The sequence below is a fragment of the Labeo rohita genome, chromosome 8 (assembly GCF_022985175.1).
Source record: "Labeo rohita strain BAU-BD-2019 chromosome 8, IGBB_LRoh.1.0, whole genome shotgun sequence".
NCBI lineage: Eukaryota > Metazoa > Chordata > Actinopteri > Cypriniformes > Cyprinidae > Labeo > Labeo rohita.
The window spans coordinates 1,347,644-1,572,620 of record NC_066876.1 but is presented as its reverse complement, the minus strand read 5'-3'; the positions used below and the strand labels follow the sequence as shown (position 1 = coordinate 1,572,620).

At 38.4% G+C, this 224,977-nt stretch overlaps 8 protein-coding genes across 13 annotated transcripts; 5 read left to right on the top strand and 3 right to left on the bottom strand.

Annotated features, from left to right (window-relative positions):
- The first annotated feature begins 7,564 nt into the window (after positions 1 to 7,564).
- On the top strand, positions 7,565 to 13,402 carry LOC127169854 (ninjurin-1). The gene is made up of 2 exons (XM_051117513.1): positions 7,565 to 7,776; positions 13,260 to 13,402. Exons 1-2 carry the CDS (start codon positions 7,584 to 7,586, stop codon positions 13,400 to 13,402), a joined length of 336 nt encoding a protein of 111 aa, XP_050973470.1. The 5' UTR covers positions 7,565 to 7,583.
- Positions 13,403 to 18,488: 5,086 nt separating this feature from the next.
- On the bottom strand, positions 18,489 to 25,960 carry LOC127170040 (sushi domain-containing protein 3). Its single transcript, XM_051117791.1, has 5 exons — positions 25,824 to 25,960; positions 21,895 to 22,083; positions 21,329 to 21,476; positions 20,083 to 20,283; positions 18,489 to 19,539 (listed from the first exon to the last, which is right to left on the bottom strand). Exons 1-5 carry the CDS (start codon positions 25,855 to 25,857, stop codon positions 19,293 to 19,295), a joined length of 819 nt encoding a protein of 272 aa, XP_050973748.1. The 5' UTR covers positions 25,858 to 25,960; the 3' UTR covers positions 18,489 to 19,292.
- A 5,238-nt stretch (positions 25,961 to 31,198) lies between these two features.
- Positions 31,199 to 80,754, bottom strand: fgd (faciogenital dysplasia). Of its 2 annotated transcripts, none has more exons than XM_051117769.1 (19): positions 80,611 to 80,754; positions 57,168 to 57,329; positions 56,363 to 56,507; positions 54,326 to 54,941; positions 46,689 to 46,784; positions 45,566 to 45,702; positions 42,848 to 43,004; positions 42,620 to 42,758; positions 40,841 to 40,899; positions 40,411 to 40,557; positions 40,069 to 40,161; positions 39,905 to 39,984; positions 39,207 to 39,237; positions 36,950 to 37,051; positions 36,652 to 36,705; positions 36,456 to 36,557; positions 36,245 to 36,373; positions 33,176 to 33,296; positions 31,199 to 32,772 (listed from the first exon to the last, which is right to left on the bottom strand). In XM_051117769.1, exons 1-18 carry the CDS (start codon positions 80,630 to 80,632, stop codon positions 33,216 to 33,218), a joined length of 2,352 nt encoding a protein of 783 aa, XP_050973726.1. In that variant the 5' UTR covers positions 80,633 to 80,754; the 3' UTR covers positions 31,199 to 32,772; positions 33,176 to 33,215. The 2 variants fall into 2 exon arrangements, with proteins under 2 accessions (XP_050973726.1, XP_050973725.1); XM_051117768.1 differs by lacking the exon at positions 80,611 to 80,754 and adding an exon at positions 67,298 to 67,401.
- Positions 80,755 to 83,133: 2,379 nt separating this feature from the next.
- Positions 83,134 to 95,667, top strand: si:ch73-236j9.2 (solute carrier family 35 member E2A). Its single transcript, XM_051117780.1, has 9 exons — positions 83,134 to 83,494; positions 84,645 to 85,058; positions 86,041 to 86,176; positions 86,772 to 86,899; positions 87,984 to 88,104; positions 88,182 to 88,235; positions 89,927 to 89,999; positions 90,167 to 90,312; positions 94,185 to 95,667. Exons 2-9 carry the CDS (start codon positions 84,779 to 84,781, stop codon positions 94,417 to 94,419), a joined length of 1,173 nt encoding a protein of 390 aa, XP_050973737.1. The 5' UTR covers positions 83,134 to 83,494; positions 84,645 to 84,778; the 3' UTR covers positions 94,420 to 95,667.
- A 1,555-nt stretch (positions 95,668 to 97,222) lies between these two features.
- On the top strand, positions 97,223 to 120,402 carry cdk11b (cyclin-dependent kinase 11B). Of its 3 annotated transcripts, none has more exons than XM_051117764.1 (20): positions 97,223 to 97,367; positions 97,794 to 97,924; positions 99,181 to 99,296; positions 99,417 to 99,544; positions 99,775 to 99,813; positions 99,941 to 100,100; positions 101,219 to 101,361; positions 105,154 to 105,285; positions 105,649 to 105,744; positions 105,827 to 105,946; positions 108,091 to 108,162; positions 108,277 to 108,476; positions 108,572 to 108,784; positions 110,866 to 110,971; positions 111,064 to 111,185; positions 111,308 to 111,415; positions 113,537 to 113,653; positions 117,632 to 117,780; positions 119,467 to 119,656; positions 119,922 to 120,402. In XM_051117764.1, the coding sequence occupies exons 2-20, from the start codon at positions 97,814 to 97,816 to the stop codon at positions 120,012 to 120,014; spliced, it is 2,415 nt and encodes an 804-aa protein (XP_050973721.1). In that variant the 5' UTR covers positions 97,223 to 97,367; positions 97,794 to 97,813; the 3' UTR covers positions 120,015 to 120,402. The 3 variants fall into 3 exon arrangements, with proteins under 3 accessions (XP_050973721.1, XP_050973724.1, XP_050973722.1); XM_051117765.1 differs by lacking the exon at positions 97,223 to 97,367 and adding an exon at positions 97,382 to 97,522; XM_051117767.1 differs by lacking the exon at positions 99,775 to 99,813.
- A 3,343-nt stretch (positions 120,403 to 123,745) lies between these two features.
- mmp23ba (matrix metallopeptidase 23ba) lies at positions 123,746 to 142,861 on the bottom strand. Of its 2 annotated transcripts, none has more exons than XM_051117781.1 (8): positions 142,346 to 142,861; positions 131,062 to 131,201; positions 130,501 to 130,640; positions 129,534 to 129,701; positions 128,818 to 128,982; positions 128,582 to 128,692; positions 125,488 to 125,614; positions 123,746 to 124,248 (listed from the first exon to the last, which is right to left on the bottom strand). In XM_051117781.1, the coding sequence occupies exons 1-8, from the start codon at positions 142,469 to 142,471 to the stop codon at positions 124,074 to 124,076; spliced, it is 1,152 nt and encodes a 383-aa protein (XP_050973738.1). In that variant the 5' UTR covers positions 142,472 to 142,861; the 3' UTR covers positions 123,746 to 124,073. The 2 variants fall into 2 exon arrangements, with proteins under 2 accessions (XP_050973738.1, XP_050973739.1); XM_051117782.1 differs by having other exon boundaries at positions 131,062 to 131,197; positions 142,346 to 142,487.
- Positions 142,862 to 147,284: 4,423 nt separating this feature from the next.
- Positions 147,285 to 152,574, top strand: ubiad1 (UbiA prenyltransferase domain containing 1). Its single transcript, XM_051117790.1, has 3 exons — positions 147,285 to 147,498; positions 148,969 to 149,566; positions 151,432 to 152,574. Exons 2-3 carry the CDS (start codon positions 149,014 to 149,016, stop codon positions 151,917 to 151,919), a joined length of 1,041 nt encoding a protein of 346 aa, XP_050973747.1. The 5' UTR covers positions 147,285 to 147,498; positions 148,969 to 149,013; the 3' UTR covers positions 151,920 to 152,574.
- Positions 152,575 to 154,241: 1,667 nt separating this feature from the next.
- On the top strand, positions 154,242 to 223,158 carry mib2 (MIB E3 ubiquitin protein ligase 2). 2 transcript variants are annotated; one of them, XM_051117759.1, is made up of 19 exons: positions 154,242 to 154,553; positions 176,887 to 177,270; positions 182,929 to 183,100; positions 194,954 to 195,060; positions 197,254 to 197,448; positions 197,906 to 198,048; positions 199,553 to 199,660; positions 200,013 to 200,117; positions 201,447 to 201,609; positions 201,976 to 202,109; positions 204,388 to 204,536; positions 205,337 to 205,493; positions 206,912 to 207,066; positions 214,908 to 215,034; positions 215,994 to 216,218; positions 218,387 to 218,565; positions 218,662 to 218,846; positions 220,343 to 220,408; positions 221,008 to 223,158. In XM_051117759.1, exons 1-19 carry the CDS (start codon positions 154,541 to 154,543, stop codon positions 221,247 to 221,249), a joined length of 3,009 nt encoding a protein of 1,002 aa, XP_050973716.1. In that variant the 5' UTR covers positions 154,242 to 154,540; the 3' UTR covers positions 221,250 to 223,158. The 2 variants fall into 2 exon arrangements, with proteins under 2 accessions (XP_050973716.1, XP_050973715.1); XM_051117758.1 differs by lacking the exon at positions 154,242 to 154,553 and adding an exon at positions 169,711 to 169,796.
- The last annotated feature ends 1,819 nt before the right edge of the window (positions 223,159 to 224,977 follow it).

Here is a 224,977-nt window from a genome sequence, read left to right as displayed (position 1 = left end):
CCAACGGGTCTGGCAAATAAAAACAGCATGGTTGCGAGAAGAAAATCTGCGGAAGCATTGACTTCAGCAGTACTACCCATGAACTTCACATAGTAGAGTCGATAATTAAGGCGAGACCGCAACTAGGTCAGGCTCTAATGATCTAGAAGGGGCCTGCCAATGACCTACGAAATGAGGAAATGGGTTCATGGTACATTCCACCATCTGTCTCCACTATCAATTTGAAACCAGCAGTCCCCCAATACCTTCCACTTTCCCACTTTTTCTCTCACCGTCTCATCTTTTCTCTTTATCAACATCATTCACTTTTCAGATCCTCTAAAAGTATTTGCTTATTTTTTTTTCTGTTTGCTACATCCTCTTGATTTATTTATTTATTTATTTATTTTTATTTTTCTCTAATTCTCTTATTCTTTTTGTCACTATTATTATTATTTTTATTACTTTTTCTTTTTTTTTTTACAGAGGATGGCAGGGTAATCGACAACACTATCAGAGGAATGAATGAATAAATTAATAAGTTAATAAATGCAATAAATTTGATTAACTAAAAATAGCAGTTGCACTTTATATACGTTTGTAATGACAGAACTTGTTACAAATGTTTAATGTAACAAGTGCTAAATAAGTTATATTTATAAAATTTCTGTACAAATTGGATTACAATAGTATATTAATAATATCATTTTTTTCTCTCAATCCCTTATTCACTGTTTAACTATTAGTACCAATAACCTACTGCCTCCAATAACCTATCCACTTCAAATAAGATATTAAGGTGTGTCATTGTTATCATTTATAATAGATTTGCACATTAATATTATTACTATTATTCTTACTATTCTTATTATTATAATTTTATTTTCTCTATATATCGGCTGTGGAAACATTACGTTTATTCATATATTTATCTTTGCTTTTGAAGTAATCCTTTTTTGTGGTTGGTGTCACTGTTGTTCTGGTTGTTGTTTGTTAATTTTTCTGTAATGTATGTGTGTCTACTGTCATTTCTTAATTTGTCACAACTTCATAATAAAAAAAAATGTCTTGATGGATTTGTTTCTTTCAAACATGCAGCTTTTGTCTTCTCAAGATGTGAACTGATGGACTGGAGTGGTGTGGATTACTTGTGGATTACTGTGATGTTTTTATCAGCTGTTTGGACTCTCATTCTGACGACACCCATTCATTTCACTTCACATATGTAATGGAGTTTGACTATTATTCCGAAAATCATTCAGTATACATGCATATTCAGTTATCCATTACTGCTCTGTTGTGATTAAAAGTGATGTTTTCTCAAGGAAAGTCCAGGCAAACTGTCACACGGACGGTCTCTGTGGCTCCCTCTATCCCCCACCAGCGGGAACCCTCACCGGAGTTCTAGAGACTACCTTTCCCATAATTCCGTGCCTGGGACTGCCACTTCCGGTTCCGGGTCTCCCGGTTCACTTCCCCTTTGTCGGCTATTTTACAGCGTTGCGCGGGCTGGCGCTTCGCGAAGTTTTGTTAGTCATGCTATCAATCCTAAGCATTTTTTCTCGGACTGCCTACTCGTTGCCAACCGGACTGTTTATCGTGTGTGTGAACCTTTGCTGCCTGCCTTTTATCGACCCTAGCGCTCCCCTTGGATTATTCCCTTTGATCGCCGCCGGCCCCGACCTCTTGCATGGACTTTGACTACCCGATTGGATTTACCTTCACCACACCTGTCCGCCGTTGTTGACCCGAGCTTGTTGTTTACGTCTGAGTGTTTAATAAAGCTGTTGCAAATGGATCCAACGCCTCTGGATTCTTCCGTTACAGAAAACTTTGCCACCGACGGATCCAGCGACAGCAGGTCAGATCGCTTCCGAAGTCTCCGCCCAGGCCACAATGTTGACACGCCATCAACAGCAACTGGAGCATCTGACCGCCCTAACCGAGCAGCTAGTGCGGGCCGTACAGGGACTGCAGATCGCTACACCGCCGGCAGCACCTCCTCCTACTGCCAGCCCGCCCCCAGCCGCACCTCCAGTCACCGCGAGTCCCCGACTGGCCTTCCCCGAAAAGTTCGACGGTACACCAGGCAAGTGCAAGGGGTTCCTCCTGCAGTGCACACTGTTTGTCAACCAGCAGCCACATCTTTACCCCACCGACGAGGGTCGGATTGCGTTTGTGTGCTCGTTGCTTACTGGGAAGGCGTTGGAGTGGGCCACCGCAGTATGGGATCTCGGGTAGCCTACCTTCCCCTCTTTCGCCGCCTTCCTTCGGAGTTTCAAGGAGGTCTTCCAGCCCAGCCCAGAGAGCAGCGAGGCTGGGGAGCAGATTATGGCCCTGAGGCAAGGACGTCGCACCGCGGCGGAATACGCACTGGACTTTCGCACGCTGGCGGCGCAGAGCGGTTGGAACGATGGACCCCTCAAGCTTCACTACCGTAAGGGATTACAGCAGGACCTACAGGTGGAGCTGGCCTGTCGGGATGAGAACCTGTCTCTCAGCCAGTATATAGAGCTGTCCATCCGCGTAGACAACGTCATGCGTGCCCGCAAGCCAAGCCGAGCGTTCACCGCATTTCCTCCTTCCCCCTCAATCCCCATGGCATCACCGGAACCCATGCAGCTGGGTGTGACCAAACTGTCTGCGGAGGAGAGGGAGCGGCGTCTCAGGAACAACCTCTGTCTGTACTGTGGACAGGCGGGACACATCCGATCCACCTGTCCCACTCGACCTCCTCGTCCACCTGCCTCGGTGAGTTCAACCAGATTACACCTCAATCGTTGTGAGATTCCCGTGACGCTGTGCTTTGAGGACCTGTCTGTTCATACCACCGCTTTGATTGATTCCGGCGCCGCCGGTAATTTCATCGACGCTGATTTCGTTAGAACTAATCATCTGCCCATTCTCTCCTGTGTTTCCCCGGTGGCAGTGGCCGCCCTCGACGGGCGACCATTAGGGACAGGACGGATAGAGCACACGACAGGGGACCTCACTCTCCACACCGAACCTCAGCATAAGGAGACCATCCGGTTTTTCATCATCACCTCACCCCGAACACCTCTCATCCTCGGTTACCCCTGGCTACACCAACATGAACCCACCATCTCCTGGTCAGAAGCAACAATTACACACTGGTCTTCCCGCTGCCAGCCTCACTTCAGCCAGCCTGCCGTACAACTCACTGCTTCCCCCGAGCTCCATAGTCCCAGGAGCATCATTCCAGAGGAATATCAGGACCTTCTCGAGGCCTTCAGCACCATCAAGGCCACCCATCTACCTCCTCACCGCGCCGGGGATTGTGCCATAGATCTAGTCCCGGGAGCTTTACCACCCAGAGGATGTGTCTTCCCGCTCTCGCAGCCTGAGTCCGAGGCCATGAACCAATACATACAGGAAGAGCTCGCCAAGGGCTTCATCCGACCCTCCACCTCACCAGCCTCGGCCGGGTTTTTCTTTGTGAAGAAGAAGGACGGTGGCCTCCGCCCATGCATTGACTACCGAGCACTCAACGCCATCACAGTAAAGTACCGTTATCCTCTCCCGCTGGTGCCATCGGCCTTGGAGCAGTTAAGAACAGCTAAGATTTACACCAAGCTAGATCTACGCTCGGCCTACAATCTCATCAGGATCAGGGAGGGAGACGAATGGAAGACAGCCTTCTCGACTACCTCGGGGCACTATGAATATCGGGTGATGCCCTTCGGACTGGCCAATAGTCCTTCGTACTTCCAGGCCTTCATCAATGAGGTGTTCCGGGACATGCTAAATCGATGGGTAATCGTCTATATAGATGACATCTTGATTTATTCAGACTCCTACTCAGAACACGTCCAGCACGTCAGGGCCGTGCTTCAGCGACTCGTCCAGCACCAGTTGTACGCCAAGCAGGAGAAGTGCGAGTTTCATCAACAGAGCATCTCCTTCCTGGGATACATCATCAGTCCAGAAGGGGTCGCTATGGACGAGTCCAAAGTCACTGCCGTTCGGGACTGGCCTCGACCCAAGACCCTTAAGGAACTACAGGGTTTCCTGGGGTTTTCGAACTTCTACCGTCGCTTCATCCGGAACTTCAGCTCAGTAGCCTCTCCACTCACTTCGATGATCAAGAAGGGTGATACTCGTCTCTCCTGGTCTCCAATCGCTACCCAGGCCTTCGAGGAGCTCCGCCGGAGGTTCACCACGGCTCCTATACTCCATCATCCTGACCCTAGCCGACCCTTCCTCGTGGAGGTCAACGCTTCCAGTACCGGCGTCGGAGCTGTACTGTCGCAGAGACAGGGACTTCCCCCCAAGACTGTTCCCTGCGCCTTCTTCTCTCACAAGCTTAGCCCAGCAGAGAGGAATTACGACGTGGGCAACAGGGAGCTGTTGGCTATCAAACTTGCACTCGAGGAGTGGCGGCATTGGCTGGAGGGCGCTCGCCATCCTTTCACCATACTCACGGACCACAGGAATCTAGAGTATCTTCGGTCAGCCAAGGTCTTGAATCATCGACAGGCCAGATGGTCGCTCTTTTTTACTCGTTTCCACTTTGAAATTACCTATCGGCCAGGATCACAGAATACCAAGGCAGACGCTCTCTCACGTATTCACGAGCCCGACCACGCCCTGTCACCGCCTGAGTCCATCCTGCCCCCGTCCGTCATTGTAGCCCCTGTGGCCTGGGACATCATGACGGAGATCGCAGAAGGACACACCCAGGATCCGCCCCCCAATGACTGTCCCGAAAACCTGACCTATGTTCCCCTCAATCTGCGAACCCGGGTGCTTTCCGAGGTTCACTCGACCCCAAGCTCCGGCCACCCGGGGATAGAGGCTACCATACAGCTGCTGCACAACAGGTTCTGGTGGCCTTCTTTGCGCACGGATGTGATCTCCTTCATTAAGAATTGTTCAGTGTGTAACACCTCCAAGACCCCTCGTCAACTACCCGCCGGCCTACTGCAGCCCCTGCCAGCACCCCGGCGACCTTGGTCCCACATCGCCGTAGACTTTATCACAGATCTACCCAGCTCTCTCGACCATACCACCATCCTCACCGTGATCGACCGATTTTCCAAGGGGTGTCGCCTCATCCCATTTCCCAAGCTCCCCACCGCTATGGAAACGGCTGAGGCGCTATGTAATTCAGTCTTCCGTTTCTACGGTTTGCCTGAGGATATTATATCCGACCGAGGCCCCCAGTTCACCTCCCACTTGTGGTCCAGTTTCTTCCGCTTGCTGGGGGTCAATATCAGCCTCACCTCCGGCTACCACCCCCAGGCCAATGGACAGGCCGAGAGACTGAACCAGGAGTTGACCCGGTTTCTACGCTCCTACTGCCAGGACCACCAGGAGGACTGGAGCCGCTTCATCCTCTGGGCCGAATACGCCCAGAACTCCATCCGTAAGCCATCCACTAACCTAACCCCATTTCAGTGTATTCTAGGATTTCAACCTCCCTTGTTCCCCTGGTCCGGCGAGCCTTCAGAATTACCGGCGGTCAACTCCTGGTTTCAGCAGAGCGAGGAGACCTGGAATCGTGCCCATGTCCACCTACAGTGGGCAATCCGTCGAACGAAGACCCAGGCAGATCGCAGACGCCAGGCGGGCCCTCCCTACGAACCTGGACAGTGGGTCTGGCTATCGACCCGTGATCTACGCCTCCGTCTTCCCTGTAAAAAGCTCAGTCCCAGGTACGTGGGTCCGTTTAAGATCAGTCGTCAGATTACACCTGTATCATTCAGATTAGAACTCCCACCAGAATATCGTATCTCACCCACTTTCCATATCTCTCTGTTGAAGCCCGCTGGTCGTCCGGGAGGAGTGGAGGACCTAGAGGGGACCGTCCCGCAGGGACCTACCCCCCTGATCATCGATGGAGAGGAGGTCTACCGAGTCAACACGATACTGGACTCCCGGCGCCGGAGAGGTCGTTTGCAGTACCTGGTCGACTGGGAGGACTATGGCCCTGAGGAGAGGTCATGGGTGCCGGTTGAGGACATCCTCGACCCCTCTCTACTCACCGACTACCACACATCGCACCCAGATCGACCAGGTCCCCGCCGTAGGGGGAGACCCCGGCGTCGGTTACCTCCTCGTGCCAGGAGGCACTCGCAGGGGGGGGGCTCTGTCACACGGACAGTCTCTGTGGCTCCCTCTATCCCCTACCAGCGGGAACCCTCACCGGAGTTCTAGAGACTACCTTTCCCATAATTCCGTGCCTGGGACTGCCACTTCCGGTTCCGGGTCTCCCGTTTCACTTCCCCTTTGTCGGCTATTTTACAGCGTTGCGCGGGCTGGCGCTTCGCGAAGTTTTGTTAGTCATGCTATCAATCCTAAGCGTTCTTTTCTCGGACTGCCTACTCGTTGCCAACCGGACTGTTTATCGTGTGTGTGAACCTTTGCTGCCTGCCTTTTATTGACCCTCGCGCTCCCCTTGGATTATTCCCTTTGATCGCCGCCGGCCCCGACCTCTTGCATGGACTTTGACTACCCGATTGGATTTACCTTCACCACACCTGTCCGCCGTTGTTGACCCGAGCTTGTTGTTTACGTCTGAGTGTTTAATAAAGCTGTTGCAAATGGATCCAACGCCTCCGGATTCTTCTGTGACTCCGTTACACAAACAGAGTACAACATTACAACAAACATGTCATGAGTCTTTCTTGTGTAGACACAAACACACACACACACACACACACACACATGCACATTCATGCATAGTTAATTTAGATTTTACTGAACTACATTGCGGTTTTACAGTGTACTGGTGTTATGATATTACCTATGAGATATGCTATTACTTTACATGAGGGAGAATCCTTCAGGGCTCTGAGCGTACTAGTCAAGAAAGAGCAGTAATTGAGTCCTCAGTCAGTACAATCAGGAGAACTGCCAGAGTCAGCACTATCTCTCTCTCTCTCTCTCTCTCTCTCTCTCTCTTCGTTATTCTTCATGCTATTTAACAGCAGAAAAATTCTTCAGTCAGATTATGACGCTCAATAAATTACGACACTCACTGTAAATTTGGTGTGCTCAGTAAGGGCTTTACAATTCACTATAAATCAAATCATAAGGTATTAGCTCATCCTCTACCGCCTGTGAAGGTGTGCACTGTTCGCTGGGTTGATATTCAAACTCTGTTTACATGATAAACAACAGTTCTTGTGGTGAGAATTTGATTCATCCCAAAACTCCCAAAAACTTGTATTCAGATTTGACAGATTTCCAATCACTCCTATGGCAGCTGAGAAACTGCCTTTGAGACACATGAGAATTACAGAGCTCCTTGCATCATTAAAATCATTAAACAAACTGTAAAAGTTATTCTTCACCAAAACAAGTATTCACATGTGTGAGAGACTACAAAGCACTATAGTTCACTCACACTATAGTCAGTATAAAAGCAGGGAAAACCAGAAAATTAGGCTTGTGGGAGAGGCTTCAGTGAATGAAAAATACTCTGTGGAAAGTCGTTCAGTAGTTGGTATAGGATTAGTGTGTCCTAATATTACTAAAGAGGCTTTAGCATGATAATGGTCCTCTCTCTCTCTCTCTCTCTCTCTCAATGTTTCTCTCATCAGGTTTCTCACAGTCTTGCCCTGTCGCGCGCTCCTCTAAACATGAACCACTACGCCAATAAGAAGAGCGCGGCAGAGAGCATGCTGGACGTGGCTCTGCTGATGGCTAACGCGTCACAGCTGAAGGCCGTGCTGGAGCAGGGGCCCCAGTTCACCCTGTACACGGCCCTGATCACCCTCATCAGCCTGTCGCTCTGTCTGCAAGTGTTAGTGGGGATCTTGCTCATCTTCATAGGTGAATGAGAGCACACACACCTGGTTTACGAGGGTACAGCAGGGCTAAAGATGCATTTGTTTTAAAGGGGTCATCGGATGTCCATTTTCCACAAGTTGATATGATTCTTTAGGGTCCTAATGAAAAGTCTATAATATACTTTGGTTAAAAATTCACAATGGTAGTGTAAAATAACACCCTTTTTACCTTGCCAAAATCAGATGGAATCTGATGGATTGCTCCTTTAAATGTTAATGAGCTCTGCTCGCCCCACCCCTCTCTTCTCTCTGTAGAGTAACAAGCCTGTTTACTTCAGCCGCATTTAGTGTGTTTAGCTGCGAAACTTGCTAACTAGCACATTATTAGGAAAGGTGATTGCAGGGATTCATAAAAAACTCCTTATACTCACCTCTGCTGTAAGTGAAGCTGGATCATGAATGATTTGCATGAACATAGATGGATATATGTAGATCGAGAGGCGCATTCAATTCATAATCAAACGTAATTCACTGCATCTTCAGCGGCTCAGATGTCGGGAGTAAATGACGACCACTATGTTCATTATTACATCCAACAACACAATACCTCAGTCACTCAATCAATTCTTGTCTAACTTTCATCCCTGCTCTGGCATCAAAACAAAGAGGTCGTACTGGTACAGCTGATCTGAAGTAAGATGCTCATGTCAATCAACTATGGTGGGAGCGGCCTCTGTGGGTGTGACACCACACTGACAGGCATCTGAGAATGACTCGATTTGAAAAAGGGGATATTATTTTTAAAGATTAATTAAAAACCACTGCATGAATTTTTAATTTGAATCATTATAAGGCAGATGTGTACATACACTGCCAACACACATTAATGTTCAAACAATATGTAAAAGTGAACTTTGCATCCGATGACCCCGCAGCACTCATAAAATCAAAATCAGGTATTCAGACCATGGTATCAAATTTTTTAATCTCTTCCAGGGGCTTTTTACCGACCACTTCCTAAACCTTTAGCCCTGTTGTACTCTACTTATATTTTCTGAAATGTACTTATTAAATCCTCAGACAGGTGACATACGTAGGTGTAACACTTAATCCAGAACTGACAATAATTCAGTCGTGACACCTTTTAGCATGTTACATGAGAGTGTTATGTGTTATGCACTTACTGATCACGTCCACCGTGGCAGATGTAGACAGGTGGTGCTGGGGAGGAGGAGGGTGTTAGAGGAGCTGTGATAACCTGCTGCTTACTGCCAACACTGAAGCACACTGTTTAAATGTTGAGTTTAGAAGCTGATTGGCTGAAGATATATCAGTGGCTTGCACCATGTAGAATAGACCACTATTGCTAGCAGATTACATGTCAAGGATCTATCGGCTTGTGTCAAATAGTTTCCCCTGACTGAACTTGCTGAAGATCATTGTCTTATTTCTGTTTTTACTCTTTTACCCATTGCTATCATTCACTTCGCAGTGGAATATTGACAGAAGAAATACTGGCATCAAGACAAGAGACTGTCATTAGTGTGGCTTGCAATCTGCTGAAAAAAGTCCAAAACCATTCATAACATTACTTACCAAACACCCTGAGGGCTTTTTATTTGCAGTGGAAGATTTAACCACATCAACCTCAGGATTACATTATGTCAATTCTATAAAACGTTTTCTGGAGGTCATAGTGTAGCCCTCAGATTTGCTGATAAAGCGGATCGAACTGCAGCCAGGACCAGTTCAGTCTTTGGTGTAAACAGAGGCTTGTGTACCCAGAGGATCTAAGAGTACTTGGAAAGCATTGAGCCCCAGGACCTGATAGAACACAGGAGCAACAACATTATTCCCAGCCATATAAAGCCATCAAATCACACCACAGACATGCTCTCTGGTTTCACACAAACACAACTGCTACCGTTTTGCGCCTCAGTTACTGCAAAATAAATCCAGCATTAACAGTACTGAAATACTGTTGTAAGGTTCATCTTGTCACATGATGATTGTTTTTTACACTGTAATGGATTATAACATTAAAAATAGGTACAATTTCAACTAATGTTGAACATAATTATTTATTTGTAATACATAGTATATTTATGCATTATCCCTTAAATGTCTGAGGTCGTTTACCCTTCAGGGCAATATGAGCCCCATCTGTTTTATGTCGAGGTCCTGATGATCACCCTGTCAGGGCTTATTCTGCCATAACATCCAACTGGATGTACATGATCATTTAGTTTATGGACTGACACACCCTTTGCACTCCCATCGTCATGAAGTGATTTAGAGGCCTGTCGTGTCTCGCACTGATCGTCTGACAGAGACTGAGCACTGGAAAACAAAGTGCTCTGTAGTGAGACACATCTGTTCTGATATCTTTGTCATCTATGTCAGTCACAGAAGTTTAATCAAAAATCCATTTCAGTTCATCAAAATGCAAAATGTCTCTCTGCTGTCACTGATACAAGATCAACAGTCAAGGCACATGTATTTATATTGTGCTTTGCACAATACAGGTTGTTTCAAAGCAGTGTCACAGTAAGTCATAGAATCTGATCATCTCTATAGATGATCACAAACTTTATTATCTGAGAAGACAAAGAGAGATGGAGTGTGAATCCAGTGTTGAATGGAATATAAAATGATGTTGTTGTGTATCTCAGTCTTAAATTCTGTTATAAATCTTACAGAGAGCAGGAAGGGTTCATTTGAATGAGTTAATATGGGGTTTTTGTTTTTAGACTTACAGCTTAAAGAGTCATCAGAGCAGCACCACGTACTGTATCTCCCAGTGACTAACTATGAAACCAAAACCATTTTAATCTGATATTCAAATGAGCATCCTCTCAATCTCCGCACAAAGATTCCCACGAGGCGTTTCTTATTTGAATTGTTGAGTGAATTCACAGAATCCCCATTCAGATTATTGGAGCCGTAAGCACGCATCTGCTTCAGGAACACTCTGTGAAACGCAATTTGAGTTTGGGATTAGAGGAGCACCACATGACAATGGCATCACAATACGCTCGCTCTCTTTCTCTTTGACCTACATATCAGCAGAACCTTTTTCTCTGTCTGTCTTTCCTTTTTTTTTTCCTCATTCACACTGACCCTCCAGAGCCTCCGTTCTGCACCCGCTGACCCCACCGTCTCTCTCTGAACCAGCCAAGCGTGATGTGACCGCCTTTCAGTTCCCTTTCAGCAGAAAGACATACAGTCTTTCCATCACACACACACACACACACACACTCTGCCTTTTGCCCTATGGCATTCACATACATGTCATGAGTAACACTGTGTGTGAGCAAACTGGAGCTTGTTTTTATGCCATTATTCAAGTTTATTAAAGGAGAAGTCCACTTCCAGAACAACAATTTATAAATAATTTACTCACCCTCTTGTCATCCAAGATGTTCATGTCTTTCTGTCTTCAGTTGTGAAGAAATTGTGAAGGATTTTTCTCCATATAATGGACTGATATGGTGCCCCAATTTTGAACTTTAAAAATGTAGTTTAAATGCAGCTTCAAAGGCTCTAAATGATTCCAGCTGAGGAAGAAGGGTCTTATCTAGCAAAGCGATCTGTCATTTTTTTTGAGAAATAAAAATGTGTATACTTTTTAAGCACAAAAGCTTGTGTAGCACAGGCTCTGGGATGCACGTCCACAATGCTATGAATTAGTGATGGGTCGTTTTTGAACGATTCTTTCATTTTGAACGAATCTTTAATGTGACTCGGGACAAACGAGTTGTCTCGGGGAGTGATTCGTTCAGTCGCGCATGCGCAACATCCTATTAGGTTCTGTACAGGAATTAGTTCACCTGTTTCGAGACTTCAGGTTTTTTGAGTCGTTCGTTCATCTTCACGTTGTCACGTGATGAATGAACGACTCAAACACGAAAACTTGTCAGATAAGAGGTGAGGTGAGCTAATCATAGACTAAAGACCCAGGTAAACAATGAATGAATCTTTTCTGTTTCTTGTAGCATTATAGTTTTGTCTTGTTTGTAGTGTGATCAACGTTTGTGTAAGCAGTAGATGTGTTAGGGAAGTAACACGTAACATTTTAATTATATTTTGCTAAAATGAACAAAATGATTCGAAAAAAGATTTGTTCATTTTGCAGAACGAGACTCAAAGGTCCGAAATTATCTGAACTTCCCATCACTACTACAAATCACGTGTAAGTTCATCGTCTGTGTACTGAGTATGGCCAAAAACTCCATCTTATTTCCTACAACTTGAGAGGAGGACATCATTGTACCTTTTTGTTTGTAAACAGTGTTCACAAACTTACTTGCACTTTCTTAGTCTTTGCGCATTTGCTTTGTAAACACTGGGTCTGTAGTTCCGCGTGACCTCTCGACATGATTCAATAGTACGTAGCGTCGTGAACGTGCATGACAGAGCCTGTGCTACACAAGCTTTTGTGCTTAAAAAAGTATACAAATTTTTATTTTCCAAAAAAAATGACCAATCGTTTCACTAGATAAGACCCTTCTTCCTCAGATGGGATCGTTTAGAGCCTTTGAAGCTGCATTTAAACTACATTTTGGAAGTTCAAAATTGGGGCACCAATGAAGTCCATTATATGGAGAAAAAAGCTGAAATGTTTTCCTCAAAAACCACAATTTCTTCACGACTGAAGACAGAAAGACATGAACATCTTGGATGACAAGGGGATGAGTAAATTATTTGTGAATTGTTGTTATGGAAGTGGACTTCTCCTTTAAATACATGAATGTGAGGATCCAAAAGCATTTAATTGACTGCCACTTATGAGTGTGAATTTGAATTGGCCAAACACACAGTATGTCAAGCTGAAAAACACATCATTATATTTAAGTTCTCATTTTTTGGACTAATTATGTCTATTTTTTCCCTAACACAGTCATTAAATCTCATTTTGCCATAATGCACTATAAAATGCCCAAAATGGTATTGTTTTCAGGTCACCTTTTAAACAGAAATACTGACATTAAAATTTGGGGAAGATTAGAGCATTCTGGGAAATGCTCTTGCACCATGATTTGTACAATTTTCTATGCACTAAAAATTGGTACTTTTTCCATTAAATTAACAGACAGATTTCAATGTAATGCATAATTCAAAATATGGATTAAAAAATGTAAAAATCAAAAAAGCAATTCTCTGTTCTCTACATACTGTATTTTTGTGTAGATAAAAAATACATTCACAGCGTACCTTTACCTGTTTTGACGGCTCAACAGTGAATCAAACAGAGTCGTGTGTGTTTCATCCTGATCTCACGGGTCCTGATTAAAAGGCTGTTTGCTGCAGTCAGCGCTCCGGTAGATAATGCATCTGTCGTCAGCAGAGAGCACTTTCATTCTGTCAGACCACAACTAATCTATGATGAGCGGACGGCCCTGAATGAGCTAGAGACATAGGATGTAACAGGATGAAGCGGTTGGGGAGATGTGAGTTACACTGGGTTGTTCTGTGGGTTCAGTGCTATAGTCTGACTGCATCTGTGTTTCTTGTTGCTGACTGCAGTGAAGTGGAACCTGAATGACGAGAGAACACATCTCAGACTGAATGTCTTAGAGAACATCACAACCACCTGCATCTTCATCATAGTCGTCGTTAATGTCTTCATCACTGCGTTTGGAGTTCAGCGGCCCAATGCAGGCGTGTGACACCAGCTCACACTCACACACAGGTATATTACAGAACACACACACAGCTTTAAAAGACTTTAAAATTTAACCAGCTGTGTGAGCTTGTAGCAGGGCATTATGGGTAAGTTCTGTGGGCTTAGAACTATCACAGATAAATTGGTGTATGAAATCAATAACAAAAGTATAAAAACATTTGTCTGAATTGCACACTCTATTTTAGCCATGTATTACATTTCATATTGTTGTGTTCAATGCAGCTACTGAAGCAGCTTTTAATTAAAACAACAACAGAAAACACTAATTAAAGACAATACGCTGCTGACAACTCTAAAAGTTTAAAATGATTGATTACATCAAAACAGCTCATAACACTGAGAACATAGGGTGGTCATTTCGTTGTGTATTTATATTTTGTAGTAGTTACTGGTCTTTTACTAGCTTTTGTATTTGATGCTAATTTGATTGTTGTAAACAACAGCTATGATTATTCAGCTTGACAATAATTAAAATAGAATTTAATTGAAGTATCTGACGTATGTTAATGACAATGACAAGCTCCGTAAAAAAATAAATGAAAAAAACAAAATAAATGTATGACACTGCTTTCCATGATTAGGATACAACAACAACAACAAAAAAAAAACATTTTGAAAAAAAGAAGAAAACAATTAATACTTGTGGTACACGATACCAGGTTTCAGTTATAAAATATATTAGTACACAAACAAGAGCAGAAGTGAAACATGTGCAAGTACAGGAAGAGAGAAGATTGATTAAAGGAGTCATCGGATGCTAAGTTCACTTTTTCATGTTGTTTGAACATTAATGTGTGTTGTCAGTGTATACAAATCTACCCTATAATGATAAAAATCCATGCAGTGTTTTTTAATTAATCTGTAAAAATAATATCCCCTTTTTCAAATCGAGCCGTTCTCAGATGCCGCTCCCACAATAGTTGATTGACATGAGCGTCTTACCTCAGATCAGCTGTAACAGTCCGACCTCCATGTTTTGTAAGTTGTACATGTAAGTTAGACAAGAATTGAGCGACTGAGGTGTTGTGTTGCTGGATGTAATAATGAACATAGTGGTCGTCATTTACTTGCGACATCTGAGCCGCTGAACATGCAGTGGATTACGTTTGTTTGTGAAGGGAATGCGCCTCCCGATCTACATATATCCGTCTATGTTTGCGAGAATCATTCGTGATCCAGCTTCACTTACAGCAGAAGTGAGTATAAGCATTTTTTTTTATGAATCATTGTGATCACCTTTCCTAATAATGTGCTAGTTAGCAAGTTTAGCGGCTAAATGCAACTAAAGTAAACAGGCTGGTCACTCCACAGAGAGAAGAGAGGGGCGGGGCGAGCAGAGCTTATTTGCATTTAAAGGAGCCTCGACCACAATGGGATGATTTTTGCAGAGCTGATTTTGGCAAGGTAAAAAGGGTGTTGTTTTACATTACCACTGAGAATTTTTAACCAAAGTATATTATAGACTTTTCATTAAGACCCTAAAGAATCATATCAACTTGTGGAAAATGGGCATCCGATGACCCCTTTAAATAAGGAGTTCTTATAGGAAGTGCTTTTGTTTGTGTTTGTGGATCAGTGCATCTTCATCATTGTCATTTTATCACAGCTTCTTTTTAGACTGATCTGCATTCAATGCTGAAACGTCTGTTTAATATTAAATATTATATGAGCTGCTTTGTTTTCCACTGATTGAGTATGGGAGGTCATTTTCCAGTGATAATGGAGTGATATAAATTCTCTTTCTCTATTTTTCCAGAGGCACAACAGAGTCTTGTTGTGTTTGGATGAAAACAGTGAGCCGTGACGGCAGGAGTTTTCTGATAACAGTCTTTCATACGGCAGATGAACTGGGCCTTAGTGAGCTCAAGAGTCAACAGTGATTTCTTTTTCATTGCCCTCATGTCTATCAGTGCCACATTCAGTTAGTGTGTGCATCCGTTTCGCATCTCTTAGAAAAACACAAGGTCTAGAGACACGCTTTTTCAAAAGATCTTTTACTTTTTTATCATGCACAAGATTCTGCTATGTTTGCGTACACCACCCATGGAAAAGCAGCGTTCTACTCCCAGATTAAAGCAGCACTAAGCAAGAACATTATGAAAGTTTTGTCACAGTCATTGATGAGATGAATGCTACTTTATACTGGTTGCAGAATCAGTCATAGATGACAAATACTGTACACGTGTGAACAGGGCATTTTATGGCATGAGTAACTTTCATAAAGGTAATACACTTTCACCTTTATTCCATATTACTACACAGAGAAAACTGTAAGAAAGCCATTCGCAGGCCGTCACATGCACACTTCAGCTTCAGAGTTCTGGCTGTTTAGTAATAAATGTGACTCTCTGTCTTTAAATATTTAAATTCAAATGTCCCTTTCTGTAAACGCACACACACACACACACGCTGACAAAAGCTAATTCAGTAACACAGCTCCAGTACATTGCCAGAAAGCTGATGCTGACCTCTGGTGGCATATTGTGCATTTACAATCTTAATCAACTGTATACAAGTGGAATCTATATTAGATTCCCATTGATATCTGGTTCCCGCTAAGCCTTTACCGTAGTACTACTGAACAGCATACTTTTTATTTTTCTTATTTGTAATTTTAATGTGTGCTTCATTTAATCTCTTTCAAAGGCTGAATCATATGGAGGTTTACAGTGACTTTATGATGAACTGATATTCACAGAAACAGTCAATATCACTACGGCACTGAACGTTGCATTGTTATTCAGCTGTTAAGGGGTGAAAAAAAGTACTACTTTATGTCTATGATTTATTTGTATTTTTTAAGAGGATTATGAAGCTAAATAAATAAATACATGCATATTGTGCTCTGACTTTGTTTTAACCATAGATAACTGAGGAACTGACTATTTTGGACAAACTCCTAGAAACTAGTGTATATATATACAATAATAATAATATATAATAATATATATTAATATATAATACATAATACATAAAAATATATATAACAATATAATAAAACAAATGCCAAAACAAAGCCATCGGTAACACCAAACATTACACAATAAAGGTAAAAAAGGATTTTAATGAATGCACTTAATTTAACTTTAATTTCAATACAACTGTCAATGTTAAGTATATTTTAATTAAAATTTTAATGTAAAATATTAATCCCAGTTAAATTAATTTAATAACAAATTTCACTTATAACTAAATTAGTTTATTAACATTAATACTAAAAGAAAATAGACCTTTGTAAAACAAAGAGAACACACTTTTTAACAGGTTAGGTCTAGGACTTAACCTAGATCTAACCTAGGTTAGCTTAGGTCTTCATTCTGTCATTCTCTTGTGCAAGACAGACATATATTTCCATATCTTCCTTTATGAAGAAAAGTCATACAGGTTTGAACGACACGACAAGAATCGATTCCTCACTGTTGTTTTCGATTCTTTTCGATTCTTGTTTTTTATAGAGTGGAGGAACCTAATTTTGTCATGACTAGAAAGTAGCCTTATCATAATATGAAGCTTTATTTTATTTTATTTTTTAATTATGATACATTTCTGTATTTAAACTGTAATTTTGTTTGCATTGCACATGAAATTAGTCATAGCCCACAACGCTGGAGTGGACATGCGTTTATTGCATGAATAGAACAAGGCACAGTTCAGCTGAATGATGTGTACTTCAATGGTATGCTTTGCGCAAAATTATTAACGTGTACACAAACAAAATGACCAGAACAACAACACTGATATAAGAGCTGGTGGTTTATCTGTCAAATTAGATGCGCTCTCTGCGTTTTCTTTCAGAATTATCATTGGCTGATAGAAAGGTTAAAAATAGTATTTTATTTAAGATGGAAATAGAATCAAGACCCTCGATCGCGTCATGATCTGTTCTGTCGTGCAGCGCTCAAAATTGTTGACAATATAAGGCCGCTTCACCATAAAATAACTTCTGAATCGTAGGTGAACTGGTTTATTAAAACGAAACGAATCAGACTTATAATCAGTATTAGCGAGCGAGGCTGCATCCTCAAACTCAGACGAGCTCAGTACCGACTCTTTTCATTCAGTTTATTTTCGTGAATCGATGTACGGCGACGTTTCATGACAACAGCCGAGATATGCGCCCATAGATAAGCTTTGTTGAACTGAAAACGGCTATGAGTGGAGAGTCGATTCTGCTTGATGGGATCGATTCCAAGCTTTGGAATCGACTCTCGATTCCCAACGCCTCGGAACCGAGGAATCGATTCTTTTTGGAAACGACTCCCAGGCTTATGATTTTGAAGTGTAACGAAATGAAGACGATAGTGATGGGTCGATTTTGAACGAATCTTTAATGTGACTCGGGAAGAACGAGTCGTCTCAGGCAGTGATTCGTTCAGTCGCGCATGCGCAACATCCTATTAGGTTCTGTACTGGAATTAGTTCACCTGTTTCGAGTCTCTGGGTTTTTTCGAGTCGTTCGTTCATCTTATGGGGCTGTCCCGTGATGAACGAACGACTCAAACCCGAAAACTTGTCAGATAAGAGGTGAGGTGAGCTAATCATAGACTAAAGACCCAGGTAAACAATGAATGAATCTTTTCTGTTTCTTATAGCATTATAGTTTTGTCTTGTTTGTAGTGTGATCAACGTTTGTGTAAGCAGTAGATGTGTTAGGGAGGTAACGCGTAACATTTTTATTATATTTTGCTAAAATGAACGAAATGACTCGAAAAAAAAGATTCGTTCATTTTGCTAAACGAGACTCAAAGGTCCGAGTCGGTAAAATGATCCGAACTTCCCATCACTAGAAGACGACTGATAAACATAGATTTTTACGTAAGTCATGGGATCTAGCTGAAGAAAATGACAAACATATTATTGATAACGAATTTATGAGTTGAACAGAAGCAGATTTAGATGCAGACAGATCGCAGCTGATCCGTGCGTGTGATCGACATTACCACGGGGTGGAGCTGCTGCTCAATGAACGTCATTCGATCACGGTTCTGTTATTCTCTAATTCAGCAAAAGAATGATCAAGCAGTACACAGTATTATAATATCCGCGCTGTGTTCGAAAAATTCAGTGTGTCATGTTAGCATGGTATTCCGTTTTTATTCACACATTATATACAGAGGCACCAACACTTGAAAAAAACAAAAAACAAACAAACAAAAAATGATCATGGTGTGACCATCTGGACATGTCATATTGTTTCAAGTACATGGTTCATCAGTATGGTGATTATTACCGTCCATTATCATCACATCACACTCCCAATGGAATAATGAGCTGAAATGTACACATTTTGAAGCTTGCTATGGTTTTTACACAGTTGAGACGTTATTTCCATAAGAATATAATGATTATTTCAAGTGTGCATCCATAAAGCATCTATAACGAACGAGTAAATGAGAGAATTCTGTGTTGGTTGATTATTTGGAATATTTTAAATAAACAGTTTTTATATTAACAGAAAATCATTGTGGCACATTCATAAAGTCTTCTTCTGGACAGTGTCAGGACAGTATGTTGAGCATTAGCATCCTTCAAGACAGTGAATCTGTCAGGAGTGCCTTTGGATTATTAACTCATATGAGCCCTGTGGAGTCTACATTCATAATGTCACAGGAATCAGGTCTATTTCAACATCCAGTAATGTTGCAGGTCATGGTGTCATTTTATAATTATATTAGTTTACTATACAGTTTTATTAAGCTAAATACTGATGTTGTGGCCAACCGTTTGAATCACACGCAGTTATCCAAAAACATAACAAAAGAACACTTGAAGAAAGATCCAGCTGTCAGTTGAGGTCTTGTCTCATGACTAGTCCCAGTTTGCATCATTATTACACAAAATCCTCCACAGTCTTCAGCACTATATGCACATCCTCATATGGACATCATCTGGAGAGGTGGTCGATGTGGACTAAACAGGTGCTGTGCATTCCAGAGAGGATCTTGAAGCGTCCTGCAGAAGTGTCTGTCCCCCGCACTGTCACAAGGGAGAGGGAACGCATGGCGTGTGTCCACGGGGCCCATGTGTGTGTTTATAAGGTAGTCGGTGGGTGGAGCGAGTATCAGAGAGAACTGGGAAGGATGGATGCTCTGAGGACAGGGCTTCCCTTGCTGAAGACACCTGTTAAAAACACATACAATCATTATGAACTATGATACTATTTAACTTCACATACGTAAATGTGATGTATGGATAAATGCATAGCAAGTACAAATGAAAAAGCTTGCCAAGTCAAACACTGATGTTGGCTTGACAAAGTGTTCAAAAAAAAAAAGTTGGTAAAAAAAAAAAAAAAACTGGTAAATCTCCAGTCAGGGATTTGATACATTAACATAGTATTAAGGATAAAACATTGACAATTTGCTAAAAATTCCTTTCTCAGGCCATTCAAACTGTACATGAGTTTGTTTCTTGGGTTTGCTGACAATGGGAGTCCAAACAGCTCATAAAAACATCACAATAATCCACAAGTAATCCACTCCATGCTTTTATCAGCTGTTTGGACACGTCATTCTGACGGCACCCATTCACTGCAGTGAGACAGTGATGAAATGACACATTTCTACAAATCATCCTAATCTTAGATGATCTGAGAGTGAGCACATTTTCATTTCTGGGTTTGTGTAAATATTTGATGATTGTTGAAGCGTGTTTGGACAGCACCTGCAGGGAGTGTGGAGGTCAGCGTAGCTGTAGATGTGCTTGTCTGTGTGTTGTCGTCTCTCTCCGCTGCTGTTATTGTTGTTGTTGTTGTTGTTTTTGTTGCTGTTTGTGGATTTCTGGCTGTGTAACCCTTCTCTCTGCATCTCCACACCCTCGACGTCAATTTGTTGCCAAAACTCTGACGCTCCAGTTTTTCTCGCCCTGCACATCAGACAAGACACGCTCATTACCAGTCATTCACGTCAATGGTGGTTTAACTGACTTCCTTTACATCGCTCTTTCTCTCCCCTTAAGCTGACGGATGAATCACACTTGTCAAATCACATTCTGAATCATGTCCACTTGGGTTTGCTGACAACATTTGACTGCAGGGCTTTGGAGAAAGTGTACGGTACCTGAAAAAGTTAGTACACTATTGAAATACTGTGTGTTTCTCATACAAATCTACTGAATCATTTCAGAAGACTAAAGAGTATAAAAAGTACACTTTAGCATACTTTTTAAAAGAGTATTTTTCAGACACTTTATTGCATGTTAATTAGGAGACACTGTCCTTGTTACACATTAAATGCCCTTACTATAGCAATAAAAGTAAATCATGGATAATTACAAGCAACTAAACCAAACCCTTACCCTATAGTACATGCATATTGTTGTTAATTACTATTAGTCAGGATGTAATTGGGTAATTACAGTGTAACAAAGACACAAAGTTTAGATGTTAATTGCAAATAAACAAAAACATAGATTAAATTCATATCAAATGCAAAATATGTGACTTTAAGATAGCAATATATTTGTAATGAAACATTTGCAATGATGACGTTGTAATTTAGTACATTCAAAATATATTAACTTTAAATGTAATGTTAAATAAAAAACAAATTAAAATTATAATCAAGCATTTGAAGTCCACTTCAAAGCATGACAAAAGATTATTAAACAATGTTTTAAAATGTACTGTAAAGTGAAACATTTTTAAAAAGTGTATTTACGTGTGTTTAGAAACATAGGTGGCTTTTTATTTCATGACTATTTTACTGTCTGCAAGTATGTTTTTTTTTTTCAAAATATACTTTTCAGGTTTTTAAGTACACTACAAGTGTGCATTCAGTACAATTAAGCACACTTACTTCACAAGGGAATGAAGACATAATGTGGTTTAGAGGAAAATGGTGCTAAAATTATTTTGAAGTTGTAGTCGGTAGATGGCGAACTGTGTTTTGAGAGCTCTGTGTACTCTCACCTCTCCATCTTTCTCCTCTCCTCTCGTTTCACATGTCTCACGAGACAGGAAGTGATGAAGATGATACTCATGACGAGAATGATGGCTGAGCTGATGAAGGACATGAGAAGAGCTAAACGAAAGCCGGCATCGTCGAATCGTGACAAAGCTGCAAAAACAGAACAGCAAACACAAAGTGAGAGTGTGACGGAAACAGATGCTTTACTGTATGTTTGGTTCAAATCTCAGTGAGCATAAGAGACTGTCAATTTTAACCAGACACTCTGAGCAGTTCTGAATCCTACATTGCTGTAACCATGTGGTTGACAAGCCCTTTTCAAGTCTTAATGCAAATCTATTATTATATTCTTTGTATTATTCTAAAATAAATAGGTTCCATATTCTGAATGGAATATGATTGGGTTCCGTAACACATTTAAAAGTTTGTCCAACAATCTTTAACAAATGTCTATAATGTCTCAATCATGTTAAAATTGCCTATCATCAGGTGATAATGACAAAATGCTGTTTTGAAGGGTTCACAAATATAAGTGTGTTCACATTTATCACACGCGTGTTAGGCTTACGTTTACACTCTGGTGTCCCGCCACTCCAGTGTGTCTTATTACTGCTCCACACGCAGGACATCTGACTGCCACTGACCACACGGTGTCTGGACGGGCACTGGAGGCTCATCACGGTGCCCACGCTCGTCCCATTACCGGACACCAGCTTCAGAGTCCCGACGACAGGAGTTTGCAGTGGAACGCACTGACCTGTGTGAGCCAATAACACTCCCCTTACAATGCTGCCATGCTAGGACCAAAAAATGAATGTTTGTTCACCCTCAGGCCATGTGACTCACTCCAGAGAATGGGTGCCGTCAGAATGAGAGTCCAAACAGCTGATTAAAAAAATAACAATAATCCACAAGTAATCCACACCACTCCAGTATAAACAAACATGTGGCTGGATTTTGATGTGAGAGACAACAGGGGATGGACTTTTTCACTGGAGGAAGTGTTATTATGTACTTAAAATTTTTTTAATGATGTGTTTGTTTCAGCTTTTGTCTTCTCAAGATGTTAACTGTTTTATCAGCTGTTTGGAATCTCATTTTGACGGCACCCATTCAGTGCAGAGGATCCGTTGATGAGACTGTAATGCAATGGCACGTTTGATGAACAAACAAACTCATCCTAATTTTGGATGGCCTGAGGGTGAGCACATTTTCAGCCAAAATTCATTTTGGGTGAGCTATTCCTTTAATCATCAAGAACAAGAGATAAGAAAAGTAGAAGGATGCAAATAACCAAATGCTAAACCAAAGTAAAAGTATCCAAATGCTTTCGATTCACTTATGTGTGCAGAATATCAGATTGATCTGTGCCCTACGCCCAATTTTCAGCTGTTTCTACTGCACACTGTTTGTTCTGCTAGTGAGAAGTGAAACTGCTAAGCAGGTGTGTGTGCAAAACCATGGGTGTGTAAATGGGTGGTTAACAAATAACATTAACATGAGCCTTTTTTAAGCACACAAGATTTTAGGTTAAAATGTATATATAGTGGAGACTGGGCCTACTTTAAATCCTGTGTTTTGTCAGAGTTTTTACTCCAGTGAATATTTCTTAGGATAGGTTCATTACACAGACCATTTTGAAAAATATACATAAAGATAATTAAATATACATAAAGATGAAGATAATTATGTAGACTCAGGTAGGGATTTACTCTCTACCTGATCATTCAAACATGCCGCTACGCAGAACACTTCTAGCCTTAATCTTGCTCAAGCTCAAGTTGTTGATGTGACATGGAATTTTCACTGTCCCACAAGATGAAAACAAATATATTACAATTAACATTGTTGTTATTTAAAATGCTGTAACATTCTATGTTCTGCCTTGAACTGTTGCTATAAAAGCTGCAGTGTTATTACATTTTTCGTTTAACTTTTGAGCCAAATGTCAAAATTGTCCTATGGTGTGACCGTCTCAAGAATGGTTCAATAAACTTTTATAAATTGAAAAAATAAGCATAAAAATGTCAATAAATACTTCCGACATAATTGTACAATTTTTTCAGCGATATATTTCTGAAAGTGTAGGAACTTGAATTATTTTGTCTCTGAAAACCATGTCCTCTGGTGTGACACCATAACCTGATTTTAAACCGGCCAATTCCAGAGAAAATGTTAATTCAGATATTCAGCTTTTTTGGAACCACTACAAAATTGTTACATTTTGTTGTCTTTTGGTTTGGCACACCTAAATTATATTTTTTTAATTAAAAACTAAATATTTAAAAGTTAAACTGCATAATCATGGAAAATTATGCAAATGTGTCTTGCTAACTGCTAATGACAGGTTAGCTCGGAATAGCAAGGTCATTAATTGCCACTAAATGCTGAAACGTCCTATGGTGTGACAGAAAATGTCCTTCATTGTGACGCCTGTACTGTCACACCACACCATTGGACAAAGATGTCACACCAGAGGACAAGGTCTCTTTAAAAAGCATTTTAAATAATGAAATAAGATTTGTTTAACTCCTTTTTATTCTTTTTTGATCATTGTCAGTGTTCTTAAATGCAATAATTGCATTATTTAAACTATTTTCTTGTAGTGTCTTGTATTGAAAACTTGTAGTGTTATAAAGTGTCATGAAAAGAAGTATAAAATGTGATACTTTGCTTTTGAAACAGAAAGAGTTGAGGGAGAGAAATGAGTCGGGGAGAGAGGACACAGAAATATAGACAGAAAATGAACAGGGATCCACCAGAAAGGGGCGGATCTTAAGAGAACAATGCAGAAAGTAAATAGAATCAAAATCATGCCTTAAAAAGAGTAGCTATATAGTTTAAAAAAAATCATTTACATCTTAATGAATATAGTTTCAATCATTTATCAATAATATGCAGCTGTATCATAAATATCAATCATATTCAGCTAGAAGAGTTTCAGTAACATACTGATAAGAGATGAAAATTATTTTGTTTTGTTTAAAAACCATGTTGATATTGTTTGTATCAAAATTAAACTTTCTTTCTCATTTGACATGCTCAAGATTAAATAAAAAATCTTTAATAACTACAATTTCTGTCCTTTAGTGTGACATAATGTCCTATGGTATGACACACATAAAAGAACCACAGATTTGTTTGTATCTCAAAACATCTTACAAAACAGTTTTGCAATAGATAGAAATATCACTCATCTTAAAATGGTATATTTTTCAGCAGTTTTGAACACATGACGGCAAAGTTTGTCTTGTTGTCAGTTTGTTCTGAAAGTGTCCAACAAGTCATGGGGAAAAAATGATGTTAATTATAATTTCATTTTAAATAAATAACACTATATGAAACTAAGTGTCTAACAATGAAGATAAATCTCTCTCATGCTATTCATATATTATTAAGAGTTATCTTTTTTTGTTGTTGTTGTTAATTTTTGCTATGTCACACCATAGGACAAAATTTACGGTACAGTTCAGTAAAAATGTAAAAAAAAAAATAAAAACACTGACGAAGTTACGGACCCAGTAAAAAGTATTTTTTACTTTTTTTTTTACTATTTGTCAACTACCCATATACACACACACACACACACATATATATATATATATATATATAAATATATACACACACGCACACACACACACACACACAAACAACCGAAAGTGTACTTATAGGATAACAGCATTTACTGTGGCTAATTTTCAGTCTGCATTATTTAAAATTTGCTCAGTTCCTCACACTTAATAAACAGGCCTTCAGCTTCATACTTTCGAAAACTGTAGGGTCTTTTATTTAGGGTAACTTATACATTTGTGTTCCACTGAAAAATAACAGCGTACAGGCTTTTATAGCAACTTGGGTAAACCTCACGTCGCAATAACAGAAAACACAAGATGAAGAAAAAACAGGAAGATGCTTCGCTTGTGTTTCCGATCAGAGAACCCGCTGTCATTTGCACAAGAAGCGTTTCCTGCTTTCATATCATCCTGTCTACTGTTAATACACATGAAACTCTCTCTCTCTCTCACACACACACGCACACACACAATTCATTAAAACCACATCTAAAGAAAAGTTAGTTTTTCCCCCCTACATACAGTGATTAAGAATAGGCTATTGTAAATACAGAATATATTCGTATAATTATGAATTCTAACTCAGTCGGTAATGTTGTTAATTACAACTAGTAGATGATTGTTAGGAAAACAAATGCTTTACATTAAGGTCCCCTGTTTTAGTGCAGTTATACAAATGAGTACTTACTAATATTAATTAACAGTTTACTTAGTTACTTACTATAAGTTTAGGATAAGAGATTGTAATTATGTAATAGTCATAATTTACTGCTGTTTCCATATGTTACACATCTTACACATTTGTGTGAGATAAACACTAAAAGAAATTCACCGAGCAATCTTGTGCTATAAGCAACACAAAGCTCTAACCAAATACAAACAAACACTTTTATGATTAACAGAACAGTGGTGTGAATGAATTTACCTGTCTGGTTGTGAACACCGCTCTGGTCCCCCATCACTTATTCAGATGCACTGATGAAAATCATTCAAACTGTTGCAGTGTAGCACAGTTTCACTTCTGTCTGCCTCTTCTCCTCTCAGCGAACCAGAGAACCTGCGCATGCGCAGAGAGAGAGAGAGAGCGACAGACAGTCTCTATACGTTCAGTCTGGAGTGAGTATTTAGGCTTTATGATGAGGATAAACTGTCTCGAAGCTGTCGCTCTGTCCTAGTGGCTTAACTTGCGTGTTCCGTTGCTCTTTAAGTCTCTGAACTTGTGGTGGGTTTCACTCCAGGGGCTGCTTGCATAAAAGGTTAAGACTAATCAGAAAAGTTAGTCAGCTAATTTTTTTCTTTAAGACTGGTCATAATTTTTTTAATTCAATTACATAAAAATTACCCTTTGGCTAACTGCTAGTTGGTCAGACTAGTTCTTAAGACACTGTCTTAACATAGAGGCTACGTTTATGCAACTGGCCTCAGGCTGACCCCACCAAGGATCCAATTTAACCTGTAGCCCAGATTAATAATAACAACAAGATAATAAGATAGTGACTAACCAGCCACTATAAATAATCCAAAAGAATTCTTAAAATTTAATACAAGCTGAATCTTTTTAAAATTACATTTACAACTACTCACCTACTTACCACACAACTGGGGGCAGTCATGACCTAATGGTTAGCGAGTCGGACTTGCAATCCAAAGGTCGTGGGTTCGAGTCTCAGATCTGGCAGGGATTGTAGGTGGGAGGAGTGTGTGTTCATGGTGTGTGTGTACTTGGATGGGTGAAACGCAAAGCACAAATTCTGAGTATGGCTCACCATACTTGGCCACAAATCTCCTCCTTTCCTTTACATTATACATTCTGTCATAATGTGATTTTTTATTAACCTGCCTTACTGACTCCAAAGGACAGAGCACTTAAAAAAGAGGATAGGATTGCTTAGGAATTGTGTTATCACAATGTGATTTGTTAAAATGTAGTGGATAGCCTATACATATTCAATTAAAGTCAGTTTGGACTGGTGATCATTTCTGCATTCTGAGGTTGTTTTGAAACTGCAATTGTCTATGAAACCCATAAATTGTAGACAGGGGTTCCTGGTCAATGAAGAAGAAGAAGAAAAAAGAATGTCTTAAGTCTTAAGGCCTTATCTCAATGAGCCGAAGACTTCATCACCAGTTAGGTGATGTCTTGCAAAAAATGAGTTGCAAACTTGCAATAAATAGAAAAATGAAGTGAAAGTTAAAGGTTTGGAGTAGATGGTGAGCTATTTAAGAGCATCCTAGAGCCAGATGAAGAGGCTCAGAAACAAGAAAGAGGAAGTACTGCAGGTGCCTGCAGAGTCGTGACAAGCTGAAAGCTTAACAGGAAGACGTGAGGCAGTCCAAAGAGGTGTGATGATACTTCCACTTTATCTACTGGATTAGACGTAATCTGCTGCCACAAAAGAGAAGTCATTACACATTCATTATACTGATTTTGAAAGCATTTGAGTCCATGTCCAAGATTACTGGGGCCTTGGGTTTAATAACTGTAAATAATGCAAGACACAGATATAATATCTGTCCTAACTACTAACTGCACAGCCTGATAGAAAATTTATTTTAGGCTGGTTGCTGTGATGGAACATGGTATCTGGGTTTTAACCGATCTAAACTGGTTATCAGCTGGTCATACAGTTGAAACGGTCCAAAAACTTGACAACCTTTTACTGGTACAACCACCTGGTTTGTTGCTGGTCCAAGACAAATACTTAAAAATAATTAAAACAGACTTGTGATTTAATGACATCCAATAATACATTAACAAAACGGTCAAGACTGGATTTTTCAAAATTTAAGATTAATACGTCATCTGAAAACTGAATAAATAAGCCTTCCACTGATGTATGTTATGTTAGGATAGGACAATATTTGGCCGAGATGCAACTATTAGAAAATCTGGAATCTGAGGGTGCAAAAAAAATCTAAATGTTGAGAGAATCGCCTTTAAAGTTGTCCAAATGAAGTTCTTAACAATGCATATTACTAATCAAAAATTACATTTTTATATATTTACAGTAGGAAATTTACAAAATATCTTCATGGAACATGATCTTTACTTAATTTCCTAATGATTTTTGGCATAAAATAAAAATCTATGTTTGACCCATACAATGTATTTTTGGCTATTGCTACAAATATACCCGAGCGACTTAATACTGGTTTTGTGGTCCAGGGTCACATATTACAATTAAATAAACAAATCACTCATATATTATTTAATTGAATTAATAAAATGATTTTATTTGGAAATGTCTTAAGTTTATTTTTATTCATAATGTAGACTCTTATATTAAGATATTCAGAAAACCTTTATTATATTGCAGACTTGCTTGATCATTTTATTGAAACCTTTGGAGTGCTTGGGCTCTGAATGAAGAAACCAATTGGATCATATATATAAAAATTATTTATTGATACGTTAAGCAGCAAATAAATATTTTAAATAAATACATTGCATGATATATTAACGAAATTTTAATAAATCAACATAATTAACTCAAATCTAAAGAAAAGAAACAAATTAGCTAACTACTCACTAACCTCTCATTAACAGTGCACACCAATGGTTACCAACTGCACTATTCTACTTTATTCTGTCAATTCATGTTAATGCGCACTTATGATAACCAATTGCACTATTTTACTTTAATTAGTTAAAATATTAAAATACTCAGACAAACCATCATTATACATTGCTCATCACTGCATACCAAACCACACAGATACAATTTATACTATACAGTTCATACTCATATCTATATTTACATCTGCGTCTGCATCACCCACACAATACGCCTAATGCAGTCAAACAAAGGAAACCAAAAAAAGAAGCCAAAAAAAAACAACATTCCACAGTCCACAAGGTACTGCACTTTCCCACGGACCCGGTGAGACTGCAACAGCTTACACAATGTGGTTTACCATCAGTGATACAAGGTACTGGTACAGTCTTGCTGGCTGGGGACAGAGAAGAACACACAACAGGCTTTCTTTGGGACACAGGCTTTATTTGTTGGATAAATCCTCATGAATCTGGGCAGAAGCAGTCAGTTTTATCTTCCTGAGGATCTTAAAGGGACTGATGTAACATGGAACCAATTTACAAGATTCCACCCACGATGGAAGAATGGTTGAAAGCCACACCCTTTCCATCTGACTGTTAGATTGGGAGTGGAAGCTGGAGGACAGGCTAATGGAGGATCTGATGAGGCATCCAAACAACTTCCAGAATCTGTGGTGAGGTGAACTGTGTGGACCTCGGTCAGAGACCATGTGCCGCATAAGAAGCTCTGCCGTCTGACTTGCTGTGGGGAGCTTGTGACACGGTTTGAAAATCTGTCCACCACCACAAGAATGATTCTAAAATCTTGGGATTCTGGTAAACCTGTGACAAAGTCCAAGGATATATGGGACCATGGATGTCTATGGATGGGCAGCAGATGCAGCAGGCCTTCAGGGAGGGTTCCTTGTTCTGGGCACACACAGAGCAAGCTTCAGCCAACTTCTTCTGGATGAGTTTGCATGTTCTTGTGCTCGAAGGTGACCAGAGGCAAGGGAAGTATGTGCCTACTGTGACACTAAAGAGCGTAGTTACTTAGGGACAAAGAGATGCCCTGGAGGGGCATTACCTGGATCCAACTGCTGTCATCGTGCCCTCTTGATGGCTGCCGCAGTCCCACACTGGACAGCAGCCACTACTCTGGCGGTACTCCAGCTTTACGCAGACCAAGTGTGACTATCTGTCAGTCTGCATTGACTGCTGACGTGGGGGTTGTAACGAGGGGAACAAAGAATGCAGGAGAAGAAGATTGCAAATTACAAGGGGTTTATTGAAAGTCCAAATTAAACAGTGAGGAACATGGAAAACAGGAAGGCACATACAGTAAAGGTAGGTCACACTACTGCCTTTTCCCCTACCACAGCCAAGCCCATGCTGCGGCTGCAACTCTGGACTGTTCCTCTGGATGAGTGAAGGTTTAGAACCAGCATCACTCTGCCTCCCCATCTCATCAGTGAGCTCAGATTGGTGCAGTGAGCAGTGACGAGGCGTCATCGGATGCCCATTTTCTACAGGTTGATATGATTCTTTAGGGTCTTAATGAAAAGTCTATAATATACTTTGGTTAAAAATTCTCAATGGTTGTGTAAAACAACACCCTTTTTACCTTGGCAAAATCAGCTCTGCAAAAATCATCTCATTCTGGTCGAGGCTGCTTTAAATGCAAATGAGCTCTGCTTGCCCCGCCCCTCTCTTCTCTCTGTGGAGTGACGAGCCTGTTTACTTTAGCCGTTTACTTTAGAGCTGATCTGAGGTAAAACACTCATGTCAATCAACTATCGTGGGAGCGGCATCTGAGAATGGCTCAATCTGAAAAAGGGGATATTATTTTTAGAGATTAATTAAAAACCACTGCATGGATTTTTATCATTATAGAGTAGATTTGTACATACACTGCCAACACATATTAATGTTCAAACAACATGTAAAAGTGAACTTAACATCTGATGACCCCTTTAAAGGCTCTGACAGCCAGGGCACAGGAACAAAAAATTCCTCCATCAAAGGTGAGACTCTTGCATCATTGTTGTGACTGGTCTGTCAACTGACAGATGTGGTGTTATTGGTGCTTCCAGGATGGTCATTCCCATATTGAAACACCAAATGAAAGAGAACCATTTTTGTCGGTAGAGCAAATAGACAAATTAGAAGTATTGTGACGAAATGTTAGCTAATGGATATTACATTTTTGTTGCATAAAAGCAATCACGCTGTTGGTCTGTGATTTGGCTGAAGGCACATGGCCACGGGTATTTACAGTTATGCTGAACAATGACAATGAAACATTTGAATGAACTTCGCACTTAGCTTGAACTTCACATGGTGTTGCATTTTTTCCACAGCGGTTTAGTTTTCCTCAAACAATTGCCAAGCATTACTTCTAGGGGTCATGTTTGTGAACACGACTGTATAATACTCAGCATCTTAAACTACTGGAGAAAGATTTTGTCATAAAAGTGACGAAATAGAGAAAATCAGTTACAACATATCTCAGCATATGCTTTCACAATCCACCTATAAATAATCAAAGTTCTGCCAACAGGATGTCGTTACCACCCTATTCCAAGAAACTACTACAATCATCACACATTTAGATCAGCAAGAATATTTTGTCTTGTGAAACAAACATTTCCTGTGATGAAACATTGACAGTCAGAATGTGTGTGCTGCTCCTCACAACAGTCACCCCTAAGATACATGTGCTTCTAGTGCTGGAACATGAATAAATGAAGCCTCATAAACATGAGTGACCAGATACTCTTTTATTCATTGATATGCTATAAGACAGATTTTGTACACATAAAAGGCTTTTAATAACACTGGTTCCGTTTCAAGGATTCAAACAATATTAAAAAAAGAAGCAAATGCAATGTTTACATCATTCAATACATATTGACCGTCATCGACCTCCAGACACACAGACTGAACTGTGCAGGCATACAGTACTTCTGTTGCAATCACAATACTGGTGCATACAAAAGAGAAGTGTGCCTTTGTTAAAAGGGTTTGTAAGAGACAGGAAATTGACGCAGGGAGTGCTCCATTCTTGAAGTTTTCTAATCCAAACCTTTACCTTAAAAGCCACACAAAAACAAACAGTTTCCCCTCAAGCATTACAATGGCAAATGTTCTACAGTAGGGTGTAGTATTCAGTGGCCTGCCACAGGAATCTGCCCTTAAACAACAAAGCTGTGTATCCTCATGAAGATGGTGAAAACAATCTCTTGTTTGTACAACACAGTTTGAGGAAGCAACACACCATGAATGTTCAGACTTACGTTTTAGAAGAGTTTATGAACACACTGTGAGAGCAATCTTGTGAAATCGTGGGTGAATGTTGTGGCAGGGTTTCACTCCAGGAACCAAAGAAAAATGTTGCATTATGTTAAATAAAAGCTGTTTTAGGACCATTAAGATTTTTTTACATTATGATATTATTCATTTATTCACTGGGACTGAAAAATGTCTAACGCTTGAGTTTTTCCCCTTATTCTCATTACTGTATATACTAATATACTAATGTTAATACTTTACATATTAAAGGCATAGTACAATTAATTCTGCCACGATGTATGAACACTACACAATATTTTTATTGTGCATTATAAAAATGAGAATTTGGGGTGAAATGTGCGTAATTATAATGTAATGTAAAACTTCACAATAGAAAATATTCTTTCTTTCTGTTGATTTTGAGCGAAGATTTTGAGTATGACGTGTGCTATATGTGCTTTTTCCTCTGCTTCAGTTCTGTGCGTCCCTTCGGTTTACTTGTACTTTAAAGATTTCATATTTTAAAATCGGAAAGAAAAAACAAAGTGGTTCACAAAGGTCTCAACTGACAGTGCATTACAAGAACAGTGACTTAATGCTTTAACTAATAACATCAGAAAGGCAACAAATTAAAAAAACATTCATCATAACATTATATAGACATTCTCAATATCTTCATCCAGCGCCACACAGGAACAGTGCATTGACAGTCTCTCTCACACTCAAATGATGACCCACGAATGCGAGAGCTGTTGAAAGAGCAACGATCGTGTGAAGGAAGGCAAAAAAGATCTTCAAAAGAAAGAATAAAAAAGTGCTGAGGATAAAGTGATTTCAAGTAACAGGAGTTCTTTATAAAGGGGAGGGACCAGAGGCGAGGGAAAGCATCTTATTGGCTCTTGCTGTGACTGACATCTTGTTGGCTCCTCCTTTTACAGCATGTGACAGCAGCTCCATTCAGTCGATCACCGATTCAGAATCTGCAATGGGTCTGAACAGGGTTGACTCTTTCATCTTGTCATGTCGTGGATGTCACAGCCAGAGACACCTAAGAAAGACAACAGTCACAGTACTGAATCTCCACACTCACGTCAAGACACGAAAACACAGCGCAATCTGTGTGTGCGCATACATTTATGTTGTAGTTATATTTATTGTACTGAATGTAATTTATAAAAAAAAATTGAAATCAGAAATCCTGAATTTCTCATGTTTTTCCTATTGATTTTGGCATGAAATATGACCTGAAGACTGAAGATGTTATTTGTGAGATTTACCCATAAAGAACAACAAAAGAGCACAGAAACTGACGCTCAGACAGACACAGACACACATGACTTAGTAAGACATTATCCCGTTTGTCACCGGCTGCAGACGGGCGATCTGAGGTCAGGACAGGGTCATGCAAATCCATCTGACCTTAATCTGACAGGTCACACACACATACTGACCTGTGTGCTGGTTTGCTGGTAACACAGCAGAGGTTGTGCTTCAGTGATGGGCACCCAGATCTTGGTCCAACTCCTCAACCTTTCCTGTTCGTTGAGAAGACTGAGCAACTGACAGCTGCTTCTGAAACACACACACACGCACACACACACAGCTAAAGATCTGCTGACTAAACTAGTATGCTTGCACTTTCGCAGTAAAGCATACATCACCCTGAGCTCAGGAGGATAATAAAGTGTAGATGACAGTGGCATAAAAACACAGAACAATAATAACTGGTCAATCACAGGAATATGCTCTAAAACGCACAATAAGTTGAACATCGAATTTAATACTAGAATCATTTGCAACAACTGCTACTGGAAACAACAAGTAAATACTCTGACAGGAAAAGGAATTTCAGAATGATCAAACCAGTCAGCTCTAGTTGGAACGGCTGTGATTCTCTTATTTATGCGTGAATAACTAAAACATACGTTTTTGTTCATTCAGGAATAGCCCTGGCTGTTTTAGAAGTACTGTCAGTGTGTTTAAAGAACAATTAGTGACCTGCTCTCTCCTCTTCATCATTTCTGAAGTGTGTTTGGCACTGACACACAATATGATGCTCATTCACTGTGACTGCATTGGAGAATATACTTTGACAGTATCAACATCCTCACTGTTCAAAAGCTGGGACTGAATTCACTGTGCAGAGTGTTTCAATTTGTCTAGATGATGAGGTACAATGTGTTAAAATAATTCTCTGAGTAAGAGTAATTGTCGTTGTGTCAGTAGTGGGGTGTAGTTTACTGCTGCTGGAGTAATACACAGACACACTCATTATTATTCTTTCAGTGACTGATGGAGATTTCAGAAGGATCGTGCTGTAAGCGCCCCCTTCAGGACGAACTGTGTGTGACTCACTGGACAGGAGAGAGTAAAGCAGCCTGCATTTACACTGGCACACAAATCGGATCTGATCAGAAATATTGATGCATGTGCAAACAGAAAAATCCACCTTTTTTTTTCACATCTGAATCTGAGTCCCTTCCAAATCTGGCTGTAAATTAAACATACATCACATTCAAACCTCAGAGCTGCTCTTGCTGAGAACTCTGACACACAGTACACAATACAGTACATTCATCTCAACACGTTTATCAAACAAGAGTTACTAAACCTCAGCAATGTGGCCAAAATATATTTTTCGTGTCATTAAATGTCAGTATCAATAGTGAGGTGACAGAGGGGTTACGCGAACAAAATGCTGAGCTTTGCCATTCATTTAATTCTACCCCAATTTAAAGTAGCATTAAAACGGAGCATGTATTTGACAAGCAAAATACTACTTTTAGTATAAAACTGGAAAATTGTAGTGTCATAAACAGTCAAATGATATCAAATGACCTCATCTTTTGCGGTCAAAACTGACTGCATCCACGCCAGCAGCGTGCGTATGATAGGATGCCCACAAAGTATGCTGCTTTAGCAATACGCGCTGCTTTTCATTGTATCTTTAAAGTAGATTTGTAGCACCTAATAGCACGAAGAACAAATACTGACACAGACTGTAATTAGAGATCTTTGATTCAGAAACATGCCCTGTGCGAGTTATTGTTTTTCATGTTTAAAATACGAGCAAGAAAGCAATTTTCTCTGAATATCCACAAGATTGCAAATGTTGATTTTATATTTAACAGTTCAACGAAAAGGTAATATTAAGTGAACATCTGACATTTTAAATGTTGCCTACATTTTAAACACAATATTGTCAATACTATTTGTTATATTTTACAACAAAACAATAGTTCCAGTGAAATTCGCAACAGAACTGGTGTGCGTCTGGAAGCAACAGTGGTGTTTTATCAGTGAAGGAATCTGCAGCTTTAATGATTCAGAGATTTAGTGATTAATAACCCATTTATAACTACAGCAGCTTCCTTACTGAATGAATGAATGAATGAATGAATGAATGAATGAAAGATGTGACACCTCGCTCATTAAGACAGTGACTTGCTGCCACCTACTGGCGATTTTAGTTTAAATCTACATTTATTGCTTTCTTTAGTTTCTTTATGAATAATTCACTTGACACAATGTTAAGAATATGACATACAATTAATAAGTCCAGAAAAAACTGCCTCTATACAGGTAAAAAATGCACCTGTAATTTCAGGGATTAAGGGGGCAAAGTATCCCTTAATGGAAAACGTGTGACTGTGGTCTAAGTGAGGGTACTATGAATGTTAAACGCCCCAGGGGGTACACCACTGTAAAAAGTTTGAGAACCACTGTATTACAATATTAATTTCAAACCATTAATGGGAAAGGAAATGCATTCCGCATTCAACAAGTTTAAATGTTTTATTTTGCCCAACATTATATTAGATTTTTTTCCAAAATTCTGTTTTCTATTTTTACCCATAACAATTAACTCAAGCTTTTAAAAAATGTAATTAAATGAAAATATAACAATGTATATAAAAGCGCTGCATTTTTGAGTCAAATAAGGTGAAGCACAACAAATTAAAACTTGAATATCCTGGTTGTATAATATTCCTTAAAATATCAATCAAAAATTAACAATGTTTAATAATCTATATCACTATTATTACTGCTAGTACCACTTTTGAGAAGTACACTCAAACCGTACAACAGAAATACAATTTTGTTAAACTTTCTTGAATTTAAAGCAAACTTTTATTTGGGCAGGCTGGAGTGAAGACCTGTGGCCTGTGGTTTTTTTTCTGTATTTTTTCAATAAACTGCCTCAAGTGACTCTCAGAGCAGCTCTGGAGATGAAGTTCATGTGCAGACAAGTCTCAGTACGTGTAGTAGACAAAACTGCACCGCTCATTTATACAGAGACTCCATATATTAAAAATCATTTAAAATGTTATATTATGGGCTTTTTAAAAATAAATATTGATTCATATACTAATAATGGCTTATCTAAATAAAGAAAATACATACTGATTGATTTATTGACCAGCACTACTAGTTGTGTCCTATGTGAATGCAAACAAGCAGGACTAAAAACTAAAATAAATCATAAGTTGAGTGCAGTGTAAGCATCAGTGTGATCGTACCTCGATTTTTTTCTTGGGCTCAGTGCCGCCCCCTGCTGTCCCTTCAGCTCCCTGCAGGAGGTCAAAACACTGCTTACACAAGCGGATGTTCTTGCTCTCCGACACCTTGGAACATTTCCCACAGACGGCCTGCAAACAAACGCGACACACGTCAGGACACACAGTACGGCGCGTTAAACCCGTCTCGCCGTGAGAATCGTGACACACGTACCGCGCCGCAGTGCTTGCAGTGGTGTTTGCGTTTGGTGAAGTGGAAGGTCTCGTTGCAGCCTTTGCATGTTTCTCTCTCCTTCTCTCGTTTCTTAGAGCTCTTCTACAGATTGCAAACACACACAGGTTAACACAGTGACGTCTAGACCGTATTTTTAGATCCAGTGTGTGTGTGTGTGTGTGTGTGTGTCTCTCACCCTCTCATGCGGCACTCCGTCTGTCTCGCATGTGCTCGGGCTGCTCCACGGGCCCTGCCATCAAAACACATCACACATCAGCCATTTAACATACTGCAAAGCCAGCAGTGTGATGCATGAGTGCATTTGTGTGATGCAAAAACAGGATCTTGTTGATCATGTGATCACTATATGATTAAACAGATGAACACGCCAAAGCTAAGGAAAATTCCCAAATACTCATAATTCCTGTATGACTAACGGGGCTGCACAGGAAACATGACTAGGCTAGTTTGGGAAGGACTGAGCGTGGAGTTACCGGCGAGTCAGGCGTGTGCTCATCATCACGGCTGCAGGAGATGTTGAAAGCTTTGAACGTCTCGCTGTTCTGCTTGTGCTTCTCAATCGTCGCCAGGATCACCTGCAAACAGATGAGGATGATCAACGCTTCAGCTCTGATGATGAGACAAGCTCACAACTGAAAAACCATTCCACCTCAGAGCATCAGTCAGATTCGTGTGAACCGACTCTAAAGAACCATTTAAGAACTTAATTTACAGTCTGTTTTTCAAACAGAGCTTCCAGATCTCATATGAGTCATGTGAACTACTCTTATGATACTCCTGATTGTCTTCCATGCTATTATATGCAATTAGAGCCAGTTTCTCCTTTTGTGCTCCACAGAGCAAAGTGAATGAAGGCGAGGGTGAGCAAATGATGACAGGGCTTTCATTTTTTGGCCGAACGATCTGTACTGTACTTCTGTAGTGTGACACATCTGAGAGTGAAATAAGGTATTCATGAGGTAGTGTGGAACGATTATCTTAATGGTGAATTGACTTAATGATGAAAAGTGTGTCATTTCAGAGGGAAATTAAACATTTTTTGTCTTTAGTAAAAAATGAGTAGGTGAATTGATCACAGTATGAATATGAACATGATCATTTTTCTTATAACGTCATTAGATACGGTCAGTTATATTGTCATGTTGACTTATGAATAGATAATAGATAATAGACTTAGAAATAGAATTGCATAAAAATAACAACTAAAATCCAACCGCAGTTGTGCTGAAATTATACCAGAATCCCTTGATTCTTAAACTTAGCTTGCTTAACTTACTTAAAAAATATATATATATATTTAAATATATACTTGCATATGACATAAAATTAACAAAATAACAGACCATCTACATGATTTCAAGAGAGACTCATGACACTTGAGAACACTTTTAAAAAAAGCACCGTAGTTATATCAAATTACGTTTTATTTTAAAGTACATTTTAAATCATGTCTTAATATTCTTTTGATGTGTTTTTAAAAAGTACACTTATTTTGATGTGTTGACTTTAAAATGCAACTTCACAACAAATGTGTATAATTAAAGATATTTTTTAATGCATGACTTAAAAGTGAATCAAAGTATATTTTACTTGACCTTAAATGCTTGTCAGGACATTCAGTAGTATTTTAACCACATTTCAAAGACAACAGAAGTAATTATGAAATTACATATAAAGATGTGCTTAGTCTTAATTAAGTGGGTTGGAGGAGTAGTTCTAAAACAAACATTTACCAGTAATTTACTCACCCCGTTGTCATTCAAGATGTTAAAGAAAAGAAATTATGTTTTTTGAGGAAAGCATTTCAGAATTTCTCTTCATATAGTGGACTTCTATGATGCCCTTTAAAAAATGCTGTTTAATTGCAGCTTCAAAGGACTCTAAATGATCCCAGCCGAGGAAGAAGGGTCTTATCTAGCAAAACGATCAGTTATTTTTCTAAAAAAAAAAAAAACAAAAAAAACAAAAAAAAAAAGATATTCTTTTTAACTTCAAATGCTCATCTTGCATGGCTCTGCGTGTGTATTCTGGTTCAAGACATTCAGGGTATGGTGAAAAACTCCAGTCTCATTTTTTCCTCCAACTTTAAAATCATCCTACATCGCTGTTTTACCTTTTCCATTTCACTTTGTAAACACTGGGTCGGTACTTCTGCAGCGATGTATGATGATTTTGAAGTTGGAGGAGAAAATGAGATTTTTGACATACCCTAACTTTATTCACACAGAGCTAGACAGGATGAGCATTTGAGGTTAAAAAGTATATAAATTGTATTTTTTTTTTTTTTTAGAAAAAGGTAAGACCCCTCTTCCTCAGCTGGGATCGTTTAGAGCCTTTGAAGCTGCATTTTAACTACATTTTGAAAGTTCAAACTCGGGGCACCAATGAAGTCCATTATATGGAGAAAAATCCAGCCAAATGACTGAAGAAAGAAAGACATGAACATCTTGGATGATAAGGGGGTGAGTACATTATCTGTAAATTTTTGTTCCGGAAGTGGACTTCTCCTTTAAACAATCACCAGCTAACTGCATTTTATATTCACTTAGACTACAATACATTTTATTTAATTATAAAAATATGCAATTATGTGTCCAAACATTAGATTCAGTTCACAATGCAGCATATTCTTTTACAGTATATTATTTCCGTAATAAGCAGTCCTACTCTTTATAAAAGTTGCATCCATAAAGTGCTTACAGCAACATTTGTGGAAGGAGAATAACTTACTTTTATCCAGTCGTCCTTCTCCTCAGCCGTCCTGTCAATCACAGACATTTAAATAAGATTTACTGTGTAACATCAAGCTACATTCTGAACATTACATTTATTTTATTCAACTTTTTCAACACAAGCCTTTGTGAGAATGATTGCTGTGATGTTTAAATGGCCTCTAAATTAATCTTAAAGGAACGCTCCTCTTTTTTTGAAAATAGGCTCATTGTCCAACTCCCCTAGAGTTAAACAGTTGAGTTTTACCGTTTTCAAATCCATTCATTCGATCTCCGGGTCTGGCGGTAGCACTTTTAGCATAGCTTAGCAAAGATCATTGAATCTGATTAGACCGTTAGCATCTCACTCAAAAATGACCATATATAATGACAATATTTTTCCTATTTAAAACTTGACACTTCTGTAGTTACATCGTGTACTAAGACTGACAGAAAATGAAAAGTTGCGATTTTCTAGGCTGATATGGCTAGGAACTATACTCTCATTTCGGCGTAATAATCAAGGAACTTTGCTGCCGTACAATGGGTGCAGCAGGCACCTGAAAGTAATATCATTGTGAGATCAGCTGAATGGATTTGAAAACGGTAAAACGAGTGTTCCTTTAAGTAGTAAAAACAGAGCGAATACTGTGATATAACGCTGAGAAATATCCAGATCAGTCAGCTCTGTGTAAGTGTAGTGAGTGCGGTGTTCACCTGGCCTGCAGCTCAAGCGAGCGCTGTTTGCCGATGATGGTGAAAGTGTGAGGGACGTTCTGCTTGACGTTTTCCTGAACCTTCAACCAACATGAGGACATCAGCATATGATGAGATGAAGACACAGAGATAAACACACGGCCGAACGTACGGCTGAATCATACCTCCATCCCTGCGATGTCGATTCGCTCTCTGACGCTAAACTTCTGTCCCATCAGCCTCAGTTTTGGCACACAGTACAGCACCATGTTATTGAACTGGAGAAACACAAACACGCACACCTTCATCAGCATCATCACACTCAATCTCTGTATTCATCACCAAACAAATGTGTTTGCCTTGGAACAAATGAGCAAATAACAGCAACAAGCTTTAGGATTTGCTCCAAACAACAGTAAATGAGAAAAGATTGAGAGTTTCATTTTCAAGTCAGCCAGTGTCTCAAGATTTCACAACACATGATAACCCTTGATGCAAGAACGATTTTGAAAGATAAATAAACACACCAGATAGAGATATCGGTCCTGTGCCGTGCCGTTCTTAGCCGACATCTTCTTTAAGTGGCCTTCTTTAATGAATTCATTAGCTGGATTAACGATGTCCTCCTCTCCGCCTAGCTTCTCATACACCTCCAGGAGCTTGTTCATCTTCTCCTGCACACACACACACACACACACAGACAGAGGGACGGTGGGCGATCTGCAGTCATTTGTAATGATTTGCATTCACAAACTCATTAGATGAAAAGAAGAACCGTGACAGGCTACATGACAGCATTAGAAAGAGAAAGATAGAGAAGTGAGAGCGATATAGAGCACTTTCACCTAGGAGAGTCTTTCACTCGCACAGGAAATGGAAACAGCATATCCTGTCTGCGAGTTGAAATGAGACACAGAAGGAAGGGAGAAAAAAATACGCTATGAATACGGCTCTAACCATTTTCCTGATGGCAGCGTTGGAGTGGTTTGCTGCGGTGGAGATCAGCTCCAGAGCATCTGAAACACACAACACACACACACCATCACTAAATATCATTACAAAACAGTTCAGACGTCAGAAGTGTGTCTCAAAATTTGATATGGTGCATAAAAATAGATGTAAATGAGTTGCTATGGTAAGAATAACAGGCAAAATTAAAACTCATGAGATGATTAAATGTCATACGATGTTGCAATTAATAGTACTACAAAATGTAAGTATATATAAATAAATTGTAAGTGGAATGTACTCAGTTTTCATGTACACTGAAAAGCAAAACACTGCGTGAAAAACACTTTAAAACAGTCTAGAGTGGATGTGAGAGGCAGAAATGCGTATGTCAGAAATAGAACGGCATCTGTCTGCCGTCGGCGCCGCGCGTGTCGAGACTCATCCAGCAACATCATGATTATTATAATGAGCTCTATTAGCATTAGTAAACAGTGGTGCTGTGTCACAACGCCATTTCATAAAGATGACACACATGGACACCAGTGGACGTGCCCAGTAAACAGACGCCCATCATTACTGCACCTTAATAATCACCCCAAAACACACTCATCAGGAACCAAGCAGATACTTTAGAGACGACAATCCTGACTGTGATAAGGGAAAGTAACAGTCTTCACCACTGGTGCACTACTGTTCAAAGGGGTGATATTATGCTTTTTCACTTTTTTAACTATAGTCAGTGTGTGGTGTTTATGTTTGGGCATAAAAAAGATCTATAAAGTTACAAATCTCAGTGTCCACTCCAAAAGGAGATATTTTGTTTTTAAAAAATCCCTTTTCAAGAACTACAATGAACGGCTCCTCTGGACTACAGCGTTTGTTTTCTGCATGCAATGATGTCACAACACGGTCCATTAGAAATTCTAATGGTTGGGGGGGGTGTAGGGACGAGGTGGGGGATTAGCCTAACTTTAGCGATGCAGCGTGGAGAACCGCTTCAAGGAGCCGCAGCGCGGTGGGTATAAACACAAGCATTGACTAGAGTGGCCACGATCTGCTCCGGTGGCCACGTCGGAGCTGCGCTATAGACATGTGCAGTGTTTGGTAAGAGATTTATTCATTATACAGTGTATTATTTTAGGTGGTGTTTTTTATTTTATACAAGTAAATACATTTCTCCTCATAATTTATTTGTACTCACTGTTTCTTATGCTTTTGTTCATTTCATTATGAATTTAATTATTTCATTACATATTTATTTTGTCACAATTTATTTTTAATGTGCATTTCATAAGGTTTTTCATTTTAAGACATTTTTTTTTTATTGTATTTCACATTCCTTTTCTTTTTACTTGAATAAATTATTACATCACACTGCTAGTTTATATTTGCATTTAATTGTCCATTTACGTATTAATTGCAACATTCCATGATGTTTTTTTTTTTAAATTACATGTATTTATTTATTTAAGCCCGTGATAAATCAATATAGACTACTTTGCTGTCTAGCAGAAATCTAACTTGTGATATTATTTGCATCATCATTTGTATTAATAAATCTTAATATATTAAAAAACAGAGAAATAAAAATGCATCTATATTTCTATTATTAGCATTAGCTGTTACTAATATCAGGATTTTAGACTTTCAACTGTGTTGTGACCAAAAGATAAATCAGTGTAACATAGGCCATTGAATATAATGAGTTAAACAAATGTAAATGTGAGTGAGTATCACAGTGAAAACTACTGTGTGTGTGTGTGTGTGTGTGTGTTCTGAACTCACTCTCAGCGTCTCTCCGGTCTGCAGCGCCAGCGGGCAGTTTCTTCAGATAGTCCTTGAGTAAGAGCTCATAGCGGGGAATGCGCTGCACCGGCTCCAGCATGTGATGCTGCAGCGTCAGGTTCCCACACACATCTTGCTTCTGCACACACACACACACACGTGTTCAGAGAGCTGCCTGCAGCTTATCGTATATCATGCAGGACACATATATCATGTGGCGGCTCTGACCTGGATGCTTTGGACCACGCTTTTGAACTGAGCGGAGCGCTGCGTCCATGTGCTCACCAGCTCCATGGCACGATCGAAGTTCTTCACATACTCGCCGTACATCTTCAGGAACGGGGCCAGCTTCTGCAGGATGTCCCCTATACGCGGATTACAGCTCCTGAGAAACACACAACACATTCATCAGCTGTCCACAGTCAGTTTATTTATATTTAAATAACTGGATCCTGAATGGTCACATGATTCTGCTAACTGTCATGAACCGGATCGTTTGAATCCGCATTTAAACTGCATTTTGGAAGTTCAAAATCGGGGCACCATATCAGTCCATTATATGGAGAAAAATCCTGAAAAGTTTTCCTCAAAAAACATAATTTCTTTACGACTGAAGAAAGAAAGACATGAACATCTTGGATGACAAGGGGGTGAGAACATTATATGTGAATCTTTGTTTTGAAGTGGACTTCTCCTTTAAAACACATTATTAATAAACCATACTATGTACTGACAAGCAGATGATTCCATAATATGAACACTGTTTTAATGCATCCACTTTGGCGTTTTCTTTATAACAGTTTTCTATGGGAAGAAAACACTTCACGCGTTATTAAACGTGTTGCGTTCATATGCTGGACTCACTTGGTTGTCTGTACATAGTATGATTTATTAATAACATGTTTACAGAGTTTTGTCTTTAAAAAAACAATGTCTTAAGGCGTTAAGCCACAGCATTTTTCATGTTAAGCATTTTAGAATTGTTTTAAAATCATAGAAATGCACCTCAGTTATCCACTGGATTTACTGTAAAACGAAACCAGACAACTTAAGTATTAAGAGCAGCTCTGTGTTATACTGTAATGAATTAAGATTCATTACAGTATACTTCAGTTTTAATGTCCATTTTACTTAAGATAAAATCTCCCTTTGCTCATGCTGTAATTTTTGCAAGGCAGTGTTTGAGACGGACTTAAATTGGCAACCTGTGTTTTTTAACTATTTACTAAAAGAATCAGCTCACGAGAATAATTTATTTTGAAAAAACAGTTATTTTAAATCATAATAATGTTTCACAATATTGCTATTTTCACTGCATTTTTGATCAAAATGTAGCCTTGGTGAGCAGAACTGATTTCTTCAATTCATTCATTAAACATTAAATAAAGCATTTAATCATCTTCTTTCACTGTAAACATCTGCTACCTCTATGTTAAAAATCTGTAAAGTTGTTCTTCAATTACATTTTTACATTTATTTGCCTGAACAATAGTCATGTTTTTCTAAAACTATTACTTGTGTTTGTTTCTATGCATATGTTGTTAATAAATGTGCTTCTTCAGTGTGATAGTGTGTGACACACACAGGCCTCATAAAGCACTTTTAACTCATGTTTATGAATGTCTGAATGTAACTGCATCAGAAAACTAAAGATATCAAAGTGGCATCAGCGCTCACATGTAGTGTATTTGCAGTGTTGGGGAGTAACTAGTTACATGTAACAGAATCACATAATTTAATTACAGAAATGTAACTGTAGTTAGTTACAGTTACTGAGGAAAAATTGGTAATTAAATTACAGTTACTTTTGAAAATGTTAATGATTACATTTGATTTTCTTTCACACACACCCACACACAGATTTAATTGACTTCTTTCCAAAATTGCATTGATTGCTCTAAAATGAGACACCGATGTTTCAGGAGTTCAGGACACATTCGCACATGCTTATTTGACTAACTGTTTTATTTCCTTTAGGTTTATGCATATACTTTATTTTTTAAGATTAATTGTTTTTTTTACAAGGCATTGTTAGATGCCAGTGTTTCCTGTCATAACTATTCAAACATTTGATTTCAAATCCAGTATCATAGCTATTAAACTATTTCTTGTTATGATTTAAAATCTCTATTTAACCTCAGAATGATCTCAAAGTAAATAAGAGGTGTTAAGTCTGGATTTGTGTGGCCGTGCACAATAACACAGACTCATCTCGGTGCTATACACGTGATAGTTTTTCTTGGTGGAAGCTTTGCGTTTGTTTAGCTAATAAAGTATTAAATCTTAATTCAACATTATGTGTACAATTTCTTAATTCTGTCAACTTGCCGCCTGCTAGCAACTGATTTCTTCATGGAAGCTTTGCGTTCAAATATTTCAACTCGGATCAGTGTTTCATGTCTAATTATTTACTTTTGTGGCAAGCAGCTGTGTAATAAGTGGGATAATGTACATCCAGACAGTTGTTATTGCAAAATAAAGATGTTGTCCTTACTTATTATAATCTTAATTCAAGTGATAAAGTCTGACAGTGTTGAGTGCTTCTGTAAGGTTAACTCTGCCTGGTTTAATGATTAACAGTTGAAAATACGGGAAATTTAGAAAAGTAACCAAAAAGTAATCAAAAGTTATTGAAAAGTTACACTACTCATTACATTTTAAACAGGGTAACTTGTAATCTGTAACCTATTACATTTCCTAAGTAACCTTCTCAGTGTATTTGAATCAGCTGTTGTTTGGTTATTTCAGTGCATATATGAAGTTCACACAGGTGTCCAGACAGAGGAACCATCATTTACATGAACTATGAACACATTTCACTAACAATTCACAGCCACACAGTCTAACAGTACATCAGCTGCCACATACTGAATTATCATCTCAAACCCAACATACTTTGTTTTGGAAATGTTTCAGTGAAAGGTGCGTGTGTGTTTGTATTCTCACCACTCCTGTGTGATGCGTGTCTGTAGTTCAGGCAGCAGGAACTGGTGGTGAAAGAGGTAGATGCTGGAGATGTTGGAGAAGATTCCTGTGATGACGTCAACAGGGATGCTGGCCTCCGTCAGACGGGCACAAAACACCTGAACACACACACACATTAACAGTGGGGTTACTGTGAGCAATTCATAGCACAGAGACAATCAAATTACATTACTTGATTTACATGGAGTAACATGTATGACTTGGAGCTTCAAGGTTTTGGTCAGCATTCACTTGCGCTGTATGGACGTATAGAGCTGATATATTTTCTAAAACTCCGCAGAAGAAAGAAATTCATTTTATGAGCACATTTTGCTCTCTCTCGTTTCATAGAAATGCACCTCAGCTATCGACTGGATTTACTGTAAAATGAAACCAGACGACTTCAGTATTAATAGCAGGTCTGTGGTAATGCTGTTGAAGCGTTCGCAAGGTACGATCGTTTTACACACCGAAATGGATTATTATAATATATATGAATTATCTAATTGTCTAATTATTGTCTTATGTGGCATAAGTATGATAACGTAGGGTAATACAAGACACTTCTGTTTCAAATTGAGGTCCCGATATCTGCCATGTTATCGGTTCTCTTTAAGTTATCTAAATAATTCAATATCATTTTAATTAATAATTAAATCAATTGATTAAATAAGGTGAATAAATCAACTTCAGTGCACCTCTCATTTACGGGTCAGATGGAGTAGAATTAAAAAGTTGAGAACAAGAGAAACACAAAAGGAGCAACCGTTTCTCCCCATAATATGTTTAATAACTGTTAAACACAATGTAAACCGTTTTTTCTGCAGACAATGGGCTCTCCGTGGTTTGAAAGCTTGCTGTGGGTTTACAGCACGGCCTAGATGACGTTCTGCCCTAACGAATCACTTTGACAAGATCAAAAATCATTGATTGTAGAGGAAATAGATTAAGAGGAAGTGTCGGAAACAGGAAGATACGTGAACACAAAACAACCACAGCTACAACTCATTTCAATGTAAATAATGAGAAACTCTGAATACTCGAACGCCGCATGCAGGCGAAAGGGGAAACGGAGGACTAGTGATCTGTGTTAGTGTGTGGTTACCTGGTCCAGCAGGTTGAGTCTTTTGACGTACGCTTCTTCTGTCTGAAGCAACTCTTTAGCAATGTTCAACAGCTTCTGCGAATCAGACGGCAAACCCTGAAAGACAGACAGAGTGAGACAAAAGCGTAAAAGACAGGAAGACACATCAGTTTCAGTCACCGAACTAAAAAAAGACGAAAACCATTGTTTAAAAATGCCACACGGCTGGTAACGAACTGTAACTTCTTTCAAATGACAAAACCAACCAGTGTTTTACTACTGACTTACTACTAACAGTTACACAATGACTTACAGGAAAGTAAATTATGTCCATCAGTACATAAATCTGACAGCATGTCTTTATTAAAACCATTTTGCTATGTCAGCACACACACACACACACACACAAATGGGACAGCAGATCTGAGGAAATGGGAGGACATGTGTCATGCAGATACGCCTGACAACACAACAGATCAACATCCACTGTTTGTCTGACATACAGCACGCTTGACTGACACAAAAATGTTCCTACAATGAAAGCCGGAAACTCCCTTTACATTGTCAATCAAGTAGTGAATACACTAAAGCCTCTAGCAGAACGACATAGCTAAAGCTTTAGCAAATAGCACCGATTAGCACAATAATACATTTTCTTTGAGAAAACAAACCAAGTAAGTACTTTCAGTAATGCAGACGCAATGGACGTCTATGGAGCAAATGTACAGTACCAGAGGATGTAAAAGCAGAAATGTTAAAAAATTAACTGAATGATTAGGTTTTAAGTTGAGGTTTTTAGTAAAATAATTCGTTTTTAAATGGAAAAACTACTGTTGATTCATTAAAAAGTGGTTGAAAACATTATAAATACAGGTGGTAATATTTATCTGAAAATATATATATCGACAGATTGATGAAACTGTGCTTTTCAGACAGTGTATTTGACATTTTTATGGTATATGGATGACTGCAACCTGTCCAGGTCATATTTTACCCCCAAAACAACAGAAAACATATATTGTGCAAGAATAAAATCCTATTATTAGCATTGTGATTATTTTAATAATAATTATTAAGCATATGAAAAATAGTATCTCAATATTTTCAGGGATTTTATCGATAATGATAATTAGACAATATTTTGCTGAGTGTGTTATTGCGCTGGTATCTTAAGGACTACTATGGACAGCTGACACCTACATTTTTTGATATTCTTCATATTCTGTGTGGTGTTCAGTTCACCCTGATAGAAATGAATCCTTTCCAGTAAATGATTTTTACCTTTTATGGGCATTTTAACTTTTAAAAAGCCATTTTGTCAAAATTCTTACATTCAAAGTCAAATTCTTACAATGCAAAGGAAACACTGAAGCTGCATCTGAAGTGGCGTTTAGATGTATTTACACACTGTTTAATGCAGCTCATGAATGCATTTAACCTGCAGTTACAAATGTGTAAATAATGTTTTGATATTTTAAACATAAAACGTTGAATACTGCTATTTTAAATGATTTAAATCATAAAAAAGATATTTTAAATGTGGAATTAAAACTGCCAGTAGGTTGCAGAGAGTCACAGTTAATAAGTGAGTTATTGCGATTGAACCACATAATTTAAATTAGTGATTGACTGAATTTTTTATAACCGATACCGATTATTTGCATGTTTATGTGCCCGATAACCGATATACAGAACCCATATTTATTTACTGTTGTAAAGTAAATAAATGACTGGGTGAAGTCCATATTTTCCTCCTTAATCGTCATATTACAACAATAAAATCTTTTTATTTATATATATTTTTTCATTTATAAAATGCATCAGCTGCAACACTAAGCAAAACGAATGTAGAATGTCTAATGTTTTCAAATGGAGAAAATAAATAAAGGACAGGAGACATATCAACTTCATTTTAAACTACAGTTATAGTAGGTTTATAAGCTGTTTAATAAAAAGAGTGAAGAATGGCTCACTGGATAATGTTAATTCACTGAATAATATTCTCTGAAACATTGGAATATAACAAACAATTTTTTTTGTTGTTGTTGTTTTTTTGTTTTTATTACTACTATTGTTCTAGATTCTGACAAAATGCTGTTTACACAGAACTATACTCCGTGTAACGATACTTAACGACAATAAATCATTAATTTCCATAGAGTATAATGAAATAATGGTTATATAGTAAATGTTAATATAATTTAGGGTGTTTTAAACAAGTGAATCCGATATTATAAAACCAATAACCGATTATGGTAAAATGCTTAAATATAGGGAAAAATATTGGGAAATCGATATATCGGTCGATCTCTAATTTAAATGGTTGATTCATTCAAGAACCAAACACTCATGTTGCTCAGAGACGCAAAACAGTGCTGTGGCTGCGTTTGAAATGATTTTTGTTGGTGAAATAGAGCAAAAACAGGCAATATGGTGTCTAAAACATACAGTCTCTTAATTCTTGTAAAAAAAATATATATATATATATATATCCATATCACATTTGTAATCATGGTCATTTTTGGAGAAGAAAACGGCACTCTTAGTGTGATATTGATTAACTATATGAAGTGGAATAAATCTATACATTTTCTGTCCCCATGTCTTGAATTTGTGATGTATTTTAATAGACCAAATCATGCACTGTTAATGCGTACATGCACTAGTCTGGACTTCGCGTAATGCGTGCGCTGCACTCGGTAGGTGTTTTGAATGATTTTTGCAAAATACTCAATGTCAAATTGAACATTAAAACAACAATTACCATATTATCGCAGACGATATGTTGTCAAATAATAAAATTGTAAATAGTACTGCCTTTAATTGAAAACAAACTCCATTTCATTATATAACAATGTCTACTGAATAATGAGAATCATCAGTGAGAATCTTAAGCGGTCTTTCTTTTGATTCTGTGATGTTTTTGTGCCATTCAAGCATATGGTCTGTCAGACCAAATCAAAGTTCAACCATGCAAAATGTGGACAATTAGGTCAATTAGTTTAAATGAATCATGTGAACATTTTTCACATCTTGTTCTTCGCCCAGGCTAATCTAGCTTACACAAATGCATGAAGAAGACATATGCGCACATATAACAGCACACAAACACTCTGGCAGCTCATCCCACATCCTGTGTGACAGCATGCTATTAAAAACACATCAACACATCAGCTGTTCACAAAGCACACACACCACACACCTTTCCTAAGAGCAGATGTGCTGCTCACACCAGGAAACACAGGAAAGACCAGAGCTCAGTGTGTGTGTGTGGATTTTAACACAAAGCACGAAGAATCCAGCGGCGCGCGACAGCAGAACGGCAGTTTGTGGCGTGTACCGTGGTATCAGGGCGTGTGTTTGGTGAATGTGTGTGCTCGTAATATGGGCGACTCCTACTGCGCGGTCACAAAGCTCAATTCCTGTCACACCTTACCGGCACAAAAACACTCCCGCGGTCCCTCTCGGCCCTGACTAACCGGACGAACGCTCTCACACCCCGTCCACCGGCTGACTCCGACCTCCACGAGAGTCTGCAGGTCTGTCCTGAAGCCACTCACATTCATGATGAACAGCACAATGTGTGTGAGAATGTATTAGTGGAGCCCTCTTCTCCACAATGAAGTAGCAGTAATGGTTTGGGAAGCAGGGGAACCTGTCGAGTGAGTGCAGGTGATAATCACACATTCACAGCCGCACCCTCAGCTGAATATAAGGCTGCACGCTGACAGACATGAATGAACTTCATGGAATTATGGAAAGGCCCCCATTGGCTTCAATGCAATTCATCAAAAGTTCACACTACAGAAAAACTAAAGATTCACTCTAAACTGAGACAAAAAAAAAACATAAAATATGACAAATTATAAACTCCTGTTCTGTTAAAAATCGATATTTTTGTTGAAAATGATCAGCACAGGCAGAAAATAAACAAGTACATGTAATCAGCACTGTATCTAACATTATTTGCGTTTAGTGTAATAGTGCTTCTTGCTGTTTGTCCTCTGCCTTTTTGTCAGGTCTTCTCAGACTCTTGAGAGGGTAAAATGGGTTTCTCGCACTTATTTTAAGCGCTGCAACAATCTAGTAACCGAGATCTAGAAAACTAACAGCCAAACATCCGTTCACAGACAGTTTGACCTGTGAAACACAACGATGAAGAAACAACACATCCTTGGATGATTCAGAGACTTAAACTTCATAAGTTCTGTTTCATGGTCTTTGACAAGCTACAATAACACAACTCTTTGGTGTTTTTCAGAGTGCTGGTTCATTTGGTGAACTGCATTAAAACCAACGGTGGTCAATTTGACCCCAACACAAAAGTCACAACATTTTTGTACAGCTTTTCCAAAATACATTTACCGGTTATCGCATTCATGACCATAAATGAGAAAAAGTCACAATTTCAAGCAGAAATAAATAATTCAGTCAATTAAAAATCTGAATGTGGGTCAAATTCAACACAACAAGAGGGTTCAACGAATAACGTCAGCAAGCTGGAAACTAGAGATCCACTGCCCATTAGTTATGTCAATAAAAGCCATTAATGTAGTCCAACACAAAATCATTCATTTATAGAGGTGTGACGAGACACTTATCCCACGACACGAGACGAGACACGAGACTGGGTTCACGAGAACGAGACAAGATTTTTAAAATTTTCTTAAGAAATCCTCAATGATTAAATATATAGGGAAAATAATCTTTTATTCAAATGAAAAAGACAAAATGTGACCCTGGATCACAAAACCAGTCATAATGGTCAATTTTTCAAAACTGAGATTTATACATCATCTGAAAGCTGAATAAATAAGCTTTCCATTGATGTATGGTTTGTTAGGACAATATTTGGTCAAGATACAACTATTTTAAAACCTGGAATCTGACAGTGCAAAAAAAAAAAAATCTAAATATTGAGAAAATCGACTTTAAAGTTGTCAAAATAAAGTTCTTAACAAATGCATATTACTAATCAAAAATTAAGTTTTGATATATTTACAGTAGGAATTTTACAAAATATCTTCACGGAACATGATCTTTTCTTAATTTCCTAATGATTTTTGCCATAAAAGAAAAATCAATAATTTTGACCCATACAATGTATTTTTGGCTATTGCTACAAATATACTTCAGCGACTTAACGCTGGTTTTGTGGTCCAGGTCATTTTAAACTTCATGAAATTAAACTTCCATTTTAATGAATTATATCCAGTAATAAACAACATTTAAACAAGAGCTTCACAATTCTGGATAAATTGAGAATCCCAGTTGTTTTTAATAAATTGGAGACCATGATTCTCCACTGACAATCACGATGTGAAACAGTCCTAATAGACATAGCTAAATCATTGTCTTTTAGGAATAAGATCGCGTGGGTGTTTGAATCAAGATATATTAAGGATTAATCATGCAGCTCTAATGTAAACACTGCAAAATGTTTTGCAAGTGTATCGTCACGGGACACATCGGATCTCGTAACATCCCTGTTCATTTAACTTACTTCTTACTTAACTTACTTTAAGTGATTGAACATAATGAAATTAAGTTATGGAAAAATTGCCAACACTGCAAAAAATGCTTTTCTTACTTAGATTTTCTGTCTTGTTTCCAGGCTAAATATCAAAAAATTCTTAAATCAAGAAGAAAACAAGCAAAATAATCTGCCAGTGGGGTAAACAAAATAATCTTGTTTGCTGCTTAAAATAAGATTATTTTGCTTACCCCACTGGCAGATCATTTTGCTTGTTCTCAGCAAAAACTCATTTTGACTTCTTTTTTTCTGAAAACAAGACAATAATTTTTGCGTGTCTAGAAAATCCTTCTTGATTTAAGAATTTTTTGATATTTGGCTGGAAACAAGACCAAAAAAAACAAAAAAAAAATCAAAGTAAGAAAGGTATTTTTTGCAGTGAAGAATTATGTTGCTTCAGCTCATTTTAACAAAGCAATTTAAATGAGCAGCAAAAATGGCACTACAGCTAGAAACAAAACATGCATGGAGAGGATTACACTGGCAAATGAAAATATACAGTTCAAGACCTAGACTGGGTCTACTGTTATTTCTATATTACATAAATGTTCTAAGAACTGATATAATCTAGTTTTTACTGGAAAAATAAAAACACCATTAATGTAGATATGTGCATAAATGCAGTGAGCTTTATATTCTCACAGGTAGTCTAACTACACTGAGTTTAAAATAGTGTGATGCATGTTGAAGTCAAACATGCTCATATGAATAGCCACACGCGTGAACTGAATAACCAGCGGTTTCCATCGTCTTTGGTCAATGAAACCATCACTAGAGCACACACACACACGCACACACACACACACACATGCGTGCGCACACACAGTGGCAAAACAACACTTTCAGAAAGTGCAACCTCCACACAACATAAATGCAGCACATGCTGCTTAAACTGTTCACTTCCTCCGGCCTGTGACACATAACTGATGCATGAGAACATAAGACATGTTCACTAGCTTCAGTGAATCCTTCTGAGCCACCTAGCTAGACAGCACTGCAGGCGTCAAATCTAGAACAGCACTGCATGTTCACTACACAGTGAAGGCAAACTCAGAACGCACTGCAACAATCTAAGTGGAAAAAAATGTGTTTATTACAGTCATTAGGACAGATTTCTAAATACTTCAGTCACTTTTGCCAAACTCTTCACACAGTTCTAACCAACATTAGCTTGGCACTGAAAATGCACTAAAACTACTAAAACTCTTCATACAGTCTCAAATCAACTCAATCTTTACAACACTAGCAACGATTTTCACCTAACAAACAGACATAAAACAAAGGGAACAGCAACAGGAAGCACTATACGATGTGTTCTCTGTCAAATGTCCTTACAAATGTGACCCTGGACCACAAAACCAGTCATAAGTAGCACGGGTAAATTTGTAGCAATAGCCAAAAATACATTGGGTCATTATATGGGTCAAAATGATCCATTTTTCTTATATGCCAAAAGTCATTAGGACTTTAAGTAAATATATTTTGTAAATACATCAAAACCCCATTTTTGATTAGTAATATGCATTGCTAAGAATTTCATGTCGACAACTTTAAAGGCGATTTTCTCATTATTTAGATTTTTTTTGCACCCTCAGATTCCAGATTTTCAAATAGTTGTATCTCGGCCAAATATTGTCTGTCCTATCCTAACAAACCATACATCAATGGAAAGCTTATTCATTCAGCTTTCAGATGATAGAAAAAAAAGAAACCCTTATGACTGGTTTTGTGATCCAGGGTCATAAATCAATAATGATTTGTGCTCAGAATTCACAGCAGTAAATGTCACACACTCCATGTTTACATGACAGTCCAACATTATTCCTAAGTTTACCCTTTTGTACAGATGGGAATGAAATTACAAGACTAACATCTGTGCAGGTGTTCAGCTGCATCAAATGAATTTTGATAGGACTTTACTGTTTAGAACTGAAATATACAGAATTTCAATATTACTGCATTACTGTAGAAATGCAACAAATTGGGAGTGTAGGTTCATAGAGTTTCAATGTTTTCTGTGTTTTGAAAGTTGTCACTGAATGTATTTTGTCCCAAAGCACTGTAAAAAAAAACTTTAACCCAGTATGTTTATGTGCAGCACTTATTTTACACTTGCAACTCTTACCTTGGGTTCCAGGCTCTCTGGATCCTCACTGCTCCCCTCGTCCAGGTCGCTGTCTTCATCCTGCGTCGAGTCCCGCTTGTTGCCGGCGGTGACGCATGACTCCGTCTCCGTGGCGACGCTGTCATTCCTGTCCTCCTCCTCGATTCGTCCCTCATTTGGGAATCCCTCGCCCTCTGCCCCGCAGGACGGACTGTCAATCCCGCTATCCCGATTGGGGATCTTACCGTTCGCCTCCGACCCCTCGTGACCCTGCGGCCGCTCCTGCTCCGCATCTACATGTTTACCGCTTTCGTCTTGATGCTCTCGGTCTAAGTCACTGTGGTTATTCTCCAAAGCGCTACCAGAATGTCTTTTATGCTCTTTTTGAAGTTCGTCCGTAATTTCCACCTCATTGGCAGAGTCTGTCTGGAAGGAGTCTAAACTGGACAGTTTCAAAAGCTCCGAGATTTCACGCGTATTAAATGCAAGCGCATCCTCAGTATCCAGAGCAGCCGTCACCGCTGACGCCTCCATGAGCTGAGGCTGATCGCTGCCGTCCGGCACTTGAGAGGCTGGACAATCCATGATGGCTCCCCAATGGAGGTCGTTCCTCCGCTGGAGACCCAGAATCGGAAACCTTACAAGATAAAAGAACAATCACGGTCTAAAAAATGTAAAAGCACAAAGTTTAGCATCTTATCAAACACAGTATTAGTGACAGCCAGGCAGTTTACACCCGATCTTAACATGCATTTCAAACGAATCTCCAGTGACCGCTGATTTTGTTGAGACACTTCCCTTTTATTTCATCAAACTTCACATCACTTCCGTGAGAGGACTGGATGAATATGACTGAATGAATAAAGCAATTATGCTTATGTGTGAGAGGGAAAGCAAGTTGGAATCAACTGTTTTGCTGTGTTTCCTCAGAACACATCCCATAATGCTCACGTGTGAGGTCAGTGGGTGTCTTTTGTGGCTGTTCAAATGCATTCGACCACATCAGTGTCTACATTACAAAAACAATCCACTCAATGCATTTTGACTACTGCTTGAAGTGGTCAAAACTGAAGAAGCTCAAAACACTTTAGACCCCAGTTACACCTGTTTAACATCATCCTTCTGAACAGATCAATGAAAACTCGTCGTAATATTGCAGACATTTTCTCAAAAGTTAGTTATCTAATTTTTTCAAGTTACAAAAAGGTAGATTGGTCTACTTCAAATCTGAAATGTAAGGCTGATTAGTTAGTCTAGTTAGTTAGTCAAACAAGTTCTTAAGACACAGTCTTAACCCGTTTGGCTATGTTATGTCCAATCTAAACACAGGGTCTTACAGATAAATAACAGTTGGTAGCACCTAGTTAAGGTCCCATTAGTTAACATTACTTAATGCATTAACTAGGAGTGACTCATGAATGTTCTATGCTAGTTAAGTTCCGTTAAATTCTATACAATTTTTGATTTTAATCATTAGTAAATGTTGAAATTAACATTGACTAAAATTAAAAAATGCCTTTAGAGGCGTTTGTCATTGTTAGTTAGTATTAACAAATCCAGGTAACTAATGTTAACAAATAAATCTTATTGTGTTACCAAACAAACTGAAAAACACTGTTTGATGTGCTTTACAGCAGAACTGAATTTAGTTCGCATTAGTGAATCACCATTTTCTTGTTTTTTTTATATCACCGGAACACAGCTTTGAAACAATCTGTATTGTATAAAGTGCTATATAAAGAAAAAAAATATTTTTAAATTTTAAAAATATTTGTAAAAAATTAAATGTGAGTAGTTTGACTGTACAAAACCCACTGACACCAAAACCTCTACGATATTCCGGCCTTTCTTTAGTTCAAATTTATTTGATTTTATGCCTTATTGTCCACCAGACAAAATCATAAACCCACTCGGGTAGAAACAGAACCGCACACCTTTGACAAAGCTGCAGGATTTGAGGTATCATCCGACTCTCAGCTCACACAGTATTTGTTCAAATCCCTCGTCTTCAAAGCATCGCCGTACGGCCGATTTAACACACATCCGCTCAGATCTTACCTGGAGCTGTGAAAGCCCTCGATGAGCCGCCCCACACCGGCTCCTGCAGACGGGACTCTGGCTCTGGGAGGGGGGCTGGGAAGGGGTCGGCGGGGCGCTGGGGGGACGGGACCCCGCGGCAGCAGGTGCACAGGCTTAGGGGGCACTGACAGACACAGAGAGAGAGAGAAGATGCTCAGACCAGCTCTATCTCCATCACAACAGTCCCATTCCACGTCCTCTGAGAGGTTCACCCTCCATACTGATCCTCACAATTCACCCGCGCCACATAAAGCCGCATGCAAAGAACCAGCTAAGAGCACAAGAAAGATGGAGACGATTCAGCTGTCCGAAAAACTGGCAGCTTCCTGAACCAGAGAACAGGAAGTAGAGATGAGCGTGCGAAAAGTGCTGTGGTTACACAGCAAGATACAAACACACAAACATAACCACACACACACACACACACAACAGAGTCAAGATGATGAAGTGTGTAGTTGCATGAGCGGATAAACCGCCTCAGATCTGTATAAGTTTGTAAAGTGTTTATTGGATGAATTGCATAAGCATGTGAGGACTGAATGAAATATAACTTTAATGATGCAATTCACAAGTCAAGCTGAATTCAGGAAGCAGATAGTCTGAGCTGCGCGCACTTCCTTCCTCTGTTGTGCAGTATAAGAAAGCCACAAAATATCCATGCACAGTTCACTCACATCACAAACACGCACACATGCTGGAAACCTAAAAACAGGATCATTACCATAACAAAATCATTGATTTTTCAGAAGACAGTTGGTTTGAATGACAGTAACACGTTTAATACCGTGGGGTTTCTGTGTTCTGGGCGTTTTGGGCGTGGCTAAGGCAGTGGGGCGTGGCCTCTCTGAGAGCGGGGTAGGGCATGGCCTGGGAGGGGGCGGGGCTTTCGTCTCCAGGGGCTGCTCTACAGATCCACAGGAGTACTGCAGCGCTGCTGGAGACAAATCTACAGAAAACACACAAAACATGAAAACACAGCATTTGACCAGCATTACATTATATTATATCAGCAGAAGAAATCTACCACAGCCAGTTTCTATATTTAGATATTTTAGTCAACATTACCCAAATTCTTATCAGATTAACATAATTCCTCCCAACAAACACATTCATTTCAGCTGACTACTTTTCTAAATTGATACACTTATGTGCTTCTAACACGTATGCTTTGTAAACAATAGCTTTCTGACATCCTTGTATATATCATGAGAAAGTTACCAGCTTTAATGTTTATCACGCGTTAGATGATATTGTGTTTCGAAAGTCTTGTGGCTATACCTTCTACACATCATTTTAACAAAACAAGGATTAGGTCTTAAATATTTTCTGTGGTAACTAACACGTTGTAGCCAAGGAGATTCTACTGAACCCAGAACACTTCAGTTAAAAAACCTCACACAATCACAAAAGACATTTCACACAGTTTAATGATGCTGCTTCTTTACACATTTCACCTCGGCCTACGTCATTTCATCTGTGTAATTCTATAATACACATTATTTATAGCAGCTGAAAATCAAGAAACTTCTCGACTCGACCTTCATCGTGACCAGTGAGACACCAGCCATCGAATGAACGATCAATACAGACACAATTACATCTCAAACTCTACCGATCACATCTCAGCGCAGCTCACACAACTGCCACGAATGATACGATATTTGCATGAGTGTTTGCAGAAGCGTTTGACAGTTTCGTACAGTCAAAACCAAACATTTCACAGGTCAAAACCTCCATCTGAACACTTCTGGCGTGTGAGCACCTCAATACATCCACCTGCTTCCCACAGACAGAAAATCATCAGTTTCTTCTAAACTACATGATGAAGGGGAGACCAAACTGAAAGTTTTACTTCATTCTCCTGCCTCCTAGAGGATTCTCCTGAGAAAACATCCCCAGTGATCTCACACATCTCCAGAAAAGTCCTCAACACTGTCTCAAACTGTGCTTGGAAGTGCCAAGATAACAGTCTGCCATCAAGACTAACAGATCTGAACCCAAACTTAAACATAAGAGAAGTTTGTGTTTCTAAGACGAATACTTAAATTACTCTGATCTCCGATTACTGATACCTCCTTGTGAGCAATAACATGTTACAGATACAGAAAGAGAGAATTCTCTAAAACATGAGACTTACTTTACACTCTGGCCCAGATCATACGCTTCTCTCCTCAGGACTGACTCAAACTGTGTGTGTGCTTGTGTGTGTCTTTAGCCTCCTCCCTGTTACCTCATGAATATGTAAAGCACACACACACACACCCACACCTGTGACAGGTGAGAAAATCTGAGCTGGCACTGACTGCACCTGCTGTTGTTAGCAGTGCTGAACTCCACCTGCCAAACCCGCTTCACACGCAACACTGTCTGTATGTGTGTGTGTGCATAATCTACAGACACAAATGAGCTCAATCTGACTAAACCTGCCCTTCGCAAACAATCAGAAGCTTCCTTAAGTAATAACAGTGTTTCAGCAAAGCAAATGTGACCCTATTCACTTTCTAGAAACGTATGTTTCTGGTTTAGTTATGTGTGATTCATTAATGCATGTTATTGCAAATAAAACAAAAAGGATTCATAATCTTTCACATAAATAAAAAACAAACACTGGTTGCAGCTGACATCATCACCAATTTCTTATTGTTCCGCCATCTGTCACAGAAACACTTTCACCAAAATGCTCCTCATGGATAAACACTACATCACTTATTTCACACTAAATATCCTGTTTTACTGGGGAAAGAATCATGTGTACATAAAATGAGCAAATGTCCCAATATGAAATTCTGTTTCGTGGCATATTGAGAAACACTCCTAAATCTAATCAATGATACTTCATGTTCTTCAACACACACACACACACACACATAATGCAGCTGAAGGTCAGGACACTTGTTAGTGAGTCTCTGAGTCAGAATGAAGGGCTCTTGGGGAAAAGTCTTACATTTTTTCTGAAGCTAAGGTATCTAGATACTGTCAGATGTGTGTGTGTGTGTGTTAGTATATGAACACTTGTTCATATTTTAGAAACAAATTTGTACCTGACAAGACCTCCAATAACCTCATTTTGGGACATCATCATTTGCAATAGGGCTGCACGATAAATCGCAACAATATCGCAATCGATATTAAGAAAAACTGTGATATTCATGTGCGCATCTTGTCAGAGAAGTACAGATCTGTGATCAGTAGTAAACAAAGACTATAGAATACCCAAGACTTGTCACTCGTATAGTTTTGAACAAGGAAAGATGCAACGCTCATTATGGCTGCGAAGCCCCGCCTTCTTAATGAAAGAGCCAATCGGCCGTTAGAAGTCCCGGTTGCTATAGAAACAGTCAGTGTTCTGAGACGTGCGCTTAGTGCTGTGCATGCGCACTGGCTGATCTCGCCTGAATAATACACTTCTTTTAACGCTATTGGAGCATAAGGAACAATATTTACGAGGCAGTTTGTATGAAAATTTCAAATATGAAATTTAACTGTAAGCTTGGTGAACAGTTTTGGAGAATTTGATGTTTCCCCATTCAAATAGATAAGAGCTGCACTTGCCTGCCTGAGGGGTGTTTCAAAGATGGCCGTCGAGTGAAATGACTTGCCTTAAAGGGGTCATCGGATGCAAAGTTCACTTTTATATGTTGTTTGAACATTAACGTGTGGCAGTGTATGTACACATCTACCCTATAATGATAAAAATCCATGCAGTGGTTTTTAATTAATCTGTAAAAATAATATCCCCTTTTTCAAATCGAGTCATTCTCAAATGCCTGTTGTTCTGGCGTCACACCGACAGAGGCCGCTCCCACTATAGTTGATTGACATGAGCGTCTTACCTCAGACCCGCCTTAAATCAGCTGTAACAGTCCGAGCTCCACTGTTTCGATGCCGGAGCAGGGATGTAAGTTAGACAATAATATCTCAGATTAAGCGATTGAGGTGTTGTGTTGCTGGATGTAATAATGAACATAGTGGTCGTCATTTACTACATCTGAGCCGCTGAAGATGCAGTGGATTACGTTTGTTTGTGAAGGGAATGCGCCTCCCGATCTACATATATCCGTCTATGTTTGCGCAAATCATTCATGATCCAGCTTCACTTACAGCAGAACTGAGTAAAAAGGTTTTTTTATGAATCTCTGCAATCACCTTTCCTAATAACGTGCTAGTTAGCAAGTTTCACGGCTAAACGCGGCTAAAGTAAACAGGCTCGTCACTCCACAGAGAGAAGAGAGGGGCAGGACGAGCAGAGCTCATTAACATTTAATGCAACCTCCACCAAGGTAAAAAGGATGTTGTTTTAAACTACCATTGAGAATTTTTAATTATAGACTTCTCATTAAGACCCTAAAGAATCATATCAGCTTGTGGAAAATGGGCATCCGATGACCCCTTTAAAGGGACTTTGGTAGTAAATCCCCATCCAAAGGTTAGAGGGCGCTCTCGCGTGGAAATTCCAAATACGCTCCAAAGAAGAAAACAAGGAAATAACGTTCGCTGCAGCTGAATAAACAGAAGATTTAACTGCTTTCATTGATTTAACGTGACTAATAAATGCACGACTGCGACAATATATGGTTTATCGGACTTCTTATTATAATTTTCATTATAATACAGTATATAATAATGCAATGCTATTCAACATAGCTTTTATTACAGCTTAGAATGCTGTAAAATATGTTGCGTGCCTTATTCTGTGTAAGAAGCCACATCATCTCACAGAATATATATCGATGATATCGTCTGTGTGGTTTTGCGTAGCTTATCGGTGAACTACGGCTCTGTGTACTGACGCTGCTCTATCTGAAAGCATGTACATGATGGAGATTTACTGTTCATTACAGGACTGGCTTTAATGACAAAATGTGCATGGATTTATCGTATTTACCTAATTTGCAACTAAATTTGCAAAAAAAAGTGTTTTTTTTGTTAGGGTTAGTGAGTGAGTTACAGTTCTGTTATAGTCATTATAACTAGCTGTATATAAAAACAACATACACTCTTAAAAAATAAAGGTGCTTTAAGAAGGTTCTTCACAGCGATGCCATAAAAGAATCATTTTTGGTTCCACAAATAACCATTTAGTCAAAGGTTCTTTAAAGAACCATCTCTTTCTTACATTTTTATAATCTGAAGAACCTTCTTTCACCACAAAGAACCTTTTGTGAAACAGATGGGTTCTTCAGATGTTAAAGATGTTTATGGAACCATTTAAACAAAAAAAAAAAAACGTTCTTCTATGGCATCATGAAGCACCTTTATTTTTAAGAGTGTAAGTCTACTGAATGTCCTGATGCGTATGTGTGTGTGAGACAGATAAATAAAATAAATAAATAAATAAATAACGGCCCAACAGCAGTCATTTGACAAGATCAGCAATAAGGCTTTAATGATTGTAACAGTGACTGTTAATGATTGTTCTTTAATACACACATACACATTTCGTTTTTGTGTTTTATCAGTCTTCATACAAGTAAGTTTTTCTACTGTACAAACTGTGTTTTCCATGCCCATACCCTAACCCTACACATAAACCCCTCACACACACACACACAAACATCATCTAGTATGACTTTTAAATCATTTTTTTCCATGGGGACCAAAAAATAACCCCATTACAACTAAAATTTTTAGGTTTTACAATCCATGTGGGGATATTTAGGGATATTTAGATATTCACACAACCACAAACACACACACACACACACACACACGTTTGTTTTTGTGAATTGTGGGGACTTTCCATAGATTTCTATAGATTTTATACTGACCAAACGATATTGTCTATCCCCTAACCCAACCCTAACCCTAAACCTAGCCCTCACAGAAAACATGTTTGCATTGTTACACTTTCAGATAAACATCATTTACTATTTTAAAAAATTTCAGGTTTTACTATCCTTGTGGGGACATTTGGTCCCCATAATGTAGCAAAAACAAGTACACACACACACACACACACACACACACAGTATGTCTGTGTATTTTTTTTTTTTCACAGAAATAGTACATTGTTAATTAAATAATAATATTTGTTTACTAAAAACATTATCGCCAATGCGTCATAAATCATGATGAGGGCAGAGCATGTCAGCTTGTTTTTCCATGACTAACATAATTAAGGCTTTTGTAAAAGCACAGGTTCATCAAGTTACTTAACAAAAAGCCACACAGAATTAAAATGACCTTAAAATGATGCATTTTCTGTTTCCAAGATAATAAAAACAATGTTGGCTTCCTTATTTGTCCTGAACTTACTAAGCTGTTTCTGTATTTATTACTGACGTTACAATGCAATTACCCCATCCTAGTACTACATTTATGTGGCCAGTTCAAGGATTTTGCGTAGGGCATCAGCTTTTCATACTCAAGCTGAGAAATGAGTGTCCTAAAAGAAATAATGAAAATGTGCTCTTTTGTTTGTTTGTTTGTTCATCAGATTTGTAGAAATGTGTCATTCCATCACTGTCTCACCAGTGGATCCACTACAGTGAATGGGTGCCATCAGAATGAGAGTCCAAACAGCTGATAAAAACATCACAATAATCCACAAGTAATCCACACCACTCCAGTCCATCAGTTCACATATTGAGAAGACAAAAGCTGCGGCCTGAGGGTGAGGACATTTTGTGAGCAAGTGATAAAATGACACATTTCTCCAAATCTGGTGAACAAACAAACACATCCACATCTCAGATGGCCTAAGTGTGAGCACATTTTTGGGTGAACTACTCTTTGAATGATCTAAATTGTAATACATGAGTAAATTATGACAGCCCACAATGCTTAGAACAAAACACAAAACACACTCAAATACTCAATCAAACACACACACACTGCAGGATGAGGACGGTCAGAGAGGAAGAGGAAAAGGCAGGAACACTAATAACTCTCCAGGGACGAGCAACTGTAAGCCATCATGTACAATATGCCACTCGATAATGAGCAGCTCATAACCCCATAATGCCCAGCAACATTGCTATGTGTGTGTGTGGAAACAGGCCGCGGTCCCACCGAGCTCATCAACTGCCACACGCACACACTGGACGGGTACAGAGGGAAATGGGTCAGCAGTGAGATGAAGAGAGATATAGCACCAGTGCCGCCCATCTGTCCGCCTGCTGCCTCCTAACCTCTATCAGTCAGTGTGTGTGTGTGTGCTGGTATGTCCTGACTACACCTCTGTGAGAAATACAGGAGTGATCCACTGCACAACGCCCCAGGATGGACACACACACACACACACACACACACAGACACACATCATTACTGCACTAGCTCTGCCTTCTCCCGAATGTCATGTGTGAATGGCATTGTATATAGAGGTCACATGACTTCAGTCAAAAGACCAGTGCTTTTATCATCAGATAGTAAAGAACACAGATTTAGCCTGTCAATATTATATATACACACTCACAAATACACTTTTTCTTATTTGTTCATTTAAATGTTCAAGTAAACACTTCATATTCACATTCCAAGTTACTATTGGCTCTCTAGAATACAAATGCATTTGTCTATGTCAATGTGACACACACTTACAATACTGTCAGCACAGTAAAATAACACTGAGAAATCTTCCTTAAATGGGCCATTTCCTACACTTTTGTAGCATTTTCTAGTTTCCAGCCATCAAGTAGGCAAAAGCATCTCAAAGTGAGGAATCACCCTCATTCATTCATGGTCAAACACTCATGTGTCGTCCACACAGTGTGTAAAAGTCAGAGTGAGTGTGTGCTCACACCGAGACAGAACCAACATGGCTGTTACTATGACAACAGATCATCAGCGGGATCCGTGACGACCGTCAGACCAGCGTGTGGAATGATCAGACTCACACACACACACACACACACAGACACAACACTGTCACCGAACAACACACGGCACACACAGCCTCAGCAACAGAAGTGTGATTATGCATGAAAGAAGCAAGTATTTTTATTCATGCTTCTCAGTATTGAAAATATTCTATTTGTTATTGACACTGAGTACAATGCATTCTGGGATTGCCTTCTTTGGCAAGGACACATGCATGTTTTCCTTAGAATTATTAGTTCATTTTGGCAAAATATAATTAAAATGTTACATGTTACTTCCCTAACACATCTACTGCTTACACAAACGTTGATTTGAAGACAAAACTATAATGCTATAAGAAACAGAAAAGATTAATTCATTGTTTACCTGGGTCTTTAGTCTATGATTAGCTCACCTCACCTCTTATCTGACAAGTTTTCGGGTTTGAGTCATTCATTCATCATGTGACAGCCCCATAAGATGAACGAACGACTCGAAAAACCCAAAGATTCGAAACAGGTGAACTAATTCCAGTACAGAACATAATAGGATGTTGCGCATACGCGACTGAACGAATCACTCCCCGAGACACATTAAAGATTCGTTCAAAATGAAAGCATAGCATTGTGGACGCGCATCTCAGAGCCTGTGCTTCACAAGCTTTTGTGGTTAAAAAGTATACAAATTTTTATTTTTCGAAAAAATGGCCGCTCGTTTCACTAGGTAAGACCCTTCCTCCTCATCTGGGATCGTTTAGAGCCTTTGAAGCTGCATTTAAACTACATTTTAGATAAGACCCTTCCTCCTCATCTGGGATCATCAACTCATTAGTTTGAACTAATGCCTTTCTCAATCAGAAGCATGCATTTAAACTACATTTTAGAAGTTTAAAATCGGGGCACCAATGAAGTCCATTATATGGAGAAAAATCCTGAAATGTTTTCCTCGAAAACCATTATTTCTTTACGACTGAAGACAGAAAGACATGAACATCTTGGATGACAAGTGGTGAGTAAATTATTTGTGAATTGTTGTTCTGGAAGTGGACTTCTCCTTTAAATGAGATCTTCAGATCCTACTGATGCTGTAAGAGCTGAGTGAGGCCGGTGTGCTGTTGGATGATGGGACATCCCGCACACACGAGTTTGTGAACCAACCAATCACATCACACATCTGCGACGGTTCACATAAGAGTTTAACGACAGCATCTCTTCAATACCTCTTAGCTACGAGTACACATTAAATACGTTACTGAAGACAGGTGAAGCGAATGTCCAGTGTGCATCAAAACAGCAGAAATCCAGAAAACGCACAGTGTGACTTTCTTTTTATGAAACTGCTTTAGAAACAAAATGTGAGCTCAAGACTGACAACATTTAAGATTTTTCCAACAAAACCTGTGGCTTTTGGAAAGAGTTACTAAGAAATACGGCTCAAAACGTCATGCTGTATAACGAATATATTGTCACAGATAGAGAGTGCTGCTACAAATAATTTTACAAATAATTCTGTTAAAAAAAAACGACTTCAATTTCATATGCAGAGCTGCTGAACAGGTGCTTCACATCAAAGCTAAAGACAGTTTACAATGTGGTAGAAACTCATTCCATTCACAGAACTAAACACCACAAGATCCCACCAGAAATTCACATTTTCTGTAGAAAAACAGAGTGGCGTTTGCCTGTGCAAACACAAGAGCATTGTGGGTGGCAGCCGGAGCTGGTCTATGTGGTCTTTTGTCATATGTGGTTGCTAGGGTGTTGCTACACTCTAAAAAATGCAGGGTTGTTTCAACCCATCTTTGGGTCAAATATGGACTAACCCCACTGTTGGGTTCCATTTTTAAATTAAATATTCAACTCAAAAGATGGGTATGTCCATATTTGACTCAAAATTGGGTTGGCTGGTCACTGAGGAATAGTTCACCCAGAAATCAGCTGAAAATGTACTCCCCCCTGAGGCCATCCAAAAAACAAATCCATCATTAAGGCGTTTTAACATTTTAATATTAACAATTAAACTGTTGCTAACTAGTCCATAATAGACACGCTTCCTCCAGGGAAAAAGTCCATCTCCTGTTGTCTCTAACATCAAAATCCAGCCACATATTTGTTCGGAGCTGTTTTGGACTGGTTTAGCTGTTTGATCTGTGCAGATTTGTTTGATTCAGACCAGACCACCTTTTCACTGGAAGAAGCCTTATTATGGATTAAAAATGTCTCAAGATGTTAACTGATGGACTGGAGTGGTGTGAATTACTTGTGCATTATTGCAATGTTTTTATCAGCTGTTTGGACTCTCATTCTGACGGCACCCATTCACTGTAGTGGATCCACTGGTGAGACAGTGATGGAATGACACATTTCTACAAATCTGATGAACAAACAAACTCATCCTCATCTTGGATGGCCTGAGGGTGAGCACATTTTCTATTTCAGTAAGTCAAAAGAGCCCACAGACCCTCAAGTCTCTGATATCACATGCCAGTTAAAGAAACTGCATCAGCCACACAGAATTGTTTTCTTAATTCACAGGTTTCCTGCAGTTCACACTCATTCTGGGTCTTCCCTCAAAACTTTTTAGCAGCGTAAATAAAACTAAAACACGCTTCTGATCAGACTTCTAGCACATCTCTCCTTAACAAACTGCACGATTTAAGGTATTATTAGCTCATATTGTGCCTGAAGCATGAACAGGATGAGTTGTTAATAGGGCTACAGGTTTGTTCCAATCACAAGTGTAACCAATAGTAATACCAATACAAGATTTACATGAGTAAATATGGAATCAAGCATCATTTCACTACCACTGAGGACAATATGAGCACTACATCGTGTATAATCCTAAAAACATGGCACAACTTATTTAATCAGCTGAAAAAGAGTAAAAATCCTCCAGGATGAAGCAGCATAACCTCAGCCTCGGCACAACTCTCTCAATAAAACATGAAAGCTGAGCATGCATATTTCAACAGGCTTGAGCGCTCGTACTCCACATTCACCAGACCGACGCTCAGCAGATATGACCGGATCAATACGGTCTGCTGGCCATCACAACACAAACACATCAGCAGCACAGAAACATTTACAGCGACCACAGAAAATAAGCAGCACTCACCAGCTGTGCTCTCCACGCTCACACACATTCACGGGTCCATGCGCACAATAGCACACATCCGATACGACTGAGACCGGCTCCCATCCGTGCACACTAGCGCTCCCCTCCTCCTCCTCCAGCGCCGCTCCTCCCCCTCTATCTGTCCCCAAATCCCCCTCCATCTGAACAATATACACCCCCCCCACCGCTCCACACCGACCCACAATAATGCCGCCGAGACGTCTCCATGGCAACTAATGACAGCGGGAGCAGGGCAAACGGAGGGAGGAAGAGAGAATGGAAAAATCAGTCAGGAAGGACAGAGTGAGCGACAGACAGCTCAATAACTGCCTGTTTGGAGGTTACCAGCCTTCAGCGATAAATGTGTCGCCTGTTTCTCCTCATCTATGATCTACAGGCTTCAGATGTTGAAGCTTTTGTTGACTAATATAAAATGCATGGAATGGATGAGCAGATTCTTCAACAAGTGCCAAGACATTTAAAACTCTGAGGTCGGTCTGATGAGAGAAAGTTCAGAGTGAGCAGAGCTGGAATCTACACCATGAAACTCTCCTATAAGAGTTGGCTTTTGTTAATGTTTCAAAGTAGGATGCAATTCCCATACTTCCATTTGTGTTATTTTATAGCTTTGTAGACTATTATTTTAGTAAAATGTGAAAAAATGGTTCAAATAAAGAACGAATAGTCTCCAAACCTTTGACTGGCTGTATATCAGCACATCAGTTACTATAATTAGAAAGGAGAAGTCCACTTCCAGAACAAAAATTTACATGTAATGTACTCGCCCCCCTTGTCATCCAAGATGTTCATGTCTTGTTCTTCAGTCGTTAAGAAATTGTGTTTTTTTACATTTCAGGATTTTTCTCCATATAATGGACTGATATGGTGCCCCAATTTTGAACTTCCAAAATACAGTTTAAATGCGGCTTCAAACGATCACAAATGCAGTTGTAAATGATCCCAGCCGAGGAAGAAGGGTCTTATCTAGCGAAACGATCAGTTATTTTCATAAAAATAATACATTTTGTATACTTTTTAATCTCAAACGCTCGTCTTGTCTTTCTCTCCCTGAACTCTGTGTATTCTGACTCAAGACAGTTAGGGTATGTCGAAAAACTCCAATCGTATTTTCTCCCTCAACTTCAAAAATCATTTCAAAATTACCCTACATCACTGCAGAAGTACTGACTCAGTCTTTACAAAGTGAACATGCAAAGAAGATCAAACACCCTTAACCAAAAAGGTAAAACAGCGATATAGGACGATTTTGAAGTTGAGGGAGAACATGAGATGGGAGTTTTTCGACATACACTAACTGTCATGAACCGGAACAAAAACAGTCCAGGCAGAGTAAGACAAGACGAGCGTTTGACATTAAAAAGTATATAAATTGTATTATTTTTATGAAAATAACTGATCATTATACTAGATATGCTAGACCCCTCTTTCTCGGCTGGGATCGTTTATAACCGCATTTAAACTAGATTTTGGAAGTTCAGAATCGGGGCACCATATCAGTCCATTATATGGAGAAAAATGCTGACATGTTTTCCTCAAAACCCAAATTTCTTTACGACTGAAGACAGAAAGACATGAACATCTTGGATGACAAGGGAGTGAGTACATTATATGAGAATTGTTGTTCTGGAAGTGGACTTCTCCTTTAACCTATAATCACATATACTGTACATTAGCAGTATAGATCTTTAGATTGGTCTTTGTTCACGTAATGAGCTCTTCTTCGCACACACACACGGGTCTCCACCTTCATTCTCTGTCATTCAGCAGCAGGCAACATTGAGCAGCTCCAGATTCACACACATTGAGCGGCTCTTCGCTGACTCACTCTGGGAACGATGCAAAGGCAGTGGTGCTGGTTTTGCGGTGTGATGTTTGAGAAAGTGGAATTAGGAACTGATGGTGGCTAAGAACAAAACTGGCCGATTTTAATAAGAGGGGAAGCAGAATTTTGAGCCGTGGAGGTTCAGAACGATGTGAGAGTGAGTAAATGACATGAGTGAATTAAACATTTAAGCCGTCGTCTTTCACTGAGATCAGTCATGGTTTGACAATAAAGCAGACTGCCGTCATCAGGCCATCAGTGGAGTATTTGAAATGATGGTAAACCATTAACTTCCTCTCTGACAGAGTTCTGTGTTCCTCTGTTCCTCCTAAATTGAAAATATGAGGAAATATGAATATTTCAGAGAGATGCTCAAGTATTGTGATGTCAAGAGTAACAGATGTCAAACAAATGACTGTCATCACAACAATACTCTCAGACAAATAACGCTCAGATCTTGAAGGAGAACGCTGAGTCGTTGTCATGGAAACTATAACTACATTCCTGACCATCACCAATTACAATCTACAGACTGAGTGCTCTCGACACACATCTACACACAGATATGAAACAGGTAGTGTGTACGTTTGAAAGGCCGCATGTTCTTATAAACTGCATGCTCTCATACTGCACCAGAACAGAATAACACCACTGCATGAGCAACTAGGTGTACACTTCAGGCCCGTACACGTCATGCAGATTTCATTCATGACCACTTTGTAAATGTGGTTGGAGCATGTGTGTATTTCATAATGAATGTTAGAATGAAATCAAAGTCAACATAAAAATGAAATTCACACCTATTCATTTATTTCTAAATGTAAATATTACATTTAATAATAAATGTTAATGGTCCAGTGTTTCCCCTGCCATTATATTAGGGGACCGCCCCTCGAACGGCACCCCTTCCCCCCTTGAAGCTCAAGTAAACTTTTTCTATATAGCGCCAGATCTCAACAGACATCATTTAAGGTTACCTTTTGCTATAGAACAGGTCTATACCTTGTTCTTTTATTAAACAAATGACATAGCCTTATGTTACTTATCTTATTTACACAACGGCATGTCATTTATGTGTCCACGTGGTCACGCGTCTACAATTTCTTGGAGTCCATTCATAAAAACGTATTTACTCTATAGCACGGAATGCTACAGAATTCGTCAATTTTTGGATGAATAAATCAAAAGTAGGTCTCTCACTTAATTCGATTCGCGATATGGACTATTGTCTGTGAAAAAAGATGGTTTAAATATGAATCCTCCATGTTCTGTTTGGCTCTGTATGAATGAATGGCGGAGACGCGGTTTTGTTTACTACACAAATACTGAAGCATACGTAATGTTCACAGTTATTTTCGGCCTCTGCGTCTCATTATATGACGACATAAACGTATGAACTTAATCTCCAGAACTGCTGTGAGAGTCACTTCATGTGTATTCTACTGTTTTATTTGAGAAAATTAGCATCATATCATAGTGTATACATACAAAAACTAACCGGCAACCTGTCAAAATAAAAGTACGGTTTAACATGTAACAGAAATGTATTAGTCTTGTATTACTTTTGTACAGTATAATGTAGGTGTTTATATTCCCATTTCTGGCAAATTTAAATAAAACAATTAAATGCAGAAATTATAATAATAACAGAAATAACAGAAAAAAAAAATTCATTTCATTAAAAATAAATAAATGTTTAATGCCTTAATTTGATTATCAGAAAAATTAAAACACACAAGAATTTTTATTGTTCAAAATGTTAAAATTGAGATTTTTCGACTTATTTTTTTCACTGAAATAAATGTTTTTGTTTTTACACAGAGAGTAATGTACCAAAAAAAGTACCGTACCGTACCGTTGGTACCACCCCCCCACCCCAAAACCAGAATCCTAGGGGAAACACTGTGGTCTTTTTTATCAGTTTATGCCAGAGGTGCCTAATACTGCAATGCAAAAAGAGAAAGAAGACTGAAACCAAAAATATATGCTTCAATGGCACATTTTTCTCCCCCTGCTCTTGTGATTTTGGCCATCTTTAGTCTATGCTATTTCAACTAGATTTCAGAAAGTTCCCTGGCTCCAATTTTTGATTTTAATCAATATTTTTTTGGAAGAAAGATAAACATGTATAGTGATGAAAGCCTAAATATTAAATATCACAGATTTGTATTTACTAAGTAATCCACTTTTTTGTAGAGGGGGGTCAAAATGACAATGAGAATCAGAGGCAAATCACTTGGGGAGCAAAAATTACTTCAGAAAGATGGCAGCATCATAATGTCTGTGGTAACTGGAATCTCTATGGGTCAAATCTGTTGACTTTAGCAGTCTTTGTTGCATTATATGACAATGGTGACAGTTCCAAAATGGGGAAAAAGCAATTTTCCAGGTTTTTCTCCAAAGTCTGCATTCCTGTAACTCACGAAGTATTAAAGATGTCTCAATATGTCAGCAACAATAGCCTTGTGGGCAGCACGTCGACATGCAGCGCTGTTGCGCTATGGGTGTCCGAGTTTGAATCCCGACTCGATGACCTTTCCTCATCCCGCCCCTATCACTCCCACTTCGCTTCCTGTCAGTTTTGATCTGTCCTTTTCTAATAGAGGCAAAAATGCCAAAAAAAAAAAAAAAAAAAAAAAGATGTATGATTTTGGATTCTAGTTCTTGACAAACTTTTCTTGTGAAATCTTAATTTTTTTTAAGGGCCTATATGGTTCAGTCACAGATATCTCCATGCAGCTCCATGTTCAGATTGTTGAATAATAACCAAACCAAATAACTCAGTAAATATACAACCGTGACATTTAATATTTTGGCTCTCTTCCTCAGTATTTCTTTCACCATGAAAAATATGGACAAAATCAAAAAAGACCTCCGGTTGAGTGGACATGGAATGACCCAAAAATAAAATCTTCATCAAAACATAATAACTATGTCAGTGTCCAGATCCAGTCTTTTCCTCACATATCACCATGTGTTATCCCATCATTAGCCCAAACAGACACACAAACACCTCCTGTAGTCATCTGAAACCCACAGCAGCGCCTCAGAGGAGCGGGACATAAAACAGCATGAATATTTCACTCAGATGTGCCGCCTCTGAATTCATGATGAGTTTCTGCAGTGAGGCGGTCAGCGCGCACACACGGGAGCTCAAACCCCAGCACTGGGCTGAAGATGAGGGTTTGTGCGGCTCCTATTGACAGAGTGTTTTAACTTCGTCCAGGATGAACAGATGCCACATATAACCACAGCCTGTCTGTCCATCTGACTCAGTTTAGCAACTTCAAAAACACCAAACTGTAGCACAGCTGCCTTCTAGAGCTGACTGAAGAACTAAAATCAGGTTTTCCACTTGTATTTAAAAAAAAAAAAAAAAAAAAAAAAAAAAAAAATCAGTGGAAGTTTTTTAAAATAAACTGTCCACAAGAGAAGCTTTAGAGGTTTAGAGAAACAGGTTTGACTTCATGACTTTGGTCACTAGAAATGAGGGCTGCCGAATTAAACAGTATCCAAAATCCACATGTAAATGTAGAACACTACACCATAAATAGGCAATACATAAACACTACTTACAATTTATGTGACTACTTCTACTTTAGCCATTTTAAATTAAGAAAAAAGCTGTGGCAATGTAGTTTTCAATCAATTTATGAATCACATTGTCCAAATGTTTAAAGCTGCAGTCCATAAGTTTTGCCTTTGTCAGCATCTCTGTGTTGAAACCTGCAACTGCAGTTATTTGTGGAATTATCTTCATTACGTGGCTTATGCATCGGTACGGCTCCTCAGAATGGATGAATGTTATCACGCTGGTGTTGATACTGTACTCAGGAATCACAGATTCCGTGTCTTAGTTTGACCCAAATAAGAATTTTCATCTGATTCACATGTCTGCCACTTTTGTTCTGACCAACTGAGAAAAAAAATGCATTACAATAAATCACACTACCAATGATTACATCTAACGATCGTTTAGCTCATTTCACATCAAACCATGCAAATTATTATTATTATACTTTGTTCTCAAATTGTTCATGTTAACAACATCAGCAATGCGTGACTGTGTGTATTTAGTGCGTATCAGCATTAGATTTGAATTTCTGTAGGCTCTTTTAACCCAAAAAGCAAATTAATGATCCCACATATCTGTAATTAGTTGCACATTTAAATCTGGAAAAATAATCTAATTTCTGTCACTTACATGTGTTTCATTAACACATAATCCTTTCTGGATTACAATCTGCCATCAAAATAAGAAGTCTGATTATTCCAGCTGCAAAAGGCTGTAAATGATCTGCCACATGCCATATAGCCTACTAGCTGGGACTTTTTCTTTATGTTTACAGACGTAATGTAATGACACAAAGACCAACGGTGGCTTGCTTGTTTTTGCCGCAAAAACCTACCAGTACCACTCAAATTAGGAAACATTATTACAAGCTTAACGTAGTGAATCAGGCTAAAGTAAGGAGTTAGTTGGCTGGTTATCCTCAAAAATTGATTTTGGATCATTTTTAACCAAAAAAAAAAGTTACGCCTGTAGCTTTAATAAGCACACGATCTATAGCAACAAAACGGTTAGACATCTCAGACAGATACAAGTAAAAAACAAAAAAAAAGGTATTTTTCCAAGTTCTGAGCCACTTGTTACTGTTTTGTACATGTAGTCATAATAATTATAATTTAAACGCAGTTCATTTTATTGACCACAATCTTATTGTTGATAACTGTTTAGAGAGGGGCACTTTTGGTTAATTTTGAAAAAAGGGCAGGAGCTTGAGCCCCCAAAGCACCCCGTCTGCACGTGCCTAGAAATCATGTGTTTGGATGAGTGATATGTGTGATCTGCATGTGTGTTGGTGTATGTCATAAGTGGCTGTGGGTTTCTGTCCTCACTGTGACACAGATGGCAGAGACTCTACATGATCACTGCGATTAAAGCCGTAAGAAGAGAGACTAACAGGAGGATTAGACTACGAAACTGAGAAACAGGAATCAGGGGTGTGATGAACACAAGCTTGTTCCCTCACTGACCAGCATTCTCAATGAGCCTGAACAAACGCGAATGTCACGTGGGCATAGTGAACACCATACACTAGTGTTGCACGATATACCGGTACTTAAAAAGTATTGCGATACCCTGCTTTTAAAAACGGTACAGTTCCGCATTTTACTAGTATCGGTATTTTAAGAATGCATTTTAACAAGAGCCGTATTTCTGCGTGTCTGTGTTAGTGAATGTTAGTGAATGGCGGAGATGCACAGCCCTGATAGCACACGTACATCTTGGAGACGTCTATCTGACTTCTGCAAGTCGTAGTTTGCTCATCTGCAATACGTCTGTGGGACGTTTCCTATCAGATGTCAAACAGACGTCTATTAGATGTCTTTAAGATGTCTTTAATATGTTTATGATTTAGAATGTATGTAAAACTGACATCTTATAGACGTCTGCCAGACGTTTGAACACAGCAGATGCTTTCCAGATCAAGAGATCTTTAACAAACATCTTGCAGACGTATGTGTGCTATCTGGGTTTTTGTTTACTACACACATACGCGTGATGCTCGCTTTGTTTTCAGCCTCTGCCGCCTCAATATATGAGTACATGAACACATGAACATCATCTCTAGAACTGCTCTGAGAGTCACTTCATGAGCATTTTACCATTTCTTTTGCGGAAAACTATCGTCATATGAATGCAACCCATCAAAATAAAAGTTTGGTTTAACTTGTCAGCTAGAAATATATTAATATATTACTTAATGTAAAGATAGCACTACTACTACTAATAAAAACATTATCAAAACAATGTTTAAAGAATATTTACCAGAATTTTTTTCCCCCCCAGAATTTATTCACCAGAAAATTGTAAATACACAACACAGTATTTCTGAAAAAAAAAAAAGCTTATAATAAATTAATTCTTTATCAAATCTAATTATCTTTTATAAATTAATTAGACATGCTTTTGATTATTAAAATGTAATGAAACGATTAAAATAGAATCCAAAAAAATTAATGGAAAACAGAGATTCACAAACAAAGTGAATTTGAGAAAAATAATAACATGTATTTCATAGTGCCTTAAAAACATGTCTTTTCTGTTAAACTTTTCATAAATTGCTGTTAATTTCTGCAAGTTTCATGATTTGAATTGCTTGCTTTATGATAAATATTTTTTTAATGTAACCATTAAAATAGTATCGGTTCAGCAGTCGTATCGTGATATTTTAGTCCAGTATGGTATTGAAGTCAAAATTTTGGTATTGTGAAAACACTACCATACACCATATAGAGCGCTAATGGATTCTTAAGGGTGAATCTCAGATCTCGGAGTCACATTTCAAAAAAACAAAAAAACAAAACCTGAGACCCACATTCATGACAGGAGAGTTTTGGTTAAAACATGTAAGTGTTTATGAACACACACACACACACACACACACAGTCTGATTGATCATGTTTAGCTTCAAAATCCATGTGACAAAGTGCAGGTCTGTAGTCATGGCAACCTGACAGGTCATAAAACATTGCACTGGTGTCACACACCAACATCACATCTGACCTTCTGCACATATCCACACACAGCTTCTCCTTATATGGCTACTGATACAACTGAAGACCTGAACAACTATAAGAACACAGCAGAACTTCGTCAAACATGACAGCGAGTCAGTGGAGCTGTGTTTCTCATCTGAACCTCTGCTACACACCACAAGAGACAGGTAGGAACTAACCAAAAGCTGCTACACTATTAACTTAAGGCTAACAGCGTCTTCCCAATCGTTTAGAAACTGGTCACAATCAAGTAGCACAGCAACATGACATTAATTTTAGTGAATCAAACAGATTTGTCGTAATGAAGCAGTCGCTCTAGAGCTGCCAAACTACACATGTAAAGTTTAATACTCAGTGTTAGAGATTTGAACAAACATCTAAACCTAAGTGTGAGTAAAAGTAAGAGCATAAAGAAAGAGCACCAATGAAAGACTTGCAGTCACTTGGATTGTCATGAGAGGGACACACATACTCACTCACCGCTACAGGAAACTATAATCAGTGCTTGTTTGTCTTATTTTCACAAACAAACATCAGCACAGACTGGGTTTAAATGACATGGACTGGAGCTGCTGAATGACAGATCAGTGTGTGGAGGAGATGAGCTGCGACCTCTAGTGGCCACACACACACACACGGGATGGTACTCCTCTAGTTATGCTTGGAGACTTCAACGTCCACCTAGATAAACCTCAGGCTGCAGACTTCCTCTCTCTGCTTGCCTCTTTTGATCTCAAGTGAGTGTTAACGACGACCACTCTTAAATCAGGCAACCAACTAGACCTTATTTACACACAACACTGCACACCACTGCACACCTCGGACCACTTCCTTCTCCCTCTCAACCTTCTTGACACAACACATACCCCTCCACATGCCATCCTTCGACGTAACTATGCTCACGGTCACCCTCCTGGCTATCTGCTATGGTTTCATCTTCACTTCCTCCATAAACAGTTCTCATCTCTTGATGCTAACAGTGCTACTGACACTCTCTGCTCCACTCTGACATCTTGTTTAGATACTGTCTGCGCCCTCTCTTCCAGGCCAGCACGTATACCACCCCTTCACCAGGTGTGGTGCAAATCAAAAAATCCTACTGACCTTAGTGTGTATTGGTCACTCCTCTCTTTCTTCTCTGCTAATGTCTCCACTGCTAAAGGGACATACTATTCAACCTTGCCAAGGCAGAACTGCTTGTGGTTTCAGCCAACCCATCACTTCTTCACAATTTCATCATTCAGTGAGACAAATCAACCGTAACACCTTCCAGGACAGCCAGGAAACTCTGAGTTGTGATTGATGATCAGATGGATGATCAACTGCAGATTTGCTTTATACAACATTAGGAAGATCAGGCCCTTTCTTTAGGCACATGCTACACAACTTGTCCAGACTGGACTATTGCAATGCTCTCTTGGCAGGTCTTCCAGCCAGCTCTATCAAACCTCTGCAACAAATCCAGAATGCGGCTGCAAGACTAGTCTTTAGCAAGCCAAAAAGAGAGCATGTCACATGTCTGTTCATCAGTTTGCTTTGGCTACCAGTAGCTGCTTGCATGAATTTTAAGGCATTGATGTTTGCCTACAACCACTGGCTCTGCACTACTGATGTAAACTCAGAATAGAGAAATTAGTCGCAGTATTTTTAATTCTGTGTTAAAAACTGGTAAGAAATCATTAGTGGTTTGCAGGCAAGAACTCACTATCACTTGCTCTTATTTTTGGGTCTGGAAACCCTAAAGGAGTCCTATTATGCCAAGTTTTGATGTTGTTTTGGGAGTGTACTAGAACATGCTCTCACACTTGGTGGTTTGAAAAAACGCATTATTTTTCACATAATTTACATTATTACAATACCTTTCTATCCAAGCCTGGCACAAATGGCTCGATTAGTTCCAGGTTTGATGAAAATGTGTTGTGATTGGTTAGCTGTCCCACTGCGTTGTGATTGGCGAACAGCTTAGACAGTGTTTCAGTACTGCCGCGCCCCTTGACAAAGAAGCAAGTTCTGTGTACAACTGTTAGCGCAAACTAGATTAAAGTGATATTTACGTTTTAAATATGGGTATTTTTCTTACAAAAATGCATCGGTTCGTTACAGGAGGCCTTTACTGACCCCTCTGGAGCCACTTTTTGTGAGGCACTTTTTATTATGGATGGATGCACTTTACTGAACTTGTTTTGGAGTGATAAAGAGAAACACTTGTCTATGCTGTTCTAAATCTTGGGAGTGCCACGATCATTTTTAGCATAACTCAGATTGCATTTGTCTGAAACAAGGAAGTCATATACACCTAGGAATGCACTAGGAGGTCGAGTAACTAATTTATTTAATACTTAAATACTTAGTATTAAATACTTACATACTTAGTTTCACTGCCCTAAACCAGCTTCAGAATAAGGCTAAAAGCAGCCTAATGTTTTTAATATGACTTAATTTGTATTTAACATGAAAACAAAAGAATAAAAACATTGCAAGTTACAAATTATAATGCTTACATTTCCTTAGTTATTCAAAAATCAGCTACAGAAAACGAGCAAAGAACAATAAAGGGGTCATCTGATGCAATGTTCACTTTTTCATGTTGTTTGAACATTAATGTGTGTTGGCAGTGTATGTACCAAATCTACACTACAATGACAAAAATCCACCCAGTGGTTTTTATTTAATCTGTAAAAATAATCTCCCCTTTTTCAAATCAAGTCATTCTCAGCTTCTTGTCTGTGTGACATCACACCGACAGAGGCCGCTCCCACGATAGTTTGATTGACATAGGCGTCTTACCTTAGACCCGCCCTGAAACAGTCCGACTGCCATTGTTTCGATGCCGGAGCAGGGACACAGACAAGAATGGCTCCTAAGCGAATGAGGTGTTGTGTTGTTGGATGTAATGAACACAGTGGTCGTCATTTACTCCCGACATCTGAGCCGCTGAAGATGCAGTGGATTACGTTTGTTTGTGAAGGGAATCACACATGGCTCCGACATGGCCACCGGAGATGATCGCGGCCACTCTAGTCAATGCTTGTGTTTATACCCGCTGCACTGCGGCTCATTGAAGCATCCCAGAAGTGTCTCTCCGCGCTGCATCGCTAAAGTTAGGCTAATCCACCACCTCCCACACCCCCCCCAAACCATTGGAATTTCTGTAGGTGGGTTTTATTTTAATGATATTCTAATGGGCCGCATTGTGACATCATTGCATGCGGAAAACAAACACTGTAGTCCAAAGGAGCTGTTCATGTAGTTCTTGAAACAGGATTTTTTAAAAACAAAATATCTCCTTTGGAGTGGACTTTGAGATTTGTAACTTTGTAGATGTTTTTTATGCCCAAAGAAGATACACACCACACACTGACTAAAATTCAAAAAGCATAATAGGACCCCTTTAATAAAGCTGCTGCACATGACTCTTCCAGCATGGATTGTGGTACAGACAAGAATTTGTTGAAATGATTCGTGCTTGTAAGTCTCTAAGCAGTCAAAGTAGGATGTAGGATTATCTACTGCATATATTTATCCTTTCTCTTGCTTGCTACTGTTCTCTCCATAACTGTCTTTCCACAAAATCCCCAGAGGAAGTTTATGAAATGAAAGAAACTGACAGAAAGGGGCCGTGGAGGAAGATCTGATGATGAAAGAAGGGCCGAACAAAGCCTGCAGTGTGTTTCTGCAGAGAGGCAAAAAGAATAAGAGCACACAGCAGAGAATGAGAGAGGAACAGAACGGAGGGATGAATCAGACCAGTGAAATTAAACCAAGAGAGAGAGAGAGATGATGAGGTCATGAATAAGGAGAGATGGTCAGTGTGTGAAAGAAAGATGATAAACGGGCTGTATGTGACACATGGAAATGTACTATAAATATTCAGTGCAACTTTCAGAACTCCAAATGTTCTTAATCTAGCAGCCACATCCTGGATTAGATGCAGAGGTTTGATAGAACTGGCTGGAAGATCTGCCAAGAGAGTCCATCAAGAGCTTTCACTGACACTGCAAGCATGAATCTAAATGTCTTGACATCTCACAGATGAATGAATCAACACTTAAACTCATGTACATGTGTTCAGGAGTGATGCCTGTTCAATCATAGGGAGAAAACTGAAGGCATGAAGTCATAATTCAGATGTATTCAGAGAGAGTGCAAAGCTGAAACTTAGTATTACACTAATGAAAATGAGACTTAGAATAACATATTTGCAGTACAATAAGAGTTTGGAACTGTGGATATAGTATCATAATGCAGAAAAAAACTAATGGTTTTTGACTTTAGGATGAATGTGAGCTGGACATGCTTTCATGAGATTCGACATCAAAAGCAAAACATGTCAACTTCACCATGCAGCTGAATATGATGCTCATGCAACAATCCATAAACTGCCCCATTTGCTCTCCTCACATCTTTAACAGAAAATATAACAGCATTATTTGACAAATGAAAGATGAAATCAGCATATATAAATATGGTTGCAGAAACTTCACAAATAAAACAAGCTGGCAAAATGAATCATGTCAGATCTCCTTTATCTCTCAAGTGCTGCTGGACAACTGAGAGCAAAGGAAGGCTGATTCTCAGATGTTTCTCCTGAGAAATAGACAAAATTGTCTATTTGCCCTCAGAGATCTCAGCAACTCTACTAAGTCTCATCCAGTTTTTCCCAGATCAAATGAAATGAGCTGCCATGCACATTACTGCATGTAAACATTTGGAGTCTGAACAGAAACATCACAAGTCTGAGGTGAATTTGAAACTTAGTTCAAGAGCAGCTCGACTCACACACTCTCATTCTCGCTGTGACACATTAAAGTTTCCATTCGCACACGAAGGACTGAAGGAAAGCTTTGACACTGTATGTCCAGACACACACTCTCTACAGTTTGAATGAGAAAAGAGAAACGCTGACCGCTCGCGCTGAATCCTCGCATCGTGTGCAGCTTCTCAGACTTTATATGTTGAAGAGAAATGAGCTGTTTTTCCCGACATTTGTCCTGGTTCGACAGTCCATCCTTTCGTCCTCGGTCTCTCGTCTGGTTTTCTGGAACAGCTGTATTTCTCACCCTCCGAGCACTGACTGAACTGACTCTATTAGTGTCCGATCAGCAAACGAATCGTTCATTTGAGTCGATTCGTTTTGGCGATTCAGTGCGATATTGATTATTTATTATTATATATATTTGTTTCGAATAAATAATATCAATATATAAAACTACTCATTTATTAATTATAATAAAAATTGTTAATTGATACTTTCAAATATTTTGTCGGCCATAATCGAGTCTTTTTTTTTTTAAATTATGCAGTCAACAATCACATTTACAACAACAAAAACAAAAAACAACAAAAATAAGGGTTACATACAATAATCCAAAGCATATTATATTAGCTTACAGGATTTACACCAAGAAAGAGTCTCAATTGCGATGGGGTTATTACACTTTCTTATAGAATTCACATATACATCAAAATCTTTTCTGAAAATAAAAAGGAGTTTTCTTTGACCATTTACATTTATGAATATAAAATTTTGCCAGAAATAGCAATAGATTAATAATAAGCTTACAGTGAGAAGAGCCTATATTCAAAGAGTAACCAAAAAACACAATTTTGGGAGTTATACAGAAGTTTGGAAGTAAATACTTGTTAACAAAATTAGAAAAATCAATCCAAAATACTTTAAAATAAACACAGTCCCAAAATAAATGATTGATTGTTTCTTCAGACTTAAGACAAAAAGAGCAATTGGGGGAAATACTATTATTAAATTTAGCAAGTTTGTAATTTACCGGGTAGCAATTATGGACCATTTTAATAGAGACTTCAGCAACTTTATTGGACAAGAAGAATTTCTTTCGCCATAATCGAGTCGACCAGAAGAGGTGAAGTCTTGACAGTGTCAGAGTCATGGGGTTTTGTTGTGTATGAGTGTGTGTTTTGTGGGATGCCCTCAGGAGCCTCCTGTATCATGAGCATCATATGACACACCACAGGGAAAAGGAGTCTTTGTGTTTCTCTCACACATACAGAGCCAAAATGCTGAACAGAGAGCATAAATAACTTAAGACGGTTTAGTAGTCAAATGTATTTAAAATGAATGAGAAAAGATGACAATGAAAAGTTTCATGCAAACTGCATTATGGAAGGCTTTAAATGAAAGGCGATAAAATTGTGCACGGCCGAATATGTGTGATCAAAAAACAACTAGATAAAAAAGTTCGTCAAGACAAACTTTAAGTTGGCGTGAGAAAGCCGGACCAGAAAGTTTTTAAAAGTTTGAAAAGTTTAAGAAGTTTAAGAAGTTTAATTTTTTTTTTAGGTTTTAAGTTTGGATGGTTTTCAGTCTGAAATATTTAGAAGTTTTAAAGTTTTAATGTAGTCTGTCAGATAGATAGATAAATAGACAGATAGATAGATAGATAGTAATGGTTAGATGTTAGATAGATAATTAACAAGTTGCTAGCATGTTTCTAGCATGATTAGCAAGTTGTTAGCATGTGGCTAGCATGTTTTTGGCATGATTAGCAAAGTTGCTAGCATGTTTCAAGCGTGATTAGCAAAGTTGCTAGCATGTTTCTAACGTGATTAGCAGGTTGCTAGCATGTTTCTAGCATTATTAGTAAGTTGTTGGCATGTTGCTAGCATGTTTCTGACATGATTAGCAAAATTGCTAACATGTTTCTAGCATGATTAGCAAGTTGTTAGCATGTGGCTAGCATGTTTCTGGCATGATTAGCAAAGTTGCTAGCATGTTTCTAGCATGATTAGCAAGTTGTTAGCATGTGGCTAGCATGTTTCTGGCATGATTAGCAAAGTTGCTAGCATGTTTCTAGCATGATTAGCAAGTTGTTAGCATGTGGCTAGCATGTTTCTGGCATGATTAGCAAAATTGCTAGCATGTTTCTAGCATGATTAGCAAGTTGTTAGCATGTTGCTAGCATGTTTCTAATGTGATTTTTTAATTTTTCGTAATTATTTAATTATTTGTGTCATCGTTTAATCTCATTTTATTTTGTAGAACATAAACTATTTTGTGAAATCGAAATATTTTGATAGTTTTTGTCCATACAAAACGGTTTGCTTAGCAATATTTATGTAAATATATTTTTTTGTGTTCCTCAGAAAAAAAATACTCATACAGGTTTGGAACTTGAGGGACTTGAGGGGGTAAATCATTTTCATTATCGGAGAATTTTCATTATTTTTGTGCACTGTATACAACGAATTGTACCTGACAAAAGAAGACAACTCGACGTGATGGGCTCGACTTCACCAGCGTGCTGCGTGACGTCAGATATACGTCACATGTATCACTGACCAATGGAGACAGGGTTCGGGCCGCTAGACTCCGCCCTTTCAGACACCCTTTGTAAATTCGATAGCCATTCTGCGTTTACGTTTCTTGGTTTTTTAAATTTCCGCAAATTGTCGTGTATGTAGTGCTTCCGGTCAAACCTGCGCTTCAGTTGCGCAGAACGATTGAATGCGAAAGCACCGGAGGAAGCACACAGTTTATACGTCTTTGTTCGACTGCGCAGACTTACGCAGCGTGTGCTCCAGATGATCCAGCACAAACATCAGGAAAGAGAAACAATAAGCGAGGAGTTGGTGATCACACAGCCGCGAGCTGAGGACGTGTCGATATCTCAGGATCCATGCGGACTCACACACTGACACCTCACGATTTGAGCTGAACTTCAGCCTCGGGCTCCATCGAAGCATGTGAAGAAGTCGCCGGAGAGAAGATGAAGTGTATTTCGCTGTGGCTTAAATGTCTCGGATGAACACACTGGGTTGAGTATTTTATATTTTGTGAAACGCTGTAATTTCATGTGTTCAAATGTACTTTTGTTCGTACACTGCGTGCGTAGAGTTTACATGCAGCAGAATGAAGTGTTGACACGAACGTGTCTGATCTTTGTTCTCACTGTAATAATTCATTGTGTTGGAGAAATAATAACATTAACAGAAAAAGCTTTAGGCCATTTAAATAATCAAACGCCCAAGTAAACAAACATAAAGGACAAAAAAGTAAATTTTCTTGAATATATATATATATATATATATATATATATATATATATATATAATATTTATATGTTTTTAATATTTATAAACACTCAAAAAGTATGTGGACACATAAGCCACATTTACTTGTTACTTGTCATTTTATTAGTTAGCAGTATGTCAAAGTAAGTGTCTTTTTATTTGAAAGAAATGCACAACAAATGTTATGAACTTGAGTTCATGCACTCAGAATCACTGATTTCTGGTTCAAAGTCAGTGACTTAATGTCTGTGCCTTGAAAACCAGATACCAGTCTCGGTGTAAACATATAATTCAAACATTTCTGCAGGTCTTAAGTCATGCAATTAAGTGTCCCATGCATTTCAAAAACTGAAAATTTTCCTTAGTATTTGTTTTGTTTTAGAATATAAATATCTAAATGTCCTTGAATCAAAATGCTTTTACCACAGTGCAAAATGAAGATATGTATTTTTGAGTTTATGCCTCAAACTTGTTTTCCCTGCTAATTAACTTTATTTTTTTAATCATAAAACCTAACTTATATTACTTTGCTTCTCAGGTAAATGTGTCTTGATTTAAGAGTCTATAGACATTTGCGCTCTAAAACAAGGCGAAGGTTAAGGAAGAGCATCACTTTTTATCAGTGTGATCAGAAGTACAGTACAAGTTATTTCCGTATTCAGATGTTTGAATCAAAGCTATCCAAGCCTTACGCTTTGTTTTGGAAGTTGTATTTTAACATTTAGAAAGGATACGGACATATTTGTGTTCCATTATTCCTTGAATTATTTTTACTTGTTCCTAAAAATGTCTTAAAAGCCTTCACTGAACCTTATGAAGTATTGAACAGTCTCCTCTACGATGGCCTGGTGTTGTTGGATGTGTTGTGAGTGAGTTTCTTGTGCTGTGTTTGCAGATGTCCAAGTGGAGCAGCTCTTCGGGACTTTTGTTCCACATGCTCCTGCTGTTTACTGTAGTATGTGAAGTGTTTGCACATTTATTGCTTTATTACCCCTGGAGTTTGCCCCGCTGCCACCGTCTTCCTGCAACATGACCGGCAACGGGCGCTCCGGTAAATCCAAGTTCTGGCCCTCGTTCGGCAGCTTCAGGCCGCGGTCGGAGCGCGTGATGCTGACCCGCAGCGAGAGCACGCCGGGAGAGCCGGTCCTGAAGATCACCATCACCGAGACCACGGTGATCGAGGCCGACTCGGGCGTCTGGAACTCCAGAGCTCTGACGTACCTGGCGCTCTGGTACTTCTTCAGCTTCTGCACGCTCTTCCTCAACAAGTACATCCTGTCTCTGCTGGAGGGAGAGCCGAGCATGCTGGGTGAGTTTCTGCGTGTTGCGCAACTGCCTTCTGGTTTAATCGAATGTTTGTTAGCACTGATTTTCAAACAGAGATGCAATAAAATACGGTCTTTGCAAACAAGACCTGCTGCCGTCAGCATCAGTTTTCCAGATGAGAAGGTGAGATTAACCCGTTTAGCTAAAACATCACGTATTAGCCTTTGCCTCAAAACAGTTTGTGCTTTTAAGGAATGGTCCACCCAGAAATGAAAATGTGTTGCAAATGTGCAACCCTCAGGTCATCCAAGATTAGGATGAGTTTGTTTCTTCATCAGATTTGCTCACCAATGGATCCTCTGCAGTAAATGGGTGCCGTCAGAACGAGAGTCCAAACAGCTGATAAAAACATCACAATAATCCACAAGTAATTCACAGCACTCCAGTCCATCCGTTCACATCTTGAGAAGACAAGAGTTGCATGTTTGTAGGAAACAAATCTAAAATGAAGACGTATTATAAAGTGCATAATCCATAATAAGGCTTCCTCCAGTGGAAAAGTGATCTGGTCTGAATCGGGAGAGAAATCTGGACAGATCAAACCCCATTTACAAGCCAAAACGGCTCTAAACAAATATGTGGCTAGGTATTTGATGTGAGAGACAACATCAGATGGACTTTTTCACTATTATGGATTATGGTTTTTAGTTAAAAACGTTTCAGCTTGTGTCTTCTCAAGATGTGAACTGATAGACTGGAGTGGATTACTTGTGAATTATTGTGATGTTTTTATCAGCTGTTTGCACTCCCATTCTGACGGCACCCATTCACTGCTGAGGATCCATTGGTGAGACAGTGATGGAATGACACATTTCTACAAATCTGATGAAGAAACAAATTCATCTTTGGCCTGACGGGGAGTAAAGTTTCAGCAAATTTAATTTTTTGATGAACTGTTTCTTTAAATGTCTGTTTTTGTTTGCAAATATTTTTTGTCCAGCGTCTGACGTACTTCTGTCTTTCAGGTGCCGTCCAGATGCTTTCCACAACTGTCATCGGCTGTGTGAAGATGTTCGTGCCTTGCCCCCTGTACCATCACAAATCCCGACCCGAATACCCCCCCCACTTCCTCATGATCATGCTGTTTGTGGGACTGATGAGGTGTGTTTGCACTCACAAGCTTTTGCTTGTTATTCATGTGTATTATAGTACAGTATGACACACACAGCTTTATTGACGTAGTTTAGTGTGATAAAAGATATTCTCTAAACAAAATGTGACGTTGCATGTGTGCTTTAATATCTTGAAAATGTTTAATTGTATTTGGTAGAATTTTACAAAAACACGTCACATTTCACCTCAAAATTGACAGAAAGAGATTCCTTTTATTTTGTGAAGAAAATGAGTCCTTTTGTTAGGAAATGACGTTCTATTTGCATTACAACATTATTTTCATTCCTCTCTTCTTATGCAAAAAAACCCAAAAGGCTTATTGTCTTTACTGTAATGCAGAAATGAAAATCACGCTTTTAGCAAGCAATAATTTTTTTATTAGCATGATCGGCATATATAACAGTAGGGCTAAATGTGTTTTTTGTTTTTGGAGTGAGCCAGGCGTGTTTTTGTGAGTGGTCAAGTTAGTAAAAAACAACTGACTGTGCTTCAGATCTGCTGTCACTTGATGAAGTAAACTGTAAAACCTGTTTTACTGGGATGGCGGCCTTATTTTTCTTCTTTTGTGTGCGTGCACTGTCAGGTTCACAACTGTGGTGTTGGGTTTGGTTAGTCTGAAGAATGTGGCCGTGTCATTCGCTGAGACGGTGAAGAGCTCCGCGCCCATCTTCACTGTCATCATGTCTCGCCTCATACTGGGAGAATACACAGGTGCCGCGCTCCTCACACCACAACAGCTGTGCACCGCTCTCACTAGTGCTCACAACTCTGTTAACGCTACTGCTGTGGTGTTTCAGAGTCATCAGACTTAAAACACATGGCCAAACATTTAAAAAAAAAAAAAAAAAAAATTACCCCTAAAAGAGGGACCCAAGTCCCTCTTTCATACACTTTCAGTCAAAAGTTTGAAAAATGTACATTTTAAAAAATGTTTAAAATGTTTTTGTTAACCAAGGCTGCGTTTTTTTTTTTTTTTTTTTTTACCAAACTCAGTAAAAAGAGTAATATTGTGAATATAATATCATTACAGTGTAAAATTGCTGTTTTCTATGTGAATATCTGTTAAACTGTACTTGATGCACAGCTGAATTTTCAGCATCATTACTCCAGTCTTCAGTGTCACATGATCCTTCAGAAATCATTATAATCTGCTGATTTGCTGCTAAACATACTACAATATAATAATATACTATAATATACTACAGTAGAATGCAGGACAAAGTATATTATAGACTTTTCATTAAGACCCTAAAGAATCATATCAACTTGTGAAAAATAGGCATCCGATGACCCCTTTATTTTGATGAGTATTCAATCATTTTTTTTTCTGAGTGAGATGAATTGATTCATGTTCACATTTAGTCTAGAACTACAGTATTGTCAAGTTTACACAACACATACAGCACCTCTGTGTTTCCAGTTTCTCTCAACATGGGGACAGGAGACTTGTCAGTCAATAAATTGGAAAACAAAGTAACTGGCGTTACTTTTTTGAAAAAGTAACTCAGATATTTTCTTGTAAATTAAAAAGTAATGTGTTACTTTACTAGTTACTTGAAAAAAGTAATCTGATTAAGTAACTTGCGTTACTTGTAATGCATTACCCCCAACACTGCGTGTGATAGTGTTTCTAGAGAGCAGAATATCACAGACATTCATTAGGCTTGTGTTCTTTTACTAGAGTCAGTAAATAACCACCTAGCAACCACTCAAAACAGCTGATCAACACCCCGGTAACCACCCAGCATTTACTGTGGCTTAGTGTTAAGTGTGTGTGTTTGTGTGTGTGTTGCAGGTTTCTGGGTGAATTTGTCTCTGGTTCCTGTGATGGCGGGTCTGGCTCTCTGCACCGCCACTGAGATCAGCTTCAACATGCTGGGCTTTTCTGCCGCTCTCTCCACCAACATCATGGACTGGTGCTGCTCTCATACACCTCCATCATACAGACACTTGACCCTGAACTCCAGTCTAATGTGTAGTCTTTGTGTCTCAGCTTACAGAATGTGTTTTCCAAGAAACTGCTGAGTGGAGACAAGTACAAGTTCAGGTGAGAGCCATTGATCTGTGCACACATGCAGCATGTGGTACGTTTGTACTTTCATTCTCACGTCTACACATTTAATTTAACTGATTAAAATCTCTTAAATTTGAGCAGAAAGTCTTAATGTCTTCCTCTGTATTTTGTTTAGTTTTCCAGTACAAACATCTAAACATCTTTAAATCATGATTTATTTACTTGGGATCTTATTTTATGAGAAATTGAATAATTCAAATGAGTTTAAATGCTTAAAGCAAGACAAACAATTTTATAAGAAAAGTATTTTGCTGTGCCCATGGGCTGATAAATAATAAGATAAAACAAGACGACTTGTCGTGTGTCATTTTGCTTTTCAAGTAAAAGATCTTCAGACATTTGCACTGGAACAAGACAAAATACTGAGGGCAAATAGCACTATTTTGCAGCGTGATCAAGTAAAAGTTATTTGCATATTTATCTAAGCTTTCTTTTGTAAAATGAATGAAAAAGATCAATTGTAAGTTGTATTTTTAAACTTTTCGAAGCATTGCTAATACTAGACATTTACACATAGAGAACATATTGACGTATTGTTTCCCCTTCCATTTATTCCTTAAATTTTCTGCAATTGGTCATAAAAAGGTCTTGAAAATTCATAACACCTGAAGATACCCTGATCTAGTAGTAAGTAGTAAGTAAGTAAATAAAGAAAAATAAACTATTTTCCTGACATTTTAAACAGTGTTGGGGGTAACGCATTACAAGTAATGTGAGTTACATCATAATATTACTTTTTCAAGTAACTAGTAGAGTAACACTCAAAATACTTTTGAATTTCTAAGAAAATATCTGAGTTACCTTTTCAAACAAGTAACGCCAGTTACTTTTTTTCCCCATTTATTGATTGACAATTTTCTTGTAGGGAAATTGGGAGTAAACGTGATGACTTTAGATAAATTAGATAAATTAACATTTGTGCTTCATTTTTTTATAGCTAAGAACTGATCTCCTGCCTAAATGTACTTTTCTTTCAGCCTGAAGTGAATTAATTTCACTTTTGGTGTAAAAGGGCTTTTACATTAGAATTGTTTTATATTAAAAACAAAGAAGCAAGCCCTGCCCAGATTTAAAAAGTAACGTAAAAGTAACATAACGTAACACAACACATTACTTTCCATAAAAAGTAACTAAGTAATGTAATTAGTTACTTTTTCCAGAGAGTAACGCAAAATTGTAATGGATTACTTTTAAAAGTAACTTTACCCAACACTGATTTTTAAATACATGCAGGATATACACATAAGTAAGTATTTTAAAAAATATTTTCAGGTTAAAAATGGTTAAATGATTTTTTTTTTTTTTTATGTCAAACTGTTTTTAAACTATTTTATTTAGCACTTTAGAATAGCCGAAGAACAACTAATCACATTTTACCATCATCATGTCCCACAAAAATTAATATGCAGCTCAATAAATGGATAGATCCAGGCACAAAATCTGAAGAAAAGCAATAACTGTGCATTATTGTTACTCCAGGGGTGTAGAGTTCAGCTCCAGCACACACCTGTAGTTCTCAAATAAGCCTGAAGAATTTAATTAGCTGGTTTAATTAGGGTCGAAGCTAAACGCTGCATGTTTAAAGTGTTATAAGCTAGTGTTTTTTCTGTATAGAGTTATAAAGCAGGCAGGACTGTCATGTGTCTGTGTTTTTGTCGGTTTAGTCCTCCAGAGCTTCAGTTTTACACCAGCGCTGCTGCTATCATCATGCTCATACCTGCCTGGATCTTCCTGATGGTCAGTCTGTGCGAACACACTCTACATGCTCACCGACCTCACATATGGCTTTAACTACATTAAGGACATATATAAACCACATAATAAACCACGTCATGGCTTGTAAGCGGTCGGGTGTTTAAAATGCAGTCTTAGTCATAGAAGCTGATGATGTGACTGTCCCGCAGGACCTGCCTCTGACAGGGAAGAGTGAACACACCTTCAGACTGTCTCATGACATCGTGCTGCTGCTGCTGTTTGACGGCGTGCTCTTCCACTTACAGAGCGTCACGGCGTACGCGCTCATGGGCCGTATCTCCCCCGTTACGTTCAGGTGCCAACTTCATCCTGTTTTGTGTTACACCACGTCCGGGTTACGTCTCACCCCCAATCAGAGCACACTTCATCTAGGCTTTTTTGGTGGTGAAATATGACCGGGTCGTATTCTTTGTTGGGTTTTGTTATATGAACCCGTTTAAATGACCAAATATGAACATATGAGATGAATATCAGGGTTTCTGCAGGGCTTATGAAGGGCTTAAGAGCAGAACGTTTTAAATTCATAAAGTCATGCATTGCTAAAAAAGGAATATTTTCCTCTTTATTTTTGTTGTGTGTTCTAAAACAAATATCTAAACATCCTTAAATCACATTACTTTTACTTGAGATACACAACGACGACAAGAAGTCTTGTTTTCTAATAAACTGAACAAAATTAAGTGAGTTTATGCTTAAAATAAGAACAAATATCTGTCAATGGGGAATGGAAACTTGGGTAACACTTTAGTTGCAGGAACACTATTCACTGTTAAAGGGGTCATCGGATGCTAAGTTCACTTTTTCAGGTTGTTTGAACATTAATGTGTGTTGTCAGTGTATGTACAAATCTACCCTATAATGACAAAAATCCATGCAGTGGTTTTTAATCAATCTGTAAAAATAATATCCCCTTTTTCAAATCGAGCCGTTCTCAGATGCCTATCGTTGTGCCGTCACACCAACAGAGGCCACTCCCACAATAGTTGATTGACATGAGCGTCTTACCTTAGATCAGCTGTCACAGTCCAGTAACTTTCCATGTTTCAATGTGGGAGCAGGGATGTAAGTTAGACAAGAATATCTCCGATTGAGCGATTGATGTGTTGTGTTGCTGGATGTAATAATGAACATAGTGGTCGTCATTTACTCCCGACATCTGAGCCGCTGAAGATGTATACATATATCTGTCTATGTTTGCGAAAATCATTCATGATCCAGCTTCACTTACAGCAGAAGTGTGTATAAGCATTTTTTATGAATCTTTGCGATCGCCTTTCCTTATAACGTGGTAGTTATAGCTGCTAAATGCAGCTAATGTAAACAAGACCGTCTTTCCACAGAGAGTAGAGAGGGGCGGGGTGAGCAGAGCTCATTTGCATTTAAAGGAACAACCCCTCAGAATGAGATGATTTTTGCAGAGCTGATTTTGGCAAGGTAAAAAGGGTGTTGTTTTACACAACCATTGAGAATTTTTAATCAAAGTATATTAGAGACTTTTCATTAAGACCCTAAAGAATCATATCAACTTGTGGAAAATGGGCATCCGATGACCCCTTTAATTAGCTGCTTATTAGTATTAGCTTATTACTAGCATATTTGCTGTTTATTAGTACTTATAAATCACATGTTAATGCCTTATTCTTCATGGTCATATTTTAGATCTTTTAATCCGACCCAATACCTAAATCTAACATTCAGCTGAAGTGCTGTGAAACACACGGCATTATTCTATGTGTTGATGTAACTTTAACTGAAACAGGAAGACCTTTTCTAAATAGCCAATATTGTTTTGTTTACATCACAGCTTGAAAAACTATAGCATTCTGTGTAGAATTCTGCAGCGGTTTGTATGACACTGTGCAAAACCAGACTTCTTTCGCCCCAATGGAAAGCATATTAGCACTGTCGGAATCATTCCCTGTGCACTACGTGCCATTCACTGTACAGAAAACATTAATTCTGGGGCAGGACACTTGGATTCTAGAGAGCATTTGATTGGACAGAAAATTTGATGAGAAGCTGAAGTGCAGGGTGATGTCAGTCTACAGGTGCATCTGTGGAAAAAGTTAAATTAAATTAAATTTCTGGTTTGTAACTTATTTAAAAAACTGAAACTTTCATATATTCTAGATTCATGTAAATTAAAACATTTCAAAAGTTTTTGTTTTGATTTTGATGATTAGAGCTTACAGCATGAAAGTCAAAAATCCAGTATCTCAAAATATTAGAGTATTTGCATTTTAGTTTCATTGAATGTCCATCCCTACGGTATAAATTCTGGGTATCTCTTGTTCTTTGAAACCACACTAATGGCGAAGACTGATGACATTGCAATAGTCCAGAATAGCATTGACACCCTCCACAAAGAGGGTAAGTTACAGAAGGTCATTACTGAATGGGGTGGCTGTTTACAGAGTGCTGTTTCAAAGCATTTTAAATGCAGAGTTGTCTGGAAGGAAGAAATTGGGTAGGCAAAGATGCACAAGCAACAGGGATGAGAATACTGTCAAGCAAAGCCAATTCAAAAACTTTGAAGAGCTTCACAAGGAGTAGAATGAAGCTGCATCAAGAGTCACCACGCTCAGACGTCTTCAGGAAAAGGACTACCAAGCCACTTCTGAAACAGAGACAACGTCAGAAGCATCTTACCTGGGCTAAAGAGAAAATGAACTGGACTGTTGCTCAGTGGTCCAAAGTCCTCTTTTCAGATAAAAGTAAATTTTGCATTTCATGTTGAAATCATGGTCCCAGAGTCTGGAGGAAGACTGGAGAGGCAAAGAATCCAAGCTGCTTGAAGTCCAGTGTGACTCTGAAGTCAGTGATGATTTGGGGTGTTGTGACGTCTGCTGGTGTTGGTCCACTGTGTTTTATCAAGTCCAAAGTCAGTGCAGCCATCTACCAGAAGATCTGCTGACAAGCTTTATGGAGATGCTGATTTCCTTTTCCAGCAGGGCTTTAGCACCTGCACACAGTGCCAAAACCACTTCCAAGTGGTTTGCTGACCATGATATTATTGTGCTTTATTGGCCAGCCAACATGCCTGACCTGAACTGCATAGAGAATCTATGGGTAATATTCCATAGAATGATGAGAAACAGTCAATCCAACAATATACAGATGATCTGAAGGCTCAATAGTGCCTCAGCAGTGCCTCAGGATCATTTTCATTTGCTGTAATTTGTGCTGCTGACCAAGTATTGAGTGCATAAATGAACATGCTTTAAAGAACTTGAACTTTTCTGTTTTGCAAATCTGTTTTTTGATTGATCTTAGGAAATATTCTAATATTTTGAGATACTGGATTTTTGACTTTCATGAGCTGTAAGCTATAATCATCAAAATTAAAACGAAAAAAACTCTTGAAATGTTTTACTTTACATGTAATGAATCTAGAATATATTAAAGTTTCAGTTTTTTAAAAAGGTTATAAACAAAAAATTAACTTTTTCACGATATTCAAATTTTTGTGAGATGCACCTGTATATTGGTGGAAGTCAGAGACTGTACGTTTTGAATGCTTGTATTTTGTAATTGTTTTTGGAGTTTGTAGACAACCTTAAGACTAAAATTTATACTAAAAAACAAAAAACTTTAGTTTTGATTTCATGGGGACTTTACCTCACCAGCTATTAATAAGCAGTTTATTGAGGGGAAACTCTTAGTTCATAGTGAATATGTGTTCCCTAATCTAAAGTGCTGCCAAACCTTAAATTAAGTTGAGTTTGAGGCCACTGATAGATATTTGTTCCTGTTTTAATCGTAAACTCACTTTGAGTTTCACAAAAAAACAACACTTCTTATGTTATTTAGCTTCTTAATTAAAAGGTTAATTCTTGATATAAGAAACTTCAGATTTCTGCACTAGAAAATGACAAAAATACAGATGAAGAGCATCACTTTTCGTCAGCGTGATCAGAAGTAGAGTAAAAGTTATTTCCGTATTCTTGTGATTGGGAGTAGAGATATTCAGTCCATAAACTGATGAAAAAGAATTTCGAAGTAATGGAGGTCAGTTAGAAGTTGTGTTTTTAAAATGTTAAAATGCTTACATTTAGAGAACGTATTGACATGTTCCCTTCAGTTCCCTGAATTGTCTTTATTAATTGGTCATTAATCCTGCAGAAAATCTGAAAACGAGTGACTAATGGTGTCTGTCTCTTCCGTCAGTGTTGCGAGCACGGTGAAGCACGCTCTGTCCATCTGGCTGAGCATCATCGTGTTCAGTAATCCCATCACGCTGGTGTCCGCCGCCGGGACCGTCATGGTGTTCGTGGGAGTCCTGCTCTATAACAAGGCCAAACAGATGCAGAGAGACACTCTCATCCAGCACGCTCTCGACCAGTCGGCTGAATCCGAGCAGAAACCCATGATCCAGGACGGAGACATCAAGTCTGTCAACTAAAGCCAGTTCCTTTCAACTGACTGATGGAGTCCCGAGTCCAAACGCAGGTATCCTGAGTGAATCCTGTACTGACGCTACTGGAAGCAGTTCAAGAAGCTTTCAAAATAAACGCTTTCTGTTGGTAGCTCATTGGTCCGGGAATCAGGTTTGACAAGGGGATTAAGCCTTATGCACCTGTGGTTTCTGGGACCCTATAAAACCTTCACAGGTTTAGTGAAAACTGAAAGAGAGACTCTTGAGAAATCCTCAAGCAGTTAAACCCCAAATAGTCAATGCAATATTGTATGGTATTACTGTATTTATTACTGTATACAAAAATATTGTTTGAGTGAGTGCGTGACTCTCACCAGCAAATATCCAGCTCATATTTTACCCCAAAATAATAATCACTAAAAAAAATCAATTTTGTAATTCTTTAGACAAGTAATGTCAATGTCAATGTAAAAAGAAAATCCTAAAATGTACTCTTTATACAAAATAAAACTGACTTTCTTCTTCTGATATTGGGGTGAACTATGACATTACATGTCAGTATATAAGTATATTTTGCAGACACAATGTCTGATAAAGCTCATTTCTTAATTGAATGCTCTCACATTCCACCACTTATGTAAAAAAAAAAAAAAAAAGAGAGAGAAATCTAGTTTTTGTATCTTCTCTGTAAAGCGCAGGACTTTGTTCATTCCACATGCAGTGATTGTAGCAAATCACAATCTTCGTCCAACCTGTGTTTTGACTCTCACGGTCAGGATTTACTGTATGGTTGCAGAAACTTGCAGGTTTGTTTCGCTTTCTCATTGTATTACTCTTCTCACTTATTTTGGATCTGGAACATAAGGGATGACTTTGTCATTTACCTTTTCTCAATTATGTCCAGATGATCAAATGACTTGAAGTTTCCGTGTGGTTTTGTTCTTCTCTTTATTAGATGTCTTGAAGGGTTTTTCCATTTGTTCTCTTCATAGTTTGTTTTAATTCCCTCTTCGTGAATGTTTTTTTTAAATGATATGACCGAAATAGACTCATCGGTTTGTCAAGTCCTTGATGAATCCGCTGACAAAATGGCTTTGCAATGTTACGTGTAAGAAAAAAAAAATCAGCTGGTGGGTTGCGTATGTTATAAACTGATGTATGTTTGTACAATAACCACTAATGGGAATTGTCTGTATAATTTGGTCTTTATTTGTGCATTGGTAACATTTGATTTATATGAATTTTGCATTTCTTTATTAAATGTACACATTGCAACTTTTGTGTGTTTTCATGTGTTTAGCTGTAAAGGCGTACACGATCTACATTACAGATCTGCTGTAAGCTATTGTGACTTCCTAACTGCTTATGTGGGTGTTATGAATATCAGCACAGTGATGGCTTTGCTCTGAGCTCAGATCACTGCTGCTATTGTGCTGTGTGCTGAATGTGTGTCACAGCTCAGGGTGTTCCTGCGTGACTCTGTGTAGGTTTAAGAGCTCATTGTTATATTCTTCATTGACATACATGCACTCAGTTGTATGTCATTTTAACAGCTCAGGGCCATCTGGTCAAAAATAACTCACATGTATGTCGGCATAAAAAATACATAGACTAGAAATTACGAATAATAACAACAACGCTTTTGTTGTTTAAATTATATGACAGAGGAGCAGAAACAGACTGGAGAGGGGGTTCAATCTTCAACTGGCTGTGACCTGCCAGTGGCTGGTGGCAGCTGCCAGTCTGATTTTGGGCGGGCTGACTGGCAGCTGCCAGCTGGCAGTATGCCTCAACAAGTTTCAGCAACAACAGATTTTCGGCAGATTTTGTGTTTTGTGCTTAATTTCTTATTGTGAACCTGTTCAGTTCTTTATTTTTAGCGCGATTAAAGTGTTTAAATGGCGGTGATTCCGACTGGTTGGTTAATGCCGCTTCTACTGGTCGCTCATTCAGCCGCAAGAGCGCTCCGAGTTCAACGCGTTCTCTACCACTTCTACTACAAGGAAGTATATTATTTCATGATTATTAATATCTTCTTATGGATCTTGTCTTTTAATTTGCCGACGTTTTATGGAGGTTTCTTACGAATAAATGGTTCAAATGGCCGTGATTTCAACTGGCAGCTTATTGTCGCTTCCACTGGCAGTTCAGTCAGACAGCCGCGAGAGCGCTCCGAGGTTAACGCGTTTTCTACCACTCTTGCTACAAGGAAATATATTATTTCACGATCATTCATATCTTCTTACAGGTCTAGTCTTTTAATTTATCAACATTTCATGGAGTTTTATTATGAATAAATTGTTTAAATGGCCGTGGTTTCAACTGGCAGCTTATTGTCGCTTCCACTGGCAGTTCAGTCAGACAGCCGCGAGAGCGCTCCGAGTTTAGGCGAAGCGTCAGTAAGCAACCAGTCGTGATCACGTTCATTTGACCGCTTTAGTTGTGGAAAAAAAAAAAAAAACTAAAACGTCAATCATACTAAAGAACAGAGTCATAAGAATACATTCATAACAATAAAATAGTGTATTTCCTTGCAGCGAGAGTGACAGAGAACGCGTTATACTCACAGATCTAAAGCGGTTGAGACTGCCAGCCACCAGACTGGCAGCTGCCACCAGCCACTGCAGCTCCTGCCAGCCAGTTGAAGATCGAACCCCTACTGGACAGACTTATCACATGTCAAATACACACCACATCACCGCTTTATTTCATACGTTTTTCTAACATTAAATGCAAATATCAATTAAAGTATTTAAACTGTACATTGTATGTAAATGTTTTCTTTGCTTCACCAGATGAATGCATTTGTATTTATGTTCTACACACAACGAGTTGATCGTCGGCAGGTGGCAGTGCGACCAGCGGAAAACCAGCGACGACCACAAACAACCTTCTGACCTGGATGTAATTAGGCGGAAGTAGGAGGAAGTGAATTGTTCTTCCGGTGTTGTGAAAACGCGCCGAGTAAATCACAGGTGGGTAAAAGACTGATTGTCAATAACAGTTTCATATAGTTTTATACAGTTATAACATCACTACTGGGGGCTTTGATAGCTGTTTGAACGGGACGTTTCTTTTGTTTTCGTACACCACGAGAGCTCGCGCACACGCGCGTAAACTTCATGTGAACGTAACAGTGACAATCCACTCAAACATTCAAAACAACACATTTAACGTTCCGTTAAGTTACGTTTAAGTTATAAATTGTTGTGGCGGTGATGACAAACAGCATTCATATGTCTTTAAAAGAGCTGATCTTGATCTCACGAAAATCCGCAGTTGTTTGGTGTTTTTAACATTCTAATGTCGTGGCTTCGGTTTCTGTGGTTTTATCAAACATTACTGAATGTTTCTGTTTAGTAGTCGATACGATGAGATGTGTCTGCTCGTGTGCTTTGCAGTGGGAGGTGATTTGGAGCTGATGGGGGACGAAAAGGAAACCTGGAAAGTTAAAACGTTAGACGAGATCTTACAAGAGAAGAAACGCAGACGAGAGCTGGAAGAGAAGAGTGAACCTAAACGCCTGAAGAACGTAAGAGAATCCGTACATAATCATCAGCTGGAGTACCGAGTCATGTCACTCACATACAAACAACAGCACACTGAGCTGTATTTATTAACCCTCCTGTTGTGTTCAAAAACAACATACAACCTCCGAGTTAGGGGTCAGATTGCCAAAAATCAACCGAGGATTCATGTAAAAACTGGTAACCTCAGTTGTAGCTTGTCAGAGACTGAAAAGTATAATTCCCATCTGTATTTACTGTGTTATTTCTATTATGTTAGGAGTCGATTTGACCCACATATTGTTTGTGTATATGTGTGTGTGTGTATATATATATATATATATATGTACTATATATACTGTATATATATATATGAAGAGTTCAGATGCAAAACCAGCTAAATCCATCTGACGTCTCTTTAAAAAATGCATTTTTATCAGGCTCAGATGTATAGGTTTCTATGTAAGTACTGCCACTTCTGATTGGGCTGAGGCTGCTATTTTAGCGAGTTTAAAGAAAAAGTATTTGATGGACGTATAATGTGTCGAGAGCATTCACTCACTATCATTATCTCATTTTTGACCGAGATGGCTTTTAGCTGGTTTTGTATCTGAACTCTTCATACATACATATATATATATATATATATATATATATATATATATATATATATATATATATATATATATATATATATATATATGTACACATGAATACTTTATATAAATACATTAACAAATAAGCTTTCCATTGATGTGTGGTTTGTTAGATAGGACAATATTTAGGCAAGATACAACTATTTGAAAATGTAGAATCTGATGGTGCAAAAAAATCAAAATACTTAGAAAATCACCTTTAAAGTTATCCAAATGAAGTTCATAGCAAAAATTAAGTTTTGATATATTTACAGTGGGAAATTTACAAAATGTCTTCATGGAACATGATCTTTCCTTAATATCCTAATGATTTTTGGCATGAAAGAAAAATCAATAAATTTGACCCATCCAATGTATTTTTGGCTATTGCTACAGATATACCCATGCTGATTAAGCCTGCTAGTTGACACACATAAGTAAACACAACAGGAGGATTAAGCTATATTGATTAGTTTATTGTAAAATATTTTTCAATAACATCATGCAGCGTTTCATTATTGATGTTGTCTGTGACGTCTAAATATTCTGTTGAAAGAGAGTGAATGATTGTGTATGTTTGTGGTAATGATGGATCTGTTACGCTTTAAATGGTCTTTTTCTCAGTGTCAAATGTTTGTTTCTGGCAGACGGATGATCGGGAATCCAAACGGGACACTCCGGAGGAAGGAGAGCTACGAGACCACAGGATGGAAATAACAATAAGGAATTCACCCTATACACGGGAAGACTCGACTGAAGACAGGTCAGTGTCTCTGTTGTGTTTATGAGAGGTTTAACGCTAGTGCGGTATGGGAATGTTAATAACTGCTGCTGCTGCGAGAGGAGAGGACTTCAGTGTGTCATACCGAATGTGTTTCTGCAGAGGAGAGGAGGACGAGTCTCTGGCCATCAAACCCCCACAGCAGATGACAAGAAAAGACAAATCATACCACAGAAAAGAGGAGAAGAGGAAGGACAAGAGGAGGCGCAGGAGCCATTCTGCAGAAGGAGGTCAGTTAGATAACATTATATTAGTAACAAATCAGCAGAAATATAAAATACATCCCAGAAAATCAAACATTTGCAAGGTTTATGCCAGTATCAATGAATCCAGGATTTTCATCACTGACCCTTAGCACTAATGCTGAAATTTATTTTTGTGGCCAAAAGATTTTAATTTAAAGGTTTTTATTTCTGAACTGTTCATGAATTAAACTTTGGTTAATCTGCTTGTCCTACAGAGCTTGCTAATCATGATCAAGAACTGTTCAAAATCTCAGGTAGAAAGAGACATTCAGTTCATTAAAGTCAGGACTTGAAACGCATGAATTATCACTATGTACTTCTTTGGAGCTTTGCAGGTAGTCGTCTGATTGTTTTTGTTTTTGTCTGATGTTGTGTTTACAGCAGGGAAACACATGCGCACAAAAGACAAAGACAAGGAGCGAGAGGAGCGGGAAGAGGAGAGAAGAAAGAGACAGTGGAAGGAGGACAGCAACAAAGCTCGGCGAGATTACGAACGTCAGATGCGGAGGGATCAAGCCAGAGCTCACTCCCGCCGAGAGAGGTCACACTCACACACACAACTCTGTATAGCTGTCTTTGTGAGGACGTTCATTGACACAATGCAATCTCTCCATCATGTGCGTTCAGCTGGAGCGGCAAGTAATACACAGAGCCGTACATCACTGACAAGCTACGCCAAAATCGCGCTCAAAATCGAACTCGATTTTGCGCGCGATTTGGCGTAGCTTGTCAGTGCTTTACGGCTCTGTGTATTACTTGCTCTGTGTACTGAACGCACGTGATGGCGCTTTACTACTAATCAATGTACCGGCTTCATTGACTAAACGCGCCTCACGACATCGTGCGATTAATCGTGCAGCCCTAGAACTAAATGCCTCACCCAAACCCTTACACTAAACCTAACCCTTTACCCAATTATAACCTGATCCCTAAAACCAAGTCTTGACACTCAAATGGGTCTCAGACAGTGAGGACTGACCAAAATGTCCCCCCTTTACAAAATTCTGCTCACTCCGATGGTCTAAAACTCAGACCGATCCTCACAAAGATAGCTGTACACAAGTGCACACACACATATCCTTCATTTGATCAAAAATAAAGTAAAAACAGTGCTACTGTGAAAAATCAATGTTGAATGTTGATTTTGCTGCTTAATATTTCTGTGGATGCTTTGATTGACTACCATTAAAAAGTTTGGAAAAATAAGGGGAAGAAAAAAAATTGTACTTTTATTCAGCATTGACATATTAAATTGCCCAAAAGTGACAGAAAAGACATTTGTAATGTTCCAAAAGATTTCTATTCTTTTCTATCTGTTCTTTTGAACTTTCTATTCATCTGTGAATCCTGAAAAATAAAATGTATCACAGTTTCCACAAAAATATTGGACAGCAGCACTGCCTTGATAAGCAGAAGAGACTTTTTTTTTTTTTTCAAAAACATAAACTTTTGAATGATGGTATGTGTGTTCATTAATGGTTTGTTTAGTTCATATGGAACAAGATTTTGGTTGTCATCTGTTGAGGGACATAATTGTCATCACCTTGTTTTCTGATTTGTCAGTCAGCGGTGATGAAAAGCATCTGTTTTCATGCAAGGTCTCTGATCTTTGGAGCACGGCTGATTCTGACTGCTGTGTGTGTTCATGTGAACCCGCAGGGATCGTCTGGAGCAGCTGGAGCGTCAGCGGGAAAGAGAGCGCAAACTCCGCGAACAGCAGCAGAAAGAGCAGCGAGAGCAGCGCGAGCTGAAGGAGAGAGGGAGGAGAGCGGAGGAGCGCCGGAGAGACACCCGCAGGGACGGTGTGTGTTAACATCACGGAATATGGGCACTCGCAGCCTGCCAAAATAAAAGTTCAGTTTAACCTGAAGAAATTATGACACATATATGGGCCATTCTACAGAGTTGAATTGAGAATTGCATTGTAAATGTCTTGGGGCTGCAACTAATGATAATTTTCGCACCTGTGCTCGTGCTCATTTGTTAAAAATTTAAGCTTAACACAGACTGTCGGGACGGACTTTTATGCAAAAATGGAAATGCTCGTGTGAATTTTTGACTGTAAACTGAAAGTTTTTGCACTGAGGATGCAAACACAAAGTTTTGGGATATTTGTCCTCTCCCCAGATTTGTCACTACCAAAACACAACAATAATAATTATTTAATTAGAAGAGTTATCTTGACCTATTAAGATTTTGCTTACGTTTAGATCGTAAATATATATTTTTTTTTTTATTACAATTTTGTCAGAGGAAAATGAATAACAATAAAATTTTTTAACAATATTTCAAGTACAATTTGAGATTTGTTGTATTTTAAATCCAGTATTTGTTTGTAAAAAAGTTAGGGCTGTAATACATGCAAGTAATACACAGCGCGCGATTTTGGCGTAGCTTGTCAGTGCTTTAGGGCTCTGTGTATTACTTGCCGCTCCAGCTGAACGCACGTGATGGAGCTTTACTACTAATCAAAGTACCGGCTTCATTGACTAAACGCGCCTCACGACATCGTGCGATTATCGTTACAGCCCTAAAAAAAAGTTGATCATACTGATTTCGGAGTTAAGGATTCATCAGGATTCAAAAACTATCATAACATCTTAGTTGATAATTCAATATACTTTATTTTTGACAAAACGTCCCATATTTCAGTAGTGACAGTAATGCTTTGGTAGCGAACACATCACATTACAGAATTTTAACTCGCTTACTAAAACAAACTAAAAAACTGCATAGCTGTACTAAAATTGTTTATTTCCCGCAAATATGAGGATTATGTGTTTCCTTTTTGTCACTAACGACATGTTTCTGTAGTGACAGTTCTGTGAAATAACACCCAAAAAAAAAAAGATGTCACTACTGAAACTCCTCCAAATGCTTCAGTCGTGACTGTTTTGGTAGTGACAATTTTAGATACTTTTGAAGCTAGCTCACAGATGCTAATCAGCACATGGTTAACTAGCACAGCTCTGAACAGTGGTATACTTATAAAAACGAAACTTTATGGAATAACTCGCAAAAAAAGTGTGCTTAACTGCAGAAAAACAGAATTTTTTTTTTTTTTTTTTCTGTTTTTAAAAGAATCAGAAAGATAATGGAAGAAAATACAAAAATGATTTCAATATCATTTTTGTAAGTTTTAATTTTGGGCTTAGGGTTCAGTTCAGCCACCTCCCATTTAAAAGTACCTGATAAATAGAAAATTTATATATTTTAAGCTTACTGATATTTTAAATATTATGGTGGATTTCAATAGATAATAGAAGGATCTTAATAAACATCTACGATTTGAATACTTAAATGCTTTTTAAATGTGTTTTTTGGTTGTGGGACAGCAGCTTGCACCAATTCTGTAGAATGGCCCATGTCCATTGTATAGTGGAATGTAATTCTGAAAATAATAATAATATCAAAAATTTAGTTTTTAAGAAAATTTTGCACTATTTTAAATGAGCAGCATTGCATACCAAAAATAGAAGGAATTGTTTTATCTTCATCTAATTAAGCTGGCTTGAGAAAGCCAACTTACTGATATGCTATTTAAACTTCCAGTTATTATTATTCTTCTGAGACTAAAATTATCAACTCTAACTCGTCCTAGAGCTTTAACTCTACAAACTCCAAACTCAGCCCAGATCTTCAAACTGATCTGAAGTTAGTTGGTATATCTTTTCTAACTGATCGGACTTACGGTTTTCCTAAAAATGCCGATTAAAACTGGGAAAAATCCCATAGACTTACATTGACGGAATGTTCAAATGAGCCAGCACTTTTCAAATTTCAACTGTCAAAATCCCCAGAATCCTTTGAGCCTCAATCAAACTTCCCTTCTATGTACTGTATTTCTAATCCATTTAAACTCATTCAAACTCATCTATCTATCTATCTATCTATCTAACCCTATCTATCTATCTATCTATCTATCTATCATCTAATACTATCTATCTATCTATCTATCTATCTATCTATCTATTACTATCTATCTATCTATCTATCTATCTATCTATCTATCTATCATCTAACCCTTACTATCTATCTATCTATCTATCTATCTATCTATCTATCTATCTATCATCTAACCCTATCTATCTATCTATCTATCTATCTATCTATCTATCATCTAACCCTTACTATCTATCTATCTATCTATCTGTCTATCTATCATCTAACCCTATCTATCTATCTATCTATCTATCTATCTATCTATCTATCATCTAATACTATCTATCTATCTATCATCTAACCCTTACTATCACGTTAGAAACGTGCTAGCAACTTTGCTAATCACGTTAGAAACATGCTAAAAAACTTGCTAATCATGCTAGAAACATGCTAGCGAAATGCTAATCATGCTAGAAACATGCTAGCGAAATGCTAATCATGCTAGAAACATGCTAGCGACATGCTAGTCATGTTAGAAACATGCTAGCAACTTTGCTAATCATGCTAGAAACATGCTAATCATGCTAGAAACATGCTAGCGACATGCTAGTCATGTTAGAAACATGCTAGCAACTTTGTTAATCATGCTAGAAACATGCTAGCGACATGCTAATCATGCTAGCGACATGCTAATCATGCTAGAAACATGCTAGCGACATGCTAATCATATTAGAAACATGTTAGCAACTTTGCTAATCATGCTAGAAACATGCTAGCGACATGCTAATCATGTTAGAAACATGCTAACAACATGCTAATCATGTTAGAAACATGTTAGCAACTTTGCTAATCATGCTAGAAACATGCTAGCGACATGCTAATCATGTTAGAAACATGTTAGCAACTTTGGTAATCATGCTAAAAACATGCTAACAACTTGCTAATCATGCTAGAAACAGACTAGCAACATGCTAGTAACTTGGTAATAATGTTAGAATCATCTATCTATCTATCTATCTGACAGACTACATTCAAACTTTAAAACTTCTAAATATTTCAGACTGAAAACCATCCAAACTTAAAACTTCTTAAACTATTTAAACTTTTGAAACTTCTTAACTTTTCAAACTTTTTAAACTTTTCAAACTTTCTGGTCCGGCTTTCTCAAGCCAACTTAAAGTTTGTCTTGACGAACTTTCTTATCTAGTTAAAATGTTATTCTCTTTATTTGGTTACCACCATTTTTGGAGTAAATTTGCATTAAATCATACATTTATCAAAGATTAAAACAGACCACACAGTATTTATGGGAAAAAAAATTCTTAGGCCCTATTATTTTTAACATTTTATGAAATTAATAAATTGTTGAATTTTTCTGAATTCAATTGATTAGATGTTGTTTTTGATTTTTTTTTTTTTTTTTTTTTTTTTTTTTTTTTATATAATTGAACCAAAAAAAATGGGATCCAGAATAATTACAGTGAAGAAAAAAAATCATGGAGGCCTAAGTTGAATGTTGATTTCATGTTTTCTGGAGTTTGGTGGTGCAGTAGTGCTGTATATTCTTCTCTGTTTGCTAAGTCATTTTAGACATTTCCACTAAATGCCATATTTTTTGTGTGTTGAAGCTGGTGTTTCTTGGGTAGAATTAGCAGCACAGTGCACCAGACATACTGTTCCGCAGGACTAATGCACCGCTGACTGTGTTTCAGGGCCTGTGTCTCATCACAGAGGGGCTCCTGCAGACGAGTACACAGATAAAGGGCGCTCACGTCACCGCAGCCGCAGCCCAGTTCGCCAGCAGAGAGAGCCCAAAGCGGAGAGCGGCGAACAGCGGAGAGCAGGTTACACACTTTCCTAGGTTACATAATACACCAGTACTACACTTCACATCTGATACATCTACTTGATTTCCATCTGACAGCTAATGGACTGTTTCAGCTCATCTCTCTGCCTTCACTGTATGTCCTGAAGAGAAATTATGCATGTCGCATCAAATCACATTTATTTGAAAGGCACATTGCCCGAATAACATTTACAAAAACATTCATGTTATATTATCTTAATGTGCTTATAGTTGAGATTCCATGAGAAATGAGACGCCGCTGTTTCCTGATTATCACTGTGATGCTGCTTTGACACAATCTGTATTGTAGAAAGCACTATAGAAATAAAAGTGTCTCTTGTTGTTGTGTTTCTGTCTGCAGTGCGGGAGGAGAAGACCGAGGATAAAAACCCCCTGTCTGAGCTTCAAGACATCAGTGACAGCGAGAGGAAGACCACAACACCAGAGTCATCAATAGGTACATCTCTGTGTGTGTGTGTGTGTGTGTGTGTGTGTGTGTGTAAGATGCAGGTTGACTGTTTGTTTGTTTTTTTCGTCAGGCTCTGGGTCTGAGGATGAAGAAGGTGAGGAGAATGATGAAGAAGAGTCCAGCAGTCAGAGTGAGGGAGATGAAGAGGGCGAGTCAGGATCAGACTCTGAGGGGTCAGAACACAGCGAAGGTGAGCACACACTAGGGATGTGCAACAGCAATTGAGTACTCGAGTACTCAGCCGTGACGGCGATGATCGTGGATTTTTTTTTTTTTTTTTTTTTTTCTTTTTCTTTTTCTGATTGGTTGTAGCAGCGCTTTGGGTGGCACATTGAGCTCTAATTGTTTAGCATGCAGTCTGAAATATCGACATGAGAAGAGAGAGATGCATGGCTTCGAAGTCACGTAGTAATGTCTGGGTTAGCTACATGCATTTCTGCTTAATCCATTAGAATGCGTTGGGATATTAACATTTAACATGCTGAATGCGCTGCATATTACCAGTGTTTAGTTTAATGCTTAAAAGCAATGCCTGATATTGACTGAGTTTGAGACGGTCATATTGCTTTTAGATGTTTCTTTAAAAAAAAAAAAAAAAAAATTACTGATGTTAAAATAACGCAGCAGAGCTTTTTTAGTCATATTTGTTCAACAGTATGCATACTTCAATTTCAGTTGTTTTCAGAATTCGTATGGCGATGAAAGCGCTTCACGGAGCTCGCTTGCTCTTTCTCTCTCTCTAGCACATAACTTAAAGTTCATTGGCATTTCATGAACACAGCTTCTAATTAGAACTTTATAGAATGTGAAATCTATAGTAAATTGTCTGCTTTCACTGCAGTTCACTGTCATGAAAGTTAAACACGGAGCGCTCTCTCTCTCTTTCTCTCTCTTTCTCTCTTTCTCTCTTTCTCTCTCTCTCTCTCTCTCTCTCTCTCTCTCTCTCTCTCTCTCTCTCTCTCTCTCTCTCTCTCTAAAGCATGTAACAGAAAGTTCACTGGCATTTTTTGTGCAGATAGTTGTAATGTTACGTTTATGTCATGTATCGAAGCTATCTGATTAATATCATAGTATGTGTCATAGAACAGGCTTCAGTTGGTATAAAGGTACTCTTGCGATGTGTTGGGATATTACCATTTATTATATGCTGCATGTGCTGCATATCAGTTTCATGCTCAAATGCAGTGCCTATATATATAATCAAATATATGAGTCTTTGATTTTATGAGATGGCCATATTGCTGCTGCTTTCTTTTTCTTTTTTTGTAATACTGATGTTATAATAATGCAGCACTGTTTTTTCCATCATATTTGTTCAACAACAGGCATAATTCAATTCGTATGGTTTTGAAAATGTGCAGGCAATTTATGGAATCACTTGGAGATGAAAATATAGCACAAATCTGCCATAAACATTTATAATGGTTAACTATTAATCATCAATCCTTTTAGAATTATCATTCTCTAATTTCTGATCCCAGCTGTTCCTGTAAGCCATCAGCGAGGGAGGTTAATGTCAATCATGAGCAACTCGCAGTCGCTATAGAAATCTGTAGTAAATTCTGTCCTCGTCCGTGTTTCAGCGCACCGTTATGAAAGCGCATCACTGCGGGAGCTCACTCTCTCACTCTCTCTCTAGCACGTAACTTAAATTTCACTGGCATTTGCATTCTTTTGTGCAGACACAAGTTGTAATGTTACCAAGTTATCTGATTAATATCATAGGATGGGTCATAGAATGAGCTGCAGTTTATTGGCATAAAGTCACTCTCTACCTCAGGCAGCTGTTCCTTTTTAGATGTTTCTTTATTAATTGCTTGTTTATTATTGCTGCATCATAATCTAACAGTGTCCTAATCATGTGTTCATGTTTTTTAGACCGTTTTTTATGTCATATTTTTATTTTTAACATTCATTTTCTTAACAGTCTAACAGAGTTTTTTTTTCCATTATATCCATTATGGCCATTTTGTATTTTGTGTATGTTTTATTGACTGATTAAATGATGTTTGGACAGATAATCATGTAAAAGCAGATCGCTTTCCTCTCATTTTCATTGAACAGTATAACACTAGTTGGCTAGTTTTTGTTGACAAATACTATAGGTTGGCTAATTAGAAAAAAATCAAATAAGCACCATATTTTTTAAAACCGGCCTTACAGAAACAACTAGGCTTAAACAAAGATTGCTTATGAGGAAACCATATCATCTAGACTCATTGTTGAGTGTAACTATGGTAAGAGTTGAGAGCTCAGTCACAAAGGCATTTTAAAGTCAGTCGTCTTCAGCTGAATTCATGTGTTACACATAAGAACATACTTTGTCTTTCTCAGGTGCCATGAGTGACGAAGAACAGTCAGAGGAGGAAGAAGAGGACAGAGAGAATGGAAATCACATTCCTCCCAGTGAGCATTTCATTAATATTTTTGTTATTTTTAAAGGTGTAATTTGATATTTTAGCGTTGTCAAATGTCTTTCACATTAGTCTGATTGTGCTGTGTGTCGTGTTGTTTTGACAGTTCCAGAGTCCCGGTTCGATCATGACTCTGAGGTGAGCGCTGAGGAAGAGGAGGAAGAGGGCCCTGAGGAGGTCGGAGACGTCACCCCACAGTCTCCCACTCATTCAGCCACACCAGAAGAGAACTACATCCCCGAATCGCCGCCCATCTCACCCGTAGAGCTGAAGAAAGAGCTGCCCAAATACCTACCCGCTTTACAGGTACACACGCTCGCTTACACACGCTCGCTTACACCCATCAGCTTACACTGTCACACCCGGCGCAGGTGTGTGACCGCTGTCCTGCTGTGCTTTAGGGCTGCCGGAGCGTGGAGGAGTTCCAATGTTTGAACCGCATTGAAGAAGGCACTTACGGCGTCGTTTACAGAGCCAAAGACAAGAAGACGGATGAAATTGTGGCCTTGAAACGACTGAAGATGGAGAAAGAGAAGGAGGGCTTTCCCATCACCTCCCTCAGAGAGATCAACACCATCCTGAAGGCCCAGCACCCCAACATTGTCACCGTCCGGGTCAGAAAACACTCTAGCATTTACTCTCAACCCACAACTGTTAGAAATATCTCTGATCAGGGTTTCAACGTCTTAAAAAGTTTTAATTCAACTTTCCACAACTTAAGGCCTTAAAAAAACAAAAAAAAGCAGTCTCACATTCATAAAGCCATGGCATTAAATGTTGTGTGCATTGTAAACATGATTATTTAAAAAATTAGTAAGTTTATGCTTCAAAAAAGAAGAATTATCTGTCAGTGGGATATACAGGGTTCAAGTGCCCTGAAAAAACAAAACAAAAAAAAACAAGAAGCAAGATTTACTTTTTTTTTTCTACTTACCTTTAATTTTTCTGCAAGTTTTTACACATACATTTTAAGTAAAATTTAAGTGTTGAACTAAGTAAAATCTATATAACTAAGTTAGGTCAAATTAGCAAAGGAAGTAAGTAAATGTAAAGAGGTTTTGTTGAGTAATTTCTTCTTAATTATTTTAAGTTAAATCTGCAACACAAGTATATTTTACTCGGTCACTGTTTATAAAAATTTACTTTAACAATGTAGCACAACAAAAAAAAATGCTTGTGGTTCACTCACAAACATGTAAGTAAGCAAGCAGACAGCTTGTTATCCTTTTAAGATAATTTGTCCACTCAAGAGAATTATTACCTAAATGAATACAGAGACACACAATGACAGTAACAGTCAGTGGAAAGTGTTTGAGTATGAATGGGTCGTTTTGAGTAGAAAATGAACTCCAGATGTCACAAAACAGTAAGTTACTAAACCTAACAACAAAAGCAAATATAAATACAGTGTAAATACAACTTGAAAACAGTGAAAAATGCAACCTTTTTAATTATTCATGCCCCAGTGCATGATGGGAAAAACAGGATTGTAACTTTAATATTTGCTTTAAGAATCCTTGTAAACCTAACAAACAATTCTGAGTAATATATACTTACAAGTTCAAACTTTCATTTCTATAAGCTTTGAGTACTAATATGTAGGGCCCTATGAAATCCGTTTTATTTTTTCCCCAGATTCAGTTTTTTCCTGTTCTAATTTTTTTAGCTCTTATTTAATGGTTAAATTAAATTGTGTTAATCCAAGAGCATGTCTAATTAATTAAAATCATGAGACTTATATAATTTCACATCAATTTAATAAAGGTTTAACAAAAATGTTTTCCAAATTAAGAGTCAATCAGATTGATGATTGATTTTGTGATCTTTTTTTCTGGCTTTTTTTGTTTTTTTTAAACAGTAGAAAACATCAAACTATTAATACAGTGCAGTTATAAAAAGCAAAAAAAGGAAGAAAGAATACACAATTTTTGCCTTTTTATTTTTTTTTTTTATTAGCATATTTTTTTTTATCTGTTACTCTTTTTTTTTTTTTTTTTTTTTTTTTTTTTTTTGTTAAATTTGAAAAGTGATGACTCTGACTGATGTCCTTGAAAATCAAAAAAGTAGTGCTTGAAAAGTCCTTGAAAGTCCTGGAATGTCATTTTACAGTGTCTGTACGAACCCTGGGTATAATGAAAATTTCCCTTTGAATTAAGTTGATTTTACTGAAATTGTTATATATTTCATGTTCTTGTTTTATATATGAACTTTTTATAATTTGATCAGTTTCTCAGAAAACATGACTTGTCTTTTTGCTTCACAATTAAATGTATTTTGATTTAAGAGTCTAGATATTTGCACTGGAAAAACATGCAACAATTGAAGGAAAAAAAAAACATTTTTAAAGAATTAAAAAGTAGAGGAGATCTGTTGAAGTCTTGCTAATACAAGATATTCACATTTTGAATTAGACCATATTGACTCCTGTTCATGTATTCCATACGTCTTAAAGTCTTAAATTTACCTTCATGGAACCTGCAGAAACTCTGAATATGCAAGTGAACCTTCTTTTAGTGAACACTAATTATTTTAATGAGATGTGAATGATGTTTTATTCAAACTAGTTATTAAAGCGATGTTTCTGTTGTGAAGTGGGTTTTTAATGGTGGTTGCTCATGAGAAGCCCAGCGCTGTGGCGCAAGCGTGTTTTGGGTGTCACTGAATCTCTCCTTTGTGTGTTTTCTGGCCGTTGTAGGAGATCGTCGTGGGCAGTAATATGGATAAAATCTACATTGTGATGAATTATGTGGAGCATGATCTGAAGAGTCTGATGGAGACCATGAAACAGCCCTTCCTGCCAGGTATGACCCTAACCACACTGAAGCGCGCTGAATAATTCATCATGTTGCTTTGATGAGGTGATTCACTGGCGTCGCTTCTGTTTCCGGTGCAGGCGAAGTCAAAACACTGATGATTCAGCTGCTGCGAGGTGTCCGTCATCTTCATGACAACTGGATCCTTCATCGTGACCTGAAGACCTCCAACCTGCTGCTGAGTCACAAAGGCATTTTAAAGGTCAGTCGCCTTAAGATGAATTCTGTAGAAATAATCAGCTGCACACTGTGTGATCTGTATTTCTGTACTAGCAGTGTTCAGTAATGATGTGTATATTAACATGATGCAACTGTGTCTTGTAGATCGGAGACTTCGGTTTGGCTCGAGAGTACGGCTCTCCGCTCAAGCCCTACACACCGGTGGTGGTCACGCTGTGGTATCGCTCACCTGATCTGCTGCTGGGGGCAAAGGTCAGTGGACGACATCATTGACACTGGGATGACGTGTGCGGGAGAGAGCCAGTGATCAGACTCATAAAAATAATCTAAAGAAGTGTTCATTTGTGTACAGAGAGCAAATATTGGGTTCCTGCAGTTTTTTTTTTTGTTGTTGTTGTTGTTCTGATTTTATGGAAGTCTTTAATGCGGATCTTCCATGAGCTCTGAGATTAGGACATTAATTATGCTTTTGTAGAATCTACAAAAATACTAATTATTTAAAGGTGAACTCCACTTCCAGAACAACAATTCACAAATAATTTACTCACCCCCTTGTCATCCAAGATGTTCATGTCTTTCTGTCTTCAGTTGTGAAGAAATTATGATTTTTGAGGAAAACGTTTCTCCATTTTTCTCCATATAATGGACTTCATTGGTGCCCCGATTTTGAACTTCCAAAATGTAGTTTAAATGCAGCTTCAAACAATCCCAGCCGAGGAACAAGGGTCTTATCTAGTGAAATGATCTGTCATTTTTTTCAAAAAATAAAATTTGTATACTTTTTAAGCACACAAGCTTGTTTAGCACAGGGATGCACGTCCACGATGCTACGAATTAGTGATGGGCCGTTGTTGAATGATTCGTTCATTTTGAACGAATCTTTAATGTGACTCGGGAAGAACGAGTCATCTCAGGGAGTGATTCATTCAGTTGTGCATGCAACATCCTATTAGGTTCTGTGCTGGAATTAGTTCACCTGTTCCGAGTCGTTTCAGGTTTTCCGAGTCGTTCGTTCATCTTATGGGACTGTCACGTGATGAACGAACAACTCAAACCTGAAAACTCAGATAAGAAGTGAGGTGAGATAATCATAGACTAAAGACCCAGGTAAACAATGAATGAATCTTTTCTGTTTCTTATAGCATTATAGTTTTGTCTTGTTTGTAATGTGATCAACGTTTGTGTAAGCAGTAGATGTGTTAGGGAAGTAATACGTAACATTTTAATTATATTTTGCTAAAATGAACGAAATGACTCAAAAAGATTTGTTCATTTTGCGGAACGAGACTCAAAGGTCTGAGTCGGTAAAATGATCCGAACTTCCCATCACTACTACGAATCACGTCTAACTTCATCATCTGTGTACTCAGCCTAAAAAGGTAGAGTGTGTCGAAAATCTCCATCTTATTTTCTCCTACAACTTCAGAATCGTCTGACATCGTTTAACCTTTCTGTTTTAAACTACATTTTGGACGTTCAAAATCAGGGCACCAATGAAGTCCATTATATGGAGAAAAATCCTGAAATGTTTTCCTCAGAAACCATAATTTTTTTTACGACTGAAGACAGAAAGACATGAACATCTTGGATGACAAGGGGGTGAGAAAATTATTTGTGAATTGTTGTTCTGGAAGTGGAGTTCACCTTTAAAGCTGCAGTCCGTAACTTTTTTTTTTTTTGTGCTCAAAATGTATATAATAAGCGATTACGTCATGAATCCATTTTCCAAACAGTGTTTTTGGTTTATCCTGAATCACTGCAGTACATCTATAAATGGTTTTTATAAATTTCAGACTGATTCTGGTAGAAACCGCTGCGGAGTAGCCCAGTACCTGCGTGACTCGTCATGGACATAAACAGAGAGAAGTAGCTCCGGCTACAAAGTTTTTCCGCAAGACACATGCGTTTGTGTTTATTAACCGCTAGAGCGCCAAAATTTACAGACTGCAGCTTTAAATACCAAATTTGCAAACTTCACTAATCCTGAAGACCGATCAGAGAAGTTGCTGTAAACGTAGAATACAGCAGAATTCAGTCTCGCTGCACTCTTAAACTGTTAATATGTAAGTTTGTCGTTTTTTGTACTTAAATGTTTTATGAACATTTGATAAATTATCAGAAAATCTTTTCATTCTTAGTGTTTCATGTACATGTCTGATTTCCCAGGGAATACATCACTGTCTTCTCTCTTTTTCATCTAGTTCTGTCGCTATTATGTGATGAATCTTAGAGCTTGATTGGGTTCAAGATTTAGAAATGGTGGAAGGTCACTCTTGCTTTCGCTCTGTTGTTACTCACTAGGATGTGGATGAACTCAAATGTTTTGCAGTCATGTCAGCTTGTTTGAATCACGCTCATGTTTCCTCCTCTCAGGAATACTCCACAGCTGTGGACATGTGGTCGGTCGGCTGTATATTTGGAGAACTCCTCACGCAGAAACCTTTATTCCCTGGCAAATCTGAGATTGATCAGATCAACAAAATTTTTAAGGTATGCTTCATCGTATCCTGAATGTCTTTAGTTGATTAAACTGCTGTTTTTTTTTTCTCTCTTTCTGATAAGAACTGTCATCGGCTTGTCGGGAGGAATCACTTCAAAGATCCGTTGTTCGTTTACAGATCTTGCCATAGTTTGTGGAGCAGAAATGTCGGCCCGTGTATCAATTCTAGTATAGCTGCAAACGCAAAATGCCGTCTTGTGTAGTATGCCATATTTGGATTAGTGCAGCACAAAGCTTACTACTGTATGTTAAATGGATGCCCAGACGGTGCAGTATTGTTGGCATGGGGTGCAACGGTTTTTAAATGCTTGAACCTAAAAGTGAATTCATTTTAAAGTCATATTAAAGTGATGAGTTTAGCTGTATGCAGATGGATACTCAATAATATCTGTCAGTGTCAGTGAAGACTGTGGTATCGACCCAATTTTGTGACCTGGTTATGAGAGCCAGCGCTGGCATAAAACCACTCAAAACTTATCCTGTGGGAAACTTTTTTTTATTCTCTTGATACTTTTAAAAAGGTTAGTGACAAGTAATTCACAAAAACTCTTTCTCAAGTTCATTCAGATCTAGTCTTACCACATTAATTTATTTCACTTCAGAATTCGAGATCTGATGACCTGTAGATGAAATAATTTAAGAAAACTAGCATTATTTTATCTGTTCAGTCATATTTTGTGCTTCAAACATTGACAGCATTAACTTGTCCATGCTGTTGTAAGCGGGATAATCACAGCTGGTGTGCATTAAAGTCAAAGATTCATCCAATGGGGATTATGGAAATAGTTCTTATATACGGCTGTTCAAAACCTAAGGGTCACTAAATGCAGTCACCAGTACAATCATTCTATTTTGGGTGGGGATTCATGTAAAGAACAGTTGGGAAAGTGATTTAAGGGCCAAAACACATTATATGGACTTTCAATAGTGAAACACAATTATGGTAAGAAGCATTACATTTCCAGCACATGCTTTGAGCGTTTGACAAATAACAGACGGATCAGAGTTTTTCAGAAAAGCAGGCAGGAACTAAAACGTTTCAGTCAGAGGGTGAAAAGAGGTTCTGCAGCAGCAATATGAGACAAATCATGTGTTTTGAACATTAAATCGTGTAGATGCATTCTAGCAGACCCCAGAAACGATTTGTAAAGGAGCACATTATGGGCGCTTTAAAATAGGGTTCCCGCGGGTCCTTAAAGGTTCATGAAACCCCAGACTACTTTTTCTGACATTTTAGCAGAGGTGTTTGTGTTGCACATCATAGGTGACAATGTTAGCAACTGTTGATTTTAATTGTTGGAGAAAACTTGTTAATTTTGAGCTTTTTTTGCGCTATTTTCATCTTCCGGGTTTAAAATCTACATTGTGCTGACGTCACAGTTTGTGACGTGACAGCGGACTATAGTACATCGATGACGCGTCAGTGTCTCATAAATATTCATGAGGCTGCGTGTACTTATCCTATGAGAAGATGCTTCACCTAATTATTCACGACAGCGTTTGTTGATTTGCTATGACAGACGCCTCAAACTGTGAGATTGCATATATTAACTGAGAGAAACGTTCATGGATCAAAGGAGAGTGTTTGTTTTTGTTTCCTTTGTAAGAGTTTGGCTCAAACGCGATTCATTCATAAAGTGAGTGTAATAGCGTTTTTTTCCAACTCCTTGATGCAACCCATCAAAACGATTGTAAACGTTGAAAATAAGCCTTAAAAAGTTAACAGAGGTGCAACAGTACGTTCATATATATGTTTTTGATGCAGAGTGCAAATGCTGTGCATTTATTTGTGTTGTTTACTCAATAGGAGCAAAATGAAACTGTCTGAACCCGAAGTTGACTCTCTCCCCTCTTCCCCCTCCGCACCGCAGCGCAGCACACCCACTTCTGAAGCATTTTTTAAAACTGTGGTGAGAACTAACCAGTGCTGAAACAGGGGGGTTTCATGACCCTTTAAAAAGTCTTAAGTTTGGTTGTATCAAATTTAAGGTCATAAAACGTCTTAAATTGCGCAAGAAAGTCTTAAGTATGATTAAGAGGTCTTACATTTTAGGCACGGAAAGACCAGAATTGCGATTGACGATTTAACTTCAAAAGGCTATGATTTCGTTAAATAAACATGAGCGCTGCATGTTCAAAGTCTGGTGCTGAGCTGCTTTGTGTACTGCCGTTACCGGGGAAACACATGTCTGCTGTTCCGAATGCGCCATCTGCTGGCAGAGATTGAATGTGCATCTTCAATAAGCCTGTTGTTTTGAGTAGAGTATTCTTACAATACAGGAGGATGTAGTTTCAGGACCGCATTTCTAGGACCCTGTAGTTTTTTTTGTTTTTTTTTTATTATTATTATTATTTTTTTTTTTTTTATTTAATTGTCGTATGTATGCATTAACAGCTCATACTATTTATAGCACTTGCTATTCGTTTCTGTATATTATTTTTAAGGAAATATTGTATGTAGTTGTTTAAAGAGGTCATCGGATTTTTCACTTTTACATGTTGTTTGAACATTAACGTGTGTTGGCAGTGTATGTACAAATCTACCCTATAATGATAAAAATCCATGCAGTGGTTTTTAATTAATCTGTAAAAATAATATCCCCTTTTTCAAATCGAGCCGTTCTCAGAGGCTGCTCCCACAATAGTTGATTGACATGAGCGTTTTACCTCAGATCAGCTGTTAGAGTCCGCCCTCTTTGTTTCGATGCCAGAGCAGGGATGTAAGTTAGACAAGAATATCTAATATATAAGAATAAGTAAACAGGCTTGTCACTTCAGGGGCGGGGTGAACAGAGCTCATTTGCATTTAAAGGAGCCTCAACCAGGATGAGATGATTTTTGCAGAGCTTATTTTGGCAAGGTAAAAAGGGTGTTGTTTTACACAACTATTTTTAAACAAAGTATATTATAGACTTTTCATTAAGACCCTGAAGAATCATATCAACTTGTGGAAAATGGGCATCCGATGACCCCTTTAAATGTATACACGTAATAATTATCCTAACCAGCTCCTAACCCTAAACTTACCCCTGGGTAACCCTCTTGAAATATTTAACCTAATTTATTTCAGTATATTCTAGACTTCAGTTCATTAGCTGCAGTGCTTCATGTCTGATGTGTGACAAAGTGCAGTAAACAGTAAAACAGTTGCTGTACAAATTAGTGTGTTTATAAGTACTTTAATAAATTTAAAACAATTTGAATACAATACTAATTTACAACATCCAGCAGCACAATGAACTGTTTTGGACAGCTAAATAGGCTAAATGGAGATTGCTGACACCCCCTCGAAAACTCAAGTTTATGCCAGCTTTTACACTGAAAATAAGATGGAAAGATTAAAAAAAATGAATAGTTTTCATGGATCTAGTCTTTGCGTCTGTTTGATGTTTCTTTGTTTGAATTGCTAGATGGCACTATCCCAAAAAACAGGGTCCTAGAAATGTGGTCCTAGAACTGCATCTCCGGTATTGCAGGAACACAGTACTGGGGTTGTTTTTGTTCAGACCAAAGCAAAAAGCGACCCATGTTTTTACCCTGCAAACATGCAGAGTTGTAAATGTGAACTGGTGGATCATTAGAAGATAATTCATTATAAAAATCATAAAGAAACATGTATTTGTATGTTTTTTTTAATTAATATAATAATTTATTGATAATAATTGTTTAAATTAATATAAGTAATATTTTTGACTCATCTTTTTTTCTTAAAAATTGGTACTTAAATGATACACTTCTCATTTCTTTATATAAAACTTTCAGTTTTTTTTTTTAAATCTGAACTGTAAATCAGTTTTTACAGTTTTGCCCTGCCTTCCTCATATGGTGTTAATTTTATTTGTGCAGGTTTTAAAAAAGGCCTTAAATTTGAGCTTAATTCTGCAGCAACCCTGTTAAACAGTGACATGGCCTTAAACCTTTTTGATCTGATGTGTTCACAGTCTCTCTTCCTGTGTGTGTGTTTGTAGGACTTGGGCTCTCCCAGTGAGAAGATCTGGCCGGGATACAGCGAGCTGCCTGCGGTGAAGAAGATGACTTTCACAGAATATCCCTACAACAACCTGCGCAAGCGCTTCGGAGCGCTGCTGTCCGACCAGGGCTTTGACCTCATGAACAAGTAAGAGCTCACGCACCTGAAATATTTCTGTTTTTGATTACACCAGTTCAGTTTACAAGAAGCTTATAATGGTTTATAAAAGTTATAATGCAAAAGATTTACTGACTGGTCAGTCGAAATCAGTGCATTCTTAGTGATGTTTTCGAGACTGCCACAAGTCGTTTGAGCGGTAGTATGAAATAGCAAAGTATGAAAGCGTTTAGCGTCAGTGCAACACTGGAGCGAACGGACACGCGACAGTCCCGTTAACTGGCCTGAAGCTCATTATCGTTCACAGACTGAAAGGGTTTTTGGGTTTTTGTTGCTGTTGTTGTGCTGAAGTGCTGCATCAGTGCAGAAACAGCTGCTTCACATTATGAAACACTGCAGTTAAAAACAAAAGGCTCAGAGCGGTGATGCATTATAAATCTGATTAAAAGCGTTTGAAGGTGTTGTGAAGTACCAATATAAGCATCCCTGAGACTCCAAATAAGATCAAATGAATTTTATATAATAGTATTATGTAAAATAAAATATTGTAGTATTGCAGTTGGTTGGACAAACACATTTAGCTTTTGTTCTGGAAACCTCCTGAAGCGTTTCTAGATATTTACAAACCTTGTCATTGAGCCTGGTGCAACATAAGCAGCGGCGTGATTGAACGTGAATCATTCATTCGGAAATAAACAGCCGTCGCTCAATGAGATGTTTGTTCGTTTTCAGGCGTTTCTGGCTTTCAGTTTGTTTCTCAAGTTGAAGGCAACCTTGTTTTCAAAGTTAAAGAGGCTCTGATAGCGATGCTAATGCTCACAGGCGGCGCTGAAAGGTCACGTCCCACCTGAAAGCCTCGTCACAGCCTGGCAGCAAATACCACATTCATATGAGAGAGCGGCGGAGGAAACGGGTCACAGAGAGGAGAGGACGGAGACATTTAAGACTCCATCACACGCTCATGCTTAAATGTGCCTCACCCAGCCCAGTTTCTAATGGCATAATCTTTTGAGTCTTTGCTTTTGAAGTCTTATATAATGTGAAACGCCTTCAGTTTCAATGCCAAAATCATACATTTGCTCTCTTATCTTATGCTTTGTGTCCATCAAGTTCAAGAGCAGGCACAGTTACTGGACTAGTTCAGAAAAAAATATAAATGTGCATGAAAATGTGAATGAGAGTCCAAACAGCTGATTAAAAACATCACAATAAACCACATCACTCCAGTCTATCAGTTAACATCTAACACGAGAAGACGAAACCTGAAACAAATCCATTATTAATGTGCTTTTGACTATAATACGAGTCCATAATCTGTATCATCACTTCTTCCGGTGAAAAAGTGGCCTGGTCTGAATCAGGAGGGAAATCTGCACAGATCAAGCACTGTTTACAGTCTAAAACGGATCTAAACAAAAGTATGTGTGAATTTTGATGTGAGAGACAACAGAAGGTGAAATTTTTCACTGGTGGAAGCGTTATTTTGGATTTTGAACTCCGATTTTAGCAATGGTTTGAAGGTAAAAACTTTTTAATGACGGATTTGTATTTTCCAAACATGCACAACATTTATTAGCAAAAATAACTGTAATGTACATCGAGTCAGTTTAACCTCACACCTTTGTTTACAGTTCCTACAGTGACAGAAGATGCTGGCTGTTTTTTGTAGTGTTTACATCAGCTGTTTCTGATGTGTCTGCTATCTGTCTCTCCTAGATTTCTGACGTACTGCCCTGCCAAGCGCATCAGCGCTGATGAGGCACTTAAACACGAGTATTTCCGGGAGTCGCCGCTCCCCATCGAGCCCTCCATGTTCCCCACCTGGCCGGCCAAGAGCGAACAGCAGCGGGTGAAGAGAGGAACCAGCCCGCGACCGCCCGAGGGAGGACAAGACTTCAGCCAGCTGGTACAGAAGTTTTTTATTCAGCATGAAATTAAAACCAACTCTGCCGCCTTGAATACATGTTTCTGAACGATTCAGTCTGCGTGTTATTCTGAAGAGCAAAACTAGATACATATTGACCTGAAGCTTTTGTTATTATTAACTTATTAAATCACAGTTCTGTCTGTTTTGACCAAGAGGGGGCATTGTTCAGCTCTTTGTTCTTTTCATGTCAGCATCTTTGTCTCGTTATCGTTTCTCATTCTCATCTTTCTGTTGTCCTCTTTAGGGTGATGATGATCTTAAAGATACTGGTTTTCATCTGACCACTGCTAACCAGGGCGTCTCCAAAGCCGGTCCAGGATTCAGCTTGAAGTTCTGAGCTCCAGTGGCCAGCAGGGTTTCTTTGCATATGTGTGACGTGACGCTGAGACTGGTTTGAGAACGAGCGTCAGCAGTTCACTGAACCTCACTGGGACACACAGACTCTTGGGAACCGTTTTTCTTCTTACAAGCACCAGGGACCTCCATGAAGTTCAAGTGCTTTAAATTCCTCATGTTCATCTGAAATATCAGTATAATGTGGTGGTTTGTTTTGCTTGGTTTTTTTTCTTGCTCTTTTGTCCAATCTGAAATCAAGCAGCAGATCAGCATTTTTCAGACTTCTTTTTTTTTTTTTTTCTCTTCGTCTGCAATTGTTAGGAGTAGGATGTTGAAAACCCATTTTTGTGACACATGCATATTAAAAATAAACAGTTTTAAGACATGTATACCATGGTCTGTCTGAATACTAGATTCTGATTAGCTGGAAGGTGTGCATTAAATTTGTTGAATGCTCAAATAGTTTGTAGTGATTTTACTTCAATCCATCCACCCAGACAGCTATAATAATGTAGTGACGGGTACTTATAACTAATAATGTAGTTATGAGTACATTAGATGACCACTTCCCCCCCTCTCTGAGTTTTGAGCACTGTTGAAAGAATTTTACCTTGGCATTATGAGAAAACTCCACCAGTCATTTGGAATTAATACAAGGAAGACACAAGTGTAATTTTAACGAAACATAAGCAAAAGTAATCAGCAACCACGAAATGAACACTATGAATACCACTAAACACGCCTGAACCAGCTAATCAAGCACTTACTAGGCATGCTAGAAACTTCCAGGCAGGTGTGTTGAAGCAAGTTCAAGCTAAACTCTGCAGGACACCGGCCCTCCAGGACCAAGTTTGGGCACCCCTGTTTTGTGGGACGATAAACTGTTGCTTCTGAAATTAATAAGGTGAAGAACCTTATTATCAGTGTTGGGGAAAGTTACTTTTAAAAGTAATGCATTACAATTTTGCGTTATTTCCTTAAAAAAGTAACTAATTACACTACTTAGTTATTTTTTATGGAAAGCAACGTTTCTTTTGCACCAAAAGACAATGCACATCTGTACAGTAGAATGCAGAAGACAAAAGTTCAACTCTTCATTAATAATAATAAAAAAAAAAAAAATAGAAAACCAAATGTTAGTTGATCTTGAGTAATTTTTTCTTATTAATATGGTTGAACTGGATCATTGAAGGTCAGTAGCAAAGACACTAGTTAATAAATCGGGATTAAGTACATAAAAGATATTTGTATTATTTAGCTTAATTATTGCAGGTTTGCATCATATTCTGAGTTGCAATTAATTGTTTTTATTAATTTTGAGGAAAACTGAATCTGCTTTTTAGGTAGGATGAATTAATACATGTTAACATTTATTCTAGAACTAAAGTAACATCTTACTCCTGATTTCTCTCAATATGGGGACAGGAGTGTTTTCAGTCAATAAATGGGGGGGAAAGTAACTGGCATTACTTATTTGAAAAAGTAAATTAAAAAGCAATGCATTACTTTACTAGTTGCTTAAAAAAAGTAATCTGATTATGTAACTCGCATTACTTGTAATGCGTTACCCCCAACGATGCTTATTATGCATAAAAAACGACTGAATGTAGGGTATCTGTTGATGTCTTTTCCCTTACAGGCTGGAGGCTTGGAATGTGGTCATCTATCCTTTCAGCCGTTTTAGAAAAATAGAGTCGTGATGAAGGCCTTTTAGGAATGTTGAAAACCAGTCTAGAATGACAAGGGCCTGGACAAAAAGTTGTGCAGCATGCTTTGTTATTAAGGGCTTGATGTTTCCAGTGTTCAATACAAACCTGCATGAACAAGCAGTTTTTCAATGTGGTCTGGTTATCAATAATTGCTCTCAGATGATGTTCTTTCATCCATGCTGAGATGTCCGCTAGGCAGCCTGAGATCCGTGCAGCTACCGTTGGATCATCTGGTTGAAATGAAAAATCCGCAGAGCAATGGTAGGAGAAACCATGTGCCTGTATAAGACCTAGAGATATAGTGTATATGGAGAAGAGGAGGGGTCCGAGAAATGATCCCTGAGGAACCCCACTGACCAGTCGATGTGCTTTGGATACCTCCCCTTCCCAGATCACCCAGAAAGACCTACACTCTTAGAAATAAAGGTGCTTTAAAAGGTTCTTCACAGCGATGCCATAGAAGAACCATTTTTGGTTCCACAAAGAACCATTCAGTCAGAGGTTCTTTGAAGAACCATCTCTTTTTTACTTTTTTATAATCTAAAGAACCTTCTTTCCTCTGATGTTAAAGGTTCTTTATGGTTGAAAACAACTCCTTCAAGTGTTTTACTATAAATAGGAGAAGAGACACAGGTTTGTAACCTTTGGAGTGTGGGTGTGTGGGTTTTTTGAGCAGTGGGGTTACCTGAGCCTGCTTGAAAACGTTGGGGAAAATATCTGTGAGGAGAGATTGCTTGGAGAAGGTGTGAGGGCACTGGGCCTAGAGGTAGGACAGATCTAGAGGTGGTAGGATGAAATTGAGATACTCTTTAAGGACAGAGAAGGTTGTTAGCTGTGGATGTGTGACACTGAAAACTTTTGATTTGTACCATTTTCTCTCCGCAAGTTTGGACCGATGTTCACGGAGAACATCCGATAACCAAGAATAGGAGTAGGACTAGTATGTACTGCTCTAGAGAAGAGAGGGTAGATATTGTCTAGACAGGATGTTAAAGTGGAACATAAAGTATCTTCGGCAGTATTCACATCCATTGATGAGAACTGGGTGGGAGAGGGAAAAAGGATGACACAACAGATGAGCGGTAGAAGGGAGAAATGGAGCACAGGTTCCATGAAACCATCAGAGCGGTTGGTGGAACACAAGAAGGAAGGTGTAAATTAAAAGTGATAAAGAAACGATCCGACTTTGAACGTAGCACTCGAGTCTCATGGACTACCTTTATGTTTTGTTTGGGTTTGAACCTTCAATGGTTTTTGTCATGTCGAAACTTGACAGACCCAGTCTCCCTTCACTCTCGGTGTATTGAAGAGCAGCCAGCATATTCCTGAAATATCCTCCTTGTGTGTTCTGTGTCCTATGGCTTTGGAACAATATAGCAGAATATTCTTTTGTGTGAGGAAATCTACATCATTTTTCTAAAGTGAAAACCCCACTTGCTCCTCACATTATATAAGGTCTCTAATCGTTTGTTTCCAGCTGTAAAAGGGGAATTCAGGAGTGAGCCGTCTACCCTCATGACCATTTGTTTTCCACTAGCCTTTCCACTCTTTAAATTGCTGCCATGTCTACAAGATTCCAAATAAATGCTCTGCGGCATATAATGCGAGCCAGTGTGCTGATGGGTGGCATCTTACGCAAGGTGAAAATTAAAACAAGTTGAAAAGGGTTAGAAATGGGCTGATGACCCCTTTGGTTTAGAAATGAATTGAAACCGCAAACTAGAGTAAGTGTTGGATCACTGCCAGTGTCTTGCAGAGTTGATTATTTTGTCTATGAAAAAAAAATGCCAGTGGAATATAGTGAGAGCCATATTGGTCAGCTGTGTAAGATGAGACGACACTTGGATACACTACAGCATGCAGTGGACTCCAAAAGTGAGGAAACACTGGGCATTTTAAAGCTTAACATTAAATGTACAGATTAATTTTATAAAATGAACAACTTCGTACATCTCATGCTGGTCAGTAAAGCAAAACAGAGACACGAAATAGTAAGGCATTCACGTCATTCTGAATCCAAGTCTTCAAATGACAGAACTAATTGTTTTATTTGGCAAATAAGAAATGTATTTACAACACACTGAAGTAAAAACCCTGATATTAAAACATTTGGCAATGTGTACGTATGAACTGACATGAATATGTGCCCAAGTGAGTGATGTTCCACAGTACTGTGGTGAACTTTAAAGTTCCCTGATCCCACGGTTTCCTCAAAGCTACAGCTATCCTGAGACGAGTGGCGTCAGAGCCTTCTCTTCCGATCAGGAGACGAGCATGAGAGGATGCTGCTGTGGATCTGGTCTGAGCTAATGTTCTGGATATAATTGGCGCTCTAGGAACATCTCGAGTCCTCAGAAGCGCACTCGTACCCTCCAAGAGTATGTGGTCAGCACCTTGTTCTTCTTCCTCACGACGCAGGTGTACGTGCCCTCATTGATGGCATTTGCCACAATAGTGATGTGGTCGTCTTTCAGGGAAATGTAGCCGGGATGAGAGTATTCCAGAAGCTCACCGTCTTTATACCAGCTATCAGTGCGAGAGAATGCAGGTTAGGACATTTGTAACAAACACAAATCTCAGACATGCTTCAAAACATTTTCTTTATGAAAAACATCCAAATTCAGAACTGACATCACACAGAGCCTGTAAAAAGACTTATTCATGTTTGTTTTACAGCACTGAGTCTCAGAGGAGTTAAGTGACTGACAGATAATGACTCCTGGAGGCACATCAACAGTTCACATTTCAACTCATGTAGAGACTCCAAGACACTGGTCTCAAACTCAATTCCTGGAGGGCCACAGCTCTGCACAGTTTTGCTCCAACCCTAATCAAACACACCTGATCCAACTAATCAAGGTCTTCAGGATTACTAGAAACTATTAAGCAGGTGTAGGTTGGAGCTGGCTGGAGCTAAACTGTGCAGAGCTGTGGCCCTCCAGGAATTGAGTTTGAGACCACTGCTCCAAGACCTTAAATGGATTGGTCATATAAGGGCGACATCCAAAATGTTCAAAATGACAGATTCAGTATTCCTGAATATGAATAAAAACAGTGAAATGCAAACTCAGAATATGACACAACCCTGCAATAATTAAATGTTAAATAAAACAAATATCCTTTATGTATTTAATCCCATTTTATTAACCAGTGTCTTTGCTGCTGACCTTCCATGATGCAATTCAACCATACTAATAAGCAAAAATTACTTTAGATAAACTAACATTTGTGCTTCATTTTTTTTTATAGCTAAAGATTGATCTCCTGCATAAATGTACTTTTCTTTCAGCCTGAGGTGATTCATTTCACTTTTGGTGTAAAAGGACTTTTACATTAGAATTGTTTTACATTAAAAACAAAGAAGCAAGCCCTGCCCAGATTTAAATAGTAACGCAAAAGTAACGTAACACATTACTTTAATTAGTTACTTTTTCAGGGAGTAACGCAAAATTGTAATGCATTACTTTTAAAAGTAACTTTCCCCAACACTGGCGATACCTGTGAGTTGTCCTAGCCATGGCGCGGCTCTGTGATGCATTTTTTATCTGATGTGCAACCACCTTAAGAGGGTGAATATTTCTGTGTCAAAAACACCAAGCAAAATCCTCTGTGCTTCAGTGTTGTAGAACAACAAAACATGAAAACCACTAAAGGGCCAAAAACCTTTTACAGGCACTGTTATAAACTGCTTTTGAGAATCAGCATGGGTTCAGAAACCAGTCAGAGTTACTATAACAATCTGTGTGTAGAAAAGAAAGAACTCACTAGATTTTGCCTTTCTTGGCTGCTATCTTCTTACCACAGCGGAAGGTGAGGTTCTTTCCTTCCACTACAAACTTGTGTTTTGTCCGTGGAGGAGTTGGGGTTGGCGGGGCAGTGGGAAATGGGAATTCTGTTTGAAAATTAAAATAAAATCAGATTGCACAAATGATTATTTGTCCGGAACATAATGGTAGCTAGCAGTGGAATTAATTAGCATCTCTATTCACAGACCTACTACATTTTTGGAGTGGCAGCATTGCTGAAGTCAGAACATGACGACGGTGTTATGTACTGTAGCCTAGGGAATCAGAAAATTCTCCACAAAATCTCCACCAAAGCCCACTTCACATTTGAATTTTCATATTCTGTCAAGTTTGAGGATAAGGGTGCACAAATTAAATATCATACATGTCTATTTATGATAATGAATGCGTTGAGCATATCCATCAGTGCTCACAGTCAGTGGAGTACACTTTAAAAGGCACAGTGGGCAAAACAAAGTGGAACAAAGTAAACAAAGTACTTTGGTTGTTAGTACTGGTTGTTGAAACTGTACGACTCCCTGAAACATCTTTTTCTCTCTGGGAAACCAATGACATAACGTCAGCCCAGGCTCACTGGAAATATGTGCATGTGCCTACAATCTTGCAACTCTGATATTACCTTACCGAACGTTTTGCAACAGTTTTAAAGTAAAATGTCCAGTGAGTGGCGCTAAAATGTGCATTCAATATGTGACTGTGGCACGTTTTTATTACATTGGTACAGGCATGTATTGCTGCGTTTTAATTATGTTGTTTCAGGTATGTATTGCAGCGGTTCAGTATTTACATGTCTGGGGAGTTTCTCTAAATCTTAATGCTCTGATGTGTTGGAAAATAACAAACCCCCTACACCAAACCCAACCCTAAACCTACCCGATAGACCTAACAAATGCAGAAGTGATCAAAAACGCATTCGCTGATGCAGCCATGCTATTTTAACTTCCCTTTATGTGAATTTGAGCTATTTTGTCAAACCGCAGGATTCGCTTCATTTCTCAAGTGCAACGGTGCATCGCATGAGCTACAATACAATACATATGAAGCTGTGATGCTAACCTTCAAAAGAATCAGTTTTCAAATCTCCCCGCATGTTAAAATGGTTTTGAAGTATAATATTTTGCAAGGAATTTTATAAAAATTACACTTTGTTAACCAAAACTCTGGCCCTGTACATCATTCTTTGTATGAAAAGGAATAAAAGTTGTCAGTTTTACTGCCTCTAGGGTTCATTTCAACTGGACACTGCAGCAATTTGTATGCACAGGTACATTTTTTGAGTTTTGCAGAAATGTAGGTAGAGGCACGTATTTCCAATGAGCTTGGATAGAACAATCTCCAGGCCTTCAGTGATTTGGGCGCAGCCGAGAACTCTGTGGAATTTGTCAAGGAAAGGAAAAAGGAATTGACGTGACATGGCCAAGTACGGTGTCCCATACTCAGAATTTGTGCTCTGCATTTAACCCAAGTGCACACACAGCAGTGACTAGTAAACACACACCGTGAACACACACCCAGAGCAGTGGGAGAAGCCACCTGCTTCTCCAGAGTTGCTGGCCTCTTCCGAAGTTGTGCAGTGAATTTTCCACCCAATAGACCAGGGGTAGCCAACTCTGCTCGGCGGAGGGCTACCATCCTTAAGAGTTTAGCTCCAACCCTGATCAAACACACCTGAACTATCTATCCAAGGTGTTCAGGATTACTTAAAGGGGTCATCGGATGCAAAGTTCACTTTTCATGTTGTTTGAACATTAACGTGTGTTGTCAGTGTATGTACACATCTACCCTATAATGATAAAAATCCATGCAGTGGTTTTTAATTAATCTGTAAAAATAATATTCCCTTTTTCAAATCGAGCCACTCTCAGATGCCTTGTGTGGCATCACACCAACAGAGGCCGCTCCCACGACAGTTGATTGACATGAGCGTCTTACCTCAGACCCGCCTTAAATCAGCTGTAACAGTCCGACCTCCATTGTTTCGATGCCGGAGCAGGGATGTAAGTTAGACAATAATATCTCCGGTTGAGTGACTGAGGTGTTGTGTTGCTGGATGTAATAATGAACATAGTGGTCGTCATTTACTCTGAGCCGCTGAAGATGCAGTTGATTACGTTTGTTTGTGAAGGGAATGCGCCTCCCGATCTACATATCATTCGTGATCCAGCTTCACTTACAGCAGAGTGTATAAGTGTTTTTTATGAATTTTTGCCATCGCATTTCCTAATAATGCTAGTTAACAAGTTTAGCGGCTAAACACGACTAAAGTAAACAGGCTCGTCACTCCACAGAGAGAAGAGAGGGGCGGGGCGAGCAGAGCTCATTAACATTTAAAGGAACAAGATGATTTTTGCAGAGCTGATTTTGGTAAAAAAGGGTGTTGTTTTACACAACCATTGAGAAATTTTAACCAAAGCATGTTATAGACTTTTCATTAAGACCCTAAAGAATCATATCAACTTGTGGAAAATGGGCTGCCCAGATCAATGTGCATTCATCACATCATGATCTCCAGAATGTCCAGAACGGCTCCTAGGAGAAATGTTCCTGTAAGACTCCTGCCTGAACTGACCTTTCCGGCCACTAGATAACGTTATGTTCCTGGGGTTTTCTAGTTCAGCTGCCAATCCAAATTTTTGTTTTCACTTGTGTTTCTCTTTATTTATGTTCAGTCTTGAGCCTTCTTGTTTGTTTGCCAGCATCTGTGAAAGTTTAGTACTCTTTGCTGAATGTTTAAGCCATTTTTTGTATCACTTGACTGAATCCCACAGTAAAGGCATTCATGTTGAGTTCATACTTAATCTTGGGTCCGTCTCTCTCTTGCTACTGTTCCCAATAGTTCAGCGTCTGAAAGATAGGTTTGATTCCCACCTATAGAGCACTTGCCACAAAAACTCGTTCCACACCATTGTTTCTTTTGTGAACTTGGTTGTTAAAAACATCAAAGACAGAACTTAGTCCAGTAAACAATTTTAGACCCAGATTTATAGCATATTTTGTGGAAATTACCGCACCATTTTATTGGTGATTCCTGGTTTGAATAACAGGCCACTTACCATAACAGAAGTCACAGCTGGACGGACAGTGTTTCTGCATGAGTACCCTCTTGCTGTCACAATAACCCTTCTTTGCCCAAGCAGGACAGATAAATAATCGATCCAAACATCCTGCAGCGGTATGGACAGGAAAACAGGAAATAAGACGGTGTCAGGTAATTGTAGAAATGCAACAGGAAGACACAGTTAATGGTATATTTAATTTCGATGTTTATTTGTGCCTATGGGTGAAATACCATAAAGTCGATGTAAGCCCCAAACCTCATCTTGAGTGATGAGTTTGCGACCTGTCAGTGTGGCGTTGAGATGCATTAAAGCCTTGGGATTCTGGGAATGCATCAAACCCAGTACATGACCGATCTCATGAGCCGCCACGTGAACTAAATCTGTCAGCCACACTCCTGAATACAGCGACAATCACAAACAGAAACACGTTTAGGTCAAATCTGCTTCCTCTTTAAAACCCCTGAACATAGAGCTGCAGAAATCAAGATTCTGAATAGACCACTAAACAAAATAGCATGCAGTTTACTAGAGGTTCTAATAAAATGTTAATTGCTGCAATTTAGAGATTTCTTGTTGTTGTTTGAATGAATGATTCAATGACTCACTCATAAAGACTTCACTTGTTTCAGTACTGGATGAGTCAGCAATTTTAATGAATCTCTTGAATGAATGATTCAATGACATATACATTTTTAATAGTCTTCTTAAAGCTTCTTAAAGGCTGTTGTATACAGTCTAAAGTAATAATAAGTAGGGGTTTTGATATGTTCTGTCTGCTTTATTTAATAGTGTCTCAATATTTATTTTGGCATAATGAACATTTCGTCAAATTGTGACACCCAGAAAGCTTTCTGGACCAGTTCTACAGCATGGTAATAAGGCAAGTAAACAATCAGATTCCACTTTTCTCAATTTTCACTCAGTGGGGGAAAAAAACAGCACATGCCTTTATTCCAGCTGAAGCGCATGTTTCCCAGAATCCAGTACTCGTCATCATCGAAGTGGATCTCTCCGGTCTGAGGGAAGAAAGCGTGGGCCAGTTCTCCAGTGATGCCGTCGAAACAGTGGTGCAGGTAGGACTGCAGACAGTCGGTGTGGTTTCCAGAGTAGAAGCCTGATAAAAGTCAAGCAACCAATATGATTCAAAGATTTGATTAGTACATCGTCTCCTATGCGCATTATACCAAAGATGATATTTCCAATTCTTTTATGCCTCCATGTATACTACAACTCAGAATCAGTCCCATTTAACTACATTTAATTGACTCAAACACAACTTCCAGCAATTTTCAAAATGTTCACCACCAGTCAGTCAGGCAGCGACCAATGAGAATCATCTCGGTCTGAATAACCAACAAGCCAGGGGGCGTAGCAACCTTGGTTAGACCTGTCGTTATTTGATATCAAGCAGGTGGTGGAGTTATGACTTCAGTTAATCAAATTAATGGCAGACTATTTCTGTAAAAACAGAACAACCAGCTGCTTGACATCAAATAACAACAGTTCTAACCAACGTGGCTACGCAACCCTGGCTTGTTGATTTCTGTAAAAACAACACAGCATCTGAGGACTACTTCACAATTTTTCTTCTACGTTAATTTGCGGGTTTCCTTACATCACTCCTGGGTTCATGTGGTACTGGATCTCATACAAATATCAAAAGAACAACAAACTGTGCTTCTAATCACAGGCTGAGAGATCTAGTTCCAACCATACAACTCTGTGATAGTGTTTGCTTGTTGTTCGTTAGAACTATCAATTTGGGAAACACTAAACTTTAGAACTACGTCATTAACAATGGAAGACCACAGTTGGCTAATTATGCTTTTTGGAAAAGCAAACTTTCTCTTTTTTGGTCACTTCAAAATCCTCTGTACAGCAAACACAAACAAACAAAATTATGTTTGATGTACCGATTTTGATGTCGGCCTCTTGATCAGACGGGACTTCGCGAAAACTGAAGGGCGAGACATCGCTCCACATAGAGAAGGCCCTGGCCATGCCTCTCCTTGTGTCACTGGCATTCAGAAGATTCCTTGGAAATGACAGCAGTCTGCACAAATACACAAAGCATCCATTAAAATGTGGACAAGTAAACAAAAACTTACATTTATCCCCTAACGATAAATGATTCTGTCATCATCTACTCATGCTGTTCCAAACTTGTATGACTTGCTTCCTGACATGAATCACAAAAGAACAAAGTTTTATACCAGATCAGGATATGCAAGACCCCAATGACAAATTAATGACATACAATATGACCAGAAAAAAACATATTCTGTACTCATTGTCCTTCGGATACACTTTTTGAATCCTAGAGCTTCCTGACACGTACAAACATCGGAAAACTGTAATTAGGTTATGAAATTTCGAACAAAGCCAAAGCTGTGTGGGACTTCAAAACAGTGGGGTTTTAAACAGTGGGCTGTGAGATCAGAGGCACAAAAAGATTGCACAAAACGGACTCTTACTTGTAAGTCAGCTTGAAATGGTCCCACTTCAGTTTCTCCGGAGTGAGCGTGTAGCGTTTGTTTCTGGAAAGGTGAAGCACATGGGAGCGGGCGTCTTTATGAATTCCAATGATTAAAACGCCAGACATGAGAGCTTCTTCCTTGGACAAAAAAATCTCAGATTAGATTAGATTGATCTGTGACCAGGATTTTCCATGAACGTCTGTGCCACGTTTGCTCCTGAAACAGTGCTAAGTCCACTTGTGAGGTGCTTTCAAGTGTGATCTGCTCTAATAAATGGCTCGCTAAGCCAGGAACACATCTTGTATTGATTAGTCAGGAGTGAAATGAGCGGAGTCAGAGAGAAAAGTTCAGTTTGCTTATTAAGTCTGACTTGTTGGGCTTCTCTTCTCATCTTTCAGCCAGACTACTCCACTCTGTGATGTAAGACAATTATTTCATGCTCTTTACATGAAACAGTGCAGGCAAAGCACGGCAATACATTTACACTCAACTACAGTAGCGCAGTAATGCACTGATGCACTCTTTTGGTGAATATTCAAAATTCTTAGTTTAAAACTCCAAACTGATCACCCTAATAACACATTCAAAACCTGCTATTGTGTTTTCATTTTGCCTTTCATACTTATTTCAAAGTACATGATCATTGTCATATGTAAAAATAACAACTTTTGGTTTAATCACCAAAACACAACAGCGTGACATTTCAGTGAAGTAATTTTATCTATTTAAACAAAACAATTGTTAAAATCAGATGGTGTCAGACATCGAGAAAGAGTCTCCAGCCACGCAGACTCTTAAGACACCTTTAAGGGATTTTAAGAGATTTATACATTGTGCTCTTATAATATTACAATTGAAACACATACACAACAAAAAAAAATGAGGAAAAAAGCAAAAGAAAAAAATCTTTCTAGATGTAAGCACAGATGCCCAATGCCCAAAGCAGTCAATACAGCGCAGTCAAGAATAACTTAAAGAGTTTGCCAACGTTTACTAAACTGTGGACGAGCTTTTGACTCTTGCTGCTGGTTTGAATCTGGCGATGCTTCCCCTTTTAAGTGTCGGCTGACGGCCTTTAATTTTTAATCAGAAATGTGCACGCTGACTCGCCATCTCCTCTTTGGCCTTTAGAGAGAAATGCATCCTTACAGATTACATAATGAAAGAGTTTTTGTTTTCGTTTTGCTTTATTTCGTTAAGTTATAATGTAAAACTTTCTATAGCTATATTTATCATGTCTGTGAGGTATGTATTCACTGAGTTTCGGTTCATTTTTGTGAAGCACTCCTGTTGAGACCACAGAAAGCGCATCATGTTTGTTTTCTTTATTTTATAGAAGCACAATGTTTTGTTGATATTGTAAGTGCACACAAATAAAAGTAGACCCTTTACAGTGCTGAATGATGTATTATTCTTACTTTTATCAGCAAAAATGATGGAGTATTTTTAAATAGTTTCCACTGAAAAAATGCAAGTGATCGCGCTGGCGCCTCCACTTTCTGCACAAATGATTGAACATCCGCCTAATAGCACACATTTATCTACGTTTAACGTTTAAACTAACATTTTTTATACTTGAACTGTTTTATCTATATATTTTATTTTAGGCAGGTTGTGATGATTGAACAAAAAAAATGCTTCAAAACTTTTTTTCTACATTAACTTTATAAGAAACGAAATACAATCACTTTGCAATTGCATACAAAACTGAACTATTTTAATAGCTGAAACAGTAGTATAAGCTGTTTAGGGAGAAGGGGAAAAAAGACAGGCTCGGGTCAGACTCGGGCCGAGAATTCTGATAAACTGTCCGACAAGGGCCGGGCTAGAGCCTATATTTGAAGGCCGTGCAGGGCTCTAATGTCCCAATCTCAATAAGCTTACACAGTTGTCACAGTTGTTACGTTATCTGTGGTAGTTTGGCAAGGATCGGGTCCAGAATTAAAGAAGAACCAATCCAGTATATATATGCAGATGTCATCCTGAAACATTGCACCGTGTAAAACGAACGTTTCATACAAATTCTAAATGGATCATAGCCTAGAAAGTGCGCGATCTCATAAAGTCCTGTTATAATCAATGGAAGTTCTCTAAACTACACAATGAATCTCTTACTTAAATCGCGTCTGCACTTAGTTAGTCATGAGATGATTCACGAGTGTGTAAAACTGCACTTGAAAAAAATGATCCGGCGCTTTCAGAAGTGAGTGAATTCTGACAAACTGAAACGTTTCTGATTGGCCATTTCATTCAAGAAAACAGCAGCTATGTCTGTGATTGGCTACATTGCTCAACGCTGCAGAAACACGTTGCATAGTTGGCCAGAACTTCAACTGCTTTTGCTTTCTTTTGAGGGTATTTAGCACCGTCTAGTAGCTCTGTACGGCCGGGCCTGGGCTTGACTAACCGCTCCAATTGCAGCGTGGCTGACAACAGGGACATGCACAACAGTTTTATCTAAACTTTTAGATTCAGATTTGATCTTATGGCATGTAACTATTTATTCTGGGAGTTCATTATTTGTGTGATTTTTCTTGTGAAAGAATTTGACCTCTGCGGGATTACTCAGTAGAAAAACTACACTTTGGTCAGAGTGTGCAACCACAGCCCACACATTCACACAGCAAACCACAGGACGTTTCAGCCGAACATATCAAATAGTCCTTTTTTAAAACCATGGATTAAAACAATGAAGGCACTTTCATGAATACGATCAACTTAATAAATCCCAGCCGCTTCTTTTGCAAGCGGCTATTAAAAAGAAATCAAGTACAACTCAACTAAAGACTACGTTTCTACTGCTAGCTGGTGACAAGTAGTAATTATACTCTAATTTAGCATTTTCATCCTAAAGAGGATTCTATTATTTAAAAAAAAGATGATGCACGCAAGATCAAGATTTTTGATCACTTTAGCAGGAAATGTCCACTAAAAGACTCAACTATATTGAAGGTCTCAAAGCCAATAGCCACAAAAATCCAGTTTTGATTTCATAAGAATGTGCACTGTAATGAATTGGCAGGAAAATGTAAGTCTATGGGGGAAAAAAGACACAAAAAATTAAAACATGTCTTTTACTAGGCATAAAAAATCGCCTCATTTTTATATTGTAATCCCAGAAGGTATTTAGCCTGAATTTGAACTCAGAAGTTAATGTTGAGAGTGCTCTCTGGGCTTCATAAAGCTGTCCAAATTTTTTCACTTCACTGGTAATCTGACCTTAAACTAGTGTCTGAAACAGACACATTAAGCAGACATTCACAGACACATACACAAACACAGCGGAGAGCCAAGGAGTCTCTGGGTTAGACATCGACAGTGTTTGCATAAAGCTTGGCTCCTTTTTGCTTCGCACAGCGTGTACGATCTTCCCAACCGTATGACTGAGTGCACTAACGTGGAGGATTTTCTATATGGGCTGTAACGTCCTTTGCTGAATTTTATCTCAATCTTCTGGAAAAGGGTCAAGTGCTGATAGAGCGCCAGACTCTCTGAGTGTTCAAAAAGCAAAAAGCTAGCAGACTCCACTTGCAAGCGCTGATAGGAGCAGTAAAGTCAAGATAGTCAGAACTAGAGGAGATATTTTGGTCCGACAGGGCAGAGGGGACATTCCTGAACTGATTCGCTCTTAGACCAGACTCTCTAGCCTGCCTTTATATCACATGCATTTACAAGCAGACGCGGTTTTTTAAGCTGTGCTCTTGGCAAGCAGGACTTCCATTCTTTTCCAGTGGAAAATAATTGAAAATGGAAAAACGTATTTTAGGTCCAAGATAAGTTGACGGAGTAGAACTCCCAAATGACAGTGTTTTGGGGCGATCGGCTTGCCGCCTACAGTAGTTTTATCATACAGTGTGAGTTCAGCTACCCTTGAACTTGTGATGTAAAGAAGCTTGAGACTCGAGTAGGGTCACTTTGCAGGGTTCTTGAGTTAGTGTAACTACATGCCAAAACAGACGGTCACAAGGCTATCTAAAGGTTTATTCAGACGTCCCCAGAACCCCATGAAACAAGCAGAAACACAATGGGACATGAGTGCATTTCAAGAAACATGTGAAGCTGAGTTATCCAGAATACATGAGTATTGCCGTAATAATACATACAACCCTTCGCAAACTGTATGTCCTCCTCTTAGAGAGCAGATGATGAACAGTCTTCAAGAGCAATAAGTCAAACTTGACAGAAATTCTTTCAATGCCATTGGCATCACTAAATACACAACTTTCGGGCAGGACATGATTTGGAGCCACATTATTTGCCCAAGTCTGAGGTTTGGTGTTGGTTGCCAAAGTCAATGTCTACTGGATTTCATGTGGCTTTCTGCAGCTGGCACATGAAGCCTAGAAGGTTTGTTCGCTGTGTCCATTTCAGTCTTTTGCGGTTGGCACTTTAATGGGTTTTCGAGACAAAAGAAAGTGGAGATTTAGTGCCATATCAGGATCATAGAAAAGCCAGCAGGTGCATTTCCACACAACTCTGGTGGTATTCTGTCTACTGTCAAATATTCAGTCCCACTGCAAGATATTGCTACTTTTCTCATTTCAGCTTCTCTGTTTTAATGGTGATAATATCTTGAAATAAAGCAAAGAAAAACATTTAGCATGTTACAAAAAGTCTACTACACTTGGGATAGAAACCTAATCATTAATCTGTGATGGCAAAGAAATCAGAGAGCCTTGTTGTTTTGGTCTGCAATAAAATCCACAGAAATGTTTGATTACTGACCAACATTTTTTCCTCTATAAAAGCCAGATTTACTAAACAGTGCAAATTAGCGTTGAAGCCCAATTCCATAAAAGCGCCGATGGGAGGGGAAAATTCAGCGTGTGATTTACTGACAAGGTGCACATTAAAGAACACGGAACATCTCATTTCCGTATTGACTGCAATCTACAGAGAGCAGCGTGTATTACTACCTGCTTTAAGACAAGCTTCTTTTGGGCGTTAAATAACGGTGCAAACAGCAGTAATTTGATGAGCGCAAACGTTAGTAAAACACATTCCTTTTAATACTCTCCTCCCATAAATTCTGTGTCTGAAAGTGAAACTCCTACAAATGCATATTCAAAAAGGTCAGGCGAAATAATAACTGTGGCCATTCCTTTTCAGCACTAATTCTTCACTGCACATCTTTAGTAAATCCTGACAGTAATACTTTAACACCAAAAGACGGTTTGCGCTGGCGCAAGCTGTTAGTAAATCTGGCCTATAGTCTCTAGTGATCAGTATTGGGGGTAATGCATTACCGTGAAGTACAGTGAGTTACATAATCAGATTACTTTTTTCAAGTAACTAGTAAAGTAACAAGTTACTTTTTCAAACAAGTTACATTGTTTTCCCATTTATTGACAGCTCTCGTGTCCCAATGTTGAGAGAATTCAGGAGTAAGTTCAGAGACAGAGGTGTTTCCTTCAGTCTGAGTATTATTCATTTCATTTTGGGGTGAAAGGGTATGGTGGCCGAAAGAGCTGAACGCATTGCAAATACAAAAAAAACAACAACAAAAAAACACCTGCACTTTAAAAAAACATCTTCATCAGTTTGACAGCACATGTGCTGCCAATACTCACAACACAACCAAAAACAGAAACGGGCTGCAAATACTGACAACATAATATTTTTAGGCTAAATAAACTGACGGAATACACAATTACTGTAACTATGCAACATTGTGTAAACGGGCTACTTTTAAAACTTCCCTTACAAAAATTCACCATGGTTTACTATTAAAATAAACAAATAGCCTATATAGCTATATTATATATATTTTTATTATTATAAAAAATAAATACAAATAAAAATGGTTACTGTAATTAAACCATGGTAAATTAAAAACACCAACCATACTTAACCATTGTATGTACACAAATGGTAATCATTACACGGGGAAAGAACAACAACATGGTTGCTACACTTTTACTATAATAAAACCATGGTTAATTTTCGTAAACATTGTTGGGTTTCCCAACGTTGTGGTGCTTGCAGCGCATTTTTGTGTTTGTATGTGTTTACACGTGCTGTCAAACTGGTGAAGATGTTTTCTTAATTTGCTGGTGCTTTTGCTATTTGCATGTGTTTTCTTAAGTTGCAGCACGTTGAGACATCTCGGTCACCGTAGAAAGGGCCTTTACATTTGTCAAAAACGTAACTTTTGGGTCTTTGTTGTTAAAAAATAAATAAGCAGGTACAGCCTAGGTGACAAAACGTAACACAAAAGTAATATATATAATGCATTACTTTCCATAAAATGTAACTAAGTAACATAGTTACTTTTTTATGGAATAAAACAATATTGCAACACACTACTTTTAAAAGTACCTTTCCCCAACACTGCTAATTGATGGCCAGCAAGTCAGAAATAATGACTAAATTTAGTAGCACTAACCCGGCTAGTTGATTACGTGGATGTACTTGGACATACTTTTAACCCTCATATGTGTGGGACCAGAGCACTTCAGCAGATGGATATGAGGATGAATGTGAAGAAAGTGGATTAAAGGTAATTTACCGTACACTGAATACAGAGGTAATGCCGTCAATCAGCTTTTTCCTAGGTAATGACCTGACAGAGTCTCTGATCATTGTATCTTCTCAGAACGGCTGGTCATTTTCTCCACATTCAGGATATATACAACTACAAATTTGTTAATCATATCCATGTCATGTTGTTAAATTGAGGAACAGAAAGAGGATAAATCTTTATTCTGGAAGGAATGGTCTGTAGGTAGAAGGTTGATCCAGATGTCTTGGGGTTTGGCTGCTGTCCTCTTCATATTTTTACTACTCTCGAAGACTCTTTTCTTTGTAGCTGCACAGCAATACATGACGAGACTCTCTGACCTATATTCAATCTCCAGCTCCTTCCAGCATACAGCCACAAGAATCGCAGTTCAAGGTGCTTTTAATGGAGTAGTAAGGGCACAGAACCATATTTGACAGTGGCTGACCTCAGCACAAACAAACGAATGATCTGCCCTAACAAAAACACACAAGACAGTGTCGTGCCCACGGGCTAGCTCAACCTAGAAAGCCTTATTTATTCCCGTAATTAGTTCTGCCTTGTTAAAGCCTCTTTCCGAAGCCAAAATGTGATAATTCAGAGCCTAATCGATGATCACGCTCCTTCCATGATGATCTTCCCAGCTACCTTTGTGATGAGCGAATGATCAGACACTTTCCAAAACGGATGTTCATATTATTCAAACAAATCAAAAGAACTGCATCTGGCAGCTCTCTTAACTGTTGGCTACGAGTAGATTAAACACTAGGTCATGAGCCGCCGCTGCTGACTGTAAATTATGTAACACTGCTAGATCCAGAAAAGTCTTCTGTGAAATAGAAAGGTCGGAGATGTGGACTGGATACATTGGTAGATTTACTGAGACAGTAACACGCCAAAGCAAACAGCCAAATATCCAAGTCGTAGCCGAAACGGTTGATGCTTCCATGAACCAGTCAAACTGAAAAAACTTGGACAACAAGTAGTGTAGGAGTTCTAGGGACAGCCGACGAGGTCAGTAACACACTGGTGGGTAAACTGTCTTGACACAAGTACAGTCGTACTATCCTTGCCAACACACATGTTTCAACCTCATCCCCAAGGATAGACAAAGACTTATTATATAACTACTACAGATGTAGTGTACTGTACCTTCTATCTACATTCAGTACTGCACAAAATTTTTAAACCCACAGAAAAATACGCGTTTAAAATTGTACCTTTTGGGGTACAACAGCTTGTCCCTTAAAAGGACAATTTTGTACCTTTTTTTACCCCTAATAGAAAAAAAGGGAAAAGGGAAAAAAGATGTCCTTTTAATGGTACTGCTCCAGCGACAAGCTGTGGTATCCAAAAAGGTACAATTTTAAATGCCTTATTTTGCTGTGAAGGAGTGGCAAAACTGCATCTTCGGAGGATCTGGGGTTGTCCTTTCACTGAATCTGTGCTATTTAGACTTAATGACGTCATTTGAAGAGCACTGTCCTGTGTTGACATGGTTGCTATTAAACAGGAAGTTGAAACAGGACATGCAGAGGCGTTCATTATCCCTTATTAGTAACTATCTAGTTACCCTTATTTACGTCACAGCTGTAAACCATGATTGACTCATGCTATTGCTAGTTGGTGGCAGGCAAGGGGTCAAGGTTTGGTTTTAGGTTAGTTACAGTTAGTTTATAGCTGCCATCTCCTTTGATGGCCATTCAAATGTAGACGTACTGTGATTACATATTTTTTTTGCAAACAATGTATAAAGCACTAATATTTTGCTTTGAAGTCACAGTGAAGCTAAAGTAGTGACAGATCTTTTCTTTTGTATTGTGACATACAGTACACCCCGAGTGATTATCGAAAATGAAAAACTATCAGTTTTTGATTAAATGTTGACATGTGGCCGTGGCATTCAAGTGAGGTTTAAAGGAATAGTTCATCCACAAATTTAATTTTGCTGACAATTTATTCACCCTCGGGCCATCCAAGATGTAGATGAGTTCTAGCTGCGTTTCCATTACCCTTCAAGATATGCAAATGGAAAATATGCCTAATGAGGTGAGCATCCATTACAGATTTGCGCAAAACTTATATTTTATAAATGTAGATAAAAAAAGTGCTGCGAAATGACAGCGTTTTCATTAACCGATGTTATGCGACTAAAACGTCATTTGTTCCTCTCGCGATAGGTCATGGCAACGGATTTTGGTGGGATTTGGACGGATTTTGGAAAAAGGCGTATGCGTGTATCTTTACAGAAACAGTGCGGAGAGCTGCTTCAGAAACGTGTGCAGCGCTGCTGGTATAAATATAACATCAACTCCGGTGACTGTGTCGCAGCCGTATACTTGAGACCGGCTACGTATGAAGTGTTTCTTGGAGTTTATAGTACACTTATCATATGCCTGTTTACATATGCCATGTGACCAGTAAATGCGAAATAGCCATTTCCATTGCAGTTTTGCGAAATATTCCTTTTTCGATTGCCTGAAAAACCGCGTAAAAACTTTTTTGCGATATATGGGAGTTTTTGCGAAATTGACGCGTTTCCATTAGGCGTATTTTCAATTTTCAATTTCAATTTGCGCATCTTGAAGGGTAATAGAAACGCACCTAATTTCGCAAAAACTCCCATATATAGCAAAAACGTTTTTACGCTCGCGTGAGGTGGTTTTTCAGGCAATTCGAAAAAGGAATATGTCGCAAAACTACAACGGAAACGGCTTTTTCCCATTTACAGGTCACGTGGCACATGTAAAATGTCATATGCTCATTCTTCAACGTACTATAAACTCCAAGAAATACTTCATACATAGCCGCTCTCAAGTATAAGGGGCTTTCCCTGATATTAATGCTTAGACTATGTACGCTGCACACATCTGCGGCGCGTAACGGCTCCGCCACGGCCTGATGTTATGTTTATACCAGCAGCCCTGCACACATTTCTGAAGCGGTTCTCTGCGCTGCTTCTGTACAGATAAACGCATACGACTCTTTTGATTAAATAAAGCCAAATTCCATCAAAATCTCACCAAAACCCGTTGCCATGACTTATCGCGAGAGGAACAAATTACATTTTAGGCGCTTAACATCAGTTAATGGAAACGTTTTCATTTCGCAATACTTTTTCTATTGACATTTATAAAATATCGCCAACGTTTTGCGCAAATAAAAAGGAAACGCGCCTACTGTCTCGTCAATGGATCCTCTGCAGTGAATGGACGCTGTCAGAATGAGAGTCCAAACAGCTGATAAAAACATCACAGTAATCCACACCACTGCAGTCCATCAGTTAACATCTTGAGAAGACAAAAGCTGAAAAAAATTCATCATTAAGAAGTTTTTCCTGTTCTCCTGTTGTCTCTCATCAAAATCCAGCCACATATTTGTTTAGAGCTGTATTTGCTTGTAAACGGTGCGTCATCTGAGCATATTTCTCTCCTGATTCAGACCAGTTTTTGACTGGAGAAAGCAATTATGGACAGAGGACTCGTATTTTAGCCAGAGGCAACCGTTTGGAGTTAAAAACATCTTTGTTTCTTATAAACACGCAGTTTTTTGCTTTCCAAGACATTAACTGGCTCTTACTTTGACGGCACCCATTCACTGCAGAGGATCAAATGGTGAGCGATTGATGCTATATTGAAGAAACAAACTCATCTTCATCTTGGATGGCCTGAGGATAAGGACATTTTCAGTAATTGTTCAGTTTTGGGTGAAGTATTAAGTGCACTAAACGACTGCATATGTCACCAGAGAGCTGTCGTTGTCAGCTGAACATCCAGAAAGGATCACATTTTAAAGTCAAAACATTAAAAAAAGAAACATGCACAGATGAACTGTTCACAGTGAGATCTACAACATGCATTTAGTGTTTACTTCATGCCTACTATTCACATGGCGTTTACGACTCAGGTGAATGGCTCAAATAAGTGTTTCGGGAGTGCCCATACTTCCAGGACTACATGTGCCTCCAAGCACCCTGCCACTGTGATAAATGGGAGCGCTAGTGGAAAGCGCTCTCTCTCCAGGCATTACAGACCTCCTTGCAGGTGGTACTGGGGGAGTGGATGCACTCAATCTAGGGAGAGTTTTACTGGACAAAACTTTGGATATGCCTGTGAGTGGAAGATGAGTTGCTCTGTTTCTTGGAAGAGATGAGAGAGCAACAGTACATTTGACACTTGCATAGATCATTCAAAGTGAAGAAACTTTAAAGCTACATAACACCAAAATGCACTTTTTTGGAGGTGCCAGAGGTGCATCCTTGAAAGTTTCAAAAGAAAAAAAAACAGACAGAAAAGAAAAGAAAGAAACCAGCACAAACCGCACACACGCACGAATTAAAATGCAGAGGAAATGTCATTTACTGCCAAACTCTGGTCCGTGATATCAGTCAGTGGTCGTTCTTGAACCGCATCTGCTGTTTTTTAATTGCAGTTTGTGTGCAGATGTGCCGGCCAGACAGACGTCGCTCGTCATTGCGTCGCGTCTCGCCAAGGGCATTGCGTTTTAGGAACGACGCGTTCTAAAGTTAAAAGCAGTTCACCGCGTCTCGGAACCCCTGCGTAGCGTTCCGTTGCATTCCGTTGCGCTTTCTGGGCGCAAGGACGCGTCCGGTGCGAACGACCCCTTACGACTTGTAGTTTTCTAACTCGAGGGTTTCAATGGACATCACATCATGCGTGACGCCATTGAGCCGCTTTGACGCGTGTCTAGAGTTATGCAAGGCAAAAGAGCGCTTCTGTGAGTAGCTGAAATAATCGTCCTGATGAAAAACTGATAGCATACCTCAAATCTCGGGACAGGCAAAGCCGTGACTTCATGCATCAAGAGCCCAAAGCCCGCCACCGCGAGCAGAAGGAGCCCTGCGAAGTATTCTTCTTTCCGCAGACTGCCATAAACTTCACGCACCATCTTTGCGACGTCGCCGTCCGAGTAATTTCCCCTAACAAAGACGTATCAGACCTCACCATTTATTTCCCGTGGGTTGTGTGGCTTGCCATTGGGGGCTTGACAGATGCGCCGAGGGTCCGTGTGCGGAGCGACTTTCCTCCAGCAGCTCTCGCAGCCTTCAGTGCGCCAGACTGGAGCTCAGATGAAGCCCACTGACTGCAGCACTCCAGCAGCAGAAGCAGCAGCACACCGCAGCTGCACACATTGTAATGCAATCAATGCAGCTTTTACCACACTTGCTGTTTCATTGTCATTTTTGGACGATTAATCATCTTTCAGAAGACATCTGCTTTTGATTTGGCCTCCTGAATGCATCGTGCTTGCGTTTAAAACAAAAGCCCAGACCCAAATATCCCTTTTTGAGCATCCGACCTGCCACAAACTGCTGGGCTCTGCATTGGCTGCAGTGGTTTAATCTCAAAGAAAGTTGTTGTTTTGTAAAACTTTTTTTGTATTTACATACAAGGCACACATTTACAAACATATATTTTTAGGGAATTAGATCACATGAACCCTTAAATAACTATAAAATAACCTTAAAATAACCATTTTATCATTCATGTGAGAGACATTTTAATAATCACAAGAAACATTTCCACTATTATAAAAAAAACTTATACAAAAAAACCTATCCAATGGAAAGCTTCCACAGATGTTAAAGGAGAACACGTCCAGAACAAAAATTTACAAATAATTTACTCACTCCCTTGTCATCCAAGATGTTCATGTCTTTCTTTCTTCAGTCGTAAAGAAATTATGGTTTTTGAGGAAAACATTTCAGCATTTTTCTCCATATAATGGACTGATATGGTGCCCCGATTTTGAACTTCCAAAATGCAGTTTAAATGCGGCTTCAAAGACTCTAAACGATCCCAGCCAAGGAAGAAGGGCCTTATCTAGCGAAACGATCTGTCTTTTTTTTTCGAAAAATAAAAATTTGTATATTTTTAAGCACAAAATCTCATGTAGCACAGGCTACGGATCGCATCTAAGTTTATCATCTGTGTACTCCGGCTCAAAAAGGTAGAGTATGGCAAAAAACTACATCTTATTTTCTCCTACAACTTCAGAATCGTCCGACATCGTTGTACCTTTTTGTTTGTAAACAGCGTTTGACTTACTTGCACTTTCTTAGTCTTGCGCATTCGCTTTGTAAACACTGGGTCTGTAGTTCCGCCTACGCTCCACGTGACCGTTTGACGTGATTCAGCAGTACGTAGTGTCATGGACGCGCAACCCAGAGCTTGTGACATGAGCTTTTGTGCTTAAGAAGTATACTTTTTTTTTTTTTCAGAAAAATAACTGATCGGTTCACTTGATAAGACCCTTCTTCCTCGGCTGGGATCGTTTAGAGCCTTTGAAGCTGCATTTAAACTACATTTTGGAAGTTCAAACTCTGGCCATCAATGAAGTCCATCATATGGAGAAAAATGCTGAAGTGTTTTCCTCAAAAAACATAATTTCTTCACGACTGAAGACAGAAAGACATGAACATCTTGGATGACAAGTAAATTATTTGTAAATTGTTGTTCTGGAAGTGGACTTCTCCTTTAAAGGTTCTTCATGGAACTATAGATATCAATACAAAGTGTGTCAAGATTTTTATTCAACTAATGAATGTTTAACTAATAGAACAATCAAACAATACAGCATTTGATTTTCTGAAAATTACTTTCCCTGCCAAAAGAGAAGCATAGACATTTTACAAAATACAGTGTGTGCAATGAGTATTAATGTTATATATTTGATAAGTACCAAATACTCTTCAAAAAAAATAAATAAATAAATTGAGTATATTTCTAGAGTTATAGAAAATTAATATAGACACCAACACCAGACCCTACAGCAAAATTAAAACTTACTTAGATTAATATTACTTAATACTTAGATTAATATTACTTAATACTTAGATTAATACTTAATCTGTTTCAGTACCATGTTTAAGACCATCAGCGGGGCAAAGTAGTGCTGGTGAAACACAGAAACAACTGATCAGAGATACGGGTGAACCCTGTCAACAGAGATGAACTGTGGAGTATATGTAAGTCCAGAAATGATAGATGTGGTCAGATCTGTTCTAGCTTGAGATCTAGAATAGATTAAATCCATAGATCAGAGTTTTCTTGGTATCGTTGTCCATGTGTTTTTGTGTTCACCACAACACTCTCCCCAGCCGATTGTCATAAATATGGCAGATGAGCAGAAAAACACACATGACTGAAACAGAACAATAAATGACTCATAGACTACAGTAAACTGCCAAAAGTTCACTGAGCACAACACACATGACACTATTACAGTGATGATAATGTCACAATCTTCCGGTCAAAGGCCCTTTAACCCAATAGAGCTGAACAGTGTTGAGAAAGGCCAGTAGAAGTAAAAACACTGGTTTGTTTCAGCTCATCACATACAGCAGCTTTATGACTAATATTGGTATAATGATGAATGTTACAATGATTACATATATTGATATTCTAATCTATAAACAATCTTTGGGTGGCAAAACAGGCTCATCAAGTAGCTTCCTCTCAAACTGCTGATTTGACACTGGTTGCATTGTACTGCTGTGCTGTACTGTAGTGGGAATGAAACGAGTAAAGAAACAGTCTACTGTCATTTTTATTTGTATTGTTCCTTAAAATGTACCTAAATGTGTTAAGCTGTTAATTAAAGAAAATTACAAAATTACATTTTTTTTTTTAATTATGACCTAATTATAATTATTTTATTTTTTAATGTTATATTTTCTGTTGTGTCGGTTTTACGATACAAAAATCACATACAGTTTTCTTAACTTTATTAAATTATTTATATTAATATTTGAGATATTAGTCACACACACATTTATTTATATTAAATGTAAACACAACTGGACTTAGACCACAACTGACTGAAAAATGTTTGAATGCTTCAGACTGGTTTAGTAAACATAAACGAATGTTTTGTTTTGTTTAAAGTGCTAGTTTACCCCAAAATGAAAATACTGTCACCAGGTTTGTTGTTCCAAACCTGCATGAACTCTCTTTCTTTTGTAGAACATAAAATACTTCTTTACTTCTTCATTTCTTCTTTTACGTTCCACAGAGGAAAGAAAGTCATGAAACGCTTTTCACCTGTGCAGATATTCCTACATTATTACTGAAAAACATAAATATTTGACAAACACAAACAAATGAGGATGAGATTGGTTTAACTCTCGCAGCGTCTAAGTAAAATGGATTGAATGTCCAGCACTGCTAGACGTTATGTTAGCTACTGAAAGAGCTGCATCCCATGGTTTTGAAGGGATCATCACAGAATTTCATCATTCTGACTGTCTGACTTTACCTTATTTACTGGACTAAAAATGTCTTCTTCTGTTGAATTTATTGATGGCTGGCAAACCAGCTATGGTGCATTTCTGCCATCTACTGGGATGGAGTGTGAAGCGTTGATGTAGAAGGAAGAAAATCTTCTAATCAAACTTATTTTCTTTAGATAATCTAATAAAGCTGGTTCAGTTATTTTTATTAAGTTCTGTAATGTTAACCTTTTTATTCCTACAGAGACAGCCTTCTCCGAGCTGAGATCTTATTATAACCATTGCATTTGGAAGAAAGTGTTATTTGTATCTTTAAAAAAAAGGTCCTATGTGAGGGCGACCATCTCTTCTTTTGCCATGAACTATTCTCACTTCTTCTCCCTGCTTCCTTATGTCTTCACTTTCCTTCCTGTGTCTGTTTTCAGTTACCCCTTGATTTCTGCTTTGAAATATATTCTTGAGTACTTTAGAGCCTGTTTTTGCAATCTCACTACTTCATTTCTCTTATCCCCCACACAAGCTAAAAAGATTACTTTTTTATGCTAACAAAAGTCTGAAGTCAGATTTTTAAGTTTGCAGGGCTACATAAGAACCTGAGCAAATAACCACATTTAGTAGATGAAGCTTTTCCACTTAAGGGGCAGTCGAAGTGCAGTCAGATTTGCTGAATGAATTTTTAGTGATTCTTTTAGCTAGTCAAGCAGAGAAATGCATGCCTCGCTTTCTGGATCCTTGAGTCATCAGTATATATTAGATTGATATATTAGCAGATATACACATACGATGCAATCTATTGTAGATCTTATTATAGTACCATAGATTCTCTTTAAAGAGGACTGATTACCCTCCAAATCAGTCCCAGCCAAAGACTGGAGTACATTAAAATGACAATAACAATTCTGTCACCATTTATTCACCTTCAGTTGACAGTAGTCATTGACTCCCATAGTATGGAAAAACACCTATGGAAGTCAAAGGCTACGGACAACTGTCTGTTTACCTGCATTCTTCATAATATCTTCTTTTATGTTCAGCAGAAACTCTTTTCAAACAATGTGAAAGTGAACAAATGATGACAAAACTTTTGGGGGAAATTAATTCTCCTTCATTTGTCTACTATATTTAGCAAATTTTATTTTTAGACCTTAGACTCCATACATCCAGAAACTAGATTTCTGAAACTTGTTCCAATACCTGATTACAACCTCAGATTAATTTTTTTAAAAATATTTTTTCATTGAAAAAGTAGTTCTACGTAGAGAATCTGAATCTTCATTAATTTATTAACTGCTTTCTGCGTTCTTTGCTTTACCTTCTTACTATTTCTTCTCGTCCACAACACTCCATCGTCGGCATATACATATTTTCCTATCCCTGTTCCAACTTTACAAAAAAAAAAAAAAAATCCTCAGAGAAGTTTCTTAAGCGCGTTTGTGTGCACCGAACGGGGCGGAACTGAATATGCTGCGCCGTGTTTCCGTCCGTGCCGTTCACGCGGTTGCGCTCTGAGGTGCTGGACGGAAATGGCGATGTGTGTCAGTTAATGTTGCTAATGTCGTTTAAAGATCCTCTCGACTGGCGCGCTGCTGCTCGGACCCTGCGGGCATTTCTGTGAAGGCCACGGCACGATGCGTGAGCGGCTCGTGGAGTAACTCGGTGCTCTGGTGAAGTGTGTGTGGAGCAGGTATGATCCTGACAGACACTTTGATAATCTCTGATAATCTCTCTAACTAGCATTAGCCTTTAGCAGCCTGACCATCATGAGTGAAACATGAGAGAGAAACGCTTTATTGTGTTGTCACACGGAGTTTGAATGTGTGTGTGTGTGTGTGACAGATGAATGTAGAGAGAGAGAGTGTGAGTGTGTGTGCGTGTGCGCGCAGCAGCTGCTCGTGTCATGAGTGATGATGAGCAGATCAACAGGTGAGCTCATACCTGCACAGCTCAGTCACCTAATGACCCTTTCATGACTGCTCTGCTGCAGGATCATGCTGTAGAAAATACTGTTCATACAGGCTACAGTCAAACCAGCTACTCCAGCTGAAGTGTGGTGCAGCTGTCCAGAAAGATGTAGTATTGTGTTTAGTGTTGAAAAATAAGAAAGATCCACTGGATCAAAATGTACCAAAGCAAATCTTTCATTTAGTTTATTGTGGTTTTTAGCTTATATCATTGCACATGTTCTAAAACATGCTTTTTGGTATTCGCCCTTGTATTTGTGAAGGGCATAGTGAAAAATGCTGTTCACCTGGACCATTTACACAGTTGTTAATATTGTAAATTAAAGGTTTTATATTTAATTTTTTTTTTTTTTTTGAAAATAGCGTTTATAACACTAAATAAACTTTGTGTTGTATTACACTGGCATTAAATGACACACGCAAAAATAAACTGCAGTTTTTTTTAATACAACAGGCCGTAATCTACTTTTCCTTTATCACTTTAAACATTTCTAATTATTTTTCCTTTTTTTGGAAACACTGTTGTGTTTTGCAATTGGAGCAAATAGTGTTAAAATCATGTTTCCCATTCGCCGCTATCAAGTATAACAGTCGGCTCTGGACGTTAAGCCATTTCCTTTAAGCCATTCACATTATTTTTTTTTCTTTTTTAAATAATTGTTTAACAGCTGAATTTATGGTGGAAAACATCATTACCCATGATACTGTGCAGAAAAGTCGTGGCCTCTTTAGCCCCACCCACTTCCATGAAGCATATGATGTGCAAATTTTGCAACAAACTTAAAATATTGTTTCTGTAATTAAATCAACAACTTTAAATAAATAGTTTTATTTTTCTCCATTGTTTCTAATTCAGTTATATATTTTGAAATGCTTCATGGGATTATAGTTTGTTTTCTTAATTAAATCTGTCAGCTACACACTACTGAACTTTTGTCAAATACTGTTTAGTTTCAAACCACAGTCTGGCATGTTGTGATTCTCCTCATAGCTGGTTGGTTTGATTCATGGCTTATAACACTTTTATGAAAACTTTTGAAAAAAATCCCTATGGGAAGAATGAATGGGAATAATATGTGCAAAGGAACTTATTATTTTCTGACGACTTTTGCTTGGAAATTGCTTTGGCTCTTCTGTTGCTGGTGTCATTGTTTGTTGTCCTCATCATATTTTTTTGTTGTGTGATTCCACAGCTGCATCCTCTGATCTCTCTGAAGCGCTCATAGATTGAGGTAACTATGGCCTCCAGCCTGAAGCAGACCGGCGGAGAGACCTACATGCTTTCTGGCTCTAACGGACTGAATGGAACAAAGTCGTCGGGAGTCCCAGCTGCCGAGCGTAAGCACGGGAGCCGGCTGTCCCACGTGGCCCGGATGGCTCTGGACGTGCAGGGCAAATGCGCGGCGTACGTGTTGGCCTTGAGGCCGTGGAGTTTCAGCGCCTCCCTCACCCCCGTGGCTCTGGGCAGCGCTCTGGCCTACAAGCTGGAAGGCTCGGTGGACCTGCTCATTCTCCTGGTGTGCGCCGTGGCGGTTTTGGTGGTCCACGGAGCGGGAAACTTGGTGAACACCTACTATGATTTCTCGAAGGGAATCGATCATAAGAAGAGCGACGACAGGACTTTGGTGGATCAGATCCTGAAGCCACAGGACGTGGTGATGTTTGGAGCTGCGCTGTACTCGGCGGGATGTCTCTGTGCCACTCTGCTGTTCTTCCTGTCCACACTAAAACTAGAGCATCTAGCTCTCATTTACTTTGGAGGACTGTCAAGCTCTTTTTTATACACTGGAGGTGAATATGCTGATTGGTTTTCATGCATATGTTGAGGCTAAGTTTTGTTGGTGATACAAAGTTACAAAACATGCTGGATATTAGGGGTCGGAAACAATTCACATATGAATTGCAGTTCTGTCTTCTACTGATTTAAATTGAGTCACACAGGTCATAAATCAACTGTGAGAGCAGTGTAGCACACACTTCTACACACTTTTACTTTGCAAAAACACGTCTTGAGTACATGCCAACAGAAATAGCTCCATACAAAGCCATTTTTGAACAACGAAGTGTTTCTGCATAGAATTAATCTGCATTTCTGAGTCAGTCGGGTGAGTCAGTGATTCAATGGCACATTTATAAATACAGTAAATAAGCTCTGATAAATACCATAGCTCAGTGCTCTTCACACTAGTCTCTAACAGCACTCACGTGCCCTGAAATTGTGCATTGTTGAGGAAAACTTTAGAGTGCAAGTTAAGTTAATTAGAAATTACATATAATTTGCTAGTAAAATGTAAAGTTGCACACATTTTCTAAAACAATGGCAATTGCTTATCATTTAATTAGAAGCACCACAATTAAACTATCGTCTGTACCATACTATACTTAACTCTTCAAAAATCATGTTTTTTTTTTCATTGTGCATTCTCAATCAGACTGCAGTTGGGTTATTTTGATCAAGTAAAAATAACTTAAATACAGCTAACTAACAATAAAAACATAACATGATAAAAAAAAAAAAAACATGATTTTTGAATATAAAAAAAAAGCTTTTCTGTTTTTGCAAATAAACGCTTCAAATATTGTTAAAGTGTGTCCCAGAGGATCATCAAATACTGAAAACTCATCATGTAAGTGATCAAGTGCAAATACTTGCAAGTCTGTGTATTGGGACAGGCCCAGTAAATCAGGCATTTTAAACAAATCATTTCTCATGTCTAGTTTCATACAATTTAATTTTTAAATAATTTCATAATTTAATTTTCATAAGTGTCATTTTTAAAAGTATAATCTCAAAGTATTTTCAGTGTAAATGCATTTATGTCACCTTCGAACTGCATCAGACAGTCTGTGTAAATGTAGTTGTAAATGCCACTTCAGATGCAGTTTTCTGTGGCACTTTTGCAGTGCAAAGATGGATTTTATTTGATGATTTCATTAGTTTGGGAATAGCTCTATATTGTATTATTATTCGAATTGAATTTGATGAAATGTATGAATTTGACATAAGATGACCCACACATTTAATGTTAAGGTTAAGGTTAGAGGAAAACAGTACACATGCTGTCATCAGAAAATGAAAGCTGCAGAACTAAGGAGTTTTACTGTATTGAATGAAGATAGAATTTAATTTTTAAAATTTGTTTGATGTATTGAAGTGGTCAACTATGTGCATCAAATAAGCATTGCTTTTTGGTCAAAATCTAACTGAAAAACAGGAAGAAATGCAAGAGGACCCTTTAAAGTTTAATAGACTGTATAATATCAAAAGGCTAAATATTATAGCATTTTTTTCAACCTTTTATATATATATATATATATATATATATATATATATATATATATATATATATATATATGTATATCTTTATTTATTTATTTATAATAAAATATTACCCAATCTTATTTGAGGTTCTGCTGAATTCAGGTGTTGTTTGTTTTCAGTAACACCTTATTTTAAGGACTAATTCTCACTGTTAACTAGTTGCTTATTAGCATGCGTAACACTAGGATATTGGCAGTTTATTAGTAGTCATAAAGCACATTTTATGCTTTATTCTGAATGACCATGTTTTAGATATCTTAATCTCATTAGTCATTTTTCACTAACGTAATGAGTTCATACTGTTTCCTCACATGTTCTTGTGTTTTAATCGCAGGCATCGGACTGAAGTACGTGGCTCTGGGAGACGTGGTCATCCTCATCACCTTCGGTCCTCTGGCCGTCATGTTCGCTCACGCGGTGCAGGTGGGTTACCTGTCGGTGCTGCCGCTGGTCTACGCCGTGCCGCTGGCGCTCAACACCGAGGCCATCCTGCACAGCAACAACACCCGAGACATGGACTCGGACAAGCAGGCGGGAATCGTCACCCTGGCCATCCTGGTGGGGCCCACGCTCTCCTACGTCATCTACAACCTCCTGCTGTTCGTACCCTACCTGCTCTTCTGTATCTTAGCCACGCGCTACACCATTAGCATGGCTCTTCCGCTGCTGACGCTGCCCATGGCCTTTCCTCTGGAGAGGCAGTTTCGCCGGCAGTGTTACGCCAAGATCCCTCAAAAGACTGCCAAGCTCAATCTGCTCATGGGACTCTTCTATGTTTTTGGGATTATTTTGGCACCGCAGGGTAGTCTGCCGTTATTGTGAAAGAACTTTTTGTTTTTTCTTTTAAAACTTTTTGTTTGTTTTAAACAACTCTAGATACTTTTGTATTTATAGCGGCGATGCTAATGGCGAGTTCAGAGACTTTAATTTATTGTTGTTAATTTATGTTTTGGGAGCGGGTGAGTGCCCTCGGTACATAGGCTGTCCAGGACATCAGTATTGTCAAAACAGACCAGTCTGGAGACGAAGAAGCCGATTATATACAGTATATATACATATATAAAATTTACGGTTTACTAGTGAACTAAAGAATTTCAGACCTTTCTTGTTATTTCATGTTTTTGTAAACATGAGTATAGATCATTTTTTAATGATGTTTTTGATTGTACGTTTTATAAATCCAGAAAATCATCTTCCATGTCTGCTCTGTTTTGCCTAAAAGAAACGGCGTCCCAGCGTGGTGTTCAGTTGGGGAGTATTTTCATGAGGGAAGCTTAGCGTTAAATCTTTCTTTAGTTATACTGCCATTGACTTTGATGGGTTTTGCCAAATCAATCACCTTCAAGTCCTGAATCTACAAGAACGGAGTAGTTGAATAGTAAAGCTTCTCAGCTGGATCTTATGTGTAGACGGCGTCACAGGACATATTTCAATGCCACATTTTTTTCCTTTCCAAATAAAAGCTATTCTAAACTAAGCTATTCTAACTATGTTTTCATTCATTCCACTGTACGTTTTCCACCTTGACACAGTGAGGACATTACGGATTACCAAGGTAGCAAGAATTGGAAATTTGAGCTCAGCTTGTCATGCTTTTTAAGCGCACGAGTCAAACGCCTGCTGCCCAAGGTGAGCACAATTTCAATACTTATCTTCTGATAGTAATACACGTATATTAATACAGTGATTTTAAAATGCAATCCATGCGTCTGGTTTTCAAATAAGTAGCATGACCTTACAGTATTTATGGACAATACAAGTTTGAAAATGTGTAGTAGTGTAGTAATTCTGACAGTAGAATTACAGAGATACATGTGTAATAGTAATATACAACTTCTGTCCATATATCGCTTTGGTTTTTCTGTTTTGCCCATCAGTGTTTAAGAAGCAAATGAATTGGAAATGTTTATGCCTGCACACACATCTCCCAGCATCAATAAAGTTTAATCAGGTTTTAAGTTACATAATATTGATGAATCGCTATCCTGGGTAGCAGTGAGAGGAAACGGCTGTGAAAATCACATCAGGCTGTTTTCCTGATTGTATGAAACATTTGGAAACGACAATCTAGTAAGTGTTACTTTTTAATGCTATTTTGTGTCTTTTAGTGTGATGCAATATGACATCTTTGGTTAAATCTATAGTATTGTGACTACTGGCCTATGCACATGACATGCTTAATAATGAAGACTTCATAACAGCGTCACAAAAGTGAAATGACACTGTGTGTGCTGGTTTTCAAGAGAAGAATGACCATCTCTGTGTGAAAACCCGTGTCCAAATCAGTGACCCAGAGCTTCTATTAAGAATAAAAAATGTTTTCATCAACAGATGGACCATGGAAAGCCTTCATCCTGCTATAAAACAACTGCATTTTCTCCAGATGTAACAAATAAGTAAAAGTCAGTAATGGATATAAATGACAGCTTTTGCTGAAACTGAAGTTTACTTGCCCTAGGCTACTTTGCTTTATAAATTTACGTTGGATTGACAAACCTGACACATAATTATAATTGGTAATGTACTAAACTAACTAAAAGGACATATGCCAATGCTAGGAATGATCACAGACAAACAGACAGACAGGTAGACAGACACAAACTATTGCATTAACAACTGTTAATGCATGCAGGCTTGCTGTAAAGCGCGCTTTGAGATCATAGAGAATGTCTGTAAAAGCCTAAAATAATAAATTGAACATCACTTGATATTATTTATAAAGTGTGAAGCACAGGGATCTGTGATTGGTGTAGCATGTGGCGTTACAACAAGATGGCTCACGAGGACCATAGTGGGGAGCGCAATCTCGGTTTTGGAAAATATTCGCGCATGCGCACTGTCCAGTTTCAATTCGAGAAATCACTCATTAAGTATGTTTACGTGCCCCAGAAGTTCTACGTATCCGGCTTCTTAAAGACAATCATTTAAACCAAAAGCATTCATTTAATGAGTCAGCAGAGCTGTACCCCGCGAGTCATTACAAATCCAACTACGGCGAAGGACGACCTCATGAATATGAATGAGCGTTGCTTGGTAACCTCTCTGAAGCGTCACCTTATTAATATTCAAGAGCCGATCCTTGGCCGTAGTAAGCTTCGTAAATTTGCATAGCGCTCAGGGAAGCGGCAGCGGTGACGCCGCGGAGCGTGGGCGTGTCCAGCCGAACCCACTGCTGCTAGCTGCACTAGCGCGCTTCTGTTTTGATTTCCGTCTGCCAAGACGATGGTGTATCGTTGCTGTCTTTTTCGCTTTTCGTCTGGGATTATCTGAAAGCGCACCGGGCAGACGCTTCGCGGAAGGTTCGTGAAGCTCCGGGCTGATGGATGTTCAGTGACGCGCGCTGACACATGCGCGTCCTTCGCAGCGCAGCGCTGGAATAATCGCCCGTAAGCCTGTATAAGCACATTAATCGGTGGGCCGGTGAAGTTTTCGCGGAAGCATTAATGTTGTCGACAGGTAAGCATGCACGGCATGACACGAGCCGATCCACGCGCTGAGCTGCGTGTGTGTTTTGGGCGACGTCGGCTTCACATAACGGCAGTTACGCGGGGCTGTCGCGGCCGTGGACCCCGTTTTCTTCTTTTGTTTGAATATTCATATTCATTTGCATGTTTTGCTTCTAAAGGGAATTATGAAACACGTACCTATTGATTATGTCTCGCACAGTCGGCTAATAAACAATCAATACACTCAGTAAACGAGTGTGTGCCACAAGAGCAGTCGTGCGTCTCTGCTAATAATAAACACACAGGACAATATGTGGAAACAAACGCACGAACGTCTGTTTTTAATGTTAGAGGTGTTTGATGTTTACTTTAAATATTTATTGTAAATTGTTTATTTGTGCAGTGTACGTTTATAGCTCCCTTATAGAAAGTACTGTGGCGTTACCATGGTGTAGTGAGGGTAATAACATGGTATTTTCACATATTCACAGATTGCATTCACTTGATACTCCAAGTTGTCTCAAATAATACCATGGTACATGTGCAAAAGACATGGTATTATGAAGAGACATGTCCAAAAACAATGCTGCTTTCGTTGTTTATTATTAAACTTGTTTGTGCATATCTTACCTGAAGCACAGTAGAGTGATGCTGTCAGATGGACATGGCAGTGAAGGCACTAAAGTTGATAACTGAAAGTGGGAAAAGCCAAAAGCCTTTCTGTTACGATGACGCAACGTCAAAAACATGGTAATATCAGGGTAGTTTTGTGTACAGTGATGTCTGTTTAATTTTGATTCCTCACAAGCATTTGTGGAAAGGGTAGCAGGTTTATTTCGAAGGTCAGCGAGGCTGTTTTTTTCAGTTGGTCAGCTAACAAAGAAGTTGACGAATCAGAGACAATATGTGCCAATGTGATGCAGATTCAGTCCTGTGACAACACTTCTGTGCCCTTCACTGAGTGTGTGTATTTGCTGTAGTAGATACAGACCTTTCATTTCTGTTTTGCGTCCTAACATTTCATGTTACACTGAATATAGCTGATGAGTATTTTAGATGCTCATGCATTAACCCACATATTTGCTTTTACGGTTGAGCTGTAGACAGAGACAGACATGATGTAGCTACATAGGTTTATATTTGAATTCAGTATTTTGCTTGTTTTCCGTTGGCCATCACCCAACACAGTAGAAGAATTGTGTATTGTTTATTTCAACTTACTATTACTATGAGCTGCATGGACCCAACGATATGCAAACTAACAGGCTGTCAGAGGGATTAGCAAGAGGAAACTGCTTTTTAGTATGTTCTCCTATATAGAGGAGACTTTATCATCATTCACATCAGAACTTCTGGCCTCACCAGTGAACTGGGTCATATTTTACTGCCCATCACAGTGTCTTCTGTGAGTCAGAGCCGTTCCCACAGCAGGCTAACGCTGCCTTTGACCATCGCAGGTCGACTCAAAGTCTGCATTTTCTCCAAGCGTAGTGTTGGTGACTCAGCGATGGGAGTCGTAATTCAACTGAACAACTCCATTAGTGATTCTGTCAGTGTTTTAGAAAAGCATCCCTCCAAATGTATAAATCTATTATATAAACAGAAACTATACTGGGGTGCAAAAAGCAGACACATTTGTCAGGTTTTGTCAAATCGCTGTAATGCTTTCCAATGATTAATTGTGATTAATTGTGTCCAAAAGAAACGTTTTTGTTTACATAACACACACGCATGTATATTTAAAAAAAAATGTTTATATATTAAAAATATTTATATATCAATTATATGAATATAAATATATACAGGTAAATACATGTAAATATTTTCAGCATATATACTGAATGTGTGTGTATTTATACATATTAAATATACACAGTATAAGCACATATATTATGTAAACAAAAACGTTCATTTTGGATGCGATTAATCGTGACACCACTAAATCACTGTGTTGTTGGTCAGTAGTGCTGTGCAATGATTAATCGCATCCAAAAAAAAGTTTTTTTAACCTAATATATGTGTGTGTTTATTATCTACATATAGATACACACACATACAGTTTCTATTTTGAAAATATTTACATGTATACATTTTTATTGATATAATTAATATTATATATAAATGTTTAATACAAAAACATAATTTTTCCTAAATTTATCCATGCATGTCTGTGTATTTTTATATAATAAATATACACAGTACACACACATGTATTATGTAAACAAAACTTTTATTTTGGATGCGATTAATCATTGCACAGCACTGTAGTGGTCAGTCCTTGTTTTTGCTAATTAAACATGTTGAATCGGTGTTTGTCAGGTTGTGGAGTGTCTTAGAAGTGTTGTAGTGTAATCCGTAGGCTGTCAGTGTGTTGTGTATCTGTTAGTACTGTGTACAGGGTTCCCACAGATCCTTGAAATACTTGAAAGTTTGTGAATCTTAAAAAAAAAAATTCAAGGCCCTGGAAAGTTTTTGAAAATAAACATAGATACAGGTCCTTGAAAGTGCTTGAATTTATTTTGTGCAAGACGTTTTCTGGAAAAAATTCCATATTATTCCCTCCGGTCCACTAATGTGTTATTTTACCAACACTTCGTAGCCTATGCATAATAGCTTGCTTGATTTTTGTTCGTTTTGCGCATTTACGTGTTACGTGTTACGTGAGCCTTAAGACTTTTCAATAAAATCCATGCAAAAGTTACACAGTATAGGATGTACCAAATATTCTTCAGGTTTGTGCAAAAGAGATTTAAGACAAATAGAATATCAGATCTCTATCATGTGCCCCCCCCCCCCCAAAAAAGCTTTTTTGTATAGTTGTGTTTAACACATGAAAACTGTAACAATGTATCTTACAAGGCAACACAATGTAAGCTTGCTCTCACCTGAAATGTGTCCCCACATTAAGTATTTGAATTTGAGGGTACTGGACCTGGAAATTCCTTGAAAGGTCCTTGAATTTGAAGTTAACCATGGTGTGGGAACCCTGTGTGTGAATTAGCCTGTACTTGCAACTTCTGTCATTCTGTGTTTTGCGTTCAGAGTATTTGCAAACAGAATCGCAGAGTTGTGTGGTTGAACTCCAGCTCTCACCCTGTGATTAGCAGCATAGTTTCTTGTTAGTATGACATGTTTACTTAAATAGATTTTTACCCAAATATGCAATTGTGCCAATGTGCTCAAGTGTCCTGAAGGAGAAAACCTGCGATTAAATCAAACATGTAAAAATAAAGCAAAACAACAGAGAACTAAAATGCCAAAGTAGTCCTCAGATTCCATGTTAGATATTTACAGTAGGGCCCTATGAAATCTGTTTTATTTTTTCCTAAATTCCATTGTTTTTTTTTAATTCTGTTTTCCGTTTTAATTTTTCTACACTGTTTTAATGGTTGAATTAAAAATATTAATCAAAAGCATGTCTAATTAACTGAAATCATAAAACGTACAGTTTAACAGCAGTTTATTAAAAGTTTAACAAAATTGCATTTTAAGGCCCTATGAAATCCATTTTCTGTTTTTTTTTTTTTTTTTTTTTTTTTTTTTTTTCCAAATTCAGTTTTATTTTTAACAAGTTCTTTGTTTTCCATTCATTTTCTGGATTCCATTTTAATGGTTTCATTAAATTGTAATAATCAAAAGCATGTCTAATTAATTGATTTTATAAAAAATGAATATATCATTTTATTTATTTCAGAACTGTGTTGTCTATTCTCTTTTTTTTTCTGGCGAATAAATTCTGGTAGATAATTTTTCCAGTAAATATCTGTTTAAAAATAATGTTTTAATAATAATTTTATTAGTAGTAGTATCATTACATTAAAGGATAAGTCCACTTCCAGAACAACAATTTACAAATAATTTACTCACCCCCTTGTCATCCAAGGAAAGAAATTATGGTTTTTGAGGAAAACATTTCAGGATTTCTTTCCATATAATGGACTTCAATTTTGCCCCGATTTGAACTTCCGAAATGCAGTTTAAATGTGGCTTCAAATGGCTCTAAACGATCCCAGCCGAGGAAAGACTGATAATTTCACTAGATAAGACCCTTCTTCCTTGGCTGGGATCGTTTAGAGACTGGGATCGTTTGAAGCCTCATTTAAACTACAGTTTGGAAGTTCAAAATCGGGACACCATATCAGTCCATTATATGGAGAAAAATGCTGAAATGTTTTCCTCAAAAAACAATTTCTTTACGACTGAAGAAAGAAAGACATGAACATCTTGGATGACAAGGGGGTGAGTACATTATTTGTAGATTGTTGTTCTGGAAGTGGACTTCTCCTTTAAGGAATATATTTCTGTCACAGTATCTTCAAGTTAAACCAAACTTTTATTTTGTACTTGTATATTGAAGCGGCAGAGGTTGAAAACTGCAAGCGTCACATGTGCTTCAGTATGTGTGTAGTAAACAAAATCAAACAAAGACACGCAGAACATGCAAGGTTCATATTTAAATAGTATTTTTACGGCTTAATATTAGCAGACACTAGTCTATATTATGTTTTAATTTAAGTGTACTGACCTACTTTTGATTTACTTACCTAAATTTGGTAAATTCTGTTACATTCTGCGTTAAACAGTAAGATTTCGCAATTCTGTCCATGTTTTTCCAAAATCGTTGAAATCATAGCAGCAATAATCTGACAAGAATTTGCTTAATTAGCAGAAGTAAGTACATGCATTGCGTCATTAACGGCGTTTTATTGTTGAACCAATGTGGATTGAATGACGAATATGCAACGTTGCTACAGTTTCGGGAAACAGTGGTGGCTAGCTAGTTAATTTCTCCAGTGATGCATGATTCTGTGGTAGTTATGCAGCAAGTTAGAATAATGAATGGGAAACGCACCCCATGTTTGATAAATGCTCATCGCACAGAAACTTGGTACCTTGGTTTATTTCATGGTAGATGGAAGAAAAGTTGTGAAATGGTTTAGTGATGACTCCAACCACTTTTGCCCAGTGCAGTAAAAAGAACGCCACATTACGGTCATTCATTATGAATCGGACTACACTAGTTGTGCAGTATGTTCGGTGCTGCATGCAACCAGCGATGAAGGTGTGCATGTAAGATGTGTTGTCTATTATTGTCATGGTATTAATTTGTGGTGCTCTCTTTCCCGCATATCTTTGCAGATTGCTAAATGCATTTGTCATCAACATTTTTATATCTGTAGCAACCTGGCATAATTGGTTTATGTTTCCAGAGCGGTAAGCTTTTGAAGCCAATAAGGAACCGGTTTTTCCAGCCCAGAATGGCCATTTCTCTGTATCTGCTCTGAATGGCTCTAGAAGGGCCTAGGAACCGTGTGTGTGTAAAAGGGGCCACAGACCCTGAGGTGGTCAGTGTATGGATGGATGAAGCAGATTGTGAGTATCTGCTGCATCACTCATCATCTGTTAATAAGAGTTCTGCACCAGTAGCGTGTCTGAGAATGCATCTGTGACAAGCTGCCGCTTAGCATTCTTTCCTTTGTTATCGACACCCACAGCAGCATGGTTTCGTCAAGCCTCACAGCCTTTTAAAAAGCAGTTCACCTAAAAATGAAGCTTGTCTTCACGTAACCTCATCACCGCTCTCAGGCAGCACGTAGATGTCTTTTGTGGCACTTTGAACTTATTTGACCATGTGAGTGTCTACAGTACTAAATGCATTTTTAATACCTCTGGAAGTGGTCACATGTGGAAAAGCCCCCATTTACACCTGTGTTTAACATTGTCAACTTGTGAACAGATGGATGAAAATGCATCTTAATACCACATGTAAAGAGGGCCCGAGTAATTCCAGACCTTTCTTTAGTAGTTGATGTAATCTGTCGAGAGGTTTCAGTCTCTATGCACTGAAAATCTTGCCATCATCTCTCAATGACTTCTTTCCCATCCGCTCATGAGCCCCACATCCGTAGGGTGTTGTTGTGTTCAGATTTAATGATGGGAATGTGTTGATGTTTGGTTTACAGTACTGGAGCCAATACACAAACCCTGGTAAATCAGCAGATTCAAGACGAGCGTTGCGCATGTGTAGCAGAGAATGATTTGAAGTAGGAGTCCAGAATAATGTCTGTGTAATGAGATTAGTGACTAGAGCGACTACAGATGGTTCAGAAGTAAGACATGTATTCTGCAGCTATATGCGTGATGTGACGAGATGCCTCAGAAACCCAGCGAATGACTCTTAGTCAGCAATACGTCCACTCTTCCTGGTGGATACGTGGACTAGTGGAAGGTTTCTGATAGTTTTCCATATTTTCATATATTCAAAATATTATGTGCACATTCTGGCATAATTTACATTAGTTATGTTTTCGTCAAACATTTGGTGTGTTCACAGTTAACTTTTCATTTCAGTGAGCGTCATATAAGTGTGATTTCTGCAACACATCAGTGCTGGTTTAAGCGTAGCGCACATGTGATCTGATAGATCAGCACGGAACAAGTGTTTATTTGTTCTGCGAGGTTGAAGATGTCACACTTATTTATGGTTTGATTGGTGGGATTTTTTTGAAGACTGTGAATGGTTTTGAAATGTACATCACCTTTTTTTTTTTTTAAAGGGGTCATTGGATGCAAACTTCACTTTTACATGTTGTTTGAACATTAATGTGTGTTGGCAGTGTATGTACAAATCTACCCTATAATGATAAAAATCCATGCAGTGGTTTTTAATTAATCTGTAAAATAATTTCTCAGATGCCTATCGCATCACACCAAAAGAGGCCGCTCCCATGATAGTTGATTGACATGAGTGTTTTATCTCAGATCAGCTGTAACAGTCTGACCTCCATTGTTTCGATGCTGGAGCAGGGATGTAAGTTAGACAAGAATATCTCCGATTGAGCGATTGATGTGTTGTGTTGCTGGATGTAATAATGAACATCCTGACATCTGAGCCGCTGAAGATGCTGTAGATTACGTTTGTTTATGAATTGAGTGTGCCTCCCGATCTACATAAATGCGTCTATGTTTGTGCCAATAATTTGTGAACCAACTTCACATACAGCAGAAGTGAGTATAAGGTTTTTTTTATGAATCTCTGCAGTTACCTTTCCTAATAACATACTAGTTTCGCAGCTAAACACGCTAAATGCGGCTAAAGTAAACAGGCTCGTCACTCCACAGAGAGAAGAGAGGGGCGGGGCGGGGCAGAGATCATTAGCATTTAAAGGAACAATCTCTGAGAATTGGGTTGCTTTTTGCAGAGCTGATTTTGGCAAGGTAAAAAGGGTGTTGTTTTACACAACCATTGAGAATTTTTAACCAAAGTATATTATAGATTTTTCATTAAGACCCTAAAGAATCAAGAACTAAAGAACTTGTTGAAAATGGGCATCCGATGACCCCTTTAAACGAAAACTGCTATTGTGCTTATGAAATGCAATACATGCGGAGTATGCAAAGATGAAAGTTTAGTCATTATTTACTCACCTGCATCCAGAAACAAAGAAAAAAACAGAGAGAGAAACTCAGAAGGTGAATTGTTTTTAGGAATTTAATCTTCTGGTTGTTTTTCATGTAATAAAAGTATATGAGGGCTTTATCTGTGAAGCTCTTAAATGTCAACAATTCAGCAGAAAATTCTCATCAGAGTGGTTCATGTGTCTAATTACAGTCTCCTAAAGTCTGAAGTCATTCGTTCAGCTATTCAGAACGGATTTGCCACAGCGTGAGAATAAAAAAGTCACGACAGATCTGTTTGTTTTGGGCGAGTTATGCTTTAGTAACGCCCGTTGCTGTGATAGTATAGCGTAAGCCTGCTTTTCCTGATGCTGTCAGTATGGAAATCAAGTGTTCCAGTGCAGACAGGAGAGGAAAACCAGACTGGCTTGTGATATAAACCAAATGATGGTCTTTATAAAAAAAAAAGTGGCCTGTTTACTTTGGCGAGGCTACATGAAGGCCAGGGTGGCACCGGTCTGCTCCGTCACAGCTTCTGGAATAAAATCTTCTGGAATTAATGGTAAAAGTAAAACAAATCGATATCATGTGTTCACATGCAGAATATGAAAAAAGTCTCTCATAGGTTAAGTAAATAGGCTACACTTTATAATAATCTTAATATGACAGAGAAAATATCCATCCAGTTAAAGACAGCTTACATATCTGATCAGTCATAAAGCCTGTTATGATGTGTAATGTAAGAGTGTGGTCTTTTAATTTCGTTCGGGAGGTGCTGCGGTTATGCCTTCTGTTTGGAGCTCTTTATTAGATCTGACGTGTCATCGAGTCCTGTCAGGTCCAGCCAAGGGCTAGTGATGTGCTTGTACATGATTGAACACAGTATTAAATAAAAATTAAATAGAAATGTTCCACATACTGCTCCATGTTGTACTCCAAACAAATATATAAACAGAAGGCTATGAAAATGTTTATATTTAATGAATGTAGTCTATACATTATACATAAATATAAAAGAAAGGTAATGAAATATATACAAAAGCACAGCCTCATTGCATTCACTCCTCAGAACACAGTAATATTTTGTCTGTTATTTCTTTATAGACATTTTTATTTAATTGCATGTTGTTATCCTTTTATGGTTATTTCTTCATTACTTGCTTTGCATGCAGAATTTTAAACCTAAATGTAATATTTCAGTTAAATAAGTATTTTTGCACCACTTTGTCTGTCTGACACGTGTGTGCGTGTGCTGCCGCTCATTCAGTGAAGTTTAACAGAGACCTGCTTTCTGTCAAGAAGAGCCTTTATGCAAAATGGAAATACTTGTGTGATTTTGTAACATTTACAGATAAGGACATATCAGTAGAGTGTAGGGTATGCGCTGAGGGAACATTTTTACAGCATATCAATTTGCGTTGTGCATTTTTCGACCCTCAACACATCCGTTAGTAATAGTTTGGCACATTACAAACCAATACATGTTTGCAAAATGGCAAATATTTTTTCAATAAAGATACATATATGATTTGAAAGCGTAACCACACTTTTATTTGAACGAAATTCAGTCAGTCAAGCTTTTTAATGATAGAATTAGAACTAAAGCGAATGAGACCGCTGCTTGTGCTTTAGCTCCACCCACTAATGAAGAAACCAGTGGCTTTCTCTTGTTCTTAAAGGTTAAATAATTGCAAAAGAACTCAGTTATTTTGACAGAAAAAAAAAGTTTACGTGCAGTGTAGAGGCTTGCATTTCCTGCAGCAGTTTAATCTGTGATCTCAGCTGTTAGGTTTTGCATGTAATTTGTTGATAGAAATTAGAGTTGCATAAGAAAGAGAGAGAGTGTGTGTATATTTCCTACAGGTTATGTTACGTTTTTTTTTCCTCATTATTTTAATTTTTAAATTTTTACTTTGTTTTATATTTAAAGAAGAAACTATATATGAAAATGTGTCATGCAGTTACTTCAAACAATGGTATAAAGCTATTCAAAACATCATTCAATGTAAAGTGTGATTATTGTAATTAATATTCGCAATTACAATTTCAAGAGAATAATTGACTATTATGATTTTGTCATAATCGTGCAGCTCTAATAGAAATGTGTTATTTATTGCTGTAATTTGAGGCGATTGGTAGTGGATTTTCATGCCGATTAAAGGAGTAGTGAAAGACAAAACCTAAAAACAAATCCATTATTAAGGCATTTTTAACTAAAATACAAGTCCATAATCCATTATAATGCTTTCTCCAGTAAAAAGTGGTCTGGTCTGAATCAGGAGACAAATCTGCACAGATCAAGCCAAAACAGCAAAAATGTGGCTGGAGACAATAAGAGATGGACTTTTTCACTGGAGGAAGCATTATTATGTATTATGGACTTCTTCTTTTTGTTAAAAAATCTTGATGGATTTGTTTCAGCTTTTGTCTTCTCAAGATGTTATTTTGGAGTGGTGTGGATTACTTGTGGATTATTGTGATGTTTGGACTCTCATTCTGACGGCACCCATTCACTGCAGAGGATCCATTGGTGAGACAGTGATGCAATGTCACATTTCTCCAAATCTGATGAACTCATCTACATCTTGGATGGCCTGAGGATGAGCACATTTTAATTCCTCAGTGAACTCTTTTCTCTCTTTTTTTTTTTTTTTTTTAAATGTGATCTTTAGAGCAGCTGAACCTCTAGAGCAGTGTTCTTGTTTTCCTCTCTGGGTTTTGAAGTCGCCTTCAGCTTCCATTCATCATTGGTGGCTCTGCTACGGCTCCGCTCACGTGGATGCGTGTGTTTATATTGCGATCCCGCCTAATGCAGCTGCGCGTAGATTTATTAGCGCAGGATATGAATACACGAGTGACTCTTCCAGCACGTCGGGAGTTGAACGGCGGCCCCAGGCTGAAGACGTGACTGGCGGTAGGTGTTTGTTCACACCAGCATCTGTCTCGCATCAACCCAGAACGACAGATGTGTTCAGCTCCTTCCTCACGTGAGGCGTCCCCTATGCTGACTTTTAAGGGCTCATGCAGTGCAGTGGACATGGAAGTAGTTATTACAGCAACAAATGTGTGTGTGTGTGAGTGATCAGCCGAAGTCTCAGTAGCCTCTTCCCTGTCCCGTGTGGGATAATCTGTGCTGATAAGGCACACGAAGGACTAAACGCTGGCCACATCCTGTAGCAGCACATGGGTTCCTGGTAAGCGCTCGCTGTCGGCCATTCTGATTGGCTCAGCAGTATTGCCTGCAGTGTCTGACACGCTGCCCGGCCCCGTGCCGCCACTTCAGCGTGGCCTGGGACAGCCACAGACGTCCAGCGATGAAGGCGCTCCTGTGATGCCCACTTTCTGTCTTCGTCTGCTTTCGCGTGTTTCTCAGACGGAGTTGGCTCGTGCTGTAGGTGACGGCGAGTGTGTGGGATGGGCTTTTTTGGACCGGTGCCATCTATTGTGTTGTGAGATGTCTGCAGGGCTTCATGAGGTTTTAATTGTTCTGACACGTGGAGCATTGCAGCGCAGACCTATCAACAGGTAACGAAGACAACTGAACAGAGACCTGCCGATGAGATTACAGGCCTGTTAGTTTATGTGTACTCCGTAGCATGAGGTGCCTTTCTTTGGGTTGTTTTATTATTTTAGGTGATAGTTCAAGGTTTTGTGCATGTTATTACTCCCAAGGAATGTAGGAATGGTTGTAGGCTCTTTAATAGCAGATTTGAAGTTCATTTGTTGCATTGTAATGTTATTTTCTTGACGTAAGCACGCTCCGTCTAATTTAATTCTAATCACTGTAATTTGAAACGATATTTAAAATGTTTAAAACAAATTGTTACTACAGTTCAGTAGAAATGACTGTACTACAGTAATGAGAAGTCAATGACAAACACCGCTGAGAATAATGAGAAGTGAACATCTAATAAAACATCTGGATGCATTACAGTAATGAGAATTTGGGAAAATGTACTTAATTGTCATTAAAACCGTGTCAGAATGCTGAAGTTGCATTGGTCTTATAAAACTTCAGTTTCTACATATAATTAATGTTTCTGGAGATGTTTTTGTTTCTTAATCATGATCACGGGACTGTGCATTCTTTCTAGTAAAAGAATCAGCTCAGATTGAAGGAGAGCCTGATACTGATGTGTCTCGATGTGTTGCTGTCATTATCATCTCATTATCAGTATGATGAGTAGATTAGAATGGGACAATGACAGAGCTGCACGTGCCATCCTAATCTGACCCTTCATACACGTCACTGCGCTTTCAATACAAACTCAGAGAAGAGTTCAACTTGTTTAGAGGTTCAAGCTCGTTGCGCTGAAACCCTGTTGTAATTGTTAGCATGGTCACAGATCGGCGATCTCCTGATCGTGCAGACCAAACCATAAGTCGTACAGACTTGAAACTTGGAGGAAAGGTAGTACTCTCACTGCCTACAGTGTGACCAAGGCTCGTCCCAATTGGCCTGATGGGGGCGCTACAGCAATCAAAAGTACGAATCGCTCATAACTCCTAAACCGAAATTTTCAGGTATTTTGGATTTTTAAAAAAACCCTACTTTTGCAAACTAGCCCTAGGTTTTTCACCTGATCGAAACAAAAACAGTGCAGAAAGATTCTCTGGAAAGTAAATCTCAATAATTATCATAAAAAAAAAAAGTTGAACTTTTGACTTAAAGGGGCGCCAAAACGTTTGGAAGGGGCGGGGCCGCTTTTGGTAAAATGCCTATAATTCCAGAACGGAATGAGATATCTTCACCAAACTCAGAACTAGGGGTCGACCGATATGTGTTTTTCAGGGCCGATGCCGATACCGATTATTACAGATCAAATGCACCGATAAACGATATTTTGAACCGATATGTGTCTAGTGTAAAAATGAAATTTGTCATAATTAATAATAACAAGAGCTCTGACAAGAATATTAAATAAAATAACTTTTAACGAAAAAATGTCCCGACGTCGATTTCAACGTCTCTCCCACAAAGGAAAATATATATAAATACAACAAGTAGTAATAGACTAAATGATAGATGTCGGTTTCTTAACAGTAAACTGACCATTTTCTAGTCCAAGCTGAACGTCCTTCAAGGACAGCGCATCCACACTTTGCTCGGCCATGTGCCATCCTCTGTCTGTACAGCCCGCTCTGATGACCGTTATGCAAATCCTGCGTGCACAGACCTTGCCAATAAAATGCGCCGCAGTCCATGCGTGCATAACAGTCATGAGCGCAGGCCGTACAGGTGCTCTATAAGAATGAGTAAAGCCAAAGACTAAAGGACAGACATGCTGTTCAGAAAGGACGTCGGGAAAAGGAAATTATTACACCGCCTGCTCCCGTCCAAATTACACCAGAGTTACCGACCGCTACCGCGTTTTGTTTTGTAAATTTATTCCCGCGTCGCAAAAAATCTGGTCGAGTCCCGCGGGAATGCAGACCTCTAGTATACGGTCCTACTTTTGATTAATTCATCCAAACTTTGATGACTCATCCAAACTTTGAAAAATTCCGTGGCATTTAGTGTTAACAGTATACAGTACATTCCATTTATATGACTGGATTCCGCGATTCCGTCCGTGTTTTCCACATCTGGGAAATCAAGATAACATTGAGGTGTTTTTGCAACTTCACCATAAAGGATTGTGAATTACTAAAACACAATCAACTTCTGCTGCTGACTTACCTTTGAGAGACAAGTGATAACTGCCGCACGCTGCACGCAGCTCCAGCAAGCGCGTTCTGTCTGTGTCTTCACTTCCTTCAGCCTTGGAGTTGATTGGTCGGACTCGCGACTTCCAACAAATCTGATGCGCGGCGGGCGGAGACTGCTCTAGGGCACAGAGTGGTGAGCTCTGACAGGCTGCGTCGGAGCCAAAGAGCGCATTTCAAAAATAAATTATTTTTATCGGCAAATCGGTTTTGAAAATAACCGATTCCGATAATCGTGAAAATGCTTAATATCGGCGCCAATAATCGGTAGGGCCGATAATCGGTCGACCTCTACTCAGAACAGCTCAATCTGAGGTCATGGGAAAAAAATTGTGGAGCTTGGCCACTTGGTGGTGCTATAAGAGGGAAAAAAACATTAAAATGTCTATAACTACACAACAGTTTGTCCTATCAGCATGAAAATTGTTGTGCACTGTCATGGTGCAAAGTGCCACAAGTGTTTATGGGGACATTTGCGTATCTCAAAAAAAGATTGAGCACCTATTAGACAAGGTTAACGGAGGGCGATCGGAGCGAAACTCAGTGGGCCTGTCTGACTCATGGCCCTAAAGGTCTGTGAGAAATTTGAAAGAAATTGGCCACTGGGCAGGCGATAGGGCTTTTTTCAAGAGCGTAAGTGATTGTACATTGTGCAGTTTTCGCACACATATACGATAGAAATCCTCATTCTGGACAACTTTGCCTCTAGAACCACTGCTGTCAATCAAACCATTTGTTAAATGCTTGAGATGATGTCAAAAACCTACTTTTAGGTTTTCGTTCAATCTGGAAAAAAACACTGCAGTACAATTCTTTGGACTCTCTAGGTCAATAATTATCAAAAAAAAAAGAAAGAAATTTACCCTTTGGGAAGGAGCCATTTAAAGAAGGGGCCTGTCCACATTTACACAAAATCCTATCAAGCCTAAAGGAAAACTCAAAACTTCATAAACCTGTTGAGCACATTGGACAGGTGATTCTAAACAAGCATGCAAAGTTTCAAGGAGATCGGACAGCTGGCACTATAACGGTCTTAAATGTAAAAAAAAAAAAAAAAAACCCACATAATATTTCCGTGGATTTCCTGGATTTGCCAAAAATTCTTTTTTTTTGTTTAAAAAAACATTGATTTAGGTGGTTACAGGCTTTCTAAATGTCTTTTTTTCATATGTGCTTAAATGACTTAAAGCAATTGAACCCCAGTAATCACTGCTTGCAGCTATATTTTTATTTGATTGTATTTTTTAAGCTTTGGAAAATGATTCATGCTGAAGCTGTGAACTTCTGATTTGACGCACTTGCCTCTTAGACTGGTGTAATTTAAGCATGGCATATTACTGTATTCCTAACCACACTTATGCAATACTTACACTTTTGTAATACTTGTGTTACAAAACCTGTCAGATCTGCACTGCTCTTTCATTTTCAGTTTACTTTCTTTTGAACAATGTAATATTTTATTAAATGGATAAATGTAGAGAGAGACTGCATTGTACAATGACTGTGGACAACATCTGTCAATCTCCACAGACAATCGTTCAGTCACAAAATATTATTAATAGTAATGCACGTATGGCAGAAGTTTACGTGGCATATAAAAGATATAAGATAAAGATTTAATTTCACATGTATGCATGTGACAAACCCCACCTACAAGATTTGCACTGATAAATATTTAGTTATTTTGTATATAAAAGTTGTCCCACAACTGAAAGAATGAGATAAAAAAGACAAATTATGACTACAGAGGAATTCATTTTAGTAGAAAGGCTTTTAAACCTTTCTATTCCTCCACAGATGGGCAGCAGCGCTTCAGTGGAGCAAGTGTTTATCTTATCCCATTTCAGTCAAAAAAAAGTTGTCACTATTTTAGGAAATGCAACCACTTTTTTAAGCTGTGTTATCTTCTACAGCTGTGTAGATGCAGGGCAGTAATAGCCCTGCGTCCAAACACATTTTCAACAGCAGCATTGTGGAGATCCGTGCAGGGAAATGTGCCTGTCGTGTTTGTTCTGCTCTTGAATCTGCTGCCAGAGAGCGTTTGAGTCTCTGAGTTCCCAATAAGAGCAAAGTTCACCCCAAAACAAACAGCTGTGGACGGCCGAGAGCGAGGCGAGGATGATTCGCAGCGCTCCGAAACGTATGATCTGTAAGTGCTTTGTGCGTTTGTTCTGCTTTAACTCTTTATAATCACATTCTGTTGCTCCAGGCGCTTTGGAGTTAAAAAGACGTAATGCTGTGGTTGTACTTGGACAAAAGGTTTATTGGGTGTCCTCTGATCATGTCGGCTTTCTTGGCTTCCGACGCATAATATATTCACAGCAAACTCGGTTTACATGGCTGGATCCATTAAGTGAGAGTTTGATCAGCCGCAGTTTTCAGAACTGGAGCCATGGGTGAAGTGCAGTCACACAGTACAGTGCTAACGCTCACTGTCAGTTGGCTGGACGTTTGGTCGACTGTGTTTCATGTGGAATGGATGTGATTTGGCCGCTCCTCGAGGGTTGATGTAATCCCCCTTCAGCCTGCTGTTTATCCTGGATGAGTATTGATTTATCTTCTCTCTCCTCTCCTTCTTTAAACTGCGGGTCACCATGTGTGTCTGATGAAAGCCAGCTCCAGCCCGTTCCGTCAGATTGTGTTGAACTTTAACAAACCAAAGTACGTCTCGTGTCGTTCTAGCGCAGATATACGGGCAGCTGACGTGACGTGTCATCATGCCGTTTTTCTTTTCTTTGATCTGTTCATCTGGATGGACAGTAAAATTAAGTTGCATTTTCTAACCTTTTTTCCCATTGATTTATATTTGCCCAACTAAATGCGAACTAAATGTATGTTTTCCTGTTGTGTGACTTTCCCTTATGAACTGTGAAATACACAAGCTTGAAACGAATGACACAAGTTGAAATAAATTGGCATTATGAACAGGGGTGCACATACACATAAAAAATATGCTAGGTAAATAAGTTCAGAGCGCACATTTGTGTACCGACACGATTGACAGCTGTTCATGCACAATCACTATTTTAGATCAGTTAACTGTTATACTGTATAAAATTTCAATTCAAACTAAAAGCATAAATCCAGGCTACACACTGCTGGTTTCACATCAAAACACAAAACTGTGACATTTCATTCACTGACACACTTCACCCAGCAGCGCTAAAACTGGCAGAACATATACTTACTTATCGGCAACCTGCCAAAATACAAGCTAGCCGATTTTGAAAATGTTGGAAATTCATAAAAAAAAAGAAAATGTAACCATTAGCATTACATTAAGTGTACTATAAATAATTGTATTTTAATTTAATGCTTTTTATTTTAAAATATAATAGTGTTATCGCATTTTAATTATTTTGTTTAATAAAAAAAATGAAATATAGTGCAATAATACTATTATTACTATTAATAATTATTTTATTTTGGATAGTTTGTACTGAGGTGTAACGGTACATGTATTTGTCTTTCGGTTCGGTACGCATGTTCGCTTTTTTTTTCAGCAAATTCAGACAATAAATGCTGTTTTGGCACTCTTTGATGTGGCATGACAGATCACGTATAAAAAAAAATTGGCCCATTATTTACTTGCTCTCCAGCTGTCCTAGGTGTGTATGACTTCCTTCTTTCAGACGAATCCAATGAGAGTTATATTAAAAATTATCCTGGCATTTCCAAGCTTTATAATGGCAGTGGACAGGTGTTTCTCTTCATCAGTCCAAAACCATCCATAATAAAAAGTGCCTCACACGGCTCCGGGGGATAAATAAAGGCCTCCTATAGCCAACTGATGCATTTTTGCAATAAAAATGTTCATATTTAAAATGTAATAATCACTTTAATCTAGCTTCTGCCAACTTGTCGTACACAGAAGCAGCTCCGGGCAGAAGTGAGTCTCGCACAAACTGATTTTTAGTTACAGGAGCAAAGGAAGCAAAGTTTCCTTACTTTAGCAAATGAAAACCAGTCGAAATCCTTCGACATTCTTCTTTACAAATCCTTGTTTTGAACTTCTAATTCATGACAGGTGCTGTGTTTATCTCTCTTCATGGCACAACGCATACGTCCTACGTCATCTGCCTGGAAAGGCTTCCGTGTACAACTAGTGATTCTTACATTTTGAATATGGATATTTTTCTTTAAAAAAATGCATCAATTTGCTACAGGAGGCCTTTTTTCATCCATCAGAGCTATGTGAGGCACTTTTTATTATGGATAGATGCACTTTAGTGGACTTGTTTTGGACTGATGAAGAGAAACACTCGTCTATGCCGTTCTAAAGCTTGGAAGTGCCAGGATAATTTTTAGTAATAACTCTGATTGGATTTGTGTGAAAGAATGAAGTCATATACACCTAGGATGCATGGAGGGTGAGTAAATAATGGGCTAATTTTCCTTTTTTGGTGAACTACCCCTTTAAGTCTCATGAAGAGCATTTAGCGAAATATTAGACTATACTTTATACTATACTATACATTATATTTACTTTACCTGTTAATAATGCGTCAATTATTTGATGTTTGTTTAAATAAATATTTTATGAAACAAGTTATGACTCTGGAAATTATTATATTTCAGCAACAAATAGAAATTGTATAAATTAGAAGTTAATTTAAAAACAATTTACATGTTTGCATACAATTGTTATTTTGTTTATTCTGACTGTCAATTATTATATTTAAAAATAATAGTAATTGAATTTAAGTTTGGGCTCGGTTGTTAATTTTAACCTTAAAGTAATGTGAAAGGGCTGCCTATAGTTTAGAGCAGAAGCTGAGGTAGATTTTTATCCCTAATTATAATTGAATTCATCCTAAAGGAAGAGCTATTTTTTTCAGTAAACTGCTGTTTAAAAAAAAACAAACAAAACAAAACAAAAAGAAAACGCAGTTTATGTTTCGTTTTTTCTTCCTGCTGTACCGAAACCAAACTGGACTGTGGCTTCAAAACCAAGGAATGTACCAAACTCATGTTTGTGTACCGTTACACCCATAGTTTGTATATATAGTTTTTATTTTGTATAAATCTCCAGGTGCTTTCATGAGAACCAGACGGAGAAACGTATGTGCACCCCTGATTGTGTAATGTCCAGTTAATGAATTTACATATTAGCCAAAAAGGGGAAAAACTTTCTTATCAGGCAGGTATTATTTTGGTGCCGTCGGAGAGTTTGGCATGAGATTGTCTGTGGTCTGTGTGACCCATGTGAAGTCATGTACGGGCTGCTGTTGGTATGAATGCAGTCCGTCTTCATTTGTGGAAGTGAATAGCACTGATGCTGTCACTGGCGATGCTAAACAGTTGCTGTGAGTGTTTGCAGCGGTACACGTGCTGATGACGTCCAGACTCTCTGACTGACCTTCACTCCACTCCAGGCCCTGCTGGGTGTAAACTAAGGAATGGAGGAAGTTGTCTTACGGGAAAGGAGCAGTTCCTGTTTTTGAAGCCTATTTGCTTGGTCACAGCACTAAGACATCAGTGATTGTGGCTTCAGAACCTCAGAATCTCATCATTGCAGTCAACATTCAGTTTTAGCAAAGCGTGTTTATCAATACGCTGTTTAATAGTGGATAGTAGGGGTGTAAAAATACTTCTAATAACTCATTGCATTAATTACATAATTCAGTATTCAGTTATGATGAGAGACCGTCTCAGAATACACAGATGAAGAGCACGCAAGACTGAGGAAATAAACGTTCCCATTAAATTAAAAAAGCTTGGCTTTTTTTATTTATTTTTTTTAATGATATCTGGAGAATAAATATGCTCAAAACATGATGTTAATCAAATAAATAATTCACCCAAAAAAAAAGCAAATGTGCTGCAAATGTGCTCACCCTCAGGCCATTCAAGATTAGGAGTTAATTTCTTCTTTAGAATTGTAGAAATGTGTCATTCCATCACTGTCTCACCAGTAGATCCTCTGCAGTGAATGGGTGCCGGCAGATAAAAACATCACAGTAATCCACAAGTAATCCACACCACTCCAGTCCATCAGTTCACATCTTGAAAAGACAAAAGCTGAAACATCATTAAGACTTTTGTGACTAAAATATGGAGTCCATAATCCATATTGGACTGTTTAGGCTTGTAAACGGTGCTTGATCCATGCAGATTTCTCTCCTGACGACTTTTTCACTGTCATTATTATCACAGAAATGTTTGTTGTAGCATCAGCTTTAGTTGCAGTCTGGAGCCCTGCATTCCCAGTGTGGCCTTTGTTACTTTTTGGCTTTTCAAATGTGTTTGAAATGTTTAGATGCATTCATTATAATGAGCATGCACTGGTTTACAGCTGTTTACGGTTGTTTTTTTGCGTTAGTCTTTGAACAGGTTTTCTTTCAGTTTCTGTGCATTGTCCAGTGCTGTGCAGGCCAGCGGGGTTCACTGAGCTGTTTGCATGGGCTTCTGTGTGAAGCTCAGTGAGAAAGCTGCTTCAGACTCACCGTAGAGCTCGTCCATCTGTTCGGAAGCGCTTCCATCCTGCCCGTCTGAGCGAGAACGGATAAACTTCCCTTCAGTGGTCCAACAGGTTGAGTGCCCGGGGATGTGAGTGGACACACATCTGCTGCTCTTCTCCTTGTCTGTTGTAGTTATGAGACGCAGTTTGAAGAGAGTATTTGGCACAAACAGCTGGCATATGTTAGCCTGTTTAATTAAAGGTGAACGTCTGATTTCAACAGCTTGTATGTGGTCTGCTTCCACTGTGTGTCATGTACTGCTGCTGCTGCATTCATTACTTCAGCTGGTTATCTCTGAATACTGATCTCAGATTCACAAGGTTGCATTTGGTTTTGATTGGTGTTTGGTGACAGATATTATCTGTGAGCATGCTGAAAACTTTCCTTTACACTTAGTCATTGTGGCACTAGTGGTGCAGAAATGACCGTGAGATTGTTTCTACCATCTCAGCAGAACAGCAGGGAACCCTGTTCTTACTATAGTGAGCTAACTCAGCACAAGACACCTGAAGGACCCATCTTGACCCTTATTTTAAATGCAGTTATTTATAGATCAGATGCAATATCAGACTGTTTAAACCGGGATTTATCAGTGAATCCGTAACAGCCTTTTCACCAGTCCTGTTCATACTGAATGGCAGCAATGCTGTCCTCCTGCCTGATCATGATTAGTGAATCATTTACAATGTTATAAACCAATAGGTTGTCATTTGTGCATGAAGTTTCCCAGAGCGATGTGTCAAAAATAGAGAACAAGCAACTGATAAAATGTTAAAACGGATATTACAGTATATGACACATCCCTCAGCTTCCACAGGGAAAACCACAAATAGCACTCGAGTCATGAGAATATGAGGCATGTCCTTCAGCTCTGGAGAGAGCATATAAATGTCTTGAGTTGTGATCTCTGACTCATTTTCATGTTCAGTATCACAGAGTCTTGTCACATCTGTTCTGGTGTTAAGTAAAGGTTGAAATACCACAACGACAAAGAAATAAATCTTAATCATGCATTTGTAGATAAGACCACTAGTGCATTTTATTGATGTTTGACAGGCAAGATAAACTTTATTGCACAAAGAGTTTTCTCAGGGCATTCAGTGAGAAAAAGAACGTCACTTAATTTTGTATTTCACAGTTTTGTATTTGCAGTTAATTGTAAAGGACTACTGAAAAAAGTTTGTTTTTTTATACTTGATTTGTGCATAGTTAGAGCAGGAGCCTGTTTTAAAGGAGAAGTCCACTTCCAGAACAACAATTCACAAAAAATTTACTCACCCCCTTGTCATCCAAGATGTTCATGTCTTTCTGTCTTCAGTCGTGAAGAAATGATGGTTTTTGAGGAAAACATTTCAGGATTCCAGCAAAATGAACGAATCTTTTTTCGAGTCATTTATTTCATTTTAGCAAAATCAGCATCACGTGACAGTCCCATAAGATGAACGAACGACTCGAAAAACCTGAAGATGAACGAATCTTTCAAGATCGCCCCGTGGACGCGTATCCGAGAGCCTGTGCTACACAAGCTTTTGTGCTTAAAAAGAGAAATTTTATTTTTCAAAAAAAATGACCGATTGTTTCGCAAGATAAGACTCTTCTTCATCGGCTGGGATCATTTAGAGCCTTTGAAGCTGCATTTAAACTACATTTTGGATGTTCAAAATTGGGGGCACCATTGAAGTCCATTACATGAAGAAAAACCATAATTTCTTTACGACTGAACTGAAGACAGAAAGACATGAACATCTTGGATGACAAGGGGGTTCAGTTCACATGGGTTCGGTCCAACAGGATTCATTCATTTATTTATTATGCAGTATGATATACATATTTGTACAAGTGCTAAGCACATTATATTATATTATTATTATTATGTGTTGACCTTCTAGCAGTTCCCTGTTTTAAATTACTTTTTGTAGTTTTTGCATCTTTTTTAATCTTGAGGATGATAAGTAATTTTCGTCCACTGTAACAACATCACAATATAGTAATTCTGCCTGAAACCAGAGACTCTTGTGAAATTAAAGCCGTACCGCTTCAGTGACTGCTAATTACATTTGGCAACTCATATCAGACTCTTTGACAGCTGGCTATATTTCTACTAAGATGACCAATCTTCACTGATGCTTTCTGGGAATTGTTTACTCATGCTTTCAACAAAACCATCCAGTATGTACATTTCTTAATTACCATTTGGTCTTTTGGGTCATACAAGAGTTAGGCTACACATGGATATTTATTAAAAGGTGAAGAACCACCATCATGCCTTACTTTCCAAACTAAAATGACTGTGAAGCGTATTTTACTGGATTGTACTGGTTTTAGAATTTTTGTCTAGTGTAGATCTGAAATGTCTTTCATAACTTTCTGTTTATTGTATACCTTGTGTAATTTATATAGAGAGTTTGCCATAAAAATAGCCTTGATGTTGGCATGGCCTTAAAAAGTGAATAAATAATAATTACCTTTTGACTTTGAATCACTACCCAACTGAGATGTTCTAGACAACACTATAAATACAGTGTGTTTTAACAGTAGAATTGATCTCTATTTGACTCTGGCTAGGCTAGGTCTAAATTCGGAGGATCACTTGCATCATTGTTATATATATCATCATATCGCCCAGCCCTAAAACTTGCTTTGTGTTAAAGGCATTGTTAACATTTAAGGCTGCTTTGAAACCATGTGTGTTGTGAAAAACGTCATACAGGTAAATTAGATTCAACTTGCTTCTGAAATGAGAGAACTGATTCTCTCTGTTGTTGTTTGTGTTTTCAGTCACCCCTGATCTGTCTCCAGAGACCCCCCTACTCGGAACCCTTCCGCTCCCAGCGCCTCGACCCCAAGCAGCGACCGCTGGCCTCCCCGCGGCGCCCGTCCCGCGAGCTCACCGCAAGCACAGCGAAGCAGGCCACAGCGGGCAGCCGGCGCGCGGCAGCATGGAGGTGGGCATGCGTGTGGTCCGGGGGGTTGACTGGAAGTGGGGCAACCAGGACGAAGGAGAGGGGCACGTGGGCACGGTGGTGGAGATCGGCCGGCAGGGCAGCACCACCACGCCCGACAAAACTGTGGTCGTGCAGTGGGACAGCGGGACGCGCACAAATTACCGCACCGGATACCAGAGCGCGTACGACCTGCTCCTGTATGACAACGCACAGATCGGTGAGAGCAGAACACCTCCTTCAGTTCAGAGAGGCAGCTTGGCTAAACAGTGCGACAGCTGCATTTGCAGCATCTTAGATATATAACATAAATTAATAATTACCTTATTTGTGTGCGGTCATGTTTACATGGTGACTTCAGAGAATACAAAGGAATTAGCAGTCGACTACCCTGTTACATGTGGCACAGTGAAACGTATATCCTGCTAGAGTGAAGATGTTGTGGGTTGGCGATGCTGGAATGTTGTAAGGGGGATATAGAAATAATATATAAACAAATAGCATATGACACATCAATGCCTGAAGCACAACAAACAGTCGTCAAGAACACTGATGAAGCACACAAGCACATTTGTCTATAAATATTAGATTTTTGACAGCAGTAGTAATGCAACATAAAAAGCAAGGTTAATACAAATCACACCGTTTTGAAAAAAGGCTATTGAGTTATTTATTTTACACTGCCTATCATGCAATAAACAAACCAGAAAGGCAACAGGAAATAAACAATAGTGAATAATTGAACAAACTGTCTGAATGAGTGAGTCGTTCAGTTATTTTCATTATAGAAGCAAAACAGACAATATGTATCTAAAATATGAGTGATTTAATAACTTATTGAACTCTTTTATAAAATCAACATCACATTTGCAATATGCAGTTTGTGGAAAAACAGCACTTCTGCTCATGTGATACTGCTTAACTATAACATTTGAAAAATGTAAAAACCAGGCACTCAGTGTTGGGGCATTTTAATGACATTTTTCTGTCAATTTCAGACCCTAGGGTGCATCATTCAAGGTCCAAGAAGAGTGAAGTTATCAATGCTGTTTTGAGGAAGAAAATTAGTTACACATTAGTTGTTTAATGTATAACTTATAGTTAAATCCCTTGCTGATGTTTTACTCATTGAAAAATATTTAAATTCTTTATTTAAATGCTCTATCGTTGCTTTGGTACTGCTTTCTTTGTGTGAAAAAGAGCTGAAAATTATGTAGTTGTGTTCGTGTACTTAGCTATTTAGAAGAGTGATGATGATTATTTTTTAATGTACTTTTTTTCAGAAGCTGTGCTATCAAGTCAGTATCAGTAATATACAGGGCTGCTGTTGTCCAGTGTTAGGATATACGTTTCACTGCACCACATGTAACAGGGTAGTCGAGTGCTAACTAGTTACTTTTTTCAAATAAGTAACGCCAGTTGCTTTTCCCCCCCATTTATTGATTAAAAGCTTCCCTTTCCCCATGTTCAGAGAAACCTGTAGTAAGATGTTAGTTGTAGAATAAATGTGAACATGCATTAATTCATCTAACTCACAAAAAACAGATTCAGTATTTCTCAAAATGAATAAAAACAGTGAAATTTAACTCCGAATATGACACAAACCTGCAATAATTAAATGTTAAATAATACAAATATCCTTTATGCATTTAATACAATTTTATTAACCAATGTCTTTGCTGCCGACCTTCGCTGATCTAATTCAACCATACTAATAAGCAAAAATTACTCAAGATAATCTAACATTTGTTTTCCTTTTTATTGCTGAAGAGTTGACATTTTTTATTCTGCGGTCTACTGTACAGACGTGAATTTAATTTTCTCAAAGCCTGAGGCTTTTGGTGTGAAAAGGCTTTTACATTTGACAAAAATAACTTTTTATATTAAAAACAAACAAGAAAGCCCTGCCCAGATTTAAAAAGTAATGCAAAAGTAAAGTAATGCATTACTTTCCATAAAAAGTAACTAAGTAACGTAATTAGTTACTTTTTTAGGGAGTAACAATATTGTAATACATTACTTTTAAAAGTAACTTTCCCCAACACTGCCGTAGTCATTCATTTTAAGCATTAGTCAACTATTAGTCGCACATTTAATAAACCATATAAATCATAATAATGAGTTTAATTGCATATGTAGCGTAATAAGCGCTCAAGTGCATGCAAAAAAAGCTTGCCACAGCACACCGTCAGAAATAATAATTATGAATGGTTCAGGGAAAAACAGCAAGGAGACTGCATTAACATTTTAATAACTTACTGATTAACTAGTGCTTTGTTTGTTTTCGGCTTAAGAGATGAAGTCGACGACACTGATTCGTCATCTCCGCAGTAGTGATGCGCCTGTGTGCATGTTTCATACAGATTGCATAATGTGAGAACATTTGTTTTCTATTTAAATTGGTACATTTAAAAGTAGACATTTCATTCTCTATAGATATAATTTTCATGTCTGTAAGTCAAGTATACACAGAGTTTTGAAGTTTCATGCTCAAGTTCACAGAGGCAGACGGCAGAAAGCGCATCCTGTTTGCTTCATTATGTTACAAAAGCGCAGTGTTATTGTGAGTAGGGATGCAGCGATTATAGATTTTATTGGTATGATTATCGTCTTAAGAATAATCACGGTTTCACGATTATGACAATTATTATGCATTTATTCATTTCACAAAATAATGTAATCACATTGACACTTTTTAGATAATAAAGTGTTGTTTATTACTGCCTTTTGAAACCGAAATAACACAGTAACCAATAAAACAGCACAAAATAATAATAATAAAGACATTCAAAACTCCATCTCTCAAATAACATTTGTTAATGAAATATTATTAATAAGACTGTTAACTTCATTTATCCCACAGAGGAAACTGTTAATAATGAGAGGAATAAACTGAACTATTATTATAATCAGCTGTCATCCATACGTATTCATTTTAATCATTTTTTTTAATAATTCGTATGATTTTACATGTGGCCTGAGAAGATCTTGTCTATTATTTTGGTTTGTGAGATCGGAGATCACGCTGCGCACACATACAAACATTCAGGTGGACACAAACTTGTTGCACTGCAAATTTTATTAATGAAATAGCTTAGATACTGGATCGCTACGTTATATTCATCAGTAACGAGGGGGTAAAATCGCTGTTTAAGTAACAGCTCACATGTTTAGAGAGACGCGCAGATGCAGGTTCACACACGCGCATCACTCTCTCTAATCTCTAATCTAATAGTTAATTCAAGTAGCTAAATGTTATAATTAATTAATTCAAATAAATGTGATCTTACCGCACTATTCCATCTGATCTGAAGCAGGCAGAATCCTGAGCTAACGAGCCATAGCTTCGTGTGAGTCTTGCCTTAAAATCATTTAAAGCCGTGTATTCACTCTTTAGCAACAGTTTTTACAGCAATATTTAAATGACACTGGCCATTCTTGGTGAACCCAAAATGCTCCCACTATCTACTTCAGGCATTTCTCGAGTGGAAATAAAGCTTCGCTGTTTGGTTTTTCTGTCATAGTTAATCTGGTGAGTGTATAGCCTCCGAGTCTCTGATAAGCACAGTATTGCCTCACTGCTAGTGTAACTTTGTTTTCGTTTTGCAAAGTTGCAACAGTTTCGTTTCGTGCGACAGAGACACTCGGTGTCGGGGAGCCTTTACGATTAAGTAACCGTGACGTTTTAAAGCGCGGTTAATCGTGAAACCGGTTAATCGCTGCATCCCTAATTGTGAGTGCACACAAATAAGCATAGAGTCTTCACAGATTTGAATAATGTATTACTTTTATCTGTCTGACCAAAAATGACGGAGTATTTTAAGAGCAAGTGAGCGCACTGGCACCTCCATCTGTCATGCAGTGAGCGTGCTACTATTCAGCTTACACACTCCGCACAGACACTTCAACAGCGCACGTTTTCCTAGTTAAAGGCGTCATCGGATGCCCATTTTCCACAAGTTGATATGATTCTTTAGGGTCTTAATGAAAAGTCTGTAATATACATTGGTTAAAAATACTGAATGGTTGTGTAAAACAACACCCTTTTTACCTTGTCAGAATCAGCTCTGCAAAAATCATCTCATTCTAAGGGGTTGTTCCTTTAAATGCAAATGAGCTCTGCTCACCCCGCCCCTCTCTTCTCTCTGTGGAGTGACGAGCTGATCTGAGAGATTGTTTACTTTAGCGGCATTTAGCCGCGTTTAGCCACCAAACTTGCTAACTACCACGTTATTAGGAAAGGTGATTGCGGAGATTCACTAAAAAAAACCTTATACTTAATTCTGCTCTAAGTGAAGCTGGATCATGAATGATTTGCGCAAACATAGACGTGTTTATGTAGATCGGGAGCCACATTACCTTCACAAACAAACGTAATCCACTGCATCTTCAGCGGCTCAGATGTTGGGAGTAAATGAAGACCACTATGTTCATTATTACATCCAGCAACACAACACCTCAATCACTCAATCTGAGATATTTTTGTCTAACTTACATCTCTGCTCCGGCATCGAAACAATGGAGGTCGAACTGTGACAGCTGATTTAGGGCGGGTCTGAGGTAAGACGCTCATGTCAATTGACTATCGTAGGAGCCACACCAACAGGCATCTGAGAACGGCTCCATTTGAAAAAGGGGATATTATTTTTACAGATTAATTAAAAACCACTGCGTGGATTTTTATCATTACAGGGTAGATGTGTACATACACTGCCACACACGTTAATGTTCAAACAACATGTAAAAGTGAAGTTTGCATCCGATGACCCCTTTAACATTAGGTTGAGTGGCCATGTGAAGTTGCTACTACATACATCTTTCAGATGAAAAGCCATGTTTAAGTTTGATAAATGATTGGTGAGTGTTTGGATGTCCTGCCCGATGTACTGTATTGCCATAGACCAGCCGTTAGTGATCTGTCCATCACTGACCACTGATTCACCACTTCCTGTGGAAATTTTTTTCTGCGACTAAGTGACTAATAAAATTTTGGTTGACCAAGCTGCCTCTTGTTGACTATTAGGGGGCAGTCCTAGTATAACATACATAATCTAACAGCGATTATGTAGTAAAAAAACACACAATCTAATGTTTACACAATGTGATGTTAAATTGCTATCTAATTTGAATGGTAATGTACTCCCATACTTATTTTACATCAGTTTACCTACATCAGTCCTTACATGTTGTTCTATGTTAATGTGGTGGTTGTTTGTTTTTTTGCTAATAGCCATGTGATTTGTGAGCTCTTAATGGTTAAACAGTAAAGTCACTGTCATTGAGTGAAGCAGGTGTTGAGGAGCATATGAGCGCTCAGACGCTCCCTCAGCTGGTAAATGTGTGTAGCGAGCGAGGGAGCGAGCGCGTGCGCGCGTGTGTATATCTGCCGCAGGTTAAGGTGATTACTGGCTTAAATAGTTACACCACAATTCTGTACATCCCTGAACTGATTATGTTTCTTTCAGATGAGTGAGATCAGTGCCTGTCTATTTGTGTTTATGTTCCTATATGAACAAGAGGTGTTGCTTCTTTCCTTTCTTCCTTTTTATCTTTCAGCAGTAAGCAGTGGCTCTTGTGTTTATGGCTGTTTAAGGAAATGCTTCATGCTGAACCCAAATGCTTTTGCTGCATCATTAAAATCAGTCTCATCTGCCTCAAACAGCGCGTTTCTGATTAATAGAGTGAAGCCTCGGGAAAACAGACATGCGAACAGACGTTAAAGGGCCACGAGCGTGTTCAGAGACTCTCTGCGCTGCTGCTGTCTTCAAGATTTCTTAGATTCTAGCAGATCAGTTCAGAAGATGGTGTTATTAAACGGATTAGAATTGCTGAAATTTCATTTAATATATCCTTACATTCATTTCCTTCTTCCTCTTAGGTGTCCGACATTCAAACATCATCTGTGACAGCTGCAAGAAGCACGGCATTATGGGAATGCGCTGGAAGTGTAAGGTGTGTTTCGACTACGACCTGTGCACTCAGTGTTACATGAACAACAAGCACGACCTGACGCACGCCTTCGAACGCTATGAGACGGCACATTCGCAACCGTGAGTTTTCCTCCCTCTCTCTCCATCCCTCCTTCTTTCTGTCTGTCTTTTCTCTGCATGACTAAACCGTAATCCTCTCCCTGTGTTCCCGCTAGCGATGTCTAAATGTCAACCCACTGCTTTCATTCTCTCATAGAAACATTAGTAAGCATGAGCATTGTTTTCTTTTCTAATGCAGGACAAAAGAGAGATTCCGTGTGAAATATACTTTTGACAATATTGATGGCGAACATGACCTTCAGTTTGTCAAAACAAATGTGTGTACAACACCAGGATAAATGTATGAGGATAGAGTGAACAAAATCACTAACCCTGCTAAGCTGTTTTTATCTGTTATTTCAGCACATTGACCATTGATACTCATTGATATGTGCAAGGATGCATAGATATTAGGGATGTAACAATATCGATATTGTGATATTTCGATACTGCGATAAGTTATCATGGTCACATGACAATACGAAACGATATAGGTCTAACATATTACAAATATTTTAACATAAAAGGTATTTAGATTTGTGCACTTCGTTCAGGCGATCAGCTCGTGATCTGGTGTTTTCCACGCCTGAGAGCGGCTCAGTTCACAGTAAACACAGTGAACTCATTTATTGCATGTGCTGTAAGTTTAGCGCATGTTTGGGAACACAACGGACACCAGTTATCCTTTATTTATGTGGCAGATGATTACAGCATTTCACTAGATTTGTAGTGAGAAGTGTTTTTGTAAGCCTGTTTTTTACTGAGGCTGGGGTTTTCCTTCAAAATAAAAGCTCTACTGCAATTTCCATCAAAATAAAACTTAAAAGTGCAGTATGAATTGCTGACAGCTAGCGGTTTAGGTGGGTAACGCTACTGCAGTCCAAATTCAAAATATCTCTTTCAGGTGTAGAAATAAGAAAAGAAGTATTGTCATTTCTCTGCCGTAGTGTAAAGCAAAATTAATATACCTTTGAAGTATTCATTTTCATTTATTTTACAGTGCAATTTTTTTTTTTGCAATATTTGGCTCTTACTGTCATAGGAATAACAGTAATATAAAATTATTATTATTATAATCCAATTTGTTTGGCTTCTAAAACAGTGTGAATGTAATTTAGACTGAGGCAGTATATCACAGCTAAAAAGAGGGTTAAGTCCCCTTTAAAATTCAGGTACAAGTCAATTCACTGACTTTTTCTTAGGAACGTGGGTTGGAGCACTTAATTTTGAACCCTCAAAGTGTATTAGATTAGAAGAATTTAACTTTAAAAGGTACAAAATTTTCATTTTTTGCTAGTCTTCATTTGTCTTTTTTTTTTTTTTTTTTTTTTTTTTTTTTTAATATTGCAGTAAATATTGTATCATAGACTTCATATTGCGATATTATCATATTGTGAGATTTTTATATGGTTATTTCCCTAATAGATATATAATGATGTAACTTGTGAAACATACATAACTCATGTATGTGCAGTCTTGCTTCTCAAGTAAATTTATTTAGTTTTAAGGATATTTTTACTGGAAATGAAGAAAAATAAATACTAGTTAAAAAGTTTTTTTTTCTCCATGCGTAACTGAAGCTGTATTTCATCTGAAAGGTGATGATTTTCTTGTTATACACACAGTATAACAGGACAAGAATAAAAATATGTTTTGTAAAGCCTGATTTAATTCAGTTACATTGTGTTTCTGTGTGTGTGTTTGAAATATTCAAGCCAGTCTCTTGCCTCAGTTGTGCTGTTTGTCTTAGTACACAATTAAAAAAGGCCAGACATCTTTAGGAGAGAGAGAGAGAGAGAGAGAGAGAGAGAGTGTGTGTGTGTCAAACTCTCATTTTACTCTGCCAATAACACACAGACTGCTAGAGAGAGAGAGAGAGAGAGAGACATCTACAGCTACGCAAATGCACCCATGCAGCACTTCACTGCATCAATACAGTGAAGATCAAAATTAGAGAACAATTTATGAACACTTAATTTTTCTAGAAATAATGTATTCTTCATTGTTCAAAATTTTAAGTAATTTTAGTTGTGACTATACCATGCTAGTAGAAGTGTTTTACAAAATACAGCCTTCAACTAAAGATTTTCCCTCCCGTTCGCCGTGATTTGTGCCCCCTGTAGAAATTTAAATGCCACCCGATGGAGGTGTCCTGGCCAGTCTTGTCATTGCTTGTGTTTATACCAGCCACCTCGCAGCAATTTTCTGAAGCGCCCCAGAAGCTGCTCTCTGCACTGCATCGCTAAATTTAGGCGCCTAGTCTATTTTTGACGGATAATAATAATAATCGTCTTGCTATCGTCAAAGGCATCAGCAACAGGCGATATCTCTATCGTCGATACACGATACTGTCGTCTATCGGCACAACCCTAGTCTCTGCATTATCCTGTCTTCACGTGCATTTGTCTTAGATGGATGACCAGCATTTTTGGGGGACTTGAATGCATTAGTGTCATTGTAAAGATGAAATATTCTAGAAATCACAGATTTGGAACGACCAACTTCTCTTGCACTGGCTGCTTTTGGCCTTCATCTGGACAGCTTGCTGTTGGAGGGTTTCAGTCACTTTAGAACGGCTATCTTGCAAAGTCTCAGTCATTTATTCTGTACTGGGATTTGTGTGGGGGCTGTTTGGTTTGAATCAGCTTAATTGCAGAATTTTTTTGGTAATCCAGAGGGAAAATGAATGCGAAAACACTTCCACTTGAAAAGAGAATCAGATGTTTTTTCTATAACAGTCATTAGGAAAGTTTTTCCACAATAGTCTGCATATAAAAAGCTGCTCGAAAGTAATGCATGGTATGATTTTTACATTGTGGCCAGTAGCGATGCAACGGATTACAAAACTCACGGTTCGGATCACTCACGGTTTTTGAGTCATGGATCGGACCGTTTTCGGATCAGCAAAAAAGGGGAGGAGTCAAATGTAATTTGCTTTCCATTTATTACAAGAACAGTATGGCAAGAAACTTTTGGTTTTATCAAAAATAACTTAAATAAAATAAAATACAAAAATAAAATCAAGAAATAACCAGCTGAATAAATACAATTTTAAAATAAAATTTTCAATACTTCAATACTTCAGTGCAGCAGTTGAAAAACAACCTGAGACCTGAAAACAGACCAAACCTTATAATGACAAATTTGCGGGGGGTACGGTACGGTACAGGACGGTACTTTTTTTTGGTACATTACTCTCTGTATAATAACAAACATTTATATAAAAAATAAGTTGAAAAATCTTAATTTCAACATTTTAAACAATATGGCCCTACAATCTTTTTTTTTTTTTCTCTTTTTAGAAATTCTTGTGTTTTAATTTTTCTGATAATCAAATACAGGCATTAAACATTTATATATTTTTAATGAAATGAAAATTAAACCCTTTTATTTGCTGCCAAACAAACATTTTTTTTCTGTTATTTCTGTGATTATTATAATTTCTGCATTTAGTTGTTTTATTTAAATTTGCCAGAAATGGGAATATAAACACCTACATTATACTGTACAAAAGTAATACAAGACTAATACATTTCTGTTACATGTTAAACATTACTTTTATTTTGACAGGTTGCCGGTTAGTTTTTGTGTGTATACACTATGATATGATGCTAATTTTCTCAAATGACCCGTAAAATTTACACAAAGTGACTCTTACAGCAGTTCTGGAGATTAAGTTTATGCGTTTATGTCGTCATATAATGAGACGCAGAGGCCGAAAATAACTGCGAGCGTCACGTGTGCTTCAGTATTTGTGTAGTAAACAAAACCGTGTCTCCGCCATTAATTCATACAGAGCCAAACAGAACATGGAGGATTCATATTTAAACCGTCTTTTTGTGTTTTTAATATTCACAGACACTAGTCCATATCGTGATTCGAATTAAGTGAGACCTACTTTTGATTTATTAGTCCAAAAATTGACGAATTCTGTGGCATCCCGTGCTATAGAGTAAATCTGTTTTCATAAATGGACTCCGCAATCCCATCCACGTTTTAGCGGAGGAGAAATTGTAGACGCGTGACCACGTAACGTAACGTTAGATAAATAACATAAGGCTATCTCATTTGTTTAATAAAAGAACAAGGTATAGACCTGTTCTATAGGAAAGGTAACCTTAAATGACATCTGTTCTGATCTGGCGCTATATAGAAAATAAAGTTTATTTGACCTTCAAGGGGGGGCGGGGGCTGTCCTTGGGGGAGTGGGCTGCCCCCCTAATATAATGGCAGGGGAAACACTGCAATCTACAAGTTTTAAAAATGAGTTAATCCGCGGGTCACGTGGATTCCAAACTGTGGGTCGTGATCCGCATGGATCACGGATCAACCGCGATCCGTTGCACACCTAGTGGCCAGCTGGCTATGGCATTGGTCCAGACTGGTTGAGGTAGGATGTCAGTATGTGTGAGTCTTTTGTATTGTGTTCGCTCTGCTTCAGCATCTCTCTGATCACACTTCATACAGGATTTCTGGAGCACAAACCTCACAGCCTCACACAGCCTTCAGTGACAAACGCTCACAGCTCGATACTTATTAGGCACAGAGTTTTGAACTCGAGGACAGATGAGTGATATTCCTGCTGGATGCTGATCACATATGAAGCAGCTCTCTGTCAGAGGTCATGTGCAATCGGAGGTAACATGTGGGTTTTGTGTTAGGACAGAGTTCAGCATATGGCCTCCCATATGTTCACCAAGACAAGAAACAAAACAGCCTAACTTGTTAATCAGCTAACTAGTTAGCTTCTGTCACGTTGTGTTCTGTAATCTTTCTCGTGTCAAACACGGACAGTGTTGCAGTACGTCAGCCCGCATCTGAAGAGGTCGGCGGGTCTTTCTCACAGTAACATCAACAACTTTTTATGATGTTTGATATTGATTTGCTCTGTCGTTATATATCAGTCTCATGCAGATGTTGTAGATGATGAACCTCTCATGTATCATGTATCTCTCATGCTGGCTAAGCTTTTATTGGTTATGACATTCAAGACCAACTCCTGACCCTAAGAATCAAACATTAGCAAACAGCTTGCATCAAATATGAATGATACTGCAAAATTGTGCAGCTTGTTACATTAATTTTGTGATATTCAGTGAAATCTTAATTAAATATAAGGATGTGTTGTTGCTGTAACTTGAGGTGTTGTTGTAAAAATAGCTTGTAATTACAGACGAAACGTATGCCAACGCTGAGGAAATGGAAATGCAGAGACTGCTGGCTGAATTGGTTTTTGACATGGTGTTTTCAGTCCTCTGTGTGTGTGTGTGTGTATGTGTGTGTGTGTGTGTGTGTGTGACGACATCGCAGTGGATTATTCAAGTTTCTATGTCAACAGGCTAAAAAAGGGCTGACCTTGATCTCTGACTGCTGTTGGACATACAGTAAAGCAATATCACCAAAGATTCAGCTGAGACACAGTATATCACTCACTGCACTGATAACACATGATTAAAGCAATGCCATGTGCAAATAAATGATACTAATTCACAGAACGGACTTTACGGAAACTATTTTCTAGTGACTCCTAACCCAGCTAACAATTTTTGGTTCCCAAAACATTGTTTTTTATGGTTTGTTTTTGGTTAGCCAGGAAAGTTTTCTTATTGTTAGTTTTTGGTTCAAAACATTATTTTAGTGTTAAGCTAATGTTCCCCTAACGTTATAACCATTCCCTGAACGTTATTTCGTTAAGGTTAGTTTTTGCCAGGAATGTTTTCTTAGTGGAAACAGAGCATTAGTTTTTAGTTTGTGTAACGAGTTTTAATGTTCCCATAATGTTATTATAACATTTCCCTAACCTCTTTACTTCGATGTGATCACCCTGCTGTAGGTCATTAATCATCCAGCACACTCACGACCCGGCATAGTATAAGCGGCATGAAAATGATCTGTATGGATGTCTAATCAGTATTATGAAAACCATATCATATTATTATTTTTTTTATTGTATTGTAATAAAAATAATTTGAGCACATCAACCATCATATTTAGGATTAAATAAGATTAAATCTGTCCATTAATCTAAGACCACGGGATACCCAGATTTTGCATTTCTTCAGCACCAAATAAAAATGACTTCAACACAATGTATAGTTTTATTTATTCACAGGTACGAAAGAATAAAAGATTACTTGACTTAAAATAGGACCTCAGTACATTCTTTTCTTACCACTGAAGTGTACAGTTTGTACAGCGGCCATTCTTTTTTTTGATCTGTAAATAAAAACTCGCCTAACATCATGTTCTCTTCGGTTAGGCATGTCAGATCCCTCCAGAATCATATATACTCTCTTAACAATATTAAGTTTAAGTAATCATTCATGAAGTGATTGATAAACAAAGCCATTAAAACAAAATGAGCGTTAACTTTTAAAAGGGTCATCGGATGCAAAGTTCACTTTGACATGTTGTTTGAACATTAATGCGGCTAAAGTAAACAGGCTCGTCACTCCACAGAGAGAAGAGAGGGGCGGGGCGAGCAGAGCTCATTAACATTTAAAGCAGCCTCGACCAGAACATGGTTGAATTTTGCAGAGCTGATTTTGACAAGGTAAAAATGGTGTTGTTTTACACAACCATTGAGAATTTTTTAACCAAAGTATATTATAGACTTTTCATTAAGACCCTAAATCATATCAACTGGGCAAAATGGGTATTCGATGACCCCTTTAAATTCCACGAGTACATGGCTCTCTGTGGAAGACAAGTAGGGTTGGGTATCGTTTGGGGTTTTTTCGATACCGGTGCCAAATCGATACTTATAAAACGGTACCGGTGCCAAAACGGTGCCTGAACCGATACTTTTAAAAAAGCCACAAAGTGGTGGATGACACAAGAATATATTTTTATTGGACAAAAAAGTTCTTTAAATTGAACAATGTATTAAAAGTAAAAAAAAAAAAAAAAAATAAGTAGTACTATACATTATTAAGTCAATGCAAAATGCAGCAACAATAAAACCTAAAGCCACCTAACCCAACTACAATAATTTAACAGCTTAAAATTTCAGCAGTTCTTTTGCAGAAATATGACTATATGTGATGAGATCTGGGAAAACCCGTCGGATGTCACGGTGGGACGTTTTCAGGAAATTCGTTTTATTATTCTATAACATCTTGTCTATCATCTCTGAAAATATCTCTTCAAAATTCACTTGTTTAGTGCAGAAAAATAGACATTTATTGCAGCAAGCAGAAATGACTGTCTTTCTCCTATGTTAAGAACGCGCTGCAGAGGTGCTTTCCCTTAACTCCACAGAAACAGTTAACCTATCAAAATAAACCACGTAACATATTTAGTAAAGGCGTATCAGTTCACATTCTCCACCAGTCCTGTGTAAAGTACGGCAAGCAAAGTTATTTATTTATTTATGTATTTATTTATTTATTTTAATATCGTGAGATGGCGGAGCACAACAACGCCGTCTGAAGTACTGCAGCTGCTCGCTTAACTGATCTTACTCGTCTCAATCTGCTCAGTTTTGGTGATGTCAGTGCCCTAAATGATGTTACGGGCTATTTCACATCCATAGATGAAGGATCGGATGATGAAGTTACTAAAGAGGAGTCGTCCGATGACAGTCTGTAAATTTATTTACAGACTGTAAATAATCGCTTTTACTACAAGGTAGGCTGCATTATTTACTAAACATAAAATGGGTGATCAGCGGAAAACAAACGTTAGTCTGTTTGTGTAATGATGCAGTAGCGCTCCTAACTTGACAGACAGCCCTCGTTAAACCCGTAAAGTGAAAGTGAAACCCGTCTCACTTTAAAGCCGTTTTTCTCAAAATCCCATTCCTGAAAATCATCGCTATCAGCCAACCTAAGATCGCCATAACGTAGGTTATGTAAAAAATAAAAGATTTGGAAAGGGGCCTGAACTCAGCTTTCATATGGTGTCAAAACCTAAAAAAGGTAAAATTTCACCATGTGTTGGGTTTTCCTAGATCGCATCACATATTTGCCGTCTCTGGCAAAATACGACACCTCTCCAGCTGATGTCTGCAAACTGTCAAACACGGTGCATCCCTCTGCTTTCAACTTTATTCCACATACCATCAAATGTTTCATTAGGTTTGACACGTTTTCCCTTTCACACGCAACTGCTGTAAAACATTTGCTGCACGTCGCAGTGTCTGAATCATTTCTCGTGAAATATAGCCGCACTTTAGAATGTTTCGTTTTTGGCATTTTAAGTTAGACGCGTTTAATGTAGCTTGCTAAGCTAACAGCAAACCACCTGCTGCAGTCAGAGCAAGTGTAACGATAGCTGCAGCATTCACGCGCTTCTCGGATGGTCTCATTTCCAGACGATTTGTGCTTTTAATTCGAAATGTGAAAATGGATAGTAACTACAAAGATGTCTTGGATTTCTATCATCAAAGCTTTCCGACGTTCACGTGAGTTTTCTCATTCAGTAAATAAATTTTCTGATCATTCTGACACCCCATGAATGCAGTATTTAAATTTAACTAGCGATCATGCATGTTGATGAATCAATGCTTCTACATCCGTGTCACAGCACCAGAAGACAAATACTTCAATCGACAGTTCGGGCATTTAAGTGGCACCGAAATGAGGCACCGAAATTCGCGTTCTGATTCGGTCCGGTACATACCGGTCACATGGGTACCGGTGCCGTATTGGCACCGGGTTTCGGTAACCAACCCTAAAGACAAGTGCAAACACATGCTGGAAAAAACACTTGCAGATCAGAGGCGTGCAGTAAATGAAAATGAAACAAACCCATCAATTTATGATTTTTGGTATCCCTCTATGCTTAATCCTGGCTTAATATAATTATTTAAAATGTGTTTTGATTGATCTAACTTCTGCTGCATTAAACGAATTTCAGGGCTCTGTATAGGTCATTACACAATAACATCTGTAACGTTTTCATTGGCAAGATTTTTTCAGGGTTATAAAAACAACCTGAGGATAACCCTTAGGGAATGTTCTGGGAATGTTATTTCTGTCACACCCCTGGACTTTTTAGTTGGTTTCTCCCATCATTTCCCCCTGCAGCTCTGTGTGTTTTGGTTTCTCCCTCATTGTCTGCACCTGTGTTTGTAATCAGTCTGTGTGTATATATAGCGTGTGTTTTCCCTATTGCCTTGTCAGACCTTGATGTTACCACCCTGTGTTCCAGTGTTTCCTTGTGGATTATTAAAGACTGTTCGTTTCACTACGTCGTTGTTCGTCTGTTCCTGCCTGAAACGTGACAATTTCATGGTTGTAAAAAAAAAAATAATAATAATAACCACCATGCAGTGTTCTGGGAACGTTGTTTTATGGTTGCAAAAAAATATAACCTAAAAAGAACGTTGCCCTAATGTGAAAAAAAAAAAAAAACCAAACGGAAACCAAAAACTTTAGAGGAATGTTCTGTGTTTGCTGGGTAAAGGATGAAATTGGTTGGCCAAAAGTCTTGAATAATTAAGATTTTTTCATGTTTTTGAAAGAGGTCTTTTCTGCTCACGCAGACTGCATATGTTTAATGAAAAATACAATAAAAATTATTTTTTTTTAAATAGCTGTTCTCTGTATAAATATCTGTTAAAATATAATTGATTGCTGTGATCAAAGCTGATTTTTCAGCATCATTACTCCAGTCTTCAGTGTCACATGATCCTTCAGAAATCATTTTAATATGCTAATACAAGTACAATAATAAGTACTCCTTTTTCCATACTGTTAAAGGGATAGTTCACCCAAAAATGAAAATTGTCATAATTTATTCAAGTTTTCCCAAATTCAATCCTTGATTCAAATTTATCATAAGCTTTGATTTTTGTCTAAAGAATTAATAATTATTTTAGTTTGAAGACTAAAATAGCTACCAAATAAATGCTGGTAACTTCAGTTTGACTAAAAGTAATGACTAAAAGCTGACAAAAATGCAATGACTTTTCGTCGACTAAAACTAGACAAAAACTATGAAAGACTCAGATGACTTAAATGTGACTAAGGCTATTAAACATTTTAGTCTCAAGATAAAGACTAAGACTAAATCAAAAATGCCTGGCAAAATCAACATTGTTTATTATATTTTAGTAATTTAAAAGATTTCTTCAGTGAGATTTCTATTCATTAAAGAATCCTAAAAAAAAAGTTTCCACAGAAATGTTAAGTAGCAAGAACTGTTTTCAACATTGGTCATAAGAACCATTATCAATAATTGAACTCTAGATCTGTTGTTTCATAACAAACTCAAACCATAAACCTCTTTTTGTGATTTAGGTTTGCTTGGAAATTCCACTCATGTTTCATTAAAAAAAAAAAAAAAAAAAAAAAAAAAATGTAAAGCAAAACTAGCCCAATGAACCCAATATTGCCAAAAATATCAAACCTCATAATATGCCTCTCCCAAAAATACGTATTTTTTTATTTCTTTCTTTTACAGTTCATACACAATTGTAACTTGAAAGTCAATAAATAGTAAGAGAAAGCTGAATGGCTCCTTCAACAAAACTCATCATTCAGCACAGTTGTATCTTTTCCATCAAGTACAGTTTATTGAGAATGTCAAACTTTTAATATCCCACAGGAAAGAAATCAACCCACAGTTTAAAAGTAGTGCAACCATTGGCAGCTAGTGTTATTTAAGATGACATATTTGAATTAATGTTGTTGGAGCAGAGAGAAATGTCTCTTAAAGTTTATAAATAGTCCGTCTCTGTTGCGTGGGCATAAACAGCGGCACGCAGACAGTCTGTGGATTACGTCTTACCTTTGATCTTAGACACACACCTGAGATGCAGCAGCCACGGCCCGCTTAGAGATTTATCCTGATTGCGTTTTAAGCCTTCGAGCCGGACAGGTGGTGCCATACGGCGAGAGACCGCGCGTAAGGACGGACTGCTCTGTAGGGCTAACCTTAAGAGAAAATGAGAGCTGTTTGAAGAGAAATCAAAGCAGAGCAGAGGTATCTGACTTTGCTGTCTGTCGACGGATGAATCTGCTGGAGTTGATGGAGAAGGTCCAACTGGGCAGCGAGCGTTGATGCTTGACCCTGTGGATGAATTATGGGAATAGGCAGTTCCTTTGCTCCCCGATCAGATCAGATCTTTACTATAAGGTACGTGCTGTTATTCCGCTGCGTTTTGTGAACGACACTCGCCAGGATGTTTTGCAACGTGCTCCCTGAGAGCTCCCAAGGCTGCTTTAGTCTGTTGACACAAGACAGGCTGTCTGTCATTAGCTGCATTGAGAGCATGTGTTTCCAGTTATGCCGTTCTTGTACGAAATCTGCCTGACGTCCTCGAGCGCACATTCACTGTAAGCTGTAACTGACTGTAAGCATCTTCTCATCGCTCTCAGTGAGTGTGTAATCAGTGATTTTGACATTGTTTGCTGAAGAAAACAAACCTCTCGCTCATCTGTCTTTAGCTGCTGGCCGATCAAATGTTTACTTTTACTTTTGTGTTTCTATATGTATGCGTTTGGAGGATGATTTAAATCAAAGTGACTTGCAATGCACTATAAGAAGTGAATTTGTCGCTGTGCTCTACAAAAACCAGTGCTGCTATCAGTTAAGCTTCTTTGTGATTGTTTGTGTTGTGAAAAGGGCTACAGTATGCAAATAAATTGTAATTTGGGAATTATGGGTGTGAGTTTCATTTAGTTTTAGGAAATTGATCTCATTCATAAACTCATTTCATTTAAGCTCAATTTCAGTATTTAATATTAAATGCAGATTTTGTATTAGCAACAGTCATGATGAAAGACTCTGCAGTGCATCGTTGTTGTTTTTTTGTGAAACAAACAAAGTTCACGAAGGGAACATTGTGAAACGAGCTTAATTAGATGATAGAGTTAAGGAAGGCTGAAGGTTTCCTCCGGTTAATAACTGACTCTTTCTCTTCCTCAGAGTGAGCTTGACGCCAAGACAGAACCTGTCCAGAATCATCCTGAAAGGAATCTTCCAGGGTGTGAAAGTGGTCCGGGGACCCGACTGGGACTGGGGCAACCAAGACGGTGAGACACACTCGCTGACACCTCTGATACATACTGTAGTTTGTTTCCGTTTCAGCCGCTCTCATCTCCATCAACAGCATCTTTAAGGCTTAAAGAAGCTTCTGGATCTGTTCAGTGCAGCATCTGTAGAGCTTATAGAGCACATAACCTGATTTTCATCCACTAGAAGAGTTGAAGTCTCTCATTTTGTGTCATGTTGGACTGTTAGGATGGACATTTAGATTTTTTATCCTGGAGAGTTTAGTTTGAATTCAAATTAAATGCCCTTAAACCAGTCAAGCTTTTTAGGTTTACCTGAAAATTCTGGTTGAAACGACTGAAACTAAACAGCAATGAGAAACTCATTTGAAAAGTGACTTTGCTGTTGTTTTTTACGTTGATAATATACGAGCTGTCAAATGTGAAGAGTTTATGGCAGAGACGATGAGTGCTGGATCGTGTCTGTTGAGCTGTTTCTTTAAAAATTAGCATGTGTTCTCATTCGAAGGTTGTATTTTAAAATGTTTAATCACTTTAACGATGAATGAGTCAAAATGTCCATGTGGTGTTCATTGTAGACAGTGACGCTCACTGCGGTTTGTTTCTGAATCTGCTTCTCTGTGTAATGTGTGATCTGAAAACATATTCTGTGACGTTAGTGTTGGTTAGTTGTTGCCGAGCACGTGTGTTAGTTGGTCATGGTGGTTATTAGATGTTGTAGCAGATGAGATGATGAATCTCACAGAGCTTGTGAACGTGTCCAGATCCATATTTCACCTCAAAATCAATCCATTACGAAATTAAAACCTTTTCTTAGGCTTTTAGATAATTACGATGATTGTGACATTTCCTTTGCATTTCTATGTTTTGCATAAAGAAAAATAAGCCTACTTTTAGCACCATTAGGATTTTTTTTTACAAACAAGATATTGTGATTAGGCTTGACAATGTTCATAAAAAATAGACTTGATTTTCTTTATGCAAAATATGATTGCTTATTTCGTCTTGTGATTTGGGGGTAAATCTTGACAGGTTTTGTGAGATTCACCTGTGTTCACCTGTATTTGCCTGTATTTTTTGCTGTACCCTTGTTGTTTGAGTATCCTTTCATTGTGAAAAGTGAAATATTGGCTTTGTTCAGGTGAAGTATTCATATGAACATATCACAACCCTAATTTGATTGAAAAAGTGACACTAGATCTGAAAATGACTGGCATTGGTGTGTTTTAGTTGTTGCGTTTCATATACTCTGATCCATTGTCAGAAACAGGCAGTATTTGCTCCCTGGAGTTGATGTTATTCATTTCATGAAGGCATATTTTTATCCATTCACACTGATTCCATTTGCATGAAGTAGAATAATTATGACCGTTACCCATATAAGCAAATCAACATCAAAAATTCAAATTCGTGATTTACTGTGTTTTGTGTGTGGATCAAGTCATTACTCACTTATCTTCCCCTTCATGTTAATGAGACGTGCGGTAACTTTGTTTACTTACTGTACGTGACTCCATGTAAGGAGGAGACTTAAGCTACACACTAGTGTCCAGTAAAGTTCTTCCAGTAAGTGTTCTGGCACTCCTGGTTTTCTCCCAAAAGCAATGTTTTCCAACTATGCTTGTGGATTATTCGTATCAGTTCACTTCACAGCCACTGTTTTTTTTTTCTTCTTTCCCATCTATGTGGTCACAATGAGCTACGGCACACACCCTACATGTCATCAGCTCTGGCTCTGTTCACACGCTCACGTAATGTTAAGGGTCTAAAAGCAGGATCCAGTTTTGTGGCATGCATTGAAAAAAAACTGTGACAATTTGAAGTTTTTTTTTTTTTGTTTTTTTTTAAATCACATCCCATGAAAATGTGGTTTTCTTTGCATTTAAAGTCTTTCATGCAAAACCACTACATGTTAGCTTCACATTCAGCAGTGCTCACAGCTGTAGGTCACTTCAGTCTCTGCATAGGTATTAAACACCATAAACACATCTCAAAATGTAGCATATTAAACCGCAGGAATTCTCAGACAATTGTTTGCACTCTGACCCTGCTGTCATCTGATTTCTCATTTCTTTCAGACAAATTGTGTGCTTGTTAATTTTTAAATGCTTTTTCTCCCGTCTCTGAAGTTTATATCCTTCAAAGCGGCTGACACTGGTCTGAGACTCCTGCCCTGTGCTGCTTCTGTGTGTGTGTGTGCGCATGTGTGAGCAGGAGGTGAGGGGAAGGTTGGGAAGGTGGTGGATATTCGCGGATGGGATCAGGAATCGGGGCGTAGTGTGGCTAGTGTCACCTGGTCCAACGGAACCACAAATGTCTACAGAATGGGCCACAAGGGCAAGGTGGATCTCAAATACGTGTCTGATGTGCAGGGAGGATACTACTATAAGGAACATCTGCCCAAATTAGGTAAGAGCAGTGACCTGTAGCTCATAACAATTATTTATTTTTGCATTGAACAAATCATTTTCCTTCCACAAATACAAAGATCAAGCACATACATTTGTCATTTTTACCATCAATAACGCAATACATTTTACTAATAATATTATTATTTAGTAAAATTATTGCGATTGTATTATGTAGTAGAATTGTTGCAAATATTCCAATAATCATGTATATCACTATAAAAAAGACAGTGTAAAAGGACACAGACTCAGATGAATCAGTGAACCATTTCAGTACAAACTGATTTATTGAACTGTTATCAGTCATGCTGATATTTGAATGTACTGTTTGGTTGCGGTACATTGTGGCCTGCTAAGAAATGTTGCTCCAGAGTAGCGACGGTATTTTTACTCCCCAGCACTGGTGCTTGATGCTGTTTTATCTGGTGTGTGTGTGTGTGTGTGTGTGTTGTGTGTAGGTGAGCACGCAGAGCTGCAGCGGCAGGAGAGCGCAGACAGTCACTCGTTTCAGCAGGGTGATAAGGTCAAGTGTCTGCTGGAGGTGGACATCCTCAGACAGATGCAGGAGGGTCACGGCGGCTGGAACCCAAAAATGGCAGAGGTGAAAATCACTTGTATTCACTTTGTAAAAAATGTTCCTGGTCTTGCTGTGCAAGATTTTATCAGTGCACTTCATTTCAAAGAAAAAAGGTTGCTTTTGGAAATTATATTATTATAAAAGTTATTACCTTTCTCCACACTGAAATAACTTCTTTGTTGATGTCATCAAGGTCATGAAGGTCAGCACGATAACCTTGACGGATTGTTTCATTTAATTTAGAAACACCTCAGATTATAAAAGTTCAGTGTCTTCTGAGTGTTCCTCTGGTGGTTTACTGTAACTCAAAACAAAATGTTATATATACACCTCCTGGTAAGAACATTTAGTACATTTTAAAGTGGAATGCATTAATCTGGTGCACTTAGAGCAAAATGAAAAGCTCCAACCCAAATTGAACAGTGAAAAGTCTTTAAATTGGACTTATGTTGTGGTAGTGTCTCAGTCCGGTATATTATTGTTATCATTAATAGTAGTTTCAGTGCTTGAGTTAATTAATGTGACAGTAAGACAGTAATATATTGCAATATTGCAATACAACTACAGTATACATGTAAAGGCAACACTTTACAATGAGCCTCCATTTGATGGCATTAGTTAAGTACATTAGTTAACATGGAGCAACAATGAAAAATACTTTTTTTAATTGTAATGTTAATGGACCTGAGCTGACATAAATCAACAGTGAATGTTTGATTAGTAACTATCGTTAATAAAAATTAAAAATACTGTTTTTTTTATTGCTCCTTGTTAGGTAATATTATTTAATGCAATAACTAACATGAAATAGTGACCTTATTGTAAAGCGGTATTAATGAAAATGTAAAAATTAATGTTTCATAATGTTCTATAAAAAAAATATATCATTATTATTGTGACAGATTAGACTATTCTGAGCTACCAAAGTCTAGGTAAATTATAGGAAACTGTGTTTTCTGTTGGTTTTTTTTCCCAAAATTTCAGGTGCACTTTTCAAATGTGTTTTATATGATATAATATATCCTTAATTTTTCAAGGAGTGTTTGGGGTGTAATAACAATGCAAAAAAAAAAAAAAAAAAAAAAAAAGATGCTGAAAAAAATCCAGTAACACTTTAGTATAGGGAACAATCAACTATCACTATTAACTAGTTACTTATTAGCATGCCTGTTATTATCATATTGGCTGTTTATTTGCACGACCATATTTTACATCCCTAATCCTACCCAATACCTGAACTTAACAAACTTACTATTAATAAGCAGCAAATTAGGAGTTTATTGAGGCAAAAGCCATAGTTAATGGTTTGTTAATAGTGAGAACTGGACCTTAAAATAAAGTGTGACCAAAAGTCCTTATTGACTCATTTTGATTTTGAAGTAATATTGGTGAATTTTGTACAGTTGTAGTGAGATTCCCTCAGTAAAATACAATTATTAACATGCTTTTTTTTTTGTAAAGTGTTTTTGCAGTGGATATCAGTGTTTGTATTTGACTCTGCTGTGTTTATGTTCTCTCGTGTGGCTAGTACATCTCCAGAATCGGCACCGTGCACAGAATAACAGACCGCGGGGACGTACGAGTCCAGTACAGTAACAACATCCGCTGGACCTTCCACCCCGGAGCTCTGACCAAGGCAAGCAGATCCCTCACAGAAACACAGAAACGGCTCGACGTGTTCAAAGGAAAGCCGCGTCTGTTGTCCTCACATGTGAAATGTTTGTTCAGGCCGGCTGTACATCAGTCTATTTTTACTGTGAGCTGTATATATTTAGTTACGCTCAAGCTCATACGTAGACCGTCCGTATCACGAAGCCTCCTTTGTTTGTAAAAAAAGCGAGCCATAAATAGATGGCTGTGCCTGTTTCTGTCTGCTTATGTGCGGGGCTGACGATTAGCTAAAGCTTCAGACGACTTTGACTAATCCGTCTTTCAGGAAGTGTGTGCTCCTATAATAGAGTCTGGCCTCTCCATTCATGTGTGTGCAGGTGAATACGTTTGCCGTGGGTGAGCTGGTGAAGGTGCTGGATGACATTGACAGTGTGAAGAGACTTCAGGTTGGCCATGGAGAGTGGACAGACAGCATGGCTCCAGTAGGTTCCTCCGCAGCACACACTTTACTCTGCAACGTCTCGGAGTGAAAACCACATTTATTTGTGCCAGTAAATAAACTAAAAATAAACTAAGTTCCCGAGTGTTTTTGTGACTGGTTTTAAACAAAAAACAGGAAGAGCAGAGGTTTTGAGAAAAATGCAAATGTTAAAAATAGAAAGGCAATTCCATTGCCAAATCATGACAGAATTACAGCAATGTACTAAATAGCCTTTAAAGGAGAAGTCCACCTCCAGAACAAACATTTACAGATAATGTACTCACCCCCTTGTCATCCGAGATGTTCATGTCTTTCTTTCTTCAGTCGATAAGAAATTATGTTTCTTGAGGAAACAAAATCAGGAATTTTCTCCATATAATGGACTTTCAAAATGCAGTTTAAATGCAGCTTTGAACAGCTCTGAATGATCCAGCCTAGAAAGAAGGGTCTTATCTAGCAAAATGTTTCTCAACATATCCTAACTGCACTGACCCGGATTACACACGGTACGCATGCGCATTGTAGAGACGAGACAAGATGAGCATTTGAGCTTAAAAAGTATATAAATTTTCAATTTGTTTTGAAATAACCAATCGTTTTGCTAGATAAGACCCTTCTTCCTCAGCTGGGATTGTTTAGAGCCTTTGAAGCTGCATTTAAAACTACATTTTGGAAGCACCATTGAAGTCCACTATATGGAGAGAAATCCTGAAATATTTTCCTCAAAAAACATAATTTCTTATCGACTGAAGAACAAAAGACACAAACATCTTGGATGACAAGGGGGTAAATTATCTGTAAATTTTTGTTCTGGAAGTGAACTTCTCCTTTAAAAAGGCTTATGTCTGTCTATAAAAGATGTGTTTATAGACTTTTTAGTGATCTTTTTTAAAGAGATGCAATAATTTTCCCTATACACTGGATACTAAATAATACAACATTAAAGAAGAAGTGTGGTGCCATATTTCATTCTTCATAAATGATCAGGCAGTAACTACACAGATTTAAGGTTCATAAGCCTAACAATGTAACAGTAAGTTTGATTCACTAAAAAGAGCCAACTGATATTAAACTTTGTTGTAATTTACTAATTGTATTTAACTATTTTGATTAGTATTTTAGAATTATTTTAAATCAGTGCTTTTATAAATTAACTTTTATAATTGTATAATTATACATTTTGAAGTAGTTTTTCTTTTGTTGAAATGTGTGATATTGATGGTGACTACAGTAATTCTGACAGCACTATTCATTCATTTAACACCTTGTCATCTGATGCTTAGGTGTTCATGTGACGAGCGTGTGTGTGTGTGTGTGTGTTTATTGTCAGGCGTTGGGTCAGGTCGGGAAGGTTTTAAAGGTGTATGCAGACGGTGACTTGCGCGTGGCTTTCGGAGGTCAGACGTGGACCTTTAACCCCGCGTGTCTCTCTGCCCAGCCTGGAGAGGTCGACGCCAATCTGATGACTGCTGAGAACTCCAGCGAATCAGGAAGTAAGAGTTCACAGGAAGTACTGTCCACCCTGATCATAATTACATAATGATAACAATCATTTTTATTTGACTTTCTCATGAAGATAAAAGAGAAAGTAAGCATGACTTCTGTTCTCTTCACATTTTCCTGCATGATGCCAACACTTGTTTTTCTCGTTTCAGCGCTTAGTGTATCTCTCTCTCTTTCTCTCTTTCACACGCTGTGCAAGTGGATTGTTTGTGATGTTTGTGTCTTGATGCATGGTGACATTTTGACTCATTCTGACTGGTTTAGAGGGTTTGAACTGTGGGACAGTAACATTTGGGTACATTGAACCCTTTTCTGAACACAGAATTAAAACATCTCTTTCCTTTTCTGTCGTTCAGGTACGGTCATTTCAGTCCTGGAGAAGCTGCTCTCTCAGTCCACGGAGCAGGATCATCCAGGCCGGCTGGTTATCGAGGCGGCTCACGGGAACGCCGTTAAAGTGCGTGAACTGGTGCAAAAATACCCTGACAAGGTTAGTGCCTCATAGTTGAAAGAAATCGCATTTTGTTTCCATGCGTTATCCTAAGGGAGGGAATCTCCAGACATTTCAAGTTATTTCTGGTGTCTCTGTCCGAAGGGTTATAGCCTTTCCCTTTATAAACACACAGCCACTAGAGACGGGCTGACGCTGGCCAGCAGTGCTCAGCTGTTTATCTGCCTTCTCGAGATAAAAGCATCCTTTCTGTAAGAGCTGCACTGCACTAGAGACTAGCGATGTCACAATACTCAATATAATACTGAACCGTTCAGTACGACATCCATGTTTCAATACGCATTTGTGAATTGTGGTTTTTCGGTTTTGCATTTAAATAATGTACTTGTTTTATTTCTCTCAAAATTTGCTGTGTGTGTGCCCATGATTTCACATGCTGAAATGAGGAAAAGTCTCCCCGCTTATATTTAAAAAAGCAACACACGCAGAGCATCTTCCCTTTTAATGAAATGCAATGATAAACCTTTCTGAACCTGTTGTCCAACAAAAGAGAACATTATAACTTATATTTACTTCACAGCATCAGTCGAGTGTTTGAAATAACTTCCTTTTGTGATCTTATGTGGCTTCTTATCATAGAATGAGGCAGACAGTATATTCTATACTGTATGTTCATTAGCAGTGGTTTACAAATATACTTAATCATTATGAAAATACCCGAGATGGCTTGAAGAACACAGATAAACCATATATTATTGCAGACGAGTGTTTATTGTCCTTACATTTCATTATTCAAAACGTTTAACGTTATATCTTGTTTTTATTCAGTTACAGCAATAGCAATACCTTTATCCTTTATGCCCTCTGGCGTCCAGTATGAATGAAACCCATCCTATTTTGCGTAAAAATTGGAAAAATAATATCTCTCCCAAAAGAAATATTAAGCAGGCATATAATAATCCACGCTTTTTCCAATGTACAGAGGTTTACAGGAGTATTTTGTTGTTAATTAAATGCAAAAAAACAACAACAAAAAAAAACACACTGATGTGGCAAGCTACAGAACCGAACCGACAACCGTGGTTAAAAACCAAAGTACGTATTGAACCGTGAACTAACTGTATTGTTGCATACCGTAGATCATGTGGGAGATAAGTTAAAGGTGAACTCCACTTCCAGAACAACAATTTACAAATAATTTACTCACCCCCTTGTCATCCAAGATGTTCATGGCTTTCTGTCTTCAGTTGTGAAGAAATTATGTTTTTTGAGGAAAACATTTCAGGATTTTTCTCCATATAATGGACTGATATGGTGCCTCGATTTTGAACTTCCAAAATGTGGTTTAAATGCAGCTTCAAATGATCCCAAATGAGGTTGTAAACGCGTCCACGGCACTACGAATCACTTATAAATTCATTATCTGTGTACTCCGGCTCAGAAAGGTAGAGTATGATGAAAAACTCCATCTTTTTTTTTCCTACAACTTCAGAATCGTCCGACATCGTTGTACCTTTTTGTTTGTAAACAGCATTTGACTTACTTGCGCTTCCTTAGTCTTTGTGCGTTCGCTTTGTAAACACTGGGTCTGTAGTTCCACGTGACCTTTCGACTTGATTCAGTAGTACGTAGTGTCGTGGACACACATCGCAGAGCCTGTGCTACATGAGCTTTTGTGCTTAAAAAGTATACTTTTTTTTTTTCCGAAAAAAAAAAAGAACAATTGTTTTGCTAGATAAGACCCTTCTTCCTCGGCTGGGATTGTTTAAAGTCCTTTGAAGCTGCATTTTAACTACATTTTGGAAGTTCAAAATCGGGGCACCATATCAGTCCATTATATGGAGAAAAATCCTGAAATGTTTTCCTCAAAAAAACATTATTTTGTTCACGACTAAAGACAGACAGACATCTTGGATGTCAAGGGGATGAGTAAATTATTTGTAAATTGTTGTTCTGTAAGTGGACTTCTCCTTTAAAGGAATAGTTTTGTAGAAATTTGTCATTCCATCACTGTCACACCAATGGATCCTCTCCAGTGAATGGGTGCCGTCAGAATGAGAGTCCAAACCGCTAATAAAAACGTCACAATAATCCACAAGCATGTTTGTAAGAAACAAATCCATCAACTCATCCATTGGTGAGACAGTGATGGAATGACGTATTTCCCCAAATCTGATGAAGAAACGAACTCCTAATCTTGAATGGAATAAGGATAAGTAAATTCTCATTTTTGGTTGTGCTATTTCTTTAAGGTTTCTTTTGTGCTATTTCTTGTTTGGCAAGGAAAGTCTTTGCAGAAGTCTGTGATTGTCTTCAGGTGGATATTAAGAACCAGGGGAAGACGGCTTTGCAGGTGGCCGCCCATCAGGGCCACGTGGAGGTGGTGAAGGTTCTCCTCCAGGCCAACAGCAGCATTGAAGCTAAAGATGAGGACGGAGACGCTGCGCTACACTACACAGCGTTCGGGTAAGCACCGATGCTTGTTCCAGCCCTCCAGAACTGGTTATAACTTACACTTATAAGAACAGGCCTTATGCACTTTACCAAATACTAGATGCAGGACGTTCTGAGGAAACAGCAGTGTTGTAGTCTGCCAGTCTTTAGTAAACTGTATTTAACCCATTACCATGAAGGCACACTTCAGAGATGTTAAGCATGTAAAAATGCAGTTTTAATTGTGCCCAGAGTGGCTTTCTGCGAAGTTGAGATCTAATCTTCACTGTAATTGATTACTTAAAGGATTAAATTCAAGCATCCCTTTGTTTCTCAGAAAACGCACCATGCCAGGGCTACACCATGTGTATACATTTAGAACAGAACCAGGCCACAGTGGTATTATCTAGTTCTGTTCTGACTGATTACTAGCTCCTCACACGAGTTTGATATCTGGCTATAACTCGCTAACTCGCTGGCCATTTTTGTTCAGTTTTGTGAGTATGAAGCGTGACAATTGAATTTTTTACAATAAACACTTGCTACTGTGTTAGGTCACTGCTTGATGTGCTGTGTTTGCCCTGATCCACTGCACTATATGATACATTTACCACTGTCAAGTCCAGTTTTTTTTGTTAATGATTATTGTGATGACTATAGCGTGTGTCAGTAGTACATTCAGTATTGTAGGCCGTAATTGTATACTTTGTCTTGATTTATTTGTAATTTACTCATGCACTGTATTCTTCTAAATCACGTTGACTCTAAGTTCTTTTCCACTGTGCTCTGTGTTTGTGTGTGTCTGATATGTGTTTTGTATGCTGTGTGTGCAGGAATCAGGCAGAAATCGCACGCTTACTGCTCAGTAAAGGAGCCAATGTGAACCTGCTGAATAACTCCATGTGTACAGCGCTGCACATCGCTGTCAATAAAGGCTTCACGGACGTGGTGAGAGTGTTGACGGAACACTCAGCAGACGTCAACCTGCAGGTTAGACAGAAGACACATGCCTCATGCCTCATGCCTCAGTAAAGCTTATTAGCCTGGGTATTTGAGTGCTTAAGGAAGTGGATCAGTGATCTGTTTCTCTTTATTTCCATTAATAGTACAATAAATAATGAATTATCATCATGTACATGCTAAACTTATAACTCATACAAATATGTTTTCAGTAAATGCACAGTTCTTAAGAGCAGCATTCTTTCTCCTGATCCGAAAAACACAAAATCTGCTAAAAGTAGTTTTAATTTTTTTTTTTAAATGCTAAATAAACAAGTTGGAACAAATGTACAGAGCCATTAAAGAAGAAGTCCACTTCCAGAACAACAATTTACAAATAATTTACTCACCCCCTTGTCATCCACAATGTTTGTGTCTTTCTTTTTTCAGTCGTAAAGAAATTATTTCAGCATTTTTCTCCATATAATGGACTGATATGGTGCCCCGATTTTGAACTTCCAAAATGCAGGCTGTGCATGTGGCTGTAAATGATCCCAACTGAGGAAGAAGGATCTTATCTAGTGAAACGATCGGTTATTTTAATAAAAATAATACAATTTATATACTTTTTAATGCCAAACGCTGGTCTTGTCTTACTCTGTCTGGACTGTTTTTGTTCCGGTTCATGACAGTTAGTGTGTGTCGAAAAACTCCCATCTCATGTTCTCCCTCAACTTCAAAATCGTCCTATATCACTGTTTTACCTTTTTTGTTAAGGGTGTTTGATCTTCTTTGCATGTTCACTTTGTAAAGACTGTGTCGGTACTTCTGCAGTGATGTAGGATGATTCTGAAATGATTTTTGAAGTTGAGGGAGAAAATATGATTGGAGTTTTTCGACATACCCTAACTGTCTTGAACCAGAATACACCGAGTTCAGGGAGAGTAAGACAAGACAAGCGTTTGAGATTAAAAGTATTTAAATTGTATTTTTTTTTAAAATGAAAATAACGATCGTTTCGCTAGATAAGACCCTTCTTCCTTGGGTGGGATCATTTACAACCACATTTGGGATCATCTGAAGCCACATTTAAACTACATTTTGGAAGTTCAAAATCGGGGCACCATATCAGTCCATTATTTTTGGAAGTGGACTTCTTTAAATGTCACATACATTGAAATGCCTTCATTACGGTTTAAAAAGTTGGTTGAAAGAATGACCAGAGTGAGCAGAGCTGGAATCTAGACAAAGATATAAAAGTTTTGATTTGTTAAAAAGGATTCAACACTTCAAAAAGTGTACACAGCCAAAAAAAGTAAGATTTTACAATTAGAGCTAACACAATGGTTAGGAAATAGAGAGAATTTTCATTTTAGGGCTTAAAGAGGATCCCTTTAATATTTCTGTAAAATAAAAAAGGGCAAGAATTAGATTTACCGGTGTAATTCAGGTGTTTTTTTGTTTGTCAGGATTCCTATGGAGATACACCCTTACATGACGCGATTGCTAAAGACTTCAGGAGCATCATTGAGATTCTGACTGTGGTTCCCAACATCGATTTCACGCAGCAGAACAACCGTGGCTTTAACCTGCTGCACCACGCAGCTCTGAAGGGCAACAAACTGTGAGTATTCAGCCTCCTCTGTGAAACAGTAACCATCCTCATTTATTACACACCTCTCTGAACCTGTGAATGGTCAGCCGTGTCATGCTGTTACTTTGCATGATAACGCTATACTGTATGTTTGACTGAATTTCCAAATAGTCACCTGTCTCTCAAACACACTCTCTCTTCATGTGTAGTCATTTCAACTTAAAGGGGTCATCAGACGCCCATTTTCCACAAGTTCTTTAGGGTCTTAATGAAAAGTTTATAACATACTTTGGTTAAAAATTCTCAATGGTAGTGTAAAACAACAAGGTGACAAGCCATGCTCTGAGAGACTGTTTACTTTAGCCGCATTTAGCCGCAAAACTTGCTAAGTAGCACGTTATTAGGAGAGGCAATTGCAAAAAAAAAAAAAAACCCTTATACTCACTTCTGCTGTAGGTGAAGCTGCCTCACGAATGGTTCGCACAAACTCATTGCATTAAGGTAGATTGGCACATTCCCTTCAAAAACAAACGTAATCTACTGCATCTTCAGCTGCTCAGATGTCGGGAGTAAATGGCGACCACTATGTTCATTATTACATACAACAACAAAACACCTTAATTGCTTAGGAGCCATTCTTGTCTGTGTCCCTGCTCCAGCGGCGAAACAATGGCAATCAGACTATTACAGCTCACTCAGGGCGGGTCTGAGGTAAGACGGCCATGTTAGTCAACTGTTGTGGGAGGGGCCTTGGTCTGTGTGATGTCACATAGAAAAAAAGCTGAGAATATCCTGATCTAAAAAAGGGGATATTAGTTTTAGGGATTAAATAAAAACCACTGGGTGGATTTTTATCATTACAGGATGGTTGTGTACACACACTGCCAAGACACTTTTATGTTCAAATAGGATATTGACAAAAATCTTCTGAGATTTTATCGATAACGATAATTAGACAATATTTAGCCGAGTGTGTTTTTGTGCTGGTATCTTAAGGACTACTATGGACAGCTGACACCTACATTTTTTGATATTCTTCATATTCTGTGTGGTGGTCATTCACACTTCACATTGTTAGAAATTAATCTTGTCCAATGTGTTTAAATTGATTTTTACCTTTTATGGGCATTTTAACTTTTAAAAAGCCATTTTTTCTTAAAAGTGTGCATTATCTTTTGAGTCAAATCCTTAAATTTAGGCTGTTACCAAGCAAATGAAATCAGTATCAATGCAAAGGAAACACTGAAGCTGCATCTCAAGTGGCGTTTAGATGTATTTACACACTGTGTAATGCAGCTCATGAATGCATTTAACCTGCAGTTACAAATTCATAAATAATGTTTTGATATTTTAAACATAAAACATGGAATACTGATATTTTAAATTATTTAAATCATAAAAAGATACTTTAAATGTGGAATTAAAGTCACAGTTAATGAGTCATTCAGGAACCAAACACTGTCATGTTGCTCAGAGACACAAAACAGTGCTGTGGCTGCGTTTGAAATGATTTTTGTTGGTGAAATAGAGCAAAAAGAGGCAATATGGTGTCTAAAACATAAGTCTCTTCATTCTTGTAAAAAAAAAAAAAAACAATATTACATTTGTAATCATGGTCATTTTTGGAGAAGAAAATTTTTGGCACTTTTAGTTTGATACTGATTAACTGTATGAAGTGGAATAAATCTATACATTTTCTGTCCCCATGTCTTGAATTTGTGATATATTTTAATAGACCAAATCATACACTGTTAATGCGTACATGCACTAGTCTGGACTTCACGTAATGCGTGTGCTGCACTCGGTAGGTGTTTTGAATGGCTTTTGCAAAATACTCGATAATGTCAAATTGAACATCGTTAAAACAACAATTACAACATTATCGCAGACAATATATATCACACCGCTATGTTCAAAAATTATGTAAAAGTGAATTTTGCATCCGATGACCCCTTTAAATTTCATGTCTTTAGGAAAATGATTGTGCTTGTCATGATGTTTTATCATCAGCAAAAACAAATTTACAGCAGATTTACATCCTGGCCCTACAAGACAGGGAGAGATGGGTCAATTACTTACAAATTATAGTCAATTACAGATTTAGAACTTAATCTGGGTTAATAATTTTAGGTAATATATTCTGACTGCTTTTTAGATTACTTTTTATCTTTTTAGATAATTGTATCTTACCATTAAACATATCATATTGACATAAAAAAAGCAAAGAGCAAAAAATGTATTCCATTTTTATACCAACATCAAAAAATGTATTAAAAATTACATTACACCAGGGTTTCTCAAACTGGGCTTAATGTAAGAACTGCAGTGGGTTTGTAAAGCTAATAATTAAATAATAAAAATGTAAAATAAATTATTCAAACACTGGAACCCTAAAAATAAAAATATTATTATGTTTACCTACATGTCAGTGTGACCATTAGGCAACATCAACTTGTAATTATGCAAATGTGTTGTTCAGTTATTGAAATATTAACTTCCTCATGGATATTTCAAGTACATATTTCATGTCAAAGGATTTTGTCTAACAAAAACATTTAGGAATCCCTGCATTACGTGAACAATCATTAATAACAGTGAAAACAATTATGATATTACACAACCAAAGTCTTCCAGGTGTGAAGTATTTTAGTCCAGACTTCCAGAATCAACAGTTACTGGAGATCACTGGATATGATGAAGATATAGTGTTGCATAACTGTATATCACCAGTGTATACTAACTTGCATAATTATTTGCTACATTCATGGTCAGACTGCTTGAGAGGTGCTTTTTCCGCTCAAATTCAGAAGCATAGTTTGTACATTTATTTATGTGACATTTACATGACCATTCTATATTGTGATTATAGTCCAAGCTAAATGGTATAACACACACTGGGATTTTCAGAAAGGAATATAAATTATGAATGATTTACTGCCATTGTGTAAATCATATATGTAATCATGTAATCCATAAAGTAACTGTAATCTGATTATGAGCATTTAAAAATGTAATATGCTCCAATAAGAACTACTTGATTTTTGTACTGACTGTGATAAGTTTGCACTTGAAACATATAGTACATGGGATCATGAATGTGGCATTTCCTGAGGGGTGTGGCAGTCAGATTCAGCATGTTTCCTGCTCTGCTTTTCCTGTAGAGATCCAGGACATGCTCTTTGGCTGCCCATCAGCCAGAGTTGTGTGGTAAATACGTACAAGCTTGTAGACATTTCCTCCGGTGTCACGAGAATTGTGACCCAGATTCTTTCATAACGGCGACACGGTTAACTTGAAGAGCCACAGGGACACAGGGCTGTCACGCAGCGTCCCTCCCTCTGCCTCGCACGCACTCGTGGAGTCACACTTCACATGATTTACAGAAGTGGGACACGTTCCTGGATCTGTATCCTTGTTGGTCCTGGAACAACATTACTATCAACCAGTCAGCTTTAGGTTTCTGTTTAGGGTTAGAGTTAACAACAGATATTTGTTTATCATGAATAATTGCAGTCAATATTTACTTATTTTGTTCATGTCAGTTACGGTGTAAGCTTACTGTATAACACACGTACACGTACTTAACCCTTTCAAAAACATACAACAATTCATTCATTCACTTTGAACTTGAGACATACAGTAAATGAAATTGTGCATGATCTCCTTCTAAGGATTTGTTTATGAATATAATATACTAAAGTGCTTTATATTATATTTAAATACGTTAATATATATTTTTTATTGTTTTGGAATCCAACCAAGCTGGGAATAAATTTGCACAGCAGTAGTAACACAAACGCAGAGGTCTACACCTGTCCTGCATGCCGAGGCTTTCCGTTTTTTTCTCCAGGTGGCATAATTTCATCTGTTGCTTTCAGAATACATTGACTTGTATCTCATCAAAATGCCTTCAAAAATACCTTCATTTGTTCTTTTTCTGAATAATGTGCACTCCTGACAGAAATTAAGAAATTGCTGTCACTGTAATTGTTTTTATCATAATCAAATATTGAAGCTGGAGTCTTTAAATTCTTCACAAAGTTAAAAATGTCATAGTAATTGCATCAAATGAATGTAAACAATGAATAAACAAACAACTAGGTTGCAAAAAAATAACAATAAATGAAAAGTGGATGGAGAACCTGTTACAACTAAAGTGGACCAAAAAGAGATCTGAACTTGCTTTCTAATCCATGCACAATGTAGAATGTGATGTAAAATGTAAAATCTAATGTAAAATGCTTTGTTGTTATTTCATAGCAGCAAAATGAAACTTCAGTTTTCAGTTTACTTCATAGTTGCAGTCCCCCACAGTAACTGAAGTCAGATTTTCTTGTTTTTAACAAATCATGCAGGCCTAGATTCCCCCCAGTAGTTCGGGGTCACTACTGAAAAGTTGGTTTTTAAAAATTCAAGCCAGAAATTCACTGTACAAACCAACTGTAATCAGCACCAGTTCTCTTCCTTTGTGGCGATACAAATGCAGTTGATTGATTGTATTAGTTTAATCAAAGACACAATTCAGATTTTATTAAAGTCTTGTGGCAGTGATAGACGGATCCATGTCCTCTCAGGATCAGGGCAGTATGTAAACACACTGCTGGTGTCCAGCGGCAGCTGCTTCCAGGTCTCTAGTCTTATTCTGACAGTTATCATATGTGGCGTGCGCGAGTGTTGACGGCGTCGGCCACGTGAATATTAGCATGACCCTGAGCGACAGTGACATTCATTCGATTTGGCACTTGATAGATTATTCTCTATTCCCATATGGCCTGCACTTGAACAGCTCTTATGTGATCTTAGCGTAACGTTTCCTATACTCCTCTTATTGCGCGAACATTTAAATTGTGACTGTAAGAAATACTCGTTTTCTAAGATTCTGACCAGTGACAAACAAACTAAATTAATTTAAGGGACAAGGTCAGTTCATTACTTGATAATGGAATTTGTGGCAAAATAACTCGGCAAACAGTTCACACCCATTAAGCATTCAAACATTTTTATATTTGTATATATTTGAATATTTTGCAGTAAATTTATAAATGTATTTCTGTCATTGTATTATAGTTTCTTCATCCGAGGTGCTTCAAATCAAATCAAAGCTTGTAATGTTGGGATGTCATTGGTTATTATTGAAGAAATGTTTTAAAATCTTTAAGAAGAATTGATTTGTTTATTGTTCTTAAAGATGGAATTAATAATCAGTTACTTCTGCACTCAGATAAGATGTTAATAATAAAAATAACACACAAATTGCACTACTGCCAGTCACCTGTGCCACAACTGTTTTTCTTCTGTTTGTCTCCTGGGCACAAACAGCTAATTATAGTTTTTTGCTATGGACTGCTGCACTGTTGACTTCATTCACTGGCTGCAGCTCGAATATTCACAGTGTACACTGTATACATGACACCAGTCCATGGCATCTGTTGGACTGTATTCATTAATTCAGTGTTTGGAGTGCGGTTACAGCATATATAGTTCTCCACATTACACTCTACACTTGTGCATAGCTGGAATAACAATAAATATGATTCATTTAGAAAGAGAGGCAGTCTCTCTCTTATACACATGCACACACCTTCTAGAAGTATCGTTTGGTGCCAGGATTATCAGTTACTCTTCATAGGTCAGTCAATAATCATTGTGCTGTGAAATGTTTCTCTTCTGTCATACACTTAAAAACACTGACTGAATTGAGTTACGATGGTTCACTAAAGAAAATTTTGTTCAAGGGATCAGCTCAGTTGCAACAGTATCAGGCTAAAAGAAGTTTTATTAGAACAGTTCTAATAAAACAAAGAGAGAGAAGAACTAAATGCAGCGAAATAGCACAATTATTTCTAGCACACACTTGAGACCAAGAGACAACATTGAGAACCTGCTCTTCTGTGTGTGGGTTTACTTTTTATGTGGTTTAGAGACAGAATTGTCTCTAGAAGTGGGCTAAAACTGTCAGAACCCAGCTTTGGACACGGCCTGTGAGTGTAACAGTGATTTCTAAATGTTTCAAGCATTATTATTGTTTTCTTTTAGAGATCAGGTTGAGGTTAATCTCAGACTCTAATAGCAAAAGTTGCTAAAATCACCAAGTCACTAATCTGATTGACTGGGTTTATACATTATCTATTATCAGTGTCTGGTTTTGTTTGAAGCTCGTAGTATTTAGTTAAATTGGTTTTTGTTATATATGAAACATTTGTTCATATTACATTTGGACAAGTCTACATATCTTTCTGTTATTTTTGTGTTTTCTCCACAACCGTTTACAGTGACTGTCACACCATGATTTGGTTGACGCCCGGCCGTCGTTGTGGGCAGTTCTTAGTTTGAGGAAACGCAGTGTTGACAAAACTTTAGACCAAGATCTGAAAGCGTGGCTACATTAAACTTGGTTAGGATTTGCCTGTAGTTTTAATAAATAGCTTTGTGTAAACATGTCAGGTGACACCTTGTTTAGATTAGATGATATTAGATAAACATGGGCGTTGTATGGTCTTGCTGACGAGCTCTTGGATGTCAACAATGAAACTTGTTATTCTGGTCCACACACGTTTTATTTCCCAAACACAGTCAGGTTCAGCTTTAGCTCACATGAACACACCTCCACGTTTTCAGAATAATGACTTACTGGCCTACAGTCCTAGTTATTAAACTGATTTAAGATTCACCAAGTACGCAGTGACACATTTCAGATCGCTTTGAGCCAAAAACGAGTCAGATGTTCATTTAATAAGTGCCTTGAGTGATTCAGTGAGTAAGTGCAGCACAATGAATTAGACCATCATTTGTGAAAAGATCCAGCTTATAAGAACCATTCATCTTTTGGACGTTTCCTTCAACCCTAAAGCATAATACAATGCAACGCATAATATGTGTGTAGAACATCTGTGAACAACTCATACGGGAAATTCTTCATGTTTTATGGACTTTCCTTGGAGTGTTTTTTTGAGACTGCCATCTCCCAACTGCATTATTTTACTTCTGCATTGACAGTATGTCACAGAAATCGTCCAATGCGTTTTATTTTTAAATGGAACCATTTCTCAATTCCCAGCCCTACTGATATGAGTGTTATTGTTATGGTTGAGTGTGTGTGTGTGCGTGTGTGTTTTGTTAGGAATCAAGGTCAGTGCTATGAGCAGATTGGTGACATGGCAGCCAATTAGACTGACTCACAACTGGGAGCAGATGCACTTCCACACACACACACACACACACACACACACACACACACACAGAGGGTAGAGGTGTAATCTGCTCTAATGCAGAGCTGCTGAATCCTGTTTGACATCAGCTTAAACCACTGCACACACTTCAAAACACAGCTAATCTTCCTCACAAACACTCACAGGACGGGCTGTTTTTCTGACCTCTCTGGAGTACTTTAATGTGCCTGGTCAGTCTTGGTGTTCAGTGGGTCAGATATTTTGGTATAATGACGCTAAACTGTGTAACTGACTGTTGTCCCCTTGCTGGATTTCCTACGCAACTGTTTAATGTTTCTCCTGTTGCTCTCTTTCTCTTCACATAATAAAATCATTTACACTCAATCAGTCGTTCATGTCTGCGTATTTATTTATTTATTTGGTAAATGAGCAGCTGTGTAATGAGAAACATAATGTACAGTCACTATAACATCAACAATCACGATGCAGTCCGTGTGTTTCCTGATGTTTACTTTTAGAAAAAAAAAAGGTACAAAAGCTCCGTCCCAGTGACAGAGGGTGTAGGAAAACTTTTTTTAATGTAAAATGTGACGTCTAAGTTTCAAAAATCTGAGTACTGAGTCCTAATAGTACTGGATTGCCATTTCTCACATGGTGGGTGTCATACACTGAGCATCTTTGTATTTGTTTGTGTTCCTCCAGAGCGACTGAGATGATCTTGGCTCGAGCACGACAGCTGGCAGACGTTAAGAAGGAAGATGGTTTCTCTGCTCTGCATCTGGCCGCCTTGAACAACCACCGAGATGTAGCTGAGGTTCTCTTGAAAGAGGTGTGAGAGAGTTACCTTAGAATTATCTCCAAAAATAATGTCTGCTGAAAACATGGGAAAAATACATATCTAGTAATACACTTGCAGTGGAAGTTGAAGAGGAAAACGTACAGCAAATTACAGAATTGCGCAGTTTTGGAAGTATAACAGTAATACTTCAGTATTCCACAGTATAGAAACTTATTAAAGAAAGTTATTTTTATGTTAATGTCACAGGTCCGTGTTCACTGACTGTGTTATGTGACAACCTGGGTATTTTAATAGTTTTATTTATAACCCCAAAACTGAACAAGTCATACACCTTACTTTTTGTCTGTATGTGTTGCATGTGCTTAGTGTGTATAATGCAATATTTGATAAACTGAGTTTGCTGCCATCTAGTGGCTGGTGGGTTTATGTGTTTATTATGTTGGAATGTTTTGTACGTATTTAAAGCAGAAAAAAATAATCCCAGGGAGTTTTGAACACTGTGATTGAACAATACTGTGATTTCTCTGTATTTCAGGATGTAGATGATGACTGAAATAACACAAATACAATTGTGACCCCATTTCCACTGATGTATGGTTTGTCAGGACAGGACAATATTGGCCAAGATACAACTAATTGAAAATCTGGAATCTGAAGATGTAAAAAAAAAAAAAAAAAAAATAAATATTGAGAAAATCACCTTTAAAGTTGTCCAGATAAAGTTCTTAGCAATGCATATTACTAATCAAAAATTAAGTTTTGATATGTTTTTGGTAAGAAATTTACAAAATGGAACATGATCTTCACTTAATATCCTAATGATTTTTGGCATAAAAAGAAAAATCAATCATTTTGACCCATAAAATACCCATGTATTTTTGGCTATTGCTACAAATAATAAGCCTAACAAACATAAGCCTTTAAATCAAAGCATATTTATGCTCAGTCCAACTTTTGCCTGCCCTAATTCTGCCCTCTTTCACTTTAAGGGTCGTTGTGACATCAACATCCGCAACAATCGCAATCAGACGCCGCTACAGCTGGCTGTGACTCAGGGTCATGTGGCTCTAGTGGCCCTGCTGGTGACGGAGGGGGCAGACGTCAACGCAGAGGATGAGGATGGAGACACGGCCATGCACACGGCTCTCAGCCGCCAGCAGCTGTCCACCGTCATGAGCACCGGGGAGGGCGAAGGCGCGGTGCTATATGGCAGGGTAAGATCGGGAGTGTGTCGCGGATAGAGAGCGTGATTGACAAAAAACATCCAGTGGAATACTAGCATACTGCAGAGTATATGCATGTCTGTATTTAAATACAAAATACTATAAAAATTGAATAAGTCTCTTTTCAGTTCATGCAAAAACACCCATTGTTCTTGTTGCTATGGGATGTGGACGCACCCCTCGACATGAACCCACATGGCCCAGTGTGAATAAATTATTCCCATTTGAGAAACGGAGGCTGTCTGTTGGTGGGTCAGCCTCAGTTTCAGTTTGCCAGAAAACCCCATTGTTTTAGCTGAGTTATGTCTTCTCACACAAATGAGAGCTCCACTCACATTCTGAAAGACAAATCTACTCCCTACTCGAGAATTTCATTGGTACCCCCACATAAATGTGTGGCCAAGTATGGTGACCCATACCCGGAATTTGTGCTCTGCATTTAGCCCATCTAAGTGCACACACACACACCGTGAACACACACCCAGACCAGTGGGCAGCCATATTGCTATCGCTGCGGTGCCCAGGGAGCAGTTGGGGATTTGGTGCCTTGCTCAAGGGATTCACCTCAGAGAGAGCGCTGGTTATTCACTCCCCCCACCTTCAATCCCTAACCGCCCCCCAATCACAACAGCTGCTTCAAGTTGCTTTTTTCCACCTAAGCATCTGTCCCTTGAACATGAAAATCTCTTTATTTTGCCTACCACAGCATATGCTGTGATTTTATAGTTCTTCATTAGGATCTCCGACAGTGTTCTATGTGTGGAGGCAGGCTTAGCTCCTTACAGTGTATGAAAGGCTCTGAAACATTTTCTGCTCTGTATGCTCCGTATACCCTATGCTGCAACAGTAATACAGCTGTACATAATCGCAAGGGAGATGTGTTCCTCCAAGTTTCACGCTCTAGCTTACAGGCTTTTTGTATAGAGCAGGCAGCACTGATATTACGCGCAACACATTTCAAGCTTTTTGAGCAGGGTTGCAGACCTCCTGTCGGGGGTGGTTTTTATCCACCCTTAGGTGGTGAGTCTGCTGTGGCAGAGATTTGGCCAGGCAACCGTTAAGCTTTTAACTTCATGTAAAAACACACATTGTCCTATGTTCTTCTTGCCAGGGGACAAGGACACACCCTTTGAATGCACGTGGCCCAATATCGTGCTTTATGCATTCCTTCCCCTTTGCCTAATAACACTGCTGTGGCCAGATGAGAGAGCACTTGATTGTGATAGGACACAGATGGCCAAATGTACCATGGCTGGCAGAGATAATTCCTCATTTTATGTGTTTTGCAAGACCTTAAGGACAGTGGTAAATCCTTTTTCACTATTAATGTCTACTTAAGGGCTATCGCTGCATGTCATGTTGTGTTCAGGGGTGCAGATGATGGGCGCTCACTGCCAGTCACCAGAATAGCAGTTCCAAATTGGGGTCTCTCCATGGCGCTGGAGACTTTATTTCAACAGCCTTTTGAGCCCCTGCTGGAATATTTCCTTAAGCTTCTATCTTTTGAGACAGCCGTGCTTCTGGCCATGGCTCCAGCCAAACGTGTCAGTGATTTACATGCGCACTCCGCCTGTTCCTTATGCACAAATTTCTCTCTCAGCAGAGATATGATTTTTCTTAGGCCCAACCTAGCCTTTGTGCATAAATGCTTTCCAGCATGCACGTGAGGTTATTGAGTTTTCTTCTTTTCACCCACCCTCTTTCTCCTTTGTGCAGGATCAGAGGTTGAATGCTCTGTGTCCGGTGCATGCCCTGTGGTGGGCGGATAGCTCTTCATTTCTTTCCAATGCCTCTCTCATTGGCTTATGGAATCTATAACCCTGGCATATGAATCTAAGCGAGTCCCTTCAGAGCACACTTTACTAGGGGCACGGCTGCCTCTTGGGCTTTGTTTAGAGGAGTTTCATTGCAGGAAATTGCAAGCCGGGCAGTTGGTATTTCACACAGTGTGCTCTGCTGTACGTTGCACTTTTTGGTAAATGTAGATTGTCATCTGGGTATCCCATGTAAAAATTCACATATTGTGCTGAAATAAAAGAAGCCATATACATCAGAGTAGGATCTTCCTGTTTTCCAGTGTATTTGTGTGCTGTACAGTATAATAATGAGAGAGGTAATCAGTGGTGTTTATTCCTTTATTCTTTGTGTGTGTTGTTTAGTTGTGTAGCTCAGGGCTGATGGGAAACACGGAGCTGAACATAGGAGCTGCTATCGCTTGCTTCTTGGCACAGGAAGGGGCCGATATCAGTTACGCTAACCATAAAGGTAAAAGCCCACTGGACTTGGTGACAGACAGCAGCGTACAAACACTCATCAGGAGCTTCGCAGAAAAACACAGGTGTGTCTCAATGTATTGATTGTGGTGCTCAGTAATTAAGGGATTGGAGAATGAGCAGATTTTTTTTGAATGTGTTGTTCGTGTGTGTGTGTTCAGACTTCAAGCTGTCACGTGTGGCACGGGCACGAGCAGCAGCAGTCTCAGGCGGGTACACACTACGCCCAACACCATGACCAACCTGGCCATGCCCAGCGTGACGGGCCCCAGCGAGTGCCTCATCTGCTCCGAGCTCGCACTGCTAGTACTGTTTTCTCCATGTCAACACAGTGTCGCATGCGAGGGTAAGCTTACTAAATCATGAATAAACTTGTGACCTATGTTTTTTGTTGTTGTTGCAGGGCTCTGAACCGGTTCAAGGAACGAAAATGAAAACCAAATACGAACAAAATTTTGATAGGACCAGAACCAGAAACTGAAACAAAATTATTTTATAACAGAATCAAAAATGTTAAAAAGCCATTAACTGGTTAATAACATTATTTTATGGTTCCATTTAAAATTTGCTGTCAATCAATCACAAATTCAAGTAGTACGGCCTATGCAAATGTGAGCTGACGCATCCAACGAGTGAAATGCCCACGCACAGTTGTGAATTCTTCATAGGTATGTCACAATGGCAATGCACCGGCGTTAGAGTTTATCCGAGGACAGAGTAAGATGGATTCAACAGATCACCTGCACCTGCACCTGCAGAGAAAACAGAATAAACTATAGGCTTACATAAAAAGGAATATATAGGCCTATACATGAAATAATCCACTGAAATCATTGACAGATTAACAAAACGGAAGAAAAAAATCTGCTGAGCTTCGGGTTGATCCAAAGTTCACGGAAAGGAAAACGAGAAGGCAGAATATAGGCTAGTTTTCTTTATTTTGCAAAAGACTGACAGTTTTGAATGAAGTCTTGCTTCTATCTGTATGATCTACCAGTGTTGGTATGAGCATTGTGCCGACGCCTCACGCACACACAGATGCAATGGCATTGCAGCCTGTTCATTATCAAAATGAAATACAGTTGAACAAACATATAAAAAGTTTCACTACTCCGTTGTACAATCTGTTGCGTTCAGCGTGACCATCGCCTCACTGTTCTGATATAGCCGATGTGAAAGAAGATAATTTTCACCAATGTGAGTGAAATACAAAGCCTATTACATAATAAATAATATTTAGCATCCAGATACATCGTGAATATGGAAACATTTGGATTCGTGCCGAAAGAGAGAGGTAGGCTTCACCTTAAATTAATTTGGATTGCTATTTTTATAGCCTAAACGCATAGCCTTAACTCCAGAGGATTTGTTGTGGAAAGAAGGAAACTAATAACTCTTTATAATGTTTGTAAACACATTGTTTCTCTAGCATTTTAGACTACGTTATTTCTGAATGTAAAAATAAAACTAGACATGACGCAACTTTTCCTCTCAAAATGCAATTTTATATGAGTAGCGTTTTTTAAGCAATGCAGCAACATTTTTTTAATATCTTAAGGCAAATTGAAAAACATAATGTTATTAACCGGTATTTTTCCTACTCAAACTTATTTCAGAATGATAATAATACAGACGAATACAGGAACCAAAATGTTAAAATATCGATTCTGCTCTGAGTGAATCGCCTGAATTTTTTTCCCCCTCAGAAATACATTACAATATGATAGTAAAGCAGCAAATTATTGTTGGTCACAAGTCAGATGGATGCTGATCCAGAAAAGTTGTACTTGGTTGTATACACAGTTGGTATATAGAAAATCTGTCCTGTGTGTCTCTTTTCAGAATGTGCTCACAGAATGAAGAAATGCATCCGGTGCCAGGTGACAATAACAAAGAAAATTCGACAAGGTAAGCGTTTATGATAATATTTTATGCTGGGTTTCAAGATTCAAAACACTTTCCTTTTTGGTTAATTGAAACTAAAAATAAACTTAATAAGAGTTAATAATGTCCTTTTTAAAATGAGCTCCCTGTTATGGTCAGTATATGCTCAGCTCTTAATGTATCTTTGTTGGTAATATTTTGACAATTTTTTGACAATTTGGCAGGGGCATTATATTCTAATTACCACAGAACCAAATTTCTCCCAAACATTAGTTGTCTACTGCCAGAAGAGCTAAATAAATTTGGCCTTTCAGGATTATAGGCTTTTAAGGTGCAAAGAAAGTTAGTAGATTAAGAAGCATGAACTTCCCTTTCAACAGGCCTTTAAGAGGGACTGATTTGGTGTTGTCGTTTTAGAAGAGAATGAGGTGGTCATAGCTGCTCTACAGTAAAACGTGCTTTCTTGTCCCCTTGGACCGTGAATGAATTAGGCCACAGGAAGTGGTGTAATTCTGAAAGTTTAGTGTGAAACTTTGCTCTTTGGTTTCAATAAAATGAATGGAACTAAATAATACTGTTATTTAAGTTTTAAAGCTTTGAACATCTCCATTTCTTGAAACCAGACCAGACGGAGGTGGAGTGCAGCCCCAGCTCGGAGAACTCAGAGCAGCACAACCTGCTGGAGCAGCTGCAGTCGCGCTACAGGCAGATGGAGGAGCGCATCACGTGCCCCATCTGCATCGATAACCACATCAAGCTGGTGTTCCAGTGCGGCCACGCCTCCTGCATCGACTGCAGCGCCGCGCTCAAAACCTGCCCCATCTGCCGACAGACCATCCGCGAGAGGATCCAGCTGTTTGTCTGACGACGCGCAGCGTTCGCGTGGCTCTTCTCGAAGCGAACTGAAGGGAAGACGGTTGGCTGTTTGTGCTTCATAGTCTGTCCTGTCCCGAGGGTCATCATTTAGCCATAAAGCGGGAGCGCGCCACCCTCCGCGCTGGACCGGAGGACGTGAGCGGACGGTGGATGGCGAACCAATGACTGCGTTTGGTTTTGCTTGTCTGCATTGCCAGGGGTTTCATCAATTCAGGACCTGGTTTTGGAGTACCATGTGGACTTCTGCAACTACAGTATTACCGAGTGAAGAGGAGTTCATCAGACGTCAGCAGATACACTTCATGTCGCCGAAGAGCTAGATTATAGTGAACCGTAACACATACCCAGCATGCAACTTAAGCAGACGTGTCACATCAGCCCCATGCAAAAAGCATCTCACGAAACCCATCGGGACCTGGTCCATATTTTACACTGAAATCCGAAGAAAGGAGAAAGGAGTGCAAAAGACAGAAGATATTGAGATGTTTAGCGGTGCATAAAATGATTTTATTTTGTGACATATTCACCTTCAATTCTCATGTGTTTATGCATCATGGTAGTATAGTTTTTGTTTTATTCTAACTTTAATTTAAGACAATAGATACGTTTTTAGAGTATTTTTACAGCGACTATAATGAAAATAATTTTACTAAATTGATAATGTAATTTATTGTTTTCATTCATGTGATTTTGGGGTGAAATATGACCTGGTTTCAGTGAGATTCCACCATATATGGTGATCCAGGGCTTGCTGCTCATCAATTAACTCAAACACTAACTTCATTCTAAGCCAAATCTGATGTACGCGAAAGCGCAGCACTCGTAAGTCGTGTCCCAGCGTCCTTGAGAATGGAGTTCTCGGCAGCGTTATTTGCCGTCGTTTGTCCGAGGGTGATGTTGTACAGATGCCTGTACCATATGCCTGTACCGTACCACTCGCAAATCTAGAACTTACAGAAGCTTTCCACAGGCAAGAGATATACATAATGCATGCTGGTGAGCATATTATCTACGTCATATATTGTGTCATGAATACCATTTGTAGTGTTATAAGTGCAGACGACCTGTAGTTTCTATCCATGTGTGATTATGGCTCTGTGTCTGTGCGAGGGTCCAAACGAAAGACCCTTCATAGCGTAATAGTAGATTTGTTTGTGTAAGCAAAGGTGCTGAATGCTTCCTAATCCTAGGAGTTCTTTAGTTTTCTCAGGTTCATGCAAGTCGGTTCAACTCAAAATGCAAGAAAACTTTCCCTCTGTAAACTTTACAAAACATACAAGCGTATCCAGTGGCATTGCATGATATGATAAAAAGTATTTATTAGCCTCATATCTCCTACAGTAATGCTTTGCCTAAATATATTCTGGGATTGACATCACTTGTTTTGAACAACAAAGAATTGGGAACTTTTCAAGGCTGTAGGTGATTGCACAACCTATACAATTAAAAAAAAAAACAAAAAAAAAAACTGCACACTCTGAGCTTGCGATGAAGGCCGCAGCGTTTTGTGGATCTGCATGGTTGGACCACCAGACCCAGACTTCATCTCTGCTGGCAGTATTTTATCACCCCTATGTCATTCAAAACCCGTATGCACTTGAAGGTTGTTTTTTTTTTGGTGGAAAACAAAGAATTTTAGGAAGAGTCTGCATATACGGTAACTCTTTCACATACATCAGTTCAAAAGTTTGTCAAGCTCTAAAAAAGAGCCATCATCCAAATTGTTTGTGGTGGTGTAAGGATACTCAAAAATGCTTAATAAAATAAAATGCTTAATGCTTAAAATAATAATAGTAACAACAGCAGCTGCAGGAGTCTGGAAAGCCATGAGGGAGAGTAAATAAGAGAACTACTTCTGTAATGGTTATTGTATTTCACCGACTGGTGTGATGTAAAAATTTGTGTTAGAATGGCAGTTGGGTGTATTTTACCGTTGTTCAACATGAATTAGGCCTGTAAGTACTTCAGCATCAGTTCATATTCCCTCATAGAGTCTAAACATCCATGAAGTAAGTGTTTTTGTTCCAGAAGGGCTTTACTGTGTGCATTTATGGAGTTTATTCTGTTTTATCGTACGTGTCATTCTGTGATGGGCTTTTTATATAGTTCCCTCTTTTGGGATAGCCAACACAAACATGTCAATTTGAATGTCTCGCTGTACGCCAACCGCAGTTCGTGAGAAACGCGATGGCGGTATTAGTGCCAAAATTTGTCAGCGTGTGTGAGAGAGAGCACACATGCGTACGAGAGCATCGTGTCCGTATGAAGCCTTTGTAATGTTTTGATTTAACTTATCCGCCCTCGTTACGGGGCCGGGCGTTTTACAATTTGTTGAAACTGAACATTTGTGTAGTTCGTTTGCTTTTCCAATTAACATGAAAAGTCAGCCCTGACTTCCTAGAATAGAAGGACAGTGTGTTGTCTAGTTTTATTAAGCTTATCTGCTAACAGCTCACAATATACAACAACTGCCCCTCACTGTTAATTCACTACGTTTGCCATTTCGGACATTATTACTGTTTATGTTAGTTATTATAAGTATCCTGAAGTTTGCAATACGATGGCAAAAAATCTCGCAAACCATTCATTCTGATGTATTGAGGTTCCCGCCGGCATTAGAATCAAAATTAGCTTCATTTCTCCAACAGTGAAGTCAAATGAACTCTGAAACATCAGAAACAGAAATTCAAAATTTAACCACCGTGTTTTTGTTGCTGTTGTTGTTGTTATGTTGTTGATCTCCTCCATGTAGAATATTGACAAGCTAGAATTCATCTAGAACTGTCTATTTGTTTTGATCGTTTCAATAATATTGTTTGTGCTGTACATAATCATAATTCAAAAGTAAAAATATATGTGAGTTGTCAGCAGGTAAGGACAAAAACATGATAATGAACTACAGAAATGGTTTGCTGAGTTTTACTTTCAGGAAAGTGTATTTCAAATTATTTAAGCAAAAAAAAGTTACAAAATGTTTATACAGTTCATTATGTGGAGTTCAGATGTTGGCCTTACTGTCCATTTCCTATATTTATTTTGTTGTTTTTGTCACCTTTTTTTCAAGTTTTACTCTGTAAAAATATTTTGCAGTAAATATTGAACTGTTTTATAAGCATATATTTATGGTTTCATTTTTTGGGCGCTGTAGCGGTGGGATTAGGATCTAACCACTGAATAAATTTGATAATGATTTTTCGTTTCAATATTGACATGAAAAGCGAGGTGTTAATGTGACATTTTAGAAGCCAATTTAGAGAAATGCAGAGGAATATTACCAATGCTTATACTTGGCAATAACTTGGCAAGTCTAAGCTTCTACCACAACAAAATGTCTTAGTCTTTAGTCAAAATTTGTAAACGTGTAATTTTCATTTGTATTGCTATTACTATATTGTGCAGTACATGTATTTATAATTCAAATTTCCTCTTTTTGTGCATCCATACACTGTAAAAAATAGAAAACACAATTTGTTGAGTCAGCTTAAAATAATTTGTTATCCTGCCGCCTTAAAATTTTAAGTTCAGTCAACTAAAATTAATTTAGTTAATTTGAAATGTTAAGTTGTACTTAGTAACAAGTTAGATATTTGAGTTTGCTAAACTTAACAGATGGGTTAAGTTGATTCAACTCAAATATCTAAGTTGTTACTTAGTATAATTTAACATTTCAAGTTGAATAAACTTTTTTTGAGTTGACTGAACTTAAAATTTTAAGGC

Coding starts and splice junctions, on each gene's coding strand:
- LOC127170040 (XM_051117791.1), bottom strand. CDS start 25,857: ATGGGGGACCAGAGCGGTGTTCACAACCAGACAG. Junction 21,477..21,894: donor CGGGACACCAGAGTGTAAAC/GTAAGCCTAACA, acceptor CTGTTTTTGCAG/CTTTGTCACGATTCGACGAT. Junction 19,540..20,082: donor GACCTCCACACTCCCTGCAG/GTGCTGTCCAAA, acceptor TGTTTTTAACAG/GTGTCTTCAGCAAGGGAAGC.
- mib2 (XM_051117758.1), top strand. CDS start 169,766: ATGATTCGCAGCGCTCCGAAACGTATGATCT. Junction 201,610..201,975: donor GAACTCCAGCGAATCAGGAA/GTAAGAGTTCAC, acceptor TCTGTCGTTCAG/GTACGGTCATTTCAGTCCTG. Junction 218,847..220,342: donor ACACAGTGTCGCATGCGAGG/GTAAGCTTACTA, acceptor GTCTCTTTTCAG/AATGTGCTCACAGAATGAAG.
- ubiad1 (XM_051117790.1), top strand. CDS start 149,014: ATGGCCTCCAGCCTGAAGCAGACCGGCGGAGAGACCTACATGCTTTCT. Junction 149,567..151,431: donor CTCTTTTTTATACACTGGAG/GTGAATATGCTG, acceptor TTTTAATCGCAG/GCATCGGACTGAAGTACGTG.
- fgd (XM_051117768.1), bottom strand. CDS start 67,325: ATGTGTGTGAGCGTGGAGAGCACAGCTG. Junction 57,330..67,297: donor GAGCGTGGAGAGCACAGCTG/GTGAGTGCTGCT, acceptor TGTTTTCTGTAG/ATTTGTCTCCAGCAGCGCTG. Junction 43,005..45,565: donor ACACGCATCACACAGGAGTG/GTGAGAATACAA, acceptor TGTGTTTCTCAG/GAGCTGTAATCCGCGTATAG.
- mmp23ba (XM_051117781.1), bottom strand. CDS start 142,471: ATGGTGCGTGAAGTTTATGGCAGTCTGCGGAAAGAAGAATACTTCGCA. Junction 131,202..142,345: donor TGCCTGTCCCGAGATTTGAG/GTATGCTATCAG, acceptor TTTTTGTCCAAG/GAAGAAGCTCTCATGTCTGG. Junction 124,249..125,487: donor GCCAAGAAAGGCAAAATCTA/GTGAGTTCTTTC, acceptor TCGCACTGATAG/CTGGTATAAAGACGGTGAGC.
- si:ch73-236j9.2 (XM_051117780.1), top strand. CDS start 84,779: ATGACCGGCAACGGGCGCTCCGGTAAATCCAAGTTCTGGCCCTCGTTC. Junction 86,900..87,983: donor CATACTGGGAGAATACACAG/GTGCCGCGCTCC, acceptor TGTGTGTTGCAG/GTTTCTGGGTGAATTTGTCT. Junction 88,105..88,181: donor TCCACCAACATCATGGACTG/GTGCTGCTCTCA, acceptor TTTGTGTCTCAG/CTTACAGAATGTGTTTTCCA.
- cdk11b (XM_051117764.1), top strand. CDS start 97,814: ATGGGGGACGAAAAGGAAACCTGGAAAGTTAAAACGTTAGACGAGATC. Junction 100,101..101,218: donor GCTCACTCCCGCCGAGAGAG/GTCACACTCACA, acceptor GTGAACCCGCAG/GGATCGTCTGGAGCAGCTGG. Junction 105,286..105,648: donor CGGCGAACAGCGGAGAGCAG/GTTACACACTTT, acceptor TTCTGTCTGCAG/TGCGGGAGGAGAAGACCGAG.
- LOC127169854 (XM_051117513.1), top strand. CDS start 7,584: ATGAACCACTACGCCAATAAGAAGAGCGCGGCAGAGAGCATGCTGGAC. Junction 7,777..13,259: donor GATCTTGCTCATCTTCATAG/GTGAATGAGAGC, acceptor TGCTGACTGCAG/TGAAGTGGAACCTGAATGAC.